General features: G+C 38.9%; 1 protein-coding gene and 1 non-coding gene across 2 annotated transcripts; one reads left to right on the top strand and one right to left on the bottom strand.

Moving 5' to 3' along the window:
- The first annotated feature begins 19,465 nt into the window (after nt 1-19,465).
- On the top strand, nt 19,466-19,548 carry trnas-gcu (transfer RNA serine (anticodon GCU)). Its single transcript has one exon. It is a non-coding gene; the product is annotated as a tRNA-Ser (tRNA).
- A 15,134-nt stretch (nt 19,549-34,682) lies between these two features.
- Nucleotides 34,683-167,509, bottom strand: LOC131967100 (contactin-3). The gene is made up of 24 exons (XM_059328619.1): nt 167,470-167,509; nt 102,171-102,234; nt 95,752-95,896; nt 90,672-90,795; nt 90,217-90,392; nt 87,458-87,553; nt 82,782-82,985; nt 82,138-82,240; nt 81,795-81,979; nt 76,329-76,471; nt 74,214-74,343; nt 73,739-73,889; nt 66,415-66,542; nt 65,661-65,833; nt 63,050-63,167; nt 59,562-59,720; nt 56,260-56,409; nt 55,586-55,656; nt 53,653-53,887; nt 53,426-53,541; nt 42,380-42,560; nt 40,465-40,577; nt 39,433-39,601; nt 34,683-37,992 (listed from the first exon to the last, which is right to left on the bottom strand). The coding sequence occupies exons 3-24, from the start codon at nt 95,810-95,812 to the stop codon at nt 37,904-37,906; spliced, it is 3,075 nt and encodes a 1,024-aa protein (XP_059184602.1). The 5' UTR covers nt 95,813-95,896; nt 102,171-102,234; nt 167,470-167,509; the 3' UTR covers nt 34,683-37,903.
- Between the last annotated feature and the right edge of the window lie 53,283 nt (nt 167,510-220,792).

The raw sequence follows: 220,792 nt of genomic DNA, 5'->3' as shown, positions 1-220,792 counted from the left end.
GCTTTCAAACACAAGTCTGCATTATAAATAGTAAATGGATCATAATGGCTCGGTACAAACATGGCAAGACTTTATGTAGCTGGAGGAGATTTCTGGAACAAATGTTAATGGGTAATTTATTGCTTTAAAAATCTGCACATAATACAAGTTTAGTGTTCATTAGAACTACATACATCCATTTGGACGACTACACATATTACAATTTACTTCCAACTTTTAGTGCCAATGCAGGAAGTAGTGGTATGGTGTGTTCACACTAGATGCGAAGCAAGTCTTTTATTGCACAGCTTGATTACATACAGAGTCAATGCAAAGACTAGCTCTGATGTCTCTATTGCTCTGATCGATCTGAACTTCATTTATAAAACAAGCATAAAATACTATTAGCTTGTTGTCTTGTGGACAGGCCTGATTGATTGATTTTTATGGATGATCAAATACTGAAACACAACAATCCAAAGGATAACATGTTAAAGCATGTGAGAAGAATGTCCTACACCCCAAAAAAAAAAACAGCAACAAAAAACACAAGACAGTCAACATAACAACAAAAACATATCGCCACAATTTAAGCTAATACATCAATATCAAAATGTCATTATTAATCTGTTACTTTATTCCATTGAAAGTAAACCCCTCCCTATTTGAAATGCAGAATAAAAGACTGTTCCACAACATAGCACCAGTGTAAAAACAACAACAAAAAACCTTCAAAATTATCCTCTAAAGGCACTTTACATAAATTCCTTGGCCTTGGTATTGTAGCTATACTGAGAATGGACCATTGCTCTCTGAGAGCAGAAATATTGAAAAGCATACCCATTAACAATATTATACATTTGATGTAGTTTCTGTTGTTCTACTCTATGCTGCTTTACTGGCAGCATCCCCACCCATCTGAATTCACCATTACCAAATTGCTAGAGTGGATGTATTTAATTAAGGTACCAGGTAATATTATTTTTCCTAACCTGCTCCTAAATGATACTGTCAAACCACTGTATCAAGCATAACATACATAACAGAAAATGTCATGGTATCAATGATGACACAATACATCATCATTAAAAAAATCCAGACTGCAAAACAGGAACTTGAGTTTTCTGGCACAATTCTGTAACTTGTTAGCAGCACTGGGTTAACAGGAATGTGACAAGGCATCATGTTGTAGTCACTTTGGCATGTTTTTGATCCATTTATTGCAATTAAATCACTGTAAAACATGTTTATTTTGGGTTCATGCTGCTGCAGCTTTGTGCACCTTGTGATGTTATGAACCCAGACATGACAGTATTTGTTTTTTCCGTTGTATCTGGGACTTCCACAACAGGTACACACATTCAAATCATGAAACATACAATAAAATCTGGTACGAGGTAACAGAGGCAGGTCTGCTCTGTACTAGAGGTTTGAGCTTTTCTTTCTGGCATTTGATTGGCTTTCAAAGTTGTGATGTACTTAACCATGCTTGCCAGAGTTCTTTTTCAATCTGTGATTGTATTAAAGTACACAATAATCTTCTCCTCCAGTAGAGGAATGTGAAAACACCTCTCTAGTGACAAACTTTGCAGTAATTCAAATCAGTATAGTCCAGGTCAGACATTTTAGGGGGACATTAACAGAAGAAAAACACATTTTTGAGTGGAGGAGTTTAACCATATGCAAAGTCCTTCCAGAACCATGAAGTAGTTTAGTTGCCAAACCCTAAACATATATAATTTGCCATAACTCTGATATTCCACTTACATAAGCCATATCATAGTTATCATGTGCAGATATTGTAGAAAGTGAGAAAAAATGCTGAGATTTTGTTTTGTTTAAAAAAAAATCTGCTGATGTGGAACATACAGCACCTTCTTTCCTAGACCCTTGAGAGCAGTAAGAAGACACTCAACCAAATGACCCGGAGCACAAGTTCGATGTATGTAGGCTTACAGGGGAAAATCATCAGATGTTATTTCTCAAACACATTTACAAAAAAAGGGGAAGAGGAGTTTATTAACCAATACCGTACAGAAATCTAAGGTTTTCTGTTCCAAAAACAGGATTACATTACAGTATTTCTATAACCCCAATCCCTGAAAGGATGGGGCACTGTGTAAAACTTACATAAAAGACATTGAAAAAAAGAAAGTCAAAAGATGGGAGTTTATATTGAAACTGTGCATGAATTTCGTTTTTTTCTGTAATAATGGATGTTTATATATAAATACTTACATATATTTACCACGAATAATGCTGAAAGGTACATACAGGTGTTCTGCCATCCAGACAATGACCTTTTCCAGGTACACCCTTGCTTATTTCAGCGAGATAATGCCAAGACACATTCTGCATGTGTAACAATGGCATGGCAAGGAAAAGAGTGCAGGTACTAGACTGGCCTACCTGCAGTTCAGACCGATCTCCTATTAAAAAGTATGACAATGGAGACCCTGGACTGTTGAGCAATTAGTCTTAACAATTAGTGTCCTCAGTCCCTAAACGCTTACCAAGTGTTGTTTTCTTTTTTAAAAAAAGGTGATGTAACACAGTGGTAAACACGCCCCTGTCCGAACTCTTTTGGAACATGAAATTTCCAATGTTCCAAAATTCAGAATGAGTTTGTTTACAATAAAACAATATGTTGGCCAGATTAAACATAAATATATTCAGCGTCCCAACAGTTTTGCAATCTGGTTTGTACATGGTAACCTAACTTTAGTGTTTTTGCCAGTGAAGGTTTTTCTAAAATCAGTGATGCTGGGCACACGGGCAGACTTTTTCTGTGCACCATCAGAAAGTTTCCCTTTCACTGAAATGTTTCTAGTACAATTGTGGTGTCTCCAGGACACAAAGTCTTGAGACATTAGGCATTTATCAGTCAGGTTTTCCCATTAAGATGCACTGCATAACAGAACCCAGAACACTGTCAGACGTCCATCCTTCCCCACCATTTCTGAACAGGTACACCAGAGCAGACTATTGTCCTTCAAGGCTTCAACAAAGCTAATGTTCTGCAGCTCATTTCCATATTCTCTGCCCTGCAAACATCATGTGATGCAGCCCGAATTATTATTAAAGCAAAGTGGAAAGACTGAAATGTTAATTTTTCTGATTCTATATTGAGTGATACATTTGCAAATGGTAAGCACTGTCTCATTTAGAAACAAAATTATAATCCAGTTATGAATTTGAGTTTGATGGTACCCCTGCCATCCCTCTGATGACCTTCATACAGCAGCATAATAGCCTACAGAGCCAGCGTGGAGACGACCATTAGCTAGGGATTGATCATTGTTCTGACATCCAATTGGTCCAGCACATTGATATGGTCTGATGACCCAATAGTCCGAAAAGACACATTGGAACCCAGTGACTGCCAACGTGCTTCTTAGAAAATGAAAATGTTTAAAAGGTGTGGTTAAGGAATGGTTAGGTTATGGTTAAGGTTTAGGGACAGAAACACTTGATTACTTGACTTTTAGCTTGCTCAACACTTGGCTACCAGCCAGAGGGGTGTTCCATCAACGTGGATTAAGGAAAAGCCTGGTTTAATATGATAACTCTTGCTAATTTAAGTGAGAGATGCATTCCATCAAAGTGGCGAATGTGACTCGCCGCTCAGTAACCATGGTAACTTACACAACTGAACTAGCCTGCTCCGGGGCAGGCTAATTGTCGAGCTTACTTTAGCTGTGTGTCAAATAATTTTTGTCATGTCCGTGCCGAAAGTTTAGACTTAGTTTTTTTATGTTAAAGTCTAGTTTTTCTCACAATTTGACGAGGCATGAATTTATATACCTATGTCAGTCAATCTGGTGTTTAATTCATGCAACTTTTGTTTTGGAGTGAACCCTTTATTTGAAAGCTAAACATATAAAATTAAAGAAAAGTGTGTGAAAGTTTTTAGTAGTCCTTTATTTATTCATTTTGTTCTACCTGTTAAGACAAAAAAAAACATTAAATGCATTCTAAACCAGGACCTTCTTCATTATCTAGTTACTTTATCTTCAATTTAATTATTCAATTTTTAGCTTTTTGTCTCCATATCCAGTTTTTGGTTTTCAGTTCCCATAAACATATGACGCTTGCAGATCATGCCGACATCCTGTAAAAGAAAACGCTGATTAAGTAGTTGCCATAAAGCCCCTTCAGTGCTGGTTTTCACCACTTTTTGCGACATCTCATTGGCTTCTCCCGGCTGTTCCACGATCAATTAATACGGGCTGCTTATATACTCCAATGCCGGCTTGTATAGTCTGCATTGAGTTAGCATTGACTAGACTTGGCTGAGCTGCATTAGTGGAACGGCTTTAGCCTGAAGTTTGTTTAGCCACGTTGATGGAACACCCCTCTGGTGTTCTCACATCATGGTTAGTAACAATGGATTCTTCAGTCTTCTCGTTTCATATGATACCCGTGGCTTTAAAACCGAGCCCTCTACAGCCTCGAAGAAGAAGTCAACAAAAGTGTTAATGTTAAGAGGTTGAACTTGTGAATTCAGACAAAACTACTTAGTTAACTTCAGGAAAATATTATAGTTTGCGCTAGATTAAGTATGTTTGTTGTGTAAATGAAGTTGCGTACCCTACATACGTTAAAAAGTCAATGTACTAAGTAGGGGTGTGACGATACACTCAGCTCACAAGACAAGACACGATATTGGGTTCACGAGAACAAGACGAGACGAGATTTTAAGAAAACTACAATGACAAAATATATGACTGGACCAACAGACTTATTTAACCGAGTTGCACATGCATTTTGAAATGTTTTATGATAACTCTTTACATGCATGATGTAAGCATGAGCTTTTAATAAACTTCTTCTTCCACAAATTGAAACTAAAACGTTAAAATAAAATAAATAAAATAAAATATGATTTACGAGACTCCGGAGGTGACGTATGGTTTTCCAATCGTCGCATAATCGATTGGCAACAGTTTCGACCATGATCACATAAGCGATGGATTAAACGTGGAAGAAGCAACTGTGGCCGCCGTCGCTAACTGTGCACAACGTCAGCAGCTGATCATAAACAAAGCAGCATGGCTAATTATGCACAGCATCTACGCTGATCATAAACATATCGATCTTGAATTAACTTGCATCGTTAACTGTGCTCAGAGTGTCCGTCCGGTGCTTGTTGTAAACAAACAGAGATCGCTAAGTGAACACCTCCTGCAGCAGCAGCACATACACACTGTACTGCTACAGAGCTAACTGTGATTATGTGACTATTAGTGATTTGCAGACTGGCAGGAGGACTGTGCCGCATCGACTCGTTCTTACCCCTAGATTCCACTGGATGCGTAACGGCTGCAGATCCGTCGTCGGAGCCGTTACGCACCCATTATAATCAATGTGTGTGATTCCACCGACTGCAGATCCGCTGCGTAATGAGTCCGACAACGCAGGGCCATCCGACAGCCCTCGCAACACTTGCGCAGAGCTTCTATTTTTGTCGGACGACGGAGCACGACGCATAAATTCAGCGCAGAACAGATCGTTCGGGACAGGAAGTCGTGCACAGACACAAAATAAAACATCCGGTATATTTTCAAAATAAAATACCTCGGGTTCATGGCGGATCGTATTTCATAACTTGAAGATATGAAATCAACAGGTTAGAGGTTTTCACTCGTCTTTTCACCCCACTGACACCGCTCACTCCGGTGCTTGTTGTAAACAAACAGAGATCGCTAAGGCTTGTTAACAAGAGGCTCTTGTTAACAAGCCGGCCGACCTCGTTAGCGCTCGTTAAAACGGAGTCGCTGGATTTGTCTCCAGTCATTAACGAGGAGATGTTGATTATCTTCCAGTTATATCAATTGATTAGGTATGAATTCGCCAGATCTCGTGCGTCCTCGGGACTACGCTGTCCGCAACAGCTCCGACACAGACGGATCCGGTGTGTGTTGACGGACTGCGGAGATACGCAGCCGTTGCGGACGGACCCCTTTCGGAGTCGTTACGCATCCAGTGGAATCCCGGTGTTACTCTTCTTAACGAGCCGCCGGCCCCTGCAACGTCATTCTGGCTGCATGCTGCTTCCCCTCCTTCTCCTCTTCTTCTTTTTCTTTACTGCCCCCACAGGTCACAAATAGAAGAAGCTCACAAATCTCGCGAGACAGATTTTTAACGCAATGAGAAATATCGTTGAGTTTAATCTTGCGAGAACTTGTGGGACAAGATCTTGTCACATCCCTAATAATAAGTCACCGTTGATGTTTTGTATGACATAGGATATGATCACCAGTCTCCCTGGTGAATAGTCCAGCCAGTCCTCCTCCCTATGTGGATTTTGTCACTCTATATGTCACTTATATACCTTGGTATTTGACGTCCTGGGAATGAAAACTTTCTGAAATTACCAATCCTGAGGGTGATCAGCGTCTCTGCCCTGGTGATCTCTAAGATTGAAGAGTTATCTGAGACAATATGCTACAACCATTTCCCCATTAAAAACTTTATTACCCAGCAGTCAGCAAATAAACACTACTTTCAGACTGAAAACTCTGTTCAGAATGCACAATAAAAATGTAGCACATGAATTTGATGTACTTGCATGATTCTTGTAATTTTTGGCTTATATCCACATGCTTGCTTTGGATAAGCTAGACAAATCATACGTGGTGTTATCATTTTCATATTTCTTGCACAATGATGATCCACCTTTGAGCACCCACTCACCTCAAACTGTTGTTGTTGTTGCAGTAGTTGTATTTTCTTATTCAGTCTTTGTTATCTGCAGCTTCATATCCATTTGTAGATTGTCTTTTTCAATTTCTTTTTGTAAATGGTCCTTATAAAACTTCTCTACCTGAAGCTAGGAACAGAAAAGAAAGTCATTCAGAACTACACACAGTATTCTTTCACTGACTGAAACATAGCAGCTTATAATAAACAGTTTCTTACATTATTGCCACATACTGAAGGTTGATGGGCCCTCCTCCATGTGCTCATTGTCAGCCAAGCTGTTGGAGGACAAAGACGTCAAAAGGTAAAACTCCAGGAATACTTGTCGTATGCACAATGACCTTATTCTTAGACCAAAGTGGCCTTCATCAGAATCACAATTTATGCACATTATAAAAATTATACAATGCTACAATTCTACAATGTAATTTAGCAGACGCTTTTATCCAAAGCGGCATACAAATGAGAGTAATACAACACAAGCAAGGATGAAGTCAAGACACATAGCAAGAGTAGTGCCATGGGTTAAGTTTGAGTCCATATAGGACACAAGTGTGTAAAGTCATGTGTTTACAGGCCAATCAGCAATACTAAACTGATAGAGACGAGAGGCGAGGTGAGGGTCGAATAAAGGACATGGGTGATACCAAATGTAGACAACAAAGAGGAGAAGTGCATCCAAGGCTACATTCACACTGCAGGCTTGAATGCTCAATTCAGATTTTTTGCTCAGATCCAATTTTTTGTTTGGCTTATCATGTTATTTTTTTAAATGTGGCCTCGCATTCTGAACTGACCTGCATGTGTAGAAGAATAATAACAAAGACAATAGAGGCTACCGAAGTCAGCGTTTACTGTTTCATTCTCAAGTTGTTTTGCAGTAGAAACCGGCAAAGATATGAACTGATGACGACGAGAGGATGGACGAGGACAAAGAGAGCAATATTTTGAACAATGGCTTTCTGTGGAGCAATGACTGCTACATCTGTACTGAGGTGTGTGTGGATGAGGAGCCGGAGCCAGGAGTGGTGGGATTGTAATAATCTGTTGTGTAATCACCGCGTCTGAGTGATTTATGCCCGTAACAATTGTAGCTCTCGAGTGATTTAAAAGTTCTATGAAACGAGGCATGACTGTTCAGACTGAAGTCTTATTGGAAAACATCAGGCCTGTATCCGATTTAGGATCACATATGACAGAGGCTCATGTCTGATTTAAAAAATCTGATTCTATGTGTCACGTATGAGCAAAAAAATCTTACTTGGGCCTTTTGCCTGCAGTCTAAACATAGCCTAAGGTGCAGCACTACAAACTTGTGCAGAGGTCTTAAGCCAAGAACTGACAATTTTTCTTATAGCGACTGTGGCCACAGGTGATAAATACAAGTTAACGGCAAGTTATAAAACATAATTCGACAGTAGCATTATGAGAAAAAAGACAAAAAGTCTCAGGGCGCTTTGATAACCCAAGTCTGTTTGTTAAGTCTGAATCAGAGTGAAATTGAAACTTTTGGTTCCTTTTGTATTTAGTCTGGTTTTCTTTCACAGTGCAGAAATGTTAGATGAAGATTTGCAGAGGGGTGTGTACAAATGCGGATAGCTGGAAATCTACTTTTATTTCTTATTGGTTGGAAGTAGTCGATGGAAAATGTAAACACAGAAATAAACAAAGCAACATGGAAAGCTGAACACCCCATGTAAGTATTACTTGACTGATCTATCGTGACCACGAATCCTTTCTTTATGATCTCGATCTTGGATTTCATAAACATAATTTTATTGTGGACTTTATTCAGCATCTCCTGTACGTGTTCTTCGGCCCAGATGTCAATCAAACAATAGAATTCAGCAAAAGTCCAAGTCAGTCCTCTCTCAGTCCTTTTGCATCTGTCGCGCTGTGTACATCGCACAAAAATGCCCGCGCAGGAAGCTCATAATCCACAGCGTTTTGGTTCATTTCCTGTAATTCAGTCAGATTATGTTCACAGTGCAATCGAACTGCACTAGGGATCGTTTGGAAATGGACTGAGACCCTCTCTGTAAGTGGTCTCAGCGTTCACAAGCAAGCAAACGAACCGTAACAAGGATTTAACCGCACCGAGTTCAATTGAAACGGACTAAACTTTGGGTTGTGAAAGCGCCCGCAGTAATGTCAGTTACATGGCATTATCTACCTCAAGTTGTAAGTTAACAGTAGCTAACATTAGCCATCAATGATTGTTTGGTTCCAAGCTATCAACAGTCACTGTGGTACAATATCATCATATCCCATAAAAACTAATGGTCACACAAATGATAGAAGTTGTAATACACCCTAATGTTCACTGAATGTGCCAGAAGCTAAAGCTCACTTCTTTAGCTTTCTTTCAATGAATTACTGATTTTTCTTTTAGCAAAAATAAAAATAAAATACAATTGCAAACTGAAAAAAACAAACACTAATATACACTAATGAGTTCAAACTTCTACACCAACAAAAGGTTATTGAAAATGCGATGTGAAAAATATGGAGTCTGTAAAACTACACCAGATAATGTTGATGTGAAGCCACTGAATGGGTCAGACTGAACCCTTCACTCTCTGTATTGTGATGCTAAAAGCAATGAGTCAGTGCTGAGTGAATGCAGATCTTAAGGTCATGCTGGGGCTACAGTGTGTAAGCCCTGCTAATGGATGCTTTGAATGTGACGCTGTTGAGATATTTTGAGACATGCACAATATGCCCACATTTGAAATCTGTGACACTAGAGAAACAAACACCAAATTCACAGTTTTCTACCTCAGTGATCCAGTGGACAAGAAATCTCTTTTACTTCCTTCCTTGTAGCCTAAATTACCTGTGTATCTGCTGTGTGCAGATAGGCTCTTATCTTATATTGAATAAGTTGACAGGAAGCAGCAAGGTCTGTGAGGTGGATCCGATGGGATGGCATATCTTGAAGGCAGTGGCTTTCTGCATCATTGACAATTCCCCATGCACTATTTTCTGTAGTTGCTCAAGTTCAACTTCTGCTCAGTGTTTGTTTTACCATGTAAGCAGTATTGTTTCCCTCAATACTGAACATCAGTTATGGCTCTGCCTCTGAGCACGCTGAACACAGAAGTGGCTATGTAGCTTTTAAAGATACTAGTGCAGTGCCTGTAGCATGCTAAATCGTGAGATAGCACTTTACGCAGTATGCTGCACTAAAAGTACATTAGCATGAACCCAATTAGCTGATATACTATATTGTATGTAAGTATCTCATATCAAATGATTATGGGCATTACGCTAAGCTACATGAATGTCATTCCTGAATTATATAGTAATGCAACATAACAAGTGAATAAAGCTAAATCTCCGGTTAGCATGCTACATTTGCACATTACTTACTTTTAATAAGGTGTGCACACCATCCAGCACATACACATTGAACATTCATATTCGCTGGAAACTATTCTAATATTATTGGAAAATCGAACGCTTTTTGCTTTTATCGATAGATGTCATTGTTTAATTTTATATGCAATATTGACAATGGATGAAATTACTGTGTATTGTAGCTCATTGTCACAAACTCACAGAATTACCATCAAGCTGTGCCACTTCCCTCAGTTCTGTGGAGCATTTTTTTTAAGTCGTTTCCAGAAGAAAGCTGTTGGTGTGTAAACCTCCAATGAAAAAATGTCTTTGGCTTAAAATAAATAAGATTAAAGCTTTCATGAACAATTTTTTCTTGAAGCCATATGATTTTAATGATGAGCCAGACACATTTCCATGGAGACAGGTGTACAAATTAACTTTTACCTTGATTTTAGATACCAAGATACAATAATTAAAAAACATATAAAGGAAATATTGCCTCCAGGAAAAAAAATATTCAATTTGGGGTATGAAAGAAAAATGTTGACATTAGAGATATGATGCATTTTTTTGGGTTTTGTCCTTATGTGGCAATTTTTTTGGAAGACTATCAAAAGATGGCTAGCGTCACATTGAATTATTTGTATCCTCATACCATAATCCTTGAAGAGTTAAAAACAAAAAAAAGCCCTAGTGTTCTCAATACAATTATATTATTGGGTAAGAAATCTATTTTCAAGCTGAAGGAAAAAGAGAAATCAACATTTCCCCTTTTTTCTTATTTAAAAAAAAAAGATTCAAAGGCACAAAGGGTGAAATGCACCCCTAACTACACCGCTGTCTGTTCATATTCAGATGAAGTAAAATGGATACATTTGCTGCAAAATTGGCCATTCAATATAAATGAGCCTTGTTGCAAAATCAGTCCAATTCACAAAGATCAGCAGTTAGAGGGACGTTATTAGGGTCTTCAAAAAAGTTGGTGGTAACTCAAGCACACGAGCAGCACTGGCACACTCAGATATTAAATCCATCACATTGAAATTTCTTGCTTGAAATTTAAAAGAATCCCTCTGCACCTCGTCCTCAAGAGCACAATGGAGATTTTGGCACAAAGGCAACATTCATATTTTGCAGCATGGATATTTGCAATCAGATGCAAAAAGGGCAATATGCACTTAGCAAAACTGTATGGGTGTGTTGTATCATTGTTGCAATGTCTTTAGTGAATCACACCTTGAAACAGCAGATAATGGCTCCAAGTGACGCACGATTCATGCTGCTATCAGGGGCCGGTCTTTGTGAATTCATCCATTTTTGTGTTCAGCTACTTTTTCTGAAAAGTGTGGCTTTCTACTTTTATCAATAGTGTAGTGTGGGTGTATGTATTTACAGTGAATAATTAATTACTGCATATAAAATAAATCCATCTGGAGGAAAACTAGTATATAACAACTAGTAATTGCATTTTTGCACTATGAGCTGTTAGTATGAAGCGAAGCGCATTTTGACACTGTAGCATGTGTGCAACAGTAAAAAAATAAATTAAAAAAAGCTGTAGAGATCATTTGCACATTACCATGTGTTCAATATTTTGCATTCGAAGTAACATTTCACACTAAGATCTCAATTACTCGCTGGAATGTATAAGTTTCACTGTGACTGTCTCAAAGCTGCTGTCTGCAATGACAACATTTTAAAGTTTGGTTTGACTCCAACACATCTGTTGTCATTCGTTAGTTAGGGCTGCTGCTAACAGCTATACATTTTACACTTAGCAGACGAGTGTGATTGTGAATGCTTTAACTTGGATATACTGTAAGTGTGAATTTTTTGAATGTGATCGATAGATGTGAGCTTGCTAGTAGGCAACACCTGTTCCAGAGACTTTGTGTGCATTACCCCACAATTAATCCACAGATTTCTTTGTCAACCGTTTTCTTGCGGAGTATTTTCTCAGCACGAAGTCATTCCAGTGAAAAGCGATCACAATTGGGACAGAAGATCATCCAGAGCAACTGGGACATTATTTCTGGAAAGACACAACACTACCCCACCAATGTCTTCACAAAGAAATCAATTTGGAAGTTAAATGGCAAATACAACCTGTACTTACATTTATTCATAAAGGACCTTTAGTGACCATGTCAAATTTCTTTAGGAACAAAGTACAAGTGATTGTGTCCTATTTAACCACTAGTAGTGCTATGGAGCAGGTTATCTATGAGTGGGTCCTCGTTTTGTTTGTCTAATGCACATGCACAAAGATACAAATGCACTTGGCTTCCTACTGTTTGGTTCTAAGCATGTAGTGTACAGGAATATATATGACACTATGAGAGTTATACAGAGCTGAGGGAATATAATTCCATTCCAGCCTTTCACATGATAAATAGTAACGTTATCAGCTACATGTTGATTATAGCATCTTTAACAAAGTAGCCTTTGTGCCTCAATCTTACCAAACTTGTAATCATATGAATTATTATTGTAATGGTCATGTGTAATAATACTGAAAAACTATATGTCCTCTGACGTCTGATCTGAACATCAGATCAGAAAATGCTTTTATATACTATAATATTTTGACAGCAAATTCAAAATTCCATATTCTGTTGTGTAGACTAAAGGAACAAATTCCATATTCCTACATTGTACTTAGGTGGCAGCAGAAATCGCAACTTAGACTATATTTGGATGAACTGCTCCTTTACGAAGTTGTCTTAAAATGCAATAAGCAGTTGTTTATTGCATTCAGTTTGAATATCTGCTTACTAATGGTAATGCAAAGCTGATACAGCAGTATCCTGAGATACACAGGGAATTCAAATAGATATCGTTATTGTGAGAGGGTATGATGGAAATGCTTGATATTAAATAATTACAAAATGATTCGAATAAATTGGATAAAATATATGATGAACTAACCATTTTGAAATCGTATTTAATTATTCATTGTCAGAATGACAGAAATGTGCTGCACATTTTAGTATTGTTTTAAAGGTAGTATGTGTAGATTTGTATAGCTAAATAAATAATTAGAAAAATATTAACCATTGTATATTTTACACAGTTTATTCATATTCATTTTAAATTATTAATTTATTTATATAACGCCCTGAACTCCACCATCCTGCCAGCTTGAAAAGCATGTTTTCTTTAAAAAGTGACCAAAAATACACTCTTTATCATAAAAAGAAATGGTAAAAACAGGCATTATCGTCTGAATTTGAATTCCGGCAGTCCTTAAACGGATCATAGGCTATGAAAGTTTCAGTTAGGAAGAGTAACCAAAAACGAAGCTAGATAGATTCTGTTAAAAACATAAAATTCTGCTCCTGAGCGACACTGTGAAGCAACGATGGATTCTGCTGAGACAAATCAAAATCAAATCAAAATTACTTTATTTATCCACGAGGCGATATTCAGTTAGTCTGGTAGAATTTCTATTCACTGAAAATCTGTTTACACAGAGCAGAGAGGATAGGACAGGAGTGATTTCAAGTAGAGGTTGTAAATAATCCAAATCTAAATTCAATATATATTAATGTTTTGATTGACGTGTACAGCCCCTTTAACATTTTGACACTTTGGACCTACTTAATGTTTTGTGTCTTTCTGCAGCATAATTTATACAAGTAAATCAAATAAATACCTTCAACAGTCAACCCTTAACAAGTAACAGCTAGATATGACAAACCTTATTTTCAGATTATTTTCCCCCCACTCTTTTCTATGAGTTTCCCCCACTCTTTTCTATGATGCAATAAGACTCTTGTGGTCCTAGCAGGGCTTTTCTTAAGACAGTGAGGCTATACATCATGCTGCCCCGACCTGCCATCCAGCATGGGTGAGACATATGCAGTAAGAGATTCAGGCAGTCACATGTTGGCCTTTTTTTAGCTTGTGAAAAGATGAAATAACCTCATCCACGTACAGCCTCATCCATATCCCACCATAAATTCACTTTGCACGGTGTTTTAGCACCTTTATTACATGTATTCCAGAATAAGATGTCTTTAATGCTTAGTTTATTTTTAAACACGATATAATCCTCAGGAAAGAGACTGTAAAAAAAAAAAAAGTTGCCATCAAGTTGTCATATTGTTAACGGGCCTTCCCACATTCTGTATACGAGTAGAAAAACCATTAACAGGTCAATGCTGCACCGTGACATGGACTAAAAAGTCGAGCCTCAGGTGACAGGGCCACATTCTTCCCAGCAGCAGGGGGCTGAAATCTATAATGGAGGAATTGTCAGGGCTCAAAAGAGGATTCATAATGATAGCTTTGACAATAGACTGCCAACGAGGCCCTGGCTGTCAGAGGAGCAGAGCCAAATAAGATGCCATGGAGGTGCACAAACTGCCTTCTTCCTGTAAAATGATGTAAATCTGAGGTTTGTTAAAGGGCAGGCCCATTATTTTATTTTTATGAGGGGCTCCTTATATGTCACCAAAGAACTGAGAAGCTCGGATTAAAACACACACAGAAGGAGCGTGACACCATTACTCCACTATATGTTTAAACGGTAAGTAGTTGTTTACTGCTATATTAATGTTTTGCCTTTAAAGATCTACTAAGCAGATGAAGGGTTTTGGCCGTAGTTGACATGTTCTTGTAAGTAAAAAAAAAAAAAAAAAAAAAGTGTTTTGTCTTCTTGTTCATTCTTTTCTTTTTGCCCCAGAGATGTATAATAACCCTGTGCTGCCTTCCCTGTGATAACACACCCCAAGTTCATGGCTCTTCCCTGACATTATTATTACACACTGCCAAATTGGAAGTGTCTCAGGAGGTAGAGATGACATTCAAATATCCTGTCCGGCTCTATTCATTACGGCCCAGTGTAAGTGTTTCCCCAACTGGGAACCAGGTGAGCAACTCTTCTCTCAACTCTCACCTAATCAGCTCCCTCGAGAGATCCGGTTTCTGTGGAGATAACGCTGTTGTGTGGATGACATTCACATTTTTTATTTTCACTCATTAATGTCAAATCCGTTAGAAAAAAGTTGGGACTCTAATGATGTGTACGAGCTCCTGATTAGTCGCAGCCAGTGGAGAGATATGTATCTTTAGGCCATTTTGATGAGCTTTTTAAAATGCTCTTTCCATTATGTTTTCAATAGAAACAGGAGCTATGACAGCTATTCAATAAATATCCACTTATGTTTTTTCAGGTGGTGTGATATTACCCTAAGGTGCCATAGCAGTTGTGCAAGTTATTGACTCTGTTTAACAGAAGTGCTTTCTTCCGCTGCCTATGTCCCCTAAAACTATATTCTCAAACTTGCAAACATGGATGGAATTTCATTTTTGTTGAAAGAGTACACTTTGCATGTCACTGTATTTTGTCAATCAAATGAATGACCTCCGGGTGCGGATCCATTTTTAGGCTTTCAATTGCCTCCAAGCTAAATCCCAAAGTGGATGCACTCAGCTCCTATTTCTAAATAAGCGTGTCCTTTTTTTGAACACAGACAGGAACACTAACAAGAAAAGCAGAGGTGGTTGGAATGCACAAGATTCACCCATTTCCTACTGAGGAATTATTGGAGCGTATCCCTCCAGTTGGCAGTGTAGTAAGTGGGCTGAGACACTATGTACTAATCATTTGACAGTAACAAAGAAAAAAAGGGAAAGACATTCTTAAAAAGGAGGACTGCTTTGACCTCTGGTGTCCTAGGAAAAGACGTGGCATGTGGGGCTCTTCATGAGTAATACTGCTATGTCTTTAGCAGACGGGGAATGGTCAGCGCCATTATCTCCCGGGGGTTCACTTAAATGTTAACATCTCATACTGACCGTATTTCTGGACCTCATTTCTGCTCTGTATTCTGGAACAGAGAAATTAAGAAACTGAGCTAAAACAGGACAATGTGAATAACCACATTCACTGTGTTGTACATGTTGTGAAGCATGTGTTTTATACATTTTAGTGCTTATGATTACTCTGGAAAATACAAGGTGCAGCTGCTGTTGGTCCAGACTGATTTAACTCAACTACTATTGAATGAATCATCATGAGCAAAAGTGATGGATTTTTTTCAACCAATGCCATCATTTCAGAATGTTTAATGGTTTATGACCAAATACCTGCAAAAAAACCCTCACATGACCGCCTCAGCTGAATTTTTGTGTTAAGTGCTAATAGCAAATCTTGCTATGCTAACATGTGAAACTTAGAGTGCTAAGAGGAAATGCTGGTATGCTAACATGCTAAACTCAAAGTGATAATAGCCAATGTTGGTATGCCACAATGCTAAACTCAAAGGGCTAATAGCAAATGTTGCTATGCCAAAATGCTAAACTCAAAGGGCTAATAGCAAATGTTGCTGTGCTACAATGTTAAACTCAAAGTGCCAATAGCAAATGTTGGTTTGCTAACATGCTAAACTGAAAGTGCTTAAAGCCAATGTTTGTATGCAAACATGCTAAATTCAATGATGCTTAGCTAAAGCTTTCCAACAAAGCAAAGTTAGAGACAAGCTGGGGAACCTGGTGGAGGATTTAGCAGCTAAAGAGCTGAAAAACAAAAGTTTCCCTAATGAGTTGGTTCAGACAAAAAACAGCTAAAGGAGAGTTTATATTGGAGTTAACAGTCAACAGATGGCCAGCAACATGACTCCAAATTTATGATTATCTTGCCCTGTAACACATCATCATTAAAACTCAAAAGATGAATACGTACTTCACAATTGTTCATAATTTGTTACTGCTGCCTGTAATTGCAGGCTTAAGGAAAGTTGTTTCTTCCACCACTACCTACTCATAAACTGCACTGTGATTGTGATTTATGGGGAAACATGCCTAATGATAATATCCATTATGTAATACACCTACTGTGCATTTCAGAGTCTAATTCTGAGCAAACGCCCCTGAGGGAGGAGATTTCAGTGCTTTGGAGATGTCATGGTGAGGCAGGAAAATCCATGTTCAAATTAAAAATGCATTGTATCTCACTGTAATGTTAAAAACCTGCAGCTGCATTTCCTCCTAACACTGACTCTGCTTACACTAACCTGGTGACCCCAGGCGTTGTTGTTGATGAAACGAAGCAGCCTGATCTGTCTTCTAAATAGAATCCCTGTGTTGAAATGTGCCCCAGCAGCAGATTCACTCTGCATTTAATGAAACACACACACACACACAAACATTTCATACGGGGGTCTCAAGGTGATAACAGGATTTGATAAGTATTGATTTACGCAAGTAATATGAGACCCTCATACTACTGTACATCAAAAGTCTCTGACATTGCCGTTATTTGTTTGAGATAAGGCTATCCATCATGAGACACTCAAAAAATGAAAGCTGAAAAGAGTTGAGAAAAACCAAGTGTGTCTCTGGAGCTGAAGATTCATTACGCTTTGATTCCTATGCAATTTCCTCCCTTTTCAGTCGCAGCAGTCAAGTAAGTTTCCCTCTCGTCACCATCCTCTGAAGAGCTTAAAGTAACAAAATTAATCATACAAATCAGCATATTCTCAACAATTGTGCTTGCAAATTCACCCCACCTTCTCCGCTCAACATCCACCACACCTTTTGACACAAACTACAACAACATCACGTAATTCCACAGAGTGCCCTTCCAGAGGGAACGGCCTATTTCATATTTATACCTAGTGAGGAGATGGTGTACTTCGCTGCGCTTTTGAGCGAGAGATTTCCCTAGCCTCTCACAAAAAACGCTGCCACCCTTTAAACATTCAAGTCATGGTTCAGTAAGGTGCCTGCTGTCAATTTTATTTATAAACCTCCCTGGCCTGTTCTTTCATTCAGACAGGCTCTCCACCACCCCTTCCATCCACCTCTCTCGTATATTGCCAGGAGGGATGCAGACACCACCTACAAGGCATCCTCAAAGGCAAAGGGTAAACATGGCTTACAACAGCACTTAATGCAATCACTGGGTAAAGAAACACATGCCTCAGCAACATCAAGCTACAACACTCTGGGAGGTGTTAAGGTGAATAAAAATGCCTCGCTACATCCCGTGGCTTTGGAAGTGTAGATTTCTTTTGAGAGCCACATCCAAGAAATTACCCCCTGCTTCCCCTGCCCAGTATTCGCCTCTCGTGCAGGCAGGCGGTGAGGCTGTGAGGGCGTGATGACTCCCCTGGATGTGAGTCTGACAATAGGCTGTGATACTCACAAACCAAAGTGATGGTTCCCTGTGTGGAAATGCAAAGAGAGAAGGGCGCAATAAAACAGATAGATGCCCTGGAGAGTGCCAGAGGAACACTCAAGCTATGGGATTTTAATGACATAATGAGGACAGTTGCATGCATTTCCTATTAATTTGCAGTTTCACTTTATGCAAGAGGAATAACGGTAACCATGTGAGCGTGTGAGACTAAAGTAAAAACAGACTGCTCAGAGGTGGCCATCACAGAGGATCTTGTTAGACTAATTTGCATTGTATTTTTCTTTTTCTTAAGTTTTCAACCCTAACTATTCCCATTTGTACCTTGTTTTTACCTATGCAGCCGCCATGTTTTGCTCTCATCTTTTTCCTGTCAAAAGACTCATCTTTGCAAAATGTTACACCATGCCCTGGTGAATACTGTCTGGGTGAAGGATCTCCATATTTTCGGGGTAACCTTTAAGATTCATACTGCTGCAAAGAGTGTGGTAAATGCACTTTAATTATGAAAAAATATATAATTCAGATGATCTAACATTATTTTGTTCAGAAGTTATTGTGCGACCAGCCCATTTGCGAATTTAATTACTATAGTTTACATAAATTATTTACATAACAAAATTAGAAAAACACTGATATTGTACATCCTGGACTCATTTATGTTTACTTGACTCCAAGGATATAATAGAGGATCTTTATATATGCAGAGGAAGAGCACAATCTGGAGTTTAACTTAATTATTTTCACCTAGTGCAAACCCAGAGGAGCTCATGTGTTCGATTATGCGTGTATGTGGATGTCTGTACCTGTCACAGTGAAGTTTACTTCAACCTGATGTATTTACATGTCAAGAAAATAGAGTCACTTCCTACAGCAGAACGCTTGCAATTTGTTGCATTATTTCAAACAGCAAGTGGTATTGCAACTCTGGAAGGTGATTTGGATCTGACATTTAGTGGAAAACGTAGATGAGGTGTCCGAGTGTTTAAAGGGAAGGACTGCTGATCCATTGTGGTCTGCACGTGTGGAGTCCTTTAGGTCTGTATTCTCTGGCCAAAGCTTTTCTCCCTTCAGATGCTTTCTTAGGATCACTTCTTAGAAAGTACAGCTTTCTGATTTGAATGTTGGGGGCATCGATCCCACTACCTCTTGCTTGCGAGTCCTGTCTCCTGTCAACTTCAAAGAGAGAGCTTTACCATTTGAGCTAAGTCCCCTATATCAGTGCAGTCTTGTAGCTCAAAGTATACACTCTGGAAGGTGATCTGGATCAGACATTAACTGGAAACACAGGCTGAAAATGACGAGGTGGCCGTAGTGGTTAAGGCGATGGACTGCTAATGCATTGTGCTCTGCATGCGTGGGTTCGAATCCCATCCTCGTCACAGTGCTGTGTACTTTAATCAGATATTTTTACATGTCAAGCTGTCAGTTCCAACAGTCGAACGCTTGCATCTTGCTACATTATGAAAAAAAGACTGTGGTATTCCAACTCTGGATTTGGATCTGACATTTATTGAAAACGTAGACGAGGTGTCCGAGTGTTTAAAGGGAAATGTGCATTTCTTTAATTTTTTTTATTTAATGTAATGTATTACACATTCCTCGTCACTTAAAAAAAGTAATGCATTAATGTACTTCTCTACTCCCTGTAGAAAATAAATCCTTAAATTACTTCTTACAGTATTACTCTTAACAATAGGCTATCTAAAAGGTATAATTTGATGATATTGTCAGTTGGTGTTTGTAAACACATTGCATTTAAAGTGGACCCCTCTCCCCCAGCTCTACAAACTAGAGACCAAAAACGTTTATAACACTGCAAAATGAAAAGAGAAAATCCAGAGAGAGTACATGGTCTCTTAACCTTAAGAAACCAAATCCCAACACGCAATTAGGGGGACCACCAATTGTTCCAACCTTCCAGTAATCTGCAGAATGGATACATTTAGACCCCAAAACCACTTGGTTAGGGATCAAAAGATCACGGTCTGGGTTGAAATGATCACCAGTGCATCCAGATACATTAATATAATAGGAGCAAAAACAACTAAAACGTTGAGAGTGTGTAATTTTGGCGCCATGGGCAGTCAGAAGCATAGGTTTTGTGTTCAGGATAATGGACTCTCAGTCAAATGGACTTCTAGTCAAATAGGAAATTTATTGGACTATTGGCCAATCAGAACAATGGGATGTTTGGTAGAAAAGTGTACATTAATGCAGTCTGTTTACCTTTTTGCATTTAAGGTGTAGGAATGGTGTATTGGGAAAGCCTTATAATTTTAAAGGACTATTCTGAACAGTGGAGGAATAATGGGTAATCAAGTAATGATTGCATGATTAACTATAATAACATAATCTTTTCAGTTATCATTTGGAGAGAAAATACAAACAGAAGTGTAACATATTGCTACAACTGGCTTCAGTTTCTGTACAGACAGCCAGTAAGGCAAAGACAGAGCACACTTCATTGTAATTTTTTTTCACTTTTCGTAGATCACCATGTACATTGTTGGATTGTCTGCAATGCATGGTCTGTATTTCCTTGAATAAAACAGCCTTGACTTGGATGTATTTGCTCAGTGATGCTTCAATAGCATTTACTGCCCTCACAGATGGCTGCTCTCATATAGCCTGGAGGAACATAGTTGAGTTTGAGCTGCTTTAACTGTAACACAGTAAGTTGGCTTCAGTTGTGTTACAGTTGAGTATATAGTTGATCCGAACACTAGTTACTATGACCATGAGAGGATTCAATTTTAATTGGAAAAAAAAATGAATGTAAGTTTCCGTGTAACAACCTGTCATTGCTCTCCCTGGATTAGTCACATGATCGGTTAATTCCTGCATTTTCCATCCCATATCTCCACTTTGCTACTGGAAGCTCAGTCATGTAGCAAGTCTCGTGCTTTTCCCCATGAGAGAGATGATGAGACTAATCCAGGACCATTCGATCAAATGAATCTTTTCAGTCAAGCGATTTTTCAATGTCACATTTCTTTATGTTTGATCCATGAGGTAGGCTTGTCCCATTGGCATCATCTATCATCATCAAGTCGAGCCACCGGGCTCTCCTGACCACTGAGCAGTCGCTCTCGGCAGACGGATGCCTCCGAGGAACATCTGTCAATCAAAGACTCGCGGAGGCTTTGCTGCATTTTCATCTTCAATCAACCATGGAGAAACTCATGAATCTTAGACACTGGGATTTGGTCTTTGTAAAGGTATGCAAGCAAGTGAAATAGTATTTAGTTGTGTGCATGCAACAGACTGGCGCCTTCTTTGACACAAAAAATTTCACTTGCCTGTCACAGATGTGATTCAGCTTTGTTGAAAATACAGTTTCCAGCTAAGATTGGGAAATTAGCCCTTTCGGAGAAGAGTGTCTTATAGCCAGGAGGGAAAACATGAATTCTTGTTAGCATTTGGCAACTGTGTGTTTGCAAAGGTGAGTCTGAAATTGAAAAAGGCCGTCTATCAATCTGCATTCATAAGATTTGTAAGATGCAGTAATAGCACAAAGACGAATGCAAAATAAGACTTTCTGAGGTGCAAGAGCAGCAGTTTGTTCTGTCACTCAAGAATCATTTTGAAGGCTAATCAATGGCACCCGACATCCAGCAACAAAGACCTCTGATTTAAGCAGTCCAGTTAGCAGAAAATATCTAAACATGCTGCCGCTGCTCACTTAGATGGACTGACTGAGTCCTTGAAATATCAATGCATCGAGCAGCTGCTGATGAAGTGCTGACAGGAAGACTGTTGCGGGAAAAAATCAGTAAGTGAGACAGTCCCCTGAAGAAAGGAAGGACAGGACAGGCAACAGATTTTGGGATGTTTGCGGTCACCAAAGGTTGAGCACTATTCAGACACCGTAGATGAAAATGTTAATTGGGGTCACACCACTGGGACATCGTCTACTTTCAGTGTAATTTTCTTTGGTGGATGATTTGCCCACAGGATGAGAGGAGAAACTAGTCCAAATTAGCCAATTTTTCGACAGAGATTTAGTAGTGAAGTGGGAAAACTTGGATCATTTCATCAAATCATATCAGTGTTTACACACAATATGTAGCGTCTCTCCTTTGCCAATAATAATAAGTACTAGTTGCCAAGTTGCAAACACCGTGTCATTAATTTGTTGTACGCTACACTCAATTACTCCATTTTCTCCAAGGAGCAAGGAACAGACTGTGGCCTTAACTCTGGTTTCACAACATCTATAATTAGAAAAACAATTATTCAATTCCATGATAATCATGGTTGCAGCACTGTGTAACACACAAATCACTCCCTGTGTACAGCTACAGTGTGTTCCCCCTCACCTTCAGAGTTCATCTGGGGCTAATGAACACAGCTCATAAGAGCTACATGCTCCCCGATGGTTTAGGAAGATATTTCACTTGTTTATGTTCACCATATGGTTATGTTCACTCATCAGTGGGGACTTGGGAATATAATTACCTTCAAAAGGGGTTTTCACACACAAATGTCCTGTTTCATGTTTGCTTATGTGTTAGATGGGCAGAACCTGGTATTTTTAAATGCTATTTTTAGGTTACTTTAAGGTCACTGTCACAAAAAAGGGAAGTCTAAAGAGACCTCTATTTTTTTCCCCAACAAACACAAGTTTATTAATTTTAAATGTTCATCAATGTAGGAACAAAGTGAAAAAGGCATTGAATGCATTTCATTTTAACATAATATTCAAAGTCTCCAGAGTATATATTCTGGGTACATAATCAATAGGATGCATAATAATCTGATTGCCATTTGAAAATCAGAGCAGTCAGAATAAATTGAAGAGTATTTTCCTATTCATTTCCCTTTTAATTTTCAACAAATAAAGCTTATTATTATTATTATTATTATTATTTTCCAGCGTCATTCAGATCCCCACATTTACATTATTATCAAAGATTAAAATAGCCAGTAACTTAATAGTTTAGGCTTAAGATTGGGCTGATCTTCTGCGACCAATAGGGGGACTTGATTTAGAAAACACTTCTGTGGGTCGTGTTAGTGGGTAGGAACAAAACCCTGATGTCATATGGTGGTTGTTAGAATTATAGAACAATTCTATGTAAATTTATCAAAATGTACTGCTTACTCCCACAAATTGACAACACTGAGTCACTCACTGCTTAGAGGCCCTAACGATTCACACCTGTTTTCACTGTCCCGGACTGAGCCGGTGATCTGCAACTGCACAAGCAGAATGACAACAGAACACCTTAAACATTACCACAGGTCGGCGGATCCATGTGTCTTTTTCGGGCTCAGCCTGGTTGGGCCCGGCCACCACATGCTTGCCTGCGTGCTCCCCTCCCGGGTCTGGAGCCAGGAGGGGGCAAAGTTTACCCGTGCCGGGGGAGGTACACCGGTGTATTAGGAACCGCTTCATAGGAGTCTTTGAACCACTCTTAGTCTGACTTAGTCTCACTTTGCCTTGGGAGACCCTACCAGGAGACAGTACAGCTCCAGGGATCACTGGAGCACACAAACCCCTCCACCGTGATAAGGTGGCGATTCTTGGAGGGAGTCGAAAGGAGTCAGCTGAGGTGGTTTGGGCATCTGGTAAGGATGCCTCCTGGGTGCCTCCCGTTAGAGGTGTTCCAGGCATGTCCAACTGGTAGGAGGCCCCGGGGAAGACCCAGAACACGGTGGAGAGATTATATCTCTCGCCTGTCCTGGGAACGCCTCGGGGTCCCCCAGGAGGAGCTGGACGTTGTGGCTGGGGAGAGGGGCGCCTGGAATGCCCTGCTTATCCTACTGCCCCCACGACCCGGCCCCGGATAATCTGGTGTATATATAAAGTCAGGTGTTTTGTTTTCTTTATTTCAGGCAATTAATCACACCAGTTTCAATGAGGAGATGGACAATAGTTGCAATAATCAATGATTTAAAGTCAGCCTCAATGTCTCTCCCATCCAAACATACACAGGGATGCAGCAGAGCAACATACAGCCGGTGGTCTGCCTTAGTTAGTGTTGGATAGTGCTGACACCATCCAGATGTCTACACAGCACTCACGCTGATTGCCTGAGACAAAGTGAGCAATGAAAATAAATGCCCTCACCAGAGGAAAATCCAGATCAGATCAGAGCTGAAGCACAGAAGAAAAGACAGCTAGAGAAGTAAGACAGGCCATGTAAGGTAAACTGCACAATGTGTCTAGTTAGTTGTTTGGTTCACTTGATTTATTTACATACATCTTTGGTCATTTTTTTTTGTGTTTTCTGACATTTCAAAGTAATTTTCTTTTCTTCATCATTGACAAAGAGTTTGGGTGATTTAGCTAACAGGCTGAGCTGTTTCTGTAACATCTATACATCTTAATGATTTTGAAGCAATTGGTTGCCTCAGTAATTGCATCTTTGAAGACAACTGCTTCACAGAGAGCACAAATGGCCGTCCTCAGATTGGTAATTAAAAGTGTGCAGAGGAAGCTGGGACGGGATGATTAAGGCAGTACTGACGGAAGACAGAATGAAAGTTGTATTGATAACAGTGCACTGGTGGTATCAGTGTCGCCTTTCATGCACACACACATTCCAACATCTTAGCATGCAGCTATGTATTTACACATCCAGAAGACAAGAGCAACATTAACAATCAATTAGAGTCTCTGTCCATAATATGTATGCATGTAGTGTTCTGCTGCCAGGGGAGATTATGGGAGTTGTTGATTTCTGCATCATTGCCATCAATGCACTCAACTTCTCCCAATTAGGATTCCTTCAGTCTTCACAGTCAAGGTTTTTTCATGGGACCAGAATTATCTGCAGAGGCCTACTCGACTCAAAAACAGACCAAATGAATGATTAAATCAGGTAAAAACAACGAAATAAAGCAATTTCCTGTTAAAATTAGTGTTTCATACATGGTGGACATGCAACCCTGGTGGCGCTGTGAGCTGAGCTGTTACTAACGTTTGCTCAGCTTGTTTGTCTAAAAATGTAAGATCCTGATGTCCAAATGACTGAAATCCTTTATTTGGTTATAAAATATAGTGAAACATGACTAAAATCTAAGAGTATAATAACATGGTTTGAAAGTAGGGGTGTGCCATATCGTATCGTTCACGATAATACCGGTATATATTTTTTCGGAGTAAAAAAAAAGCATATCACGATATTGGCTGCATTCTTAGTTCTTGACATAGTGGCGTAAGGGTTTCCCATTAATTACCTAGACTATGATGGCCCGCCATAGTCTCATGTGCGGCGCTAACGTAAAATTTCAAGCTACTGAAAGTATATTTACACATTATACTACTATATACACTATGTTATTTTGCTTTGTGTTGCTGCTGCTCAGCAGAGTGTCTGTCACCTGTCAGTCAGTCAAAACCCCGACCCGCACCTATCCGTCCTCCTCCGAGACATGCGCGCGCATTCACACACTTACACAAACACACTGAGTTTACCGAGCTGCCCTCCCCACTTCTCCGCTTCAAAACAACTAGCATGGCAGAGAAACGTCCCCACATGATCTCTCTGTGTGCGTCTGCATGTGCGCGCGCGCCAAATCAAATACTACCAACCTGTCCTGGCCTTCGGAGGTCGAAACAAACTGTTGCATTATGCCCTTTCATTAGCTGCGAGCTAACATTAGCGAGCAATTAAAGTTGTGTTAATCACAAAAAGCTACTATTACTTCCTCTCGCTAAACACATGTAGCTTTCAAAATAAGAGCACAGTGTGTTAACAGAATCCACAACATAATTTACAAGAAGACTGTCAAAATAAGATGCCTGAAATAAAACATACAAGAATCTTTATTCTCCTTTACAGTATTTAATTAAAATAGGCAGTGATTAAGATCAGTGTATATGATGAAATAGTGACATTAGAATTTGTGAGAAAAATTCTCCAGGGGGGCCATACCCTGGACCCCCCTAGCCAGCTATTTTTCCACACTGTCTGGCTGCTCCATGTCCTAGTGGAAAGCATGTTGACTGTGAAAAATTTTATGTGAGGTTTTTGCTTACAATTAGCTCTCAAAGTGGGCAAGACAGATGCATTTTACTTAAGAATGTACCAAATGTATTATTTGCTGATACTCAAGAGTCAAGAGTAATTTTTTTGTATAAGGCAACTGTTGAGATTTGCACTTTACACTACATTTTAGATTTTTGATAGATTTTTACTTTGTTGAACATTTTTTAATTATTTATACAGACTAAAAAATATTTTTTATTTATGTATTTTTCAGTATTTTGTAATATCATCAATAATATTGTTATCGCAAAAATACCCTGAAATATTGTATTAACATAATAAACCAAATGACCTTGTTCAACATTTGGGATTTATCTATGTTTAAAAATTGTGGAATTGTGTAAGAAATTGGGATGATGTACACAACGCGACAACAAATTTAACATAGGTCTCTTTGTTTTTAAACATTTTTACAGACATACCTTGAAGTCCAATATTCACTCTCTTGTTACTGTATTTATCCTCCACACAAATATATCTGTATTCCATTTGATTTAGCTGTTTGTTTGTGTACTCCAGTTCCAAATTTATAACGCTGATTCCTAAAAAGTTGGGACGCTTTCTAAAATGTTAATTTAACAGAGTTCAATTAATTACTTTTTCTCTCCTTGTCACTTTCTTTGCCTTCTCACATGTAGTGCTGCAGTCACTGTAAAACCGCCTTCAGGGTTACTATTTTGGTAAATCTTTCACTGTTATCAATTTTGATAATCACACAAAGATAGATGAGCAGCTCTTACACACACACATTAATGCCTCAGCCAATATTTAGTAAACATGTCCAATCTGGCTGTTTGCAGTTAGCTGCACAATATATTAGTGCAGTGCGGTGTTGTCTTATATCAAAGTTTATCATCCATATCAGTGTATCATCCTATTTACAGAGTAGATTAAAAATGCTGTATGTTTAAATTTATCAGCCAGAAGACCCCATACAATATAGAATCACACGATTTACAAATTTATAAGATATAAGCCAAGAATCAATTTGCACCAAAATAAACATTATATAAGCATCTCTTGTCTTTTGTGTTTTTCCTACTGTGGGGTCTAAAATAAAGACGACTGATGAGTAGAATCATATGAAGTTTTGAATCTATGTAAAATAGAAGAAACTGCATGAGCCATTATTCCTGCTTCATATATGTGTGCATTTGAAGCTCTTGTTCAAGTAAGATGACATATAAGCAACACAGGATGACATATGATATAAACTCATGTTTCGCTGATCAATAATTTACAAAGGACTGATCGACATGGCAACATCCAGATCCCTGGGGCTTTTCAAGGTTAATGGCATACATGCATTAATGGGCTCAAATGCTAAAGGTCGCTTGACAGGGTATAAAAGATAAGGAGACATTATTGTTCCGTACTGAATGACAGAGCAGACAATGTGTCTAATAAAAAGACAAATCACTTACAAGTGCAAATCATGTAGACATTGCTTTAAGTATTAAAAAAAAGCACATTTGATGGTGGATTTATGCGATAATTGTTTGCTATTAGAGCTACAGCCCTACAGCAGGTAATCAATAATGGAAGACTGGCACAGTAGGTCTTGACTACACTCACCAGGAATTTATATACAATGCAGAGAAGACATGTTGTACTATATGACAGCAGGTTAGACATACAATACATTGAAAACTACAACACCATATCAGTGTTGCAGTGGTGTAAAATAGGCCACATTCATGAGGTAGACCATGCTCCGAATTGATGCTCATAACTGACTTTTTGGGATGTTTTCTTCATATCTATTCTAGGATGTAACCAATATCTGACACCAATATGAACTGACAGCCATGCTGAAAAGACTGTGTGAAGAGTGACAGTAACAAAAGATGTCACATATCTGCAGCTTGTTTTGAACACATTCTGGTTTTGATGGTTGCCCTCTATTTTTTGACTTGAATTGAGGTTTCTCCCCTCAGATATCAGTTAAAGCACCTATTCCACTGCCATTCCAATGTTGTTTTTTTATTGTCCTTTAGGACAGAGAAAATCCTGGCTGAACCAAGGGCCATAGTACCAAAGTTCATATACTAGTTGATGACATAATGTAAGGAGACTTCTCTACCCCAAAAAACAACTCCTGTTGTCTGAAGGATGTCTGATTCTTGTTCCTCTAGGCCACAGGCTGCCTGAATACAACCCACATTTAAGTTTATTGTTATGTGGCGACGTCTGCTGACGTTGCAATTAAGACCAGAACTAAGGATGAGTATAAAGAATGAAAAAGGTTGCATAGGGAGGAGGTTTGGGTCGGAAAAACACAGGACAATAGCTATTTATCAAATCAGGGCCCCATTCCTTGAAGAAAGCAGTCAACAAAGGTGTGGGGGAGGGCTGAACAGGGTATTGTTAAATGAGACGTTTTTGGGGTACCGAGGATTTATTATTTGCACCATCAGCTGTTTCCACTATGGTTGGGCTGATTTTCAAACGCTGGACCGGACGAGTGTGTCAAATTTGATCACAGAATCAGATGAGTTTGGGAAAGATCCTGAAATTCTTGTTTCCATCAAATGAAATTGATCAAATGAAGTGACGCCTGCAAGCTAGTTCAGGCAGGCAACTCGACCTGTGCTGCCATACATATGACATGTCCCACTCCTCATATATCCTCCACCCTCTAACAAATCTGGCCGTCTATTTGAGATGCTAAGATGCTAAGCTATTTTTTCATTCACCCTAACATGTCCAACGGACAAATGGAAGTTCGGCCAAACTTAATTTAACGCCTTAACCTTGCATCACAAAGCACCCCTGTTGTTACAGAGAAAACTTGACAGCTGCAGTTGACAATAAGATCCTGGAAAACATAGTAGAAATGGAGGCAAACATTGTTGTTGGTTTTTGGTTGGCTTTATCCTTTATCAGAGGTAATGGACATTCTTTGCCACTGCTGTTAGGTTTGGGGATTCCATAATCTCTCTTTTTTGGAAATTATCTAATCACCTGCTCGCAAATAATCTTGGCTTAGGTTTGGCGATAGAGGATCCAGGTCTTGGATCCTCCACATTTTGAAAGTGTAGTCTGTATTTCTAAAGAAGCCTACAGTAACACTTTGGTCTTAAAAATCAAATCAAATCAAGTTTATTTGTATAGCCCTTTACAGTAGCCAGAAGGTACCCAAAGTGCTTCACAGGAAATCCATAAAAACAATACATAACACATGCATAACATATAAGTACAAAATAAAAGTGCTGCAGTGCTGAAAGGCAGACTTTGTAAGAAACAGCCCCAGAATTCAAAAAGCCTTTGACCCAGGAGACCACCGTTCATGACCTGTGTGAAACCAAAAACATTGAGTTATTTTAACTTACATACATAAGTTAAATTAAGTAACACACTTATTCACTTAAGGTAGCTAAACTTACGTCCATTACTGAAGTTACATAACAGACATACTCATTTGTGCAAAAAACAATGATCTTTTAATAAACCTAAGCAAGTATATTTAATGCCTAAACCTAGCCACACAAGTGTTGATCTCCTGGCAACAGTAGGGTCAATCACGAGTATTGTTTTAGAGACTATGAACAAATAGCCAATGTGGTTGTATGGGTCCCAGGACTTTCTAAATGCAATACAATAAAGAATGAACCAAACTAGAAAAATAGAACATTCATTGTAATCACACAAATGTATGCTGTAATCTTTATGTTTAGGCCACAGTCAGGTACCTTGTTGTTGTATATAATTATGGGAATTTGTTTTTCTACCATGTTATCACTTACATTAGGAATTATGGTTATTTTTATATCAACAGCCATAGCAGAATACAATGTCAGTACGACTCTGTAAAGAAATGTTGGCCTCCACAGACCACAGTGAAGAATGAAAGTGATGAGTGCAGTGTTTGTCATTCCCGGCCCTCACCAGTGGTCTTCCACACTGAGCCTTCTCCCTGTGAACCTGGGAGGAGAGCTCTACAGGCTGCCTGTCAGCTGTCCCATGGTGCTTGGAGAGGGCTCATGGTCTTTTTAATTCTCAGCCAATCTTCTGTCCATCACACCACTTTATCCCTACTTTAGAGCTCAGCTCAGGTCCACACACTGTCACTTTCTGACATATCTCGCAGCCTACACCTCGACAATAGCAGAAAATATTGTCAGTTCCTCCCCGCCCCCAACCGACTCTCAATATGAACATCAAATCATATTTTCAAACTGGATGTAGGAACAGAGCCTCCTGCCTACCTCCCCACTCCAATCCACTCCTTGTTTGACTTTTCTTAGCAGTGTGTGTGTGTGTGTGTGTGTGTGTGTGTGTGTGATGGGGATGAAACCTAGACTTAAAATAGGGCTTTGGGTTTAGTTTATGACAGATCACCCCAGGCTTATCAGGTGACCCAAGCAGTTCTTGGGATTGTCCCACATGTTGATAATGAGCGGAGGTGGATTCTAAGCAGCACAACATGCACAGCCCAGCAAAGGTAAAGAAGCCACCCCTCGTATGCTGCCATTCTCAGGAGATTTCCATGAATAAAGGATTAGCTTCAAGCTGTGAGTCAAGCTCTGGTTCTTCCAGTTGCTTTACATATTTAAGGCCGAATTTTGCACCAGCAGAACAGGCGGCTTAGAGTCAAAGGAGATTGTGCAGCAGTTTTTGTAAAGTGGGAATAAGCGTTGGACGAGTATATTGATGTAAGTTCCTGAAATTATCCACAAACGTATGCATTATCAGGTTTATAAGACTTTATCTTTGACTTTCCCCTTGTGCATTTGTAAATGAGAATGCTTAGTTGTAGTCTTAAAAGGCCAAATATGTCCCCCTCTGTTGGACATATTTACAGTAAATCAATTTCTTTATGACACAAGAGATGATGAGCTAAAATCAGAAAGCTTCCGGTGAGCTCTGAGGAAAGTCATATCGCTGCTGATTTTATCTTCCAAGACTAATGCTAGGGATAAACTGCCTAATCCATCATACATTTAATTGCCTCAACCTGGATCTTTGCTACTGATAGCAACTTTTATGAGTGTGTGTACATAACTTTGATTAAATATTCTGCCTCTCTGAGACTGAAAGTCGGAAAGACTGTCTTTAGAAAAATCTGTATGGGAAGATGAAGGTTTTCTTGTGGTGAGTAATTCTGTTTGCTTTAAAGGTTGAGCTGCTGGATGGCTGTTAAGATCTCTCCCTATGGTGTTTTTTATATGCTATAAGGCATATCATGGGGGAAAGAGGTCCTCTACAGATGCATATCCATTCACTTAAAAAGAAAGTGAATGGATAGCTGCTAAAGGTTTAGCAGGCCCCTGTCTTACCAGTAAAGTCTCCAGTGGTGGAGAGTAAGGGGGGAGGGTCCATGCGGTGCTCATTGGTGAATTCTTGTCTCATTTGTGGTTTGGCTAACAGAGAGATCAAAAGCGTGGGCTCACAAATTTTCTATTGCCATTCTGTTTTCTGAATTGTTTTTTTACCATTTAATGTGTGACTGCTGCTCTTTTATTTCTCTTCTGAAGGACAATTTTCTCGAAATTTAGTTGACACATTTGGAAGGAAACTGAACGACCGGAAAAAAACACAAAGCAGTAGCATTACAGCAGAGTACAATACAGAACAAATTAGTAGAAGGAGAAGAAAAAGCACCCTTTTTCTCCCTCCCTCCAATACTAACAACAACCAAAAAACTTATCCTCTTTTGTGTAGCCCAACACTGCAGTCCAGAGGAACACAAATTAAATACTATAAAGTTGTTGTTGGACCTGAAAGGCCACGTCACGTGATTCACTTGCATTTACTGTAGCCAAAACCTGAGCAAATTGCCCCTTCAGTAAGTCCCACCCAATGCAATAATGGCAAATTTCTGAAATAATAGTATCAGGAAGAAGTAGACAGAAAGGACCACAATATGCATTTGAGAGCTAAATTCACTATAAGATTCTAAAGTATTGTGATTGAAGTGGACATTAAACTTGCGCGTTGCACCCCACATCTTAAAACGTGAACATACAGGAACAACCATGCTCACATACAGCAGGGTAAGTCAATACATTGCTTTATTTCAATTAAACATTTTTTCATGACTCAATATAGCATCTGAAACTTGCTGTTGTTGTTTGCTGACATTAGCAAAACAAACTAGTTGTGCTAATGTCAGCACAAGTTGACAAATGACAGAATCCTTAAAAGTATAAATGAAATTCTGCTAATATTTTCCTATACTTACAGGTACAGGTGTCTTTTGTTCTACATCAGTGGTTCCCAACCTTTTTTCCTTGGAGAAAAAGTTTCACGCACCCCCTGTGATCTCTGGCGCCCCCTGGGGGGCCCAGACCCCTGGTTGGGAACCCCTGTTCTACATTGTGCTGTACAATGTTTCCACTATTTTCACACTTACTGTTCAACCGTCTGTTGATGTTGATGTGTGAGTTCCTCCCCATGGATTAACAAGACACTTCTGAGTGATATATCACTTTGACGTGCAGTAAACCACAAAGCAACTGTTTTCTGTTTTCCCCCTTGGTGTGAAAGAGGTGACGTGTTGTGGGCATTACCATAAATACCAACTGTATCTGATGCCTCAGTGTATGCAACACACCTATCTCATGTAACCACAATCGCATGGTGAGCCTTCATTTGTGTTCATATATGTTAGCCAAGATAGCATCCTGATATCCTCTTATTAGCCTGAAAATGTTAACCATATAGTTGGCAAATATTGGAAAGAACACATGCTGGGTTATTCTAATCCAGACTGTTGAGTGTGAAGATGGGTATATCATTCAACCTAAATATTGGTATTGGCAAGACTCCTGGGTTAATTTTTCTTATAAATTGGTTGTTATTATTATTTTTTTATATAGTTTTATAGTTTTCCTCTAAAATCTACGAAAATGTTATTCAAATAGATTGTTCAGAAAACAGTGTAGATTGTAGGCCTCATCTGAGATTCATTTAGGATTTGGTCACAAATTATAAATGCTTGATTAACATGTTTTCTTAAGAGTAAGAGAATGTAATTTCAATTTAAACATTGAAATAAAAATATAAATAATACACCTAACTATTTGCAAATTATCTGTGAATTATAACAATCCCATACCAGAGACTAGAGAAAGCCATTTTAAAGATTTTCAGGCACACATTGAAACAAATACAAAATAAACAATTAAAAACAATTAATGAATTAAAAAAAAACATTAAAAAAAAGCATTACTTTGCACTTTTAAGTAGTATACCATTTCAGTTAAAACTACAGTCCAAGAAACCTGCAAAATCCTGTAAAATTTTAATGGACACAGTAATTATATATTTTAAATATTACAAAAAGAAACAAATCATCTTTTTTACATTTTACAACTAATCTGGGCATTATAACACAGATTAAAAAAAGATTAAAGAGAGATTTTGCAAATACTAGTAAAATACAATTAAAAAAAACAAGGTTTAGTTAGTGACTACATATAAAGAACAGGGCCATTGGGGTTGAACAGGATGTGATTGTTGTGTTTTTATGGTGTCGTTACCAATATATGATAAAAAAATAATATCATAAAGGAATTGCCTGATTCCTGAGTCTGTTCAAAATGTGTCAACAAAATATTTCTTATTTTAAAGTAGGTACACTTATAGTCCATTTTCAGTCACATGGGCTTCTTATTGCGTAACAAGTTAATTATTCAAAATTAGTTCAATAAAATATATATCATTACATACTTGGACAGAAAGATGTGTTCTTCTTAAACACAGCGTCATCTAGTTGAGCTATTTGTAAGCCAGTAAATGCTACAGTATGTAACTTTGCATCAAAGACTTTTTAAAATCCAAGTTGTGTGCTGGACTGTGTGTCAGGTCACATGACAGATGTCTGTATGAAACACACATCCACACTTAAAGGATTCAATGTGAACTGAATTTATTGAGTCTTCTTGTCATCTCACAGAGATATCTTATTATAGTAATACAATGGTATTACATTACTCAAGTAACAAATCGCAGGTTCAGATAAAGAAGCAGGTTAATCAGAAATGAAGGCAGAAAACAAATACATGAATACAAATTTGAGACATCATATTTCCAAAAACAATTATTGAATAAAATCATTAAATAGAAAACATTTAAAGGGATTTACTTAAGGAGGTAATGAAAGAGCATAAAGTAAACCCTCAAAGCACTCTAGTCAGCAGAAATAGAATGTAATGTACATAAGTACACAGTCACCCATGAAGTTGGAAGAAAATCTTTTTTTTCTCTGTTCATGAAATGATTGTGACAATGTGATTTATTCTTGATAGATATAGTGTATATCGTCATCAATGTCTTCCAAACATATCACAATGGAAATGCAACCACAACTAACAGAGGATTGTGTCAAAAACAAAATTATTCCAACTTTATGGGAGACCATGTAAAAAAGAGGGAAAAAGTATTCGACACTCAAGTGTTCAATACCTGCATCTCCTCTTCAAAATAAATTTAAATAAAGTTTGGTAAGCATTTGTCATGTGAATAAAAATGATTGCAACCACATGAAAAATGTATTTGATTAGGGCCACTTTTAATTCTGACTTTTTTTCTAAGAATTTTGAATTTAAACTTTTGTCTGAAAAATGTTGTCTGAATTCTGAGAAAAAAGGAGAATTCTGGGATAAAGAATAAAGATAAAGAAAATAATGTCTGAATTCTTAGAATAAAGTCAGAATTTTAGTAAGAAAAAAAAAGTAAGTAAGTCTGACTTTGGGAAAAAAAAATCTGACTTCTGATTTTCCCTGTCTCTACTCAAGTGGCCCGCAACCTCTTCCGTAGTCATGATCAGCATACTATATTCAAAATAAATTGGAAAGTGTGGCCAAAAAATATCATGCTGATGATGAAAAATGACTCTGAGTACATGTTCAAAATATGAAAAAGGCAATAAAGTAAAATCACACAGCAAAAAAAAATCTGAAATCTAAAGTATTACAATAGTACATTACATTTCATCACAACATTAAAAACATCTTCTCTCGTATACCTTTAATCAATCAGTATTTTATGAAGGGGACAAATCACTGGAAACAAATATTCATCTATAACTATATTGCATCAGCGAAGCGTCCTAATGCAGAATATGTTCATCATCATGTCAGTCATTGCTGAATGGAAATGATCCACAAATCATTCAGTGTTGTGATGTGATGGCCTGTTAAAGTCAGTTAAATAAGAATATATATGAAGGTGGTTGTTCATAAATGTCCTGTTAGATGGAATTTGTTCAAGGACAAATGTTGTTTGTTCTTCCACTTTCCAGTATTCTTTATGTAAGCACTTAGTTGTGGTAGCATTTTATGAAAACTCACTACATGCACAAAACAGTTCTTCAGAAGTGGCAACAAAAGAGAACAGTTTTATACTTGATAAGGCAAAACAGCTTTGTTAAACACATGAAGAATTTATCTTATCTGGGTCCAAATCTGTTTCCAATATAGAACCCATTTAGGTGGTTTCTTCATACATGTTTAAAAGCAAAACTTCCTGGCATCAAATCAACATAGAAAAACATTCACTGTCCCAACTCTGTGGATGAGGCTGGCATTTGTGTTGATGAATATTCTGATTAGATGGACTTGGTGACATCAGGTTACACATGTGACCTAAGTTGTTTCATGCAAAATGAAACACGGGATGTTGACTGTAGAGGCAGGGGTCTCACAGATAATTACCTGAAGAATCTGAACAGCTAACCCCAAAAATTCCAGCATGGAGAGCATTGTTAACTAATATGGAGCACAATAAGCTTCGTTTTAATAAACTGTATGACCTGATTACTTTTTTTTTTTTTTTTTTTTTTTTTACATCAGTGTGTTTAAGGGTCAACACCACAGTTAAATTTAGGCCTGCGTGCATGTGTTTTTCATTGTTGAAACAGAGTAGCTAACATTGGTAGTCAGAGCAACAGTTTAGCGGACTGCTGAGTCGTCACTTTTCCACTCTCACTGCTCCTTAAGTGACAGCAAATGAGAGTTATGTTTTTATGGTAAGACTGTGAGACAGCTCACTGAAAAAAGTGAGGATGGTTTATAAACGATTCTTTGTTTGAGACTTGTCTCTGTCTCAGCAACGTACTCTCTCGAAACACAGATAGCATTAGCAAAACTCTGTCAAAACTTCCAGGAACACCATAGCTAACTCATTTTTAGCTTTAGCTGTATAAATATCTAATGTCAGCAGAAGAAATTATAATACATTATGCTTGCAATCACAACATTTTCAAAAGAGAAAGTGGAGAGGCAACCAGGCCCACTAAGGAGACAGGAAGTATATTCCTCCCTTGGAACAACTTGTTTAGAAGTCTGATAAACTGCCTTAAGTGGTGTCAGTTGAGTCAGCATTGGTTTGGGCTGAAGACTATAAGTTTGAAAATGAAAAAAGTCTGGGTGCATTACCAGACCTCTGTAGCTTCTTCCTCATCTCTACTTGAGGCTAGCAGCTTGAGGCTATATTAGCCCATACTAGCATAAAACAACAAATCTATCACTGAACTGTCTGGTTCTACGGGATTGATTTAAACCTTTTTTTTTTAAATTTTGTTGAAAAAACAAATTCTGCCCATTCTGACCTTAACATTGTTAGTAAGAGGAGTTATGAATCAATAGAGTACTATTTTGAGGAAAACACTGCTGTTTTGTTTTGGGGTTAGGCTCAGGAGCTAAGCTAATGCTTCTTAGAGCTCAGAGTTAACTTTGAAACAAATTGTGTTGTTGTCAGATACGGAGTGTTAAGCACTGCACATTTAAGAACACACATACCCAAAAACATTTATAAAAATAGTAATTATGAGGTTCATGGGTGTACAGCCACTATCAGGTACGTATTTCGAATGAAACTAAATGATCAACCATTGTTGATGGTTGGCTAGCCAAAGGCTCTTCTTTCCAACATGCACCATTGGGTGAGTGCATTATTTCACCTGGGTACTTTTGCAACCTGTAGGTATCTAATATTTTGGAAATATGCTTGTTCGTTTTTATTAATAGGAGTTGGATGAGACCACTCTTTTATCTGTGCATTAACTATGGAGCTAGAGGTGTGGGTTGTTTAGCTGTGGGGGGAAAATGGCTAAATAAAAGGTAATAACTGAACTTTTTGTATAAATTATTAACATTTAACAAGTCTTGGTCTTACTATTTGTAGAGCCCTGACCATGTATAATATTGATATATTTCCCACAATATACTGGTGCTTGTTATATTTGTTGTTAAAAAAAAAGTCAATAAAAAGTCAATCATAAAAAAAAATACAAAAGTCTAAATGATGATTAAATATAAATATAAACTGAAGTCTTAGTTTTCAAATTGCATATGTTCAGTATGTAAATGAAACCTTTTGGTCTGTAACATTCATAGAGGTCACAGCAAGCCAAGAAATATCTTGGAATTTGAGGCAAAATAGGTGGAAACAGGCAGTGAAATGGGGAAACTGGGACAGCTTAAAATGACAGATAAGAAATTCATCTTCCCATGTTTATCAAACTCATACATCCTGGAGGATTGCAGTGGTCCTGAAAATAGGCAGATGAAAATGTTTTGTAACTGTGCTGTTGCCTTTGAGTAACAGTCCAGCCACAGATTTGTGGGCATCTGACAATCTGTCAGAACGCTCACCATCATCCAGTTTTGGTTTGCAAACCAGTGGTTAAGAAACTCTAGTTAGCTTCTTATTCCATAAATCTTACATATAGAAGATAATCATAAACTATATTTATTGTAATGTTCAGAGCGCAATATAGAGGCAATAGAAGCTACAAAATGATCATGACAAATACAAAAAACATCATAAAACACCAAATCTTCATTGGAACTGGAAACACACATCCTTTTGAGTTAAGACCTAGAAAGAAGAGAAAAAACATATTAGCCATTTAAAACTATGTCACTTCTCTTGGTCACGTCGTCCTTGTAACAACTTCACTTCCAGCATTTAGGTAAAAATTGTTTTATTTTTAAACTGTCTTTAACACCTTACTAGAAAGTTTTTTTGTCCTAAACCTAGGTCAGTGGTTTTGTGGCCTAAATTCAACGAAACTGCAGCCTTTGTCTTTTACCACCACTAACCGTACGTGTATGTATAATCTGTTCTGTGAACTGCTCATATGGGTCATTTTGACAAATGCTCATATGGCTTGTTATGGGTGTGTTTGACAAATGACCTATTCTGCTATTTAGGTTGGAGATCTTGTTGTTATAACAAAGAGTTCATACTGTATATTGTGCTGATCCATGTTCAGTGATCCATCCAGTTGTTACCACCTACTCAGTTTGCTAGTGTTGAGTTTCAGAAAAAGTTTCACTTTCAAGTGTCATGCGTTTTTCAGTTGAACAAAGAGTGTGCATGCAAACCAGCATTGTCTTTACGTTTAAGCCTTGGAGTTGATTTGTCTTTAAGTACATATGCAAAATATTTGTTCCTTTTCTGATAAATATATGATACTGGTCATATGTTAAAATTTTACACACGTTGTTAGAAGCCTGTACTGAGCTAATAATTGTGCAATTTATGTTTCAAACCTTACTTGCAATGTTAGCCTACTTTTGAACAAAGTTAGAATTCATGGACAGTTAAAAAGTGATTGTTTAGTTTATCACAAGTAAGTCATAAGTAAATTGGCATTTTGTAGCTGTAAGTGTTTACGTTATCATTGTGTTTGTTTATAGTATGCAGTGTATGCAGAAAATTGATATATTTGTTTGTATTGTATGCTTCAGTTTTACAGAAACAATATCAGTAAAGCCAAACCTTCTCAAGCACACGGTTTTAAAACTCTTTTTAGAAAAGAGGGTGTGAAAATTCACTCTACTCCTACATACATTTAAACAGGTAGCTAAATGTAATCACTAAATATGTATGCTTTACCACAATAGTATACTGCTGTACTCTGAAATGTGTGTTTTTAGTGATGAAAAACAGCAACATTGTCACACTATCCGAACCACGATTCTACCTGGGCCCGTGGAAGAACTTTCGCCAAAGGTCACTGAAATGTGTAAATTTATATTTTGAGATATTCTGCCAACACACTGACAGACAAAGAGTCAAAACAACCTCTGGACAGCGATGACTGTATATTTTGTGTCTCTTTTTCCTAGCCATATGGAGCAGTCTTATTGCAATTCATATGTGTATTCTGAAGGCCTTGTTCAAGCTACAGTAAAGCTGATAAACAGTATCAGTCACACAGGGGATTAGTTACACAGAGTGCACCCATCCCACTGCTTCTCTGCTTAATTCCAACTCCAATCATTTGCATGCTGCACAGTATTTGGAACTTACTGGACATCTTTGGTATGCGGATGGGGCCACTGCTGGTGCCATCGCCCCCTTCAGTCAGAGCTTTGATCTCAATGAGGTAGTCCTCCCCAGAGGGGATTAGCAGCTCCACACTGGTCTTATTGGTTTCCAGTACAGTGGTCCTGCCGTGCCAGTTCTGACGATACACAACCTGGAAGAGAGTGTGGATCCTGGGGTGAACATTTAATTCCTTAGTTGTTACAGTCAGAAATGAAAACTTTATGACTTTGTTCACCAAAAACAAATCAATTTCCCAGAAGCAGCATCTGCAACGTGTGTGCAGCCAAATAGTGGTTATACAGCCCCTCTTCTCTACAGGAGGCAATAAATTCAAAATGCCTTGTGAGGTGCTGGTTGGGCTCAGTGACTCACAGTGGAGGAAGATATTTTCAAAACACGACCTCAGACATCCTTTTTATACATTTAATTATGTAATTTCATATTCATCAAAATGCAGCATAATGTTTTCTTGCATCCCTCAAAAGAAACACGTGGCGCAGAGAGCGAAACTGATTTTTTTTTTTAACAAAAAAAATATGGAAGAAATGAGTACTTTTGAATTTACTGTAATGCCTTTGACAAATTATGAAACTGTTTATAGGCACTCCACACTCCCTTACAACAGAGCTTCACAAAAGATTATTATAAAATGAGCAGGGCTGCATATCTCTGGAGAATAAATTACATATGTAGCCTCTATATATTTGGGAAAGCATTATCAAAAACAGTGCGTTTTTTTTTTCCGATGTATGCAAAGTGGATCAAATATGATTCATTGTTGTCGTGGCTGGAATAAGCTAAATTCCTTCTGTAGCATGACGCCTTTCATTTTATCACCTGGAACAGATCTTTTAATTTTGAAAGGCCAGACAGGGCCAATCCATAATGTAACACTGTAGTGCTGAGGTCTATCTTTCCACTGCGATGAGAAAGCCATTTATTGCGATGACAGCTGCCGAGGCTCTATTTGTTTCTCCAGTTGTGGATTTTCTGCTATTACTCTCACAAACTCACCTTGTATCCTGTCACCTCAGACTCATTTTCCATCGCCTTGACATGTTCCCAATTCAGAAAGATCTTTGAGTTGGTCAGGTTCCACTCAATATTCCCTGGAGGCTGACTTGGAGCTGCAAGATATGTAATTATATGGACATGAGGTTCAGAAATGAATGCATAAACCAGTGTGACCAATATAATTCTCTAAACTAACTCTGCAGTCAGTCTTGTTGTAATGTTATGGTGTTGAAGCAGAATGCATTTCTCTTCAACATCCTGGGACATACTGGACAAAGCAAGGATCAAGAATAAAACTATCAATAATATAAAAGATAAAAATATGTTAGAGCAAACTATTTATTTGTTGATTTCTGGAAAAAGTATTTGCAGACCATTTCAGAGAAGATTTCAGGTTAGAGTCTTCTGATCACAAAATACTCTACCTTGTTCCTAATAAAGAGACGATTTCTGTTGTCGTGACTCATTTACACTGTGAACGCATGCAGCGGTTTAACACTTTTCACTGTAAATAGTCAGTGTGAAGTCACATGTAACCTACAGTTTGCTAAAAAAGAAGGAATGCAAAGAAATCAGAGAAAGCGGCAGTGTGTGAATGTGAGGTGGGAAAGACTGTTGGAACTCATATCAGAAAACAGTGGTACAGCAATTTACTGCAGGATTGCTACCAAATGAAAAGAATATCAGTGGTCTTTCTTCCTCAGTAAATATTTAGTTATGTTTTGCAGTTGTCATGCTAAGGCTGGATTTTCTACACAGGCTATTTTATCAACAGGGAGAACATGTCTGATGTAGATACAAGTCTATGACCTAATGCTAATCTCAGGTAAGATATGTAGCAGTAAAGAAACTTCAACTGAACATATACTTTTGATTCAAGTTACCAACAAGAGGTTAAAAAAAGGTTAAACTGTCTAATGGGAGCCATAGTTTATAGTAAGTTGGACCAGTGTCAGTTAAAGTTCTGAAATAGTATGAAGTGTAAGTTGAAGCATAATCATTGAAATAAATTGAGGTGTCATTTGAAGTGTCATAGCTGAAAGCAGTTGAAGTTTAATTTCTGAAACCGTGTGAATTTTCAGTTTAACCCACTGAAAGTAGTCCAAGTAACAGTGGAAGTGCGATAAAACTATCCTGATCAAGTTTCCGAATGTAATTTCAGTTGAATATAAGATAGTAGAGATAGCTGAAATGTGGGCAATTTTAATAACTGTGTTAATAGGTGTTGGTTTATATGTAAGCAGTAACAGCAGTTAAAAAGTGTAATAATCTAGACATCTAATATAGACCTCTCAGTTGAATAGTAAAAAAACTGCTGAAACCAGTGGAATCATTTGTCATTTTAAATAACCAGGAGTGCTAAAAACTGAACAGTGGAAGATATGCACTTATTTTGACTTTTAGTTAATGCTAAAATCATGAGTCCAAATTCTTTCAGACAAAAAAATAATCCTTAACCGTTTATCCAGGACACAGGAGGCTGGAGCAATGACAGCTGACATTGGGCTGGATCACCCTGGACAGACTATCACAGGTCTTATTTAAATATACAAATACAAAATTCCACATTCACTCACATAACGATTTAAAATAATTTTATGTAAATGTATCTTCACATATTATTTCACTTAAATGAAGTTTTGTTTTTATCCAAATATTTTTAGTTTGAAATATATGAGAATTAGCCTTGCACTCCCAGTATCAGAGCAAGCCTTTTAAACACTGTAATACATGTGTAACTGGAGGATATAAATTCCTTTTATATCATTAAACCCCCTAACATCCCAGAAATATTAGGACATGAGCTCAGAGGGCCTGGCTTCATGGCCAGTACAGGCAGGAGTAATCACTCCAATGACCAGTAACTCTTCCAAATGTCAAAAAGCACATTGTAATGCGTTGTGTGTGGACTCACGTGGTTTCTTGGTGGTGATGTTAAAAGCAGGGCTGCAGGGTCCAAGTCCAGCGCTGTTTTGGGCTCTCACTGAGATTAGATAGACGGTGCTGCCCTTCAAGCCGGAGAGCAGCGCTGTGGTGTCGATAACCCTCACTGTCTCTGCTTCACTCTGCTCAGATCCTTCTTCCCAAAAGAGAACCTGGACCAAAGATATGAGGGTTAACACAGACCTGTAGCCATATCTCCACGTTTACCTTTCCCATGAACATCCCTTAAAGATAAAGCTGTAGAAATCTGTTAAGCAGTGACAACTGTGGCCACTTTAAAATGAGATGCTGTGATGTAGTATGTGGTGAGGTAGTGTTACTAAAACGGCCCATTCTCTGACGTCATGTTGTTCAATTTAACCCTCTAGTGTAGCATATGTAGACTCCATATTTCACAGTTATTGTTTTCCATGTGAGTGTTTTTCATGATTATGACAAGTCGTTTATGGAGGAGGGTTCATGTCCTATGTGAAAACAAAAGTAAACATTTTTTTTAACGTAACTTAAGTTTTTCATCTTAGTCAGTGGCTCATGGTTTGTGACTCATGTTTTTACATAACTTAGTAGTCTCGTCACCCTCATAACTACTACTACTACTACTACTACTACTACTACTACACATCCAGCATTTATGTAAATGTATTTACTTTTTAAACTTTATTTTATAACGCCTAACCAGGAAGTGTTTTGCCCTAAACCTAGGTCAGTGGTTTTGTAGCCTAAATCAAACCAAACTGCAGCCTTTTTACAATCGCAAACTGTACATGTATATTGACGTGTGCGCTATTTTTAGAATGCTCTAATGAACCTTTAGCCGAGAAATGCTCATATGGATATATATAGATAGGCTGTAGATCTTGTGATTTTTCAAAAGTTGAGTCCTTTTCAACTTTTTCATCTGCATGCCCGCTTTAATGAACAAGATTACTTATTTGGATTAATTTGGTCTGAATGCATGACTCAAGTCAAAAACAGATATCTGCATACAAATCCAGAATCTATAGGCAAAGGGACAAGATTATGGTATTGTAAGTGCTCTGCAGGCTGTTTGTAGTCAGACCTATATTGTAGCTGTTGTGCTGACATTGCATTTTTTTCAATTTTTCTAAATTTGTATGTGGAGAACCAATGCAGTTGTAGAGGTTTTCTCTCAACTCCAACTCTTTGCTTGGTTCCCAAGTTGCTAATAAGACTGTAAAAGAAATCTTGGTGTGGATATCCGTCCCAATAATCGCTGACTTCACCAGAACCCCAGAAATACTGGCCCTTGACCCCAGAGGGTAAGTCATTGTCAGACCGAGACTGAGACAAACCTATTTATTTTGTCAATTTCCAACTGAGAGACTCACAATGTTCTTATAAAGAAGAGTGTGGTCGAGTAGAGTATTCTAGTGTACCGGTTGTCACAAACTGGCTCAAGGAATGTGATATGAAGTGGGCAGTAGTTTAAGCCTTTAATATGCTGAAATAGTGATTCTATAGGACCCAACTTAAAAGGAAAGGGAAAAGAAAACAGGGTTCCTTACTATCAGCTCAGCTACTGTAAGTCCTGAGGCAATCCACCCCACATTTTTAAAACTACCAAGTGATACTGTATCTGACAATCAGCAATACCAAAAGCAGCCCTGGGAGTAAGGAGTACACGGATAAGGAGCTTGTCAAAATCAGTATTCATAGGGAGATCATTTATGACCCTAACACGAGACAGGAAAACCAGACAGCAAAATGTCAAACAGATGGTTTGAGAGGAGGTACTTATTCAATTGGCTGCACACAGGTTTTTAGGGATCTTGCTTGGGAAAGGCAGATTAGCGACAGGGCCTGGAGTTGCTGATAACAGATGCATCTAGGGTGTTTTTTTTGTTTGTATTTTTACAGCTGCAGTTTAATTATAGCAGTTTTACCAACACTTGGGAAAATACCTCAAATACCTGAGCAGAAGAAGTTTTTACCAGCACCTCTGCCACAAATCTCAAAGAGGGATGAAAGAGAGGGATCTAAGAAGATTTAAGCTGTCTTGCTGCATCTTAAAGTCTTACGGAGACAGTGGCAAGAAGTGCATCAAACCACCAGGGTTTGAACAATACCAATGTGTGTGGGAAGCACAGAAATTTAAATATTGTTATGATAGCTTTGGTTTTTGTATTAAACCTGGTGGAGAAAGGTTTAGAAGAGAAAGGGTTACTTAGCCTATAGTACAGTACAGTAGCAAAGGGGCATGTGCATTGCGTGCATTTTCGATGAACAGACTCAATACTGAAGTTCCCCATCAGCTACATTAATCTTGTTAACTTTGAAATGCTTAACTGGCACTTCTTTTGACAGCCATCATCTCAAAAACACCTCACATTCGTTAACAGTTGTGATTGTCTGTTAGATCTCATTTGCTGGACATCTGTCAAAGGAGAAGGTACCAGATGCATCTTCCAGAGCGAATAAAACATGAGCTTGCACATTCCTCTGCTTCCAAGTCAAGAACCCTGTACCCCAAGGTAGGGGTGGGCGATATGGCCCTAAAAGATTACCACGATATTACAGGGAATTTTTGCAATAACGATATTCATGACGATATTACAAAATACTGAAAAATATATAGAAAATATGGCTTTTTAGTCTGTATAAATGAATAAAAAACATTCAACAAAATAAAAATCAGTCATGAATCTAAACTGTAGTGTAAAGTGCGCAGTCCTTGGCCTAGAGGCTGGAAATCGGGCTTGTAACTGGAGGGTCGCTGGTTCAAATCCTAGGAATTACCAGGCCAAGGACTGAATTGCCCTAGAGCAAGGCACATAATCCCCCCACACAGCTCCCTGGGCGCAATAATATGTGGGATTAATAAAAGTAGTTAAATTTTAAGTGCAAATCTCAACAACATCTTGAGTATTAGCAAATAATAAAAAAATCAATTACGCCCACTTTGAGAGCTAAATGTGAGCAAACACCTCACATAACTATTTTCACAGTCAACAGGGCTTTCCACTAGGATATGGAGTAGCCAGCCAGTGTGGAAAAATAGCTGGCGAGGGGGGGATTTGTTTTTTCATAAAAGCCCAAATTTGGTGCCTCTCACACATTCTTATGCCACTATTCCATCATGTACACTGATCTTATTGCATATTTTAGTGAAATATTTTAAAGGAGAATAAAGGTTCTTGTATGTTTTATTTAAGCCATCTTATTTTGACAGTCTTTTTGTGAATTCTGTGGTTGACTCTGTTAACACACTGCTCTTATTTTGAAAGCTGCATGTGTTTAGCGACAGGAAGTAATAGTAGCTTATTTGATTAACACAACTTTAATTGTTAGTTAATATTAGCTTGCCGCTTATGAACGGCATAATGCAACAGTGTGTTCGGACCGTTTGGACCTCTGACAGCCCCGGACAGGTTGATAGTATTTAGTCCGGCGCGCGTAGGGAGAGATGATGTGGGGACAGGACTGATACACACAGGTGAATTCAGTGAGCGTGTAAGTGTGTGAATGTGCGTGCATGTCTCGGAGGAGGACGAAGAGGTGGGGGTCATGGTTTTGACTGACTGAGCAGAGACACAACGCAAAATAACTTTATATTATGAATAGTGTAAATATACTTTCAGATAGAAATGTGACTTTAGTGCAGCACATGAGACTACAGCTGGCCGCCACAGTCTAGGTAATTAGTGGGAAACCCTTATGCCACTACTTCAAGAAGTAGAATTTGTTGACAATATCATGATATGCTTTTTTTTTTTACTCATAAAAAAATATATCGGTATAATCATGAACGATACGATATGGCACACCCCTACCCCAAGGTACCTAAAACCCCCCAGGCATTCTCAACTAGAGTTGTTTGTAACTAACAGTTTCACACTATAGTGAAACTATGGTACAGTATCTCTCCATGGTGGACCTGTCCTGCAGATCCTGAGTCAAGATCTACAAGCCAGATTACAAAAAAAGTCAGGACACTGTCTACAAAAAGACAGAAATCAAGAAACAGAATGTGATAATTTGCTAATCTTGACATACAGTATTTTTAATTGGAAACTGTACAAAGACAACCTCTGTAAACCAACCTGCCCACCAACAGGTAGAGGTAGTGGTAGACAAAGGTAAGACCTTGTTTATTTTAACCGATGTAGTTTCGGTTTTGCTTAGCCACATGCTAAACTAGAACAACTGCAAAAACTAGAAGCAGTTAACTCTCATATGAAGTCTTATTCGTGCATTTGGCCTTATACTTCTTCTGTTATAAGTTTTGACTAAATTTTTTTCTGTCTGATCCTAACCCTTCCCCTACCCGTAAATCTACCCAGGCAGGTGGGGTTTGAGAGGTCCTGAGAATATTTGGGGTTGTAAATATAAACTCCAAATTTCTGAATTTGATTAATTCAGCTTTTATTGACACTTTACACAGCGTCCCGACTTCTTTGGAATCAGGGTTGTAGCTTTACAAGCTGTTGTAATGAAAATAATAATGTAGCTGTTGTGAGTGGTCTACTGTGCCTGATGGATCTGATGGACCTAGATCAGGCAGCAGGGCAGGACATTAGTACCCTTGGTTCAGGGTAATAATTTTATAGTGGTGTATAGTTTTGATGGTGGCTCAGATAGCCTCAAAAGTGTTTAGAGGTGGAGATTACTGAAGTATTTTATACATTCTCAGTCAGTTAACACTTGGAGCTGTATGTAGGTCTTGATCATTCAGTGAAAGGGTATTCAAGGGCTCCTGCTATTTTTGTTCATATAGGCGAAGCGGCGCTATGAATTAAAAGGTGAAGCGAGGGATAAATTGAAGGGTGTTCTAATGAGTGAATTTCGCATTACTTGTTTCATACCTTTCACAGCAGCTGTTCCAATCACAGTGGTATATGAGGACTATGCCACTTAGTAGAAGCGGCATCTCTGAGAAAAAGATATTCACGATAGTGCAGTTTGGTTAATTGTGACTGTTAGGCACCTCAAATCTGCAGCTAAACACCCTGGCTGTTCTCATAAATGTTTCAAAGTATCCCTACGATATGCACTGAATTTTGTAGCTCATGTATTCCACAAAAATGTTTTAATTTATGTTGTGTTCTTGCCCCTTTCCTGTTCGGTGGGAAACTTCTTTACTCATGTAAGTCACCAACATAACAGTCTCCAGTACTTATTTTTCCTAGACTTAAACAAGTGGTTTTGTTGCCTAACCTTAAAACATCACCCACAGTAGTGATGGGCCAATGAAGCCTCATGAACCATTTTACCCCCCCACTATATGGTGCTTTCTGTTCAACAATGGGCTGACAACACTCTAAATCACCATTGCTTAAACCAGGAGCGCCATCTATGGGGCTCAGAAAATAAGGAAAATTGTTCTTAAGGTTCAGGTTGGATGAGCAAAATTATATGTAGTGTAAGATTGTCCGTATCTGTGATAGTTACATACATCATTGCCAAATAAATTTTAAAAGGCAACATGTCACACATACATCCATATAATGGTTCATGAGGCTTCATTGGCACATCACATTGTCACATTTAAAACAGTGACTGACTTGAGAGATATTTAAAGCAACAGCATTTATTTTGTTTATCATACGTACCACTTTGCAAAAAGTTTTCTTAAGAAATCATACAAACCCGTTCATGAATACACTGAATCACAACACTACACACCACTCCTCATCGAAGTGTCTTCAGCAACAAAGTCAGGGCTGTCTTGAACGTGTATTTGTCATCTTGTTAGATGACAAATATACAGACATGTTAGAGGACACTTCTCTGAAATCTTCTCTGAACTCAAAGGCACTGCTACTACTGCAGAAGTGGTGTCCGTTTGTCACAATGCATGAAGAGTCCTGTGGGGCTGAACTACCCTGCTGGGACAGATAGGCAGAGGCATATGAGAGCTCTCCAGACTCTCTGCTCCACAGCTGGCTGCAGAGAGGATGTTATCAGTTCAGACTGCAGTGTTGTTGCTACTTATCAACCTGACTCTTTATTTGTTCCTCTATCGATCCTTTATGAATAAATGCATGCAGGTGTTATTGTGATAGTCTAATTTATGATAAACAATAGCCTTTGTTTGAGGAAAAAACATCTGTTTGATAAAATCCACCCACGCAAGAAAACACAATGTCCCATTGCTCAGGTCCCAGATGAAAACATTCTCAGAGAGCATGTAGAGCATTCTTCACAGGTACTGCGTTAAATATCAGAGGAATCAGTAGTTCTTCAGAAACAAATCATTTGCAACTGGTTCTAAATCACTTCTTGATTCCCAACACTAAAAGCCTCTGATAAAATCCAGAGCACAGTGTTCTGGCAGAGTGTATGGATAGGACATTATGAATGGGCTATGCTCTCCAGTTTCACTCTCCCTCCCTTCTTGGCTGGAGTGATGGACTCCCTATGGCCTCCTCTGTGGGCATTCTCTTCTGGGACGTTCAGGGGCAACTACAGAAGGAGGTTATTTCTGGAGTTCTTGCCCAGGACTACAGAAATAAATCTTTGTATTCCAGTTATTTCCTAGGACTTAGTAAAAGCAGGCTTACTTTTCTCAAGTGCCAGACAAAAAGCCACCATGTTACTTGGAACAAATTGTACAAAGACAGTTCTGCATTTTTAAACGAGCTACTGGATCTATTCCAATCAAGCTGTTAATTCAGCCTAATAAACTTAAACACTTTGGTTTCATGTATCATTGATAGCCTGCCAGAGGAAGTTCTCTCACTTTACATCCCATGGAGTAACCTACAGGAACAACAGGTCACCGTTTGGCCATCCTATAGCCCCTCATTTCTTTTAACAGTATGTGCTATATAATGTGATTGTGGTATATACAGTCTGATAAATTATGGAGGAAGGAAGCTGCCAAAATAAAAAATAGATGACTTTATAAATAAATTACTATGCCATTTCATGTACCAAAGATAATATTAAAAACAAATGTAGGCATTATTAATTGAATACAGTACAATTTCAATTTATATTACTGTTTCAATTTGTTTCTTTTTATATTTTATATATCTTTTTATGTATCTTTTATTATTACACAGTTGTATTACTTCCTGTTTATTGAATTTCTAATTACATTTTCTGTTTTCCCTTTGTTCATCCTATCATGTTAATTGATATGATGCCTACATTCTTTTTGGCAAATTTAATGGCATATTCATTAATTTATGAGTCATTCATTTATTTATTTATTTTAGCAGCATCCTCCATATTACATAGATAGTCTCATAGCGATAGCACAGCACAGGGAGTGGCTCATGCTAGTGTGGCTCCGTATCTGCTGTTTATCTGTAAATAACAGCATGTGGATGTGTAAACAGCTGTTTGCTGTTTCAGTTATTGTGGGTATAAGTGTGAGTGCACGTAGCAACCATTCCTCTGACAGCTAGAAGAGAAGCAGTGTACTGGAGGGATGAAGAAGTCTAACAACTTTAGGATATGTGGGGAACCGTCCTCTTACAGGAAAACAAAACTATCTACGGCACAGATGTTTTAGTGAAAAATGTGTCAGCCTGCTGAGTGGGTAAAAATAACCCACATCTGTCCTTGCATGACAGTACATTTTGTTATAATAATGTATATAATTATTTACAAAGAGCCAGTTGAAGTTACTGATACTGAGGCATATTGTTTACTTACAAACCACACCTTGAGATGCTTCTCTTCATATCCCCGCTTAATTGCCCCCTCAGTCTAATTGTAGTGTAATGAGCCAAATTGTCGCATTAGCCAATATGAAAATAAATGATGCCCTTAATGAGACATATCCCCTGGAAAAATACTTTCTCTTGGGAGCTTGGCAGAAATCACACTCCCGAACGAGACTGTTGTCTCCCCATAAAACAACTCTGCAGGTTGTTTGTACAAGCAGCCTATTTAGACCCATATTTACGTCTATTGTTAGGCGGTGACCTCTAGTGTCCAGAGAAATTATCAAAGGAGCAAAGAAAGGAGTCAGGTGGCTGGGTATAAAGAGTGACAAAGTCTGCAGAGGGCGGAGGTCAGGGTGGATGGACAGTTCCAACAAACAGTGGCTGAACATGAAATCCAGTGCATAGCCTGCATATGGCCCTCAACATGGCAATGGCTGAGCTGGCGGCTAGCAGCTAATGGTGCTAACACCACCATGAATTGCGCCATAAACGGCAACAGTGAGAACAGAGCTAACAGTGTAAGCTGAGGGTGGAAGGGCAGGTGGCTGTTGTGCTTCTGCTTCGACGACATTGGTCGAGAAGGCTTATCACCAGTAACCACCATATGGAACACTCTGCACTGCTCCACAGGTCACATAGGAACTCACATTTATTAACATGAACCTGCGGCTGGACCAGTAACCATTTGTTGTTGTTTGTAGTCAACAAAGAACAGAGAAATTTGGATGAACACGCAAACAGAGGAAGCATTACTTTATTCACTGGTCAGCACACCATTGTATGATAATGTATAACCCCGACTCCAAAGAAGTAGTGGTGATGTCCAAAAAAAAGAAAAAAAACAAAAGAGGGCAATAATTTGTTGATCCGAATTTTAAACCTGGGCCCCTCCATCTGGCCCCCCTGATTCAATTTTAACCAACTGACACGTCTTTAAGAGGCTTAAGTATGATATGAAACTAGACTTAGGGAAACCATTGGTACCAATTAGGGCTGTCAACAGATTAAAAAAAAACAATAATCTCATATTCTCTAAATCTTCTTAAAGGGCATATTAAATACAACATAAATCACCAAATGAATGAGTAAGCAAAGGGTGTATATTTGTATAAAAGTGTATGGTGGCCACAATCTTTCACATTCCCATGATAAAATGCATGAAAAAAATGCATACAGTTAGTAATTAATACTAACAGTGAAGAGATATTAGCTTTTTGTGGTATAAACAAGTGCAATTGTTAGCTAATGTTAGCTCGTGGCCACCGAATAGCATATGCAACAGTGTGGTTGGATCTGACCGGCCTGTACAGGTTGATAGAATTTATTTAGAGTTTGTCGCGCACACGGAGAGAAGATGTGGGGACGGGACTGATACAGACACGTAGGCACGTTTCTCTGTCATGCTGTCATTGTTTTGAAGCTGAGAAGTGGGGAGGGCAGCTCGGCAAATTCAGTGCATATGTAAGTGTGAATGTGCACGCATGTCTAGAATGAGGATGGAGAGGTGGGGAACGGGGTTTTGACTGACTGACAGGTCACAGACATTCTGCTGAGCGACGTCAACGCAACGCAAAACAACTTTATATTCTGAAAAGTGTAAATCAACTTTAAGTAGCTTTAAATGTCATGTTAGCACACCACGTGAGACTATTTGGGTCTATAGCCTGGGTAATTAACTGACACTCCGAGCTAACTCTCAGACTGGCCACTGCAGGTTTTGTGGCTTTCATTACGTGACGTCAGCAATCGCAGCAATACAGCCCTACTACCAATATCATGACATCTTGTTGGCAAGGAATGTAATATAAACTGTTAGGAGGTAAAAACTAACAGGGCCATTTTTAAAGGGGCCCCTTGACCTTTGACCTCTAGATATCTGAATGAGAATGGGTTCTATGGGTACCCAAAAGACTCTTCTTTACAGGCACGTCCACTTTATTCTAATCCTATGCAGATTGGGGCAGAAACCATGGATGTTTTTTTATGCAGTATCATTATTTTTCAACTCTTCTAAAAAATAATGTTCCTTGCATGCTGGGGTCGCTAAACAGTCTTGGAATTGTATACTTTTGTTATGACTGGAAAGCTGAGACTCTTGTGGATTCAATGAACCCAATTGTACCAAATTGACTCACTGTCTGAAATTACCTGTTGTCTCCTCTGGGATAATTGGGGCTATGTTTGGTAACCCTAAACTGGTATGTGGCCCCAGTCTGCCCACCACCACTGATCAAAAATCATGTGTTGTTTAATGTTGAACTCTTTGTATAATTGTTCAATAGTGATTAAGTTCTGAATCTTAATATCTAGCTAAATAAGACTTTCTAAAAGCTGACTCAGCTGTTTCTACAGAACATAATATTAACAGTATGTTTTGCACTTGCTATATTACCTCAATTAGGAACCAAAGTTATATATAAGTGATTGTAGCAGCTCTGTACAGTAAACTGGTTGGCATTGTGCCCAGCCTCTGCAATTTAAATGATCCACTGAAACATGATTAGAGAGGCAATTTAAGCTTAAATTAGATACATTAGAATATGTCACCAGTGAACTTGTTAAGGAAAAGTTTGTCATTGTGAAAATTTTAATTAACAGTCGTGTTGTAGACATGAGCTACCCAGCTCCAAAAATAGTGTTTATAAATATGAATCATACAATGTGATAACATCTTTCTCTCGACAGGAATATATTCTTCATTTAATAATTTTTTTTCCACATTTAAAAGTAAAAGTAACAATGCATCTTATTGTCAAAGAGCTGTGGAACTGTATAATGAAGTAAAACTGTAAAATCAGTTCTCACTTTTTCTGCATCAATATTCATGCAAAGAGTCTCAGTTTAGCTAAACTGCTGTCTAGCTTGCCATCATGGTGCTTCAAACCCCTGCCGCAGAACAATGTGTGTACCAAACACTGGCAATGACCTCAAAGCTTCTCAGCAGAGGTCAAGCCACCTGGGCATACCCTACCTTATAAAATACCTGGGGTTTAGCAGAGAATGTTATTTTTATCTTGGTTTTCCACAGCAAACTCTCAGGAGAGTGTTTGTTGTACAGGATAGTGATGTATGATGTTCACACTTTCTCTTATTTATTTATTACTGTGAATAGAAGCTCTCAGAAAGCCTTGGTATTGAGGTCTTTTGGAGACTGGAACAGTTGCCAACAGACCTCTTCATCCCCTAGATTAGCCCGTGAATAAGGTACCGCTCCAACACATGCAGTATTTCAGTGTCAGAGTATTTCCAAGTTGTCGCCACCGGCAGTTCTATTCAAATCAATGCCAGCTTATTGTACTGTCAGTCATTCAGGGATTAATGTCTACTCCTTGTTTGAATATCCCTTGTGGCACTATTATTTCAAATTGTCTTTTTCATACCTCATATGCAATGATCTTCTCGCTGCTGGACCCAGGGGGAATTGGTTCCCAGTACACCTCCATCTCAGAGGCTGACACAGCATGGGCCCAAACTCTTGATGGCGCCTCAGAGGGCTCTAAATAGGATAGAACATGAATTATGCATGTTTCAAATTAAGAGTAAACTTGCTGAATTAACATGATCAACTTTATTCCTGTTTACAGTGTGTACAGGTGAAGACACTCGCCTTCTTCTGCAGAAAACACTGTGACGACGCGGCTGAACGGCCCCTCTCCAATGCTGTTGTACACTCCCACTTTGACTTCAAACTGGGACAGGGGTGCAGTGCTGTCGTTCCTGTAAATATATCTCGATGCATCAGGTGAAGCCAGCACTGTCTGGATCCATGTGCTGCTGCCAAGTGGGCGGAAAGCCACAACATAGCCAAAGTCCTCTCCGCTCTGCTGTTCCTCTGGAACTGGCTGAGATAGGGACAGAAAATTATGCCTTTGACCCAAACAACTGTGAGCACAAATCAACTCTCAGAGACCCACATAGAGCCATATATGTCATTTTTAAGGGGGGGGCAGGGGACCTTTAGGGCAGAGATTTTCAATTTTTTTTTTAGCCCCTCATGCTTTGGAATAAATTTGATATAGCCTATTAGTAAGCTTTTCATTTGCATTTCAGTTCATTCACACATATATCCAGAGAAAGTTTTTCACTCTTAGTGCAGACCAACTAAAATGTGTGGCTGTGTTTATTTTTAATAATATTCAATAAAAAAAAAGTGGAATATCAATGATATATAAAATACAAATCATAACTTGAAAAACAAACTTTAGATTAATATATTATTATTTATACATTGTATCTGAAGACTTTCCAGGGACCCCCTGGCAGAGTACCACAAACCAGCTTTCACATGGTACATCATGTGAAAGCTGGCAAGCTGAAGATTAATTTGAGATGCAGCTCAGCACTGTGTGTCATCTTTTTATAGTCATAAATCTGTAACATCCATCCTGTTGCTTGTTGCGCTTATCCAAATTTTAAAAGTGTATAAGGGTTTAGAACATTTCACTTATGAGTATTTTACGACCACCCCTATGCTCATTTATATGTCATAGGTTTTTGCAGCAGTGTTGGGGTTAATAACATTTGTAACACAGATTTGGTGCTAAATTTAACATTTTTTTCAAAATTGATAGAAGAATTGGTTAAAAAAAACTTTCAGAATATCACATTAAGATAAAAAAAAACTTGATTTCTTGATGTGATTTGGTTTCAAAAACGTTTTGGAGATTTCTGCAAGAATTTGATTTTTTCTGCAATTGGATGATGAACACTACTGTTCTGGAAAAAGCTGAGAAACCCGGAAGCTAGCTGAATGCTGATGAATGCTCTAAGCTAGAGCATCCTTCCTCTGAATGCTCAAGGTCTCTAGTTTCATGAGGCTGAGATTATCCTAGAGGTCACGGCAGCTCATTTTATACAGCACACATGAATAATATTTTCCAGTCATGCCCAATTTATGCAATTCCAAACCAAATTATTACATTTCAATAGGCAAAAAACACATTTGAACTGCATTAGAAAACTGCATGGGTTTTATCCCAATCTTTATGAGATTAGCATGATGTGGGCATTTCTGTAAAGAAGAGACTCATTTGTAATTTAACCATACTTTGAAACATTATTTAACCACTATCACAGGACAGGGTTGGCACCTATGGATTCATTAGGTCATGTAGTTTGTTATGCTGGTATCATCTCTGTCACATTAAGACTGAGCCCACTAGTGCCTGAAAACCAAAAGTCTGGCCTGGAGCGTGGGGATTAGAAGGTTAAATTAGGGAGTTGCAATAAAGTAATGTAGAAAACATGTAATATGTCTGAAAAACGATTGAGCAAAAGTACAGATACAGCATCTTTCTGCACTTTGAACCACATCCAAAAAATGTAAAGTTGTCACTTTTTAGTAGATTTGCACTGATTCACACAACAGGGGGAGTCAGCAGGCAGCAAATCAGAAAAGCTCTGCCTTTAATTAGAAGCCATTCCGCTGAAGCCAGGCCACTGCAGACAATAACTCTGCCAGAAGACCATTCTCATCAAAAGACTCAAAGAATGCTCTGTCACAATGAATGCCCACTCAGAAATGCCCATGATCCTCTTACCTCCCACATGATGACAAGTTCTCCTCGAGCTCCTCCGCCGCCACTCACATTTACTGGTGCAACCTTGGGAACTAAAGAGACACAAAGGAAACGTAATCATCCCTCTGTTTGGACTGTTATGTCTCAGGCAGGTGCAGAGGATTCTGTTTCACCACACAGCTTTGAATGAGGTGTTACAGTCACTCTGTAGAGCGTCTATTTACATAAAACAGGTTAATCACACAGCGGAGGAATTTTTGTTGACAGTGGCATTACCAGCCGTGTACGGTGACGTTATAAGCCGAGCACCGTATGTCAGCCCCGCGTGTGAGGCACAACGGGAAACTTGTTCCCTTGTGATTCAACCAGCGGGATGGAATTACTCAGCTACCCGGCTCAAAATAGACACTTTCATGTCGACACCTCATGTGCACATAGTTCACATTGATGCATCTGTTAATTAATCAAGTTCCAGAGCGCTGACACACGAGCTTAGTGTTGTTACTTAAATGTTTCAAAGTGTAATTCCAATTCTTTTTACATGTGACTGAGTAATCAAAGTATTGGCATGAAAACGAACAACAGATTTGAAATGAGCAACATCACAGGGAGCGCTGAAGTAAACAGTTAAATCACATTTTCCAAGTGGGACTGATTAATTTGTTATGAAGAGAAACAACAAATTGAGAGGATACCTGCTGCTTTGGTTCGAATCTGTTTTGATGGCGTGCTGGGTTCTCCAACACCAACACTGTTGATTGCCACCACCCTGAATTCATAATCCACCCAGGGGTTCAGCTCTTTCACTGTTGCATGCATCATCTGTCCAGGCACAGAATCAGGAACTAGGATTAAAGAATTTTGAATTGAAATGTGTTTTTGTTTTTTGATGTTTTTTGAGTCATATTTCATATTCTGTCTCCAACAAATATATAAAAAAAAACATTTCACAGACGAGTGCAGTATATCACAATGATGACTTTTGTAAACCTTTTAATACTATTACAATTACAATGCATTCAGTACCTCTACTACTACGAGACTCATCTCCCCTCAAGAACAACCCCAGAGGTAATTTGTACAGGCAGCAAAATACGACCCATATTTACGTTTGAGACTGTCCTCCACTGCTCTCTAGCACATCATCCTCGTAACTACTTCACTTCCAGTATTTACGTACATTTATTGGTCTTGGCTTAAACCTAGATCAGTGGTCTTGTAGTCTAAATTCAATGAAACTACATCCTTTTTTTACAACTGTGAATCTTATATCGAAATGTATGTATAATGACATGTGTGCTATTTTTAGAACGATCTGCTCTGTGCCGCGAAATGCTCGTATGTGTCGTTATGGGTGGTATTGACAAACAAGCTATTCTGTCATTTGAGTGGGAGATCTTGTTGACTACTACACTACCCTGTAGTAGGTGTTATTTAGACGATAAAAAAGTTAATAGCAGCATGATTAACATGTTTATTGTTAGATTATAGGAGATGAAAAAACACTTACACATTATAATGCATTAATTAGCAGTAAACTATGCATTTATTATCAATTAACCACACTTCTTGCAGTAACCGGATCTAAAGCGTACAGAGTCTTGTTCGGGTTAATAAATCCTTTATTATGCATTTCTTTCAGCTCCTTTGAAAAGTGTGTGTGTGTGTGTGTGTGTGTGTGTGTGTGTGTGTGTGTTTGTTTGTCTGTGGTTATTTTATTGAGGTAATTGTGTTTTATGGTTGTGTCTTCAGAATAACTTTTACAATATACAACCTATTTTAATGCTAAATGTAACTATCATTAAACTAATGATTTTTCAGAGAGGTTTCAAAAGATTCAGATTTCAAAAGGTCTGTTTGAGAGGCCATGATTTATAGAATACACTCAAGTGGCTGTGATAAAAAAAGGGCTGTATTGAAGTGTTTCTCTGTGCTTTAATGCTCATATATACTTTATATATATACTGTATATATATTAGGACAACAATAGAAAGCATTATCGCACAGCAATTTCCATGTCCTGTCATAATATGATTCCACACATAAAAGCTGTTACTAAATAGGGGGAAAATCTGTCAGAAGAGTTCACTTTAGTTAACATGACTGACATTAACATGAAATCTTTCTGCAATCAGAGGGTTGTGTTCTTTGAATTTAAATTGGAAGAAAAAAAATTCTTTATCAGCCTGCATGATGATGTCTGTCAAATATTCTGGTAAGTAGTATGAAGTATAAGGAATATAAAGAGAAGGCTGGTATATTTATATATATTCACACTGACCTATGTAGCTATGTACTATACAATATTAACAACTTATAGACCCACACAGGTAAACAAAAGATACAAAAAATCAGGACACCAGGTGCTTTTCTCAATTTGGTTTTCCACTGCAGAGAGTAACCCTCAGTGTAGATGCAAGGCTGCATTAAATCTTTAATGCAGAACTTTTAGGTCCATGAATGTAGATCGTATCATCAAGGTAGGTGTATCTGCAGGTGTTCAGCACTACGGAACACGTCGACTACATGACTCACAGTTCGGATACGTAGAAAAAGATGGTGGTGTGGTGAAGTATGTTTTACCAGAAGTTATCTTATGGGGCATGTTGTGTTGTAAAGTGGGTATTTCCTTTATTAAACTGTAGCCTGTGAGGCCGTAAATAGTAGTGATGTGCCAATGAAGCCTCATGAACCATTGTTTTTAATTTTCTGAGCCCACTAGATGGCGCTCTTGGTTCAATCAATGGTAATTGAGTGTGCTTTTAACTCTTTGTTGAATAGCACCATCTAGCGGGCTAAGAATATATTTTTTAAATCATTTAATTCATTATAAAATAGGAATAGAACAAATAGAACCTGCTTTCATTGCTGATGCTGTGCTTCTTGCATGAGCTCACATGATACCGTGATATTGCGAGTATTGTAGTGAATTGTACTGTAGTGCACATAGTGTAAGGAATACTTTTCATGTTGCTATTTTTTTAAATCTGGGTTAAGTGAACAAAATAATTGTGGTCAAAAAAGTTGCTTTTCTGTGCAGACCCCAGGACCGCTGGTCCTTACTGCTGCTATTTTCGGTCATGCAGACCCTAATAAACATAAACATATGTTACATACATTAATTGCATGGACCATTTTATTTGTGTTGTGTTGTGTTGTGATGTGTTCTAAATGTTTGGCTCTGGCAGGCACATATTTCCTCCACACTGTACACAGCATTTTGAACAAGAGCTGAGCAGATTAATTGGCTGGGCCAATTAACTTATCACAGATATATCAGTGTTATCAGCTGACAACAAGAAATTGCATTCCTTAAACACCCAAATTATTTTTGTTGAACCATAGTAGCCGTGTTTACATTGAAGTCGAAATGCGTGTCGCATTAAGAAAATGCAAATTAGGGATATTTTCATCAACTGGTTTAGAACGAATAAATGATGTACTTTGGTCAGAAAATGGTAGTGTAATGTAAACGTCTCGGATAATCCGTCAGTAAACAGTAGAAGAAGAAGATTGCAAGAGAGAAAGAACAACCAAAAAGAGGTTGCTAATCGAGAACTTTGGCCACCAAGAAAAATTGGAGAGAAGTCTTGAGGAATTGGATTTAATTGGGCAACTTATTGTTCTTTCATATCAGCTCGTCTTGACTGGCAGTGGCCTGGTTAATAGGGCATTAACTGTTTTCCGAAGAAAAAAAACACGTCCGGCAATAGTAAAAACTTTTATTCGCATTTTCGAAGGTTTTATCGAATTTCGGTGTTCCATCAAGCATTTCTCATGCGATTCTTCAAAATGCGCACAGGCATACATACTGTAGTTCTTTTACCAGTAAGTTGATGTTTCAACTGTAAAATGTCCCAATCAGGTCATATCTTGAAAAAAAAAAAAAAGACTACCCTGATAAAACACATGAGGATCTCTTGACTTGTAACAAAAATTACATATATTGTAACTCCTCAGCATTGACTTACATGAAAGAAAAATAAGCAGTTGTTACCTGTTCTCACAGTCTGCCAGCCTATAGAGAAGGGGGTCCTGGCCTGGACAATGTACATGGTAACAGGACTGTGGTTGTCATGTCCAGAGCCCCAAGACAGCTGCACAGTGGTGTCAGTAGTGTCAGTCACCAACAGGCCCTCGGGTGCACCAGGAGGTCCTGCAACACCCAGAAACAAGGACCTCAACACAGGCGTTAGGTGATTCATAACTCAGCTTACAACTTCAGTTCAGGGCTAGTGGAGATATAATGGGTTCTATTGGGAGTGCCAGGCTAATCAATACACTGAATAGTGCAGTTCACTTTGGCTAGACCATCTACTGTCTTAGTTTAATTACAGGATATATGAGGCCAGTGCCACTACATTCAGGTTTCTGCTTAAAATACCCCCACTTATATTGTGATATCACATTAACCTTGTGATGAAAAAAAGATCGGAAGAGAAGTGAGAAGAACTGTTTGTCTTATGGAGCAACCTGTTCTCATTTTCAACTCACATACGGACACTGGAACCCTTGGTGTGACTTCAACACACTGGGTCGCCCTACATATCAAACTATGATGCTCCACTATGATCAGTTTGAAACATGTTAACAACGGTTAATATTGTGAATTCAAACAAAACTACTTGGTTAGGTTTAGGAAACTATCATGGTTTGGGTTAAAATAAGTGTTTCTCTTATGTAAATTAAGAATCTGTAAATGTGTGGTTTCACATGGGACATGAAAAGCGGTCTTTTGGACGTGGATAGACTTGTCTCCCTTTTAGGAGCAAACACACTGTGGTGGTTTTGACTTTCTTGTTGTTTTTGGTCTCTTTAGTTGTTTTGCACCTTTATGGTTGGTCTCTTTGTATTATTTGTGTATTATTTATGTCTTTTTGTGCCTCTTTGTGCATCGTGTGTATCTTTGAGGTCTTTTTGTGTCTCTTTGTGGTGACTTTGTCTGATGGTGCTTTTTGTTCTTTGGAGCCATTTTGTCTGTGTGTGTGGCCTTTTATTTATGTCTCTTTGTATTTACTGTGTGTCTCTTTGAGGTCATTTTGTGTCTTTTTTGTTGTTTTATGTCTCTGTGTGATCGTGTTTTTTGTCTTTTTTGGTTGCTGCGACCCCCAGTTATTTTGTGATGCACATTTCGCACTTATCCATGCTGGTAGGTGTACGTTGCCCATAGCATGTATAGATGCTATGGGCAACGTACACCTACCAGCATGGATAAGTGCGAAATGTGCATCATGTGAAAGTCCTGTGTTCTTTTTACCCATCCATCCACTCTGTCCTCCCCCTATGCAGACTTTCTTGCTCTTTGTACTTTGTCACTTGACTTCCAGAACAAAAGCTTGGAGTTTACATTGGAGTTACTTGAAAGCCTGACGCTAAGGACCCAGAAAGAAAAATAAAGAAAAAGCCTGCCTGGTTGCTTAACTAACTAACTAACCAAGAGGAGCAAAATCTTTATCTAACAATAACACAAGAGACCTTTAAAGACTGCGGCTTTAGAAAAACAAGGCAGGATTTTCAATTTGTATCTCATTGAAATTAGGGAAAGCAGCAACATGAGATCAAACAAACAGAATGGGACTTGGGTAACCGACGTGAGATTTGCTGCTAAGCCCACAAATCTGCAGAAGTAGCACTGAGCGCTCAGCGGGACTACCTGCTGCTGGAAGAAGATCACCGTGTATCAGCAATGCTTGGTTTCAGATTATGCATTTAGAAACATACAATCCGTATGTAAAAGCTGCACCGGCTGACTTTGGCTGACACTCTTGATGTCACGCTTTGCCAATCTGAACCTCCCAGACAACAGTGTTATTTTCCTCTCCATTTGGTTATCCATTTGGATCATGGGTGACTGGCTATGATAGGCACAGCTGTTTACAGTAAAAGAGAACAGGCCAATAGTGTGACTGGCTGAGAACATAGGAATTCATCAGCACACCCCTCCAATTTATATTCCATGACCTTTTTAGAGCATGGTGTAGTGCACCGTGCCATCATGAATGGAAACAGCAGGTGCTCTTGTATATGGAACACAAGCATAGCACACACAGCCTGCCGCTGCAGGACTTGCCTTTGTGATTACACCACAATTTAAAATGTCTAATCAGTCGTTGAATTCTTACCATGTACATTCAAATTGTAGATGTAAAGAATTCCAATTCTCTAACTACAAGAAAAAAGGACAACAAATGTGTGAAGGTATTTTAGGGAAAACTCCACTGATGAAAAAAAACAACACAAACTTTCACTGAATTTACAGAATATTTGGACAATAAAATATGATTTTAATTGCATTTCCATCCACTGCTGCTATGTCAATATTAGGAGTTGGTGAAATCCAGATAATGGTGGTCCGAAGTGAAAGGAGTATATGATATGAGTATAAAGAACAACATGGCCCATTTAGGCTGTTCGTGTTCCATGTGAAAAATTTATATTTGAAGTTACATAACTGAACTGATATGCATAGCAACGTCACATTTTCTGTCATGCTTTACATCACCATTACATCACCTATTCTAAAAAAATAAGCTTTTTTTAACCGTCTTTTGCTCCACCTAAAACATTCTTTTTTCGCTTACTTTAAGCTAATTTCCCCCCCTAAACTTGACCAAATTGAAACCTTTTTACAACGTCAAAAATGTGTATAAATACGTTTACATATGAGGATGTGTTGATCTCCTGCCAGTAATTCTTATTTGGGCGTACAATCAGTTTTTGATCTGAGTTTTAGTGGACATTTAAATCACATCTAATTTATGTCAGGATTTATTCAATGTTTGTTTCATTTTCCACTCTTAGGGTTAGGGTTAATTTTGACTTTTTTTTTTTAATTCCACCATTTGCAATCAGGATCTTTGGACTTGAATTGGCATTAAAACATGTACATGGAAATGAAACTGACTCACAGTTATACAGGCTCTTCACCCACATTGGAGGACAAAACCATGATTGAACATCAATTATAAAAATGTTAAACAGTTAATAGGTAAATTATAACCATCATCTGCCAAACAATAAAAAGTAATAATGCATCATAAGGGACCCTTGACAGAAATTAATCGCAGATGCTCAGCAAAGTAAAGTTATTTAAATTTTCAACATAAAATACAGAATATATGGCCTTGAAATATGGTCTATTTTTGAAGCTGCTGTCTGATCTTATTGGACAGCCCTGAAGCTTTCAGAGTTACTCACCTGGATTGCTTTAAGTTAAGTGAGTTGATCACAGAGAACATGGGTTAAAAACAGAATGATTAATTTGAAAACTTTTCTGGCTGTCGTTCTGAAAGTCTATTAAAGCTGTTTTCTCTGAATCTCTGAAAACTGACATCTTGGTGAGACAGCTCTTATCTGACAGCAGTGAAATGTGTGTCATAATCTTAAGCAACACACACACCCTACAAAAAAAACAACAAGAAATTGAAAACATCCATAGAGTCCTACAAAATGACAAGCAGTGTAAGAAACTAGGAAGAGACATACCTCTGACAATTAAGTCTGCTGCTGCTGAGACAGTGTCAACTTCAGTGTGTACCATACACACATACTTCCCAGAATGCTTCAGCTGAATGTTCCTCACCATCAGGTCACCAGCAAATCCCTAATGACAAAGACACATTCGTTGAAAAGTCTAGCAGAGGTAGAAAAACACCAAAAGTAGCAAAGTCAAAGTCAAAAAAAGAAGAACGGAAAATCCTCAGAAGACATTAAATTCCTTTCTCAGTCATACGCAGTAAATCCTCCACAAAGAAGTTTGGAAGAATTCACCACAGGACGACCAGGAAATAGATGACATGACAGTCTAGCAAAACAAATTAATTCAGCTTTACATTGTGAGGAAGGCTACACAAAAATGACTTGTTCTGAAACTGTTTTTTTTCCTTTGGATCAGTGTTTGTTGTGTTTACCAAACAGCTCAGATGAATAGCTCCCGCAAGAATTGTTGTTGCTGCTTTTTGCACGGCTGTGCGTCCATGCACACACACACACACACACACAAACACACACATGCGCGCGCGTTATTCAAAACTTTTTTTTCCAGCAAAATATAGCGATTCGGAATTCAGTTCCTTTGTGTTAAAAGTGAAGGCGAGTTAAACAGCTGTTGTGATTATGTTCACCCTGGAAATGTCAGTGCTGTACAGAGACTTTCAGTGGGCCTGGTGTGCTCGATCAGAGGGAGCATAAATCTTCTAATTACAAACATTTAGGCTCCTTTGTACGGGAAGGAATTGATTGATTTGCTCATACAGTGAGATCACCTCCGGGATGGAGAAATGTCATTCCTGTTTACAGGTTCTCCCCTCAGACACAATACACAGTAACATCTGCTACCATCTCGGAATTAAAGGAGATGGAATCCATCACTATGAGCATAAAAACCTGAAACTAAGGATCACTGTGTCTAAGGGGCCTATAAGGGCCCTTATATCTGTATCCCTTATCCTGTAAGGGCCTATATATCTACATACTCATAATCTCTCATCTCTGTTTAGTTGTTTTCTTCTGTATTTTGTGTTTGTATGTGTCTAATTTCCTGTCATGTAAAGCGACTTTGAGTGCCTTTAAAAGCGCTATAAAAATGTAATGTATTATTATTATTATTATTATTACATGTTTATCTACAGGTTACAGATCCTCCAGAGAGGGCCTCTCCCTTTTTGATGCCACTCTCATGTCTTTGCATTATGAAGCTAAAACCAAGAGGCAGTTAGCCTAGCTTAGCATAAAAAACTGTAGGCTATTTAAAAAATGTGCCAACCAGCACCTTGAAAGCTCATTAATTCAAGAAATAGTTTAACATGAATGAAAAGTTTATCCGTCCATTAAAGCTGTTGTAAAGAACAAAGAACATTAACCTTTAAATATCTTGAACATTTTGGGTGGCGCCTGACTCTCCTGTATTTATTTTTTTACAATGTTTTATTAGAATAAAGTTGAATTTATATATACAACTCTTTTCCAAGTACCCACAAGTGTCACACATATTTGAAAAAATATTGGGTCTCCATATGCTACACCTATTGAACTATTTGCATTTTTACAACCTTTACTTGCGACCTTTCCTGTCCTCTCCTCTCTGCTCTGTGAAAACAACATGCTGTTCTGTCTGACTTACAGTGAATATTTGTCACTTGACCGTTCGTCCCAGTAGAATCAATCATGGCTTCAACCGATTTTGAGAGAAATATCAAAATTTTAAGCTTGTTTTGGTGATGGTTTCTTTCTACAATATACAGTGTATTATTGGCGGTCTTTTATGTTTTGATCCCGGGTTCAGAAGGTTAATCTGTATAGAAAGAGCCAAGACACAGTGCAGAACATAACCCCTCCCTCTGCAAATTGTTCTTTTCACACTTTGTTTTTATATGGACAGAACAAAGATGCTATAACATAATGATTAGTAAACTTCAGATGTGGTGGTAGATGGAGCCAAGCGAGCTGTTTCCCCTGATTACAGGGAATGTTGCTTGAAATATTTGAGTTTGCTACAATGTAACATCTCCAGTCTCTCTGTTCTCTCTTTCACCATCTGTTCATGGATGTACAGAAGGGAGTGAGTGAGAGAAAGTTGTACCCAGCATGCCATTCAGCAGTGTAACAGGTAATAGGGATCCCCTTTCAATACGGTATACAATACATAATGTACTACCAATAAAAATGTCCCACAGACTTCAAGTGATCTCTCAGCACTGCACTTCTCCGGGTACTCCCACCAAGTGTGAAGTGGATTGGATGAAGAGTTGTTGAGAAAATCATAGGACAAACAGAGACTCCTTCACATGTCAGTAATCATCATTAATATTTCACTATCTTTGAAAAGATGCAGAAGAACTCCTGGTATTATGAGACCTGGTACTGTTATGTATCTTTCATCATGTTTTTGATAACAAATGATGCGGTTGAGTTTCAATGCACATTGAAATTTGATATGAACATCATAGACTGTGCCAGATGTAAAGTGGCAGAAAAGCATAGCTATCAAGAGCTTCAATATCACCTCAAACTTTAAAACAGAATGATGTAGGTCACATCCAGTGATTTTCGTTGCCTAAAATCCAAAAGAAGAAGTGGTCACCAGATTCATACATACCCCTCCAATCATTTCAAAGTGCTCCTGCCGGCTGAAATCAATGGCTTTCCCGTTGAAAAACCACTTGAATACTGGGCTCAGGGACGAATCACTGGACACCTCACATGGCAGCACGAGGCTCTGTCCCACAGTGGCGTCCAAACTCAGGGGTGGGACTAGAATCCTGGTCGGCTCTGCAGCATTATGGGAATTGAAAAGGAAAAATTATCTGTTACTGTTTATAGCACCGTATCTCTATAAAAAATCCAGCAAAATGAAGAAAGTAATAAAGCTTAATTTGCCCAGAATAGTGAGACAGATTCTGCTCTATCGGTGTAATTAAGTGACCTTAAATAACTTCACTTAGGAAGCGAATGCCTCCCATAACTCAGTAATGAATAATTAAACACACTGCAATCACAATGTCAACCAGAAAGGAAAAAAAGAACTCCCTCTCTGTAATCATCATTATTTAAAAACCCAAATCTGAAAATGCTACAGCAGCTCTTTTTAAATTAAATGTTGGTGACAAAATATTCCTCACTCACAGCTATAGACGGCGGTGGTTTGCCCCACTCTGCTACATGAACAATAACTCACAGCTGACAAAACCACGGATGACTTATACGTCTGTCAAACCGGCGGGAACATAAAACGGCTATATATTTCATTATCAATTTCATGCTTGAGCTAGTATTTTTTTCCCTTAACAAAAGTTTAAACCCTTGGCTTAAAAGGTACAGTAGCAAGAGAGAAAAAAAAGAACAAGAAATACCTTTCACCAGCAGCATCCCTGTGCTGCTGGATGTTCCAAACTGGTTTCTGGCCAAACACATGTACCTGCCACCATCAGATTTGGAGATGTTGGTGATCCGTAGGGTCCCATCGTTCATGATGGTCTGTCTGAGGAGAGGGACAAAGCTGAAACAGCCTATCATGACTTCCCTCATTTGGTTATCAATTCATTAGCTGGTAATTGAATGAAAAGTGGTGATAAGAATCAAATTAGAAACGACTTCCTGGCTGAGATATGGTGTCATTTCTCGAGCCATTTCAACTTTTTTCCCATTTATTTCATTTTGAAAGAATGCTTCAGAATCTATTCCAAAAGTCTATTTGCACGCCTCAGAAGATAACAATTAACTTAGCTGAAGCAGAACAGATTTGCTGTAGGGTCAGCATAGTATTGACAGCACAATAGCTTAAATGCGCATATTAATTGGATACACAACAGGCCACCTGGGCGAGAGGAACAGGAGAGCAGCGCTGCTTTACCTGCAGCCTTATCTCCCTACAACACGTGGTGATAGTATCTATACGCCATTTCTGAACAGTAATAACATGGAGACATATAGGAGCGTCTCACTTGAATAAATGTCAGCTGGGTCTCATGGGAGAGGTAAAGTGGGAGTGTGATGAGAGTGCTTGAGAGAAACGTGACTAAAACAACAATTACACAAAGGAGTTTTGACCCCATTGTTGTCTGCTTGTAACAGCTTGTGACTTACTTTCATGAACTACATTTCCCTTTGTTGTAAGATTGTCTAGTGAAAATGTAACCAGTTAAAATTAGATTTTATGAAAGTGTAAAAATATTGTTTCTTGAGCATACGTTCAAATCAGAAAACATATGCACAATATATACATGCATAACATATTGTGAATGTCTGTGAATGAGCCTAATTGCAAATAAGAATATGACTGGAAACTGTTGGCAGGACTTTCTCTAGCCACAACAACCTTCACCTGTAAGTAGGGCAGCGTGTATAGTGACAGTATTTGTACTGCTCATTAAGCTCGGTACTTTCAGAGCAGGTAATAAAAATAAAAAAGATGATGCAGGTTGTTTGTACAAGTACCTTATTACCCATATTTGTTATTTGTGGTGGCTGTATAAACTATGACGGGAGAACCGGGGGAACTCAAGTGATGTTAGTGATGTGCCAAGGAAGCCTCATGAACCATTTTTCTTATTTTCTGAACCCACTAGATGGTGTTCTTCATTTAAAGAAAAGGCTCAAGCTAGGGTAATTGAGTGTGCTTTCAGCCATTTGTTGATTATAGAGTAGCATCTATTTGCTGGTTCATGAGGCTACATTGGCACATCACTAAGTGACATAGTATAAACAGTGACAATGTCTTGTAGGGTGGGGGTTGGGGTGGATGGGTCAAAGAAATACAGGAGTTTGACCCAGGAGACTCCTGTTACTGTTGACTTATTTTAACATTTCTGCAATAGATGCTACTGGTGTTTCAGTTTCACAAGTTAACTGATGACTTGCTGTGGTCATCTGTGGTCAACATCTGTTGCTCTGAAACCGTTGTGATCCTATCAGGTTTCTGTAGAACTTAAATGATGTGGTTACAGTTTAATTCAATGTTTCAAGCATGCTAGCTCGTCTGAATGGCTGTGGACAAATTGCCTATTTCCATTGCCAACAGGTTATGATATTTTTGATGATGCTGACTATCAAAAAAAGTCTATTAGACACTGTTTAGAGAGACATTTGAAAGCACACTAATCTGAAATAATTAAAGGGAAGGGAACAAAAAAACGGATTTTAAAAAGTGAGTGCGAGATCTGCACATCTTCAGGATCAATCAGAATATTATTTATCCTGTGCTGTATCAATAACACTTCCATTCGAGCCTGGAACAGTTACTTTGGCACCTTGGTTCTACACACACAAGTTGGAAAGCATGTAAACATATGCATAAATGAGGCAGATAATGCTCTCCTGTTGTGACCTTTGGATTGAGTAAATCAAACAGAAATGCTGTGAGCAGCCAGCGCAAAAATCAAACAATTTCACATTGGCTCCACATTGGAATAAATATGTATTCACTCGGGCCTAGCTGAGACCCAGAGAGCATGCCTGACACAGGGTGCTTTGCGCTGATTTATTGACAAAAATATCAAACGCTGAGGAATGGAGGCGCGCTGAGAACATGACCTGAGGGGCAATGAGCTGCAAAACAAATAGAAACGTAAAGAACTATCTGCTTTGTAGACAAACTCTGCTCTGAATTTCTATTCTTGTCCAAATGCGCTGAATGAGTAATGCCTGGGTAATTTTTCTTCCTTTCCTCATGACCAAACCATGGAAAATGTAATCAATTCCACTGGCCACATGTTGAGGCAGGTCTAGCGTGTTGCATAGAGTTTATGGAAATATAATAGCACATATTGATCTGAGTCAGAACCCTAAAGAAAATGAGAAAGGGGAAAACAGCAAGAAGGGGGTGGCTGTGGCTCAGTTGGGAGAGTTGGTTGGCCCCCAACCGAAGGGTTGGTGGTTCGATCCCTGACCATCGCAGCCTACATGTCGAAGTATCCTTGAGCAAGATACTGAACCCCAAATTGCTCCCGATGTGCTGTGTTCATGAGGTGTGTGAATGAATTCCCAATGGTGGCAGGTGGGACCGTTTAGGGTAGCCTCTGCCACCAGTATGAATGTGTGTGTGAAAGGGTGAATGAGCGCAGTCTGTATTGTAAAGCGCTTTGAGTGGTCGCAATGCGACTTCAAAAGCGCTATATAAGTGCAGGTCCATTTACCAAGAGAGCAGCTTTATGCTTCAAACTTCACCTGACACATTAGCAGCATTCATAACCGACATGCAAATTAAAACTAAATAATTAGAGTAACAGTCCCACAGTGTTAAATAATTATATTTAACAGCAGTCTGTCACTTTGTCCCGACACTCTTTCCCTTTTCTGCAACCTTTTTAGCATCTCGAGTTCACTCTTTGAGAAAATATGACTCTGACGCCCCTGTGTTGATGTTTTTGTTGTCATCTCAAATAGGATATCCTATTGAAATTAAGTTGCCGGTTACATCAGATAATGTTTTTTTCAAAAAACAATGGACAGCGCTTACAAAAATACAGTACAGGATCATGTTTAGTTGACTGAGTTAAGATAATTTACTTTATTCTCCACTCAAAGCCATATAAAGTTAGAAAAGATCATTTTTTGCTTATTGCATTTTTCTGATTATGATCTATGTATCAAAACAAATGAACATGAACTGTATACAATAATATTATTACTGTACACTTTGCTCCGGGCTCAGCATATTTAAGTGAGCTACTCAGGTTTATCTTCCTGTATTCACATAGGAGGCTCGAGTTGATGAATTCCTACCGAACCTTCGAGACTCATCAGAAGTATTTGCACTAAAGAAAGAAATTCAGTGATATAACCTGTACCCTGGATATGGGCAGGGATGTTTCCATTTCAAACTTTTTCTAGTGCGACAAATTTCAGAAAGTCAGTAGAAACTTCCCTCTATAGATTCCAATACTCAACTCAATTTTGAGAGAAATCACATGTGTGGAGTTTGATTGCCAAAAGACTAGTGCTATCAAGTCAGTATGTTCAGAAAAAAATATTGCTTTTTTGAAGTTTGTATAGAATGTTCTGTCAGGTTTATGGGTAAAGCCTGAGAGGTTTAAGAAGAACACCTGGATGATGGGATGAAATGGCCATCCTATGAGAGAAAAGTCCAATTTGATCTCCAGAGTTATCAAATGAGTGCGGCTCAGGGCAATGATTATTTTTTAATCAAAGCAGCTTTAATGTCATAAGCTTTGGATTCTGGGCCATTTTAATTTGAAATAACTGCAGCAGAAAATATCACGTGATATCACGTTTAGACTATCACTCTCTGCACTAGCTCCCAGTCGTAGCTCGCATCAAATTCAAAATCCTGTCTCTTGCCTACAAAACAGTAACTACCAAACCTCCTGCCCACCTGAGCTCCTTTATTCAGGTCCACAGACCCTCCCGCCCACTACGCTCTTAGAGTGAAAGGCGTCTGGCTCCTTCATTGCTGAAGGACTTTACGTCTCAAACTAGACTCATCTACATTTAAAATAGGTTTATTACATTTATTTTTAACAATTTGGTCATCTAAAAATGTCTTGTTCTCTTGGACTGGTAGACACTCTAAGGAGTCAGCTTTTCCTTCTTTCTTTTTTTTTGCATAAAATTTAAATCATGTTTTTCACAAGCTAAAATTACACTCTCAATAATATCACAGTTAACCTGAATTCCGAATGCCCCTTTGCTAACCAGCAAGCAGCTCCACGCTCAGATGGCGCAAAAATGCCAGCCTCTCGTTAGCTAATTAAGCTGACGTTACGTTGGTTGAAAACACCATTTCTGGCTCAGTTTTAATGTTTCCAGCTGACTTATTTTTAACAAATAAAAGGGCCTTAATGGCTACTTACATGATATCATGTTTAAAGAGTGAGGCTAAAGCTGCATGCTTCACACAAAAAGTTAGCACGTGCGCATTTCAAAGGGTCAACCATTTACAGCCCTGTCATAAGTGTATATTAAAGCAAAAGCTATTGATTCTCAAAATATTCATGATAGAAATCAGATTACATTTATTTGCTAATGCATGTTATCATGCATTTGACTGGTGGCTTATTTAATTTCTTAGGCAATATTGGACAAAAATGTTAAGATTCACAAGACAAGTAAAAGCAAAAATGAAAAGTTCTGTTAGAGAAAGAAAATAACCACTTCACAGACATTAAATGACCCATTTTGAAACAGTTAATTGGTCAAAAGGCTGAGGTCTCAGACAAGTCAGATGGACTTAAATCAGACTGTATTGTTCTTGATTTCAAAGTCTCCCTCTGTGAAGAAGTAGTTGTTAGTCTCTGAAGTCGCTGCCTGGGCAGAACAAGGTAAAAAGGCTCTCAGAGAAAATTGATGCTATTAAGTTAATTATATGGCTTTAGACTGACAAGGCTCTCTGATGGTGTTTTACATAAAATACATGCTTTCAACTGTTCAGGCGCACTGAACAGTGGTTTAGAAGGAAAACACCAGGATGCTGTCTTTCCTTTCTTTATGACATTACCTAAATACCTCCAATATTATGTCATTAGGCTATAATAATCATATAAACAGGAGAAGCTGGACAGCTTCTGTTTGCAGCATATCTAAGAGGGTCAGAGCTGCAAAGTGTTTTACACTGCTGAACTGTTTTGTAGAAACTGTTTGAGTTTGTGTCATTACTTTGCAGACCTTTCTTGCAGCTGATTCCTTGTTTTTCTAAACCTACATGAAGCTCCACTACTATTTCACCGAATAGAATTTTACTCTTTTTTTAAAACACATTTAAGAATCAAGAAAAATTAAGATGCCAATCTCCCATTCCCCCATATCCCAAAGGTTCTCTATTGGATTGCGATATGGTGACTGGAGTACAATGAACTCATTTGCATGTTTAAGAAACTAGTTTGAGATGATTTGAGCTTTGTGACATGACACATTATCCTGGTGGAAGTAGCAAAAATACTCAGGTAGGCTGTGCTCAATTAGTAGAAAAGGGTCCCAAAGTGTGTGAGGAAAATATCCCCCACCCCATTACACCATCACCACCAGCCTGAACTGTTGATACAAGGCAGGATGGTTCCATGCTTTCATGTACGTCATATTCTGCCCCTACCATCCGATTGTCGCAGCAGAATTTGAGACTCATCAGAACAGTTTTCCTATCTTCAATTGTCAGTTTCCCAGCTGGTTTGGCACCCCTTGGTTGTAACAAGTGGTTAGTTACTGTTACCTTTCTATCATCTGGAACCAGTCTGGCCATTCTCCTCTGACCTCTGGCATCAACAAGCATCAAGGCTCACTGGATATTTTCTCTTTTTCCGACCATTCTCTGTAAACCCTTGAGATGGTTGTGTGTGAATACAAACATGCCACGTTGAAAGTCACTTAAATCATCTTTCTTCCCCATTCTGAACTGAACTTTGAACTTCAGCAGCTTATCTTCACCATGTCTAGTATATGTCTAAATTCATTGAGTTGCCAATGACATAATGTTCAACACACACAAACACACAACACAAATATCTAATCAGTCATGTGATTGGCTGATTAGATATTTGTGTTAACAAGCAGTTGAACAGGTATACCTAATATAGTGGTCAGTGAGTGTACATGTCGATAGTGCACTTTAATGATGCGATAAAGATCAGAATACTCCATGTATTCATTGATTATGCTTAGTCTGAATTTGACCTAATCCAGGTTACTGTAATCAGAAAATGTAATCTATGTTTAGAAACAATGTCTTATTCACAGTGTTTCTATTGTCTACTGAAATACATGTAGGAATTTCTGCATGATAAAAAAAACTGTCAATCAAATCAGTCCTCTACAACGTCTTCATATTTACATATTGAACTTAGCTTGAACATCATAATGATTTTTTTTTATGTCTGAGGATTATATTCTTATTTAATGGAAGTCATCCATTAAACCCAACTGCTGCATTTTTCACTCAACATTTTCAGAATTAAGGAAAACATATACAGCACAGGTCAAAGCAAAAAGTTAAAAGGGTACAAAAGAAAGAGCTGGGAGGGTCAGTGGGAGATAACCAAGCTGTCATGGGTGTTGGGATATGTAGTTTCTATCTACATTCAGTAAGAAATAGGTACTACCACACAGTTTCACATAGATGAAAGCAGTTCTCATACAGTGCTTGAACTCTTATTGTGTATATTAGTCTCTACTGAGGCAGAGTGCAACAACAAACTGTCTCTTTTAGCTTTTAGGTTTCTGCCTCAGACCTTAAATCATGACATGGTGTGTCCAGTCATGTAGCCTGAGGTAAAGTTTCACTGAGGGATGTAGTCAGATCGTTTTTCTCTGCGGTTTTCACACAGAGAGCGTCCCTACTGGATCTCTGTTCTACATCCAGAACTCTGAATGCCTTGAAGAGCTGTGAAACTGTGGGACGCTTCAAACAGCTTCAAACAGCTGAATCATATTGCACTCTTTATCTTGAGTCGGGGTCATGGCCTCATTCTTACATCCAGTAAAAAGACTTCAGACAGAACTACTATATGTCAACAGAAAACCAATATCTTTCTCTATGTGAAGAATAAGGTGTCGAGATAAGAAAAAACAAACACTTTCTTGGGTCCAACCAGGCTGTTATGCAACACTGACTAAAAAGTCCCCTTGAGCAGAGACATAAATAACAATGAGTCCTAGAAATGAAAATGACCACATGAGAAAGCCTCTAACAGATGCCATGAGTAGCATGAGCGGCGGTGCGTGCCCTACCTCCTGCTGTCCTTCAGGAGTTCGCCCCCTTTCCACCACGAGATCGCCGCTCTGGGGGAAGCGTGGGGGCGGCACTCCAAGACCACCTCGCCCCCCCTCTGGATCACTGTGGACTTCTTCACGGGCCGCCGGGTGAAGTCCGGCGGGGAGGCTGAGGAACAGACCCGTGTTAAGGCCATTTGTCTCGCTTTGTGGAAGGGGGGGCAACAGCCGCACATCAGCAAAAATGTCAAGAGCATCACCGGCAATTACGGAAATAATATTTCACCAGCAGACCGGCTTATTGGGTGAAAGAATTATGGAAATGAAAGAGCGAGGCCACGGCTCAGTGAGGAGCCTGTTATTTATTTAATATCTTTCAGATAGGGAGCACTTTCAATCCACTGACAACACAATGTACATACAGTGGATCTCAATCCCGCCTCTGGTTCAATTCATTGTAAATAATAGCCTACATAACAAACAAACTGCTTACCTACAACCTTGAGCTCAGCACTGGCATACACAGCTCCATGTTCATTTTCTGCCACACACTGATACATCCCAGCGTCCTGCAGGCTGATCCTGGATATGGTCAGTCGACCAGATTCCACATGGATCCTCCCCTGTAATTAAGGCCACATGATTAATGCCCGGATCATTCTTTGCCTTTTTTAAATTCAGCATTAGCTAAGGAGAGCTTTTCAGTATTGTTGGAGATAACAGAGCATTTCTTTGTGTGTAAAATCACTATGAGGTTCTAACATTTTCTTATAATAAGAATCAGTTCTCTGTGGGCCTCAATCACAATCCTTAAGAAGAAATGTGTTCATAAAACATAATTATGCTGTTTCTAAAAATATTCTGACATTTTCCATGTCTTCATATTTTCTTCTGCGGTAAGAGCAGAATCTACACATTAACAAGCACACTTCCGCACACTTGTGACCTGACATGTTTGTGCAAAGTAAATATGTTTTCTTTAATTATACAGTAAGTAAATTATAGGATTTTAATTACAATAATATTTTTTATCATTAATAGGTTTTTAACATTCATTTCATTATATTACAAAGCAACATGGCCTTTTTAAATAAAAAAACACTGCACTAGCACTAGCATCACTTATGTTAATTGAGAACAGTGCCATCCAATAATTAGCAATGAATCATGCGATTTATAAGCCCAAAATAGGTCTGTTTTTTTGATTAGAGCAACCAAATATTAATCTTGCATAGCCAGATAATTAGGACATTGTCTAAAATGAAAAATACTACAAAACAGTATGCATTCATTTGCTCATCTCTTTTGACATACATTCAGTTGAAAACTGTAAAAGGACAATTTATATTAATGTTCAAACTGGTAAACTTTCGTATTTTGTGAAAATACACTGAATTTGATGCATTCCCAACTTTTTTTGGAATTGAGATTGTATCAGTGCTGTAGAGGTCTTGCTGCACCCACTATCATGCTGCTGAAGGGAATAACACTCAGTCTTGTGTGTATTTCCTGGGACCAATCAGTGGGCGGTGCTAAACCCAGCATAGACAGCCATGACAGTGTAAGCGGATGGGACTGCTGCTGAGAGATGAAACCAGGGACAGTTTACATCCAGTAATGCAGACCAGAACATTCTGGACTTAATTCACTCAAGTTTTCCTATATATTTCCGTGTGTGCACAAGGCGCTGCCATCTCATGCTCTTTTATGGGGATTGGCTTGGCATTTACCTGTTTTAATTAAGATAAACTGGCACGCACTTTCAACTTGCAAGGATAATGGATTCATAATTATAAGAAAACAACAGACTCAAACAATTCTACAGTTTAAGAACACTTACATGAATCTGACATATAGCCTAGACTTTTCTTTTGACCTTTATTAACCTCTGAACCCCAAACCGTTTCAGGGCACTTTTACTCTCTGTTTGTTGCAATAGGCTCTATAAGTCCTGCACTATAAGTAGTCCTGAACAGTTCTAATGAAATAAATCATAAAAAAAGAAAAAAACGCAAGTTAAATTTCTCTGGTAATTAAATAACAAAGGGAATAAAATGGAATCTATATACCGGTATACAACACTTTTTCAAAAACCCACAAGTGTCATGAATATTGAAGAAAAAAAAAAACGGGTCTCCACATGCATATATGTCCTCTCCTCTCTGCTCTGTGTAAACAGATTTTCAGTGAATATTTGTCATGTGACTGTTCGTCTCAGCAGAATAAATCATAGCTTTCCAGTTGTGTTGAGGAGCGCAGAATTTAATGTTTTAAGAATCGGATTATTCCAAATGGTTTATTTTTAGCAACATTTCAAAAAGACATGTAGAATAAAGTGATTTTGACAGAAATATCAAAATTTTGAGGTTTGTTTCGGTTCCTTTTTCTAACACTAAACAGTAAACTACGATCCGTTCAAGGACTGTCGGAAAGTTCAAATTTAGCTGATATTGCCTGTTTTTACAGTTTGTTTCTACAATAAACGGTGTATCTTTCCCGATCTTCTAAAGAAAAAAAAAATGTTTCAATCCCTTTGGCAGGATGGTCCCTAGATAAAATGTATGAATATAATGGTGAATGAGGCCCAGTGTCATTTGTGGTGTCTTACCTCTGCTGTTAGCTGCTGACCATTCTTCAACCATTTGTATGTAGGTCTTGGCTTACCAATGGCTTTACACTCCCACTGCAGATTAGCATCAATTGCCATGTGAGCATCTTTCAGTGTCTGGACCCAGTGCACATGCTCAACATCTGTGGAAAAATACCAAATAATATGCATATTGATTGAAAGAAATGTCAAAATTATACTGCAGATATATTCAGTTTTACCATTATCTGATTGCCTGTTTTTAGTGACATTATGCAATATCATACAATATCATTTATCCAAAGAAGAGACTCCATGAACTTTTTTTCTAAGGGGGTGTTTGCACTTAATGTGAGGTAAATGTCTGTCTCATTTATAACTGCTGGAGTGGTCTCAGGTCAGATTTACATATATGAAAGTCCATGGAAAATTTTCACTACGTGTTTCATCCAATTTGCGCTCACAGTCTGCGTGTAATTAGCTCCTGATTTAGTGTGGCAGCAGCTCATTACGCAGTCAGCCGGGCCCTGACCTGCAGGCACATGGTACAGTAGGTGCAGTTTATGGATTGGAGATCGCAAAGTTCGGAGCAGAAATGAAAATGTATTATAAATTAAATTAATTAAATTATAAAATGTATTATTACTATAATAAAATAAAGTAAAAATATTGCACAACCCTATTTAATTAGGCTGCAGTTCAAGAGAAAAAAGTACTCATTCAATTTCTAAATAATCTGTCAGCCTCCTTGCATTAGTAAAGAAACAGGGATTGACAAAGCAAAAGAAAATGATTCTATGACTCATGAGTTTACAAAAGACCTGCAATCAGAGGTGAGAGACTCAGGCAGAATAATGTCTCACTTAAACACTGAGGAAAATGTAGCTAAACTGAATGTGTGAACAATAAAACACAGTTGCAGCCTGCAGGGCTTTCACACTTCACTGATCATCAAGTTCAAGTTTAATGAGTACAAAACCATAAATCCTTCTCTCCCTTATTGGGTGTTGTTAAATAAAGTTAAGATATTGTTCATTTTTCTTGTTAACTTTTTTCCCCTGAGAATCTATTTTTGTTATGTAGCTTTTATTCACATTTTTTGCCCACTTATTCATTGCGACTTTTCTGAAAGAGTTTTCATTTCCCACCACAACCTTATTTTTTTTCCATACAACTGCATTATGTACTTAGATGTATACCCTGTTGAAATACTGAATTTGAATGCATAGACTAGATATTATTATATTAAGTACCAACACTGTGGGCACACAGGGCACATATCAAAAGGGGCATCTGGGGCACATATGGAAACAGGTTAGGCTCATAAATAATTAATTTCCCTAAATTGTCAGTGAGTGTGTTGTGTGCTGTAACAATCAAGGCCAATCACACTGGCTCCTCCTGTCTTCTTTGAAAGCAGCAACCACTGGGGCAAAAAAAAAAGAGAAAGAAGCTCCAGTGCGAAAAACTGCAGTTCCTCAAATGGCCACTTGAGGCTGGCTCTGAAAGCGAGTCAATTCCCAACTTTACAGCAGAAATAAGCAGGTTTACAGCATGGTACAAAAACAGTTTTGGTCTCTATAGCTAATTTTACCCTTTATTGATAACTACATGTCACCCGTAAAGTTGGAATAATTTTGTTTTCAGACACAGTCCTCTGTTAATTGTGGTTTCATTTTTATTGTGATATGTTTGGAAGAGATGGAATAATAACGTTTGAGAATAACTGCACTTTATCAGTCAAGAATAAATTACTTTGTCTTAATGACTGCATTAGAGCCAGACACCCTTCTTTTTTTTTTAGCAAACATGGCCGACCGCGAGGTAAGGAGGTGTAGTGTAAATAAGTGTAAAGCACGTATTAATCTATTATTCAAATTGTTACAGGGTTTTATAGTTAGAAGGTGGATAGGGTTTTATAGTTTCAGAAGAATAATGTTCTCTTCTGTACTTGTGAACAGGGTAGTACTGTAGCATATTTTAAGTTACTTTCATGCATGTACTGTATTTATGTATGTATGTATGTATGTATATGCATTGATATGTTTTTGCACATATATGTAATATTACTATTACTTGTGTAACATTACCTTATCTTTCTATTATTCACATAAGCATGTTAAATGTTTGTGGTTTTTGTTTTCTATGGACCCCAGGAAGAGTAGCTGTTGTCCTGGTAACAGCTAATGGGAATCCAAATAAATACAAACACAGAAAAAAAATCAATCTTGGTTTAATCAAGGACCCAGAGTAAAAGTTTGACAGCCACATCAGATCAATAATCAAGTCTGCATACTATTATAGATTTGTGAGGATTCATGTTCATGCATGATCAAGCTTTTATCTCAAGCAGGCTGGACTATTGTAAGAGTTTCTTCTCAGGTCTCCCTTAGGAAACAATATGCACCAATCTGTACCTCTTCTGCATCAACCTGTTGTGAAAATGTCTTGATTTATGTAAAGGAGATCACAGCTAAAACACCAGGTGACAATTCAAGGTGTACAAATATAAGGTGTACTCTATTGCTTTCAAATATGTATTTTCCTGTATTTAGAGTCATCAAAATGTATGGCAGACTGGTGAAATTGTGACTTCAAAACATTTAAAAAAAGATTCTGAAGTCAAGGATGCTATAAATGTATGTAGTTTAAATTTTCATAATATAAGTTACAGGCCCAGGTTTTTATTCTACCTTTGAATCCAGGTCTTTTATGTTCTCCACTTCTTTGACTGAACCTTTAGGTCACATTAATCCCAACCCTGCACATTCATTCATTAGTCACTCTATCTTTTGAATTAGTGTTTTCAAAAGAAGATAAGCTATACAAAGCATAGAGTTGATCTAATATTCATTGACGTTTGTGAAGCACCTTGAATTGCATCTGTGTATTGAATGTTCTACACAAATAAACCTGTCTTGGTACTGATGTCAAACTAGATGCTTTAGAATCAAAACAGCAGGTAATTTTAACTTTACACACTGATATCCACCTTTTCTAGTTCCTTATCAACACGTTCAGCTGACAGGAAGAGTGAAGACTCTACACTCATCTCTCTGCCTATAGAAGGTGTAAAAGGTGACTAATTTCAAAGTCTGCAGATTGACAGCCAGTCCCCTTTGATTCTATGGAGGTGGTAGACCGATCCTGACATGTGAGTGATCCAATTTTCTACGTCGAGCAACTGGTTAAAAGAAATGTCCAGTATGCCAGGGGAGATCTTTACTGTCAAGTTCACAAAAAAAGCAAAGACAATGAGTACAAAGGAGTCCGGACTATCCAGGCATTACAAGGCTATTTTATAACAAGAAATGAACTTCACTTTAGATAAAACACATAATACACCACTTTAGATATTTTTCAATGGATACAAGTACTATAATAATCTATATTAAAGCTTCTCTACACTCAAAAACGTATGTATAGTCTGTAGTTATGTAAGTCTGACCTTGATCTGCCACGAGAGAGGTGTTCTGTGATGCCTGTGCATTTCCCTACAATCAGAAGTTGTGTTCAGAATGTCACAACTTCAAACAAAACCTGTAACTTCCAGCACAGAACGGACTTGTCAGTAAAACACAACATGTCCCAATCCATAGTAATACAACAGCAGATATTGTTGTATGCTTCACAACTACTAGTTAGGGCCACGGGGCAATCGCACCGAGCACTGGTCCCATACAGCAATAGCTGTAGGGACCAGTGCTCGGGGCGAAGCACTACTGTTATACTGTGGATTTTTTCTTCCTCTTCCGGACGCACTTTTGTCCCGCTACTAGTCCTACAACTTGAAGAGTTGCAGGACAAATTATATATCAAAACGTGCGGTTTGATCGGGATCGGTGAGCTATTACTTTTCTGTACAGAATATGAAACTGCCCAAAATTTTGCATTGAAATGAATGGGACGGCCGAAAAAAAATGAGCGAAAAAGAACAATAATTGGAGATTTCTAAATGTCTACTTCTCCAGCATAATTTCACCTAGAGACTCCATTTAAACTTTAAACAGGAGACACAAATCTTGTGTATTGGTGTATTAATCCACGTTTCGATAGGTCATATACTTTTTATCAATCCCTGTTCAATGACCATGATCATTTTTGGAGAAATTATGAGATTATAATGGGTGTGAATTGCACGGAATGTTCGTGTCACAGTGTGTGACGTCATGTGTAGAGGGAGAGAAAAAACTGTCAAAAAATAAATTTGAAAACTGCGCACCAGGCCGCAAATTCCACTCTACAGAAATAATTTATACATAGAAATGTAGGAAAACGTGTCTTCTCCCTCACAATCCTCTGGTAAAGCTGTCAGAGTTATAGTTTGGGCGTAGGACGCACAGATGCGCCACCAACACGCACCAACAGCCTCATTGGCTCCCATATTAAAAACTCAGGAAGATTTCTGAAAAAGGGAGATGGAACAGTTTTTTTAGATTGCTCTAACAAAGCTATGTTTTCATTTTTCTGTATGTATGTATTAACATATGTAGACGTTCAGGAAGAACTCAGGATGCTCAAAGTGAAGTCGGATCAATGATAGGTATTATGGTTTTGCCAAAAATGCTTTCTGTTCGAGGCCAGAATTTCCAGTCTGTCCACCTCTGGTGTCACTGTGCCGGAACAGGTGTGAGTTAATTCTGTTGATTGCTTTGATCTGATTGCCTTTGATCTTTGATGTGATTACAGTTACAGATACACACACACACACACATGCGCGTAAGTGCACACACATGCATACACATGCTTCAAACACACACACACGCGCGCACACACACACACACACACACACACACACACACACACACACACACACAAACACACACATTTTGAGGTTAAAGGTCATAGTTTGAAATCTCTGAAGAATCTCATCATAGTGTACACACACCGGCAGTAGCCCCGGTGGCCCTTTCAGAATTTCCTCAGAGGAAATTTTCTAGTTAAGCTACTTGTTAGCTTGCTAAAAGCTAACAAACAAAATATGCATTACAGAAAAGACGTAAACTGGACTCATCAGCATTTCGAAGAATAAAATTTTGATGTGCGTTCATTTTAGATTAAAAGGAATAGCTTTTGAAAAACTTTTTTTTTATTGCCCCCCAAATTTTGTAAATGTCCTATTTTTTAGACAAAGTTGCGTCCAAAATATTTTAAAAATCCTCTACACTGGCTGGGTCTTTCAGATGTTTCCTCCAACAGAGAATATAGTCTGGATGCCTAAATTATCAGTGTAGATAGTGGGCTGGGCATGAAGCTCATAAGGTCAGCCATCTTGATGTGCGCTGCTCTTTCTCTTAGTGCGAGCAGTGGTGGTGGGCGTGGTGGAGGCCTGATCCTGAATTTCTTTATGAGGGAAAAAGACTAGATGTTCTACCAGCCTTTTTTCAAAAATATGGCAGGAGGTTGACTTAAAACAGCACTGATTAAGAAGAAAACGATTAGCACTAATCTGCATGAACAGGAAGCTAAAGTATACAAGGCTCTTACTGTGGAATAAAAGTTGCCCTCTGGCAACATTTCGTCCTCTGCTGTTTTCGGCTACACACTCGTACACACCGGCATCCTCCGGGCGAAAATATGGAATTTCCAGAACCCCACTGGAGTGGTTGATTTTAATCTTGCCAGGGAGTGGATTTCCGTCTCCTCTCCTCCATGAGATGGAAGGCACAGGGCTGCGGAGGTCACACACAAAAGGTCACACTGGCCACATGCTCCTGCTCACACTGACCAGACGGACTGCGCTGAGCATGTCGGTCTGTTTGTTGTAATAGAGGATGTGTGGACACATAAATTAGACAATGCGATGTGAGGGGCTGCAGTGTGCACTTACTTTCCTAAGGCAAAGCATTCCAGCTTCACTGATGATCCTTTAGAGACGTGAAGGGTGTCGGGAAACTGAACCTCAATCTTTGGCTCGTATTCACCCATCACCACTGCATGAGGGATCAAAGCAAATCACATCAGTCAAAACACAAAGCATGGACATGCAGTTTCCTGTAATTCAAATTGGTTGTAAGAGCCATGGCGTGGATGACTCTGGCAGAGAGCAAGCGCCTGTGTTGACGCCATATACAACAGCGTTTGGCTTAGCGGATGGATGAGTTTGGATTACATATCTGCCTCAGCTCAAATCTGAAGTGGTACACATAAACGGTCCTGATGAGGTTTAGTACGTGTGGCAAGCTCCTTGCTGTGTGTGTGCCTGCATGTGTTTTGTCACCACAGACTACATTTCTGGTTATGTAAATATGTGCTTTCATGCAGACAGAGAGGTTTTTCTCAAATACATAACCCTGTATAGTTCAGAGGCTTTGGGATGCTGTAAAAAACCTTACTCGTAAGCAAAAGCAAAAACAGTGTCACGCTCAAGACAAGCGATTTATCTCCCCGGCTCGCCCTCCCCCCCGACAGCCGTGTGTCAGTTCAGTGCGCAAGATAACCAGGAGGCAGCAGAGGCGAACCGTGGGTGCTTACCGTCTCTCCGCACCACCACAGGGGTTGGAGAGCTGAACACTGTGGCATTGGTCATCATGTTTCTCACCACACACGTGTAGTTCCCAGCATCTGAGGCTTCAACTTTGGCTACGTACAAGTTGCCTGTCCTCTGAGAGATAAAGCGACGTGCGTCCTGTTGCAGGAAGCTCCGCTGCCCATTGAAAACCCATGAATATTTGATCTCTGAAGAAAAAGCAAAGAAAAAAGAATTGGTAATAAAAAAAGTACACCTTCCAGTGACAATCGCAGTACATAGGAAGAGATACTATTACAGATATTCTATTTCTCTGGAAAAAATACAGATATAAGACGACTAAAATAACAAGGCTGGTGATATTTCATATATTTCTTTTGTCAACAAATCCATCCATCCAGATTGATTGTACAAAGTACTGCCTGCATAGCCAAAGCCTGCCCAGCAAAGTGGCAGTTTGAGAACCCTTATGTTCTTCAGTTAAACAGAATAAATGCACAGGGTTTATATTACAAAAGAGAGCTGATTCAGATTTCTTCATGTTTTTTTGCCAATTGATACCCAAACACTGGGTATGCTCCTTTTCAAGGCAAAATTTGCATTGTTGTTTTGTTTGTATCAGTCATGTAGTTGAGGTAGGCGAACACTTTTTGAATAGAGCAGGTGTGCCAGCTGAGGTTCTGCCTACTCGGCACACCGCAGACGTACGCCCGTATGGTAATGGGGCGGACCCACACACTTCAGCCCCAGAATGCATTGGTTTTCCATCTCTTTTGGTCTCCACAAAGCATACAACGTAAGCCCGCTCAAACTTGATTGGCCAATTCTTCTCGTAGTAGAAACAGACACGCTTATGAAACCAAAATCTTGTCCTGTTGTCTCCAGATTCATTATGCACCTATCTGTTTATAGATTAACTCTGTGTGGCTTTTGCTGGTCGCCCCATTTATACATGCACTCCTAAAGTCAGAATGGGTCAACAAAAATATTTGATATATGATATAATACATAAAACAGCCATGCTGTTGAACTGGGGGACCTTCATAACACTTAACATTGGCACTGTAGTGTATGCGAGTCAATTACACATACAACATGCTGCGACTGTAGACAGCCCACAAACAGTGTATTACTCTAGTAACCTGGAATAATACACAACAAATGCACCACTAATGTATGTTAGAAAATCCGTATTTTCTAAAAAAAATGAATGTTCATGACATATTGTCCAGGACATTATGTCTTCAGTGCTTTGGGACTGAGTGCCACGGACTGAGTCAGGAAGTGATAAAGTATTGAGAGATGGACTAAGGCTGAGTTCAGACAGTCTGTGTGAAATAATGCAGCCCCCTCATTCTTTGAAATTGGACCGCTGTGTTACTCAGCAGGGGTGTTGACACAGAAGGCTGCAGAAGTGCAGGGTTGTCCCTCTATAGATGAAGAACCTGGCTAAAAGTCCTCCTGAAATCAAATATGTGCAAGCTTACAGTCATAGTGAATTATTGGGATGTAATCTTTGTTCTGCAGTACCCTCACGATTGTTGCAGTTTAGAATAAAATATAATGTTACTGCTGTAAACTCATATACAAGTAAACCACTGTGCATCTTATCAGCCCTTTAACTCATGGATTTATTACTGAAAGACGCTTTCTTGGATGCGTTTAATTGTCTCACCAGAACCTCAAACAACTAACCCATCCTCATCCAAAAAAACGCCTGTGAAGTCATCTGTACCCATTTTTAAATGTTCTGATAGGCAGGAACTCTTGTGGTCCTGGTAATAATGACGAAAGAGTAAGTCAGGGTATGTTTCATAAAGAGTGACAAAGTCCCCCCTCACACCAGTGTTGGATAAAGTACATGGCTCCATCACTTGAGTCCCAGTATAAATACTCCTTGTCAAATATTTATCCAATATCAGTGAAGGAAGAGAACTTGCCCATTGTTTACACCATGCATCTACAGAGCCAGTAAGTCATTGACCACCTAAAGCATAAAAACTGCAACTACAACAAGCACAAAGAACTTTGTTTTACAAGCTTATCTGGAATTAAACAACCCCCCGAGATGCTTTCTTTGGCTGTTTGTGTGTGTTTGTGGTAAACAAAGAAAAGTAAGGAATCACCGTGATTTCCATCGCCCAAAATTACAGCTAGCACTTTAGACTTGACGTAGGAGGAGTAGTCAACTAAAAATCATAAGTTTCCAAAAAAAAAGTAAACTCAATGTGATGGTCACATCTGCTGCCACACGTCAGTCTTAATGTTGGTGACCCTCCAGCATCCAGTTATTTCACATTACATATCACAGTTTTCTTTATTGGCACTTCTTGACGATTTTCTAGAGGAAGTACTCACATTTAAATTACACTGTTTGACATTTTGCTAGTTGGTTTAATATGATATTTATTGATTTCTTTTTGTCTTTCAGTTGAGTTACCTAGCTGCTGGGGTCCTTCTGGTTTGGCAGAAGATGGGGAAGAGGATGGAGTCTGGCTTCACGCAAATGGGGAGGCATGTGTCTCTATATTGGTTTAGCCAGCCACCATATAACTTTTCCTGTTGACTCGTGTGTACACTAGCTGAGTGAACATTTTTTGCAAATAATAAATCCAGCTTTTTGACTTTTGAAACTGTGTCCCTTGTGCCTTAACCATTTTTTTTCTAAATTTGAAAAGTACATTTAAAAACGCAATTATCGTCATTATAATAATAATTATTAATTAAATTAATTATTATTATTATTATTATTATTATTATTATTGTTATTATTATTATTATTATTATTATCAACTGATTATAAACTGATAAAAATATACATAAAATATCAAAATCTTATTTTCTTATTTGCCTGCCAGTCAAAACATAATTAGTTAGGTCATAAACTGTCAGCGTTGACCTGGTAACGGAGTGGCCCAGCAAAAGGGAGGGAAACCTGCCATAACCTAATCCCATCAAAGTAGTTCTGTTTCACTAACACTAACCATGTGTTAAAAACTGTCAGCGCAACATTTCACAACACTAAATGGTATGGGCGTATTTGCTGTTTGGGGATTTATTGGTAAACAACTTTCCTGTTGTGTAGGTATGAGACCATGTTGGAAACAACAAGCCCCACCCAAATCAAGCCCTTGATACATAGAATAACTCTTGCTCCATCTTTTGACTATGAACCACAGCTGATATCACAGTAAAATCAAGCACAGATGGAATTTACAACAGATGATAGCAGGTCACAAGGGCACACGTGTGCTTATTAGCTCCTAAGGTGCTAACTGTAACATACTGTGTAATGGCAATATGCTATTTCGTATAATATGCTATTTTAGTCCATCTCCAACTCTTGTCACAGGTTAACGAGGAGGATTCATGTCAAAAATGAAGAATAGGCAGGAATGATAAGAATGTCAATGTGGCAGTGTAAAACACATACACAGCACAGACAGAGAGGGGCTGAGATGTCTGCAGGGAGTGCACAGTGAACTTGGCTATTAGTGCAGCCCTCCTGTATCAGACACATGACATTCTGCAGTCAGCCCTTTAGACTGGGCAGACGGTAAAAAGTCCCATTCGCTTCCTTGAGGGAAAACAGTGAATTAAAATCATTACAGGGGAAAGTCAGGGCAGAAACTGACAGACCTTTCATGATTAGGAACTATCAGAGGCTGGGTGTGTTTAAGAGCTGCGGTCTCACAGCAACAGAGGACTTGCAGGCACATAATCTCGTGTCCTCTGACAGAGTTTAAGTCTCAGCACGGCTCCTTTCAGACCACTTACCTATTGATTGCTCAAAAAAGCTTCAGATGATTCCTCTTTTTTACCAAGGTGCATCACTGTACTCCTCAAGTGATGCATCAACAAGCATTAAAGAGACTTTGACATCATTCAAAAAAAAGCACCATTTTCAATTTTAAAACACCTCAAGCTAGCATTATCGGCTAGTGCAAATCCCATCAAATGTGTGACTATGCTGTGTTTAAGAGGAAAAATAAAGAGATGGAGGCTTTTAAAAGGGGAGGGAGGGAAGGCTGGAGGGCAAATTGCTAAAGTGTGCAATCCCACGTGGCCGTAGGATTCAGCTGGCAACAGAGAGCGGAGAAAGGCTGGTACGCTGGCGTGAAATTGTGCTGGTGGGCACCGAATGGCTGCAGGAGTGCGGACCACTTTGAGGGTCTGCTAATCAGCAGCACACAGACACATGAGCCGACTCACAGCTGTGCCACGGGATAAACGCTCCCCCGGCCACAGCAGCCACCAGCAGACTTTATTACACACAGATAACCTGCCCACATCGAGGGGAAAAAATGACAGCTGGGGAAGTGGAGCACTGGAGACTTTATAGATGACAGCGTGGTCACAGATCATATAGGCGAGAAAAGTGAACTCAAGGTTAAGAAGTGTGATGCTATGAACTATAGAAGTGATGGCATGGGTATGGGCAGGGGGGTTGGTGGCTGATCATAAAAACAGTTCCTGTTTGACAGATAAGGAGAGGTGAGTGGGAAACAGTGTGTCAGAGTTCAGAGAAAGAGAAGATGGGAAGGTATAAAAACAAAAGAGACACGGCAGTGTTACAGGGAGATAATAAGCAGCAGAGTGAGGAACAATAAAGACTGCTGAGGCAAGCAGGAGTGTGAGACTACAGCAGACAATGCAGAAGAGTTAGGACAGAGCGCTGTACCTCCGTAATGGGGTGGAGGGCCGCAGAGCAGAACCACAGCTTGGCCCTCTCTCACAGACACCGTGTTCCTTGACTTCTTGCTGAAGTTCTGCAGAACTGTGGAATATAAAATAAAAGAAATTGTAACTTATTAGCTGAAATAACTTTACAAAAAGAGGACATGCAGGGAAAGGCATTTCATTCTAGGGCTGCTTGAATTATGACAAAAATCCTAATCATCACAATTATTGAACATGATTACTTGAAAACACCATTTATTGAAAATTGTGTCATGAGTTGTGTCATGACTTTTGTTTTAATATCTACTGAGTGACTGAGTCCCTGGACTATTTTAGTTTCATATTTGACCCACAACTATGTATTCAAAACCATAGGCTTTATAACAAACATTGGACATAGTCAACTATTTGTCTGTGGCCTTGAGTTTGGCATTATGGCTGTCACCATGGTTTTGCCTATTTTGTTTTTCTTGCAACCAGTGCATGTACAGAATGGATCTTGGGCCAGAATGAGAGTGTTTAAAAAATGCTGAATCATGCTGAACTGAGGTTAAACAAAATCAAGTTAGTAGAGTCATTTTCCTATTGGCTTACATACAAACTGACTTCTTTTTGTAACTGGTTGAGTCGCCCCCTGTTGGCTTTGAGAAAAAATGCAGGTGTAAGCACTTCCACATTTGCTTCACTTATCAGGCCAAGAGCTTGCCGCTTGATTAAAATCTAAAATATTACATTCTTAATGTAAAGTAACACTACTTATGACCAGGCAAAGAGGCCTATCAAACATCAGTGAAATCATCCATTCTCTGCTGCCACCCAGAGAAGGAGCCGTATGGCGTCATATAGCATTTATGTTGGAAATTACTTAAGCCATAGCTGATGTTCATATGCAAATGAATCAGATGATGCACAGGCAGTTTAGTGACATCCCTGCAGTCGTGGTTTTGAAATAAAATTGAAGTCCTTTGTCTGGGACCTGGGACCAAGACCTTCAAGAAATGGATGCCACCGACCTTGAGTACATCACAAGCTGTCAACATGGCTCTGCCAACCTGAGGCAGTGTTGAGACTTTAAATAAAGATGGGATGAGAGAAAAGGGCAAAGGCCCATGCTAAAGCTAACTCCTTATCGGCTGTCACTACCCAGTATTCTCCTCACTAATGTACAGTCTCTGGTAAACAAAGTGGATAAACTGCAGCTGCAAATCACTACTCATAATGCTTATCGACTGCAAAATCATGATTTTCAATAATCTTTTTTTCCTCGCTGTTGAAAGCCAAAATTGTAATGTATAGTATAAAATTCTGTTCAAGGAGCAGCCCTTCATTCTGCATAATACATCCCTGTGTGTTCACGTTGATAACAAGTCAAAACTCTGTTAATATCTCAGCACACACAGGAGATCTGGTACATAGAGGGTGCTGCAAAGTGCACCTCACAATTCGAGCTTGAGAGGTTTCTTTCACCTTTAATTAAATGCCGCTGTGAGGTGTGAGAGGATAAACAGTGACATATCAAACCCCAAGTCTTAGAAATACCAACCAAGTCCCAGGAGGGATCAAGCAAATATCAGCCATGGTCAAATCAGAACTTGACTGATAAAAAAAAATCCCCCAAACCAAGACATAGAGTGCTCATTCTTCCATGTATTCCACTGGTGCTACAGAGTGGGATAAAGAGGTAACAGTCATTTTTTAGACATGGGAATTGACATTCTGACATGTGACAGTCATGGCCAATCACATTCACTTTTTCCATGCCCTTTAAACACAGAGCTCTCCCCGTCATGACGCAGTGACAGTTTTGGAATCCTGTGGAGAGTTTTCCTCAGAGGAAGCATATTGTTGTCTGGGACCTGCAGAGCTTCATAAGACTACAGCAGCTAAAAATACTGCCAGAGCAGGCGATGACTCTTTTTAGTTGTATTCCCTTTTGTGGACAAGTCTCCAAGACACCAAACTGTCAAGAGCCAGTCAAGTAAATAACCTCCAAGAAGCAACTCGGCATTCCAAAAATTGAGCCCTGTTACCAAGTACAAACATCCACTGTTTAAGAAAAAAAACACAAACAAGACTACAATAACCCAGCTTAGCATCATTAATATTATTCTGTTGCAATACACTCGTGCAGAAGTCCCCAGGGCTGAAAAATTATGCAAATGTGAAAGTGACCAAATTTTCAAATGGCCAGTTGAGGCTGCCTCCAAAAGTCAATCACCATAGACCCCCATGTTAAAATGGCCAACTTCACAGCAAAAATGCTACTTCACTCAAGGACGGGATATGAACACAGGTCTCCTGGTCCTGGATCGGTTGGTCCCATTCACCTTCCCTCCCCCCCAATCTGCACAACGGGTGGCCCTACTTGGCGTTCATCATCACATTGTATCATCACCAGATGAAAAAAATTGTTATTCTGATTGGCTTACCATGATATTCTTACCCTGACCTTAACCCATCTTACTTCTTATGTCTAAACCTAACTAACCTGACCATTGTTAGTTGGGTACGTTCTAGCACCTGTCCACACTGAGCTTCACAATGGATCTTTAGAAATCTTTTGTTGTTGTTTTTTTATATTGCTGGACTGATGGTCTGGTAAATAATGAATTAACAAACTAATAATAAAAATAATCATTAGTCACAGCCGTAGTTCACATAATTTGTATTCCGTTTAGTCTTGTATAAAATCACAGCAGATCAAATTTCACGTCATTTTTGTGTGCACACTATGAAAGCAGCAATATCACTATCACTCACATGCAAACTGGACTTTTGCCTCCCTGCTGACGACAGTCCCGAAGGTGTTGGCGGTGATGCATTGATACACTCCTCCATGATTGATGACATGAGGATTATTGATCAACAGGTTCCCCTCCACAAGGCTGTAGTTTGGATCTGACTCTGTGTTGATTTCTGCCCCATCCATTTTCCACCTGTAGAGAAATTCCAAAATGTCAAGGTTCACTGAATATCACAATTTCACTGAATATTTCGGGGGGAAAAATCCAGAAAGCTGTCCACAAGGCCAAATACGGTTAAAATGTAATCACCCTCCTACTCCTGCTACATGACTATGCTGACTGGTAAATTTAGGCTATACAGTAACAAAGCCTGTCATCATAAGTGGCTTAACAGAGTGCTTTGTACGGATGCTATACACTACATTTGTATTCTCGCCATATAGAGAGTCAAAGGGCAGACAAAACACTTACCGGTAATGCGGAGGTGGGTTTCCCTTTGCTTTGCAATTAATAAACACCTGCTTATCATCAGTGCTCAGGGGGAAAATACTGTCACTGGGCTCCTGGGTGAAGACAGGACCATGGCGCGTATTCTCTGTGTGAAAAAAATTACATTAGCTGTACAATGATGCTGAGCAAGTGACACTGAATGAATGCAAAAATAAATCACTCAGCTCTACACAAAATGTATATAAACTCTACACCCATATAATTAGCTGCCAACATGACTCTTTGAGCAGATTCTGCATTTAATCAACGCTCTTGTGCACATGTCACAAGGCAGATAATGTGCTGCGATGAGAGAGCAATTAACTAAAGATAACCCTCTAGCACACTGGCTAACTGACATATTTTTTGCAGCCTTCAACACATGAGCCATGAAGTTGTCTTGTATTTTTCTACTTAATTTACAGTGAACACTCTCGAGTCACTTGGTTAGTGTAAATACGATAGTAAAAGGGTTTTTATTTTCAAGTTATGGTTGGTATGGAAGTGCAGTTGCAGGAAACCGGAAAGAGAAAATTGCTACGCCTGTCAACATTTGTAACACAACATATTATCAGCTTACAATAATAACTGTAGCAGATTTAACATGATTTTCTTTTCTTTTTTTAGTTGTCCAAGCTTCTCAAGCTGTAGACTGAGATGACAACTGTATCTAGCAGATTTTATCAGCTAAACTAGCTAATTAGCACAGACCCACTGTACCAATGTATGGTTGCTAAGCTATGATTGAACACATGCTGTTTGGGGGGAGATGGTTGGAAAATAGTACATTCAGTAGTCAATAGTCAATTCTATGATGATTACCATCCTGTGTTGCCTGTACGGTCTTTTAAAATGGCATACTGTGATTTGAGGCTCTAGCTAGCTATAAACCTGTTTTTTCAGAGAAAACTTTGCCGATAGTTTAGCCCCCTGCTAACTGTAGTGGTTAGCCCTGCTACAGCACTGAGCTCAGCTGCAGCCATGGGCCTTTGGCTATATGGTTAGTGGAAGGCATATATATTAGAGAGATGCAGAGGACATGTTAAGTGTTTAGCTTTGTGCTAACTGCAGTATGGCTACAGTTACAAAGTAACTAGCCAACCAATATTATTTTCTCTCCATCTCTAAAAGGCTTCCCCAATACCAACGCATGTTCTATTGCACTTATTTTCAGTCTCTTTTATTATACTCTTTGAAATATAGACAGCTGTTGCCAATGCTGATATAGCAACACTTTCTGCAAACCACCTGAATATGCTGTACGATTATTAATTAATTATCTGCCCAATGATGCTGAAAAACAAACTGCCTAACCTGGTTTTAAACTCACTTTGCATCTGATTCACTCTGTGAACTTTAATGTCCATGCACAGAATAAAAGCACAGACAGAAAGTGGCCTACGCTAGATTACATGCCAAGAGTAATTAAAAAAACTGTCTAATAACCCAGTTGGTTAATTGAGTTATGCCTTATTTCATTATAATTTAATGCAAGCAGGATAACTTGGTAAAGGTGTTTACATGAGAAGTGCAATAACAGAGTAGCGCCTTACTCTGGATACAATCTAATTACTAGAGAGTCTGCAAAACTGTCATCTGTGTGCATGTTGTTTGTGAATGTGTGTCTGCTTCAGAGAGCTTGTTGTCTTGGTTAGTTTAGCCAAACCATCAATACACAGGAGTAATTAACCGATGTTGCACTAATTACTCCCGTGAAATCTAGCATTTCTTCAATAGATGCACACACTGGTGTCCACCCTCCTTTTCCTCTGACACTGTGTGTCATATGCCGAGCTGCACGCTGCCGTTGCTCTTGAAAAATCGCCCCGTTTTTCCTTTTCGTCTCTAACCTTGACTAGGACAAAGAGAGCTCCCTCCCATATCATCATCATCACCCTAATGAGAGTGGGAGTCTTTGCTTCAGGTAAGGGCCTTATTTCCCCCAGCCTCTGAGGGAGGTGCTTCATTTTTACCCTGGTTGTGGTGTCCTTTAAATTAAACAAATTAATGAACCTTTAATAGCTGGGCTATTTCACCTGGGAAATGATCAGGTGGTTTTGTGTGTATGCTTGAGAACAGTCCGCCCTGTAAACACACCAACTGGACTGACCACTAGCACACATAAACACACACACACACACACACACACACACACACACACACACACATACAAATTACATTTAATTAGTTTTCATGGGAATGCATGCAAATGTGAGCTCAAAAAGCGTGTGTATGTCTGTACGGTAGTGCATGAGCTGCAATTTGCATAACCCTTCATTATTTTCTCTTGTGTTTGCAGGCTGCATAGATATACCCAGTGAAACTGCTGACTTGAGATGAGATGCTAAATCAATGGAAATGGAAACATAAATAACAATACAACAGACCCATATGCTGTATAAATTTAAATGTATTTTTTGATTACTTGTAAACGGATGGCTTAAGTTAAGTATACAGTATATCCGTCAAATGTGACATTAAATCTCATGCGGTTGTCTTGGCTGCACAGGTTATCCAGAACATAAAGTGAGAGCTCTTAAAGAGATTTTAAGTCCTCAGCTGCAGCTCATGCGGGTATTAGAGAACCGTATGCTACCGTTACTCTGCTTTTTTCTCAGCGCCTTGGCACACAGTGGTTCTGTGTTGCAGTGAACAGACAAAGTACAGAATAAATTAACGTTAAGAAAAGAGTTAGTGTGGATTTTATGGTGCTTTCCACATTTCATGTAAGTGGCAGCAGTTGGAAATAAAGCAAGAAAATTGCATAATAAAACAGGGAGGTGTAAAAAGACCAGAGAGTGAATTCTCGTATAGTGTCTCTTCAAATGTAAACCCAACTGTGAGTCATGTTTATCAGAGGTAATCTGAGGAGAACATTAAAACTCTGGCTGCAGTTAAATATTGAGATAAAATGTAAATATAGTAGTCAGTCTTTAGAATGACGCACAGCTGTTTCACTTTACCCTGTGACAACTTTATCCTGTTAAATAAGAAAAACTACTCCACTAAATTCAGCGTCAGCTTCTGTAATTCTTACTGAAAATGCTCTGCTGACATTGTTAAAGGGACAGTTCACCCTAAAATTAAAAGTAGATTTTTTTACCTGTAGGTCCATTCATCAATCTATATTTTTTTAGCATGAGTTGTAGTGTTGGAGACATTGGCTGTATGGAAGAACATGTATAGAAAGAACATAGTTCTTCCAGGATTTCTGGAAAGGGACATTGTTGATGAGTTTTTTAATTATAATTTTGGGACCACAAGTAAAGTGCTGTATAGTTCTATTATATTCAAGAGAAACATCATCTCTACAGCCGATAACAGTCAGCAACTGACACAAAAACATATAGATTGATAGATAGCACTACAGGTGCGAGGAGCGTTATTATGGAATTGGAAATTGAACAAGAAATTTGTGGGATCCATAATAACACGTAAGAGGGGGAAAAAGCCTTTATGGTGAAACTTTACAGGCCAATGCAATCGGCTATTTTTTTCTGGGTTTTTCAAATGGAAACGCCCACTAAGCCTTGACAAACTTTTTTTTAAGCTTATGAATAATGTGAATGCAATAGCTGGCTGAATGTGAGCTGTGCTAAGTTTAACTATAACAGTACAGAAGTTAAGCTACATACTGCTGTGGAAACCACTCTTCAAGCCGGTGCTAGTACACTGCAAACAAGGAGCAAACCAACTAGTGTCTGTAATGCACTGGTTATGGAATGGATAAGGATATATGTAGCAACGCCATCACAAAATTACATCAGGTCATGTGGGAAAATGTTTGTAAAATCACATTTTGACACTGTGATATGCTTACTTTGAACCAAATGTGAATATTTTGGATTTGAAAACATAAGGTGGTACACTACTGGGTAGGGATGGGTACCGAATTCGGTACTTTTATAGGTAGGCTACCGACCGAATTCCGTCGGTACTACCGACCGATTCATGTAAAATCAAACGGTACCATGTTTCGGTACCTAAACGGCGTTACCTTTTAACTGATCATTGATTTCAACCTGTTTTCATTGTTTCATACCTCCTCGTCTGGTCCTGTCTGCTCACCGCGGCCACTAGCCACTAGCCGCTGCCCTCTTCCAACCCGGCGCAGAGACGAACAGCCGGCTCTAGGCCTGCTAGCCGCCAGCTGCTATCTCTCCAATGTCTCTACCCGGGCTTGGCCTTCGTCTGCCTCCAGATTGGACCTTCCTTACTCCGTTTGCTCTCTCCATTCTTCTGTAGACCAGTCATTAACAACTAGCAGCTAGCTGCTGCATCTCTGGTTCTCCGCTAATACTCCGCTCTTCAACTCTATATTATTACTCTAAATATTACCTGCCACTTTACTCCAAACTGCCTCGCTGAAATTAAATCCCTCGGACTCCTGCGTCATCCTGGATATGTGCACAGAGCAGCCCGACTCAACTTTGTTTATTCCAACCATGCTATGCCCACAATACTGTCCGCCGCACAGCTATGACGTCATCACAACAAATCACACGTGCAACCTTTTTTTTTTTTTTCTCCTCCGTGCACCTGAGAGCTCCTCTGCATTCTTTGATAACACTGCAACCTTCATGTTACAAAATGCACATTCACTCAACAATAAAGCACTGCTCATCCTGGATTTTATATTCTTTTGATATATTTTTTAAAGTTATCATTATTTTGAGAAATATATATGTTGAATTGAAAAAAATAGATTTTATTATTAAACAAATTAACATTTATTACCACATAAACAAACTCAAAAGTACCGAAAATTGGTACCGTTGAGTACCGGTACCGATTCCCAGGTACCGGGTATCGGTACCGTATCGGTTCAAATGTGAAAGGTACCCATCCCTACTACTGGGAAACTACAACATGATATAAACACCTCAAAAAAGGGATCCAACCTTTAAAACTAAAGTGATGTTTTGCACTTTCTTTTAAGAAACTGGGAGTAGATTTTCCTCAGATTCAAAAGCTTCTTAAATGAGAGGCATACCCTCCCAGAGAAAGACGTATAAATGCATATCAGGTGTGTCATGAAAGGCGGCTTGACTTGGCGTCTCACCAGCCAGGCACTCTTTGAGTGACAGAAGGATTAACAGTTCCCATGGCAACAGCATCTTCATTTTCCAAGGTCAAAGATTCTCCTTCTTCCCATCCAGTCCAGAGAGTGGAGAATATTTCCTGGGCAGACGCTGCTCCGTTTGGCTCTGAAAAGAAAAGGGGGGCACATGAGCACTGTGGAGATGAGGAGATGCAGTCTACAACAAGCCTTCTGGAGGAAAAAAAAGAGAAAAGAAAACACGCTGGAACTTGTGGAAAATCGGTGAGCCATTAATAATTCATTCAACCAAATAAGCCGAGCCAAGATCCCACGCCGAAGGGCCAGCTAGCAGCTGATACTGTGGAGCTGATATTTAGTGTATACATACCGCTGCTATATCTCCCAGGAGCAAGTCAAGCATAGAAAAAAAAAGAAAGAAAAAAAGATGCTCCCAGCAGCAGCAACAGATGAGCTGAGCTGCCTGCCAAAGGTAATGCTAAGCTTTCTAAAAACTGTTAGTTCAACATATTTACTCTAGCAAAATGTGTGATGTATTAATGTACAGTATACAGTACATCACAGGGGAGAAATAAAATTATACTTCTGCGGGCAAATCATTCACACCACTTTAACACATGTTGACAGACAGCACGTCCTCCATGACTCATGATTCCAGGAACTACTGCTACTGATTTGAAACTACTAAATTAAGCTTTTAGAATTTGGCCAACCTTGTCAAATACCATTACAAGTAAAATATTGCTTTATTCCAACACATCAGTGTGGATGGATATTACTTCTGAGCTCATTGCTGAAAGCTTCTATAATCAATATTTAAACCCACAGATTAGTATCACCTGACTCAGCAGCTCCCCTTATCTCTGAGGAGACTGATAATTGGGCACATTCATCAGGTGGCCTCAACTTGACTTTAAATGAATGCAAATGTTGCTTCATGTCTATTGTATAAATACGCTAACTAAAGTTCACTGTATCAATGTAAAAAGTTATGTCAGTTTTGTGTTTGCAGCTTTTCCTGCTGCCACAAGTGACCAAAAACATCTGGTAATACAGATTTATACCATGTAACAGCACAGCCTCATAACTCATGTTGTGACTGCAAGTGTATTGATCTCAAACCAGTCAGTATAAGTTGTTCTGTCACTTGATTTTTGTGGTTTGGTACACCCTGTGAACCCAAGGATTATTGTTGCATGAACTCAATGCACTCCGACTGTCTGCACATGGACTGTATAAAAGAAGTGATGTAGCATCTGGGTCTGAAAAGTGAAGCCAATATGGAAGTGTCTTTAACCTGCGACTCCACTGGTCTGATTGTATAAAAATCTATGAGAAAATTAATCAACTTCCCACTTAGTTTCTATTACGGCTGCCTGTCAATCAGGATAGATCCCAGTACTGTCTATCTATATAACTGTTCATTTAAATGGGGATTGCTCATTGTTCCGACATTCCATTGGTCCAACGCATAGACATATCAGTCAGACGCACAATAGCTCAAAACTACATCCTGGGGTTCAGTAACTGCTGATGTGCTTCTTAAAAATGAATTATGTCTTATTGTGTGACAATGCTGTTTTATGGTAATGATTAGGTTTAGGCACAAAAAGCACTTGGTTAGGGTGAGAGAAAGATCACTTCTTCTGGGCTGTGGGACCAATGGGATGTCAGAACAATGGCTTGGCAGCCATTCAAATAGCCTGAACTTGTTTTTGGGTGTTTTCCGTGTGTGTTTTCTAGTTAATTGCAACATTTTGGTTGTCTTGCAAAGCATTATATTGTACAACCCTAATATGGAAGAAACCAAAGGCCCTGTGTAAAAAATAAATAAGAACATCAAACTGAGGATGATTGCATTTGTTTATAAAAGTTTCCCTGGTAAATAACGTTAAATATCCTGTCTATGTACTGTATTAAATTAAAACATAATGCAAAGGATAATCAAATTATTGGATTCTGTTTTTCACAGTGTCACAATTTTTTCAGGAGCCAAAATTAGAATCCAAATTAAAATTACAGTTAGTCTCATTTACATATGCACCTTGCTAAGCAAGCTAGGTAACTTAGTGTTGGCTATGCTCATGGCACCTGATTGGTACCGGTTACTGGTTAATCTCTCCAGCTCCACCATCTTGTCTAAATATGGTCACTTCTGCCTCCAAAAACACCAAAGATAGTGAAAAATCCAAACTCCAGGCTTCAAAATGAAGTCCACTAATCGATGGGTGAGGTCAGAGTGGCCATGCTTATGTCTCCAGATCTACATCTTAGCATGTGAAGAACATAAAAAGTGTGAGTTGCACTGGAAAAGTTTTTGGCAGTGGGGCAGTTGTTGTCGGTTTGGTACACAAGTGGTTCTCTCACTCTGACACTGTCGACCCCATCCTGACAGAACGGAGGAAATGCCACCCATCACCCCAAATATAATAATAAAAATAATTTATATGTGCAAACTTTTATGGTTCCTCATAAAGAACCACAATGTTCACAAACATAACAGCTCCTCTTTGTCCTTTTCTGTCTCAGTGCCTGTAGTAAATTGTTGCCGACAGATGGATGCAACAAAACAGGAAGAATCACCAATCATGAAGAGAGGAAGGGAGAAAAAGCATTAGCCATATAGGGAGTGAAGTAGATTTATTCTGCTCTCCATTATTTATTCTGAGGGGGCACAATACTGATCATCCAAGCTTCATCTTGTCAGTCATCATTATTGATTTAGTTTCCACTGTTTTTAACCTTCTGCCTTCTTGTTTGTCATCCTGCCCACAGTCTTGTCATAAGTCTCAATCAAATATGGAAGGATGGATCAATATCAGGAGAATTGCTTGATGTCTTTCCTTATAAGGGTTGATATATTTGCCTGTTGTGGAAAAAACCAATGAAGAAACTTTATCCATGTAAGAAGAAGATGAAGCTGAAGCTTCTTGGGATTCTGACCTATGAAATGATCTTTCAATAAACTGCTGTGCCTCATGTTGTTCTCAGTAAGAACCTGAGATAAAACCATATGTTTATTAAGATGCTGGATGAATAGGTGCGAAGAGAATGACACAAAGCTGCATATGGCAATTACAGTTAGATGCAAGGCTTTTATTTTGGCCTCTGAGAAACTTTAAATCGATGTGAAATGTTTTCCAGACATTTTGTCAAAATGCCTATCTGCAATCAATACTGTTATAGGCCAGCACCTGTAAGTAATTCCAAATCAATAGGTTTTAAAATTCAGACTCGCTTGCCAAGCACCATGTAGGCGTAGGAACTCAGAACGAAGCAAATTAGACTCAGATGAAATCCTGAATCATAAAAGTGGTCTCATATCTTTGACTGACAGCTACAATTAGCTGCTTTATAAGCTGATATATGAAACCGTATGAGGTTCTTCATATTGATCAAACTGATTTAATAGTTATGTATTTGCCATTTTGAGCCTGATTTTGAGTTGAAATGACTCAGAAGCTTGTAACGAGAAGCATTAACTCCCCTCTACAACATGAGGTGGAGCTAATTGCGCCATTTGATGTATAACTTCCAGGTAATATCTATATTAATACCCACATAACTCATTCATGCGTGTGATTCCAAGACGGATCATTTGCCAATACACGGATGCTCAATGAGGAATCACAGCCATTGGTATTTAGTGGATTGTGAGGATATGGGGACCATTACAGTCCATTGCAGAGGTTGTCTAACAAGCCCCTGCAGCCTTGAGTCATTAGTGTACGTGCTCTGCCCAGTGATCGATGTTAATTTATGTTCGCTGTAGTCAGCTGTCCACTTTCACTTTCAAGCCGATCAACTTTATTTCGTCTCCTCGCAAACACGAGTCCCTCTGTTCATTTAGCATTCAAAGTCAGACTCAAGGACCTTGATTGCATTTAGCCATAGACAGTAGCTATTATGCATAGTGTGGAAATGCAGAGGCCACAATCCCGTAAGGTATATAAGTGAGGGAGTTGGCACTGTTCCTCTGTCAGATAGCACAACTCTGTTTTAATGATGCATAGGCTCCTGGCATCCTTGGGGAGGATGTGTTTCTTGGTCACAGTCCAGAAATTTAAAGTAGTTGCTTGTGATCCCCATGATTAATTTATATACCCTAGAAAAAATACAATGGTAATAATTCTTGTGCCCAGCGGATGGTGGTCGCAGGTGTTTGGAAATACCAAATGGGATGAGGCCAAGCTAATGGTGCCTGGAAGGGAAACTATCTGTCAGGGATAATCCCTAATACTGTAACACCCCGGCATAGATAATGTGCTTCCCCTGCCTCTCTCACTAGCCCGTGATATTGAGATAGCTGTGGAGAAATGATTAAAGCCGGAATGGATATTGACACGGATAAATGTATGTATCCAGAGTGAAGTATCGCCTGGTTTAATGTTTAGTGATGATTAGCTTTCCCACTCTGGAATAGCCAAACTAGGCTAAGAAAAAAGGGAGGTGAAGGGTGTCCAGTGAACTCTGGTGTTCCACTTCATTACACTCTGAGTAATTGGTTGAACACGTGACTACAGAAATTAACTTCAGCAGCCTTGTGAGAGGTAATTAAGGCTTTATTTTTTTTCCTTTTTGGGGGGTATACCATGGTAAAATCTGTATCACACCAGGCCTCATAAAGACATCAACCTGACACCACATTATCACGGCTCAGAGCACTAAAAACATAAAGCCTCCCTCATTATAGTGATTGTTCTAATACTCTAATTTATTAAAACATGTTTCATCTGTACAGGCTTCAGTTTACAGCTTTGTTTCATTATAAAAGGTGTCAGACTGTAAATATCCAGAAAACCCTCCTGATGTCAGATTACACATCTTAAATCCAGTCAGCCACAAGGGAGCCTGAGCAGTGCTGCAGATGGGGGTAGCAAGCTGTCAATCCCAGTGCAAGTGCATATTACTCATTGACTAAAAGAAGGAGGAGAATATTGAAAGCTAACATCATGTCAATTCAATATAGACTCAGCAAACAGAACCGTACATGAAGTTAGGGGTGTGGAAAGCACTGGGAAGACCTCAGAGGTGAGATGAATACTTATGATTGCTCGAAGTGAGAAAATACAAAGTACTTGGACTGTCTATTGCCAGTTTTTGCTTTTTTGGGAGGGAGTTTGGTCTGTAAAGCTACAACCAGCTTCTATGTTGTGTCCTACTTTTATATGTTGGCCTAACTGTAAATTTTCAATTTTGTTCTTGTTTTTTTATTTTTTCAGAAGAAGAACAAGGCAGTCCTTTGTATATTTCAATTCCATACTGGCCACACTGATAACAGCTGATTTCTGTATGTGTGGAGGTGGAGGCATGTGAAGGAGTTGATGAGGGAGTTCAAGAGTGTGTTCTAGGGAATGCTGTTGTTTTTTCATAGATTTTTTATTTATTATTATTATTATTATTATTATTTTATTTATTAAAAGAGTTCATATCACAACACCAAGTAAATAGGAGGTCAACAAGGAACTCCCACAGAGGTGACTGTGTGATACAGCACAGAGCAACTGAGTTTAGCAGATCAGCATTCTCCATCAGAGCAACGACATTTTTGAACTCAGTACCCAGTCAGATAGGAGAATGCCGCACCTTTGCTGAGTTTAAACTCAAATATTAATATGAACATTGCCTCTAACAGCGGCATAAAAACAACAACAATTGGTACTCCAACTGGATGCATTTTATAGCTGTAATTATCCATTTCTTGTTGATGATACAAAATATTTCTTCCCTATTTACTAATTTAATCTAAATGAATTAATCAATTACCTATCTAACTAAATTGTTGCAGCAAATTCATTCTCTTTTATTGCTCCATATTTTTTTAACTTGGATCAACCACCAAGCGGAAATGTCCAAAATTAAATAATAATTCTGAAATAAACAACCACCTGTAAAAACTGAGTAAAGCATATTAACACAACAAGAATCTGTGAGATAACTGAATGGAAACTGATTAAATCTCAACTTGTTATAATGAAATGCTATTTCATCATTCTTATTTTCATAACAACACAGATTTCCAGGACGGGTTCCAGGACTTTTATTTTGAAATAGTAAAGCTTTGGTCTAATTTAACATATCTGTCAGATTATATGTTTAAGATTAATATCTTTATTTCAGTATGCGTCACATATAGTGGCCCGAAGTTCTTCATAAAAATCAATTGCGGTTTGCAAGAACAAAACACACACACATGCACACACACACACACACACACACACACACACACACACACATATATATATATATATATATATATATATATATATATGGCCACACACATATTTTAAAGATGAGAAGATTACTGTATGCTACAACCGCTCCTCTACCTGGAAAAACAGCTTTGGTCGCAGTCATTTATAGCATGTAATAAATCACCAAGCCCAACAGACAAGCATGTTTCCCACTGATTGAGTACTCACAGAGTAAGTGGAGTCTGCTCGCTGTTTCCTCCGCAGCCAAGACGCAATCAGCCTTTTCGGCCAGCTAAAGGAGAGAGAGACAACAGAAGGGGACACGGAGAGAGGGGATATATTGAGAGTCCTTGTAGTAATAATCCAAAGACATGAGGATTGAAATGGTCAGAGTTTAGTTTAGTCGGTAGCAGGAGGGATACAATTTGGAACACACAGCAGGTTTTATGCTGCTTCTTCAGCATAGAGTTATAGCACAGAAAAGACAGTCACGAATGCTGCTCCCACTGATAAAAATGCAGATTGAGATTGGGTTCTTCAGGTAAACAGGGCTCTAGATAAATGGATGGATGTTTAGTTTATAGAACAGACTTTTGATTATATCCCATTAAAATTAAGATTTTACTGCTGTAATGCTGATAAAACCATCAAATTATGGTGCAGCAAAATACACTAATTGTGTATTGGCTTATCCAATCAGTCACTTCTTCACTTTAAACACTCAAAACTTCAATTTGTCATGTTTATAGTATCTTGAATTCATCTGAATAATGCCTCCACTATAATATTGCAGTATGTATCTACTTTTACTCTGTAAAAATTCACAAAAGGTTTCTCAACAAACTGATGCTAAAATGGCTCATAATCTGAAATGTAACCTGATTCAGAAAGTCAAGCTGTTCTTATTTCTATGAAGAGTAATGTAATATAATTTGTATATAACCCACTTAATTGTGAGCCAGGTTTATAGGGCACCACAGGAACGAGTTCCTAAAACCAGGAAGTAAGTTAGCATTTTAGCGTGCTGGGGTCTAACATCTCAAACTCATGAGGATTTTGAATGGATTTTAGGTTAGATGCCTGAAATAAGGTCTGTGCACAACACAAGCTTAAGAGATGTGTGCGTTTTGTTGTACAACATAAAATATGTTAGCAAATACCCCCACATGTGAATTTTGAAGTTTTTATGTGTCCTCAGTTGCTAAAAAGTGGCTAAATGAGACTGCAGTGGTTGCCGGGGACATTAAACATCATCACGCCGGACACGGACAGGAACTCTCTTACTAATCCGTCATACAGCCTCTAGTCGTGTTTTTCAGTGCTCTTGCAAACTCTTGTAGATTGTAAAATGTGTTAAACCATTTATTAGGCTACGGTATCGCTAGCTTGTCAAACCACTGGATAGCTTGTCTGAGAGGGTCTGAAGCAAAACGGTAGTAACGTAAAAGTCATGTGACCGTGGAGTAGTTTGTGATAGCGTAACGTTAGCTTTTTACTTTCATTGGCTGCATTAACGCTTCAAACATCATAAAAGTGGTGTTCATTTGTGAAGATTATCCTGCTGAACAAAACACGTAAACATCATTGTGTTTACCACAAAGCTTTTTTTCTGCCATGATTAAAAATCCAATGCAAAAATTCCATAGAAATTCTCAATAGGCCCCATGATGATGCTACTTTCAGGTAGGCCTACAAAATGTAATTTGGTTTGCACTCTATTATGATCAATATTGATGTTTCCTGCAAGGCAGAGACCTCTAGTGACCATAGTAACTATGACGGGAGGAAAGGAGACTGCTGTTCATGTCCCGTGTGAAACCAAAAGTCTGAAGTTTTTTTAATTACGTATGTAAGCTAACTTCCAAACAAAACTAGGTCTATGCTATGTGTAACTTCATAACCTGCTTAGATAACAGATATACTTCTTTAAACTTAAACCATGATTTTTTGTTTTTCTTACTTAACCAAGTAGTTTTGGTGCCTAAACCTAAACGTGTAGTTTAATTTCACAGCATTAACCACATTTAAAACTGTGGTGATTTCAATATGTTAAATAGAGCAGTCATATTTCGTAAGATATCATGAACTGTTCTACATATTCATATGATACAAACTGTTCAAAAGTATATATTGATAGTACCTATGCTACCTGAATGGAAAGGAAGTTCAACTTATATAGTGATGCTACTCCACAATAAGATGTTATTACTAACCAGCGACTGAGAGAAAAAAAAAATGCTTGTAAAGAAGAAGAAAGACAACATATTGTTATGAACGGGTTTGTAAATTTTGCAAACGGTTGCCCATAAAGTTGGAATAAAATAAAAATAAGAGGGTTAGGCTTAATGCTGAAGTGCTGGACACAGTTATGTCAGTGACCTAGAACATGCGGTTATTTTGATCAACAATGGCATCCTTCGCCATTTTCATTATCATAGAAGGGGCAATATAGGCTTCATAAGCTCCTCATTCAGCGCTCTACCTTTTCAATAGGCTACATTGTGTCAGCAGCTGTGACCCATTTCAGGGTCCGCCTTCCTCAAAGAATGAGGTCTACAAAGGTGTGGCCTTCATACGACTAAAGGCTACTTTGCTGAGCAGCTGCACCTCCTTCCACAAATGAGACAGTTCATACAGAGGATTAACCATATTGTATGTAGGGCATGCACTGCAGGAACAAACATCAGTCCCACTTTTCTGAATATGAAAAGTGCACTTCCACAAGAGGCTACATTTATTCAGAGGAGAAAAGGTCTGACATCACAAATACGTACTTCCAGACGCACCAAAAACTAATCATAATGACCTGAATGTGTGCACTGGCACCATTGAGGCCATTTACTCAGTGTAATTTGGTTTCCAGCAAGACAGACTCCAGCAGAGCTATCACAAAAAGACTGATTGATTCTGCAGGTGGATAGAGCCCTGCTTGCACCAGCATGATAAAAAACACTCTATATTCACTAGATTGCACTGTAAACATCAGAGGAAAACGGTGCCCCCCTTTTTTCCTTGTGAAAAGCAAATAGCAAACATTTTTACACCAAAGAGTATGTTTTGGAAAAAATAGGTAACAGGTGTTAGGTGTTATACAAAAACTATGATTGAGGAAAACATGAACCTTAGAATGCAGCTTCTCTGGGAACTTGTTTGGGAGAGTAGACACTTGACATTGTTGATTCTTCGATTTCTATCACAAATGTATTGTATGTTTCAGTCTCACCACTCACATCCAACAAGTCCTCCAACCCAAACAACCACATAGGGTGTTTTTTCGTAGCCTCTAATACAACCCACAGGAGCATTTCCTAAATTTGGTTCCCCACCAGTGACAAGAGAACACCTAATGTAACAGTCGTAATGTTAAACACGTAGCTAATGTTGCAGTTAGGTTAAGCATGGGGGGGGAAAAACTGATTGATTGTATTGAGGAAAAAAACATTGTTTGGATGATAATAAGTGCACTTTATAAACACGCTATGTATGAGCTAATGCTAGTGCTCGCTAGCTATCTTGGTTAATAAGGGAGAATTGTTAAAAAATAAACACAAAACAAGATTATTTTACATGACAAAAATGTTAACTTTGATTAACTTAAGCTGTGACAAAGTAGCCCACGCTAAATCATTCCCTGCTCTAATCATCTATTTTACACTAAATTTGAAAAAAAAAAAAAAAAAAATATCATCAACCTGTATTGAAGAAGACCTGAAATTACTGACTGAGACCATACACTCATTATGAGACTGTACTGTACAATACATGAAGTGAGAAGTATGGTTATTTTCCTATGACTTTCACACAAACTGACTTTGCATCAGTGGAGTTGCCCCCTGTAGGCCTTTCGAAAAAATGCAGGTTTAAAGACTTTGGCATTGGCTTCATTTATCATGCCTGGAGGTTGATTAAAATCTAAGTTAACTCAAATTCTCTGCTGTCACAGCTCACACTCAGAGAAGGAGTCGTTTGGTATTGTATATTGTTTGTTTTAGTCAGAGCTGACTTAAGCCTCCTGCTTAACATTTGAAAGAATGAGGGTATAAAGCACCTTATACAAAAATCATATGGGTTAATCTTTGGGCAGAGCATGGTCTCCTCCCTGCAACACCTAAGCAGGCATCAGTTTTCAGCAAACTCCAAATGGATGCGAATGATGCTCCATGAACGTTTATGTTAGCAGTGTTAGCCAAAAACACCTTCACAGGGGAATTATACGATATATACTTCTCTTTGTGCATATGTCACTGCCCCTATAAAAAGAGGTGTGACAGAGAGGTCTGATTACCCAGAGAAGTCTGGTATTAGAAAGACATTGTTGTAGGATTTTCAAAATGTAATTTTCTATCTCTATGGCTACATCAGGGTAAGTGAACGTTAGCTCATTCAAAATAGAATGGATAATGAGCAAACCTGTAGGGTATGTAGCTGGACTGAAACTAAAACCTTTGACCCATGGATTTCTCTCAATACGTGCACACCCACAGCCGAGACACATAGCCTCTTTGCACATATTTAGGAATGCTGTACATCCTTCATAAGACTAAGATGCCTGAATCGAATTTATTTCTAACAAGAAAAGGAATAAAGGATGTATTCGCCTATTCTCTCTGCTGCATGCTACAGTACCTTCTAATTCTGTATTAATTCAATGAAACAAGGCCAATAATAATCAGCTTCAACATGTTTTATGAAAGCTCATTCACATCGACACAGACAGTAGGCTTACACATGTCTGTGTCAATGAGACACCTAGGTCAACTAATTTATTTCTGTGATAGGCAAGAAGAGTTAGTTCTTACAATGTGGGAAAAATGTATAGGCCTTTTCATCACTTTTCATCTGTGCTACAATTTTCTCTTCCTCTTCTCTGCCTGTCTCCGAGTGAAAATCATTGAAAACCAAGTCAGTGGTGGCTATCTCCAACAATCTTTGAAATGATCAGCCCTTCAAGAGTCAGTCCCAACTTTCCTGTCACTTTTTCAGACTCAACCTTGTGTCTCCACAGGACAGACATACTGAACAGGGACACACATATATAGCTTAATGTTTAGGAGGAAGAATAGACAATTCCAGTGCATGCATTTAAACCTAACTGGAATCTGACTAAAATGTGTCTATAATCAGATCCCACAGTGCTATCAGATTTCGAGAACTGACCACGTGAAAACGAGGTATTGTTAACTGCTTGTTAATGAAAATATCTAATCAGCCAATCACATGGGAGCATGTCAGTGCATTTAAGCATGTAGACATGGTGAGGAGGAGCTGCAAACCAGCATCAGAATGAAGAAGAAAGGGGATTTAAGTGACTTTGAACATGGCATGGTTGTTGGTGCCAGACGGGAAGAAACTGCTGATCTACTGGGATTTTCACACACAACCATCTCTAGGGTTTACAGAGAATGGTCCAAAAAAGAGAAAATATCCAGTGAGCCTTGATGCTTTGGTGATGCCAGAGGTCAGAGGAGAATGGCCAGACTAACAAGTTGTCATCACATTCTGTCATCAATGCTCCTGATGTTAACTTAAGTTGGTGATGTTAGTGGACCACTCTGCAATTTAATATGGAAGGTACCATGGAGTGTGTGAGTAACTGTTTGGTGAAAGTGGCCAACATCATAGTATGTACTGAATCTGTGCGGCTCTCAATCATATGCTTTAAATGCATATCCCTAAACTGGCATCAAAACTTTTTTTTTTTTTTTTAAGATTATTTTTGGGGCATTTTTTTTATGCTTTATTGAAAGTCAAAGAGTGAAAGGGGGTGATAGAAGGGAAGACATGCGGCAAAGGTAGCTCAGGCCGGATTCGAACCCGGCTCCGCCGCAGTAGGACTCAGCCTTAGTGGTAAGTGCTCTACCAGTGTGAGCCACCGGGACGCCCCGGCATCAAAACTTTGAGCACAAATGCTCATGAATCAAGTCACCAGTGATCTGAAACTTGGATACTTACATGATCCTAGTTTTTAAAGCCACCTAGCATATACAGGCAAATAAATGTTTTCATGAGCACATGACCAGAATAGTCTAAAAACCTGATCATAGAATATTTAAGAAAAAGCCTTTTAGTGTGACTTGGAAACAGTTTGATGAGGAATGATGGAGAAACTCCCTCACATTGTATTCGATTTGTGCCTGAAAGCATAATAATTTCATGTTTGGTTCCTGCTATTGGTTGTATTGGCATTGGCTGCAGCCTTAAGGCTTGGCTCCTGTTACTATTATTATTCTATTCCCCGTAGCAATTTATGTGTTAGACAGATTAAGCATCTTTTAACTTGTGAATATGAATGTTGATGTAGTTAAGGATTGAATGTCAGAGCAAAATTAGTGAAATAATCAATGACATTTTCATTTCAATAAATGTGGGCTGACAAATTTGACTTTTAAGCTTTTGCATGCTGTTAAATTAAAAACAGATCAATGACATTAATTAGCCCTTTATCTGGTGAGGAACCCCGTCTAGCCTTTTGGAGCTGTCAAAGGGACTGCAGAGAAATGAGATGATAAGACTAAACCACAAGCCACAGAACTTTCTGGATGACAATAGTAAAACATTTTGAAAATAACTTGTAGAACATAAACAACAGCATGAAGATGGCCAGTAAAGGAAAACTTTTGAATTTAGTTGATATGTGTTTGTTTGTTTTTCTGTCAGTGCAGCATAATGTCTTCAGCTCAGCATTTGAAAAGCACAAAATGTTATCAGTCCACATCAGATCATTCATAAAAACACAACTAAATAAATTAAGTATGATGATGCTAAAATGATGAAAACAAACATAACTGGGTCTTATGTTAACTTAGATCTTGGTAGTATTTTCCATTCTGCAAACATTTATACATCAACAGTTTTTTATGGAAGGTCAGAATCGGCAACCTCCGTGCCTGAGCATGGAGGCAAACCAGGAAGTGCCTTAAGCTGAATTCTACCAAAAAGTTTGGCCGCAAAAAAATTCTGTCCATTCATTTCAGTGCAAAATGAGAAAACTTCTCACTTGATTTATTACCTCAGAATTCACTATGGTCTCAATCTCTAGCAAAAAAAATCTTCAAGACAATTTGGTGTCAATAGTTCTAATAACGGCCTCATTTAGAAGAAAATAGAAGATAAAGAATCGTATGATTTGGGGCGTGGCTACCTTTGATTGACAGGTGGATAACAAGGCGACTTATCCACAGCAACGTGTAAATAAAGTTGTATATAAAGTTATATAGATATAAAAAAAAGGAGGTTTACAAGTTTAGTCTCATAACTTTGACCCTTTCACTGTATTTTCACCTTATGACAGTTTATTTGAACGTTTTGTTCAGTAAAAATGTCTTGTTCAGCGTTTGTTTGGAAAACAGACACTCCAATGAGTCGCTGTTCATTTTTCTGAGGTCAGTATAGTACATTTTGTTTTTGTTTTTTTGCTAGCCAAAATGAACATCCCAGTTAATGCTAACATGAATTAGCAGCGACTTCTCTCAGTCAGGTTGAGGTGTAGAGAGGCTGTAGTCAGTGATCAGATCCCTCTCGCTCCTCCACAGTCCAAATATGGTCTGCTCCCCGTATCAGAAATAAGATGGCGATGAGTGTAACGCTGAACTCGATGCCTGCTCACCAGTGGGTGACATCACGGTGACTATGTCCATTATTTATACAGTCTATGGTCAGAATGCAATCAAGGCTGCTGTAGCAGATCGTTGTGTTGAAGAAGGAGCTGAGCCAGAAGGTGAAGGCAAGTTACCACTCAATCTATGTTCCAGCGCTCATCTCACAGTTATGGGCTTTGGGTATTGAACAAAAGAATAAGATTGCGTATACATGTGGCCGAAATGCGTGGCCTGATCTCACAAAATTACGTGAAGTGGCCACTGCTGGTGGCACGTAATGACAAGTGAATGGGGATCCTTTTTTTCATGCTGGGCACACAGTTGCCTGGTTTAGCAGTGCTGTAGAAGAAATGAGTGACGGCAATGCATAGTTTAAATGGCAGATGTCACACTCGGGCGGATGGGTCGAACAAACTACGGACTTTGGTGTCCCATGTGAAAACAAAAGAAAACCACTTTATACATAACTTACCATTTTTACGTTACTTCCGTGGCTCACTTCACCCTCGTAACTACTTAACTTCTGGCATTTATGTGCATTTATCTACTTTTTTAATTGTCTTTTATAATGCCTTATACAAGGAAGTTTTTTTTACCTTAAACCTAGGTCAATGGTTTTGTAGCCTAAATTCACCCAAACTGCAAACCGTACGTTTATTTCTAATGATGCGTGATGTTTTAGAACGTTCAACTGTACCGTGGGCCACAAAATGCTCACTGAGTGCTGGTGGCACATAATTTTCATGCATTAAGTGCTACCAGCATGGAATTCGGTCTTAATAAGCCATGGTCATTTCATGTAATTTTGTGAGATGAGGTTGCCAAAATGATGTTCTTCTATAGAGTTGCTGGGCTCAGCCTTAGAGATACGGTGAGGAGCTCAGAGTAGATGGGCCAGTCTGTCAACGAGCCACATCGCGCCCAAGTGTGCAGCAACTAAGTTTGGAGGAATCCAGGAGGAAGTCAATAAATCAAAAAAGATGTGAGACAAAAAAGTGTGCTTTGTGAATGTCCAGAGATACTAGCTTTAGCTCAAATTTGTAGATATGCTGAGATTTTCTTTTTTTGTATTATCATGTATCTATTTGATTTTGGATAATTCATTATCTTATCTTATATTTTTTCTTTTTTAAGTTATTTAGGACATGGTATTTTAGCTTCACTTTTACAAAAATCCACTGTTTTGCATATATTACTCTACCTCAGAAACAAACAGAGGAATCTTTCATTTGATAAAGAAAAGATAAAAGAAAATATATTTTGTATTTTTTACCCGTAATAAAGTAATGCATTTTATGACTCAAAAGTGTCTTGTTTTGAATAAGTAGTTAATTCAAAACAGGTCATCAAGAAATGCAGAATCTGACATCATCAATGTTAAACCCAAAGAACAAGCACCAATACATGAATAAATTCATAAATATGATATAATAAATCAATGACCATTCATATTACTTTTTCAATGTCAAATAAAATATACGAAATATTGTAGCACTGTGTCTCAAAGCAGGAAGGTACCATCCTTTCGGGCAATATTATTGTGATTAAGCACAACTTCAGAATATGAATCATGAGGCATCACTCTGTCATCATTCGTCTATGTCCTTCCCCGTGTCCAGCAGGTAATTATTTCTATACGTGAAGCTGTGCTGCTGGAGATTGTTTCTCTCAGGGCTGCTGATATATTACTCATATTTTGGAGAGTAAGATGAAAATCTCAATAACTAGATGACTTTTATTGCCCTCAGTGTAACTTTTGGAAAATCATACTAAAATATAACAGATATGTTCCAGGTTTTCTCTCTCTCTCTCTCTCTCTCTGCATGCACTGAACATTCATTGCAACCCTTTCTCTCCATGCTCAGGTATCACGTGGCCTGTTGGAAACCCCACTAAGTGCCCACAGCCAGAGTCACATTACAGCAGCTGTACAGATTATGAATGATAGGGAAAGTCTTTTCACATTCATTAAAGTGCCACCATTGAATAATTCATGGTTTCAAATTCCAAGCCTCCAAATATTCAGCTGTGTTGCGTCAGGCCTTTCCTCTCCAATTGATTGCTTCCAGTACAAGTGATGTATGTGCTGGTCAGGGATCTGTATCCCATTCAATGGAAAGACCCGGAAACTCCTCATACGTCTAAGTGAGCCAAATTCATCAGCAGTAGCCACTTCATTAGTCTTTGGAGAAACAAGACCTTTTTATGTGAAAATACAGTATTCAGTCCTGAAGATACGATAGAGTTTCTGTATTATTAGTCGAAACTGTCAATCATAATAAGTATGTTGTGACAGTTATGCATCTTTAAATAGATATTCTAACAAAAGGAAAGAGTGCCGAAAGCAATAAACCACCCACAAGAAGCCATGTCAGTTTGTTTCCACCTAGAGCCGCTTGTAAGAGGCAGTAACATTGTTATCCTAATAATTCGCCCTCTGGCCAGCAAATCCATGACATATGAACCCTGCATGCACAAACTGCATAAACACTAACCTCCTAGAGGGGCTTCTGTATTTATATTTGGATTTTATTTGATTCTACTGTAGAAGTAATCGCTGTTTTAGATGACAATGCAGAGTTGCTAAATGCATGCAGTCATCTTGTATCAATCTTATTAATTACATTTTATATGACAGAACAGGGGGGTCGCCGGTTCGACTCTGGCCTGTGCCTTCTGTGTGGAGTTTGCATGTTCTCCCTGTGTCAGCATGGGTTCTCACCGGGTACTCCGGCTTCCTCCCACAGTCCCAAAACATGCAGCCTAGGTTTAATTGGTGACTCTAAATTGCCCGTAGGTGTGTATGAGAGCTTGAATAGTTGTCTGTCTCTATGACCTGTCCAGTTGGGATCGGCTCCAGCACCCCGTGTCCTGAGTTCTGATAGGCAGTTAAGGATAATGGATCCATGGATATTAGCAGTAAAATTTTTTTCACCAGTTTCTTCCTGTTCTGATAACCCCAGAGATTAGCTTGATGCATTTGGCATTTTGAGTGTATCTGTCCTTCATTACATACTCTCTAACACGCCGCCTGTACGAACAGCACAGTGTCACTCCAAACTCCTCAGATACTTGTCATGGCCCTCAGCTTCTGACACCCTTTAGTATGAGCATGAGATGCATCAGGCTTTTCATTGACCTGTATGTAAACCCATCCCATACAGTTGAAATAAATGGTTAACGTGAAGGTTTTTGCTCAGGGTTGATGAGCCAACAACACAGTGACGAATTTGATCCAGGAGACAACTGTTTGTGGCCTGTTTGAAAGAGTCAGTGTTGTCAACCTGTGTAACTGCATCTGGTCATTAACCCTTTGAACCCCAAGCAATTTCAGGACATAATAATAAATATTAAAAAAATAATTATCTGATAGACACTGGAACTGAATGGAAGTCACAACACTTTTCCAGGGCCCACAAGTATTTATATGTGCTATACATATTAAAATATTTGCATTTTAACAACCTCTACTTACAGCCTCTCCTGTCCTCTCCTCTATGCTCTATGTAAACAGTCTGCTGATCTGACTTCTGCCCCCGGCCAGTGCAGAAATGTGACTTGTTCTAGCATGACGTAAAAGTGGCCTGAAATGTGACATGACTGGTCAGACTGGTTTAGGAAGACATATGAAAGAAAGCCAAGTCTGATTTGAACGTCCAATGTCAATCAAACTGCCTAACTTATAAAAATAATGGATCAAAATGACATTTAGCGGACCTGACGGTGTGGCAGCTGAAGAGGTCCACTCCCATTTACAGTGGGACTATTTTATAGCTACCTCTTCATAGAAGATATGATGGTTCTACTGTTTTGAGTTAAGTTTTTAAAATCCATTAAACAATTGTATGTTGTCCAAACTATGTCTTTGTATGAAGTATTTTTTTTCCCAAGAAATATTCCAAGAAGAGATTAATCTTATATGTTTGGCATTAATAGCCAGAACCTCCCCTCACCATAATTGGTAATGTAAATCCATTACTGTTAGATGTGTAACTAAGTAAATTTGTAAAGTAAATTTGTGTTGTATTTATGGCATATGATTGCAAGGCTTGTCTTCACGGGAGGCTTTTCAGCTGCATTTTTTCAGTCTGTCACACACACACACACACACACACACACACACACACACACACACACACGTCAGACGAAACAGTTGCAATTCTATTTGAATCAATGCAGCTGTCTACACAGGCAGCGTAACAGCTTGTGTTTAACTCCTGCTATACAAACCAAAGTGTATTTTTAAGCTTTCAGTCTATTTTCTTCTTTCAAAGCGCTGCCAAAACACAGGTGACCTGCACTCGATGGTGTGCCTGAACGCAGCCTGTGAAGACACAGATGGAGCACTGAAGCTTCTGCTGCTGCTCCGCTAACATGCTGTTTTCACTACACAGCCTGTGTAGACATTGTGCTCGGAGTCAGATCAAAAGGAAATCCAAACATGTTGTCAGATCCCTCATTTGTGTAAAACAGGTGCAGAGAGCAGTGAGTCTGGCCAACTGCAAAACTTAAAAAGTTTCTACGCTAGTTCTGGACGTGAGGCACCATCGTCTGGGACAAAAGATCATAACTCAGGAGGGAATCATTTCAGATTTTTTAAGTGGCTTTTATTGTCACCAGACAAACAAACCATCAGAAACAGATGTTAATTCTCTTAGGAATTGGCCCCACCGCCACTATAGCCCCTGAATTTGGTAGTCAGTTCATTTTTTTGAGACCCAAATGTATGTAAAACAATACAGAAAATGCCCTTTTTAGCATGACTTAAAACAGTCTTCCTTAAGTGTGATTCTTCAATAAAGGAGAAGACATTACTGGATTTATAATAATTTAGTTGAATTGAAAACTGAAGTTCTTCTAAACATATATATTCTCTAACATCAGAGGCACATCACTCAGTCTCCACTCTGCCGTCACATGTCAATGAGAAAGCAATACAGGGGTGTGCAGCATTTATTTCAGAGTTGACAATCGCTAGAATATGTTAATAAATCACACAATCAGCAGGTAATTTAGTAATATTCCCCCAGCTGTGGTCTTGACCACAATCCTGGCAACCAAAATGGAAGAATTTCTACAGCGGATCACCACTTAATGGACTGCACACAGACACATGGTAAAAACAACGATCTTACTGATAGTGCCATCGAGCTAATGGGATGCTATGTCCTATGGTCTCATTCTCAAGTGATAAAACGTGGCCACTGGCACCAACAGAAGAAATTTGGTGGCCAAGAGAATACATTTTTGTGGCCATGGGCCATTGGGGACTAGGAACTTTCCATTGGTAGAAAATGCATAGTGGCGTCCAGTGACTGCCAACGTGTGTCTTAAAAAAAAGAAAGAAGTCTTATGGGGTTAAAAGAATAGTTAGTTTTAATATAGTGAGTTTAGACACAAAAAACACCCTTAGGGTATGGGATGTTGGACATTACATTCGTATGACACCGGGCCATCAGGTTAATTTCTAACCCCAAGTATGTTGACTAACAAAAAAATGAAGTTTTTAATTGTCTGGGACACTTGTGCAGCCCATGCAAACGGCTACGCTTTCATGACACTGACAGTTGCCGTCAAGACGCCAACACTGCGTCTTAAAATGACTGTTGTTGAAATCCAATAATGTCTGTGTGTATATTCTCATGACTTTGAGGATAACTTTTCCAGGCTGAATGACAGCACTTACTGTACAGTTTTAAAAATCAAGCAATCCAAGGAGGAAAATGGAATACCAATGTCATCAAAACCAATCAACCCATCTCGGTTCAGGTAAGTGCACTAAAATCGAAGTGAAAAGAGTTTTTGGTGAGCGTCTGGGCATATTATACCCGTGAAAAATAAAAAGCTGAGGAAAGAAAAACCATCCACCCAAAATTACAGTTTTCAGCGCAATGCAATGACAGCCCTCTGTGTGACATAAAAAAAACAGCAAAACAAATTTTGCTGAAGAAAAAAGGCTCAATCATAAATTGCTGATGCTGTAGAGCCGCTTCATCACACCATACAGTATCATCACAGCTACTCAGGCTTCTGTCCCCACTGCCCGGTTCGTCCTGCTGGCTGGGAAATTGTAGCTGTCAGTCACCTGAATAATGTGGGAGACGGTGGTGGTATTTCAGACAAGGGAGAGGGATTTTATCATCTTTCCTCTAGTAGGTCACACAGCAAATTACTAATTTTAGTAAAGGTGGGGTGTAAACAGCAACTGCTTCTCTTGACAAGGCGTTGACTGAGCATCACTGGAGGACGATTCAGGTTCATGGCTGTCTGATTATCCCCCCTGACATCCCGGGAGTGAGTCTACAAAGAGTTTGCCCGGCCTGGGAGGCTCACAGCCAGAGACTTCAATAAGAAATGCGGCAGAACATAAGATGAAACCCCACAATACAGTTACTACATAAAAAATTCATGCCATTTTGTTGCTTCCACAGTTGAATCTCTTCTTGGAAGAAGCCTGATGAAGAGAGAAGTCTGCTCTCAGTTCTCCCGAGATTTGAAATGTCAGTGTCAGTGTGAGCCTGCAGGAAGGATCTGAGCTTCGGGCTAACATATAGATTATATTTATGTCTGATGTTTTGTCGTCTTTAACAGTGGCGCTTTCATGTGCATTTCATGTTTTTGCAGCGTCTCATGGATCAAATGACCTCGTCTATTAACTTGTCAAGAGAGAGAAGGAGAGACGGTCAAAAGGAGAGATTACAGCCTGCAACCTGTGCAAAGACTTAATTTAATTTGTAAGGATGAGGAGGCCTTCAAAGCTTCTTAAAACAACAAAGGTCAGTGGATTTAGGGGTCTAAAGCAGACGGTCAACATCAATTGATAGCACTCCGTCTGCTTAACCCTCTCTCTCTCTCTCTCTCTCTCTCTCTCTCTCTCTCTCTCTCTCTCTCTCTCTCTCTCACCACCTCAGTGTGCAGGCATTAGTCTTATCTGCTGCTTTAGGAGACATGCTTATACTATTAGGAAAGCAGCTTAAAATGAATAATGGTACAAATAAATTAAAGAATTTATGGAAGGAGTCTGTACTTGATGAGCTTTTTCTTGTTTTTCTTTACACTGATGAATGGGTGTTGAATTGAAAAGTGCTACGGCTAAATGAGCAATGAGTGTCATTAATTGTACATCATATTTAAAATTAAAGGTGAAAGAATGCCATATGGCAGCCAGTATGTGGTTCATTGTCATGTGTACAGATAAGTCAAGCACAGGTGATGTGTTCATTTGAGTGCTGATGGATGGAGATTTTGTTTCCTCTGGACAGAGCCAGGCTAGCTTTCCAGTCTTTATACTAACTAAGCTAAGCTAACCCGCTGCTAGCCATAGCCTCATATTTAGCAGACAAACATGACAGTGGCGTCAGTCGTCTCCTCAAGCTCAAAAGCAGTGCTGCTTTAACCTATGTCAAAAAATGTTTTAGTGGTCTGGAACAGTTCTCAAAGCGAGAAATATAATAAGAAAAGCGACATTCAAGTGAAAAGATGGGGACTTAAGAGAGTTTTTAAAAAACATTAAAAGAATATATTTGTGGTTCAAAAACTGTATAATTGCAGATCAAAAACTTTTGATGGAAATCCAAAAGTTTGTTTGCAAACCCAAAAGTTTTGCGGGCAAATCTAAAGGTTTGTTTGCTGTTGAGTTGACTCAATTGGCCAGTCTCAATCCAAATAACCCTGTCAGCAGAGAGAGTTTTGATGTCAATCAGTACGTTAACATGACACTTGAAAAAAACAATTATTGCCTTAATCCGACTATAACTGGACAACTCAAGTGCATGTAAACATCTTAGTCTGACTGATGTCGGAGTTCTCCGATCAAGACACCCAGATAATGCGATTGGAATAGGATTTTCACCGGCATGAATTACAAGACAACGCATGTGTGCATGCTCCACAAGCTCCACTAGCTCCAGCCCCAGCGCTGGCGTATGACCCCAGAACAAAAACATCCAAGAAAGCCGGTTGCAAAAGGTCAGGGTCAGTAGCAATAGCACAAAGTGTCGAACTGAAGACAGGCTACTGTTGTAGGCGTTCTTGTCTGCCACTCAATATTACCATGACCACAAGGGATAGTGTGAACCTTATCTGCATGAAAAGTAACGTAAAGTAATTCTGTGCTTGTTTGTCCTTTCTCCACTTGTTTATTATGACGTAATAGGTCAACCAGAAAGGGGCCATATTAAACCTCTGAAACTAAGCATATCGCCACCTAGTGTTGAGGAGCAGGACACGTTCCGTTCAGTTGTTCGATTTTCTCAGTTGCATGTAAAGTGGGACAAGGACAGAAGTCTGATTAGACCAAACTTTAATTGTAAGCATAGCTCGATTAAACTGTGCATGTAAACACACTGAATGAGGATGATGGAGCAGGAACAATGTTACTAAGCTTTCATTCTGGCAGGCCAGTAGAGATGTGTCTTGCATCTTTCAGTAAAGGTCTGAACTAGAAGATCCTGCTCAACAGCAAGCAAAATGTTTGGATTGAATATTTAAAGTTTTGGATTTGCAAACAAAACACAAATCTATTTTATTTGCACCGAAACATTTTTTTGATTGCTGAGTGGAAAGTTTTGCTCTGAGTGGCACTCATGAAAAGTAAACCATGTAAAATTGTTTGTTTGTTTTTAATCTTTGGAGTGCACCTTTAAACTCCACCCCATCCACTTGAAGTTTATTTAAAATGCTGTGTCGCCCAAAAAACCTAGTTAACTTGCCTCCCCAAATCTGTGATGAGAAGTTAAGAAAGATTAGATCCAACTCTGATACTGATCTCTGTGGGAAATTGTGTAATGGAGTACATTATTTTCTGTTGTCATTACTGCGGTGCTGAATCATGGAGCAGACCTCACTGGGGACCAATTGTCTCTGCTGCTTCTTCATCATTCCCAATACATGATAACCCTCAATTTCATTTCAATTATTGCTGGGAGGCTTGTTTGTTTCTCAGTGATGGCCTGTTGTCAAAGCTTATCAGAACTTTTACTGCTGACACTGTTCACACAACAGCCATGAAAACATCAAGCAAGCTATTAGTCTGATGGTTTAGCCTCTGCGGACAATGGCCAATATTTTGAGGGTTCCGGTGAATTCAGCAGATGTCCAGGCCAAGACTTCCTCTTTCATGTGCCCACCATTGTGATTGGTCAGTACTATTTGGACCCAAATGGAAAGCAAAATGCTGAACCAGATCTCAAAAAAACTTTATTCCCAAAACTCAATAGCAACTTCAATTTCACTTCGAGTGCTGTCACCAAAATGTCAGGTACAGCTTCTCTGGCCAAAAGAGGGTTGACAGAACCACACATATTGAAAATCTAACATCACAGGTCTATGCACAGAGTGGATACACAAAAAGTCATAGACACACCACTACACCTGTTTTGAAAGCTGAGACATTTCAATTTCAGAATGCAAATAGCTTGGGATTTCTACTGCTAAAGGGTCACGCACTGCAAAAATCAAGAATCACCTCCTCGAGAGCAAAACAATCCCTGCGCACTTTCACAGGGGGATTAAAAAGGCTTTATTTAATAATCTCAGAGGAACATTAACTCAAGCTAAAGTTATAGAAATGTCAAACCTCAGAGAACTATTAACTCAGTGTCTCTGTTAAAGACAAAGCAGAGGGATATTATTTATTCGTCACACTGCAGATGTTTCCTGAAATGATGACAGTTCTTATATTCTTTTGTTGTTTTGTCCCTCATTCCTGCCAGTGACAACTGAAATATTCAAGGAAAATAGCTATGTGGGATTTCAAAAATGTCTTTCTAAATTACAGGCCTGAATTTGTGAACTCAGTAAAAAAAAAAGATATGATTGTACAGACCCCAGCGTCCACCACAGTCTCCTTTACCCTTGCCCTTTCATGCACCCCAAACTCACATCCCCCAGCCTCAGTGGTTTCAATTAATTTGGCTCTTTCTGAGTCTCAGCCTGAGAATATCAACCCAGGAGACAAGACACCCATTACTGCCAGGTCTCCAGCTCCATTTAGACTGTATGGCTAAGGGAGGACTGCTCCAACACTCTGAGGATAATACAATTATTCTCTACATCTGAAATAAAAGTTGTACACACAGATACCTGTGTTCATTATTGAAGATCGACAATGATTTGTCATTTTTTTTGGAAAAACAGGAGCTAGTGAATACAGCAATAGAAAAAAAAAACAGGTCAGAGAAATGTGTGCATGTAGGTGTGCTGAAGGTTGTCCTTGCACTTCTGGGTGATTGGTCTATATTTGGTTACCTAGCCACCTGGATCCTCCTAACAAGCTAACTACCTGCCATTTAAGGGACACATTCAGTATGTCAAGTTGTGAAAATGAAGCTGAAAGAATGGTTTGAAAAAAATTCTCAGATGTAAATAATGAGACAGCAAAGACAATAGTAGATGTTTCATAATAATTATGCAGCTGGATGGAGTGGATTTTTTAAAAGAATTCTGAGTGAAAACATCTTTTTTCTCTTTTCTCTAAATAAACAGCCCTTTCCCAGGAAACCCCTGCACCCTTAAATTATCTGTTGTAGTTTAAAGCAAAAGAAAACATTTATTTCTCCCCCGCTACAAATGCATTTAATGCTTTTTAAAGCAAACAATGGCTTCTGTTTAACAGCAATGCACGACAGAGGTGGCTGTAGAGGGATGGAATGGCTTGCACCACTCAGGTAATGAAACATTCAAAAGGGTGCACACGTCAAGTATGGTTTAGGTAACAAACATTACCAATGCTCCAAAAACAAATAACCCAACCTGCTGAAAAAAATGAGTTGTCAGTTTACTGTAAAACAAAACTGTGATGAACATAAAACTTCTTTAATTTGCACTTGAAAAACAACAACAGCATGGCAATTTACTAGCTGTATATGCCATCACACTGCAATATGTCAGATAACTATTTCAGACACTGTATACAATCTTGACATTTCCTACCTGAACTTTAAGAAACTCTGAATTGCATTTTTGCTGGTACTAAGCTGGAATTTCAAACTGTCTGGGAAAGCAAAGTCAAGGGATCTCTGGAATAGAGCAGCAACCAAAGTGACACTGAAGCATAAAGCTAACTTTTTTGTCTGTGACCTTTTGACCAATACAGTACATTCAAGAGCCACCAGGTCCATAAAAAAACATCCTTATTGGGCATTAATCCCAGGCAACCCTGACATTTGACATCTTAAAGATTTGAAATATAGCTAACAGCCACACCAGCGTCTCTATGATGCTGTGCAAACAAAATGCTAATATGCTGTTATTAGTTTTACAAATATTTGGTCATAAACAATTTTTGACCGGATAGGATGGACTCTGGATTAGAAGTTAAGTGATCACCAGACTTATTACCTCAGTTAAGGAGGTTTCGGTTCAGTTTGTTTGTTTTTAATCATGGGCAGAAATAAATAAAACAATTTTTGTTGTTCTTTCTGATACCAATGAATCCCTGAGTCACACACTGCAAAAAAGGTGTGTCTAAAAACAAGATAAAAACATTAAATCTGAGGAAAATTATCTTGCTGCATGGACAGATAATTTAACTTGACAAGATGTCTTGAATTAAGATTGTTAAATCTAGAAATAAGCACGTTGGACACTTAAAATAACAGAATTGGGTTGTTTTTTTTTATCTTGGTAAGAACCAAATCATTTGCAGTGCGCTGCCTATGGCAACGAAGTTGCTCAAAACACTGAAGATGGGACAATCAATGAATGAGCGGGATTCACTGCCTTCAACGAGGACGTCAATGAGTGACTTGAGACAAGACAGCCTGGCAGCTACTCACTGAATGAGAAAGGCACTGAGGAGACAGAATGTAGAGGGGAGGTAGGATGTATCACTCTTCCACTCTCTGAAGTCAGGGTGGAAGAGTCTAAATGGTGCCTGCCTGTTTAACACAACCATTCTGTGGCACCCCTAAATGTGCTATTTGCTCCCCAGAAGGAACAACGGATTTTTGGTCAGTTACATTGAGCTTACAAAGCCTTCCTATGTACAAGTGGGATGCTAAATCAGTGCATTGAAATTAATATTTTATCTTCATCGTGGGGCAGGCAGCACTCAGCGTAGAATGTGCATGTACTAAAACAGAATGTCACAGAGAAACGGACACATTATTTTGCAAGTATCAACACTGCAAAAAAAAAGGGTGTGTCTAAAAACAAGATAAAAACACTAAATCTGAGGGAAATTATCTTGCTGCATGGACAGATAATTTTACTTGACAAGATTTCTTTTGTCAAGGGCATTATGCCTTGGCAGAGTCCTGCACTCTCTGAGTTCCAGTAAATATTTGTTCTGAGGGGAACATGAATGCCTGTACCACACATGTGAACTTCATGATGGCATTAAAGGAAAAGTCAGGAGAATACTATAAGCCATTAGAGTTTTCCCTCTGGGAAATCATGAATGTCTGAGTCACTCCATCTAGAAGATGTTGTCATACTGCACTGAGTAAGTGTTAATTGTATCCTCTTGGTGGCTCTTAATGAAAACTCAGGGAAGTCTTTTGGATTCATCCTCTGCGGACCATTAACACCAATATCAAATTCAACGGCCCTCCATTCAGTATTTGTTGAGATATTTTAGTATGGAGCAAAGTGTTCTACTGTCAAAATGAAAGACCAACATTACTATGCTAGCGTGGCTAAGAACAAAAAAAAAGGAATTAACCTGTGTCGATTCTTGAGGTCAAATAAACATCTATGCAGGAGTAAGGTCAAAAATCACCCTGTGCTTTCTGGTGCTGACCCTGAACAGTGAGTCAAGCCAAGTCAAGCTATTAAGGCTAATATCACATGCAGTGTCCCATTGGGCTTTACCTACAACTTCAGTGACTCCTGACCCAGCACAGGCCCTCTAAGAAAACAAGGCAAAGGGAAGTGCAGTACTCTGTGGTAAACACAGTAGCATACAGCAGGATAACACACTGTGATTTTCATGCAGTAATCATAAGAGCAAAGGTCACTGAAGTCATACAACACATTTCATCATCCATTATACATGAGACTATGGCTGAGTAACAGTGCAGCTCCTGGGCCTCTGCTGCTGTTGTGCATGGAGATTAAGAGTCAGTGTGAAAATGGATGTCTCTGTGTCTAAGAGCCACATTCCCTGAAAGCCCACAGTATTACTCTCCTGAACTCCCCTGAATGGTTGTGCTCTTTATCCATGCCAAAGTCCTGCTACTTTGATCTGCTCGCCGTCATTTAGGATGAGGTTTACTCTAAGTCTATTTGAAGCTCAGAGCTTTCACAACTCAGGCTGTCGAGCCTTTCACACTGGTGGCCTCCACATATTCTTCATGTTACTGCCCCATTAGACAAGCTCGGCTCTTAATTGCAGTGGCACTATCTGGCACATACAGGGGAACTGTGTTGCCGCAGTCAGCACTCCACAAGGCTCATTTTCACCTCCCTGTCGGTGTTTTAACGCCGCAGAAGAGAGACTTCCTGTGGAGAAACCTTTGACATTCTCTTGTCACTTTAATTGATGGCAAAATTGGTGGTGGTGATCATTAACAACTTAGAGCACTTCTGACTGCAGGTGGCTCAGTGTTGAGAGGTTTCGACTCGTTTATCATCCACTGAGCCTTTCCTCTTACCTCAGTTAATGGTAATGAATGCAGGATGTTCTCCAAGTGTTTCATTACTTGTCATACCGGTTAATGGTGAAAAAATGATAATAGTTCATGCTGTTCTCATCCACTATTTGTATGTATACCTATGACAAAGAAATCCGTAGGAAAACCAGAAGGTGCTGTTTATTTGTTCTCAGGTGGTGACCTTAACAAACTTCCTACCAGGCTTTTAATAGAACAGTCATATTTCTTGGTTATCATACTGTTGTGGATACATATTTGTAAGATCTCTTACAAACCCGTTCATGGGAATACATTGATGATTTACACAGTAACATGATTTAGGCAGCTACAATATGGTTAAGGGAATGGTTGTTGGCTTAACAGACAGTTTCATCTGAATGCCATGGCCTCCTTACCTAATTCTACGATTTTTCCAAATAGTTACTACTTTCTGTATGAATAATGAATAATATTTTCCACTCCATTCTTTGACCTTATGCAGTATGACGAGTTCCTGAATCCTACCCTTTTTCAAGCAAAGAGGGGATCCTCAGTTGCATGATCCAGTTGTATCTACATTATATTTGCTTAGGCTAGACTACGTTGTCTGGCACAACTGGATTAAGAGATTGCTTTATACAATTGCCTCCACAATCCAATATCAATGTAATTCCTAGGGATACTGGGACAGGATTTCAAGCATTGATGGTTTACTGAATGGACCGAGGGCCCCAAATTGTCAGTGCCCCTATACGAAAATTTGCAAAATGACCACAAGGATACACAAAAGACACAAAAGAATGCACAATAACTACAAAGAGACACAAAATTACTTCAAAGAGGTGAAAACGTTGGACTGTAGTTAGCCAAAGAAAATATTGGTCAACTGAAATTAAACCTACTCTACTACCAATTGTCAATAAGGCAAAAAAACTGCACGATATCTGTAGATGTAGTAAATTAGCCACAGGGCACTGAGCGCACTGCCGGGGAACATTGTAGGATGGGTCCATCACTGTCACCCAGCTGTTCAATCACAGTGGAAGAGGGGCAGGACAAATACCACAAAGACCAAGTCACATGCAGTGCTGAACAACAGACGGAAAGGTCCAGCCTATGTCAATAATGAGTTTTCATGAAAAGAGAAATTATACACAATGATGAAGAGCTAGAGAACATATTATCATCGTTTTAGAATTAGAATGAGCAGTGCAGTGAGCACTGGCGTCAGTATATGATTTTTAAGGTTTCTGGATGCACGAGCACACAGACCAGAGTGAAATTCATTCAGGGGCCTTGAAGCAGCTGTTGTATGTTTTACAGGGTTTATGTGTACCATGAGGAAAGATAGTTGCTCACTGTTTGGAGCAACAATGGTCCCTCCAACCTTCATGATCACTTTGACAAATACAATGAGGATATTATCAAGGGAACCGGAAGACTGCCTCATCCTGTATGTGATTCATCATCCATGAGTACTAAAATGGGCACAAAATGGCTTAAGAGATTCAGACAGGGGTAGGGCATTTCAGTGAAACACCAGGCCATAGACCATAGTCATGGATCCGTCCTAATAAAAAGTAAAAAATAAATCTCACTCAGTATGAAAAGGAACAGGAGCCCAAAGAAAGGAAAGTTTCATAATGCAGATGGTAGTATTTTCCCAAGGGGATGATTTAAGTTAAACAAAGACATGCATAAGTTAGTTCAGGGAAAGTTGCATATCCCACAAGGGATCCTGAACTGATGAAAGTTAAACCTGCAAACCAGGAAACCCTGTTCCCTTCAGGGCTAAAAGCTACTTACTCATCCTCTTTGTTGGGGGACTCATTGTTCTACAATGTCATTGTTCCATGATCCCACTGGTACAATCCATAGATGTACGAGTCCAATAGTCCAAAATGTTAACGGTGTGACAACACTGTGGTTAAGGAATGGTTATGTCTAGGAACACAAACCACTTGTTTTCAGGTTAGAGGAAGATCAATTCTTCAGACTACTGGGCCATTGGGGCACCATGACTGGCTTTTACTGGCTTCAACTCTAAGGAGTTCTCCTTTGTGTCTGTTGTCAAGTCAGAAAAAACATGGAGGCCTGTTCACAAACTTGCTCAAAAAACATTTGAGAAGAGAAATGGGCAAAACATTAACAAAATCTTAATTATTTTTTGATCAACGCTGCCTAGTTTAACAGTTTGATCTGAGTTTTGTGAGTTGCATTGTATGCCAATCATCCTATGGAACCATCCATCAATGAGAGAAACTGTTGTGATTGGCAAAGCTGGGGCCAAAGCTCATGTTGTGGCCCCAGGCAGTGCCACTGAATTGCCAAGTTAAGCATGCTATACATGAATCCTAACATTTGCTACTTGGAACAAAACAGTACAGCTGAGACTCGTGGGAATGTCATTAGTTTGGAAGGTATTTGTAGTGGACAAATGATGATGAAGATGTTGACAAAGATAAAGTCAGAGGATCATCAAAGTTTTTCAAATTCACCCTGAGGGGGGACATAATTGTGTGTACCAAGTTCCATAGAAAACCGCCAAGTAGTTTCTGACACATTTCTTTCTTGCTCTGCAGTCCTAATGGACGGCGAGCTGGGTTGGAATCAAGCTAAGTGGGTGGGAGGGTGAGGGTAGCGGTTCAGACTCCTTTGGCAGACACAGTGAAACATGGTAGTTCCAGGACTTCAGTGCCGGTGTGTGTATTTTACAGCCAGGCGGACATGCAGGGTGATGTCAGGTCACCCAGGCCGTATGCCTCTCCAAGGCATCAAGGGGCTTCAAAGCAACAGTGAATGGGCCAGCTGCACATCAGCAGGCCAAGTCCCTCTCTGTGACAGAGTAAAGAGGAAATGGAAGCAAGGAGACCCATTTGGTTAAAAAACACATTTTTTCTCAGTCAGGAAAAATAAACTGTTTTATATTTTCATTGCAAAAAGAGGGTTTATCCTATAGAACTTTTTAGAGATTGTAAACAATGATGATATATTTAAGGTTGTGCAGGCCTTTTGGCAACTGAAGTATAGCAGAGTACAACAGTTTGACAATCTATGCCAATAATTAACCAAAAAAGATTGCAGATGCTGCCTCAAATTTGATGGTCACTGATTTCCAGATCCATTTGCTATTAGCTAGTTTTGAGAATGGACATTACAAATAAGATTTTGGATTGTGTCCTTAGTCCAGTGGTAGTCAGCACATTTGCTTGCTGTTGCGATTTTGTTTTTTTACAGAGTGACGTGTTACTTTCTAGTCCCGGTGCTGAATCCAAAAAACTGCAACTGTAATTATTGTCTCCACAGGATTTCCAATTATTGAATGCTGGCTTTGAAATTTCTAATTTTTTACCTGAAAAAGTGTGAAGTTCAAATTACCTGTATGTCATATAATGACAAAGAGCCAATATAAACTGTATAATTTGCCTTTTTATTTGGGCTTCAAACATTGTAAAGTAATATTCAGAAAGAAAGGAGGAAATGTAACAATTTTGGGTAAAATAGAGTTATATAAAATTCACTCAAACCACTTACATCACATAACTGACCACTTATAGTGAATGTTTATATGGTTAGATTTGGCAGAGAAGGCTGTGCTCTCTGAGGAAGCTTTTAAAATCTAAGCAGACAACACTTACAGGAACATAAAATGTTGCACATTAAGAGGCCTTTGGGGTGCTAAAGGAAGCTGCATTAGCAAAAAAACATGAGCCGAGTTACAGGTTATATCTGCTTGAATATGATTAGATCTTACTTGTTGCCTGGTAACAACAGCTGATGAATGAGCAGGTGACTGTAAGTCAGGCGTGAATGAAGCTTCAGTGTCCTGCCTCACTAATGGTATAGTCCACATTGAGTAGAAGGTGAATATTTACCCTGAAATTTACAAGATTCCTATCAACCCAGGACTTTTCAAAGTCTTAAAAACCTCCCAAAAAAGGTAATTCAAAGTGCACTACAAACTTCTTCAAAATACCACAAAGGCTGTTTTGCATTTCAGAGACAATTGTTCAGAGAGGCAGAGGGCTGCTGAGCTCACAAGCCAAAGCTTGATCGCATACAGGGTTTCCAACGACGCAGCAGGAACTCCAGCTGTGGGAACAAAAATGCAACTTGCAAGCAGACTGACAGAATTGAGTAAGCATAACCTGAACCAGAGCAAAGTCAATTGTGAGAAGCAGTTAAGTCTGTTGGAGAGGATATGTTTTAGTGCATTTTAATATAAGCCAATTTCCAGTCATGGGCTTCTGCCATAAGTGTTTTGTTGGGTGTGATCCTACTTACACAGTGCTAAAGTTTGCTTTGTTCCAGCTTTGTATTTAGTTTGTATATTTTGTTCAGTTACAAGAGAAAAATAATTGAAAAAAATAAAATGGACTGAGAAATAGCTTGTTTACTGGACAGAATTCAACAAAAAATGTTCTAATCTCTCAAGTTAACAGTCAATTCCAATGTTATAAAACTTGAATGGCATCATCAGCAGTTATCATCCTTTAACTGTGGGCAATGAAGAGCTCTGCCTGCTGGTAGGCCAGTTGGTTGTTATGAGCCCATTCAATGGGTTAACGTGTGTTGTTTAGTGGCGCCCTCTGGCTGTAGTTATTATCACCTTAACATTAACTTCAGACTTAAATTAATTTCAGCGAGAGGACATTGAATGGGCTGATAACAATCTTCTAAACCCGCCAGCAGGTGGCACAGGCCCCTACTCGCCCATTCTTATGGGAGTGATAACTGCTGAGAAACGGCAATTCCAAACGGGTGATGTTAAAGATTCCAAACTCTGCTTTAAAAAGTTTGAATTGCTTATGTTCAGGAAAAAAATAAAAATGGTTATTACTCCGGCCTTCCTGCAGCCAGAAGGCTTGTTTTTGGTCATGTGCTGAAGTTGGCCTGATTGTGTCTTTATTCTTAATGAACCTCATAGCAGATCACCTGCAGGATGACGTTTGAGATTTAGTGCCATGTAAAGTCAAACGGCACGGCTCTCATCTAGTCACATAAATCAGAAGGGAATCAGCAAATGTTTCAGCACATGTTTAGGGTGTACACGGCCTAAACCCCCTGCTGTCATGTTATTCGCCATCCCAGATCTTTCATACACTGGGATGTTTTGAGCCCCTTTTCCACTGAAAATCTGGAAGTTAGTTAAAATGGGCACTTATCCCAGGGACAAATAACTAGTCAGGGGTATTTATTGGCTTCAGCTCTGATCGGCAGTCCGAATAACTGGATTCACACTATTTTTTGCCCCTTTTCCAATGTGCTGCTTTGCCTGAAAAAGGACGTGCTTAATTTTTAAATTTTGTTTAATCATGTTGTCTGAGAAGTAGCAGGACACAACCGGTGCATTTGTTACTGAGAATGTGGCCACAAGAAAAAAAAAAAAGCAATTTTCATTTTTGACATTTTACTGGAATATTTTTTGATAAAAACTAATTGATTTGTTTTTTAGAAAAGAATGTGTCAGACAATAAAGCATTCATTTAAAAAAAACCCTGCATCACCTGCAAGTCTGTCTTCATTAGCACATTTAAACAGTACAGGTTGTTCCACAGAGCTATGGACTGTCCAAACCATAGGCTTCAACGAAGTAGAGAACAGGCATCCACTTTCATAATAAGTTTGTGAATAGTGAGAGCAGAACAGTGTGCACGCTCATTCATCTGCTGCCGTCTGTGTTTCTTGACAAGTCAGACTGATATTTGCAGACAGCTGGCTAGCTAGCGTTAGCTGACCAGCACTGCAAGCGGTCCCAAAGTGGCTTGGATAATCAGGATGAACTCTTGTTTACAACCTGTCTGGTTGTCAGGCTGTTCATGTTTCCTGCTCTGTCAGACTTCATTGTAGCAATGTCTTAACCTTACCAGACAAGAATATTTATGTTGGACGATACTTTAAAAACCATGGGTTACCTTCAGTGATAATTAATATTTTCATGTTCAATGCCAATATTTTGAACATGGCAACTACAGTTTGGTTAAGGCTTTGGTTCTCAAACTTTTATCATTCCCCACTGGAGGACCAAAAAGAGCTGAGCAAAAGTGCTAAATATTGTCCAGAAAGTGAGCAAAAGTTTACAGTATCAAGTATTAATTTGTTGGGGCTCATGCCATCGGCTGCCAGTTTTCAGTCCGGTCCACCGCATTCACTAAGAGCAAGACAGGCATTGTCATATTTACTTCCTGACTTGTGGTTTGTTTTACTGTCAGCTGAGAGTGTTATCTGGTTAAACAACTATCTGAACCCAACCCACAATGTGTCAACTTCAGAGTGAGTGGGGGAGGGAAGAATGAACGTAATGTGCCCGTAAGCGTTGCTTTGTCTCCTCAGGTGTTGGTCGAGCTGCACATCACTAAAACCTACAAACTATCTGTCAGCATTCAAAGTTGGCCCCTCTTCCCCACTTTAACATCATCCAATTAGCATCAGCAGGTTTAGCAATCGTCTCGCTAGATAATAGGTAGTATGGTATTTGTGTCTAATCAGATCCTTCCCATTGCCTTAATTACTGGTGGGGCTGGTTGGTTAAACAAACTCCTGCCAAAGCCAGTCGGGAGCGAAAACATCTTTTCTATTGAGAAAAGCCTTCAGTACCATTCTGTGCTCTTCTTTCAATGAAGAAATACTCTCTAGTTCTGATATAACTGATGCTGCTGCAGCATTTAACGGTACCCTCTTTAAGAGCCGCCTTTGTTGCCCTTAATAAACAGTTGCCTCTCTAAACCATGCCGTAGCTAACAGTTTCTCCTCACAGGACAAAGATTGGTCCAAACTGCTTGTTGTTTGGATTTCCATGTGATCCTGTGATCCTTTGATTCTCTTGATATATAAAACTTGATATATTAAACTGCTGTGCAGGGAAATGAAAGTGAGCCTGACCTCCACATCCTTTCTTTGAATAGCTCTGAAAGTTGGCATTTCACTTCAATTGTAGCGTGTGGATTCTACCAATACAGACATAATTCTTAAGGGCAATCCCTTTGGCGACACCCAATCTGAACTCTATCAAACTATTGAATGGTTGTTTTTCAGCATTTATCATCCAATATGTATTGCCAAGTAGAGGCATATAGTAGTAGGTTGTTATCAGCCCATTCAATGGCAGGTCACAGTTATATTTTGCCTTCAGTTTCTCTAGCTTGAGGCACTGAAAAAGGCCAGAGTTGTATTCAGTTTAGGGCACAAAACTACTTCTCTAAGGTTAGGGCAAAAAGTTCCTGGTTAGGCTTTATAAAAGATAGTTTGAAAATCACTGAAGATAAGTGAGATTTGGTTTTGCTTTCACACAGGACACAAGCGTCTTTGTGCTTTATACTACATACTCTTATTCCCCCCTTCGCTTTCACACTGTGTAGCATCACTTCTGCCTTGGCTTCGTTCATAATTCCCACAGCCACTAGAGGGCATTGTCAACAATATACGTTAATATAGCAGGCCATTGAACGAGCTGATGACAACCTGATGTACCTACTAGAAGGGAGAGTCATGAATGAGTATGTGTATAGTAGGGGGTAGGACCCTACTTGCCCATATTTATGGGATGATAGCCACTGATAAATGCCAATTCAACAGTCTGACAACGATTGAATCAGCCGGTGAGAACATTTTCATGTCTAATAGAGACAATGGCCAACACTACCGAAATAGGACCCAAGATATTATAAATTGGAATTTTCCTTTTATTTCTAAAGGGTATGAAGTTAATGAATGGATCTCATTTTCTCAGAAAAATACCTCTCTGGGTCTTTGGTTTGATTCTGGCAGGAGCAGATCACAAGCGCTCCACCACCTGCTCATGCGCTTTAATACAAGCTGTCCTGGTCGATCATAGCAGCCAATTAAATGCAGTGCTTCACCTCTGCTTGAGGACAAACATTTAGCATTTGATAATGGGAAGCAGCAGTAAGTGGAGGAGTGACTGGGGGATAGTTTGGTAAAACACTCTTCAGGACATGACCACACCTGGCTGCTGCTGCTGCTGCTGCTGCTGCTTCTGCCTAGAAAATGTAGTGAGGCTGAAATTAGTATGCAAAGCTTTTGTCCACTGAACATGTCGTTTGCAGCCTGTGACAAACGGTAATGAATTGAGCAGGGCCTTATCAACCGCACAGAAACTGGGAATCACAGCTCACACAACAGACTACTGTGACGGAAAGTAGAGTGAAATTATTGCAAAAGAGGAAAGAGGCTTAGGGCACCGAAGGCATTGGGGTTCTTTTGTTTGTTTGTTTGTGTAATCTGAACAGTCACATATGTGCACAGTCTCCACCTGTCAATCATTTCTCAGTGTATTGCTACGGTCAAAGCACTTTATTCCTCAAAAAATATGTATTTATTGCTATAGTAAGAGTACTTTATTCCTAAAAAAAAACAAAAAACTTATTGCTACACTTAAGGCACTTTATTCCTTAAAAATACTCTGTATAACAACAGTTAAAATACTGTATTCCGCAAACTAAACTTATTTGTTGCCACAGTTAAAAGCACTTTATTCCTTAAAAAAACATTTTTATTGCCACAGTTAAAGCACTTTATTCAGCAAAAAAAACAAAACTTGTTTATTGCTTAAGTAATGGTTCTTGATTCTTAACAAAACTTAAAAAATACTAATTTATTGCTGCAGTAAATGCACTCCTTCCTCAAAAAGAAAAGCATTTATTGCAACGATAAAGGCACTTAATTCGTCAAAAAAAAAAAACTATTTAGTGCTTTAGTTAAAGCATTTTATTCGCATTAAAAAAACTAATTCATTGCTACTTTAAGCACTTTATTCCTCAAAAAACACAAATTCAGCTGCACTAAGTATACATTAAACCCAGGCTTTTTAGAATTTTTCTGTGTTGGTGGTTGTCACTGCAATCAGGAAGTAAAACATGAAGCAAACACCAACAGTGATCAGAGAGCACATCCCGCCTCTGTGCTGTAGGCAGCCTGAAACAATCAGTCACTCTGATATTCTGTTGAATCTGGTTTCTCTTTTTAGGACGAGGCTGTAATACCAGGGAGCATGGCATATAGGATGCACACCTCTGATGCATACCTTCAATAAAAGACAATTGAAATGACAATAAGATTTACTTCACTCTTTCTAATAGGTACAGAGATTGATGTGAGCCTCAAAGAGAGAAGCAATCTTTTGCAATCCAATTATGTAAAGCTGGCAGGTTTCCTTTGCACAGTCTAAGATCAATTGCTCAGTGGAGAAAACAAGATATGATCCACAATATGAATCTTTGGTGCTAAGACACAGGGGTCTGTTGCATTAACCCCAGAGCAGCATATAGGAAGAGATCATATCAAACATATATAGCATCACTAAGTGCAAAAATACCGTATATAATCATTCCAATATATCTTTTTGAGTGTAAATGGCTGGGTTACTTCCACAAACCCTGGCCCAAATGACCCTGTGAAGTTGTAATATTGCAGTTTTTTATCTTTCGTTGTTGTTGTTGTTGTTGTAGCTCTTCTGTGTTTAACAGCCCCATTCAGTCGTTGACCTTGTTGTTGTTCATCGAGGAAAATAGCTTGTGTCTTTAAATAATGTATTACATCCATATTGGAACCAGTCTATTTATGCTGAAATACATGGCAACAACATGTCAGAGCCGTTCCTAGTTGTCAAAAACACAACAGTGAAAGGTTTCTCTCTGTACCTGTTACAGTCTATGGTGCCAAACTTCACACATGCTTTTATGAAAGTGCATGCAACTGTACCAATCACTGTTTTCTCTTGCCTGTCGGAGCCTGTTGAACTATTTGAGGTTTCACACCAAGCCCAATTAGTTTGGTGGCAGGAGTTACTGGAACGGAACCGCCGCAATGCAGAACAAGAACCAAAGCATTTCTTGGTAAAAAGGGAATGTCAATCAAATACATGTCGCATGGCGTCAAGACAGAAATGAAACGAGGTTGATTCACACCGCTGCCTCACTATAGCATTACTCCCAACACTTTATTGCTAAATGCTTTCCCTCTGTGCAGTGTGCTGGTGATGTAGAGTCAGACTATGCCATGTTGGATATTTAATGTGTCACTGTTTTTGAGCACGCCAATGTGATGCAATGACAAACTTTAAGTATAACTGACAGCCAATAAGGCTAGCAGGCTCAGAGAAGATTATATTGTAATTACCTTTATATCAGTGAGCCACCCATTCCTTATTGAAGTCTATAAATGTCACAGCCACCATACTGTAAAAATGTGCTGCCATGAAACATATCACTGCTGGTGTTCATACGTACATTTCTTACCAAATACAGAATTTTGTTTTTTGTGTTTTTTTAATAATGGCTCAACTCTTCTTCACTTCTACAACCTGCAAGGCCTTTACTGGCATTGATTTGACTGGTAGAGACTTGTTTATGTAATCAATGATAATATTTAATAATTAAAAAAAAAGATGCCTCACGCATCCAAGCATCCTGCCCACTTTTTAATATATACATTTTTAAATTTTGCAGTATGTGGAGTTAGGATAAGACTTGGTGCTGCAGTTACACTTATATCTGATTGCATAGATAAATCACATAAGAACTAGGCTACTAATAAGTGAGAATGTCTACTACACTATGCACCACACACACACCTCAGAGATTAATGGACATTAATTAAAACCACTGTGGTGGGGGAGCCGATTACAGAATAAACGGCTGCTGTGGTGATGAATGAAAAAAAGACTTGTGTCCATGTGTGAACTCTATTCTACATGTCTCATTTAAAACGTTACCAAAAATAAACTGTTTGAAATAACTAATAATTCCTGTTAATAACATTAACTGCACTCCTCAGCGACACTGGGCATCACTCTGATTGATTCTGCTCAGACAAACAAAAGGCTGTTTACACAGAAGAGAGGGTAGAGGAAGGGAGAGTTTGTAAAAATGCAAATAGTTCAATATGTACAGCATGTGGAGAAACATTTTTCCCCTCAATATTGTAAATCCAATTTTATTCAATTGTTTTATTTATTTATAAACTTGATGTCCTTCAGAATTCTAGGCCGGGTATGGATACACAAACAATATATAGGAGAGTACAATAATCCAATACATGTATGTTCATTTATTTGAAGACTATTTGTGTCTGCTCCTGGTTGTAGCCCTGGTGAAGCATGGTCGAACAATGGACAGTTGCACCAGAACTGATTCATGAAAACAACAATGACTAACCCCTTGTTGTTAATGGTGTACTGCTTCTGGAGCCTGTCCCAGCATGCAATGGGTGTCCAGTCTATTCCATCTTCAGCCTGTTTTACATTCTGTTTTACTATTGTACTCCAAGCTTCAAACAAGCTTCATGATATAGATGTAGACATTATGTAGAAATAGGTGGAAGGTAATTTAGAGGAAAAAATAACTCCCTCTTCTAAGCAATTCAGTGAACACACAGCCTCCCATGGTAATTATCCTATTCTCTCCCAGCAATATTGTTTGAGAGCAGGTGCAGGTTGTTTTAAATTCCAATGCAAGTCCGGTCCTGTAATTGGATTTGGTAGCACCGAGGTGTCTGTGACCTTTGGCGAGAGCCAGCTTGTTTAAACTGGAGGTCTTGTAACCTCGGACACCTTTGAGTCCTCAGACAGTCTGATGACACGTAAGATGACAACTCACCTGAGAGGTGAGTTCAGTGATTTGTAAACCAAAGGGTTGCCCCCATGTGACAGACAGACATCATTTAACAATACCAACACAATACTAATGAAGGTCGAAATCCAGATATTTGATGTTTACTATTCTGTGTAGGTTGGGAACTTTGGGAGTCAATTACATTAATCCTCTGTGTAAAATCTGAATATGTGTTCCAGGATTTCTCAGGCTATTATGAAAATGAATTATTAAAAGCCTGTCCAGTGGCTGCAAATAGTAGTAGGAAGCCTCTCACAGCTCAAGAGGATTTAACATGCATCACAGTTAATGGCCACCACATGAATGTTTAAATGTTTCAAAAGGTTATGTACCCTGTAGCCTTTTCAAAAGGTTATCCGCCCCGCAGTGTTAGAGCCATCACCTTGTGGAGGTCCTGCTTTGTGTGTCTGGCAGACGCAGTTTGATTATTTACCACTTCAGTTTTCCTCAGGACTGGATTTAAGTAGGACAGAGCCTATTGTTTCTCTGAATTATGACAGGAAACAGAGTCAGCAGCTCATCACTCTGTGAAGAGCCTGCTGTAACTCTGTGACTGTTGAGACAGTTGTGAGGCATCGGGTCACTTTTTAATTACCCAGCTGAATAACTGATAGATTAGACTACTTCTCAGTCCTCAACAATCCGTGTAATAGCACATTATTAAAGCCAGGTTCTAAAGGTCAGTGGTGTAATATGCAACAAGTATATCTACTCAGGTACTTGCATGTTGATATGCTACTTTATATTTCTACTTAAACATGTATTTGTTATTTAATTCTCTTAGCTATATGCTCACTAGTTACTTTCAAAGATTAAGATTTTACATCATCAACATATCATCAGTTTATAAAATATGATACATTGTTTTAGATTAAACTATCCAGTATAGTATAGTTACGTAGAATATAGCATTATAATTATTTTACTTTTGATACTGTAACTTTTATCAGGTTAGTTTTTTGGCCATCATTAGGATTTGCTGTGACCGGTATTGATAGCAGTACATTTTAGTGATGTGTCGTTCTTGAATGATTTGTTCTAAAGAACAAAAACTTGGCAGAACGAAACATACTGAATCAAATGAATCAAACTTTTCAAAACTCCTGTCCGTCTTGTGTGTGTCTCTCTCTCTACCGTACGTGCTATGTGCACACGGAGTTGCTCAAGTCCGCCCCTCACTCCAGACGTTATTTTTCTTCTTTTTGCCACCTTCTGCCCTGGAGCTCCCTCTCGCCCTCTCAAAGGAACCACCATTCTCTGTCGCATCTCAGTCAGTGTTTCAGTTCATGTACTGAAGGTACTAGTACTGTTGAACGAGATTCCTGATTCGCTCTGTCTCACTCAGTGAGACATTCAAAGAACATACTGCCTCCACCATTCAGTTCACCGAAGTAATAATACAGTGAACTGGAGCTTTTTCTGTGCTTAAATAAGTTTTGGATAAAATTGTATTTAATGCTAGTAGTAAGCTCATTTTTCTCCAATTAATAGTCTTGTGTTTATATGTGTTTCATAATTGTTATTGCGACTTTGAGTTTGACAACTGTAGCTTTACCCTACTTAATTCTCAGCTCATTGGCTTATTCATGAATGGCCGTTTGTCAGTTCACTTAGCGAGCAGAACGGAGTGCTCGGCCATGTTTTAGTTTAGTGAGTACTGATACACAGTCATAGCCCCGGTTAAGTACTGAATGATTCTCTGTACGAATATTTTGTACTTATCTTTAAAGAACAGATTCTAAAGATTCGGTACACTGACACAACAACTCCGATCCCACCACTAGTACACTTATCCTTATTTCTTATGGATATAACTGTGATACAACAGCGTTCAATGTCTCCCAAATTTCAACCTGAGCATTATACAGTTCAAAGAATGTAAATGGCACCTCTATATAGTGCATCTTTAATAAACCCATCATCATTAGTGGACTTTTTCAATACCACATGATGGTTATTTTGTAAATAAAGGTTCCATTTAAAGTAAAATAGATATGATAGTAGGGTTTGGTTTAGGTAGATAGAGGTTCCAAAATATGTATACTTGGCTCACTGTTTACATTTGATAAGCCGTGAACTTATTTCCAATATTTCCCTTTATCCAAGAGGTGTATTGATCTCGGAACTTTCACAGCTTGTTTTTACTTTATGAAAACAAATTTGGTTTGCCAAATGTTTTGTACACCTTGCTAATCAAGCTAACTAGCTAGTGCTAGTGTTAGCTGGTGATTTAGCATTTTAGCATTAATATGGTCACTTCTGGCTCCAAAAAACCAAGATGGCGACAGCCAGAATGCCAAGCTCAAATCTTGTAAACAGTAATCCACAAACACAGTGGCTTCTTTTATACAGTCTTTGTTTAAAATGAATGACAGACATTCAAATATTGACAGTTTCCAGTGTGACTGATAAGCAAAAGTTAGGGAAAGGTACTAAGGTGATACAGGTTTCTAAATAACTTTTTCACTGTAGAGCTTTTCAATTTTTTTGTAATAGAATAGTGTAGTGGCACTTTATCTAAATGCAGCTATATCAAGCTGACAAAGAATTATTTTATAACAAATTTCTGCACACAATTTAGCTGTCCGACCCACTTCACTGTTTTGGTTGACTCTCACCGCCCTTATAGCATCAGCTGTTTTTAAGCGAAAAATCCCACCAGCAAACAGAGTCAGTTAGCAACTAGTGAACATGTTGGACTATTTAGGAGGCAAACAGACAGATATTTCCCTCTGGAGTTGTAGAAACTAAAAACGGAGCTGAAACAGTGTGACTATTGGACCAAATAGGATATGAATACTTCTTCCATCACAGCAACATCCAGTCAGCAAGATTTTAATGCAAAAACTCACCCATCCTATCATCTTAAATCAACAGAAAAAAAACTGCAACAGAGAAAAGCACCTTACATCCACTGAGAGAGAACCCACAGATTCACCCTGTTAATCTAAATCAAATTCAGAAGGTATATATTCAGTTCTTTACCCACAGGAACAATACATCAAAACTTACTGCAAAAGCAAAATTCCAAACTAACAAGAGCAGTAAACAAGAGCAGTGTCCAGAGAAAGCCTGACTCATTAACATCTTTTGCTTCTCTTTGCTGTGAATCCTCACAGAGCAGCCGGAGAAAAAGAAGTGTACTGTGTGCAGTTTTCTGACAGCACCTTAGAGGATTTCAGCTTCTTTAAATTTACATTTTATTCCCTTTTGCTACCATTTGGAGCGGCTAAACTGGGAGGTTGGCTGGTGCAGCTTCGTGTATAACAGTTGCTAAAGAGTGTTATGTTGGAAAGGTGTAGAACAAAATCCAAGGTTTCCTAATTTATCACATCTCCCCAGTACAATCTGAGGTACTTCATTTGAGTGATTTCACTTTATGTAGCATTATACTGCTACTTTATTGCATTTTAGAGGTAAACAAACGTTTTACTCCACTATATTCAGCTGACAGCTTAAGTTAGTTTTGAGGTCAACATTTCACATGAAAAACGTGATAAATTTCAAATGATCATGCATTTTTGTGAATTAAACCAATTTAGACTATATTAAGTAGTTAAATTAGACCCACCTTAACAACAGTAAAATGCTTCTTACATAAATGCATCAATAATTATAATCCAATAATATGTTTGTAATATATATAAAAATCAAAACTTTAGAAACTTTAAGTACATTTTGGCTCTGATATTTTCCTAAAAGTAATGTTTTGAATCCAGGACTTTTACTTGTATTGGAGTAAATTTGCAGTTTGATATTAATATTTTTACTAAAGTAATACTCTTTTTATGACATCAACTACAACAATATTATCACAACAGCAGAGCAGTAGAAGATAATTTGCAAGGTGAAAATGAGATTCATGTGCTCGGTCAATAATTAGAACATGAAGTATCACATGAAAATGGGTATATTATAGCAATTAATCTTTTCTGCAACAAACAGTTTAATTAAATGATATTTAACTCAGAGTGAAAACAGTAATTATATTATTGTTTGCTTATAAATATAATTAACACAATTTCAAGATGAGTGTCAAGCAATATGATTGTATCAGTGGGTGTGCTGTGTCCTTTTATGCTGCATATTCATGCAGCATAAAAGGACATGTAATACATAAATTTTGTGCATCATCAGAAACAAATGCAAATGATTCTCTGCAACAACAAAGAGATTAATCAGCAAACAGCACTGGATTATAGCTGGTAATGAGTTTGGACTATACTCCATCATGCTCCATGAACACTACACAGTATATTACGTATGCTTTGATATGGCTACCTGTCCATACACAATGTGTTTTTGTACTGAAGGTCAGACTCGATCCTAGTCTGCAGGGTGTTTTGAATATTATTTTTCAATTCAAATAGGAACAAGAGTGGAATACAGCTTTTAGAGCTTGGAGTTGTGCAGAGTATCATTGAGATGCAGACAGAGACAAACCATCTGAGACAAATTCCCATTCGACATTTATAGTCCTTGAGAGCATAATGAAATTCTTATCTTTCTAAACATGCATATATCTCGGTGAGCTCTCAGTAGAATTAAAAGTTCTTTGACCAGCATTGTATTTGAGATAGATCTGTTAAAACTGCTGTTATTTTCAAATAATACCAACAGTCTGTGGAAGAAGAAGCAGTCAGAGACCTTACATAAGTAAAAGATTTTTATTTAACCTTTATTTATACAGGCGATACAGAAGAAATTGCAGGATGGTATTAGTACTTTTATTTAAATAATGGAAATTACTCCATTACAAGTCCTGCATCCAATACCTTACTTTAGTAATTGTATCAGTATCAAAATGTTCTTAACGTATCAAAAGTTAAAGTGATCGTTATGCAGAATGGTGCCACTCAGGTCATTATATATATTCCAAATATATTGTTGGATAATAATTAATGATGCGTTTTTTAAAACAGCATTTTATTGTCGTCAAGGTGGGGTTGATTTTAATTTCTCAATCTACTGTTATGTGGGTTTTTTAAAAAGTGTAACCATTTTAAATCACATTTTTCATGTTTTCATGTAACTAAAGCTGTCAGCTGAATGTAGTAAAAAGAGTAAAAAGTACAATATTTACCTCTAAAATGTAGTTGAGTATAAGTAGAAAGTTACTTAATGGGAATCCTCAAATAAAGTACAAGTACTTTTTTTTTTTTTTTTTTACTTAAGGACAGTACTTGAATAAATACACTTACATCCCATGGCAGAACAGTCCAGAATGTGAGAAAAATGTGAACCAGAGATTTACTCAGAGTAATTGTAAACTATAACCTCTTTTCTCTTTTTATTAATTTAGCTAATTTGACAGTATAAATGATGCACCATATTCACAACAAAACAACTATAATAACCACTCATTTAAATATCATACATTATGTAAATCTGCATTAGGCTAGAATTGATTGCTGCTGGTTAAATTTTATGAACTGTTTGTAAACAAACCCACTGCACATCTTAAAGTCATCAAGGATTCTGACATCATCAATAATGACCGATGGAAGCGTGATTATTACGACTGGAGAAATGACAAACAGGACTGTGGCTTCATCTGTCCATATTAAGATAAGCTCGAGTGAGAAGTGAGGAGCTTAGGAGAGCCATTCAGTCGGATGCTGATTTGAATATGATTAATGGAGGGCCAGGTCTTCAAATCCCATCCAGCTCCCACAGCCAGGCCGACTCTGATAGGCTACTGCTCAAAGTTGCTTCTGCTATCACAGCTAACACTCACCGTCTGTTTCTGCCCAGAGCTCAGGAGGGGGAGACGCCTGGGTGCAGTCTAAGCCCAGATCACAACATAAAGGGTCAGAGACATTCCCTCCAGCTGGACCCGAGTTCAGTATTGCAACATCTCAGCCAATAAGAGACAGCGGGTATTAAAGTTCAAACCTGAGACATTCTGCTGTTTTGTTACCCTCCATTCAACCTTCACTGAGTTCATACAGAATCTGATAGCTGTTTCATGGAAAATCTGCTGGGGACACAAAGCCTTTTTTATGGCTGTTCTGTCTGGAATAAATCACAGAGTTAAACCATCAGCATGAGAAGAATTAGGTACCACATCGGCAACAACATAGCAACAAGTCACATACCACTGAGTCACAGAGCACTGTATAATTATGTTAATTAGCATGTGAGATTTGAACACCCATAGCACACACCTGACATGCTGTAATCAGGGTACAATGACTAGAAGATGCAGCAAGTGATACAACTGTCGCTTTTCTGAATATTCTAAGGAGAATGTAGATCTATTGGCAGAAATGGAATATAATAGTGATTATGACTCATTAGTGTGTATCACCTGAATGGACCAACCAAACACTGGCTCTACAGGTCACCTTCCACATTTTTACATTGGAGATGGAGGGGTGAGTGGAGTGGTATTCAGTTGGTATCAGCAACCGCACCACTAGATGCCACTAGGGTGTACCCCGCCTCTGGCCCAGTGTCAGCTGGGATCGGCTCCAGTCCCCCGCAAATGAGTTTGGATAAGCGGTTAAGCATAATGGATGGATGGGCTCTGGGCATATTAACATACTTGCTACAGCATTCACACCATAAATCATGACACATTTCTGTCCTCTACATAATAGAACATTAGCTTATTTTATTTTTAATAAGCATTTATCACTGTATCAATATGTGTGGTTCTTGCCTTGGTATTACTCTGTAGTGGATGAACACAAAAGTTTGCGGTATTTCCAACCCCTACTTCAAAGTGTATTTGTTTTGTGAGATTCTATAAGACAGATGATAGAAATCTGCAACTGACACACCTCCTGTGTAGAAAAGCCTAATGGCTTGGAGACACCAGCATAATATGACAGCTAAAGTTGGACAGAAATTAATTTGATCAAATGGAAAAAAAGCGAACCATGGATTTGTTCAGAAAAGGGAGGTAAATTTGTTAAACTTTGGTGAACTCTGACATGCAAATTTGCACATTGGCCAAATGGATCAAGAGAGATTTCCTCCCCCAATCCATTGTGGTGTGAACATAACTTGCCACTTCCCACTTAACTACCCACAAGTAGTCACACCAGTAGTCTCCACCACTACCTACTCCACAAGGAAGCATAGAAATCCATTGTGCTTCTTTCTGGTGAGGCAGCAAATGTAGGTGCCTACTGAACTAGGACTAAAACTTCACATCATGGTTCAGTGGACAGAGTATTTGAATGACAGATGATGTCTGTGAGGTGAAGTGTTCAAAGTGATGACCATGGGCAGCAAACAATGTCAGCAAAAACAAAAAGAAAATCTAACAAATGTTGTTCTGGCCCATTGCTCTTGAATGTGTGTCAAATTTGCTTGAAATCAAGCATATTATCTCTGATTGTAAGGACAAGAAAGCATCAGCATCGAGTAAAAACACGAGAGGGAGTGATGTGGCCTGCTGGGAGGAATGGAGATGTGGGGGAAGAAAGAAGAAAAGAACACATTAAGGCATGCTATGTGTAAGCTTATTTTTGTCTTTCCAGGGAGCATGTCATTTGCAATGAAGGTGAGGCTTGTTGCAAACATTGTGAGATGATCAAATTTATTGGTTCGCCTTCCCTACAGGTTTGGTAGATTCATTTTAATCTCAGTGTGCCGAAATGCCGAGCTGCTCACACAAATACAGCGACGTTGTGAGAAAGCTAAGCCAGTTCACCACTTTCTCATTTGATGTTATCCTCACCTCTTCGCATCTGGCTCATGCAGTCCAATATGTGCATATTTAAATATGAACTGGCCTTTAGACATCTGCAATAACATCGCTGGCTGTTTGTATTAAAATGTTCTTTTCTCACTACCTTTGAAATGAAGCATTAGTTCGAGGCGACGGTGTATTAACACGGTCAAGCCGGTTTGACAGACAAAATTGACAACAGAATGAACTATGTGAGCTGTATGCCAGAAGATCTGCACCAGGAGATTCTGATATGATGAATCTTTGTCCACTGTCGAGTGATTTTGCTCCACAACTGGACAAACTTTAGATATTCGTGTGCAGAAAAAGCTGTTAACAGACAAACAAAACAACCTGCAATGACAGGTAACTTTAAACATTGCAATCTGTCAATGCTGACACTTGGATAAAAAGGATTGCACCAAGAGTAGCAAATGCAGTCAGCTGAAACCAGATATGTTGTCCTCAGTCTTTATGTCTAAAATAGCAAATACAAAACAACTTACAAAACACACAGTTGGACAAACACATGATTGTCAGCATAATAAACACTTTTCACTGTTTCCGTAGGTTGATAACACAAACCAATGTCAATCAGAAAAATTCTTTCACCATTTAACGGACTCTTGTCCTTTTAACTTTCAAGCTTGGTCTAAAATCCATTATTTAAAAGTATGGAAACAAATGCTTTCCAGTCCTTAAAACAACTGAATAAATTGCACTTTAATATGATTTTTTTTTTAATCTGTCCTTTAGACAGCTACAATGCATGTCAGAAGAGGTGTAGGCTGTGAGCATGAAAAATGTAATTGCAAACATTTCTATTATGACACAAAGTAAATAAAGACAAATATAGGTGTCGGTATGCAGTCTTTGTTAGCCAGGCTAGCTATTTAGGGAGACTTAATTATTGTTACTAGGTTTACCTTACATGCATTATTCAGTTGAGACAGGATGGCAGTACATTGCAGTCTAATTAATTTAACACTAATCACTAATCTCCCCGTGCCCACAAAGACTAACATTAGTTATGTAGACATCGATCAGGTGAACATTTAAGCCCTCAGCTAGCAAACAGCAGCACACTAACATAGCACCTAAAGCTAAACAAACGTTAGCTTACACTCTTGTGACCGAGAGTGAGGAGTGACAGCTGTACCAGAGAGTACAAACAAGTGTTCCAAGAGTTACATCGATGAGCCTTGAAATGTTTGATGTTGCTACACTGTAACATCTTTTTTCTCCTGTTCTTCATCTGTTCCTGAATTTAATGTTTTTTTCTAGAATAGTCATAACCCGCCGAGCTCCGCTAGTACTAGTTGCCCCCGTTCGTTGGGTTTTTTAGGTTAACACAAGGTAAGCCAATCTTTGTGTTCTCAGCAACACATTCACCAAGTGTGAAGTCAATCTAATGCACATTTGTTGGGAAAATGTAAGGACAAACATACAGTACATGTATGTATGTACATGGTGTACATCTGTGAATGCTTCATCTGTAGCATGTCAAGAAAGATGTATGGATCATTTTTTAAGTTACCAGCGGAACTGAAATATAACACCCAAAAAATGGAGATAGGGCTAGAAAATAGTGAAGTATTCCTTTAAGGGATGGCAGCCTTACCTAAACAGAATCAGTGTAGTGGCTGCTGAGTCTTACCTTCTAGTCCATGTTACTTTAAAGACATCAAAGGCGATGTCAGCAGAGAGCATGTCATCCCTATCAAGCTAAACATGCATTAAGGTCAACCTTGACAAAGTCAACATCCCTCAGCTACTGTGAACTGAACCAACCTGCAAACAACAGCTGACTGAGACTTTCTGACTCTCCTTTTATTACTCTAAGGAAACTACATCGCAGGGCAGTCATATAAAAGTAAACAACTATACTACATGTATTCAATGAATCAATCAATGAAAATGAATAGGGCATACAGTAAACCTTAATCTTTTGATGTTAGTGCATATTTATTAAATTCATTTTTTCCCCTTCATCACTTCATTTAACTTTCATTCACTTCATCTGGCTTCTCTAAGCAAGGTCACTTTTCATCCCTATTCAGTCCTTGCAATCTCTAATTGTGTGTAAATAATCACACAAATCAGTACACTGTGACACAAAGAAATAAAATCTATCATTTTTACAAGCTAATCTATGGCAACTTGCATTCGGAAAACAGCTCTTCACAGTCCTTTTTTCAAGTGCAACATAATGTTTATGTGCACTACGGGTCAAAAACATGTCCAGCTTTGCACAAATGCCACAACCGTGCAAGTCAAGAAAGGAACACAGGCATCAGTTTGCTAAATGTACTGAAATAGATGGACACAATAATATATGGCAGTGTCCTGTCTTTTTTTCAGATGCTAGTGTAGAGGACTGTGGGCCCACATGACAAGAATGAACATGCACACGTTTAATTAAACATGTACTTATGGGATGAGAATCCACACCTCCAAGTCTGAGACCATGGTATTGTGCCGGAAATCGGTTGATGGCCCGCTCTGGGTTTGGGGCCAGTTGCTGCCCAAAGCGAAGGAGTTCAAGTATCTTGGGTTCTTATTAATAAGTAAGGGTAGAATTGAGCATGAGGCATCAGCAGTGATGAGGGCAGTGATGAGGGTACTGTACCGGGCCGCTGTGGTGAAGATTTACCAGTCAGTTTCCAACCCTCACCTCTGGCCATGAGCTTTGGGAAAGAATCAGATCATGGGTACAAGTGGCCAAAATAAAGTTCCTTCAAGGGTGTCTGGGCTCAGCCTTAGAGATTGCGTGAGGAGCTTAGACATCTAAAGGGAGCTTGAAGTGTATCCTCCACTTCTTCTCCTTGAATGGAGTCAGCTGAGGTGGTTTGGTAAGGACGCCTTCTGGGTGTTCCATAAATGTCTGCACTGGAAGGTTTATGTGTCTCATCTGGCCTGCTAACGCCACAGGAAGTTGTGGCTAGGGAGAGGGACGTCTTTGCTTAACCTGCTGCCCCCGCGACCCGTCCCCCAATAAGCTGTTAAAAATGGATGGATGCATTTATACTTAATATCAACTGAAATTCAACTCACCCGATAAATATCTGTTTCAAATTCACCAAAATGAACACAAAGAAGGTCAAATTCGAACACAGATGTAAAATATGACCACTGAGCAGTGGAAAACAATACAAAGCCTCTGCACTGACACCACCCACAAACAAACACACACTGACAGATCTTCTTTCTTCATGTAGATAAAACAAACCACATGTTTCAGTTTGTGAGGTTCATCACTTGGCAGACTGGCACCTACTAAACTAATGAGGATGCTGTTAGTGTTTGCCACAGTTTTGACATTTGAAAAGAAATCTTATAAACAAACAAACAAGCTTACTCCAGAAATTCAAGTCAACTCCACGGCTCTGTCTGTCTGTCTGCACTCACTTGCTGTGTTGAACAAGGGCTGAAAAGTGTCTTAAACTTGCATTCTTTCTATTGGACAGCAGTGGGCTTTCTGTTACTTGAGATGATGACATTTTTTATAATTACTTTATACAGGATGCTTATTAAGTAAATGATGGTCCACTCTTCACAATTTTCGGATATTGAGTAAAATAGATGGTAAAGCAATGTAAGCTTTAGGTGTGGTAACCTTGTGATTGACAAGTTGCGAGCATTGTGTTCCTGGAAAATACATTGTCTGGATAGCAGCATATGTTGCTCCAACACACTCCATACCATCACAGGTGCTTGCTTTGGGACTTTGCACTGGTGACAATGTTGATGGTGCTTTTCCTCAGCCCATTGGACACAACAACAAAAACAATATGGAATGTGGACTCCTCAGACCACAGCACTTCACAATATCTCCATTTTGTCCATCTCAGATGAGCACACTGACGTTAGTGGTGTTTCTGGATGTTGTTGATATATGGCCTTCTCTTTGTATAATATAGCCTTAACTTGCATTAGTAGATGTAGCAACTAAGTTTCCTGAGGTCTTTTCCGAGGTCATGTAGTGATGTCCTTTATTCAATCATGTTTCAATCAATCATTGTAATGCAGTAAAGCCTTGCCAATGCTGTGCAGAGATTTCTCCGGATTCTCTGATTATTTTATTGATGAAATCCTTAAATTCCTTACAAGTGAGCATTAAGAAACATTCTTAAAGTGTTATAAACTGTTGAGAATTTGCCAATGTAGTTTTTCAGAGAATCTTACCCCATCCCTGCTTGTGAACAACTGAGCCTTCCAGGAATATCACCTTTCATTCCCAATGATGACACTACCATCTGTTAACCTGTCATCCAGTGGAATGATCCAAACAGGTGTCTTTTTGACTGTTCCACAAACTTTCACACTCTTTTGTGTCCCCAGTCACAACTTTTCTGAAATGTGTTTCTTGCATTAAATTCAGTGTAATTGAATATTATGAATAATATGTTTTTTTTAAAAGAAAGAGCAAATGGTTTTACATACCTCTTCCTGTGTTGGATTTTTTTTTTTCACTTTCAATAACTGGAGTGTAAAGAATTTTTTACTAAATTAGTCACCCATTACTCAAATATACAATAACCATATCTTAATTAAACATGTGAACAGAAGCAACCCCTTTCTCCACACCTATAGGCTACAGCGTAGGTATGGATCATTAAAATTTAACAAGGCCTGGTGAGATCCTGTGACCTCGCTCTTCCACACACTATTACAACATGAGGTGTTCTCCTCTGCCTCTCACATATAAAGTTGTATTTCATTTTAATTGGTGCACACAGGGGCATGATAATCTACGTGTTCAAGGCCCTTGAAAACTTCCAGACATGTTGATGATTTGATCTTCTATTGAATTTGTAATTAGAACATTAGAAAATGAAAATCACAATATAATAATAATAATAATGATGATGATTAAAAAAAGTGAGGTCAAAAAGATGATCAGCACTGTCGTACACTGTCTTGCATCTGTTATGAAGATAATGTATTGTGCACATACAAAGAATGCTAACTAGGCATGTAAACAGAAATAGTAATACATAATAAGGCCTCTGAATATGAGCAGTGACTGTCAAGCACAACTGCATTATAATTAAGATTCCTGAGCATGCACAGGTGTCAGCAGCTGAATGTTTTTGTGTGTAAGTAATAAAAACAGATTGTAAATAGGATGCACACATTATGTATGAATGTGGCTGTTAATAATGTATCAAAACCATAAATAGGCTTTAAATAATAAATAAAGGCAGATAATATAAAAATGTATATGATATTTTTGAATCAGGAAGAGCCACACAATCTGTAACATTACTGCATAAAATCATCTAAAAGGACACCATTAATACATTTGTGCTTCTCCATCTTTGTATTATATTCTATAATCAATACACAAACAGCAGAGGAGCATGTAATGCCTCATATGACACGCCTCTTAGGGTGGAGGCTCTGCGGACCCCTCAACTTCTCATCGCTGGGACTGTCCACTCGCACAAAGTAATGAGATCATCCTGGGTGAAGTGATGCTGAAAATGAATCATCTCCTCCCTATCCCCTAACGGCACGGTGGGCAAATTTCTCCTGGACCTTGTACTCCGAGGCCATCCATCCTCCAACACCACGCAGAGCACTGGCTTCACTCATCACAGGCACAGCACACCCCCACCCCTACCGCCACCTCCACCCAAAACAAAAGCACCTGACATGAGGCCGTATCTAATCCTATCATAGCCATTCAGGTCAACTCCAGCAACAGCATTCCTATAAGAAATATTATTGGGTGAGGAATGCAACTGTAAAGTGTTGCAGCCCAGGTCCAGTTATTGTTTTGCCGGGTAACAAAATAAATTTGTTAATAAAGGCATGTCATAACAGTGGATACACAGTAATACCTTTATATCTGAGACTGGTCTCCCCTCAAAAACATCAATATAAGGCCCTCGTACATGCAGCAAAATACGTCTCATATTTACATTTAAAGAATGGGTCTCGTGTCCCGTTTGAGAAAAAAAAAGTAAAGAACTTTTTACGTAACTTCCGTTTTTTACGTTACTTCCATGGCTTACATGACCCTCGTAACTACTTCACTTCCGGCATTTACGTTCATTTATTTACTGTTTAAACTACAATTCTACAATGTCATTTAGCAGACGTTTTTACCCAAAGTCACGTACAAATGAAACATAGCAAGAGTAGTGCCGTGGTTTAAGTTTGAGTCCATTAGGACACAAGTGCTTTTAGGTCACGAGAGCGGTCAGTGAGATACTTGTCGTAGTCGTCAGTGTAGATCAAGAGTGAAGGTGTTCAGTAAAGAGTTGGGTCTTCAGTCTCTTCTTAAAGATTGATAAAAACTGTCTTTTATAACGCCTTACCAGGAAATTTTTTTGCCCTACACCTAGGTCAGTGGTTTTGTAGCCTAAATTCACAGAAACTGCAGCCTTCTTTACTACCATACATGCATGTATAATGACGTGTGTGCTATTTTTTAGAACGGTCTGCGGTACCGTGAGCTGTGAAACGCTCATTTTGAAGAACGCTCAAAATGCTATGTGTCGTTATGGGTGGTATTGATAAATAAATATTCGTCATTCGTAGTCGTTTAGGTTGGAGATCATGTTGTTCTATCTTCAGTTTTTTTTAAGTGGTAATGCCTACTTTAGTTTAACACTGTACAGTGTTTCCCCTATCATTATATTGGAGGATCAGCCCACCTTGCTTATAGAACCCAACATACAGCCTGAACAAATTATGGATTTAAATTAATTTGTTCTTTTAGAATAAAGAAAGAAACTTGTCATTTAAGGTTGAAATTATGTCCCTTATTCATGTATAGTTCAAGTATTGCATTTCTGAATTTTGTGATGTTATAGTAGTTTTGTTAAAAATTTTAATTGAGCTTTAAATTTTAAATTATCAAAATCAAAAGCAGGATTGAAAAAAATAAAAACAAATTGACCACATGGTCTCAGTGTGGTACATTCCAATAAAAAAATATGGCAGTAATATCATATTTGATACCATGTAGTCCATCCTTTTTTTTTTTTAAAGGAAAAAAAAATCTTGTCAATGAATGATAAATTCAAACATTGTAAAAGCGTACTTACTTAGAAAGCACTTTGTGTCCAGACTGTGGAAATTGTTAACACAAGAATCATACAAAGATGACAAATTTAATTGAGACAATGTTGATTCTATATGTAATAGAGGCTGTCAGAGACTGCTTTTAATCAGGAGTTCGAAGGAATTTGGGGTCAGTCATAACCTCTGGAAAACAGCGTATGTCAGCCTCAGGGTATTCTTGAGTGTAATATCTGTGTGGAATGGACGTTTGACATTAAAGAACAAAAACAAGCTGGCCAGGATCATCAAAAGTGCAAGAAAGATAGTAGGCGGCAAACAAAAGTCACTGGATGACCTTTCCACTAGAGCTGTACATAGGAAAGCTCTGTCCATCATTGGTGACACTAAATACCCCCTCCTACCTCGGTTTGAGTTGTTCCCTTCAGGGTTATGATACAGACTGCCCCTGGCAAACATAAAGATCTACAAGAGAATTTTTGGTTCCTAATTCAATAAATACCATTAATAAACTTGATTCATCTGCATTCGACTGTTTGAATGGAAGGAGCCCGCTCCAGGTCTGAAAAGCGGAGACAGTGCAGACGTGCCTTAACCCTGCATTCTTTCAAATTGACAACAGGGGGCAACATCACATCTGGTTGAAAAAAAAACAGTCGGATTGTATAGAAATCTATGAGAAAATTTCCCTACTTCTCACTTGATTTATTACCTCAGAGAACATTTTTAAGGTCTCAATCATTAATTTCAAATCGTCTTCAATGGCTTCTATGGTTACATTTAGAGTAAAATAGATGATGTAGCAGGGTATGCTTTAGTTCGGGACTACATAGTGAAGTCACTACCATGGCACACTGTGTGATTTATCTTGGAACTGTAACCTGTTTTTTTCCCCAGTTTATTAAAGTTCATGATAACATTTTGGTCATGTAGAAATGTCTTGTTAAGCTGTGAGTCAAACAAGAAAACACTTTAAGGAGTCGGTTGTTCAGTTTGACATGCCGGTGCACCTTGCTAACCTTGCTAGCGCAAGTGTTGATAACGTAGCATCCTAATGTCCTGCTCCTGATCTTTTATGCACATGCGCTGATTCCTAACATCCAAGATGGTTTCAAACTAATGGGTTGTCATGTAAATTCTTCTCCACAACCTACGGTTTAATGTATACTCTACACTCTGTTTATGTTGTATTAATTGTTGAACAATTGCAACACATCCTCATACAATAGTTTATATGAGTCTGGTTAACGTAATACAACAACTTTGTATAACTTTTCAACACATGGTTAACATTGTGAAACAGAATTAATTGGTTGGGCTAAGGCACCAAAACTGTGTGGTTAAGTTTAGGAAAAAAAGTTAAAAGAAGTACTGTGATATACTTACAGGATTTAAGTTAGAAATTAACTTACATGCTACCATTGGGGGGAAAAATAAAATAACTTTACCTTTTGGTTTCACATGGGACACATACAGCAGTCTCCTGAGTGAACATACTGGGTTATTTTTTACCCATCCCTTCACCACAACCACTGAACAACAAATATTAATATGCCTGGCTCACAGTCTTTGGTTATATTCAAATTATAGTGCATTACTTTCATAGATATAAGTATAAACAGTGAGTGAGAATGGTGTTGTGATGCAATGAGATTTGCTGTACTTGTTGTCATTTGGATCTTGTCAGAACAAAGGTGATTTTACGGCCAAGGCTGGGCAATAAAGTTGTATTCTATGCTGTTCTGTAACACAATTTCACTCTAAGACAAAAGTACATTCCTGTGGGCAATAAAATCACAATGCACAATCAGTGGCGTAGTTGAAGGATGGCCATGGTCTTAATCTATTAGACCTTGCAGCCTGTTTTCAGGCTGCCCCGATATTAGGACAAAGCGCATTGATGAATTTCTGCTAGGAGAGCCTTTTTCTGGACAGACACAAACATAAACAATCCGGTGCAAAGAAAAAGGAGGTGCAATGTGGCCATGAAGATAAAGCTTAATCTATCACAACTCAGTAAGTGTTATAGAAAAAGACAGTTTAAAGGTTTAGAATAATCACAGATGTCAGAAGCTATTTTTTTATGTGCAAAGGATATGAGATTTCTGGGAAATATGTCTTGAGGAGCTGTGCTGGGAGAAGGGCTCAGGCTGGGACTATTGCCTGAGTATGTCAGGGGGAAATGGTCCAGGTCACAGGGCCAGGTGACTGACAGTGCCACAGGAGACCAACAGCCAGACTGCGGAGACAGACACCCTAACAGAGGACAAACAGGCCTTTGACCAGCTGACCTGCTCCAGAGAGCGAGGAGTACATCACGCGATTCTAAAAACAGCCATGAGAACGCCGAGGCCTGTGTTTGATGGATGACTCACTCTGGTCACACAAATTCACATGAATGAGCCTACAGTGGCTATTTGCCATGCAAATTCTCACATAAGCGCAGGAAGAGCCATACTTCTGTCGAGGTACCAGTTTAATGCGAGTGTAAGCAGCTCATCACGCGATTGGTTCATTGCAAATCCATTTAGTGTGCAGTGCATTAATCATGCTGCAGGCTGCCAAGGTTCACCGTTTATGTTACTCTGTAGATTACAAGAGAGAGGTGTTGGAAAGTCTCTTTAATGGCAAGGAAGCTCTCATTATGCTCTTTGCATTCATTCATTTTTCCATTGCTGCATGCAAAGTTACATATATGCTCGCATTGGTTTGATATAGAAGCAGCTGGCTGATAGAGTACGTGCACAGAATCCGAAAAGAATCCGACTTTCATATGAGATTCAGCCTCCTGTGCAAGGTAAGCATTGTGTTCACAAAGTTTAAAGGTATATTACTGGACCATTTGTGGAAATAGCTTACTGTAAAGAGGATGTAGATATCATTATGAAATTCTCAATCTCCCCATCAAACTCCCTTGGGCTCCTGCTCAATTACATACTTCTTGCAGAGCTGCACTGAGTGGGGTTCTGACATTATATTCAGTGCTGAGGTGATGTTACCACATCACAGAATTAGATTGCATTACAATAAGGTTATATGAATTAACCCAGGTGTAAAAATAGCACACAAATTCACACACACAGCCGCACCCCACACATACACGCACCTACCTCAGCGTACGCTTATTAGATTAATAGTTTTCCATTACGAACCATGCGCAAAGAAAGCAGCTCATTGTCAAAAGCTATCACGATCATTTAGCGAGTGTCACACTTGATCATAACCAACCTTATCGTCCACGCTGAGGCTGAATACATGTATATTAAAAATAGCTATGCTGTATGCGTTGAGCATCAAGAAACACATGGATTCATGAAACATCACACGCACTGGCATTGTTCGTCAACATCAGATAGAACTTAAGACAGGGTTTGATGGATGGAGGTGCCAGAGGGAAAGTAATTTCCACTAACTTATTCTGTCTGCTCTGAATAAGAAGAGGAAAAGGGAAGGTGAAGAGGGTGCTACACAGCGTTAAAGTATGTGCTGAAGTATATTTCAAGTATGGTTTCAACACAAAGGCAAGAGGCAAAAAATAGGAGAGCAAAAAGTGTAATCAAGACATTTAACAATGTCTGTTTTAATATACTAAAATACTAACTTGCTCTATATTTATTGGGGACCTATTATACTCATTTTCAAAGCTGGGATAAAGAGATGGTAATGTAGCTGATGTGCACTTAATGGGGGCTAGAAGCGCTAGTGTTGGCTTCAAATTTTTTGTCCAATTAATTTCCCTACTGTGTATATAAAATTGAAGATGCACATGTTGCTGATATGCACTTTCTAGCATTATATGGTGGTCATAGAATGTGGTTAGCTGCAACAGCGAGTGTTAGCATCAAATTTTGAGTCAGAATACTGTCATCTTCATTAGCATCTTCATCGTATCCGATCTTTGTCAAACAATATTAGGTGTTCCCCCAATTTTTTCAGCAAGCCAGCTATGATCTATGACATTATGGTATGACATCAGTTGGATCCAAGTATTTCATTGGTCATTGACACACACCAGCTGAAATAGACGTCCGTCTGAAAATTTCTTCCCCTGCAAGAATATTCCGTAAGGGTATGCAAGCATTCATAAGACCGCCAGAAAATCAGTTTTTATACATTTCCCTGCAAATTATTCAGACAGTAAAATTACTTAAGAGTCACCCGAGGAGTAACTGTAACATCACTTTCTACCTACAACCCCGATTACAAAAAAGTTAAGAAATCACCTACCGTTCAGGAATGATGAATTAAATACTCAAAACACTGGCAACGCAAATTAGCATCTTGGTGTCGCGTCATGTTCAACTCTGGCCAGCATAGTCACAGTCTCAGCCAAGAACAAAGTGTGTGTGTGTGTGTGTGTGTGTGTGTATGTGTGGAGTTGACCCCACTTGGCTGTCAAAATGGGCAATAAACCAGCAAATGGATATCCATGTACGTCACAAATTGCATTGCTGAATCCAACTCTTGATTAGCAAGCTAGCTAGAGCTGATAAAATCTGTCAGCATCAAAATCAATGAAATGGGTTTTCATCTACCTCCTTCTGAAACCAAGGATCCATTATTTAATAAATTACTAAGAATAAAGAATAAACATAAATTGCATGTTAACATAAACAAAACAGTCCACAAGACAGATTTTATGTTTTTGTGATGTGACATTAAAGTAGTAATGAAGCAACAGAACGGCTACCTACAGACAAACGCAAAATGTCATTTCTACAAGGACCTCTTCATCTCAGGCCACTCCTGGCTGACACGGTTCTCATGCACAGCTTTGAATGGCAATAAGACGCGGCCCATAAAGAATAAGAATTCCTGCGAAGTCACGTCTTTGTGAATGAGAGTGACAATATGGCTGCATATATCTCTGTAGATAGTAATTCTTTCATGCGACAACTCAGTTTGTATGACATATCTGTCCAACAGTGGCTTAGAACGGCTGCTGTGAAGTCAAACAGCTCCTAGAAATGTAGTTAGAATCACATTCTGCATGGGTAACCATTAGCTGTATATATTGGCAGGAAAATGATGTGAAGGCAAGGGATAAAATATACACTACCACCACAGACAGAAGCTTCCTATTCCAGATAGTAAAATCCATACATTGCTCTAAGGCACAAAGCTGCTCTAAAGGCTGCACTGCATACTCCACTAAGTCCACTATGTCTTCAGTTGGAATAAACGAACACTTTATGCAAGTCAAGGTTTTATCTGACTAACCAACTGCCAGTCTTATTTTAGCTTCCATAAATCCACACATCACTCAACTTATAAACCATGCTTTTGGAAGGCTTGGGAAACATAAATTATTCTCCCCTAAAATATATTTTGTTGTATTTCCATTCGAGTGATGAGCTGATATTCCACCTGTTATGAATATCATCTTTTTAAGGGTTTGCAAAGTGTCTGTGTGACAGGTTCATATTACAGGCTTTCTTTCTATCAGCGTTGTGCAGGTGTTGCTCAACTCGAAGCAGAGCCTGCTTTTGAAAACGTGCACCGCCGCTAATGTGTTAGTGATGCCGGGGCAACAGAGGATTTGTTAGAGGAAACTAAGCCCCGCTCCCATCTTCTTTCTGAGGTATTATCCTCAGTCATCTCTCCCTCACACCTCAGAGTCTGACTGAAAAGCCTGTTTGTAAATTTCCAAGCTTCACTGTGGCATATTGGTGGTTTGTGCTGATAGCTGGTATCTGTTACTTTATTTAGGCTGCAGATAAAACTTCTTTCCCCCAAATTATAACTGTCAATGTTGGTTTGGTAATCCTGTGCTGGAATGCAGCTATAAACTTGGGCATTATTAAAACTATAAATACAGCCTTATGGTTGTATAACTCTGCATAACACTCAAGCAGTCCCGCTGTATGTCTACATTTAAGTTTTAGAGAAACAAAAAAGAGTCATTATTGCTGGGCCGATACAGGACACAAAGTTGGCAGTAGACAATGCATCAAATATGGATGTAGCTGTAAATAAGATACAGATTATAAAATAGGGATGCTTCAAACAGATCTTCACTCAGGTAACACACCCAATTGTCGCTGATTCAAGATTAGTGTCATCAATTCAGTTTCTAACCAAATGGTTCCCCTCCTTTTCATAGCCATAGTGTTAAATAATGGCCAAAAATGTTTTTGCAGAACATTATGATGTCAAATGGAAGTTCTCCTTTGACCTCCAAAATCCAGTAGGTTCATACTTGAGTCCAAGTAGAATTTTGTGCCAGATTTGAAGAAATCCCCTTACAGCTTTCTTGAGAAAGCAAAGCCCTGCAAGTATCAAGTAGGTCTCAAGTCTTTCCACTCAAATCTCAAGTCAAGACTGACCAGTCAGACAGGCAAGTCCCAACCCAGGACATCTTCAGGTTTAGGGGAATATATCAAGTATTTTCAAGTCAAAAGGCTCAAATCTAAGTGAAGTCATGAGCTATTGGTCTTAATGTACAAATTGTGTTGCAAGTCTTTGCAAGTTGAGTCTCAAGTCTTCAAATATGTGAATCGAGTCTTGACTGTAGTCCAAATAATGCAACTGAAGCCCACAACTCTCCCTGATAGTGACCTAGACTTTTGACATTTGACCACCAAATTATAAACAGTTCATCCTTGAGTCCAACTGGACATGTGTGCCAAATGTAATGAAATTCCCTTCAGGCATTCTTGAGATATTGCATTCATGATAATGGGATGGACATGAAGTCACTTTTGACAATATTGACCTTTGACAACCAAATACTATCCAGTTCATCCTTGAGTCCCAGTGGACACAGTGCTATATTTCAATAAAATTCCAGTGATATCCTGTTCAGAAGAATAGGATGGAACGCCCAGAGAACCAGACATAAAAATCCAAATCTGTAATATTGGCACTGACACAAAAACACACATTGTTACAGTTACAATCTTCTTCCTGACAGATATTAATCAAAAAATCACCCTCTTGACGGATGATTTATTTCTTGGGAAATACCTGACAGAAAAATAATCTGCTGCTTCTGTGGAAAAATATGTCGCATGGCTAAAAAGATTAGGCTTAAATCATGGGTGACCACTGAGTAAAGGTGGCCATTTTACGTAAGAGAGAAGCAATTAAACTTGAACAAACAACACATCCTGATACAATGACAAATGGGTTCACAGCCAGGTTCATATAAATAATTGATTGTAAAAACTATTGTTGTGGAAAACAACTACATGAACAGGAATTATTTATGAAATTGTGTATATGTTTACCGATGCAATGTATAGAAAGCACTTTCATTGGGACTAATTTTAGCACATGGGAGATGAAAGTAGCTCCCAGTCCAGTGTGCTCCAGAACATGGTAATTCCATTCGCTATCCTTCAAAGCAGTGAAAGGGAGGGCTCTGATTTATTCATAACCCAGGCTTCTTCTGCCAGAGAGCATTAGACAAAGGCAGATCACACAAAGGTAACAATTCTGCTGAGAAAAGCAAATTACATATCAAAACAAATCAAACCAAGGAACAGTGAACAGTTAACATGTTGCACGGCACAGAATACACTACCTGCTCAACTCAACAGTTGACAAGTACAACTTTGGTGTCAGCAAACTGAGCTGATGGTTTGTTTCCATACACACTTTGAGGCGGCTGTTGGTCAGGTTCTTTCATTTGTTCCAATACTGTGGTTTAAAATGCTTCTCCCTGGCTTTAAGGTTTCTCGCAGCTCCATGTCAGAAATAATTCAACATGATTCTGGCTGCACAGCCTCCATCAAGCTTCTGTCAGTCTCTATCAGAGAGTGAAGGTCACCACTCTGTCCTGCTTAACTGGCCTCCTGCAGCCCAACCACATGTCATCACACCTCAGCCTCCCTCACCTGACTATTGTGGCTAGACATCAGAAAACATTGCATCTGCAATGTTGAGAAATCATTCACTGTAGTATTCAGTCATTAATTCATTAACTGCTTATCCGAAGTCGGGTCACAGGGGGCTGCAGCCAATCCCAGCTGACATTGGGCAAGAGGCGGGGTCCCGCCTGGACAGGTCACCAGACTATTAACTGCAGCATTGGCCTGAACTAATATAGAGTCGTTGTTTCTGCAGGATTAAATTCTTGTCAGGCTCTAAAAGCCTCTGAAACAATATTTGGATCATTCATTATGGGTCAGACAATCTCTCCACTGAATTACAGACTATTCTGTGTGCTTTAGGGTCAGCAGCTCCTGGAGGCATTATGGTATACTGGGACTGGAAATAAAATAAATGCTTATAAAAACTAAAACATTTTTTGGTTGAACATGCTGTTGAGATAATTATGGTTAAAAAGTAACTAAAGCTGAAATGATAAGTTGATTTATCTCAAACTATTTTGATAAAAAATGTATAATTCAAGCCACTTTTACAGCAGAAACGCCAAATGTTTTCCAATTGTTAAAGGGACAGTTCACCTGAAAATCAAAATGAGATATTTTTTACTTAATCTTGAATATTTTTGTGTCAGAGATACCAGCCTTAAAGATGTCTGGTACTTTGTGCATGTCACGCTTCCTTCTGCACAGTGTCATCGATTTCTATTATATTTGAGAGAAGACAGAAATCTCTATGGCTCTCTCTAACCAACTTCCACAAGTGGGGTTTAATTTTTGTTAATGCAAAACTACTCTAACAAGTTACTTTTCTCACCATGTGATGCTGTAACATGACAAGTTACTTTTAAAAATAACATTACCCAACACTTCCTGCTTTATCTGGGAAATTATCATGTGTGTTTGTCAATAGAAAAGGCAACCCGATTCAGTTTAATTCACCCGATCATTTAATCAAGCAAAACATCTGCAGATTGATTCATAATAAAAATATTAATTAGGTACAGCCCTACAAGAAGTCTTTGTGAAAGTTGGCTTGGTGAGAATAAACTGAATTTACAATGCTATTATGATATATTAGCTTATAGATACAGGATTAAATGTGAAAAAAACTTCAGTATTTCGGAAAGTAACTCTAAAGTAACACTAAATTCAGAATACTCCTTCAGTAATAATGTTCAGTAATAAGATGCCTCTGTAAATGTGTACTTGTAAACTTCATATAGAGATGATGTAATGTGAGCAATAAAAGGAAGTTAAAAACATTGCAGTTTCAAGGAATCTATTTATTTTCCCATCCAGTGTTTAGCTGGTGACACTTTTAATCTTAGTTATTAAACTGCACATTGATAGACATCAGTGGATCAATAATCACACCAGAATAATCACACTTCCTCTCTGGATTCATCTGAAACTGACAACAATCAAATGAAATGACAACATCAAATAATGTATGCTGTCTCTGGTGTGCATTCTTTCATTAAGTAACCCGAGCCCCCGTGACCAAAAGGTTATTTCTAATAAAGAAAAATTACTTTTAATCTGGAGCCTGTGGGACCTCTTAGGTGTGATCTGGTCACATTTGATGGATATCTCTCTGTCCACTCCTTCCTCCTGGCTACAGTGTGTGACACTGACAAACAGCAGGGCCAAGGAGACATAATAAACTGTTGATTTAGCTTTTTCCAAATGCTACGAATGAGCTTACTCACAAAGCAAAATATTCCATTGATATCAGATTTAGAATTTAATTAAGCATCAAGAGAATATTCCAAGATTTACATAATTCAAAATTACTGTGGAAGGGATGGACAGTAATTTAATATGATCATTTATTGATTTTCAATGTAACTGTGTCATGATGACATGTTAATATATTATTATCAGTGCCAGAGGGGATCATGCCTTCCCATTTTGAACGTTCTCAACCCAGTAAAGGGATGTTGCTCCACCTACTAGTAGATGCAGAAGACTGTTATCAGCCCATTAAATGGCCAGTTGCTGTTTCATTAGCATTCACTTTCAGTTTTGTTAGGTTTTGATGCTGAATCTGTGTGGTTTTGTTAAGTAACAAAAAACTTAAGTTTAGAAAAAACAGCAACTTTACGTTACTGAACCTACACACACTGGGACACTTACAGGATATAAAAATAGCAAATAAAGTGACTTGTCATTTCACCCTCATAGAGTTGGATTGGATGTCGAAACAAATCTCCTGGTATAAAGTCCCTGGTTCCGAGGGTTACGTCTGGTTTGATTTATTGCCATCTGGCTGAATTGATATTTGCCATTATGAAATGCGCTGCTACATTCTTAATGTTTTATCATAACTACTACAGCCACTAGAGCAAACATTAAGAGGAGGCCATTTAATGGGCTGATAACAACCTTCTGGACCGACTGGTTGGTGGAGCAGGCCTCATGTACTCCATATCAGTCTGATAGACACTGATAACTACCATACAATGTGATCATTTTAAACCAGGTGGTGAAAGGAGGACGTTGGGATGGATGTTGTAATTTTACCTTACGATGCAAGTTAAATTGCATGACAATTTAAAAAAAAATCCTATTTTATTAAATGTTTTGTACCGTCATTGACTCCTTACTTACACAAATGATAATACATGCATTCATTACATAGAAAAGGCATTTCTGACAATTAGCTAAAAACCTGGCCTGTTGCAGGCCAGGTTTTGGCCCTGGCTGTGGCTCAATAACAGACATTCATATAAAGGTTTGGTCGCTTTTTTATGACCAATATGTTCTGACATTCAACTGTTCTTTGTTTGTTAGGGGAGAGGGAAACACACCGGCTGGAAATCTCTTTTGCACTTTTCTGGTTTACAATATAGTTCAATCCAAGTTAATGATTTATCAAATGTAATGCGTAAAAGTGGACCAGTTTATACATAGTTAACTACTGTCAATATAATACTTTGTGTATATAGCACAGCATTAATAATACTGCCCATGCCTCGTTTTTATACACATACAAGAGCATAACTTTTATATTTATAAGGTGGGCATGTCATTACTTCACACAGTGAACTGCGGAGGTGTGGTTGTACAGCTCTCCTTTAGGAAAACACAGGCATCAGTTTAACAGTGACACTTAACAGTAAAATGCAATATAACATGTCACAGTATCCACTGGCTGCCTGTTTGGCTGGTGGCCAAGGAAGTATTTTACTTGGAGAGCAGAAGCGACTGACAGATGCCTGAGCAGCAACACAGTATTCATCAAGCCATGTGCAGGCTGTGAATACAGAGGCCGCCTCTGCTTGTATCCACCTGCAGCTATTAAGACAAGCCAAATCCCAGGCATGAGAGGAGCTGGCTGAAGCACTGCTCTGGTATCACAGACCTGACCCCACTAGACAACAGTCAGCTCTGGGTGTTAAACCACCGCATCCGCTCCATATATCACTGTTATCTCCATCACCCCTGTGAAGATTAGCCTTCAGCTCAAGCTACCTACCTGTTCAGACTGCCGCTGCTGAGCAGAAACTCAGAGAACCCGAGCGCCATAAGGTGATAACCCAAAAAAACAAGCTTTATATACTGATGTGGGGGAATGAACTGACATGTACAGGATGCCTCTGCTTCAACCTCAAAATAAATCCAGTAAACAACAATAAATAACATCATCGAGGGCAGCAAATAACAATTATTTTCATTACAGATTAAACTGCCGATTATTTTCTTGATCGTTTGGTCAACAAAATTAAAGATATTCAATTTTATATGATATAAAGAGAAAAGAGGAAATCTGCATATTTAAGAGGCATTTCTGCCACGTTTGTGTGAAAACTTACTTTTACATTCTGCAGTAAATTAATCAATTAATCGCCAACTATTTTGATAATCTGAAAATTTGAGTGAATCTTTTTAGGAAAGAGAAAGTTAAAATTATGGGGTTCCAGCTTCTTGAATCGGAATGTAAATATGTCTGGTTTATTTACTCCTCTGTGGCAGTAAAGTCAATATCTTTGAGTTGTGGACATAACAAAAAATAGAAAGGGGAATTCAGTTAACAAATGCAAATTTCTATGATTATTTATAAAATATTGGAACAAATGGAATCTATGTATGCCACAAAAATGGGGGCTTCACATGTACATGATTTAATGTATTTTTACAGGATCTAGTGATTGCAAATAGTTCATTTCTGATGAAATATCACTATTTTAAGGTTAGATTTAGTTACTTTTACTAACGACTTTACAGTTCCTGTCTATGACAAATAGTACAATAAAATAGTGATTTAATTTCTATCCCTTGATGATTCAACTTGTTGACTAATCACTGCAGCTCTAATTCACTTTGGGAGTTGGAGTTTTTCATGAAAAATCACATGACTAAATGCGCCATTTTTATTAACAATGTGTACACCTCCCCTGAATGAAATAATGATGGATTACATCACTTCCAATTTAGCTCTGGTACCACAGAAACACTCTGAGGCACACCTGGAAGACACCTTATTGGGAAGCATTGTGTATGTGTGTTCTGGCACTGAGAATGTAAACAGCGGCAGCAGACTGAATTTTATGTTGGTTTATCAGCTGTATTTTATGCAGACACCATGGCATTCCTGCTGGAACAGGAATAAAATGTGAGTTGTTTATGCACTGCACTGCCTCAGTTATTTTAAATGAAGGGAACCTGGTGGCCGAAGTCTGCCTGCCTCTGTCATTATGTGGTGATGAGGATGTGAAGGGGCCCGTATGTATTCTCTAGATGACCCTCCTGAGAGTAATCGACAAGGCTACATGAACGTGGCAGGTTTATTAAGTCAGTGCTTAGAAATTAAGCTACAAAGTGGCATATTAATCATCATTTCACTGGACTAAGTGACAGAGGAGTGTGATCATTGAATGCAATTTTGGGGGTGGGTGGAGGGTGGGGGGGGGGGGGGGGGTTGCATTTGAATGAAAATGGCTAATGGCATATTTATTATGCTGTAGTACCTTTCTGGGTGGGAAAGGGATGAGTGAGTGTGTGTGTGGGTGTGAGTGTGTGTCGGGGAGTAAGTTTCCTTTTATATATCAGCACAAAAACAGAAACGAACATGAATGGATCAAAACATCTGAAGCATGAGGTGAGGTACAGAGTGACTTCAAATATGAGACAAACATTAGAAACTATGAGCACACACACCTACACACACACACACACACACACACACACACACACACACACACACACACACACACTTTCCCTAACCGTAACTCTAACTTTAACATTGAGTGCATTAACTCAGCACCATGTGTCAAGTTGTTCTGGTCAAAAATATCTAATTAAAATGACTTAATTAACTACATATTTATTTATTACAACATATTAAGGTTGTTTCAGCAATATAAATAATAAATATAAATAAAAATTATCCAAAAAAAAACCCCTCCAGAATATTCCATCAATATATCAAGATCTTTGGAGCAACATAGACATTACATAGACACAACATTTATTGTTAATAAACCTAGGATAGCTGCTCATCCTCTGAATGCTCTAGGTCTCTATTTTATGGATGTAAAGTTTCATGATTCTGTGATTATCCTAGAGGTCACAGCAGCGTGTTTTATACACTGAGGTCAAGATTGAAGAAATGCCCTCACGTCTATGACTAGCTAGGGCTGGACAATGTGGCAAAAATGATAAAAATATATTTTTTCATATCGTCCGATCTCGATTGTTATCACAATTTTTTTATTGTTTTTAAACTGCCAGTTTTAAAGCATCTGTACTGAAAACTAAAGATTAGTTTCCCTAGTAGTGGCTGAACTGCTGAACATGTGCTGGCAGCGGTGGCATTCAGTGCAGACTCTGCTCACATTTTCATGCTTCCCGCATAATCACTTGAGTGGTACTTCTTCAAATGATTAAACAGATTTGTTGTTGTTAAAAAGCCCATGCTGTTAAAGTTTTGTTAACCTGTTTATTGAACTAAGTTTCATTGAGTAATAACTTGTTTCTCTGTAAGTAGTATATGTCCCATGCTCTTGAACCAGCCATAGCTGTTCAAACGTTATTGAACACACCATACCTATATTATAATTTCCTTTGCTCTTTCCCAACATTCACCTGTTCCTCCCTGCTTTAATGCTCCAAGTCATGGCTGACATCAATTTTGCTGCCCTCAGCTCCGCGTATAGCTCCGCAATAGCAAATTTGTACATGAGAAAAACTCTCCAGTAAATAACTAGTAAAATAGTGGACAATGTTTATCCATGGCACTGTGTTCATCTAAACAGCCGTGAACATGTTTGTGTTTTCGTCTCATAAATTTGACCCTTTCGCCGTGTGTATTAATTCCATGAAAGTTTATCTGAACATCTTGTTCAGCATTCAGTTGTACTAAAAGACACTCAAAGGAGTCGGCTGTTCAATCTCTCCGGTAAGTAACATACATTTTGTTTAAGCGTTAACAGTTTATTTTTAGATACACCCGTCCTCACGCCTCCCAGTCTGTGATGGTCTCTCCCGGTTTTAATAAACAAAGATGGTGATGGACGTAAAGCAAGATGATGACACCCATAATGCCGAAAACAAACTTCAAATGTGCAGCCCACAATCTAATGGGTGACGTAATGGTGACTATGGCCATTATTTATATAGGCCTACAGTTATATTTTGAGCACATTAAGAGGGTGAGTGCACACATCGTGACTATGTAAATAAATATTTCCCCACAACATGAGTATTACAAGGCCACACACACACACACACACACACACACACACACACACACACACACTAGGGTGCATCAAATTTGAATGGGAATTTTTAATTTCAAAATATCAATTTGGCTGGGATTGCATTTTGTTCCACTTAACATAAAAATGACTTTTGTAAAGTTTTGAGGAATTCCATTGAGATCTAGGGGTGCCACCTAACACATGAACTTTGGTGAAATTTCGAAAAATGTGCAATTTTTGGTCTAATTGCCAAAAGGTTGACCTGGAAATGTTGCGTACAGTGAACTTTTATACACTAACATGTTCGATAGGGTTATCAAAGTAAAAGTTGTTTGTTTGCCCTTTGGGCAACAAGGGCATTTCCCAGAATTCAACTTTCAAGATTCTCCATTCATTTGTCCAATAGACGAAATGAATGGAAGTCAATGGGACATGTTCACATGGCCTTACCCTGAATTTTGTGCAGCAGTGATGGATGTTGGACACACATATAACGTTTAATTGACTTTATTGCTTAACACAAGGTGCGTTACTGAGACACCCTCTCTAGTGGCTAACTCATTGGCAACTTACAGGGCCTAATGGTAAGAGCTGACACTAACTAAACTTGTGCCAGAGTCTGCTCCACTGAACAACATCACCAAGGAGAAAGAGAGAGGAAATCGAACCTGAACTCTGAACCTAGCCAGTGCGTCTCCCCCCAGATATGTCTCCCCACCCACCACCCAGGAGTAACTGTCCTATTCAGGGATTAGCTTGCATTTGCAGCAGCAATGTTTGGCTGTTGTTGGTTGGTCATGCTCAACTGCCTGCTGCACTATATTCATGTGATAGTAGTAGTGTACAAGGATGGTGATAGTAGTAGTGGTCTAATTGGTAAATGGATGGACTGCACTTATATAGAGATTTTATCCAAATCGCTTTGCACTACAGATGGCACATTCATTCATTCACCCATTCACACTAGTGCCACCTGCCACCATTGGGAGTTAATTCACTGATGAACGCAGCATCGTGGGCCTTTTGGGGTTCAGTATCTTGCCCAAGGATACTTTGACATGTGGCTGCCATGGTCAGGGATCGAACCACCAACATTCCAATCAGTGGGCGATTGCTCTACCAACTGAGCCACAGCCGCCTCTAGTCTATGATGTGATAGGAGAACTGGTCTGTGGTGATGTGATAGGAGTACTGGTCTGTGGTGATGTGATAGGAGTACTGGTCTGTGATCATGTGATAGGAGTACTGGTCTGTGGTGATGTGATAGGAGTACTGGTCTGTGGTGATGTGATAGGAGTACTGGTCTGTGGTGATGTGATAGGAGTACTGGTCTGTGGTGATGTGATAGGAGTACTGGTCTGTGGTGATGTGATAGGAGTACTGGTCTGTGGTGATGTGATAGGAGTACTGGTCTGTGGTGATGTGATAGGAGTACTGGTCTATGGTGATGCGATAGGAGTACTGGTCTGTGATCATGTGATAGGAGTACTGGTCTGTGGTGATGTGATAGGAGTACTGGTCTGTGGTGATGTGATAGGAGTACTGGTCTATGGTGATGCGATAGGAGTACTGGTCTGTGATCATGTGATAGGAGTACTGGTCTATGGTGATGTGATAGGAGTACTGGTCTGTGATCATGTGATAGGAGTACTGGTCTGTGGTGATGTGATAGGAGTACTGGTCTGTGGTGATGTGATAGGAGTACTGGTCTGTGGTGATGCGATAGGAGTACTGGTCTGTGGTGATGCGATAGGAGTACTGGTCTGTGGTGATGTGATAGGAGTACTGGTCTGTGATCATGTGATAGGAGTACTGGTCTGTGATCATGTGGTAGGAGTACTGGTCTGTGGTGATATGATAGGAGTACTGGTCTGTGGTGATGCGATAGGAGTACTGGTCTGTGGTGATGTGATAGGAGTACTGGTCTGTGGTGATGCGATAGGAGTACTGGTCTGTGGTGATGTGATAGGAGTACTGGTCTGTGGTGAAGTGATAGGAGTACTGGTCTATAGTGATGGCAATAGTAGTAGTGGCCTATGGTCATGTGATAGTAGATACTCAAATTTTAACTGTATATAGTCTAAATACCTATAAATATGACTTAAGTGACTTATAATAAATAAGTATACAAAGACACAACTACAGATATGATGGTAATATGTAATAATACATACCCAACACAGAAAGATCACCTCAAACAGAAAGATTACCTCAGTTTTCTTGAGCTTTAGTATTGTTTACCTCAGATCTCCATGGCGACCATTGAGCACTGTTAACCACTTTATCCAACAATAACAGATGTGCGGTGGCACCCCTAAATCATCATGTACCTGAAAAAAATTTTGCATGTGTTGTTTCTACATATATTGGAACACTTTTAGCACCCAGCCATATCAAAATTCAAGAATTGTGTTTTTTGATGCACCCTAACACACACACGTCCTTGTACTTCTGTCTTTGTGAAGACACCCACATATTGCATTCCCTAGCCTCTTACCTTAACCTTAACCATCCAAACTAAATGGCTAACCCCAATCCTAAGCCTAACCTAAACCTAATTGCAACCTAATTGTAACCCTCAAACTGGCCTTTAAAGGAACGGGGATCAGCCAAAACATACAGATTTCCCAAAAATGTCCTCAGTCTTTTGGTCTAACACTTGTTCCAGTCCTCACTATGTAGGAAGTACAATAAGGCACACACACAGTCACTTGATGAATTAATATAGGTGGGCACAACTATTCTATGGATCTTTTTGTTGTTGTTTTTATAACAAAATCATAAACTCATTTAAAAAAACTAAAAATGTAAAACTCATTTAAACCCATAGTTAGTATATTTTACATTATAATTAAGTTATTTGGATTTGAAATGAGAGTGCATTAAGAAAAAAACGTCACTTCTCGTATTATTATAGATATTTCTTACTGTGTTCCTCATAATAACACATGAGAGGGATACCAGAGTCTTCCCTGGAAAGACACTTTGTGAAAGCCTTTTCACAGTCTTGCTGCAGGTGTCTCGTGCGCGTCAACCTGATCATTTAGTGATGGAATTATGAGAGAAAAAAAGGCGAACTTCACTTCTACCTCTAACCATTTACACATTTTGTGTTGGAAATTCTTGAATTAATGGGTACCTCTCTGCACACCGGCTATTAAAATCCGTCTAATTGTGTGTAATTGTAAAAAGTGTGCGCTGCAGCCTGGCGGAATGCGCAAAGGATCACGATGTTTCACTCCGGCATGAAATACAATGTTGGCTGCTTGGTATTAACTTTCCTTAAAATGCTTTAAAATGAGGATTTATGGATTTATTTATAGCATCGTCTGCCCTTATACTGTCACACGCTACCTGTGTAAACGCACAGCAAGGAAAGCCAGTGTATTATCCGTGCGCTGCAGCGTGCAGACACACACTGAACTGTACAAACATCGCAACACTATTGCATTGCACAATAACTTTGACGGATGCCTTACCTGTTCAGGACAGGAGACACGACAGTAGGCAGAGGAGAGAGGAGAGGATGTCGGGCGGAGCGCCGAGCCACGCAGCCTGCACTGTGGATGAAAGGACTGCTATACGTCCCAGCAGTGAACTCCAAAGTGCGTCTGGCTTTTTCTCCACGCCAATAAAGGACAGCGAGATTCAGACCAGCCCCCTTATACCAAACTACTATATCCAGTTGTTTCCTCTAAATCAGCAGAGCATCTGTTCACACAATCCTGCATCATGCATGTAAAGCATTTGGTGACTTTATGGAGGCGGTGTTCTGAAATATTAAATCATTATTATCAGTTAAATGTTAGTCGTAAAACACAGAGCGTATGAGCATCATATACCCTCAGCATGTGGATCTGACAGGTGATGGTATCCATGAGCCTTCACTCAAGTTCTTTTTATTTCTTTTCTTTTCTTTTGTGTTTTTGTTCTCCTATATTTATAGGTTATTGGAACACTCACTATGAAAGCAGAATGCATTTACTTGAGGAAAAAACATTTGCCCTTTTGCCTGAATTAACAAGATATTTATCTTAAAATGGTGAGAATATATTTAAAGGAATATTTATTTCTGCTGTTGTTTTTCTGAATCAATCAGAAAATGCATTGTTTAATTAACTGAAAACTGCAGAAAACTGCAGAAAAAGCAGAATTCTGAGATAATTATCTCGAAAGCAAAACATATTTTTTTCTCAAGTGAATGTATTCCGCTTTTTTTTAAAAGTACCCTTATTAGAATGACTACTCACTGCTCATCACACTAATAAAGTTTGCAATGTTTTAATTTGTCATTTTTATTAAATTATCCCTTATTACTGCTAGAGCAGATGTATGATTTGTATGTATGTATTTGATGTATGATTAATTTTATTTTTGTAATTTGACTGTAAACATGTTGGCAGAGTGCATAAAAAACAAATAAGGCTTTTTATCCAAACAAAGTGCTAGGGAGTATACCCCCAAACCCCATACAAAGGTACGAAGTGTCAGTTGTTGTGCTAAATCAATTTAGTTAATATACCTTAATAGTTATTAGGTCGGTTAAGTTGAAAATGTTGTGCTCAAAGAAGGTTGAGTTATGGGCCTTTTAATGTTTATGCATTTCATCTGATGAATATGAATGTCTGTTTATTAACTGGCCTCTGGCCTTCTGTCACTTTTCAAACATGGCCCCAAAGCAAAGCAACCATCCCTGTCCTACAGTCTATTTCTCTAAGTTGTGCTAAATCTATTAAGAAAACTGAACTTACCACTTGACTTACTACTTAATATACATATATATATATATACATAGGTAATAATTCCCCCGAATGTTCATCATTACAAGTGACACCTCTGACAATGTTATTTGATACTTGATTATTCATAAAATAATAATAATGATATATTCGTATAATGACCTGAAACTAAGAATAATTGTGTTTATTTATTCATTGTGAGCATTCACAGGGAGAGTTTTTGGTGCATTCTACACATATGTGGGATTCCACAACACATCCCCAGTATCAAGAGTTTTTACACCAACTTCACAAGTCAGAAACAGAAACCACCATTTTTAAGTCAAGACAGAAGTTGGGCAAGTATGTGTGATGTCAGCACTACTTTTCAATATGTTCATTGACTGATAAGAAGAATAACCAAAAGGCAACCTAGGGGCATCAGATGATCACTCTTTCCCACACTTGCATATCTCAATTTTGCAGATTACTTGGTACTGGTCTCCTACACCATATGCAAGAAAAAACGTCCCATCTTAGTACCTTTACACAGCAAAAAGGACTAAAAACTAGCCTGACAGATGAGATGACCTTGAATGCAATTAAACCACCACCAATACAGGTAGATGCAACCCTATACACAACAGAAGAGTTTGTATACCTTGGGAGCATTGTTAGATATCACGGAGGAGCAGGCAGTGACATCGAAAATTGACTCAGCAAGGCCACACATACCGTCAGAGTGCTGAACAATGTGTGAAAGTACAGCATCAACACCAAGCTAAAACTGTAAGAGCAGCTATGTTCTTTCTATCCTGCTATATGGCTGAGAATGCTGCAGAATGACAGAGAACAACCTCTGCAAGCTGTCAACAGTCCACACAAGGAGCCTCAGAACACTCCTCCGTATCTTCTGGCCCTCCAACCTACAACTACTCGCTCGGTCCAATCAAGACAGCATAGACACAATCATCATGAGAAGGCGGTGGAGATGGATTGGACACATCATGCCAAAAGAACAAGATGACATCAAACACACATGCTCTCTACCGGACACCAGAAGGAAGGCATAAAAATGGAGGACCCAAAAAAACCTGGCTTCTACCGTCGGGAAAAAACTGAGAGTCCTGAAGCAAACCTGGGTACCATCCAAAAGACATGTAGGGCAGAAAGGAGTATTGACTAGAGAAGTTTCTTTAATAATTATATTGATGCATATTTTGGTGATGTGAATCAGATGTGAAAATGTAGTCCACATTGTAAATGCCTGACAAAGGTTACTTATTTACATATTAAATGTGCAAGTTTTGACCCACTTTTGGAAAATTGGGGTATTAATGAAACAATTTAAAATTTTAATAACAAAAAATATGTTCTCAATTAAACAACTGAGCAAGTGGGTATCAATAACAAGATTGTTTTTGTGTGTAATACCTGGAATATGAAATGGTTAAATATTTTGGCACAAAATTGTTGCAAACAGCAAATATAACAACCATTCTTTCTTTTGTTGCCTGTGTCTTCCACCCTGGACTGAAAGCAGGGTGCTTTGTCGTCCCCACTTTCAAACATCCCTGCCCTCTGCTGGAACTTGATTCATTTATTTGGTAATGACATTGAGCTTTGCCTATTTTATAATTGAGTTCTTTGCATGAAAAGTATTTCTGATGGAAAACAAAACAATACAAACATAAAAGAGAAGTAAATGAAAAGCACTCAAGATAATTACAATTGCACACAAACTGAAAAAGAAACCTTGAAACACTCTTATTATAAATATGAGTTCTGAATGATAAAAAAATGAAAAGATCAACCTCTTTTGTGAGATATTACAAGAGAATTGTGTTACATAAATTAAATAATTATTTTATCCGCCTCAGCTTGGAGTGACCACATGTCTCTTACCTAACGGTTGTAGTTTGAAATAAGTGGTTAACGTTATGAAATGTGTGCTGTTTGGTTAGGTTTCTGGTTTCAGGTTTCAGACAAAAACAAATTTAGGCAACACAATATCACTGCTAGGTTTTGGCAACATAACTACTTCGTTAGGTTTAGGTAACAGACTACTTGGTTAGGTTCAGACAACATAACTACTTGGTTAGGTTCAGACAACATTACTACTTGGTTAGGTTCAGACAACATTACTACTTGGCTAGGTTCAGACAACATAACTACTTGGTTAGGTTTAGGCAACATAACTTCTTGGGTAGGTTTAGGCAACATAACTTCTTGGGTAGGTTTAGGCAACATAACCTTTTGGTTAGGTTCAGGCAACAGACTACTTGGTTTTAAAATATCTGTAATGCATAGCAAGAGTTGGTATTTTCATTGATTGTTTGGCATGTAGGGTAAGGTATTTTTTTTTTATATTTCGTGGTCAATATAACCATTTTTAAAAGCATTCTGATTTATGTCTGCATCCACCAGTATTGTGCGTTCCAGTGTGTTGTGTAAATTAATTTGCATATGTGAGTAAAATGACCTTTGACATTACCTTTTGTTTTAACGAAAGTCCAGTATTTGTTTGAATCCTCCCCTTCACCCTGCCCTCTTCCATTTGCTGACTTTGTCACATCTCACAATACGTTACCTGACTTCCTCCTTTGCTCCCTTGATAATTACTACAGACACGAGAGGTTTTACTAACAATGAAATAACACGGACACAATTAATACCAATTGGACTGTCTTTGAAATAAAAATGTAACAGTCTTAATTTCTACACCTTGCATGCATTCGTCAAATTCTATTACTGTACCAACATGAAAATATTAATGAAAACCTAAGGTGTGACACATTTTTGAGGGGCTTTCTCCTTGTCCAGACAATAGAGAGCAGGAATTTGGTTTCTGGCCTCATTCTGCGGACCTCGGCCGGTATAGCAGCAGAAAGAGAGAGAAGTCATTATCTTTACAGATGATAACTCCAGGGGCCATTCATGTAAGGACAAATCCCAGAGGACAGTACGCCTGCAGTAGGCACATCATTATCAATAGAGTCAACTCCCTTGTGAAATTTCAACCCCCAAAATAGAAAGGAAGTGGCGAGGGTAGATTTCAGTTTCATGATCTGTGGAGAATGTGCTCAGGATCCAGGAATACAAACTACACCAAGGGCAAATATGCAGTTATCAGAAGCGTCTACATAATTAAAGTATTCATTTCATGTAATTACTGCCTAATCCAGTGGGACACCAAGTGTTACATTATGAACTTCCTGATATTGAACAACCTGGGCAAGTGTTGCAGAGCACAGTAATATGAGAAGGGTTCAATCATCTGGGTGAGAAAGTGAAGGAAGAGCTTCCAAGAGAAACACATGTTTTTCTTTGAGCCAAATCAGAGCAGGAAATGTAATTTACAGTGGGAAATTTAATTGTGAAAAAATAAAAGCGAGCACATGGGGAAGGCCTTGTAATAACATAACATTGGCTCAGCAGTAACTTGTTTGTTGGAAGAGGTCTGGTAGCCCACTATCCTGCCAGGTTAGAAAATGCTCTCATTGCAATTTGTATAATTTAACCCTTATTGGTTACAATTTATTAATTTGGTTAGGATATAGTCCAAAACATATCAAGACAGTGTGACTGCAGGTTTACATTGATGGAAAGAGCTGCCCAAGGAGGCCATCATCTTCCTCATATCAATTAAGATCTTATTCTGGGGACTAACTGGAATGACTGTGGCTGTTGTTGCGGAGAAACATTTTGGTTGCATGCATTAAGGCCTACCTGCTTTATGTCAGCACAATGACAACTTCAGACTTCCAGATGGGTATCAAAACCATATATACCACTATGATACAATACAGCAATTTAAAGCAGGACACAGTATTCTCTGCAGATGTATGTAGTATATCGGCACAATTAGACACAAATAGGTCAAATAGCCTATAAACACAAGTATATGAGCGTTAAATTACAAACAGAGCACCCTAGGCGGCCTTCAAATGATTGAGACCTGAAGTTACCCACCACATACAGATGAGCACAATCATATTAAGAACTGCATGCATGCCGGTACTTTTATCAAAGTGAAAGTGAGGACTCAACCTCCTGCCTATGAATCATATAAATAATAGCCTAATTTTACGCATGGTCAATGATGATGAAAATACAGAAAAATATAAATACATAGCAAAAAAAGATTTCAATATTTTAGAGACCTACCAAGATTTCACAAATCATGTCAGGTGAGCTTATGTTAAGCTCCCCCAGGTACCCATAAAGTAACCCGGGTGCAACCACAACCTGTCAGTTTTTGTACAGATTATAGAAACAAGATGTAACATGTTAATTAGTGAGCTTAAGAGCTGCTGCTAGGCAGATTGTGTTACTAGAGCCACGCAAGCTGTTTCCACATTTGAAGTCTTTGTGCTAGGCTTCGGTGGTATCTACTTTTTTTTTATAGCCATACATTCCTGATCTTGTATTAGAATATACTGCATATGATGGTAAGAAAAAAGCTGCCAGGCAGGCAGCCCTTGATGATGATAATGATGCCCTTATCCACAGCAGTTCATTGCTAGGTTCCCTGTTGTTGCTCCTGCCTTCCTTTTTGTTAGGTAATACAATGACTATGCATAAGTACCTCATACAACTCCACTTCAAAAAATCCAAACTATCCCTTTTATTATCTGTTTGAAAAAATTAAAGCAGTATTCACTAAATTGAAGCCGATTACTTTCGCCGTTTGGCGGTTAGCCACCATGGTTAGCCACAGGGACTGCTTCTGCTAACTCACCAGAAGGTGCACCCATAATCACTTCTACTGTAGCGCCCCTGAGAACAAGGTAGATACATGTTTTCTTTTTTTCTGGTTAATGGTGTTGGAGTTCTCCACTTTATAGTCTATGTAACACTTCATGGATTACCGTTGCTAGGGAACATAGTCCATGTAGCAATTAAGTTTTCTGAAATGTATCAGGCAAAACCATTTAGAAGTATATGAGCTACATTTTTATAAGACAGCATTGTTTAGTAATTAGACTGATTAAATTCCCCCACATATCACATTGCACCATAGTTGGAGGAGCACTGAGACCCATTTTCAAACATTCAAATGTCGCTGTTAGCATCCGCGGAAATGAATCAATTTGATGACAGTGTTTGGATATGACACCTTCACACCAAATGTGTGAGTGTGCCAAAGGATGTGACATACTGCTGCTGACTGATGTCTATCAGCAAAACACTCAAAACACCAGAGGCACCGGTGTCACTCACTGTGCGGCTGAATGTGTTGCAATGCTACCAACTCAATGTAAATGCTCGTGTTTGTGCTGTTTGAGCTGTATGTGTAAGACAGAATGTCAGCTTTTCTTTCAGCAATGTCAAAGCCTTTATATTCCGAACAAAAACCGAGCTTGTCACTGAACTGTTTTAATACAGAGGACAGTTTAGTCCTGAATTTCAACCAAATCTCATCGATTGACTGTGAAGAGAAAATGAGACAGCTGCCTTTTGATATCCTATTGTCATTTGCATAATCACATTCATTCAGTGAGGGTTAAATTGAAAACATGAAGGGCAAAGACCTGTGCTCTCCACCACTTTAATGCTTGAGCCACAATGCAGGCTAACATCAAATTACTTTTTCCCCATTTCATTACAGACGTGCATACCGTAATGCAATATGTCATTTGTTCCATCATTGTGTGTTGAATATCTGAAAGTACAGACTCACCTATCACCCTCACTGTGTATACTCCATTCATAATTATAACTTCAATCTTAAATACAGCGGGAGAGTCCTGCTGTTTTGTGTCTCTCCCTGAACATCTGTTGTCCCAACTGGATGCGATTGTCTCAGTTATTTCACACTACAAAAAGATCACAGAATTATCACAGGAACTGTCAGGCAAGTATTGTTAATGATTTATTATACATCCTCTTTTTATGTTTTAGAAAATTATGCAGGGCAAGTTTTTATACAGCACATTTCGTACACAAAGGCAATAAAATGTGTTTTATATCAAGCATAAAAAGTATAAACATATGAAACACATACAACGGAAAATAAGACATGGAAACACAGATGAGTTAATGCAGCATAGTTTAGAGTTATGAGTTGTTCCTATACTTATAAATGTAATAAAATAATATTACAGAGGCTCTATTGTCTGAACCAAGACAGTAGTGGATTTACAGCTTCAATCTTTTGAATCTTTCCTTTCAATAAAAGCCAGAAGCCAATTATGTGCAAATAAAGCTTCAAACCATATTCTTCTGAGCCCAACTGATGCCACTTGGTTTTTTTCCCACAAAAGGTTGAAAGTACACTCATCACCATTCCTTCAGACTTTTTCTTTAAACCAAGAGCCCTTTAAGGGCTAAGAAAATGAGTAAAATAAGGCTTTATTTACACATCATTACCATACGCTGCATCACTGCTTACCAAAGAGAACTTTTGCATTTCTTGTCTCTCTCTACCTTTATAAAACTCCCGAAGACCCAACTCTTCAGAGAGGACCTTCTCTCCTAGCACCACATGACAACTCTACTCCTTAAAGAATTGTCACTAGCACTTATTGCTGCACTAATGGCTCTTATTGCACTGCCCCTGTAAGTCGCTTTGGATAAAAGCGTCTGCTAAATGACTAAATGTAATGTAAATGTCATTTGAATGCAGGTAACTCAAGAGGTAACTCAAAAAACAGCTTACAGTTTTAAAGCTCTTCCATGTAACGTTACATTTAGTCATGTCATGTCAGTTCAGTTTAATGGAATAGCCCTGAGTGAAGGTAATTTACATTGCTAATTTAGGATTAAATGAGTGAAATATAACTTTATGAGCATGTTGATCATTGTTGCAATTGTATAACATAACTGAATACATACATAGCTTGGTGGCTACTAAAGTGAACAAAACGTCACACCACTAATTGACAGCAAAAAAACAATGCTAGAGCGAATACTGATATCCAAATTGAGTACTCATGTACTAGTGGCCATCACTACCTGTGCTGTATATGTATTAGTACATATTGCATTGGTACACTGTTGGTGCAAAAGATTAACCCATAAGTCAAGCTAATTATGTTGTATGTTTCAGGCCGAGATCTGAAGCATTTCCAATTTTTGTGTGACACTATACTCACTGATGAGGTGCACACATCCAGAGTCCTGTGTGATATTCACTGTGGTTGTTAGTAATGATTCATAGCATGACCTCCCCCTCAGTGTGAGTAACATTTCAGAGGAAATAGACAAATCAGAGATGCTTTTTATATCTAGACCTTTCAATCAGGATCTGACCTGTCTGTAATAAGTGACACCTAAGCCTGGCTGGGTAATTTATGTGCTGCCTCGACAAATTGCTTCACAGGGGACCAGAGGAGTGCCTTTCTTTTCTGGCAGATGAAACCCACAGAGACAGGCTTCTCACACTTACTTTAACTTCAAGCTGTTCCAGCATTCGCTACCCTCCATCCCCCACATATGAAAGCTACATTTAAAGATGATCACATGAATGCGTTTTCCTTTGCAACTGCAAAGGAACATAATGACTCTGATTGTATGAAATTCCACCACCATTTGTCAAATTATTATAGCTGTTGCAGCTTTAATCACAAAACTGCTTGGTAATGTGTCTGTGGTGGCTTCCTCTATTGCCTTAAGTCACACTTCTGTCTTATTACAGCTCTGAAATTTTATTTGCTTGCCGAGGCAACACAGGTTTCTGCCTCTAATTGTCTCTTCAGGGAGAGGGGTCTTCATGTGTGAAGGAAGGGAGCAAACCTGGAGGTTTGGCCCACTTTTATCTGACCACAAACAAAACATGGCTTCTAACAGCAGAAACTCTATCAAAGCTAACAGTATTCTAGCCTTTATTAGGAGAAAAACAACAAGACCTCCAACTAAAACTGCAGAATAGACAGAATGAGCGTTTGGTGGCTCACAGTACGCCGCACGTTCTAAAGGATAGCACACACGTACATACATACGTTTAATGTAAAAAACTCTGCAGTTTCTGTGAATTTAAAATGTATGCAAATTCCAGAAGTGAAGTAGTTACGAGGGTGACGTGACGCCATGTAAGTTACATAAAAAAACATAAGTTACATTAAAAAAAAGTTTGTCTTCACGCCCCGGCTGTGATAGCAGCCATTTAACCTGTGCATCACTGTTGATCATTACTACTACATCCGCGGAGGACAGTCTTAAACATAAATGTGAGTTGTATTTCGCTTATATTGACGTTTTTGAGGGGAGACCAGTCATGAGTAAATACGTGGGCTTCAACTAAACCTGACTGTCTCAATATACTCAATATATGTACAGAATTGTATTTTTTTAACCTAACCATCTTCTCCACACCCTAACCATGTAGTTTTAGTGCCTAAATGTAACCTAACCTAACCCTTATCCCTATTCCACAATGGAAAAAAACTCTTTAGTGGAGCTGTACACAAAAGTAATTTGAATTCCGCAGTAAACAACTATTTATTTATACTATTTATTCCTGACCAGAGGATGAAGGGATGCTCTTGTTTGCGCGTATTCATGTGAACTTCTTTGTTCTTTTTTTTTACAACAAACAACAACAACAAATTGTTGTAGTAGTGTGCATGTTAGTGCATGTGAGTCCTTATGTTTGTCCCATTTGCCACCGATTGCTCTCATACAGTTACAACTTATAATACCAGGCCAAGCCTGTTCATTTACCCTAACCATTTCCTGTCAATACAGGATTTTATTTTCCCCGAAGCAAAGTGGTTCCATGTGTGTCGGTGCACATGCAGAGGGCTGTGACAAGTCGTCAGTATCTGATGAGTTGGAATGGGAATACATTGGTACGACTACTTTAAAACAGTAATCATCATGTGTTTAAAACTAGTCATATTTATTTAATATCATACCAACCCCTTCACGAAAACATGTCATCATATTGTAGTCTACAGTGTAGTTGTGAGGATTAATACAGTGAGTGAAATCTCAATCTATTGGAAGCATCCAGTTTAGTGTTAATTAACTGAGTCTGTGTGTTAATAATTAATTACTGTGAATATAAAGTCAAAATACATTCGCTTTTATTCTCCCTCTCTCATGCTACATACAGTCAATGCTACAGTGTACATTTATATTCATGTCTTGTTTCATGTGAACCAGCCAGCAGGCAGTGTCAAGTGGGACACAATATGCAGTCCCCACCTTTGTTGGAGTGTGCAGTATGTGCTGTTCCCCATTCAAAGGTGATGGACAATGCATCATTTTTTCATGAAAAGCTAACCTTGTGACTATGTCTCTGCTATCTTGTCCGACTTGCCACCCCCAGAGTATCAGTGAGGCATCTTTGGGCAGGAGAGAGAGCACGCTGGGAGAGGGAGATTTCCTCTAAGTCTTCCTACTGAAGCACAGCCATAGATAGTCAGACTAATCTCCTGCATCTACATTAAACACAACAGGTGACAGAGCACCTTTTCTCTCCCCAAGGAAAAACAATTAGTAACAACTCGAAAAAAATGTTTTGTAACCTTGAATCGGCAGCATGTGATTGTTATAAGTGTGGCGTAATAGTTATGCAGATTTTTTTAATGGGTTCTAAATTTTACTGAGTGGGTGTAACTTGCCAGCAGTATCAATTGTCCTTTTGGTTTGCATCCGAGGGTGTCCTCAGCAATCACTCCTGAGAACTGTAGAGTGGACTTTTAAGCCCATAATAGATGTAAATTGTCTTTGTAATGAAAATAATAATGGTAATAAGTGTTGTGCCATATTGGGCAAAGTTGGTTTTCATGATGAGACTGAATGTCAAACATTTAAGCCTTCGTTGAGCACAGTCAAAGTTTAGACTAATCCAGACAAGTGGGTAGAAGAACCTGCCATCACCCTCAAAATGCCACTGAAACAACAGTTTCCTGTGTCTACATAGGAGGTGTAGTGTAAGCACAGAGTTATGCTTTATTCACACGACACAACTTCAGCCCTGGTTTTCAACTCACCAACAGTTTTTGGACCACCACGAAAAGGGCAAAAACTAGAGATAAATTACATTACAGATGCATCCATACTAAATATCTGGACCTGTCGAGGAGCCTGTCAGGGAGCTACAGCCAATAGGAGCACAAGACACGGGTTGAGAGGAAACCTGGGTTTTGGTTGCAAAGCCTGTTAGACTTAGACACTGTATGTTCTGCATTCGCAACATTGACCAAAGTTGTTGTTGCGCTAAGAGGAAACATGGTATGTAGGTATATAGGCTATTTCATGAATGTGTCCCAACAACATCAACTGCACAGGGTTGGGGAGTAAAGGAATACAATTAGCAGGACTACATACACGAAAATTCAAAATATGAGCATTTTGTTACAGTTCAAATTGTTGGTATACAGATGCTGTCTTTCAGTTAGGTTTGTTTGTTTGTCTGTTGGTCGGACTATGGTGAAACTAAAGGCCCGTTTTTCTTGTTTTTGTCCATGATAGAGCATGGCCTTGGTGGAGGTCTGCACCCTCTGATTGGCCTTCTTGATTGATTTTGTTTTAATGCTCTCAAATTCATATGAGGCACGCATTACCCAAACTGTTTATGTGCACACACTAACAGCAACAGATGGACATGGAAACAGGCAGTAATTCTGAAACACACCAGGATGAAGCTTCTCACTTTGTCCCCAGTACATCACCAGCCTAGGGGGACACCGAACCCAGAACCCCAGAATGGTCAGTAATCATAAAGTTGTTGACAGGTAACTCTGCAGACCGCACTGCACTGCATTGTGGGATGTAGCAACTCTCTCAAGTGAGAACTCTCTACACTGTGTATCAAACTAAACCTATCTCTGTTAGCACAGAGTAGCTGATGGGGAAGGAAACTTAAAAACTCTTCTTTCCTCCAAGGCAATAGGCCTACAGCTTGTAATCAATACAGATGGTGTTTTAATTTTTACAACATTTTCAACTTCAAAGTAGCACCAATCAATATTTTTACTTGCACAATGGAGGAAATGACTATATGTAATGTGATAGAGGTCACTCATGATGACAAACCCATAGATAATTTTCATCTGACTGCAGTTTCCCTCAGAATTAAAGAGCGTTTAGTGAGTTTAAGCTCATTGTTCTGGTTTTACGGCCTGCGACTTCACTGTTTAGGTTTAGTCTCACGGCTCTCATCAAACTTGTTTGCAGTGGCTGTTAAAACTAAATGAGCAGCTAGCTGGTGAGCGTAATACAGCATTTAGCAGGTAAAGAGCCAGGTATTTGGTGAAAACCAAAACAAAGCTGTAATCTAATTGGCAATCCCATGATGGTCATCGGAAAGGAGGGTGGGGGAGGACTCATTTCATGTCTGCTTCATTTGAGGATTCTTGTGACGGCAAACTTTAAAAATTGTTTTACAAATGAAACAGCTAATTTTCCTCCATATCTTTTTATCCTCAGATTTTTAAAGAGCCAACAAACACAAATATAAGCTATCAGAATTACCAGAATTAAATAGGTGCTCCATTTCCGTAATAAGAGCTTCATTATTGATGATTACATGAACATTACAATCAACAGTAACTATTGCAGCGGTAGTGCAGAAGCTGGTAGTCGTACAGTTGTGTTCTAACTTCTATAGTCTGAATTAATTCAGATAATTTGAACTGCAATTATTATAATATTATTGTAAAAATAATTCAAAGTGAGTCACGTTGCGCAATAGGTAGAAATAAAAGTTAATTGTGTCAGTTTAGCTTGTAGGGAATCAACAGTAACAATTGTATGTCTTTGCTTATAGCAGCAGTGTGTAGGATTTAGTGACATCTAACTGTAAGGTTGCAGATTGCAGTACCACTAACTTAACCCTCCCTTTCCAAGCATATGAAATATAAATAAATATGAAATGAGACTACTTCTCACTTGATTTATTACTTCAGAATTTTTTTTTGTGGCGACAATGTGGTCACAGTCGCTAGTTTCAAGTCTTCCTCAAGACAATATGATGTCAGTTGTGTAAATAATGTTTCCATTTAGAAGAAAATAGATGATAAAGCAGGGTATGATTTGGGGCCTGGCCACCTTGTGATTGACAGGTCACTAATATGGTGAGCTATCATCAGGAGAGAAGCGAAGCAAAACAATGTATATCCACGACACTGTGTACGTGTAAATAACTGTGAACTGTATTTCATTCTCAGAACTTTGACCCTTTCAGTGTGTTTTCAGTTTATGAAAGTTTATTTGAACATTTTTTGTTTTTTGTTCATTTAAAAATGTTGTTTGCGAAAAATGTCTACAACCTGGTGGCATTCTTAAAAATGTAATGTAAAAATGTGCACCTTCTGCCAATAGATCCCCTGTAATCCTAAACTCTGTTCATTTAAATGTGCATTCATTCAATTTTGATAATAAGTATATGTAATATTATGTAAATAACATAAACATATGTAAAACATGAATATTTTGTTAACATAATTTGCTCTTTTGCTGTTGTTTATATGAACAATAAAAGCTTTATTAAAAAAAAATGAATATTACTGTGTATATAAAAGGTTAGCATATGAAGTTTCTGGTTTCATGAGGCCAACCTGCTTCCCAATTCCCCATTTGATCCCACGCAGAAACATGGGCTGATAAGACAGAAGCAAGGTATACGCTGAGCCAGAAAGCCCAGCATGACAGAGGAGGGAACACCGAGGCTCATTAACAGCAGCCGCCTGGACTGATCCCAGTACTCAGTCTGGGGAGTATAAGAGCCAACTCGCTCCATTACAGGGAAGAGAGAGACTTCTAAAGGGCATGACCATCTGGAGCGAACCTCACTCGTTTTTTTTTTCTAAACTGCGAACGGGTGGGAGGCAGAGCCCAGACTCATCAAGCAGGTTGATAATCAGGTGCCACCGAAACTCATTCATGTTGCTCTGTAAAGGGTCAATTGTGGCCGCTGGTGAAATGTAGCAACTGGATGAAATTAAATGGAGGAGAAAAAAAAGATGATTTTTAAGCAGGGTTGGTGTGCTCTGAAAACGTCAGCGTTGGTGAGATATTTTTGTCAAGTAAAAGCAGCCCAATTGTTCAAAGCAAGAGCACTGTCAAATAGAATTAGGACACATTTCTTAAGTAAAAATAAGAAAGAATAACCAAGTGTTCTTCCTCAGTGTCCAGGAAATATCAGTGCAGTGGCGTGGGGACAGGTGAAAACTCAGTATCCAGTGTTGAGATGACATCCGTCCCCTCAGGACAAATGGCTGCATATGAAAAATTGATATGGGGCAGAAAATAGACTTGCAGTTCGATATAGAATAAGGGTGACCATGAGACTAGGAATCCAAATTATAGCAGCACGATTTACCCAAATTAATTATTCACTGGGCAGGAGCCTGGTATCAGTAGCTAGACACACAATTACAAAGACACGGGGTCGGGCTTGTTTAAGGGTACATCCAGAACAAAACTAATGAGGACTGACACACTGATTGATCGCACAGTCCTGGAGCTATTTTTCTGTCCTCTGCTTGTAGTTCTTTGCTTAAAAAAGTTACTCGATATTAGCAATATAAGACAAATGAATGAAGGTAGCCTTAGTTGTAATGTTTTACTGTGAAAGACTGGATCGCTGAGATTGCCTAGAAACAATCTGACATATTGTCAGCAGTACTGAGTCCTCGGAGTCCGAAAAAATAATTACCTCTTCAGAATTACATTACATTATGTATATACATGAAGTGCCCCCAAACTGCTGTTGCAGTAACCCCATTGCTTCACAACTCAGGGGAACTGTTCAACATGCTCACAAGTGACAGCGAGCCTTAATAAGTGAGCCAACAACCACACTGCATGGAACACTGCTTCCGTGCTCAGATCCATGCTCAGGGCAGATACATAGATAATCAAAGCATGACAGCAGGTTTTACATTTCAAATAACCCTCGGTGCATTACCAGCAGTTATTTACAGTGTAAGCACTGCTCATTAATTTTTAAACAGGCCCTTAAGGTCTGGTTGACAGACAAAGCTGGCAAGCAAAAGTAGGAGAATGAACTGTTGTTGTTTTTCAACTCACAATATGAAACATAGTAATGGCACTGAGCAAAGTGCTACAGCATGCATTATTGATGCGTTGATGATGCAATATGTAAAGGTCATGGCCATTGTCTCTTCACACAGTCATTCATCATACAGTGTGCCTCCATGTCCCATGATATATAATATTGGTGTCCAATTTACATTTGATATATTTAGCAGATTGTATTGAGGACAACCGTTTAGACATTTAAATTTCAATAAGTAATTTTCTGCCACTACTGGTCTCTCAATTAAAATGAACAAAACCAGTGCTGTCCCTGCAGTCAGTTTCTCCCAGTTAGAATTCCTTCAGTGATCACCAGCTTTTTGCTGGGAACAGAATTATCTGCAGAGGTCTCCTCATCTCTTAAACAAACACAGCGGGTGATTGAAACTAAAAACACTGAATAAAGATGTTTCACCTTAAAAATTGATGTTTGTCCGATACTGCTGTGGTGATCAAGTCACCGTGACTTTACTTGTAGGTTTGTTGACTCTGGTTTTAAAGTCTCTAGTTCAGCATTAGTGTTTTCGTCTTCATGGACAGCCTTTTAGACCAACCGAACAATGAACAAGACATTTTTAAGCGACTAAAACGTTCCAGTTAACTTTGACCCTTTCGCAGTGTGTTTTCTCTTCATAAAAGACAAACACACTCAGTGCACTGAGGCAGTGACCATAAAGTAGGCTAACCCTGAAACATACACTGCTTTATCATCACCATAATTTACAAAATGAACAACATGCTATATTGACGAAGACTTGAAACTAGATAAAGAGAATGTTTACTGGGGTAATAAATCCAGTGAGACACTGGCTCATTTTCTCATTGACAATCTATACAATCTGACTTCTTTTTGCAACTGGTGGTGTCACCCCCTGCTGGTCATGATAAAGAATGCATGTCACTTCTGTCTGCATTGGTCTCATTGTTCTTCCTTTCATTGCTCTCCTAATCTTCAAAACAAATGGCCCATGTGAAGCAGTTTCACTTTTAAAAAAAAATCAGTATTTCTCAGATGATCATCACCACTTTAACAGAAGGGCTGCTAATGTTTGCTCAACTTGTTTCTCCAGTAACTTAAGATTCAGGCATTTAGAAGGTTTTTAGTGGTAAAACACTAAATAAAGCAGTTTCAACTTAAAAACAAGTGTTGCACACAATACTGGCTGGAGCTGATCTGCTGCTAACGTTAGCTCTGCTTCTGGAAGACCACTACACAGCTGATACGTATGATACGAATAATTGTTGTTGGGATAATGTAACTACACAACTCAATGAATTATATATCGCAGGTCTTTCATGTGGAAATGTTACCTATTATACTCTATTGGTAATTGAATATCTGTTTTTTTCCTACAGACTGCGCTTCAGTGAAACCCCAGTGGAGATGAAGAGAAAGCTTGGCAGATGTCTTTTCTTGCCATGACCCTGACGCCACTGGGAGAAGTGGGAGTCCCAGACCCCACAAATGAGATCGCACAGCTGCCATGTCTCCATCCTCGCCGGCGTTGTTGTGACTGTTAGTCGTGTTGTACGTACAGGTGGAAGCGAGGCTGTGACAGCCTGTACCTGGTAATCCTCCTTTCCAGCTTTCCCTTGCTACAAGCTTTGTAATCTCATTACCCATGCATGTCTCATTAATTCCCGTCATGGCCGCGTGGCCCACCACTCCTGCTGTCACCACCTCGAAAAGATCCTGCAGCCACCGCGCGCCAACCCAAGGCCTCTAAACAAAGCAGGGGGTGAGGAGGGGAAATGGTGGCCTGTGTAGCAGCCACAAATCATTAATGAGGGTCAGACTGTCTCAAACTGTGAGAACTCACCTTGGGCTCAGCTTCTTGCAGCTCTATAAATGAAGAATGTTGTGCTCTCTGATGGATGGACTGCTACAAAATAGAAGGAATTGCAGCATTGTTTGGCCATGATAAGGACTGTTTTAAATAGCTGCAGGCTCACATATTATATCCCACTATATTTGTTTAAATGAGTGGAACATTCAATGGATTTTTGTGGTTATCACTTGCGGCACTCAAAATGCATAGCTGATGCTGACACGACCAGGTCAGTCATACTAATTAAACTAGATGAAGCTGTGTCTTGACTATGGTATGTGTAGTGTAATGAGGGTGCTAATGATGCTTTAAAAGTGTTTATCGAAAGACTCGCCACATAGTGCTTACTCCGCTCTTTTATTACATAGCTTCATGACTAACTTCAATATCTTTAAATGACAATATTTGTCATCGTGATTGCAAAGATGGAAGTCATCCAACTGCTACTGAGTTTGCAAAGTGAAACACACAAGGCTGTAGAGAAGATGAGATTGCTTTAATTAGAGTTTTTCAGAAGATACCTTATGTGGTAGTGCAATTTAAAGTGGTTTCAGGACACAATAATGAAGGGCACCCTAACAGAGAGTGGGAGTAAAGCAGGTCACATGTTTACACTGCCATTTTTACAGGAAAGGTGTAAGCAAAATGAATGGCACTTGCGTTGATTTCTAGCAATCAGAGTTCACTGAACACTGTAAGTCAAAGGACATTGAAAGCTATGTTGCAGAACTTGTTTGATTAAATATTACTGACCCCTATAATTCCCCGGTGTGAATTCACAAGTCTTGAGACAGCTGGAGCAGACAACGTTGCAGACCTGCAGAACCCCGACACCTGCAATCAGTGTTGTTTTCGTCAACGATGACGATGACGAAATCATTTCGTTGACGCCACTTTTTTTCATGACTATAACAAGACGGTGACGAGATAAACATGGCTCTTTGATGACTAAAACATGACGAGACTTGTGTGAGTTTTCGTTGACGAGACGAGAATGGACGAAAATGTTAGCGGGTGGTCTGTCAGACGTTTAAAATGCATGACATCTCTGCTTATTGTGCCTGTCAATTAAAACCTCAAAAGTATCTGCTGCTGCATTCTGTCCTTGTTTGGGCACGCCCACCACCTGCATGCAGCGCACAACGTGCTCAGCACGTCACACTGTTTTCATTCATCACAGACAATGGACCATGATGGCGGCAGTTTCAACACAGGGGCTTGGTGGTCGCAAACGTAGAGACGACATATGGGTGTATTTTAAATATAACCCAGCAGAAAATAAAACGGAGTGTATTGTGAAGGAAGATGGTGACAAATGTGGCCACAAAGTAGGCGGAAAAAATACGACCAACCTTAAGCGGCACCTGAAGGCTCGCCACAAGGATATTTTTTCAAAGGTAAGTTACAAGTGCTGTTAACATATCCTATAGCCTACTTAACGTTATAATGATTTCTCGACAATCGGCCCATGATAAATTTCATAGTAAGCTTATAAATTAATAAGTTTTCCACATACTCCTGGCGCAAATGGGCTGCTAACTTCAGGCTAAAAATAGCTTTTGTTACACTAACGTCAATTCGTGTTACTTTAGCAGCATGTTTAGCCATGTTTACATTCAGTCAGTGACGGCGTGGTCATCTCTTTGTGTGTTTATGTTCTGTCAGTACATAACTTGATATGTTAAACAGGTCGAGTTACTGTTATACATAGAGTCTGCTAGCTTTAGCCCTAAAAGCAGTTGTTGTGCAGTACAGTAAAGTACAGATGCATTATAATTTGGCCGCTGCTCAGAATTAAAGATCAGAAAGCTTTAGTACAGGGTCAGTTAATAAGCTGTGTATTTTTGTTTTGCTTGTTTGATAGTTAAGACCATTCTATTTTCTTAACATGGTAGTATTTTGACTATTTTTCATAGTATTTTTAATGATATACCTACATTTGACTGTTTTGTATTCAACTGTAAACCTTTACAGGAGGTGTACGTTGTATGCAGAGATAGAGTAATTGTATCCCTTCTTTGTTTTTTCCTCAACCAGATCCCAGAGACCAGCACTCCTAAAGAGAAACCTGGTGGTCCAAAAAACAACAGGGCACAGTCATCTATCCCAGCAGCCTTCGCTACATTGTTTACATTATTTACAGGGTGGTCTTATTTATTTGGTTCCAAAAACTTAAGAACTTGTTTGTTTCATACATCCAAGTATGTATAACTCTCTTGTATAACTTACAACCTACCTCACTGTACCTCAGGAATCTTTAATTATTTTATTACATTGTTTGCACAAGTTAGAGATGGAGTGGGGTTATATGATGTCTGTTTTTACAAATAATGTTCTTCTTAATTGCACTGGCAGACAAGGCCAAGTTGAGCATATGTGTTCTTCATCCATCACTCATATTTTGGGCATGTGTATGTTCATTGTACTTTAGCAAATTCTGAGAAATAAAGCCACAATTGCCGAAGTAGAATGTTTTTGTTTTTGGCTTTTTTGGAGTAATTAACATTGATTCCACGGTTACCACTTTCTGTGTGTAATGCACAATCCTTAGATCAGAAAGTATTTGCAGTTGGGTGGAAACCTTATATGTCTAAAACCATTCCTTTATTGTAATTATTGGTGAAAATAGCCGATCTGCAAGATCACAATGTGTTGAACTTATAGATCTGCTGCTATTTTCACAACTTGTGTGACACTGCCCAACCGCAATCTACAATACTTATTGACCTAAATTAATTTGTTAAAAGACTATACTTCTTTCTTTTCTTGACTAAAACTAGACTAAAACCTTTTTGACTTTTCGTCGACTAAAACTGGACTAAAACTATCACATATAGAAGTGACTAAAATTTGACTAAAACTAATAAGCATTTTAGTCCAAAAGACTAAGACTAAGACTAAATCTAAGATGGTTGTCAAAAACAACACTGCCTGCAATGACCTCATCTTTGGAGGCGGATGTCACTTCAGTGACTGTTAGTGATGTACCAATAAAACCACATGAACCATTTCTTTATTTTGTGAGCCCACTAGATGGCGTTCTCTGTTCAACAAAATGCTGAAAGCACACTAACCCTTACATTACCCTTGCTCTTGAACCTTCTTCTTTAAACCATGAGTGCCATCTAGTCTACTAGTGACCATTAGCATAGCAATGGGCAGTGAAATCAGTAAGCAAACTTGTATGTAGCATTAGCTAGTCTGTATCTTTGATAGAGTTACTGTACATACATCATCACTGTCTGAATGAATTCTGAAATGCACCACCACCAACAGCATCTCCAACCTAAACAACAGAATGTCAGTTGTCAATACCAACCAAAATGACGCATATGAGCGAGACAAACGCTTAAAAAAGTGAAGTAGTTACAGGGGTTATAGGGGGTAAAGTTATATAAAAAGTTGTTGTTTTTTTTACATGGGACACGAACCCCTCTCTCCTGGGTGAAAGTCTGCCGTTTGCTCGTTTGCTGTACCTGATTCTCCAAGCATCCTGGTCCACAACAGCACTAGACCATGCTCACTTGGTGCTGTAAAAATACAGCAGGTGAAGAAACAAGCGTTTTCCTACCAATATGAAGGTGTCTCAATTTCAAGTCATTGTGATTGCATCAACCACCAGACTGATAAGATAAGCTTCATTGTCCTCTCTAAATATAAAATGCTTTCTATAATCAGGTTAAACTTTTAGCTTGTTAACGATGAGTCTGATCACTACTGTTTCTTGCCTGGCCATACTTCAATAGGCCAATGTTCAATATAATATGTTCACGGATATCAGGTAAGTAAAGTGTTATCAAAGCCCAAAGAAACAATGGTAAAAAATGAGACAATTACTCTATGGTAAGTCCAGATAAAATATGCATACCCTGCTGAAGAGATATTTAATGTATAGCAACAGTTCCAAACTTGCTAAAAGAAAACAACATCAACCTGAGCAAAACCTCAGGCATTTTTTGACATCAAATGATAACTGGGACTTTTGAAATAATGAGGAGTTATAAAACCGTTTTCATCACTTTAATGATGCAATGGCAATGTATTCAAAACCTTACAGCATTACCATATCCACCTCTTCTAGTGTGTTTCCTGTATGAAAATTCTGCTTTTCATGCCATGTGCAAAAGTTCAGTCTACATGATGATGTGATAGTAAGTGTTATGTTATGACAGCTAGTCCCTGTACACACTCTAAAAGCCAGAAACAGTTTTCTGAGCAATTCCAAAACCATGTCCCAGGTGTCTAAAGTGTTAGCACAACCGGTGAAAGCATGGATTTGACAGTTTCAATAACACAAATCCCAAAAAAAGAAATGAAATGAAAATGAAATACATTGTACTTGTGGAAGGCCCATATGGTCTGTGTGAAAGTGGTAATTGCACTTATCATATGCCAGACACACATGCAATAGATTAATGTTACGGCTGGATGAACTTGATGACACTTGGCGAACAAAAATAATGAATATCGAAATTAATTTTTTGGATCATAATGCTACACTAGTGTGTCTGTAGAATAAAAAGAACAATCTGATGGTTTTATATTGGTTAGAATCTTGCCCTTTCTCTCACAGTAAGCTGTTATCCTGTACTGTGTCAAAATAACATGCAGGATTGGTAACAGAAAAATATATGGATAAAATTAAAAGAAATAACAAAGGGAGATGCACACATTGTTCAAAACTATTTAAATAAAACGGTCAGGATAAGGCTTATATATTTATTTAATTTATTTTACAGAATTTTTTTATTACAAAATGAAATGCGATACTCTTTTTTTCAACAGCAGAGGATGTAATCTACTTGATTTCATGTGTTTGACAGCATACTTCACTGTCAGTTAAAGATAAAGTTAAAGAATCACAATTACGTTTTTAAAATGCGACAAACTGAAAAACTGAACTTTTCAGAGGACAAAAGTGGATATTAGCTAACATTAGCTTGCTAAAATATGGCTAATATTAGCTTGCTAACATATAGCTAACATTAGCTTGCTAACATAAGCTTGCTAACAGCTAACATTAACTTGCTAACATAAGCTTGCTAACATAAGCTTGCTAACATATAGCTAACTTTAGCTTGCTAACATTAGCCTCCTAACCAGGAACACATGCAAGCCTTAGTTTGTTTATTTGAAGAGGTATTATTTATTTAGATTATTCATTTATTTTGATTTGATTGATGATTTATTTTTTGCCATTAAACATAAAATTATTTCAGTTGCAATTTTAAGAGGAGATATGTGTTGTTTTTCACTGTTTACCTACCCCAGAGAAACACAAAGGGATTCTCTTTAATAAGAAAGATAAGATAAGAGAGATTAAGATTTATTAATATGTATATCCCTTTTTTTACCTTAATTATGCATGTCTATTATGCATATCAAAAGCATTATAAGCAACCTATTTATTTCAAGACCTTGTTATCATTGGAGATCACAACAATGGAGATCATCACCCGAAATCATGGTGGCCTCTACTGTCCCCAATAGTGGTAAAAGCTGACTGGTGTAAATTATAAGGAAAAAAAATAAACACTTGAGGTTTGAGATGGAAGCTCCACCAATCATTTCAGCAACGGTTTAAATTACTCATGGCAACCAAGCCAAAAGATCAGAGTGGATGGTTGTTTGAGGTACAATGAAAAGGAAAAAAAAGAAAAAGAAAAAAAAATCATTCAAACAATTGAATGATTTCAGTAAATTGGCACCTCAGTCGTATTTTAGTGATTACAGACACTCTGTCTCCTTGATGTCAAGACTCTTCTGGGCTCTGAGTGTCTCTGTGGCTCTGCTTATTGTAGCAGCAGGGAACAGCACAAATCAACACCTGCCAAAGGATGCTGATGCTGATGCACTCTGTGGATATCTGTGGTCATAAACAATGTCTAGTACAGTAATAAACATTCCAATAATTAAATAGCATCCCTGGGCTGCAGACAGACTGTGCTTACATCTGTGGTCTAAAGGATCTGACAACTGAGAATGTGTTCAGTACCTTTTGAAATATGTTCGACACTTACCTGACTGAGGAACTTTCTGTGAAGCAAACACCAGCTACAGTGCATTCAGGTGGGGCAGAGGAGTCAACATCATACAGCAGAGACATAATCAAAACAGTTTTTAAAAATTGTAATATTTAGTCCTTCTTTTGCTTCCTCTGTACTGTAAAAAAAGAGTTATTTTACAGAAATGTACTGTATTATTAGAATGATTTTTATTGTTTTGTCTAAGTGCAAATGCCATTAAAAAACAATATGGATTTGTTTTTACAGTTTTATTCAATAGCTTAATGGTATTGAATATTAAATATACTATATTTAATTACATTTAAAGAAAAATACACATCATATTGCTTAATGTAAAATTAAGGAAACTTTCTGTTACATAATACATGGTGAAGACGAGCTGCTGAAGTTCAAAGTGAGCATCAGAATGAGGAAGAAAGGTGATTTAGTGTGGCATGGTTGACTTTGAATGTGGCATGGTTGTTGGTCTGAGAATTTCACAAGCTGCTGATCTACTGGGATATTCATGTAGAACCATCTCTAGGGTTTACAGAGAATGGTCCGAAAAAATAGAAAATATCCAGTGAGCCTTGATGCCTTGTTGATGCCAGAGGTCAGAGGAGAATGGCCAGGGGGGTTTGACAGTAACACAAATAACCACTTGTTACAACCAAGGTATGCAGAAGAGAAAACATGTCCAACCTTGAAGCAGATGAAGACCACACCGCCACTTTATTAGGTATACTTTGCTAGTTAATGAGTGGCCTGTGAGTGAATTGTTTCTATAAAAACATTGATTAGCACAGCTACATAGAGCGTATACATTTGACAACTTGCATGGAGTCAATGGGCATGGGTGAGTGACAGAGCAGCAGAGACCCCTCTGACCAACAGGGACTCCATCAGCATCTGACTGACATTGTAAACGGTGAGTAACATTTGCTGAAAGGGGTCAAGGTCATTGTTGTTTGGATTTCATGCGCACTGAATACAAGCTCTGACATGTGGGCTCAAGGGCCGTGCAGTTCTTGGTTGATCAAGCTGTGGCTGGATGAAATATCACAGCAGTGATCAAGCACTGAAGCTTTTACTATTTCCAACAGGAGGGACAAATTGTTAAAGAAGTCCTCATATGTAAATGAAAAATAGGGATTTCTCAGCATGTTCCATGAACACATAAAACAAGAAATGTGTTCTTCAAAAGATCTGACAATGTATTCTTTACTCTTTGAGTTTCTTCTTATAAAAGCCATTAAAAAAAAACATTTTCCACTGGTGCACAAAGAATGGGCCGTGTGAATTCAGGATAACTGTCTGATCCTCTCTGTATTGTCCTTTGCCCTCTGCCATCTGAGAGAGGGCCAGAGATGACACTTTAAAATGCAGAGAGCCACTGGGGCACAGCTGAAATATAAAAGCAGCATTAAACATCCACTTTTGATCGAAACTGTCAGAGATGATCTGAAAAAACATACAGCTTCTACAGGATAAAACCATGTGGGTATATGGAGTTCATACTGTGTTGTTAGACATACTGTAAGTTAGAGACAGTGGATAAGAAATAGCTGCCTGTAAATCACAAATCCCATTTTGCAGATGACAGTGGCAATTGCTTTTTCTGCTTTTATCAAGTGGTTGAGGCATACTTAGATGTGCAGAACTCAAAACTGTGAAAATTGTCAGCCAAAGCAAAATCCCAGCCCACAGCAAATAAGGCGTTTCCCATTTTCCCCAGTGTCAGTTGCATAAAAACACTGAACAGCCCTGACGAATCTTTCTCCTTTTCATTTTTTTCTATTTCCCCCAAATCGACTGTCAACACATCCTGGAGAATTTCAATTTTGTGACATTTGTGGGCGAGCAATTCAAAGCGCAGACACTGTTGAGAAAAAGCATTGATATCCGCAGAGATACTAAGAAAATGCAATACATTTCCCACCACAACAGAAAACTTGCAATTTGAAGTTTGAGAGAGGAGGCAGTGGCCTCAGACACAGCTCAAAGACATGGTTACTGGACTGTTCAATACTAAACGAAGACTTTTTCTCTGGAGACCACTGAAGCCTTCCTGGAGCGGGGCGCTGCAGACTTCTCCTCTGTGGCAGCCTTCAAGGTGCAGAAGATAAGAAAAATGAAAAATGACACTGTGGGGAGGCTGAGCACTTTTGTTCTGAAAACGTAGACATGCTCTCTTCAATGCATTGTTTATTTAGTCAGGAAAAGTGTCTTTTATACACTTGATAATACTTCATAGAGGTATTTACAATCAATTGATGTCCCATATTATGTGTCCTATTTATATAGTGAAACTTAAATCCATTTAATATATAATTAAGTAATATATAGTATTTAATACATTATGGAGGAAATGTAATTGAGACACAGATAGCAGTCAATGACTGGGTTTTTTCAGGAGGCTCTGTAAATCAGTATTTCATTTAGAGTTCAACAAGACAGTTCTGACAACCTGAAGGATGCTATCAACCAATTTTAAGTAACTTTGCTGAGACATGAACTGTTCGGCAAAAGAGATACAGCATGCTCTGCAGTCGGTCGTGACTCGTGAGACAGGAGTGAAGCTACGAGTAGCTTGCCTTGAATTAATAGTGTTCCCACTCTCTTTGAGAAATCATATTTCCAGGACTTCTTCTTGACCATACCGGACAGACCTTGCTCACAAACGGTCATATAATTTACTAGTAGGCTCAGTGTTGACACATTTAACTCAATTTTATTCCTCCTACAGGTGACAGCTATACTACTGAGAAAAACTGCTTTAAAGATTTTTAACATTTTCAAAACTGGCCAGACAAATGAGTTATAGGTAGGTAAGTGATATGACACTTTTTCTACATGTTTTGATGATATAATTTTTATGCTAAAAAATCATGACAATTTATTTGACCTTTGACCCCAAAAATGTAGTTACTGCACTCTGTTTTTGCATTACTATTAGAACCTTTTACAGCCATGCAAAACCAGAGTGCAGTAACTCCAATGTTGTTGTCTTCTTTCAGCTTTCATATTTTGTTTTCAGTGAATAAACATTTTCCAACTGATTTTGTTATAAGTTTATTTAAAAGTGTTAAACAACTCTATTCGAAGACTTGTCCATTTTAAACTCAATATTATAAAGTAATGTTATATTCTAGTCTTAAAATAAGTTTATCTCACTTTTTTACTTAATCATTATCTAGATATTAAATTCCCTATTGAATAAACTTAATAATAATTATATACTAATTTATATTATTCTTGTCTTCACTAATAAACACAATGAAGAAATACAAGTGTATCACAGCCCAAGCAGACTGTCTGCTTTGGTTTTAAAGCAGACTGTGCTAAGAGCAATTACTGCGGTCTACTTCTGTTTTGAGTTTGATTTTGTAGTTACTGCAATTTTGATAGCAATATTTCTCTTCATTAAAGAAAAAAATGAAATCTAAAATTTTGTCACATGACAAAACAGACATCAAAGAGTTGACATTTTTAGTTATAACTCAATTTCAACCAAAAATGTAGTTACTGCAGTTAGGCTTTGTAGGGCAGTATAGCCATCTAATGCTCTATCAGGTCGCCTGGGTTCCTCTCAGTATGTCCTGTCTGAAATGAAAATATATGTCAGATAATGTACTTTTTATGAATATCATTTTGTTATAATGTGTCACTATCAGGCCTTGTGATGAAAGACAATTCTCACTGGGTTCTCTTACTCTTGTGATCACAGACATTGGTTTGAAGCTTATTTCTACGGGCACTTTCACAACCCAAAGATTAGTCCGTTTCAATCGTACTCTTGTGCAGACCAAAACAACCGGTCCGAGACCGCTTGCAAGAGGGGGTCACGGTCTGCTTCCAAACTAACCCTAGTGCGGTTCAATTGCACTGTGAACGTAATCCAACCCAATTACAGGAAATGAACCAAAACGCAGCGGTTTGTGAGCTCCTAATCAAATCGTGAGGTCCTCATCATAAGCTAATTCCCATTGCAGAAATTAACCTATTGCTCAAAATAACATAATATTTACCTTTCTGGTAGAAGCAGATCTAGATTTATTTCCGTGTTTACATTTTCTATCGACAACTTTCCAACCAACACGAAATAAAACTGTGAGTATATTTCCAGCCCCTGACTTCATACACGCCCCTCCACAAACGCCCCTCAAATACATTTCTGCACTGTGAAAGCAAACCAGACTTAATACAAAACAAACCAAAATTAGCAATTTCACCCAGATTCAGACTAACCAAACGGACTTGGTTTGTGAAAGTGCCCTGAGGCTTTCGTGCAAATTTTCCCATCATCAACAAATAGATGTAGTTCATTTTTAATTTCCAACGGAAACAGACCAAAATGCCTCTGAACCAATCAGAACAACGAAACATGAGCCCCAACCAATCAGAACAACGACGTAGTGCTGAGTGAAGCATGTAAGTTTGGGTCATGCAGGAAAAACATGTTGGTCTGGACACAAACTTTTTTCAATTTACAGAAACAGAAACAGAGAAAAAAAAAAGTGTTTCTGAAAAAATTTGAGGCCGGATATAAGCAATGCAGTAACAAAATCTTGATTCATATTTGTGCTGCATAGTTGGCAGGCCACACTGGATGGAAATCTGTCTGAATAGAAGAGTGACCAGATGCAGCTGCTAGAGCAAATAAAACATGAGCTCAGCAGATTTTATTGATTTCCATGCTGGAAAATGCCCATATTGGTCCCATTTTTTCCCTTTTTTTTATTTTATTTTATTTTTTACAAAAGACTGATTCTGTCCTTCAGACATGAGAGAACTTGTTGAAAAGGACTCACAACTAACTCATGGCCAGCAGGAAACAACCAAAAGGGAGCGGTGAAACCATGCACCATTTCCTTTTGAAGCTCTGGACAACTCCAACAACAGTTATAACCTTCCTCTACATTTCTGAATTAAATGCTTGTCCAAAGTTAGTTCATTTTCTATTATAGCCAACTTGCACAACACGTCATGACTTTCCAAAAGTTCTGTTATATTTATATATTTCCATTCTCCAGTGGCCTTCTAATTAACCTCATTTCATTCAACCTGCAGGCAGTGATTATCTGGTGAGTACACCCGTTTAATGGGCATTTTATAAAAGTATTGTTTTGTTTTATGCCTCATCTTGAGGCAATGATGCAATTACGCTTATAATTATGTGTAATTCTCGCTGAGATATTCCACGTGTCATTTGATTTGATGAATTGTGTTTTGTATGTTAAACACAATACGGTCCACTCTAAAGGTGCTGAGAAAAAAAAGTTTCAGTATAAAACGGATAAAACTGTTTCCATCACTTGGTTCTGCTGAGTTTGTGTGGAGACACATTCAGGGACATCACTCCCATCGAGCCGGGGCCTGAGCTGGAATCACAGCTCTCCATTTTGAAATTGGCTTCACAGAGGGTTTGGTGCTCCCTGCGTTGGCCACCGCGTTGAAGGGAATGGACAGCATCTGTGCAACCAGCTGAGTTGACTTAGGCCTCCTGGCAAGCGTTTCATTTGAAGAGCGGCTGTGTCGGAGAGAACACAACACTTCCCCACATCTCCGTGTTTGTTTTTGTATTACATGGTTTGTTTCTGTCAAACTTTGTCTCTTTTGGGCTACACTTACCCTGCAATGGTGGTGGTCTTTGGGGAAGTGTTGCTTAGCAACAATGGCCATGGTCAAGTCTAATTTATTTATAAAGTGTGTTTGTCAAAGTTTGTCAGACTGCTTTTCAGAACAAACTTGAAAAAACAAGGACAGGGGAGAACACTATTACAGGACAAAGATGTTGGCATCCACCTCTGTTATTTTCTGAGCCATAAAGTGGGACAGCAATAATGGCGGCACCAACCATATGGTGCTGTGACGATAAAAAAAGCACAAAACAAGTTCACATACTGAGTCTGTCAAATTGCTCCTTGAAATTAGCACCTGTGCCTTCTTCTGTGTGTAACAGCCCCATCAAGTTGGGGTCTTTTTAACCTTTCACCAATCATAGGTACTAATCAGCCAAACCAACAAATATACAGTAGGGTATAGAGTAAGGATAAGCGAGTACCAAGGTTATTATAGTTAACAAAAACTAACGAAATAATGCAAACTAAATTGAAAAAAATCTTTTTGTCAACTGAAATAAAAATAAAACGAGAGTTCTTAAAAAAAACGATAACTAACTGATACTGTGTTGTGTGGTTACAAAACTCACTAAAATTATAGTGAAAATGTCCTTCGTTCCTTTGTCAATGTTTTTATACATAATCCAGTGTTTCTGTTTCTCCACCGCAGAGTGTGTGTATTCCTGCTTTGTGGGCTTCCAGGAGAGGCGCAAGTGAAATTACCGTAATGACACCATATTGGCTGCAAAGAGCAACTTCTCAGCTTTCAGATAACATTGGAATTTTACAGATAGCGCAGTGTCGCCAGCGCAAAACTCCAAAACTTTGGATGTTATATTCATATTTATAGTCATATTTTTTTGCGGCGGCGCTGAAAATCCAGCAGCGGCTGCAGAATACATATAGGGGCGACACTGCATAATCCTTTTTGGTTGATATGAAATGTATTTATTTAGCTCCAACTCAATATCTGCTGGTTAGTGAACATGCAGGAACACATGGTAAAAATTCACAACGAAATTAAAACTAAAATCCAAAACTATTACAACCTTGGCGAGTACACCTGTATCTGTATCTGGTCAACCAAATAAATGAGCTGTACTGTATCTGTAGCTATAGTCTGAATAGGCAGGGTTTAAACTAGATGTGGTTGGGACTTTAACCGGAGGTTGAAAACTCATTTGAGCTTCAAATTGATGTTTTTCTAAATAGCTACTTTTTCTTCAGTTGATTAAGTATGGACATTGACACGTTTTACTTAGATGAAAATCAGGGTTGATAAATTATCTGTACTGGATACTTATTTTTCCTGAGAATTCACCTCCACTCTAATGCATAGTGTAACCCTGTCTCCTCAACACTGCATTCCCATATGACAAATCTACATTGTCTCTGACATTTTAAGGGTTCTTGTCACTGATCAGATCACAATTTTAAAAACTTGGTTAACGTTGTGAACTGAAACAAAACTACATAGTTAGGTTTAGGACATGGTCATGGTTTGGGTTGAAATACATTTGTTAAGTTACTTACCCTACAAAAGTCACAATGTACTTTTGGGTCCTTTCAACAGCAGGAGTTACTGGAGAGGGTACAGATCAGTTTTCTTGTTTTAAATAAACTTGGGACATGGCAAGCTCTATAAAGTCTTGCACTGAAATTCCATAATAGTACAATTTGAATAACAGCAGAATTTTTCATTTTCTCCAACATGACAAACAACAGAAGGCATGTCTAGAGACTGATTTATGTTCTGAGATTCTTTTATTGAATGGACTGTGATGGCTTGTTGTTGGTGAAAGGTTAAAAAGATTCAGCCTTGAAGCTGAATGACTACTGCACACTGAAGAGGACTTATTGGAAATGTCTGTGCATTTAACTTCCCTGTGCCGAGCTTTAAAGACAGAGAGCAGAATGAAAGGAACGTTTTTTCCTTGCGTCTGGTTAGACGCACCCCTTCGCTCCGTTTTTTGTCTTTCACAATGTTGTTGTTTTTTTTTCTTTTTTTACCTTGTGCTTTAATGATGAAACAAAATAAAAATTAAATGGACGTCCATCTATTGTAGACTAGCATTGTCACCAACAACAGACATTATTTCCTACGTAGAGTATGTTGCACTAGTAATGACATTTTTTTTATTTATTTGATTTGATTTGAACATAACATTTGATGACAATACAAATCTAAAGTCACCAAGTTTAATTCTTATTATTATTTAATAGGTATTTAAAGTATAAACCTGTATATGGTTTCACTTTGTTTAACCACACACACCAAAACTGACATTAACTGCACTATATGGTACACAAACTGTGCAATATCAATACCTTCAATACTTCAATTAGGTACATTATCACTCCACTAGTATGGAAAAAAAAGTATGGTTTGCGGTTGTAAAAAAGGCTGCAGTTTCTGTGAATTTAGGCTACAAAACCACTGAGCTAGGTTTAGGGCAAAAATCCTTCTGGTAAGGCTTTATAAAAGACAAAACGAATTACATGTACGTTAAAAAAAACCCCAAATTAAGTAGTTATAGGAGGGTGAAGTGAGCCATGGAAGTTGTGTAAAAAAAACTTGATTCACAAACCGTGAGCCATAGAAGTTTAAACAGTAGGTAAAAAACATGAATCCTGTTCTTTTTAACACCATTTTAACTCTGCATTGCTGTCAACATCACCGAGTGACATTGTTAATCTAGGGAATCTGTGTGCCCAGCATGAAAAAGGATTCCCATTGAATTTACATTGGCATTGTTTTCTGTGCTAGTTTTTACACAAAATAAGTCGAGGTTATGTCACGTAATGTAACACTAGATTTGAAATTTGCCCATTGTGGGACTAATAAAGGAATATCCCATTTTATCTTATCTTATCTTATCTTATCTTATCTTATCTTATCTTATCTTATCTTATCTTATAAAAAAACGAAGAAAAAAAAAAGTATATTTGAATTGACTGACTTCCTGTTGGACAAAGGATATGGCTCCAAGAGACTTTTAAAGTCTGAAGATGTTACATCTACCTACCAAGTGTCACACATCTACTTCCAATTTAAAAGGTGGAGGTATTGACTCTGAATTTTTCTAGGTTGCGCCCTCAAGCTATTTACTGCTCCCCAAACACAGTTTCATGAGTTTTCAAGCAACTCAAAAATGCCCTGCCCAACCCCAATAGCGATATCAATAAAAACTTCAGGCAAAAACATTTCAACAAAGTTTATCATGCGGGTTCATGTGAAAGCATTGAGACGGAGACAGAAAAAAAACACAGGTGTATATAAAATCATTAATAATGGTTACATTTCACTTTGCTGGCTCACTGGAATAGCTGACTGATACACGTAATGGAATTGGGTGAGCATTAACGTTATCTATTTGGGTTTATCCTACAATGATGAGTCAGAATGTCTGCTTTGAAAAATGTCTGTAATCCCACCAAATGTGGGACCCTTGAAGGCATTACGGAGTGTGCTGCCCAAGCCCAACTATGATCACTGATGAATTTTTGCCAATTCTGACAGGTCTGCCAATTCTTGTGAGTTTTTTGAGTATGCATTTGTGCATGCATAGTAATTATGATAATCTTTACAAAAACAACCAGCTAAAATATGTTTTGGTATAGTCCAGTGTCAGGCAGAAATCTTAGTCAATGACTCCTCAAAAGTCTTTATTTGCTTAAAACCTACAACATTAAATAATATGAAGTCCTCCATATTGATCTAAGGCAGGAAACTGCTGTGCAAGAGGGCCATATTTCAGAGATGAAGCAAAAAAAACCAACTGTGTCCTCCAGCGTACAGTATGAACTAATACGCTGTCCTTATTGTGCGTTCTCTACAGTTTCATCAAGCCATGAAGGAGATGAATGATGTGTGAGGAAGGCCTGTGGAAAGCTCAGCTGTGTGAAGCAGCAGCAGCTCTGTTTACTGTGCTTTGTAGTCACCAGGCCCACAGCCATTTGTCACAGTATTGGCGCATCGGCATACAGTAGAGCACGCAGCCCGAGCTGCTCTCTCATTCATCAAATCCAACGCTGATGAAAGACTTTTGACTTAAATGAGACAAAACTGAATAGAGCCGTTGCGATGTCCCAGTGTGAGCATCCTTTGTTATTTAAATGCCTAATTTCAAATGACCCACATTGCTGTCCCGGGAAAAATACACAGTGCCACAAAATTATCATTTAAATGAGAAGTAGTTATGCTATTTGTAACAATATCATTATCTTCAAATATGCCAGGCATAAAATTGCAATATGATTATTTTCCCTCAAATTATAATTTAAACAAATTAGCATGACACTGATATGAACGTGCTTCAATTTTGGTCTGAATTTGAGTGAGTTGTTTGAGGAAATGTGTTACAACATCAAGAACAAAACCAGCAGGAACAATAGTACTACTATAGTGAGCAGTGGCAGCACAATGAGCACAATAAACGTGTTTGAGAATGCAGAGCAGCGATGATTTCCAAAGTACTTTATTCACAGAGAAACAGACAGTAATTCAATGCAACCACAAGACTAGACAATGTATTTTGTTTCTTGTCTGTGTGCCAGTTGAGTTATTGTGTGCAATATAAGAAATTAAGGTTTACATTACAAGAGCTTCATTAACGTGACTAATATTGTATTCAATACAAGCAGCCTCTGAGGCCTGAAGCCTGTTTGGAATGAACCATCTTACTTTTTCAAGAAAATTAAATAAAAATAAACATTAGTATCATACTATGTAAAAAGCACTCATGTTGGTTTCTCTGAACATAAGGAATTTTAAAGCTGCATAAATCTGTCTGTTTGTTTGTCTGTTTATCCACTTGCAAGAAAAAAGAAAATGTACACTAGGGATGATTGAGTAGATCATTATGTGTGTATATTCAACCAACTAAATGATCTGCATCTGTATCCAGAGTGGGTGGTGTTTAAAGTGGAAGTGGGTGGGGCTTTTACCAGAAGATGACCATTTACGCCAGAAATTGCCATATTTATTCATTATTAGAAAACGATTTGAAGAACAGCCTCCAAATTGAGCTTTAGATCAAAGATTTTGCTCCTCGTTGAGGATTTTCCTTTAGTATATACTTACAGACTTGGGTATCAATCTTTTGAATTATTGACACACTTTGCTTATCTCATAACTTTGTGTGTTTGCTAGGCTAACAGTGCCTGGCCAAGCTGGGCTGATAACCTGTGTAACCTTCCCAGCTCTGCTCTCGCTTCTGTCTCCAAAATTCCAAAATGGCAACACCCAAATTTCTATCTAATGTGGATATAAACACATTATACATGGATGATACTTGTACTCGCAATAAGAATATTTTCTGTAGAGTATAAGATACTCGTTTCATATTTGACATGCTTTGGTGTTGTAAAGTTGATATGTCAAAGTTGTTCGCAAATTCTGTTTTGGCCTCCTTCGGGAAACTTGAGTAAACTATAGCCATGTTTCCATTAAAGAGCGCATTAACTATTTTAAAAAAAAAAACAAAAAAAACACCTCAAGCGAGTGTCAAAACTTTTACGCACATTTACGAACCTTATTTCAAAGGTTGGTGTTTCTTTTGGTGTTGCTTTTCTCATGCGAATCTTCATAATGTGCACTGAAAGTCACTCATCTCTATAAACAGATTCTGCATATGAATGTAGAATCTGTCAGAAATAAGATCATATTTTGTTATACTTCTGGTTCAGTCCAAGTTTAATAAATGCACCGAAGCAGCCTCTGGTTGAATGCAGGTAAACAGTACATGTGGAGCCGTTCAGCTTTTTATTAGCTTAGCTAACTAACCTAATCTGGTTAGTAGATGTCTTCTATAACTCCCGCTTCATTCTTGCATCTCAAATTGTTAATTAGACTGTGAGCAATGATGAGTGCACAAAACAGGAAGTCCTGGCCTATATATCTGCTAGCTACACTGGAACCCCAAAAACATTAGCCCCAGAGGCTTCATTGTCAGATTGTAGCCCATGGCTTTTTGAGATTAGCTTGTCACTTTGTCAGACCTGGACATGTAAATCTTTTGTTGAAAACAGCTGCTTTATTGTGAGCAAGGCTGATGAGAAGTCCTTAAAAGCACAGAAGTAATCTGAAAACACTCTGGAAAGCTGCAGGTAGCTTCAAAAGGTACTGTCATTTTCTATTAGTTCATGACCGCCAGCAACTTCACATTATGTGTAACCATTTGATCCATTATTCATATAAAAGTATTAGTTGGTGCAACTTTACAAATGAATGCCGTAAATGGAAAAAGCAAAACTGTCAGCTTGGCAGCACCATCTGTAACAATCAGCTGTGGCCTTGTCTGTACAACCTGTTTGAGAATGCGTTTTTTAAGCATCTTGTCCTGCCTTGGCTTACATCAAAAGTAAATTAGAAAAGTAGACCTATTGATTAATGCAACTTTATATTTTGCAGATATTACAGGAAAGGTTTTATCTAGGGGACTATAGCTGAGCTGCTCTTAGCACAAAACATTTTAATCATTTGAGCACTTATCTACAGTACAATAATAGTGCGTTTAGAGTCATTCAATCAAGGCGGCGCTATTGTTGTGTTCTGTACACTGTTCTGGGTGAACAAAGAGGTGCAGTGGTGAAGGTGTCAAGACACCAAATGAAAGTACAAATCCAGATTGTATAGCTTCCATTTTACTAAACTCAAGATAAGACCAGCCTCCTCCGAGTTGATGCATTGCAGTTTAAAGGGTATTCAAGACGTGTATTATGTAAATGTCTCCATCATCTGCTGACACACAGAAGAATAGGTACTTGAACTATGATCCGACAGGGTGTACAATCAAGGACCATTTCAATCATGTTGTAGGATTTTTCAAAAATCAATCAAACAAGACTTTATTTTCTAGCACTTCATGCACTAGCATTAGCACTTTAATGTCTGTATTTTTTAAGGATACAAAATCTTTTTTCACACCAGTCCTGTTAGGGAGGACTACAAAGCCTCTGTAGGACAGGACAGGTCGTAATGGTACTGAACAGGACACAGTACCTTAAAAATCCCAAAAGGGGATTGGTGTGTTACATCAGCTAGGGTACAAGGCAAGTAGCAGTTAATGATAAACAATGCCCGTTAAAGCAATAAAAAATTAAAAGGCTAATAAAAGAGCACATAACAAACCCAAAGGGGCATGTAGGTGACCCTAATGATTCTATTAAAGAGCAATAGTATGTTAAGATTCACCCTATTTGTCCTTGTTAAACCCACGTCATGCAGGGAAGCTTCTCAATCTGCAAACAGTGCACAACTAAACATCAAACCGGATCCAAAACATAAGCAAATGGAACAGATGTGGGAGACACAGCTCAGATCTCCCAGGAATTTCTACCTGGCATTATGCTCTGTAAGCGGTAGCTATATATTCTGGGGACATTCGTGGCTTGGTAGCAGTTAATGGGCAGAATTCCTGCAAGTGTCATTGAGGATTTTCTGGCAGTGGATCCTGCTGTTTCACCTCTGGTTCAGACTTTATACCATATGTTCCTCATTTTTAACTCCTCTAATGTTAACCAGGAGAGGGTGCTCATATTAGGGGTTTATATTAGGGGCTTAATGCTGTAGCTAAAATTCCAATCAGAATACCACATGTGGAGGATCCCCAGTAGAGATCCCCACAGAGAAGTTCCAGCCATATTCATTAGACATGGATTTTCTAACACTGAGATGTAAAACTGCCTTAATATACATAAAAAATATATTTTCTTTGATGGAATGCTATTTAAACTAGGACTGCAAGCAGTACTGAACTAGCCCTCGCAGTACACGCGTGTCGGGGCATGCTGCCGTCGGGGTGTGTGCGTTACAGGGGTCAGTCTATACCACCCCTATGGATTTCATTGCCTTAAGTGTTATAGTGTGGCCAAGGTGCCAAATATGAAATTAGACTGTGACTGTACACCAGATTTCAAACTTTTATCTGTATCGCTATGACCTTTTTACCTGCCCCATGAGTTTCCACAACTTTTTATAACAACAGTCTACATTCACCCAAGGGTGAACGCTGTGTCGGCTTCCAACGCCATCTTCGATGTCGTGCAGAAAATGCAATCGCTTTCACCCGAGGCGCCAAATTTCATACTGGGTGATTTTAACCATGTATGTCTCAAGAAAACACTGACAAACTTTTACCAGTATTTCTCCTGTCCTACCAGATGAGACAAAAACCCTGGACCTCTGCTATGGATCTATGAAAGACGCTTACAAATCACTGTCATTGCCACCGCTGGGTTCAGCGGACCATAACTGTGTGCACTTGTTGCCAATATATCAAACTGTCCTAAAAAGACAGAAAGATCAAACTAGAGAAATTAAAGACTGGACGAAAATAATAAAAAAATAAATAAATAATCATTCGAAATACAAAATAGACCTCGCAGGTTGTTGCCTCCCCGGGCCCTAATTATATGACTCTGGTAGGCTATGTTTAAGTTATAATGTTATTATGTCAAACGCTGTTTTAATGTATTGTGGTGGAGTCGGCCGTTCACAGAAACCAATGTAGCATAGAACCCCTGCAATATATAGTTGGCTTCCATAATGAGAGGTAAACAAAAAAAGTGTATTGCTGTTTAAATGTAAACAGTGGCATGAATATGAATTTCTATGTCTCTATCCTGATTGACAGGTCTTCATGGTTGCCAGCTTTATCTTCTGTTTAAGTCTTAATGGGGCAATCATTTACAAAACCAGAAAGTTTCTCAAGAAATTTGGTTGGTTTGTCTGATTTTTACAATACATCAATGATACTTGGTGTGGATCCCACTGCTAGTAACTGCTATCATTTAAGATGCAAATTTTGGCTTTTTTGAATATCATGCTATAATTAAGAAGAGTTAAAACTAGCGATTGAGGCCATAAACATATCAGTTTATGTTAACACCTATCAGAGCAGTATTAAGTTATAATGCAAACTGAATATATTTACAAATACATATAATGTAATGTCACAGAGGCTGGCAATCTTAAGTATTGCAAATGTTAAAGTCCTAATGTTAATGTGTGCTACTTGAATTTATTTTCTTGCAAGACTTCATTCTTTTTAAATATCACTCCTATGTTAGAAAGTCTGGTTTAATAATCTGACATGCCTGCAGTGACTCCGACAGAAATGTTAAGGTTTTTCGACATCTATTTGAACTAAAAATGTACTAGCTGGCAGTAAAAAATGATTAACCAGGATGACAGGTAAGTGTCTAAATTCTGAAGGAGAATGCCATGTGTTTGCCCAGCAGGTGCACAACACATTGCAGTGTGAGTGTGATTTTGTGGAGTTTGCGTTGCCGTCATGTTGCTGTTACTGTGTTGGCATCATCTTTATAGATTTTGGTAAGCCTTTAATACGATTTGACATCTTAATTATGACCTTTTGTTCAAAATGATTGCATTATGCTCATGTGTAAACCTGAGGATAAAGAAAACACACATTCCCTCAAGAAAAAATTCTTTATCTCATTGCAAACATGGTATTAGTCATTGCTTAGGGCGTTTGCTCTTTTGTCAACTCAAATGCCACCTGGGTAAACAGTTCCCTCTGCCCATCTGTTTGCTCAAATGTAATTTCTGTTAATTTCAAAGACAACTGCAGTGCACACTGCTTATAAGTTGACAGGTGGGAAAGGTGCGATTTTGGCAGTGTGCCACAACATCACAGCCAGCAGGCTGGTTTGCTTCTTTGTGTGATACCCTACAGTATGGTACCATAGACACAAGCTATTGGGCACTAATGATAATTGTGGTACCCATAGTACTATTGGTCATGTTAATGAACAGTTAAAAGAGTACACCCCCCATTATAATGTTAATGTACTATTCTATTCTCTGAATTTAATTAATTTGTTCCTGATTTTATTTTTGTAATCTTTAATTTAATTAACTCAGGCACTATGTCCTTTCACATTAGAAGCTAGTTTTGATCAGGTAAAGTTAGGGTGTCTATAAATGAAGTTTATACAGGCACTGTGGGCAGCACAGGGGTCCATGAGAAGAGTCAAGAAGACCGTGCATGTGAGATGAAAATGTAAACAGTGAGCAGCATCATGCTAATGTGCTTGTGTATACGTGCAGAGGAAAACGAACCCAAGTAAACTTTATTTTTTGAACTTATGCACGCCTGGAAATCCCTTTTTGTGTCCAAGTGTGCAACAAATATTGGAGGCACCGCTGGGATGATTAACGTCGTGCTCAGTGTGACAAACCAGGACTAAATCGCCTAACTTGATGACAACGGGAGCGCGCAGCGTCGGGGGCGCGGCTGCAACACACACGATGGATCTGGAAGAGTTTGCAGAGACGGTATCACAGAGACTGTGGCTTTTGCAACTTGATCAGCTCAAAGAGGTGTGTGTGGAAGCTAAAATCCCGAGTGGAGATGTCACAAGCAGACGAGCGTTAATCAGACAAATAACAAAATGCATCGATGATGTAATTAATGTTGAAGAGAAGGATGTTTCAACGTGTTTTCTAAAGAGGATGCTGAAACTTGTTGAACAATTGATTGAAAATCCTGGAAACACAGAAAGTGAAGTTAATACAGAAAATACAACAGAGACAACACAGATTAGCCAGGAAACAGATGAAGAAATGAGCTTAGCAGAAAAATACAGACAGCTTCAGCTCAACAGTCAAGCTCTGCAGGATGAAGTTAGGAGGCTGAATGAAAGAGTGAGCAGTGCATCAGCAAGTAAAGCTTCAGCTCCTCAAAACGTGTTGCCTACTGCTGTGAACAGACTCCCTGAAGTGACAATAAGGAGAGAATTCAAGATTTGTGGTCAGATTGGGGAAAAGGGGCAGAAGGACAGACTGTCATACACAAACCTGATGCATCAGATCGACAGAGGCCTGAGTAAAGGACACAGTGAGGCTGAGGTCATGGAGGCCGTGATCAAGTCCATCAGTCCAGGTTTGAGTATTCGTGATATGCTTGAGATAAAGAGTGGCCTTACCCTTCCCCAGCTGAAAGGCATATTAAAGGGACATTTCAAAGAGGACAGTTCTACAGACTTGTACCACAGACTAATAAACATTACACAAGATAGTCGTGAGTCTCCTCAAAACTTCCTCTTCAGAGCCATTGAGTTGAAGGAAAGGCTGTTACTTGCTTCAAGAGAAGTGGAATCAGATGAACAGTACAGTGCCGAGCTCATCCAGAAGAAATTCTTGAGGTCAGTGAGTACTGGACTGTTAAGTGACCACATCAAGTTTCAGTTAAAGCCTTATCTTGATGATCAGAGTGTGACAGATGAAGTACTCATTGACAGAATGAATGAAGCTGCTAGTGTTGAATTAGAAAGACAGTCCAAGCAACGAAAATACACAGGCAGCAAGGCTCCAAAAGTAACTGAACTACAGACAGAAATGCAGTTTAGTCAGCCATCTCAAGGTGCAGCTGAAGCCAGAGTTGGGATCCAAGAGCAGTCAGCTGAAGTTATGAAGCCCAAGAGCCGAAAAACACCGGCAGTTGGCAACTCAAGAGACTCAGAGCTCTATGAAACAGTCAGACAACTAAGAGAAGAAATGGCTGAAATACGGAAAAGCATAACGAGCCGGCAAGTCAGAACAAGCATTCGAAGAGGATGTAAAGTCTGTCAGGAGCAAGGAACAGGTGACCAGTGTGAACACTGCTTCAAGTGTGGACAATCAGGGCACTTCTCCAGGGGCTGTAGAGGACAAACAAGGCAAGCAGGCAAACCTGATGGCAAGAAAGTGACAATTCAAACAGTCACTCCACCAAAAATGTTGAATCCAAGCCAACCCGAACCAGACAACAAGGTGCACGAGCTGCTGTGTGATAGAATCAGGCAGCTAGAGGCAGAGTTGGAGAAAAGTGGGAAAGCTGAACAGACTGTGGGTTACACCTACGCCAGCCACCTCTCATTACATCGCCAAGCCAAGCTGAAAGCCCTCATCGGAAAGAAGTGCATGGTCGATTGTTTCTTTGAAGGAGTACCAACGCGAGCGCTGTGGGATACAGGCTCACAGGTAACAATCATAAATGAAAACTGGAGAAAGTCTTGCCTCCCACACATACAGTTACGGAGCATGGATGAACTTCTGGGTGAAGATGAGACTCTTGTTGGCAAAGCAGCAAATCAGACACCAATACCGTTTGCTGGCTGGGTCGAGCTAAAGTTCAAGCTGGGATCAAGTAAGCACCCGCAGCCAGAGCTACTGGTACCTGTGTTAGTCTCTAATGAGCCAGAAGTAGCAGAGCCACCGATCATCGGCTACAATGTGATCGAGCAGCTAGTTATGAATGGAATGGAGCAACATCCAGAAGTTACGCCTGCTGTGGTAGGAGAAGCCTTTTCCATTGACTGTAAAAAAGCAAATGTGCTGATCCACATCGTGAAGACCTGTGATCAGGATGACAAGGAGGGTGTGGTGAAAGTTGGAAGAGTAAAGACAGTGATTCCAGCCGGCCAAACTTGGGAAGTTAAATGTACTGTGAGGACAGGTCCACTCTCCACAAAACAGGATGTCCTCTTTGAACCAGCTGAGATCCCGAAATGGCCAGAGGGCGTGAATATCACAGAAACTGTAATCTGTTTGCAGAAAGGAAACTGGTCTAGAGTGGCTATTCCTATCACCAATGACAGCAACCACGACATTACTCTGACCCCTCGCACAGTGCTGGGACAGCTACAGCAGGTCAAGGCTATTTACCCAGTGGATGTAAGACCAGTAGCCAGTTCCAGTGAGAGCACAGCCAGTGCTAGTGAAAACAAAGTCAGCGCAGACAACACACCTGAAAATCAAAAAGAGGAACACAGACAGCTGGAAACAGGCAAACATGACTCATGGGACCCTCCAGTGTCAGTGGACCACCTCACTCCAGACCAGCAGAAAAAGGTGAGACAGATGTTACGTGAAGAATGTGCTGCATTTTCAAAAGACGAGAATGATGTAGGTTGCATTCCATCTCTGCAGTTAAAAATCAGACTGCATGACACAACTCCAGTAAGGCGCACCTACACCTCAGTACCCAAACCGCTTCACAAGGAAGTGAAGGAGTATTTGGAGGACCTACTGAACAGAGGATGGATTCAAAAATCCAGGTCCCCGTATTCCTCACCAATAGTCTGTGTCCGAAAGAAGGATGGGAGTTTACGTCTGTGCGTGGATTATCGAGAGTTGAACCAGAAATCCATCCCTGACCGTCATCCAATCCCTCGAGTGCAAGACATGCTAAACAGCCTGAGTGGGAGTGCATGGTTCTCTGTGCTGGACCAGGGTAAGGCGTACCATCAGGGTTTCCTCGAGGAGAGCAGCAGACCACTTACCGCTTTCATAACACCATGGGGCTTATATGAGTGGGTAAGGATCCCTTTTGGCCTGTCCTCAGCTCCAGCAGAGTTTCAGCGCAGTATGGAAGAATGTCTCACAGGTTTAAGAGATGAATCATCACAGCCATATCTGGATGACAATCTTGTCCACAGTAAGTCTTTTGAGGACCATCTGCGTGATATGAGAGACGTGCTACGTCGTTATCAAGCACATGGAGTAAAACTGACACCTAAAAAGTGTGAAGTGTTCAAAGACAAAGTAAAGTTCCTGGGAAAGATTGTGTCCAAGGATGGTTACTGTATGAATCCTGCTGAGTTAGCGCCCGTCCAAGCGCTCAAAGACCGCAAACCTGAGACTGTGGGAGACCTGAGAAAGATGCTAGGGTTCCTATCCTACTACCGCCCGTACATTGCAAACTTCTCACGCATTGCAAAGCCACTGTACAATCTACTGTCTATTGAGAAGACTCCAGGTAGTAACGTTAAAGGAACAACTGTAAATAAGAGCAAAGGGAAACGCAAGAAGTCGGACCAGCTACACTCGAGCCAGCCAATCACCTGGACAGAAGAACACCAGAAAGTACTCTGCCAGCTCATAGAGTACCTGCTGAGTCCACCACTTCTAGGTTATCCAGACTTTGAGAAGCCATTCGTGCTGCATTGTGACGCCTCTCAGGAAGGGCTCGGTGCAGTACTGTACCAGAGACAACAAGGCAAGCTGGTTGTTATCGGTTATGGGTCCAGAACACTAACTGCTCCAGAAACCAACTACCACCTCCATTCTGGAAAGTTAGAGTTTCTAGCGATGAAGTGGGCCATCTGTGAAAGATTTAGGGAGTATTTGTATTATGCACCCTCATTCACTGTCTACACCGACAACAATCCTTTAACCTATGTTTTGACCACAGCAAAGCTGAATGCCACAACACACCGCTGGATTGCTGAGCTAGCAGACTTTAACTTCTCAATCAAGTATCGGCCTGGAAAAGCAAATGGTGATGCTGATGGCTTGTCACGGATGCCACTGGATATGGAGCAGTACATCGGCACATGTTCACAGGAGATGGAGCCAGAGGTAATCACAACTGTCACACAGGCACTTCAACTTGAATCCCATGAACATCAGCCCTGGATGTGTCCAGCCACCATCAGCACAGCGTGTGATGTTGAACAGGAGAGGATAACATCCCCGGTGGCAGAACTCTCCACAGAGAAGTTAAAGGAAGCACAAGAGGATGACCCAGTCATTGGCAAAGTGCGAGAATATGTCATCACAGGACAGTGGCCTCATCTGAGAGAGAGAGATCGGCGTGATGACACCTCCATTCTGATGAGAGAGAGAAACAAGTTGTATGTCAACGAAGATGGCATCCTGTATCGGAAGTCAGTGGGTCGAGCTCAGCTGGTCCTGCCTACAACATTCCATCAACTGATCTACAAAGAGCTACATGAGGAGATGGGACACCTCGGAGTGGAGCGGACACTCAGCTTGATCCGTGACCGATTCTATTGGCCTCACATGCAGAGAGATGTCGACCATTATGTGACCAAGGTGTGCAGCTGTCTAAAACGGAAGCGTCCAAACAAACCAACTAGAGCCCCGCTGGTGAATGTTGTAACAACATACCCGTTTGAGATGGTTTCAATAGACTACCTGCACCTGGAAAGCTGTAAAGGAGGGTATGAGTACATTCTGGTCGTTGTGGATCATTTCACTCGCTTTGCTCAGGCATACGCGTGCACCAACAAGTCTGCAAAAACGGCTGCTGAAAAGATCTTTGGAGACTTCGTGCTCAAGTTTGGATTTCCTGCGAAGTTGCACCATGACCAGGGAAAGGAATTTGAGAACAAGCTGTTTTCTAAGCTGGAGGAATACTGTGGCATCCAAGGCTCACGCACAACACCTTACCACGCAGCTGGAAATGGTCAAGCTGAGAGATTTAATCGAACACTCCTCTCCATGCTCAGAAACTTGACAGAGGAAGCCAAGTCAGATTGGAAGAGCTCTTTAGCCAAAGTGGTACATGCGTATAACTGTACGCGCAGCGAAGCAACAGGATATGCTCCGTACTATCTCCTCTATGGCAGAAACCCCCGGCTACCTGTTGACATTATGTTTGGCCTGATGCCAAGTGATCAGGGCACCTCACACAGTGAGTATGCCAGTAAGTGGAGAAAGAGGATGCAAGAGGCATACCGGCTGGCATCAAAGACAGCTCAGAAGGAACAAACCAGAGCGAAGAAGCATTATGACCGTAAAAGTTATGGTGTGGAACTACAGCCAGGATGTCGTGTATTAGTGCGGAACTTCAGAGACAGAGGGGGACCTGGGAAGCTCAGATCTTACTGGGAGGAGCAAGTCTATGTTGTAACTGAGAGGAAACATAAAGACAGTCCTGTCTATGCAGTACAACCAGAGAAGGGCCCAGGAAAGACTAGAGTCCTGCACAGGAACCTGTTGCTGCCCTGTGACTTCCTGCCCGTGGAAGAAGAGGACGAGCAGAGGAAAAAGGAAAAGAAAAGGAACAAGCTAAACACAGAGAAGAGGAGCAAAAGGCAGCAGCAGACAGAAAGAGATCCTGACAGTAGTTCAGAGGATGAGAGTAACTGGAGATTCATCACCACACCGCCAGCAGAACCATTACACCAGTCCAGGAGTCAGCTGAGAGTGGAAGCAGAGGAATTCCAGCCACAAAGAGCTGACACAGAGCCAGAGCAGCATGGCGAGGAAGATGAGTGTCCAGACTTGGGTGAAGAAAACAGGATGCAACCAGAGGTGGAGAATGGAGAAACGGAAGAGGACAGGTCCGAGCAGGTGTCATCATCTGATGAAGCAGACGAGATGGGTCCCGAGCCGCAGGCGGCTCCACCAAGAAAATATCCTTTGCGACAAAGAAATCCACCCAGAACATTCACATACAATACATTAGGTCAACCATCAGTAACACTTAGACATATGTGAAGGTTGCAGCTAAATGTACTAGCCAAGTTCAGAGTCACATGTTGTGTTTATTATAGTGACAGTTTGATAAGAAAGAGTTCAAAGTAGCATTTAAAGCTAAAGGACAATGTTAAATTCATGCAGAATAGTACAGTTAGTTAATGAGTAGAGTACCAGAATCCAGACCGCAGACACATAGGAGAAGACTGTGACATATGTGAAGCATACAGTAGTACATGTGGGTCTGTGTAATGGGTTATGGGGTAGAAAAGTTGTTAAAACCTTTCAGTCTGAGATACATTATTTGCTTCAGCAGCAGAGTAGCACATCAGATATCACCTGGCCAGTGATGTCTGTGGCTGACACGTGGCATGAAGAGGGAGATACATGTCATGTCAAAGACTGTGGTTCTACAGACGGTATCCCAAAAGACTGGCTCCCATATAACCTACCACTATAACTCAACAGTTAAAGACTTGAGAATTCTGGCAAATTGATAATGTCGGGACGACATTCATTTTGGAGGGGAGAGTGTGGTACCCATAGTACTATTGGTCATGTTAATGAACAGTTAAAAGAGTACACCCCCCATTATAATGTTAATGTACTATTCTATTCTCTGAATTTAATTAATTTGTTCCTGATTTTATTTTTGTAATCTTTAATTTAATTAACTCAGGCACTATGTCCTTTCACATTAGAAGCTAGTTTTGATCAGGTAAAGTTAGGGTGTCTATAAATGAAGTTTATACAGGCACTGTGGGCAGCACAGGGGTCCATGAGAAGAGTCAAGAAGACCGTGCATGTGAGATGAAAATGTAAACAGTGAGCAGCATCATGCTAATGTGCTTGTGTATACGTGCAGAGGAAAACGAACCCAAGTAAACTTTATTTTTTGAACTTATGCACGCCTGGAAATCCCTTTTTGTGTCCAAGTGTGCAACATAATCAATATGACTGGTGTCAGGAGTAACTACATAATAAGTTTTAAAAGAAATTAGAGCATTTTCTTTTTCCAAAACATTCTCAATTTAAGGTCCACTTATAAAGCTTTTGCTATCACAGGTTTTAACCCCATCTCACTGTCTGCTGGCTCAGGTGACATCACATATGTTACAGTTGAGTGCAATGACACAATAAGGCTGGTTTTATTCATAGACTGCATGTGAATGTTTTTGGACTGCTGTTTGCAGCCTCAAGTTTGGCATTTTGGCTGTTGCTGTTTTGTTTTTCCTTATGGAGACAGAAGTTACACAGATTACCAGCTCAGCGAGGCCATGTACTTTTAAGATAGCGCCCTAGTTTGGTTAGCAAGGTGAATCCTTAATTTAAAAAAAATTTTTTTGTACAACTGAATACTGAACAAGACATTTTTAGGCAGCCGAGATGTTACAAATAACTTGCAATAGTTGCCATAGATAGGCATTGCCAAGCCTCTATTCTGATTGACACTGGATTAGCGATTTGTGTAGCACACGGTAGCCCTGCCCAAAAGTATACCCTGCTTTATTGCCTATTTTACACTAAATGTGGCTGTAATTTACAAAATTAACATCATGCTGTTTTGAAGAAGACTTTGGAAAATATTTACTGAGTTAATAGATCCAGTAAGAAGTAGGCTCATTTTGTCATTGACTTCAATACAATTGGACTTCTTTTTGTAACAAGTGGCGTCGCCCCCTGTTGCCCATTAAGAATTTTTTTGCATTGGCTTCTGTATTCAGGCCCGGAAGTTTTATTCTATATCATTTCTTATTGTATTCGATCGACACTGAAGCCAGCAAAGTGCTCGATGGACTTTCAGTATTCCTCTGCCCTATCATCAAGGATCAAGCCTATTGGTTCCAATACATCTCTAAACATGTTTCGCAAATTCAAAGACAAATTCCACATTATGTTTTTTCTTATCTTCTTGTTGCCATTGTTTTTACGGGTATGGGTGAATACATATTTTGTATAAAAGCTGCAGAACTTCAGGGTGCAGTTAACCTTTATAGGACTTGGATCAGACATTCCTAATGCAGTTTGCATCAGATGCTCCAATTCCGTCCTGTCAGTGACTTTAAAAACAATTTTGTCAAAGTGATCATCAATGTTAGTTTGTAAGGAGTTAATGTCAAAGGTTTGTGTATTATGAGATGTGTGTGCATGTGTGTGTGTGTGTGTGTGTGTGTGTGTGTGTGTGTGTGTGTGTGTGAGAGAGAGAAATAGGTCTTAAATTGGCCTTATTTACCTCATTTATTTAACTCTTTGTCAATGGCACTATTCCCAACAGTAAAAAAAAATGCTTAAAATAACATATCAGAGATTAATTAGGAATAGAACCTCAAAGAAAAGGCTCATATGTATATATCTGGTATCATTTTATAGGTAAGCTAAGATATATGAATTTGTTGTTCGTAAACCTATTTTTATAACCACTTCAGAGTAATATGCATTGAAGGAAAAATACATTTTTTATTCTAAGCAAAAATAAACTCAAAATACATTTTTGATAAATTGAAAAAGTAATATAAAAATGATCCCAACTTAGCTCACAGCCTGTTCGACTATGTATAAAGTTTATAAAAATGTTTATTTATATACTTATTAATTATATATTTATATATATATATTTTTATATAAGCCATATTTTGGCCAACACCGAATTGGTTTACTGATTCTTAAAGCTGAATACAGTGTGTAAAACAGTTCAATATTCATACATTTTAGAAATAGATGATTATGAAATAGCATTTTTCCATAATTATACAGTGGGCAGTCCCCCGCCAGTGGAGGGAACTGTGGAATAAGAGGTGCAAATAAAAAATGAACAAGTTAAATTTAATGTGTACTATGACCTCACTGCTGTTTCAGATTCTTTTCCATCCTGAGAAAATGAAATTATTGAGTTTTTTTATGTAGTTTTAGTGTTATGGTCTGCACATCACATTTCCACATTCAGTTAACACAAAGAATATGAGAATTAATTAAGGAGGTGATAGGGAGTGGTGTTCATTTTTCAATCCATCATCCCTCAAACCATTAGGGGTTCAGCCTTGTAAAGACTGCAGCGTACAGGCGAAGGCTCAGTAATGATGAGCTCTGGTCAAGAAGTCAGCCGAACATGAAGGCCTCCTTCTGAAAACAGACTTAGATAAAAAGCATTTGTATTGGGACGTAATGAAACACTCCCTTTTTCTTTCTTTTTTTGCCGTGGTAATAAAGTGCTCTTTGCTGGCTCAGCAAACATGAGATGATAAAAGAATGGCTGATGCACATTTGATTGTGAAATCTCCGCTATAAAAGAAAGGAGAAAGTGATTCTAAATCAAGCATAAAATTGCAGATGGTAATCCATTGCACGCCAGTAAATATGTTAAATGACTATCATCATTATCGCCTCTCCCTGCCTGACCCATGGCATACATCATTACCTTATCAATGAGATGGAACTTCATCTTTCTTGGAGGAAAGTATTTGATTTGATTTTCACAACAAAGCAGTGAGTGTGATATTATTTTGTCTTTTTTTTTTCTTTTGTTACAAATACAAGTCATCTTTCATATTCCCAATATTGTTGGGCCAAGACAAGTGATATATTACTGCTGTGATGGGACTGTGAAGTCACACGGTCTGTGAAGTTTCAGCTCTATGGATTAACCTTTTACATTTCAAGAACATTCTCAAGACACAAAAATAAACACAAAGCCTCAAATTGATTTATAGACCGAGATCAAGTTAAGATATGTGAGCTCTGCAGAAGCAAAACAGTAGCAGCAGGATTCCGGTCAGTTAGACAATGAAATCATATAATGTGCTCTGAGTGTCACCTGTTAGCTTCTTTCATCTCCTCTCATGTAGAGAGGATCAATGTCAACGAGGTCATCATTCCTGAAAATAATCTTTGCAGTGGCATCGCTGGTGTATCATGCCTGCTTTGCAATTGTTATTGAGTTTGTGGCCATCCACTGCGGTGCTAAGTCAGACTCACTGTGGACACATTCTGGGTGATCTGCCTGTAGTATAAGATCATACAGAAAGGCCCAAAATCCATTTGCAAATCAACACGTGTGGTCAATATGGGAAAAAACAAAGCAACGCCATTGATCTTCATGCCACATGAAAGAAATGTATGGTCACACAAAGTGCATGCAGATTCATGAAACAGTCGGAGGCTCAAATAGCAAAATACTGGTCAATAATGTGTGATGTGACATTTTAGAAAAGACAGGTTTTATTGCTTAACATCTTGTGCCTTTGTCAAAAAAAAAAATTCTCTTTGCACCAGTAATGTAACATCACTTAATGTAGGCTGTTATAGCATCAATCTAATTAATATCTCCTTTACTGTCACATGACCACCTCTGATAGCCCTTATTTAAACCTCATGCTAAATCATTCCTTCAGAATTGTTGTCACAACTCTGGTGAAAGGTTGTCAGCAGCAGCTATTAATATGTTCTAAATGTTTCAGGTCCTGTGTTTCAGGCTGCTGACATCTGACAGCAGGACTTAAAGTTCTTCTTTTACACTTTGGAAACAGTTTTGGGAACAAAATTTGCTCAAAAAAGCCTGAGGGGCAGCTTTTTTTTTTGCCTTGTGGTTTGTCCTTTTACTGTTATATGTCGAATTCTTAATACACAACCCTGAATAAAAAAAAGTTGGGATGTTGTTGAAAACTTTAATAGAATGTGGTAATTTGCTCATCCCTTTTTAAAATAATTTGATGATTGTGTTACATGTGGCACAACGTGACAACATTTTTAGAAACTGGGTAAAAATAATATTCCTACATTGAAACAGATTTGAGAACAAAAGAACATTGGCCAGGACATTTCACTAAAACCTGCTATTATTCATTGACATGTGAAAATCTTTAGGAAGATTTATTCACCAAGGATTCCTTTGGAGATAATGGAGACCTACATAAACACATATAATGCATGTATGTGTACATGCGCCTCTGTCAAGTAAAGTCACACAGTTATGGCTTTTATGCTATAATGTTGATTGACCAATCTTGGTGCTGGTATGTGTAATTAAAAGCTTAACCTTAAAGCACCGAAGCAGCCTTATTAACCAGCTATTGTGGGTATGTGTGTGTGTGTGTGTGTGTGTGTGTGTGTGTGTGTGTGTGTGTGTGTGTGTAATCCCATGAGGTCACAAACACCAGCGTTTCCTGGTAAAAGGTACATTTGTTTGGACAAATATAATGATAACAACAAAAAGACCTCATAAGAGTTTAATAGCTGATATCTAGCCATTTCCCATGATTTTCTTGATAATGATTTTAGTTATTATTAAGAAAACCATGGAAAATGTCTAGATATCAGCTCTTCAATTAAACTCTTATGACCTATTTTTGTTGTTATCAATATATTTGTCCAAACAAATGTACCTTTAGTTGTACCATATTTTTTTCCATGACTGTATGTGGACCAACTCAGTATTCTGCGAGATCCAGTTAGTCTTCTGTGTAGGCTTGGTCTGCTGCTAATAATATCTTTAATATATATTTATGATAAACCCAATAGACTGTAGAGAAAGAACAGTCAATCCTGTCACCAGACATGTTCTGACCTGCCCACATTACCTCCTGCTGGTATGAGCCAATAGCTGGGCAGCTGCAGAATATATGGAAATGATCTGCCAGCTTCTCTTCAACATCAGCTCCTTCCCATCTCCCTGTCTGGATACCTTGGGGCTTATAAAATATCTAATTAAATTCCCCCGCAGAATTCTCTCCACAGACCTGAACTGGTGTAGGTAGACTGTAGAGCGGATATACTAAACCATTCTTTCTTTAAAATGACAAGTCAAGATTATTTCTCCCACTTTATTTAACCTTATTTATTGAATGTTTGAATGAAATACTCAAATGCTGAAATAATGTTGAAACATGTTTCCTCTTAACCTCATTTATATATATACATCGATAAATATGTCATTTGAGTTGGTGTCACATTTATCTAAATGTTTTATATTATGATTAACATAACTCCTGGCTGCTTTGTCAGGAGAAGTCTGAGACAAAAGAGACTCATTGCAGCAGTCCTGTCTGTCTTTCGAGCCGCTGCAATTTACATTTCTGAAACATTTCAACTTTAAAGCTTTACTATAAATCCTGGCGCAACTTATGAACGTGTGATATAGAAACTTAAAGCCACCAGTACACATCCTGACATTGGTCTTTACAGTAAAGTTGCATACATGTGTTCAGCAGAAACACTTGCTGTTAGAAACAATGACAGTTTGTGTGCTGGGAAACCAAGACAATTCACTAAAAGAGGCTAAAAGCCTTCTTAGAGGTGCAGAATTGGGGTAATCTCTGTGGGTTAGTCACTTGGAGGGACATTGTTTATGTTACACACAATAATCTGATTAATTTCACATAGAAATATTGATTGTTGCAGTGTTTAAAGTAAAGACATATGGCAATAATATTAGATTCTATATTAAAACACAAGATATTATGAAAATGTCCTGCCTGTCATTTTGGACATGAAACCCTGGCATCTTGTCTGGAATTTTAAATAAAGTTATGTAGGTTTGAACAATGCTTACATGCTCAAAATGCATTTGTAATGATGAACGTGCCATCAGCTCTGGCAGAATGAAAGAAGATATTGGAGGAAGAGATGCTGTGCATGACAAATGTTTGGTGAGGGAGAGAGAAATTGGATTTTAATGTGTATGCCAGAGATGAACTATAAAGCCAGAGCGGCATGTTAATGTCAGGTGGAAAGGGTGCCACCGCCTGAGGACATTTTTCTCTCTGAAACACAGAGAGGAAAGGACAGAAAGTGAGTTTTGACAAGCTAAAAATCTCTCCCTGCATTGAATTTGTAGGCTGAATCCTCCGTCTGTTCTCTGCAGATTTATTGCAGCCATTTCACAGGATGTGTCAGCAAAAGTAAAATGTTTATCATTTCTTTGCTTACTATTTTATCCACTCTTTTTTTCCTCCTGAAGGTCAGACGCATCAGAGTCTAAATTGCTCTGACTGTGGTGCATCGAAGCTGATCCTCTCAAAGTAGGAGGGCATTTCAAAGTGCCATGTTAGGGGCTCGACTCACAGCTTATCCCGCAGTAACTGGCGTGAAAAATGTGGACCGAATCTTTGAAAGACCTGTTCCTGCCTCTGAGGGCTGCAGCCCCGAGTGAGGGGGCCTGTGCAGGTGGTTGGCTGTGCGGGCGAATTCGCAGCAGATAACACAAGTCCTCACCTGATTGGATCACAGCGGAGGAGCCTGCTCGTCAGCACTGCAGCAGCTGGGAGCCAGAGGGAAGGGCCGCGGCGAGGCTCAGGCCACTCAAGCCAGAGAGTCATTAGTCTTACCCGGAGCTAAGACCGGGGCCCAGGGGACACGGCTCGCCTCAAACCAAGCAGAGTCAGAAAGAGGCTTTGTCTGATTGATTATACTACAGCAGGTTGTGCAGGATAACATAAATTACTAAAATTTAAAGGACCATTCTGTAACCTGTATTCATCAGATGGGGACAACACTGGCTGCATAGTAGGTAGGGTTGGGTACAGTAACTGTTCTAGTGATGGCCAGGCCAATTCTTTTCACAGTCGATACATGTATCAAACTTTTTTGAGTTTTTATACTTTTTTTATGGAAGAGCAGCCCCACAAAGCTGCTCTTCCACAAAACCAACCTCCGAGTGTGAGCAGTGAATCAAACCTTGTGCCTTAAATCTGCGTCCTATCAAAAATTCCAACAGGAGTCGCAGTTGCAGAATAACTCCGGTCCTATCTATCGCAATACATAATGAGTTGACTTCTCACTTGATTTATTACCTCAGAAAAAAAATCTTATGGTCACAATCCCTAGTTTCAAGTCTTCTCCAATACAATATGATGTCAATTGCGTCAATAATGGTCCCATTTAAAAGCAAATTGATAATAATAAGAAGCTTGCAATTTGGGGCATGGCTACCTTTGATTGACAGGTTGCTAATATGGTTAGCCATCAATCGGGAGAGAAGCAAAGCAAAACAATGCGTGTCCACGGCACTTTGGACATCCAAATAGCTGTGAACTTGTTTGCCGTGTTTTCGTCTTTGAACTTTGACCCTTTCACTGAGTGTTTTCATTTCATTAAAGTGTATTTGACCTATTTGCTTAAAAAAAAGGTTCAGTGTTCAGTTGTACAAAGACACTCCAAGGAGTCGGCTGTTTATTTTTTCCAGTTAGTAATGTACATTTTGTTTAATTGCTAAGAGTTTATTTTAAGATACACCAGTCCTCGCATCTCCCCAGTCCAAATATGGTCTCTCCCGATTTAAAAAAAAACAATGATGATGACGGACGTAATGCTGAACTCAATACTTTGAACAGGTAGTCCACAATCCAATGGGATATATCACCGTGACAGGTACATTATTTACATACAGTCTGTGGTCTAACCTTAGAAAAC

This window comes from Centropristis striata, chromosome 3, assembly GCF_030273125.1.
Source record: "Centropristis striata isolate RG_2023a ecotype Rhode Island chromosome 3, C.striata_1.0, whole genome shotgun sequence".
NCBI lineage: Eukaryota > Metazoa > Chordata > Actinopteri > Perciformes > Serranidae > Centropristis > Centropristis striata.
Note: the sequence above shows the minus strand (reverse complement) of the source record. Positions and strands in the feature narration are given on the sequence as shown.

What these genes read in the sequence shown, in the direction of transcription:
- LOC131967100 (XM_059328619.1), bottom strand. Translation starts at nt 95,812, where the DNA reads ATGAAGATGCTGTTGCCATGGGAACTGTTAATCCTTCTGTCACTCAAA. An exon ending in TGTGGTGGTGCGGAGAGACG is followed by an intron (nt 82,241 to 82,781) that starts GTAAGCACCCAC and finishes TCCCTCATGCAG; the next exon opens with TGGTGATGGGTGAATACGAG. An exon ending in CTGGCAGACTGTGAGAACAG is followed by an intron (nt 56,410 to 59,561) that starts GTAACAACTGCT and finishes CTTTAATCCTAG; the next exon opens with TTCCTGATTCTGTGCCTGGA.